The following is a 270,737-nucleotide window of genomic DNA, read 5'->3' as shown; positions in this document are numbered from 1 at the left end:
TCTTTTAACAGGCTGGTTGTTGCTAGGTTTTAGGGTACACAGTAAGACCATAAACCCATAATAATGAGCCCACTGTCACACTTCCTTTGCTATAAAATAGGTTTCTTCATCAGAGGCAATGTTGTGTTGGACTCACACCAATGGATGAGACTTTTTATAAGCTTTCAGAAGGCACTGATGGCAACAGCTCTATAGGACGGGAGGTCAAAACACAATCTGGAGTACATGTCCATTCCAGTAAAACATAAGTGACTTCTTCCTCCAAACTGGAAGGCCATTGATATTATGATCTGCTCCCAGATCTGCTTGGCCTCCCTGAAGAATTGTTCCTTGGTATTTTCTGCTAGCAGATTTGCATTTAGCAGTGACAATGGTTAGATCAGCCTTGGTGTGGAGGAGCTTAAGTTGTTGAGCCAGTGCACGGCCTACATATCTGCCACCATAGGCTATCTGTTAATTGCACAAGCACTGGGATACTGAGGAAAGAATATAGCTGACATCCTAAGCATAGGTCATTCTGTCCTCCTTCACTGGATGCTGTCTGGAGGCATTAAATGTGAAACACAGAGATCTGCACATCCCAACAACTATTCTCCCCTGTTACTCCTGATACACATTAGACAAACCCTGAGATTGCTTTGGCTTGAGGATTTTTCTTTTCAGAGCTATGCTTGTACTTCTCTATCAGGGCTGTGCTGAGACCTAATTCTGATCATTAGCCAAGAGGTAATGATGGGTGGTACGGGTGAGTCTTGAGATAATCACTTTATAAGGTACCTGCTCCAGGTGAAATAATTACTTGGTCTCCAAGGAAAGGGAGGCTATTCTCCTCTGGAAAAGATGAAAGTGCTGCTTTTACTGGCCAAAAAGGTCCAAGAGAATTTGAGGATTCAAGATTCTCAGATTTGCTTACTCAAATGTTACCACCCCAGGTCTCATGGTTCTATTCTTTATCTATCAAGGTCCTAGCTTTGGCATAGAACGCCTATTGAGACTAAGTACTGATCCTTTTGGTAGCTCAGTCACCCTTATAATCAGTTCCTGGACCTGATTTTCAACCCTGAAACTACAGGTGAGAAGACTGACCATTAGAGCTTTGATTAAAAACATTTTGGTTTTTACATTCTTCCTTAAGTCGAAATTGACTCTCCTTTGCTTTTCTTTTTTCTAAACTAGGTCTCCGGTGCTACCTAAAGCAGCCACCCCACTTTACAACCTTTATTAAAGAAACAAACAAACCAACACCCTGTTCCCATATCAATTAAGGGCTGCAACTTATTGGTGTGCCAATGCCTTGCCTCCAACTGCACTACCCCAATTTTCCACAGGTAAAAACTTAAGTGATTGCAATGAATAGCATCTTACTACTGGCAATGGGTTTTACTACTTCTAGACAAGTGGGCAATACAATTTTTAAATCTTGTTTTCTAGAATCATTCCTGGGTTCAGCCAAGTGTCTATAAAGCAGAGCCTGGGGCAAGGATTAAAATGATGATACTTTATTTAGAAGAAGCAAGCCTAGAGAAATGAAGGTGAGAAAGAAAAGGGGAATGGGGCAAGGAAATATGAGAAGAAACGCAATGTATTTTAGGACACTGGCCACTTTTTCTGAATAAGCCAGGAAGACTTATAGCAGCTTGTTGTCACACATGTTTGCTTGACCTGCAAGACTTCTTTGGAAGGTTTACAAGGAAATTTTTCACCCTGGAGAAATCCCCCAAAAGATAAATGAGGTGGAATTATCTGACTAGCTCCCTTCTAGCTCTCATTTGTCATTGCTCTTGGTTTGCCTCATTGCACTAGATCAACTTCTATAGCAAATATGAGCCACAGGACCCTGTTTGCAAAAATATCTAATGTTGAAAGTGACTAAATGTTTGGAAGCCATATATAACAGTAAGAGTTCATGAAATAAAATAGACAGACTTATCAAGCTGACTCTTAAATAAGATATTGTGGGTAATTAACATTATGTGGAGAAGACTGGGGAAGAAAGAACCAATAGAACCAAACATTCATAGAGAATGCTTGGGAATTGTCATCTCATTGATATGTAAATATTTTAGATATCCATGATTATTTTAAAAATCAAGAAATAAAACTTACAATATATTTTACATAATTCTACCATAAAATAAATTCCTTCTTCTACAATGAAACAGCAATGACATGAAAATCAATATATCAAAAATAAAATTTATTTAAAAGCTGGTGTATATTTTTTATCTTTAAAACAAAGCCGGGGGTGGAGTCAAGATGGAGGCATGTGAAGACACAGAGTTCGTATCTCCCCACAACTAGGGCACCTGCCAGATGCTGGTGGGGGACCTCGATGCTCAAGGAGATGGGAGGAACCTGCAAGCAAACTGGTAGGACATGGGGGGACTGAGGGCAGAGGAGAAGTGGAGGCCACACAGAACTGGCACCCCTGAGGGGTGGCTGTGGGGGGGGGTTTCCCACACCTGAAGGGACCCTCACAGGCTCAGATCAGGGGGAGCGTGGCAATGTTTTCCCTTGCCCAATCAGCCGGGGAAGTTTGCCCAGCTCTCAGGCCAGGTCCTACGTCCTCAGAGGATGCTTCCAGGCCGCATGGCCCTGGGGGTATAAGAAGAAGGCCAGGGGAGAACAGGAGAGGCTGTTGAGAGGGGCCCTCCAGGACAAGAGGAGTGGGAAAGGAGCAGAGTGCATTTGCCCTGCAAACTCGGGCCCAGGAAGCCTGCTGGGCTCCAAGGCAGGGTCCCCCAACCTCTGAGACCAGAGGCATGCCTGGGCTCCCTCTGTTCATTTGAGCCTAAGCCCCACCCCTTACACTCCCCCAGGGCCTTTTCCAGCCCTGTGGGTCCTAAGCATAGGCCCCACCCACCATCCCAAAACCCACCCCTGCCTAGGCCCCACCCTCCACAGCCAAGGTCTTTTCCACCTTCTTTTTTCCTTTTTTTTTTTTTCTCTTCTCTTTTTCACTATTGTGGTTCTGTTTTACATTCCAGTTGTTGTTTCATCTATATTTTTATTTTTATATTCTTTCTAACATATCTGTTAGTCTAGTCTAATTTTATTTTTTACTCTTTGTTATTCACGTTTTTTTTTTTTTTTGCCACCATGCACATCTTGCAGGATCTTGGTTCATGAGCCAGGTGTGGGGTCAAAACTCCTGTGTTGGGAGCTCTGAGTCTGAACCACTGAACTAACAGAGAACTTCTGACCACAGGGAATATTCAACAGAGTGAGGTCTCCTGGAGGTCCTCATCCCAGCACCAAGACCCAGCTCTGTCCAACAACCTGCAAACTCCAGTGTTGGAAGCCTCAGGCTAAACAACCAGTACGAAAGGAACACAATCTGACCCATTAAAGAAAAAAAAAAATGAGATGGCAAAAAAATATTTCACAGATGAAGGAGCAAAGTAAAAACCTACAAACCAAATAAATGAAGAGGAAATAGGCAATCTACATGAAAAAGAATTCAGAGTAATGATAGTAAAGATAATCCAGAATCTTGGAAATAGAATGGAGGCACAGATTGAAAAAATACAAGAAATGTTTAACAAAGTCTTAGAAGAACTAAAGAACAAACAAACAGGAATGAACAACACAATAACTGAAATGAAAAATACACTAGAAGGAACCAATAACAAAATAACTGAGGCAGAGAAATGAATAAGTGAGCTGGAAGACAAAATGGTGGAAATAACTGCCAAGGAGCAGAATGAAGAAAAATGAATGGGGATTCCCTGTTGGCACAGTGGTTGACAATCGCCTGCTAACGTGAGGGACACAGGTTCGAGCCCTGGTCTGGGAGGATCCCACATGCCATGGAGCAGCTAAGCCTGTGCGCCGCGGCGGCTGGACCTGCCCTCTAGAGCCCATGAGCGACAACTACTGGGGCCCGCACACCTGGAGCCTGTGCTCCACAATAGGGGGGTCACCACAGAGGGAGGCCTGCATGCCACAACGAAGAGTAGCCCCTGCGCTGTGAAACTAGAGAAAGTCCACATGCAGAAACAAGCACCCAACACAGCCAAAAATAAATAAATTTTAAAAAATATTAAAAAAATAAAAAAGAATGAAAAGAATTGAAGAAAATCTCAGAGACCTTTGGGACAACACTAAACACATGAACATTCAAATTACAGGGGTCTCAGAAGAAGAAGAGAAAAGAAAGGGCCTGAAAAAATATTTGAAGAGATTATAGTGGAAAACTTCCCTAACATGGGAAAAGAAATAGTCACCCAAGTCCAGGAAGCACAGAGAGTCCCATACAGGATAAACTCCAGGAGAAACAGATAAAGACACATATTAAACAAATTTTAAAAAATTAAATTCAAATAAAAAATCTTAAAAGTAGCAGGGGAAAAACAAAAAATAACATACAAAGGAATCCCCATAAGGTTATCAGCTGATTTTTCAGCAGAAACTCTGCAGGCTAGAAGGGAGTGCCAGGATATATTTAAAGTGATGGAAGAGAAAAACCTACAACCAAGATTACTCTACCCAGCAAGGATCTCAATCAGATTTGACAGAGAAATCAAAAGCTTTTCAGACAAGCAAAAGCTAAGAGAATTCAACATCAACAAATCAGCTTTACAACAAATACTAAACAAATTTCTCTAGGCAGAAAACACAAGAGAAGAAAAAGACCCACAAAAGCAAACCCAAAACAATTAAGAGAATGGTAATAGGAACATACATATAGATAATAACCTTAAATGTAAATGGATTAAATGCCCCAACCAAAAGACACAGACTGGCTGAATGGATACAAAAACAAGACCCATATATGTGCTGTCTATAGGAGACCCACTTTAGACCTAGGGACACATACAGACTGAAAGTGAGGGGATGGAAAAAGATATTCCATGCAAATGGAAATCTAAAGAAGCTGGAGTATCAATACTCATAGCAGAGAAAATAGACTTTAAAATAAAGAATATTACAAGAGACAAGGAAGAACACTACATAATTATCAAGGGATCTATCCAAGAAGAAGATATAACAATTATAAATGTTTACGCACCCAACATAGGAGCACCTCAATACATAAAGCAAATGCTAACAACCATGAAAGGGGAAATTGACAGTAACAAAATAATAGTAGGGGACTTTAACACCCCACTTATACCAATGGACAGATCATCTAAACAGAAAATAAATATGGAAACACAAGTTTTAAATGACACAATACACCAGATAGTTTTAATTAATAGTTATAGAACACTCCACCAGAAAGTGGTAGGCTACACTTTCTTCTCAAGTGCACACGGAACAGTCTCCAGGATAGATCACACCTTGGTAACAAATCAAGCCTTGGAAAATTTAAGAAAATTGAAAGTATATCAAGCATCTTTTCTGACCACAACACTATGAGATTGGAAGTCAATTACAAAAAAAAAATGTAAAAAAACACAAATACATGGAGGCTAAACAGTGCATTACTAAATAACCAAAAGATCAGTGAAGAAATCAAAGAAGAAAACTAAAAATACATAAAACAAATGACAATGAAACACGACAACCCAAAACCTATGGAATGCAGCAAAAGCAGTTCTAAGGGTGAAGTTTATAGCAATTCACTCTCACCTTAGAAACAAGAAAAATCTCAAAAAATAATCTAACTCTATGCCTAAAGCACCTAGAGAAAGAAGAACAAACAAAACCCAAAGTCAGTAGAGAGAAAGAAATCATAAAGATCAGAGAAGACATAAATGAAATAGAAGTGAAGAAAACAATAGCAAAGATCAAAAAACACTAAAAGCTGATTCTTTATGAAGATATAAAAAATTGATAAATCATTAGCCAGACTCATCAAGAAAAAAAGGGAGAGAATGCAAATCAATAAAATTAGAAATGAAAAAGGAGAAATCACAACTGACACTGCAGAAATACAAAGGATTATAACAAACTACTACAAATAAGTATATGATAATAAAATGTACAACCATGAAGAAATGGACAAATTCTTGGAAAGGTACAATTTTCCAAGACTGAACCAGGAAGAAATAGAAAATACAAACAGACCTATCACAAGTAATGAAATTGAAACTGTAATTAAAAATTTTCCAACAAACAAAGGTCCAGGACCAGATGGCTTCACAGGTGAATTCTATCAAACATTTAGAGAAGAGCTAACACTGATCCTTCTAAAACTCTTCTAAAAAATTGAAGACAGAGGAACATTCCCAAATTCATTCTACAAAGCCACCATCACCCTGTTACAAAACCAGAAAAAGATATCACAACAAAAGAAAATTATAGACCAGTATCACTGATAAACATAGATGTAAAAATACTGAACAAATACTAGCAAACAGAATCCAACAACACATTAAAAGGATCATACACCATGATCAAGTGGGATTTACCCCTGGGATGCAAGGATTCTTCAATATATGCAAATCAATCAATGTGGTATACCATATTAACAGATTAAGAAATAAAAACCATATGATCATCTCAATAGACGAAGAAAAACTTTTGACAAAATTCAACACCCATTTATGATAAAAACTCTCCAGAAAATGGGCATAGAGGGCACCTACCTCAACATAATAAAGACCAGATACGACAAACCACAGCAAACATCATACTCAATGGTAAAAAACTGAAAGCATTTCCATTAAGATCGGGAAAAAGACAAGGATGTCCATTCTCACCACTCTTATTCAACATAGTTTTAAAACTCCTAGCCAAGGCAATCAGAGAAGAAAAATAAATAAAAGGAAAACAAATTGGAAAAGAAGAAGTAAACCTGTCACTCTTTTCAGATGACATGGATACTATACATACATAATCCTAAAGATGCTACCAGAAAACTACTAGAACTAATCAATGAATTTGGTAAGGTTGCAGGATACAAAATTAAAGTACAGAAATATCTTGTATTCCTATATACTAGCAACAAAAGATCAGAAAGAGAAATTAAGGAAACAATCCCATTTACCATTGCAACAAAAAGAATAAAATACCTAGGAGTAAATCCACATAAGGAGGTGAAAGACTTCTAGTCAGGAAACTATAAAACACTGATGACAGAATTCAAAGATGACATAAACAGATGGAGAAATATACCATGTTCTCAGATTGGAAGAATCAATATTGTGAAAATGACTACATTACACAAAGCAATCTACAGATTCAATGCAACCCCTGTCAAACACCAATGTCATTTTTCACAGAATTAGAACAAAAAATTTTACAGTTCGTATGGAAACACAAAGGACCCTGAAGCCAAAGCAATCTTAAGAAAGAAAAACGGAACATTCACAGAAAGATACACAACATGAAAAGGCAGACGGCTATGTACCAGATGAAGGAACAAGATAAAACCCCAGAAAAACAACTAAATGAAGTGGAGATAGGCAACCTTCCAGATAAATATTGCACAATAATGATAGGGAAGATGATCCAGGACCTCGGAAAAAGAATGGAGGCAAAGATCGAGAAGATGTAAGAAATGCTTAACAAAGACTTAGAAGAATTAAAGAACAAACAAACAGAGATGAACAATATAATAACTGAAATGAAAACTACATTAGAAGGAAACAATAGCAGAATAACTGAGGCAGAAGAACAGATAAGTGACCTGGAAGACAGAATGGTGGAATTCACTGCTGCGGAACAAAATAAAGAAAAGAGAATGAAAAGAAATGAAGACAGCCTAAGAGACCTCTGGGACAACATTAAATGGAACAACATTCGCATTATAGGGGTCCTAGAAGGAGAAGAGAGAGTGAAAGGACCAGAGAAAATATTTGAAGAGATTATATTAGAAAACTTCCCTAACATGGGAAAGGAAATAGCCACCCAAGTCCAGGAAGTGCAGAGAGTCCCACAGAGAAGAAACCCAAGGAGAAACATGCCGAGACACTTAGTGATCAAACTGGCAAAAATTAAAGACAAAGAAAAATTACTGAAAGCTGCAAGGAAAAACAACAAATAAAATACAAGGGAACTCCCATAAGGTTAACAGCTGATTTCTTGGCAGAAACTCTACAAGCCAGAAGGGAGTGGCATGATATACTTAAAGTGATGAAAGGGAAGAACCTACAACCAAGATTACTCTACGCAGCAAGGATCTCATTCAGACTCAATGGAGAAATCAAAAGCTTTACAGACAAGCAAAAGCTAAGAGAATTCAGCACCACCAAACCAGCTGTACAACAAATGCTAAAGGAATTTCTCTAAGTGGGAAACACAAGAGAAGAAAAGGACCTACAAAAAAAACCCAAGAAAATTAAGAAAATGGTCATAGGAACATACATATCAATAATTACCTTAAATGTGAATGGATTAAATGCTCCAACCAAAAGACAGAGGCTTCCTGAATGGATACAAAAACAAGACCCATATATATGCTGTCTACAAGAGACCCACTTCAGACCTAAGCACACATACAGACTGAAAGTGAGGGGATGGAAAAAGATATTCCATGCAAATGGAAATCAAAAGAAAGCTGGAGTAGTAATATTCATATCAGATAAAATAGACATTAAATAAAGAATGTTAGAAGAGACAAGGAAGCACACTACACAATGAACAAGGGATCAATCCAAAAAGAAGATATAACAAATATAAATAAATATGCACCCAACATAGGGGCAACTCAATACATAAGGCAACTGCTAACAGCTATAAAAGAGGAAATCGACAGCAACACAATAACAGTGGGGGACTTTAACACCTCACTTACACCAATTGACAGATTATTGAAACAGAAAATTAATAAGGAAACAGGAGCTTTAAATGACACAATAGACCAGATAGATTTAATTGATATTTATAGGAAATTCCATCCAAAACCAGCAGATTACACTTTCATCTCAACTGTGCCCTGAGCATTCTCCAGGATAGATCACATCTTGGGTCACAAATCAAGCCACAGTAAATTTAAGAAAACTGAAATCATATCAAGCATCTTTTCTGACCACAACGCTATGAGATTAGAAATCAATTACAGGGGGAAAAATGTAAAAAACACAAAAACATGGAGTCTAAATAATATGTTACTAATTAACCAAGAGATCACTAAAGAAATCAAAGAGGAAATCAAAAAATACCTACAGACAAATGACAATGAAAACAGGATGACCCAAAACCTATCGGATGTAGGAAAAGCAGTTCTAAGAGGGAAGTTTATAGCTATACAAGCCTACCTCAAGAAACAAGAAAAACATCAAATAAACAATCTCACCTTACACCTAAAGGAACTAGAGAAAGAAGAACAAACAAAATCCAAAGTTAGCAGAAGGAAAGAGATCATAAAGATCAGAGCAGAAGTAAATGAAATAGAAACAAAGAAAACAATAGCAAAGATCAATAAAACTAAAAGCTGGTTCTTTGAGAAGATAAACAAAATTGATAAACCATTAGCCAGACACATCAAGAAAAAGAGGGAGAGCTTCCCTGGTGGCGCAGTGGTTGAGAGTCCGCGTGCTGATACAGGGGACATGAGTTCCTGCCCCCATCTGGGAAGATCCCACATACCGCAGAGGGGCTAGGCCTGTGAGCCATGGACACTGAGCCTGCGTGTCTGGAGCCTGTGCTTCACAATGGGAGAGGCCACAACAGTGAGAGACCTGTGTACCACCAAAAAAATAAAAAAAAGAAAGAAAGAAAAAGAGGGAGAGGACCCAAATCCATAAAATTAGAAATGAAAAGGAGAAGTTACAACAGACACTGAAGAAATACAAAGCATCCTAAGACACTACTACAAGCAACTCTATGCCAATAAACAGGACAACGTGGCAGAAATGGACAAATTCTTAGAAAGGTATAACCTTCCAAGACTGAACCAGGAAGAAATAGAAAATATGAACAGACTAATCACAAGTAATGAAATTGAAACTGTGATTAAAAATCTTCCAACAAACAAAAGTCCAGGACCAGATGGCTTCACAGGTGAATTTTATCAAACATTTAGAGAAGAGCTAACCCCCATCCTTCTCAAACTCTTCCAAAAAATTGCAGAGGAAGGAAAACTCCCAAACTCATTCGATGAGGCCACCATCACCCTGATACCAAAACCAGAAAAAGATACTAAAAAAATAGAAAATTACAGGCCAGTATCACTGATGAACACAGATGCAAAAATCCTCAACAAACTGCCAGCAAACAGAATCCAACAACACATTAAAAGGATCATACACCATGATCAAGTGGGATTTCTCCCAGTGATGCAAGGATTCTTCAATATACGCAAATCAATCAATGTGATACACCATATTAACAAATTGAAGGAGGAAAACCATATGATCATCTCAATAGATGCAGAAAAACTTTTGACAATATTCAACACCTATTTATGATAAAAACTCTCCAGAAAGTGGGCATAGAGGGAACCCACTTCAACATAATAAAGGCCATATATGACGAACCCACAGCAAACATCATTCTCAATGGTGAAATACTGAAAGCATTCCCTCTAAGGTCAGGAAGAAGACAAGGATGTCCACTGTCACCACTATTATTCAACACAGTTTTGGAAGTCCTAGCCACAGCAATCAGAGAAGAAAAAGAAATAAAAGGAATACAAATCGGAAAAGAAGAAGTAAAACTGTCACTGTTTGCAGATGACATGATACTATACATAGAGAATCCTAAAGATGCCACCAGAAAACTACTAGAGCTAATCAATGAATTTGGTAAAGTTGCAGGATACAAAATTAATGCACAGAAATCTTGCATTCCTATACACTAATGATGAAAACTCTCAAACAGAAATTAAGGAAAGACTCCCATTTACCATTGCAACAAAAAGAATAAAATATCTAGGAATAATCTTACCTAGGGAGACAAAAGACCTGTATGCAGAAAAGTATAAGACACTGATGAAAGAAATTAAAGATGATACAAACAGATGGAGAGATATACCATGTTCTTTGATTGGAAGAATCAATATTGTGAAAATGACTCTACTACCCAAAGCAATCTACAGATTCAATGCAATCCCTATCAAATTACAAATGGCATTTTTTACAGAACTAGAACAAAATTCTTAAAATTTGTACGGACACACAAAAGACCCCGAATAGCCAAGGCAGTCTTGTGGGAAAATAACGGAGGTGGAGGAATCAGACTCCCTGACCTCAGACTATAATACAAAGCTACAGTAATGAAGACAATATGGTACTGGCACAAAAACAGAAACATAGATCAATGGAACAAGATAGAAAGCCCAGAGATAAACCCACGCACCTACGGTCAACTGATCTATGACAATGGAGGCAAGGATATAAAATGGAGAAAAGACAGTCTCTTCAATAAGTGGTGCTGGGAAAACTGGACAGCTACATGTAGAAGAATGAAGTGAAATTAGAACACTCCCTAACACCATACACAAAAATAAACTCAAAATGGATTAGAAACCTGAAAGTAAGGCTGGACATTATAAAACTCTTAAGAGGAAAACATAGGAAGAACACTCTTTGACATAACTCACAGCAAGATCTTTTTTGATCCACCTCCTAGAGTAACGGAAATAAAAACAAAAATAAACAAATGGGACCTAATGAAACTTAAAAGCTTTTGCACAGCAAAGGAAACCATAAACAAGACGAAAAGACAACCCTCAGAATGGGAGAAAATATTTGCAAACGAATCAACGGACCAAGGATTCAGCTCCAAAATATACAAACAGCTCATGCAGCTCAATAACAAAAAAACAAACAACCCAATCCAAAAATGGGCAGAAGACCTAAATAGATATTTCTCCAAAGAAGACATATAGATGGCCAAGAAGCACATAGAAAGCTGCTCAACATCACTAATTATTAGAGAAATGGAAACCAAAACTACAATGAGGTACCACCTCACACCAGTTAGAATGGGCGTCATCAGAAAATCTACAAACAACAGATGCTGGAGAGGGTGTGGTAAAAAGGGAACACTCCTGGCACTGTTGGTTGGAATGTGAATTGATACAGCCACTATGGAGAACAGTATGGAGGTTCCTTAAAAACCTAAAAATAGAACTGCCATACGACCCAGCAATCCCACTACTGGGCATATACCCTGAGAAAACCATAATTCAAAAGGAGTCATGTACCACAATGTTCATTGTAGCACTGTTTACAATAGCCAGGACATGGAGGCAACCTAAATGTCCATCAACAGATGAAAGGATAAAGAATATGTGTCACGTATATACAATGGATTATTACTCAACCATAAAAAGAAACGAAATTGAATTATTTATAGTGAGGTGGATGGACCTACAATCTGTCATACAAAGTAAGTCAGAAAGAGAAGAATACGGTATGCTAACGCATATATATGAAATCTAAAAAAAAAGAAGGGCTTCTCTGGTGGCGCAGTGGTTGGGAGTCCACCTGCCAATGCAGGGAACACGGGTTCATGCCCCGGTCTGGGAGGATCCCACATGCCATGGAGCGGCTGGGCCCGTAAGCCATGGCCGCTGGGCCTGCACGTCTGGAGCCTGTGCTCTGCAATGGGAGAGGCTGCAGCAGTGAGAGGCCCGCGTACGGAAAAAAAAAAATGGTACTGATGAACCTAGTGGCAGGGCGGGTATAAAGATGTAGACGTAGAGAATGGACTTGAGGACACAGTGGGGAGGGGGAAGCTGGGGCAAAGTGAGAGTAGCATCGACATATATACACTACCAAATGTAAAACAAATATCTAGTGGGAAGCAGCAGCATAGCACAGGGAGATCAGCTTGGTGCTTTGCCATGACCTAAAGGGGTAGGATAGGGAGGGTAGGAGGGAGGCTCAAGAGGGAGGGGATATGGGGATATATGTATGCATATGGATGATTCACTTTGTTGTACAACAGCAACTAACAGCATTGTGAAGCAATTATACTCCAATAAAGATGTATTTAAAATTTTTTTTAATTAAAAATAAAACAAAGCCAGCATTTGATGTAAACTAGAAGCAAAGGGATAGCTTAGGGAGTACCCCCTCTTTAGGGACCTCTGGGCTCATACCAAAAGTATTTTTTTTTTACCTAGAAGTATGGTCAAGAAAGCATATAGCTCCCTCATTGATATATACTTTCATACTGTTGTTACAAATGCTATCTAAAGACTACTGGATTGTGTATTCTGTAAGAGCACAGACCATATGTTTTAGTCACCCAATGGATGTAGTATATCAAACTTGGTAAGCATTCAGTTAGTATTTATTGGATGATGCAATAAGTCAATTAATTAATCAGTTCAAAAAGGTTTCATATACTTTTCCATCTGTCATTTCTCACTGCTCTTGGTTCACCCCATTTGAAGTTTGATTCTATGTCAAATACAAATTAAATTTATTAAACTGTATTTGAGTAGGCCTTCCCAATCTTTCTCATAGCTCTTCCCCGGTAGTGAGTATTAATATTGAAAATTGTATAAATTCGTGGCTAAAAGATAAGCCTTCAGAATGCTATGAGTTTAATACATGAGTTGGGCATAGTTGAACTTTTACGGTCATCTAGGGTAACTTAGGTACCTTCAAAGGATTTTTTTTTTTTTTTTTGCGGTACGCGGGCCTCTCACTGTTGTAGCCTCTCCCGTTGCGGAGCACAGGCTCCGGACACGCAGGCTCAGTGTCCATGGCTCACGGGCCCAGACGCTCCGTGGCATGTGGGATCTTCCCGGATCGGGGCACGAACCCGTGTCCCCTGCGTCGGCAGGCGAACTCAACCACTGCGCTACCAGGGAAGCCCCCTTCAAAGGATTTTTGATGGTGTAGCATATCAATGTTCATAGATTTCCAGGATATATTTATTTTCCTTCTAAATGTATAAGAAGACAAATGTCAGATTGTCTTTTTGTAGGCTTATATGACAAATGACTCACACTGGATTCATTATTTACCTACCATGGGCCAAATTTCCCTATTGAAAGCAACCTTTTTTCCTGACTTTATCTTATTTGATATGCTTCAATCCTTGGTTAACAGTCATAGAAAAATAAGCCTGAACTTTGATATTCATCATGGCCTGTAGTCCAGAGCATGGATGCATGGATGATTTTCTATGTCACAAACAGAACTGGAAATGAACAGTTAACTGACATAGGCTCAAAATAAAGTGTACTAAGAAGGGCATTATTTTTCTCCCTCAAAACATAGAAATATCATTCTCTAACATCTTGAGAAACTTCCTAGCTGACCCAGAATATTTCTATAAGTTACTAATGTTTAGGCAAAATGAGAAAGAGAATAACAATCTGAAGTAGAAGGGGAGCTCACCAGTTCTCCATTCTGGCAGTATTCTTGTACCATTTCATCTGTTTCAAGATTCAACATTTCTAATATATAAGTTGGCTTTGTCAACACCAACCAACTGAAAATACATTGGGAGTGTTGACTGTTGGAAGAATAAGTCAAGGACATTCTTGGAGAACTCCATGGGAATAGAAAATGACCCCCTGCTCAACAAAAATAACAAAATATAAAGAGCAAGATATTAGTTATCAATGAAAGGAAGTAAGTGCTTCTCATCCCTGGTGACATCAGAGAAAAAGTCCATATTATTTGTGACTCAGGTGGCAATTGATGTTAGGCAGATAACAGCTAGTAGAATCAATGGCTTCTTGGAAAGTGTGACTATATCACAGCTCAGGTAAACTCATTTGGACCAGATCCAGTTAAATGGAAAGATGGTGGTTCAAAAGAGGGCACAGCTGAATTTTCTTGTTGTATCGAAAGCTAAATTCAGATAGTGGAGTCTTGGGAAAGCTGGGAGTCTGAACACAGAAGTCTCAAGTTTTCCATGCCTGCTCAAGAAAAGGAGTAGAGCATCAGTTGTGTGGGTCAGTTGAATGACTCTTGAAGAATGAAGTTGTCCAGCAATTATCAGAGCATGGACTCCATTTATTCATTTTTCATTTAATCTAGTTTGTACAGTATGATATACTGATTAAATTTCTTAACATATCTTAGAGGTACGATCATTTGCCCACAGATAGTCTCAGAAGCGACTGCCTTGCTCACATTCCATGAAGCTAACGACCTGGTGATGTCAAACAAGATTGCGCAGATTAAACTCTCCTTTTGAAAGTGTAGACAGATGAGACTATTTTAGGCACTTTCCTTTCTCCTATAGTTTTTCTCCAATTGAGTTCTTTAACACTGGATTTTTCCCTCTATGTTATCGGAGGAATGATAAACATTCTTTCTCTCATGGACTGAGTGAGTAAACTTCAGGGACTCTCAGACCGCTGGTCTTCCTGTCTATGTCTCTGAAAGCCAGTATAATGTAACTATAAGGACCATAGGCCCAGACACTGGACACAAAAGCTACTGATCACAACTCTGCCACTAACTCATGTTGTGACCTTGAACAAGTCATTTTCCTCTTCTAGGTTACAATTTTTTCATCTGTCAAATGAAGGCATTCAATGAATAATTTGTAAGTACAATTTACAGCTTAATAATTCTTTAATTCAAAGCATAATTTGGGGTCTAGATTTCCCTGGTATTTTTAGGTACCTCATTTACTCCAACAAGGATCAGACTTTCTGGATATTAAGTACTGGTTAATGTATGTTTGATGTCACAGATGTGGAAAAAGTCATTGTTAACTTTGTGAACTTTTCCAAGTTTACTTTGGGAAACTTTGAGGAATTCTGAAAGAACTCATTTGCATATCCAATCTTAGTGGCATGAGTGATTTGATACATGTCTCTTAGGTGGACAAATCAATTCATTCTCATAAATAGGTCAGTCCTTTTTGGTTCTCTTTGGGAATAGCCTTTCTGCTTGAGAATGTTTTAAGAAGGAAATGGGAGCTATTCAATGCCTTGTGTCTTTCACATTCTGCCTCCTAGGTCCAATGGACCTTTAACAAGTACCCAATCTGAGAGAGAATCAGGGGGTAACTAAGGCATTTGCAAAAGAGTATCCATTTTGATTCAGTAGTTAGTGATTCTCAGTCTTTTATGATCCTCACTATGGCTGACTGAATGTGAATTCTTCATATATACAGTTACCCAATGGTTTTTCTTTTTTGTTCTACAGACCCTAAGATATAAAACATAGAGAGATATGAAAGGATCCCTCAGGAAGTTTAACTCTTCCTATATTGATGGAAAATACTTCAAAGTTGGCAAAAAACCAACTTCTAGAATCCTTTAGAATATTGTTTAAAGGAGAGAACTTATGTGGTATCAGATGCTGCAAAATCTCAGGTTATGTCTACAACTGAGTATGCTGTCAATAAGTATGTTCTCTTATTATTAATAGTATTATATTATTCTCCTAAACAACATCAATACTAGAGAACTGGCATTCTACTTGATGTAACCCTTTTCCCCAGACTACATCCTCACCAGAGCTCTAAGGGTTGAACTGAACACATATGATGTATATGATATATCATCTGTTTCTCCTCCATATCCACTTTCTACTATTCTGTATCACGTCATCCAGGAGGCTGATCTGTATGAATATACTAATGGAATAACCTGCTTTCTAACTTCCAGCTGGGTTTGATCAATGGGGAATACTAGCAAGAACTCAGAGGACAAGAGAAAGGAGGCTGTTTATTGCCCTCCTCCCTCCCATTATGACTGGTTAGTTGCCATCAACGAAAGGTTTCATCCCCTATCAGGCAGTTCTCTTCACACAACTATTTCTGTCCCTAGTTAGTAACCATTCCCTACCCTTGTCCATCAGGTTAGTGCTTTCCTGTTACTAACCAGAGAACACTGTACCATTCTTTCCAGTTTACCTACACCCAACCACATCTTGGTAAATAGCCCCTTTGTTATATTTTCTTCAAATTATCCATTTAATGTGTGGCATGCCTTTCCTGACAGGACTCTGACAATGCACGTGGCCTGTAGGCTATCAGTTCCATGAGGACAGGGATCTTTGTTCTAAGTTATTCACTGCTGTATCAACAGCACTTTAGCACAGTGCCTGGCATGTATTAGGCATTCGAGATAAGTTTGTTGAATGAATGATGACTGTTCTCTAAATAGCTTTAGAACAGATTTTATGGAGGCAAAGACTTTTTATAATTATGGAGGCACTCTTTAAGAAAAAGAATATGCAAATATGTCAGTGTTGCAATGTTTATAAAAATATATGACCTTATTGCTAAGGCCCCAAAAGACCTTGAATGGGTCCTATGCAAATGAAGGGCCCTGAAACTTAAGTTTCTCTAGCTTCAACCTGCCTCTTCTGAAATCTCAACTCAGAGTTTCAAGGAATCTGCCAGTCGCCTTCATAGAAATGTGAAGAGAACAGCATGATGTAAAGGAAAATGCATAGCACTAGGAGTCAGATACACATGGGTGAGAATTCCAACTCCTCGGCTTATAAGTTACCTTCCAAGAGACTTGGTCTACTTCACCTATAATAGAGGGATAATATTCTTCTTTCAGAGAACTGTTGTGAGGGTTATCTGAGATAACTATGTAAAGGTTCTAGCTTACAGTAAGTGCTTAGAGATTAGTCAGTCTTTCCCTGGGAAAGGTATTTTCCCAGCAGCCTCTGTTCAAGCCTTCCCCAGGTCTGCTTCTTATCTATTATGATAGAACTGGATCTTCTCGGTGAATCCTCTGAGACCCTGTCTAATCAGGTGCTACTTCAGGACTGGACCATAGCCCTATTTACACTGTGTCCTGGAATCAATATTTGCACAATGGACAGTCTAGCATCTAACACAATTTGCCTCCAGCCAAACATATAGCCCTGTTTGCTGGGGATTCCTTTATGTCACTGGCCATAACTCAGCCAGATCTCTAAGGAGCCATTTAGATGCTCTAAGCAAATTTTTTCATTGCTTTCTCAAAGGAAAAATTCTCCCCATATTTCATTTTCTAAGTGACCCTCAAAGGCATGTCAGCTGCCTTCTACATAAACATTTTATTATAGTTTTGAGCAAGCTACATTTTAGAGCCTGGGTTATCTTTTTTTAAAAATTCTATTTGCTCTGTTATTAATTCTCTCCTCTTCCAGTTACTCAAGTATGAATTACACCCAAATCCTTGCTTAAACAATGCAAAATCCATGAAGATAGGTATGGTATTGCTTTACTTACCATTGTATTCCCAGAATATAGTGACTGGCATGTGATAGACACTCAATATATATTTTTGAATTAATAAATGAATGATTGAGTATATCATGCAGAATGGAATATAAGAGTATGACCTAGGGGATATTAGTTATAAGGGTAAACTAAGAAATCAAATATGGGCAATACTTTATACTGGATATCTACAAGGGTTAGATATCTTACGAGAGAGAGTTCTTCATGACTGGAGATGCTGAAATAGAAACTGGTGAACATTTTTCAGGAATTATGTAAAGAAAAATCTTGCCTTAAATTGAAGATGGAAGTTGGTTTCCTCTAATTTCAATACCAACTCAGAATTTATGATTTCCTACATTCATACTAAGTGTTAGGTAGTAGTTTGTGGTAATTTAGGGGCCTAATTGACCTTGGAGCTAATTCCAGTTCCCATATCCTAACTTTGGTACCTTGACCAAGTCAAGTTCCCTGAGCCTCAGTTTCTGTAACTGTAGAGTGAGCATAATACTGATTTCACAGGATCACTGTAGATTAAATGAAATATTAAATTTAAGAGCCCCCAAGCACCACTCTAAACATCTATTAACTGCTCAACAGGTATTAGATGCTTTTTCATCCCTCAAATTTATGCTCTTAATAAAGTTAGACTAGTTAAGGAATTCCTCAAGAATGCAATGTAAGAAAGAGGCTGGTACTGCAATTCAGAAGACCTAGTCTCTTGGTCTATAATTGGCCCTAATCACCTCCATGACTTTTAGCAAATCAGACACCTCTGATTCTTCAGTTATAACATGAAGGCCCTAGATTAAATACTGCCTTAGATTTCGTCAAATGCTGAAGCTATGGTATGTCTTCAGAAAGCTCAGTTTACCTACATAATACTCAGAACAATATTAAATAGAAAAAACCACACTTCTTTGTTGATTTTTCTTACCCTTATGGGTTGTCCTAGCACATGGCTGAATCCAACTTGGTCTCATGAGTATATTATTGTGTACTCTGGGCTTTGTGAAATACAATAAGCCACATGTAATTCATTAGCCATAATGAACCTATCTTGACTAAGAGGCAGGCATCCTCTCTGAGGCAGTCCTCTTCCACAATAACTTCATTTCTTCCTGGAATGAGACTGAAGAATTAATACACTGCAGCTATTAGGATAATATTTCAATTTTTCAAAAGGAAATGTTCTTAACATGGGCCTGGTATCCCTCCTGCTGTTAACAATAGAACCCTCCACCTCCTTCTATGAGCCTTCCCTATAAAGGCCAGAAAACTCATTCTCTGCTAAACGAGTACTTACATAACCGTAGTGAGGAAGAGATCATTTTAGCTTCCTGCCCAGAAAACCTACAGTGCACTGGTGTGCCTTCCTGAAATCTGATTAGTTCTTCAAATAAAAAGCCTGATACTTTTTCATTATACTCTTCTTCCTCTGGGAATAATTTTGCAAAAAAATAATATGAATAACAAAACGTAACATTAAAATGGAGTGAGCTATTCAATGGAGATAAAGAGCAGGGGTCAAGAAAAGACTCTTTTGCCTCTAACTGGGAAATTCAACTGCCCTCTCAGTTTTGATTATAAAGGGAAGAAAAAGATTTCACTCGACTGTGAAGGCAAAAGATTTGATGGATAGAGCTGTTATCCTTGGTTAGCTTTATAATGACTTACTTTGAATGGGTTGATTTTAAGAAAAATTGATTTCAAAAATATGCCTCTGCCTCCCTGTCTTTATTTAAGTCATGGCCACCCTCCTTTCCACACCCAGAGCACATCCTCATAACATTTTCATCATTAATGAGCAGTGTTAACTTCTGGATGATTTCACGACTCGATCTGCTGATGCACTGGCGGATCCTGACTGTGTTAAGTTTTGCAATGTTCTTATCCAGAGGTTTCGATGAGAACTACATGTTTCTGTCACTTGCTCTAATTCTAGTTAGTGACAAGATCTGCTACTCTGAGACTTTTTAGGAACTCTCTACAGACCCACGTTGCCCTGGCTTGAAGGATGAGTTTGGATATGACTGGAGCTTGAGTCCAAAAGGCACAGGAATACTGTGAACTAAAGAAAGAGCAGAGAGAGTCACAATATAGACACCACCTTCTGAAAAAGGCTCTGGGAAAACAACCTCAAAGTGAAAATCAGACCACGTGAGTTTCAGAATCAGTAAATGCTGATATAAGTGCCCAGTGAAAACTGGGGCTGTTTCACATTATTTCAGCATCAAACCTACATTTTAAGGAGTCATTATTAACTCTACTTATAATGAAGGCACTGGAGCTCTGAAAAGTTACATCACTTTCTTAAGGTCCCAAGAGTTGCAGAGTTGAAATCTGAACTCAGATCTCCTAAGTCTTTGTTACTAACTGCCTCTTAGAACCAAAAGAACAGCATGAAGAATCCCTCTTTGACCAAGATTAAAACTACTAATCATTAAATTAAAAATGCCTTGTAGGGACTTCTCTGGTGGCACAATGGTTAAGAATCTGCCTGCCAATGCAGGGGACACGGGTTCAAGTCCTGGTCCAGGAAGATTCCACATGCCACGGAGCAACTAAGCCCGCGCGCCACAACTACTGAAGCCCGCGTGCCTAGAGCCCATGCTCCGCAACAGGAGAAGCCACCACAGTGAGAAGCCCGCACAGCACAACGAAAAGTAGCCCCCGCTCACTGTTAACTAGAGAAAGCCCATGCGCAGCAATGAAGACCCAATGGAGCCAAAACAATAAAAATTAAAAAAAAAAGTGCCTTGTAATCACTACAATCTTGTTTTTCCGATGATCATGGCTGTCCATAGCTTTCAGGATAAAGTTCAACGTTCTTACCTTAACCCACAAAACCCACAAGGCTCTCTATCACCTTTCTTCCTACTCATTTGCCTTCCTCTCTCCTTAATCCCCAGAAGCTTATCTTATTCTACAGAACTGCCTTCCGCCCCAGACAGTAATTACAATTTCCCAGTACACATGCCACTCCTCCACTCAGGGTGCCTTCTCTCCCTTATTTATTCAGTTAACTCAAATATATCTTTAAAAATCAGCTCTATGGTCTCCTCTTCTGGAAAGCCTGCTTTGACTCCAGCTGAATTTAGATGCCTCTGCTCTGTGTCCCCACACATACCATGGGGACCAAACTCCTAACTATTCTCCATAATGACTCATTGACTTGCTTTTCTCCTTTACCAGATTCAGAACTCCCTAAGAACCAGACTATGTTGAATTTATCTTGTATCCTCAGCATCTATTACAGCAACTGAGGCATAAAAAGTGATTAATGATTCTGAGTGAGTAAATGATTAAAAACAAGGTTGATCAGGAGATGACTAACAAGACATATGGGAGCCAATTTCTGAGAAGCCAAATTCTTTCAGCCACAGTATGGCTTTACCTACCTGTACAATTTCACATATCACTCCCTGCTGCCCCCTTCCAACTCCTCTCATCTTACACTAGAAGGGATATTTTCTAGTATAAGAAATTTCTTATAAGTATATATTAGAAGTATAATTTCTGTTGACCTAAAACAATTAGACTGCCAGTTATTTCTCAGGATCAGTAAAGAATTGCTCTTCGGGGTCTGCAACCATGGTGAGCCATGTGCAAGTCTCCAGCAAAGATGGAGAGAAGAACTGTTTCATAGAGGGGAAAAGGAAGTTGGGAGGGTTGTAGTAAACAAAGAGCCCACAGCTTTTCATTGGCTGAGTTCTGACAGTCTCTCACTGGGAGCTCTTGCCAGCAAGGAAGAGGAAGCCCTTCATTTTCCTGTGGGGCTCTGCCTATTGTCACAGGGCATGAGAGCCCCCCTTCTGGTCTCCCAACTCTATTGAATTGAAGTTTCTGTTTATTCATTTTTTTTTACCACCCATTCATGATTATCTCTGATATGTTGAAGTTTAGCTTTATGCTCTCAACTTTCACTGACAATTGCTATGAAAAATAACCCCCAAAACTCACTGCTGATTCTTATGAATCTCTATATTGGGAAGTTCTTAGAAAGTTTAGCCCTAGAAGAACTTAATTTCCCCTTAATGGATTTGGCATCCTTTTTACAATATAAGCTATGTAACCAAGTATGATTTCATATTCACTTTAGTTTCTAGGAAATTTAGAGTCAAATTTCTTGCCCAATCATAGCAACTATACAGGCCTTCTGGTTTGCAAATTTTTATTTTTATTTTACTTTCTCGTCTCTACTTCAATTCAACATTTTTTGAGAACTTACTGGATGCATGAAACTGTTCTGGGGGCTTAGTGTATATCAATTAACAAAATAGAATTAAAATTCTACCCTCATGAAACTTACCCAGTTTCAAGGTATATTATTTTTTATGTACATCATACAAACCAATTCCAAAATTAATGCTGTACATATGATCTAAAGTTGATGCTTATATTTATTCAATCCTGTTTCCTTCTTTTATAATGCATTTATTATAATTATATCTCTCAACTAAATTTTGTAAATGCTGACATTCACAGATTTGAAACCTCTAAGAAAAACATAAAATGCTGGTGGAATTAGAATCATCTCATTTCAGACTTTCTTAAATAATGGTAATTGAAAGTTTATAGGCAGCTTCAATAATTCCTAATCAGTGCTTTTTAACACATTAGCAGTTGGTGTCTGGAGTCTGACATTTGCTGTGAATGAGTGCCTGACAGCTTTTGTTGTAAGTTTGGGCTTCTTTTGCCTAGTAATTTGCTCCCTGCTGTCTAAGGGGAGGGAACTTTACTTTCCCAGATGTCCTACAAAGTGTCAGTGTCAGTCTCCCAACCCACCCCAGAGCTCACTGCTCCCCACCAATACCAGCGACCCTGACCTGAAGGTTTCCTAGCTACGGGTCAGATATGACTTGTACTGGGATTGGGAGGGCTTCTCCTGAGATGCACCTGCCAGTCTTCAGAATATCTAGAGAGTTTCTTTTTATTCAAGACCTTACGGAGACATCCAGAGCATCAGTTGAGAGCTGAATCTCCTTCACGCACTAAGAATATTCAGTTTGTGATACAATTAACAAAAGCACACTTTGCATTGGATTGTATATACTATACAATGGCAACCTGATATTTATGTCCTATTCAACTTCCCCAAAGGGTTAGAGAAAACCTTTAGAGTGAAATGGCTAACCAAATGAGATCTACCGTATCTGTCATTTTTCCTATCATTGCTGAAACTCTTCTGGGCCTCATGCTGTTCTTGTCTCACACTGCCTATTCTGTCAGAGGATCTGACCAATGGGGACCTGAGCTGAAAATGTACCCCTCATTAGAAAGAAAAGTTTAACTCCATTCACTAAACCTTACCCCACCTACCCCATCTTTATTTAACTGTTTCACACTATCAATACCATATAGGCTACACATAACAACAGTGCTATCTAATCCAGCCTAATTCATCAAGCAAGAATTTAATGAATAACTACTAAATACGCAAAATAGACAGAGAATGACTATGGCAGGGACTTGGACCTCCTACAAGGTCCCTCCTGTTTGTGCGCTTGAAGGATATTGTCACCTGCTGGCCCATAGTTCACAGTTTTTCTTTGTTTTGAAAAATGTGACTTTTATACTACAATGAACCAAATCATAGCCTCCCCACTTCACCACTTATGTATATGATTCCATTTTCTTTTAATAAATATACCACATTCCCAACAGCTTATAATCATTTCCGTACAGGAAGCTGGCAAGAAAATGTGCTCCCAAGCTATGGATATGCAAAACATCATCAACAAATCATAAATGCATTTTACTGGACAAAAGAAGGCCCTCCCCAAAGACTGCATACTGTGTGAATCCATGCATACAACATTCAGGAAAAGGTGAGACTATAAATATTGAGAACAAATCAATGGTTTTCAAGGTTCGGACGGGGGTGCTGGGCTTACCTAGAAAGAAACTACATAAGGGAATTTTGGCATAGAGAGAGAGAGATGAATCTGTGTCATGATTTTAGGAGTAGTTGCATGACTCTGAGTATCAAAACATACAGAATTGTATAGTCAGGAATAATTTTATTTTAGGTAAGAAAAAGTTAATAAATATCAAAGCCCATGTGATGAAAAGAATTCCAGCTACAAGTCTAATAAGTATAAATTTGCTACACTACCTAAGATATATATTTATATCATTTTTAGTTATTAGCCTTTAGACTTATGATGTCCAAAACAATACTAGAATTTTGATAAGATATATCCAAGTATTTAAATACCCTATAATCATAGATACATGGAATCTAAAATTTATAAAGAATCTTGAGGGTAATTTACCATTAGATTAACAGATTAACAAGAAAAACATATAATCATCTCAGTAGATTCAGAAAAATCCTCTGATGGTATCCAACATCCAATTCTGGCTAGAAAAAAAAAGACAAAATCAAACAAAAACCCTCTCGGCACTCAAGGCATAGAAAGGAACAACCACAATCTAATGAACCACATCTACAAAAACTGTGAAGCAAACATCATACTTAATAGTAGAAGACTGAATGCTTTCCCCTAAGATGAGGAGCAAATCAAGGGACTACTTTGGACCACTTCTATTTAACATTACTGGCCATTCTACACAGAGGTACAAGGGAACTATGTTTTCATGCCTATTTACCAAATTATACAATTCAAATATGTGTGTGTTTTTTGTATATCGAATATACCTCAATAAAGCTTTAAAAATTATGTGATTTAAGCACAGTCCTTTCACCTACTGCTAACCAAAGCCTAATCAAGTTCTTGGTCTCTTCACCGTCTGAGAATATTGGATCGTAGAAGTAGCCGGGAAGTCAGGAAGTCACTAGGCGGAGACAGGCCTGATATTTGGGAAGTGGCTAAGCCTTCTCTTCTGACAAAATGGAGTAAAATAAATCAGACTTCCAGAAATTCTGTTCACTAGGAGCATACACTATGAGTTCTAACATCACTGAGAAGTAGAAAGATAGTATAAAAGACTTAGGGTTTTGGAATCACACAGATTTCAAGTCAAATTCTGAATTAACCAAATCTTGGCTGTGTGATTTTGATATATTTATTACACTTTCTGAGCTTCAGTTCCTGCTCTGTCAAATGAGGACAATAATACTTTTTTTTCTAAAGGGTGCTTTGAGGAACAAATAAGTTATTCTATGTTAAATGACATATATTAGGCATTCAATAAATATTGTACAAGTTCCCTTTCTCTTCTCCAAAATCCTTTAAGTCTTTTCTGCTTTTATTTTGTTTCCAAAGCCTTGTAAATAATTATCCAATTATTTATTAGGTATTTTCTCAAAATCAACCCCCGTGCTGTGTAGTGAGTTATCATAGAAGAAACAGGCATGGCATTTACCTAGAAAGAGCTCACAGTCTAGTCAGGAAGACCAATGTATAGAAACAAATGCTATCCTGCAATCAAAGTAAGTACTACAAAAAGTAGGGCTACAACAAGTAGAGTGAATAATTTTGCTCAGATGACTCAAGTAAGGTTTTTCCAGAGCAAAAAGAATGTCTTAAAATATGGATGAGAGTTACTAGGTTTATGTGGATGTGGATGTAGGGAAAAGCATTTCAAGCTGAGCAAACAAAAAATATATACTACATTCACAGGCTTTACTAACAAAGTGCTTTTTGCATCTTGCTTCATGACGTAAGTCTGATCCACACACACTGAGACCAACTTCAGGTGTCACCAAGCAAAGCCCATTAACAATTCTCCAGTGCAAGCTCTCACCTCTCCATTCTTTGATCATCCTTTTCTTCTGAACCAAACTCGGTCTAGTTCTATTGGCATGAGCCACACCCAGCAGGAGGACCCTTGTTGGGGCCCAACTTGGGAGGGTCAGTAACGCATGGACTCCTATAGCAAGTGTTTAACTGCACGACAATCTGCCCGAAAACTGCATGGCACACTTATCCTATATGGTCTTCACGTCCTTGGTCTACCCAGGCTCTGGGAAAGTAAATAGAAGAGGCCCAGACCATCAACAATCTAATCTTGGAAAAAGAGGTTGTGCCTTCTAAGTTCCCCACCAAGTCTGTCTTTATCACAACATCTGTATCACTTGAAGGCTTCTCCCTCTTAGGCTATAGGAAGTAAAGAAATGGCAAACTCCTTGGGCATATCAGATATAGATATAAATACTGAATATTAGTTTTCCAAACTAATTGCAGAGGGAATGAAACAAATTACCCGCCTCGAAATTGCTGAGCACCTTAGAGAAAAGTACCAAATAACCATACCACAACCAGCAAATCTGAAACATCTGGCATCAGATCCTTTGGAATACACATCAAAAGCTATATATTGAATAGATCAAGGAAGTATTCTTCTCCTGAGCTGGATGAGTTAATTTGATTTAGAACCACAGACAGTAAACTGTCCCATTTCCCTTACCATGCCATTGCATCTCTTTTCGTGAAGTGTTCTAATATGCTGTCTTGATTTGAAGTTGCCTAGATGTGAGAGGCATCATGAAATCCTACAGGTACCAAATTCTTGATTTCAAGATTTGTGCTCATTTCATTGCAATATGCTGCTTCTGAAAGAATGGGCATGCCATTCTCCCCTCCCCCACCATACCTTTTAGAAGGATCTTGAGTAATTGAAGCTCACTCAGGATTGCTCAGTTTTGATGTGGAAAAGGGAGAGATTGGAGTTTAGGTACATGAGTCCGAGGAGAGTCAAACTTGAAACACCTTACAAAGAAGAAACAATAATTAGAAGGTTCTAAAAAGAAGTAAAGGAAAAGGAACTACTTATGTGCTTTGTGCTGTGCTAAGTACTTAATCACAGCCAGTGATAGCTATTAATATCTCTATTTTAAAGATAAAGAAACTGAGGCTTGGTGAAGTGGTAAAGATGGTCACAAAGCCATCAGTCTTTTATAATCATAATAACATTAATTGAATAGTACTTGGTATTTCCCAATGTGTTGCTAAATCCATTCTTTAAATTGCTCCTATTTTCATCTGTATGAAAAGGACAAGACATATTTTCTGAATTCTATTTTATACCTGATCAAACTAAGGCACAGAGCTTTAAATCCTTTGTCTAATTGACTGCCAAAACCCCCCACTACCCCATAGCTTACAATAGTAACAGTTTATTGTATCTCATGATTCTGCAGTGAAGTATCTGGGCAGGGCTCAGCTGTATGACCCTTCCAAGTCGCCCTGAAATCTCTCAGTAGTATTCACCTGGCAGATGGGCTGGTTTGGAGGACTGAAGATGGCTTCACTCATGTCTGGTGCTTTGTCAGGGATAGCTGGTAGGCTGGACTCAGCTGGGACTTTTTTTCTTTTTAATTTTATTGAGATACAATTGACAACTATCATTGTTTAGATTTAAAGCATACAATATGATGATTTGACATACATATACATTGTGGAATGATTACCAAGATCAAGGGGACTTTTGACCAGAATGCCTACACATGGCCTCTCCAGCATGATGGTCCTAGGTTAGTTCCAAAAGAGGGTGTTCCAGCGAACAAGAAGAAACTGCATGACCTTTATAACCTAACTTTGAAAGTCACATAGTCACTTCTCCCAGATTCTATTGGCCAAAGCAGTCATAAACTCATGCAAATTCAACAGGAGGGAAGGTAAACATGAAATGAAATGGCAGAGGACCCGTGATGATGTTTCAAGACTGCCATAGGTGCACAGGTACTATTGGAATCGTGATTTAAAGCCACAACTTTGTCCCATTCCCTTGATGCTCTATCTGAGGAACCACCAACGATTCACAAGCCTGCAGGGTTGGAAGGGCAGGGAAAAGGGGCTGTCAGGAAACAATGGCAGCCCAGAAGGCATAGACTCAGGGCTGTGCCGAGAATCCATTGCCAGTTGTGTTGGTCTACCATGAAAATCTAGAAATCCAGATTTTTATGTGAAATCTCCCAATTTTTAATTATTAGGAAATAATTCAAAATTTTAATATACTACATGAATTAATTTTAATCTCTAGGTTTTTTTCACATCTTTATTGGAGTATAAATGCTTTACAATGTTGTTAGTTCCTATTGTACAACAAAGTGAATCAGCTATATGTATACATATATCCCCATATCCCCTTCCTCCTGAGCCTCCCTCCCATCCTCCCTATCCCATCCCTCTAGATGGTCACAAAGCACCGAGCTGATCTCCCTATGCTATGCAGCAGCTTCCTACTACCTATCTATTTTACGTTTGGTAGTGTATATACGTCAATGCTACTCTCTCACTTCATCCCAGCTTCCCCTTCCCCCGCCCCATGCCCTCAAGTCCATTCTCTACATCTGCATCTTTATTCTTGGCCTGCAACTAGGTTCATCAGTACCGCTTGTTAAAATTCCATATATATGCATTAGCATACAGTATTTGTTTTTCTTTCTGACTTACTTCATTCTGTATGACAGATTCTAGGTCTATCCACCTCACTACAAATAACTCAATTTTGTTCCTTTTTATGGCCGAGTAATATTTCATTGTATATATGTGCCACATCTTCTTTATCCATGCATCTGTTGATGGACATTTAGGTTGCTTCCATGTTCTGGCTATTGTAAATAGTGCTGCAATGAACATTGTGGTACATGAACCTTTTTGAATTATGGTTTTCTCAGGGTATATGCCCAGTAGCGGGATTGTTGGGTCATATGGTAGTTCTATTTTTAATTTTTTAAGGAACCTCCATAGTGTTCTCCATAGTGGCTGTATCAATTTACATTCCCACCAACAGTGCAGAAGGGTTCCCTTTTCTCCACACCCTCTCCAGGATTTGTTTGTAGACTTTTTAATGATGGCCATTCTGACTGGTATGAGGTGATCCCTCATTGTGGTTTTGATTTGCATTACTCCAATGATGCTGGATTGGAGCATACATTGGATTACAGCTTTGGATTACTCCAAAAGCTACTCCAATGTTGAGCAGCTTTTTATGTATTTGTTGGCCATCTGTATGTCTTCTTTGGAGAAATGTCTATTTAGGTCTTCTGCCCATTTTTGGATTGGGTTGTTTGCTTTTGTGATACTGAGCTACATGAGCTGTTTGTATATTTTGGAGATTAATCCTTTGTCAGTTGCTTCGTTTGCAAATATTTTCTCCCATTTTGAGGGTTGTCTTTTCATTTTGTTTATGATTTCCCTTGCTTTGCAAAAGCTTTTAAGTTTCATTAGGTCTCATTTGTTTATTTTTGTTTTTATTTCCCTAACTCTAGGAGGTGGGTCAAAAAGGATCTTGCTGTGATTTATGTCATAGAGTATTCTGCCTATGTTTTCCTCTAAGAGTTTGATAGTGTCTGGCCTTACATTTAGGTCTTTAATCCATTTTGAGTTTATTTTTGTGTATGGTGTTAGGGTGTGTTCTAATATCATTCTTTTACATGCAGCTGTCCATTTTTTCCAGCACCACTTATTGAAGAGGCTGTCTTTTCTCCATTGTATATTCTTGCCTTTTTCAAAGATAAGGTGACCATATGTGCGTGGGTTTAATCTCTGGGCTTTCTATCTTGTTCCATTGATCTATATTTCTGGTTTTGTGCCAGTAGCGTACTGTCTTGATTGCTGTAGCTTCGTAGTATAGCCTGAAGTCAGGAAGCCAGATTCCCCCAGCTCCGTTTTTCTTTCTTAAGATTGCTTTGGCTATTCGGGGTCTTTTGTGTTTCCATACAAATTGTAAAATTTCTTGTTCTAGTTCTGTGAAAAATTCCATTGGTAATTTGATAGGGTTAATCTCCAACTTTTATCTCTATATCACACAATTTGAACTTTTCTGTTTTGTTTTTATGTCTAGAGGAAAATGAGTTAATTATTTGTTTCTTTTGCCAACTACAAATTGGCACATGCCATCTACCTCTGCAAGAATTAAATCATGAGTCACTGCAGCTGCTGACCTTCAACACTCCCTAAAAGGAGTTTAGGGTGGAGATCAGGAATGAGGCACTCTGTGCTCTGGGAAAAACTGGCAGAAGAGGTCTTCATATAGTTAGATATGTTCAGGAGATTTTATGAGCCCAATTCTTGCCTCTCCTCATGTCTACAAAAGCACTAAAATCATTAACGGTGACATCTGCTCCTCGTGACTAGCAGCCAGCCTCTGCCAAAATGTGTGCTTGACTGCACGTACCCCATTCACTAAAATCGTATGTAACACTGACCTCCCCCACTGCCTCTTTGGAGCAGTTTCTCAGAGCCCTCTGAAATGCTATCTCCCAGGCTAGAGTCCTCATTTTGCCCCCAATAAAACTTCACTCACAACCCTCACATTGTGCATTTTTTCAGTTGACACTTTCAAAGCAAGAACTATAGGTCCCAAATACAGGTCTGGAGTCAGACAGCCACAAGTTCCAGTCCCGGTTTTGCCACCTGATAATTCTGTGCCTGATGCTAAGTCACTTATGCTCTCTGAGCCTGTGTCCTCAACTGTAAAATGGGGATAATAATAATAGTTATCTCATAGGACTTCTCAGAGTGAACATGAGGCAAGAAGGCTAGCACAGCTCATGACACATCAGTCAGTGGTACTTATTATTCTGAAGGGGAAAACATCCTCCCCCACTCTAACAAGAATCAGTGTGGAGAACTTTCACCAGGAGTTAAAAGACCTGAGTTTTATTCTGTCCTGAAGTGAGTCTAGGCTATGGATCAGTAGCCAGGGAGGTGGGAAAGTAGGAGGCCCCTGCAAAGCTAAGGTCCAAGACAGGCTATGACTTGAATAAAGTGCATGAAAAGAAAGGCCATGGTCTACACAGAGGCTGAAGGACCAGGCAAGCAGCATCGTTGAGCCCTGGCCTTGGAATCAGGTTGTTACTTAGATGACCTTGGGAATATCACAGGATTTCTGTGGAGTTTGCTTGAATTCCTCACAGGTAAAATAAATAACATAATCGCTTCTTGAAAGGGTTGATGTGAAGATCAACTGAACGAGCTCATGTGAATTATCTGTCAATGTCTCATACATATACTTAATGAATGTTTATTGAATCTGACTCTGAGCCATTCCAAAGTCAGGCAGATGTTTCCTCTTTAAAACTCAGAACACACATGTACACACACATACACATAAACACACACACGGGTGCATCTAAAACTGTTGAAACCTGAATACACCCGGTGGATTGTACCAATGTCAACTTCCTGGTATGAATATTGTACTATAGTTATGGGAGATGTAATCGTTAGGAAAAACTAATTGAAAGCTATACATGGGACCTCTGCACGTTTTGTTTGTTAGGTTTTTGGGTTTTTTTTTTTTTTTTTTTGCTACTTCCTATGAATCTGTAATTGTTTCAAAGTAAAAAGTTTTTTAAAAGTCAGAAGAAACAGTGGAATATAAACCAAAGAGAGAGTGAGAGAAATCAGCAAGACACTCATAACAAAACACAGGGCAAAGACCAGGAAGGTGGGGAGGGTAGGGGCAGCGGCAGGAAATTCACAGGTATTGAAAAAGGCCAGATGAAGCCTGTAGGGAAACAAACAGCTGTGAAGCACTGATCCTAAAGCTTCAAATCTGAGGCCATTTTCTCTCACAGCCTAGACACTTCTTGCCTGGTTACTATTCTATTCAGAAGACTATCTTGGGACCTAGCCAGACCAATGGCGGCAGACAGAAACAGGTAAATAAGAACACAGGACCAGAACCACAGGGTGCACTATGGAATAGAGGAGGAGACAGAGGAAGGAATAGTGGCCACCAGAAAACATACCAAAAATTGATTATTCATCATGCCACATGTGGTTTTACATGTGTCCCAGAGCTTGCTCTGAGGCAAATCTTGAATGGTGCATTTGGCTTTCAGGCAGATCGGTGATCACTTTCTTGTTTATTCAATCCACAGAAAGGTTAATTATGCTAGTGACTGTGGTTGGGAAACAATTCTTGGAAAATGCTTTGGTAACAACAGGTTGGTAGTGTATGAAAACCATCTGCTTCCCACAAATGTTAAGGTAAACTTTCAAACTTGTGGGGTTAGCAATTACAGATTGTATGGTAGTTTAGCAGAGGGAAAATACATGCTGTGTTGATGTAGACTTTTGAGATCTTCTTGACACCCAGCCGAGAAAGAACACCCTGTTATAAGAAGGATGGTCTTCGAGCATATCAAAACTTTGGGTAAGTCATCTTTGTTTGCACGTATTAAGGCTAACAGAACAAGAACATCACACAAGGGAATATAGTATTTATACTGAATGTCTCCTAAGTAAATTAAGCCTCTCCAGTTTGCTCTTGCCTTGACCTACTAATGGGAACAGGATTATAGATGGAAGATTTGTTTCTTATAAAAATATTCAGTTTATTCTGCAAAGGAACATAAAATGCTGCTCCTCTGACCCCGTGGCAGGAGCTGCTCTCAAGGGCTGTAGTTGTGGTTGTTCCAGCTGCTTTGTCATGAAGAGGTCTACTCTCCAACTCTTCTGATGGCAGGGCTTCATGGCTCCCCACCTCCACTCTGGAGGAGAGAAATGGAAAGGGCTAACGGGCTCCTAACTTAGCAAATGTTGTCAGGACCACTAATCCATCATTCTAGGGGTACTTCTCAAAGAGACAGATTCTTGTGAAAATCATTCAGCTGACGCTGAGAGGGAATATCTTAAGTAGAGTGGAGTTCAAAATTATGAATGGCAGCAGAGAATGGACACAAATCATATTTGCTAACGGAAGTGAAAAATCTAATTTGTCCCTTGCGGTTACATCTTGAATAGCAACACCTTATAATGCTTAGGCCCTAGGTGGCTTATATCCACTACTTATTGAGGAATGGCCACATAAATATATAAATTAAAAATTTAGGCAATCTTAGATCTATAGGTGATTAACACCGTCCCCACAACATTCTCATCCTGATTGGCCATTCATGACATTTCTGCTAAGATCTGGAAAGGCAGGGTGAAGAAAATGGTGACATCTACCCCATTGGTATGTGTGAACATCTTATAGCGGCGGTTATAAAAAAAAAAGGAAACTTCTATCCTTGTCAGAAGACTGCAAGGCATTCAAAAGAACACAGAGGGGCTTCCCTGGGGGCACACATTGGCTTCCCTGGCCAATGCAGGGGACACGGGTTCAAACCCTGGTCTGGGAAGATCCCACATGCCACAGAGCAACTAAGTCCATGCGCCACAACTACTGAGCCTGCACTCTAGAGCCTGCAAGAAACAACTAATGAGCCCGTGTGCCACAACTACTGAAGCCCGTGCGTCTAGAGCCCATGCTCTGCAACAAGAGAAGCCACCTCAATAAGAAGCCTGTGCACCATAACGAAGAGTAGCCCCCGCTCGCTGCAACTAGAGAAAGCCTGTATGCAGCAAGGACCCCATGCAGCCAAAAATAAATAAATAAATTTATTTATTAATTTTAAGAAAAGGAACAAAGAATCTGGAATCAGATGATATTTATTTTAATAGAGACTCTGACACCAAATAACTGACCTTGTGCTAGGTATTCAAACTCTACAAATCACAGAATTTTCATAATTAAAACTGGATCGACAACAATAATATGCTTCTCATAGGATTGCTGTATGAGACCCAGCTATCTCTCCAAGTGACAGATACATATTATTTCCTTCTTTTTTAATCAGATCCCAGTTTTGCTTAGGTGTTCACACTCTCCTTGGCTATATGCTCAGAGGAAGGACCCCTCCCCAGGCCTCAGTGGTTAATCTTGACTAGTCTAAGTCAAACATGGCCCTTCCGTTGCTCCTGACAAAATCTGGTTTAGGCATAGGCATGTGACAAAATTCTTGCCAAAGAGACATGAAGGGAAGACTCTGGGGGAAGGAGGCCTCCAGAAGATGGATTATTCACGCTTACACAGAGCCCCATAAAGACAACTTCACCTTCCTACCTCAGGATAGTGTTAGCTACATATGAGACCCATAACTGCAGCGACCATAAAACCATGAGAACAGCCAAGAGAATTTTAAAGAACCCAAGCTAGATCCGGGGTGCATTTACGAATTAGCAGCCAAAGAACCAGCCTATCTCTGAACTTCTTGTTATGTAAGATGATAAATTTATTCTGTTTAAGCTACTTTTTGTTTTACTTGCAGCCTCCCAGGGAATCCTACCTGATACAATATAAGAATCAAATAAATAATGTCTGTGGGGGTCTACCCTCCAGATATGGGATGGACCAGACGCAAATGGAACATTACCAAATTTGCAGCCCAGCTTCAATGCATCTCAGTCTCAGACTGTATTCGTGTGACCTGCCCTCTACTGACGATCTTGAGCATATGGCAAACTCACTCTAGAGGCAAATGACATCACCAAGAGCTTCCACAAATTCCCATAAATTATGTCTGCCATTCAATTAAACATAACAGACATATTAACAAACAAGAATAACAGGAAAACCACAGACAATGGAAAAAGAACAGGAGATGACCTGGTTTGGGAACCCATCAGACATGAATTTTAAAATAACTGTCAGTAGAGGCTTCCCTGGTGGCACAGTGGTTGAGAATCCACCTGCTAATGCAGGGGACACGGGTTCGAGCCCTGGTCTGGGAAGATTCCACATGCCAAGGAGCAATTAGGCCTGTGTGTCACAGCTGCTGAGCCTGCGCTCTAGAGCCCACAAGCCACAACTACTGAGCCCACATGCCACAACTACTGGGACCTGCACACCAAGAGCCCATGCTCTGCAACGGGAGAGGCCACCACAATGAGAAGCCTGCGCACCACAACAAAGAGTGGTCCCTACTTGCCACAACTAGAGAAAGCCTGCGTGCAGCAACAAAGACCCAACACAGCCAAAAATTTTAAAAAAATAATAAAATAAATTAAATAAATAAATTTTTTAAAAAGCCTTTGTCCAACTTAATTAAAAAAATAAATGTCAGTAAAATGTGGAGATGACAAGATGGAGAATGTATCAGAGAACTGGCACTTACAAAAATCCAATTAAAAATTTAGAACTAAAAAATATAATAATCAAAATTAAGAATTCTATATGGACATAACAGTGAACCAGGAGTTAGGTCAATAGAAACTATTCAAGCTAACACAGGGAGAGCAAGAAAAGATGAAAATTTTAGTAAGTACCAAGAAAGACATATGAGAGAGGCTATAAAGCTCTATCATGTATATAATGGAATTGTGTAAAGGAAGAAGAAAAAGAAAGGATCAAAGGCAATATTTGAAAGTTGACAGTTGAAAATTATCAAAAATTGACAAGATATTAAGCCACAGATTAAAGTAGGATATATAAAAAGAAAACCACACCTAGGAATATCATAATAAGACTACTAAAAACCAAAAACAAAATCATTTTAAAAGCAGCCAGAGGAAAAAGCACATTTATCTTCAAAGGAGCAATAGTAAAACTTAATGCCTGACTCTTCAATAGAAACTTTAGAGGCCATAAAACTATAAAAATGCTTTTTAAAGTTCTTAAAGGAAATAACTATTAACTCCCAAAACTAAAACCAATGAGAAATGGTACATACTGAACAGAAATAAGTATTTATGCCCTACCAAAAGAAAGCCTGTACAATAATGTTCGTCACAGCTTTATTATTAATAGCCCAAAATGAAAAACAACCCAAGTGTCCATCAATAATAGAGTGGATAAATAAATTGTAATAGAGTCAATGGGATACTACATGGCAATAAAAAGAAAACCCACTATTACACATAAAAGGTGATTCCACAGACCTAATGTTGAGTCAAAGAAGCCAGAAACAAAAGTACATGTTGTATGGTACCACTTGTATGAAGTTCAAGAACAGGCAAAACTAACGTATTGTTGAAGAACACAGAATTGCAGTTACTTCTATAGCAAAAGTGGTGTCTGTAGGGAAGGATGGGAAAACGTCTTGGAGTGCTCTACATGTTCAAAACCTTGATTTGGATGGTATACATAAAACTTCATCAAGCTGAATGCTGAGATTTTGTGCTTTGAATGTATGTAAGTTGTTCCTAAGTAAAAACAATGTCACATATAAAGAAGAAAAAAGTAAAGAGTAAATAAAAATGTTTCTATACAAGCAAACAAAAAACCCTGAGAAAATTCATTGTCAACAGAATCCCACTAAAGTAGTTAGCTCTTCAGACAGTAGGAAAATGATTCTAAGCAAAAAAATCAAAATGCAGGAAAGAATTAAGGACAATTGGTAGAGGTACATCAAGTATATAAACCTAAATGAATATTATCTATAAACAATGATAATAATGTCTTGCGAACTCTAAAATGTATGTGTTACTTTGCTTGACATTAATAACCAAAAATCAGGAAAAGAATAAAAGGAGTATGAATGTTCTCAATCAGCAATATCTGGGAAGTGGTAAAAGATCTAATTTATATTAGACTGTAATTAGTTAAGTGTGCTTGTAATTTCTAGGATCCCCACGAAAAGTATGGTAAAAGAATGTATAACTAACAGGTTAATAGAGGAGAAATAATGAAGCTAGACATGAGAGAAAACAGAACACACAAATACACCAGTATACACATTAAGTGTAAGTGGATTAATATTTTGATTAAAAACAAAAATTAACAGACTGAATAAAACAAAACACAACAATATGCTCCATCTTTAAATATAAAGATATTAGACAAACTGTAAGTAAAAGATAGCTTCCTAGGCTGGATTTCTTCAGAAACAGACCCTGACACAAGTATTTGAGTGCAAATAGTTTACTATTAAGTGATGACAGGATCATATGTAAGGGAATGAGAAAATAAGACAGGGAAAGGAAGGATACTGGATGCATTAATGAACAGTTTAATTCTTGGGGCAATTGTAACTGAATTCTGCTATGGACTGATGTGGGATGGTATAAAATATATATCACAGTTGTCTCAACTGAGGGGTTAGAAAACTGAGGTATTTATCCTTAAACTCCCACACCTTATTGGCAGAGGGCTCTGCCTGGAGAACTACTAACTCCCCCTACTTCCTGTCTGCCACAGGAGTCAATTAAAAATGTCAGGCAGAGAGTTGAAGGTGCTTATGGGACTCAGTGGGATGATTTAGCATTTCCTGGAAGACTGAGTGCTGAGGAGATACCAGCAGGGCATCCATAGCTTCAGCCACAAATGAAAATATATATACCATGCAAACACTAATTTAAAAAAAAGAAAAACAACTACATCAGACAATGTAGGTAGGACACATTTTTAAACAAAATTTTTGGCTGTGCCGCACAGCATGTGTTATCTTAGTTCCCTGACCAGGGATTGAACCCATGCCCCCTGCATTGGAAGCGCAGAGTCCCAACCACTGGACCGCCAGGGAAGTCCCAAGACACACTTTTAGAAATTAAAAAAAATTTTCATAGGATAAAAGGATGATTTAACACTTATTAATATGAACTCAATTGCATAGATTCACAATACATGAAATATAAACTGACATAAGAAAAAATAAATATATAATCATCGAAATATTAGCATGCCTCTCTCAATAACCAGTATATACACTGACAAAAATATCAGTAAAAACAAACAAAAAAAGATCTGAATAGAACAAATAATACTCTGGAACTAACTGACAGCTATAGAACACTGCAACTGAGAGCAACAGTAGCAGTACACACAGTATTTTCAAGTGTACATAAAACATTTATCAAAATTGACAATACACCTGACAATAAAGCAAGTCTCAACACCTTGCAAATAATTTAAGTCATACATAATATGCCCTCTGAACACGGTGGTTTAGAGCTAGAAAACAATAACAAAAATCTAAACAGAAAATCCCTAAAACTTAAAGTATACACACTACTATATATAAAATAGATAATCAACAAGGGCCTACTATATAGCACAGGGAACTATACAAAATATCTTGTAATAATCTATAATGAAAGAGGATGTATAGTGTGTGTGTATATATATACATATATATATATAAAACTGAGTCACTTTGCTGTACACCTGAAAATAAAACAACATTGTAAATCAAATATATTTCAATAAAAATTAAAAATATAAATATATAAATAAATACATATATAAACAGAGTGAAAAGGTAAACCACAAATTGGGAGAATATATTTGCCATATGTATACAGCAAAGAACCCGTATCCAGAATTAAAAAAAAAAAAAAAAGCCTACAAATCAAGAAGAAAAAAGACAGAAAACCTGAAGAGGCACTTCACAAAAGGAGATATTCAAATAGCCAATAAGCATATGCAAAGACACTCAACTTCATTAGGTGTTAGAGAAATGCAAATTGAAATAAAAATAATACCACTACACACCCAACAGAAAGGGTATAAATAAGAATTCTGACAATACCGATTGTTGGTAAGTATGTGGAGCTACTAGAACTCTCATTCTCCGCTGGTGGGGGAATAAATTGTTTGAATTACTCTGAGAAACCTTATGCAGTACCTAATCAAGCTGAAGATTTACACTCTACAACACAGCAATTTATCTCTTAGGTATACAACCAGCAGAAATGTGTTTCTGTTTTACCCGTATATCAAAAGACAAACAGAAGAATTCATAACAACCCAAATGTCCATTAATAGTAGAATGAATTTTAAAAAATACTATACAGCAGCAAGAAAGAATTATTGCTACAAGTAACATGGATGAATCTCACAAACTAATTGAAAGGAATAAACCACACGTAAGAGTATATAATTCCATCTACTAAAGTTCAAAAACAGGCAAAATTAATCTAAGTTGTTGGAAAGCAGAACAGCGGTTACCTTTGGTTAGGAAGAGGCACAGGGAGATTTGCGGGGGGGGGGGGTATAGGAAATCTTCACTTTTTTATCTCAGTGCTGGTTACATAGGTACACATACTTTGTAAAAATTACTTGACCACTTGTGATTCATACATTTTTCTGAATATATATCATAGGTAAATAAAATGTATTGAAATAAAACAACACACATTATATAAATGTACTTTGTAAAATGAAAAATATGTAAAAGCAAAATGAATGTCCACAAGAGTACTTTGTAAAGAAGTTTGATTGCTCCGTTGTAGGAACAAAGTAAATGATCAAGAGATGTTTGACTTTAAAAATATGTGTATCACTGAGTCACTTTGCTGTATAGCAGAGACTGGCACAGCACTGCAAATCAACTATACTGCAAAAAAAAATTCTTTTTAAAGAGATGTTTGACAAAGACAGGAAGAAAGAAATATACAAAGGACTGAATAAAAACAGTGGAAAGGAAAGGAGAGAGGGAGGGAGAGTCCAACAATGCAGTACAGCCAGGGATGTTCCACCTTGAGCGAACTCTGTCCTGCTAGCTCTCGGATTCACTGATATGACTTGTACAAAAATCCAAGCAACTGCGACAGTCAGTTAACTGCTAAGTACCAAGCTCTGGGCTCTTCTTCAGTCATGCCAAGGACGTACTTTATACCTATTTTATGGGTGAGTGTAATGAGGCTTGGAGAGGTTAGATACCTGTGCAAAGTCACAAAACCGGTAAAGACAGAAGCAAGGATGTGAATCCCTGTCGATGTGACTTCCAGACCATATTCTCAACAGCCACCCTCTCCTGCTAACACAGTAATCAATAGTTATCTATTTAAATATGTTTTGAAAGGCTAAGTAAGTAGCAAGGTCTAAGGATCTCCTGCATCCCAAACTGCTTTCCTAATATTTATCTTCCTTTATCTTTTTAAAAAATCTTCCATTATCTTTGATGAACAGAGATGATGTTCCTCAGGAAAGGAAAAAGTGATGACATAGCAACAGCTTGATGTCCCACAAAGCTGTCTGGAGTTGGTCCCTGGAGGTGTTTGTGGTTTGCACACGCAGGTGACGGCAATGGGGATCTAAAGCAATGGGACTCATGTACACTGACTTCATCACTTACTAAAGGAAAGAGTCCTTTGCTCTGAAAACAAATGTGTTCCTTCCATTGCTCAGAAAGACCTCTTTATTCACAACCTGATCTTGGCCTCAGGCTGGCCTGGCACTTGCAGTATCAAAACCACACTGGAAACCCTCTGAGTGATACCTTCATTCCCCTGTGCACTTCCTCCATCCAGGCAGCACTGTCCCTCACCTCATTTTAATACTTTGGCATTCAGTGTCCTACTCTTCTGGAACATGATTCTTTAACATCTCATTAAAACATGTTTGTGGTTCACCTACTGGGTGACTTGATAGCCTTATTACAGTTAATCCTTATCACACATCTTTGGGGTAGCTTATTGGATTACCATTTTGCATCGGAGGAGAGTGAAGGTCAGAGATGTTAAGGGGTGTGTTCAAGGACACACAAATATTGAACGACAGAGCCAGGACCTATCAGATACTAGAGACTGGTCATTCCTTTCTACACACACCTATATAACACCCACAGTTGTAGACCCATATGAACAGCAAAACATGTTGGAAAAGAGGAAGGAATGTGAAAAAAAAGCAGACAAAAACCTTAGTGATCTGGGGCTAAATGAAGAACCAATCTTGCATATTTCAGTAGCCTCTTAAACATTTGTAATTGAATTGCATTAGAATTATTCAGCTCATTTTACAATTATGCCTGTTATGCATGCATTCATGACTCAGGCCTTTAGTTAACAGTAGATACCAGGTACTGGGCTAAGAACTGGGATGATGATGATGGTGATGATGATGACAGTGACAATGACAGCATACTGTCTACCCACATGGACCTTACCATCTAATTGGAAAGTTAAACAATCACATTAACAACAAAGAGTGTTGTCTGTTATGACAGGGGAAATTATGACCCTGATCATCAAGTAAAAAGTACAATCATGATTACAGTTCTGTTGTCAAAAAGGCACGAAAGTGTCAAATGTATTTAAAACAAAATATTATTAAAATAAGTCTGGGGCATTTACTTGCCTAAATAACTAGAAAAACATTTGTTAACTTCTTGGGGATAATCAGAATAAATAAGAGATTATTGGGCTTCCCTGGTGGCGCAGTGGTTAAGAATATGCCTGCCAATACAAGGGACATGAGTTCGAGCCCTGGTCTGGGAAGATCCCACATGCCGTGGAACAACTAAGCCCGTGAGCCACAACTACTGAGCCTGAACTCTAGATTCCACGTGCCACAACTACTGAAGCCTGCAGGTGCCTAGAGCCTGTGCTCCGCAACAAGAGAAGCCACCAAAAAGAGAAGCCCGTACACCGCAACAAAGAGTAGCCCCCCTCACTGCAACTAGAGAAAGCCCACGTACAGCAATGAAGACCCAACACAGCCAAAAATTAATTAATTAATTAATTATTTTAAAAAAGAGATTGTTCTAATATGACAGATTATCTGCCTTTGTTTTACAGTAAAATCAAAGCTCATTAGCATGTCTGGTTCTACCTTCTGTGTCTAGCAGGATAGTATGGAAAACACAAGGTCTTTGGAGGCACAAACACTGAGTATAAATATCAAGTGTGTCATTAGTTTTTTTCTGGTTCTTCTTATTTCTATTAGAAAAAGCCACTCATAAGAATACAGGGAACAGAGTTGTTGGAAGAACCAAGGAAGACAATGTGTATAAACAAACTTTGTTACCTATTATATTACTCAGAAATTTTTTTGGTTGCAAATGCCAAAAATCTAATTCAATTAGCTTTAAAATTGTATTTGTTAAAAACTTTTGTCCACACAAAAACCTTCACACAGATGTTTATAGAAACTTTATTCATAATTGCGCAAACCTGGGAGCAACCAAGATGTCCTTCAGTAGGTGAATGGATCAATAAACTGTGGTACCTCCAGACAATGGAGTATTATTCAGCTTTAAAAAGAAATGAACTATCCAGCCATGAAAAGACATGGAAGAAACGTAAATGCATATTACTAGGTGAGAGAAGCCAATCTGGAAAAGTATGATTCCAACTATATGACATCTGAAAAAGGCAAAACCATGGAGACAGTGAAAGAGTCAGTGGTTGCCAGGGATGGAGGAGAGGGAGGTCAGGGTAAATAGGCAGAACACAGAGGACTTTTAGGGCTTCCCTGATGGCGCAGTGGTTAAGAATCTGCCTGCCAATGCAGGCGACACGGGTTCGAGCCCTGCTCCGTGAGCACCTAAGCCCGTGTACCACAACTACTGAGACTGCTCTCTAGAGCCTGCGAGCCACAACTACTGAGCCCGTGTGCCACAGCTACTGAAGCCTGTGAGCCTAGAGCCTGTACTCCACAAGAGAAGCCACTGCAATGAGAAGCCTGCGCACCGCAGTGAAGAGTAGCCCCCGCTCGCTGCAACTAGAGGAAGCCCACGAGCAGCAACAAAGACCCAACACAGCCAAAAGTAAATAAATTAAAAAAAATTTTATTTAGTATCATACAGAAACTACTCTGTATGATACTACAGTGGTGGAAACATGTCATCATAAATTTGTCTAAGCCCATAGAATGTATGACGCCAAGAGTGAACCATAATGTGAACTATGGGCTTTGGGTGATTATGATGGGTCAATGTAAGTTTGTCAATTGTCACAAACGTACAGCTCTTGTGGGTGATGATGGGGGAGGCTAAGCATGTGTGGAGGCAGGAGGATATGGGAAATCTCTGTACCTTCCTCTCAACCTTGTTGTGAACCTAAAACTGCTCTAAAAAAATGTCTTTTTTTTAAAAAAAAAAAATGGTATTTACGGACTCCCATGACTGGAAAGCGTGGGGTGGATCTCACCTCAAGCACTGCTGGGCCTAGGGGCTTAAAGGATGCAGCCAGAATGCTCTCCATCTCTTGCCTCTGTTATTCTGTTGGCTTCGTTCTTTCCTATTGTAAACAGTCTTCTTGAGTCTTCTTACCTCATCCTGGCTGGCAATCCTACAGGAGAGACAGTCTCTCTCCCCACTTTTATATATATAAATCCTAGGGATCCTGGTTGGCCAGGCCTTCATCCTGTACCCAGCCCTTGAGTCAGTTAATGGGGCTAGAGTGAGCGTATTATTGTGACTGGCTAGGCCTGGTCACACTCCTACCCTGTGGTGACATGGACAGGCACGGAATACTATGGACTATGTTCTGGAGGAGTGGTGACTGCCCAAAGAAGAAGAGGGGATAGAGAAAAGCATGTTGGAGAGTCAGATCTGCACAAGCCACCACACACAGTGACTAAGTTAAGATCTGTGGATTTCTACACGCTTCACGATATTCCAGCTGTGTGATCTAGGCCTATATATTTCACTGCCCTATGCTTCATTTTCCTCATCTATAAAATAAGGCATTTCCTTTGTAAGCATTAAATGAAATGATAAACCCCAGATGCTTGGTACCTGGCACATATAATTGCTCTGTAGAAGGCAGCCATTACTAATAAGATTAATCCCCATCTCACAGACCTGGGAACAAAGGCTCAGAGAAGTTCTAATTTGCCCTGGGCCATATCCATGGAACACCCTATGGAGAGATCATAACAACAAGTATAAGAGCCTGGAGCCCTGCAGACATCCTTTGCGCTTAGGGAATTATACAAATGATTTCTCATTGATGACATCTGGTCCTGAGGGAGATAAGGCTCACTTTTAGCTGTGCTTAAGGACGATCGTATAGTCATCATAATGTCTTGGGCTGCATGCTGCTTTTATTTTTCAAAGTGTTTCCCATCAATTACATCATTTTACTCTTAAATATCCCTATGAGTCAGGGAAGACATTATCACCATTAGTTGTTGTTCTTATTATTGATTTTTTTTAATGCTCTGCTTGTTATAGAGCAAATACAGCCATTCCCATTTTTAAACTGTTCCTAATATATTTTTTCATGAATTCTGGTGCTTAGTTTTCTCTGACTTGAATTATTCTCTCCAAATTGAAAATGACAATTGTCCTTGACAAATGCACAGCAAGATGGCTTAGGACGAGACTAAGGAGTGGGAGAGCTGGAAAATGGATTTTTACATACAAGCCAATGAATGACAAAATCTGTATTTCCCAATCCTAAACTTCTGCAGAAGCTGGAGTCAAGAGGACCAGGGAATCTGTGAACTAGCTAACACCACAAGTTAGCAGCTGTTCACATGGGGCCCAGACAATTGCCAAATTAATGCATTTCTCAGTGTAAACAGAGCTGATGGAAAGTCTGGGCCTTGTGAAATCTTGTAAAGGTCGGGAGTCCCAGATTCTACCACTCAGCTCTGCCACTGACTAGCTGTCTGACAGTAGGAAAGGGACACCTGCTCTCTGAGCCCCATTCACTTCTGGAGAATGGAATACCAGGAACTTCTGAGGAAGGTAGGTCTGGGTGTGAACTCAGCTTCCTTATATTCTGAGTGCGTGGCAAGCCATATAATTATCTGAGCTCTAATTTAGTCACTCAAACTGCTTATATTTGAAGATTAAATAGCATCAATATGTACAAGGACCTAAATACAGTGCCTGCTGCAGAGCAAGGATCAATAATTACTAGTCTCTCTTTCCCTAGAGCAAAACAAACAAGTCTATATATATCTGATAGATAAATTGATATATATATATATATATATATGAACATAGTATAATTATATGCATATATAATTACTGTGATAAAATTAAAACTTTCAGTTATTTAAAATGATTACAATACATTTAATATGCAATATACATTAAACATTTTATACTCTGTATTATTTCAAATTATCAAATAAATATTCCATCTTCAAAAAGAGTATCATTGTGTAAAAGCCAGGGTTAGGATCACTCTATTCTCTCATACAGTAATTATTCAAGGATCTCCTATGCGTCAAGCACTTCCATGCATATAACGACAAGCAAAACAGATAAGGTCTCCACCTTGCATCTAATGGAAATTCAGGCAATGATGACAAAGAACTGTTCCTCCCTGGAGAAAGTACCTAGGAAGGATATCTGGGGAACACATCAAAGGGCCACCAAATTCATTTTCAACAGAATTTATCCAGGTGAAAACAGAAGCAGAGGATTCTAGATAGAGCAAAGCGAACGTAAGCATTAGCTCTGAGAAGGAAGCCAAAGAGATGTTCCCTAAGGCAGAATCTATCACAAATGATTGGCCAGAGACAAGATCCTTATCTAAGTATATAAAATAAGCAGTCACCATATGATGGTCTACCTTTTCAAGAAATGTCACCCTTTTCTCTAAAACAATCCGTGTGCACATCTGCAAAAAACAGAAAGAAGCTTACCTACTCAACTTGCTTTGGTATCCAAAAATTCTTGAATAGTTCTCTAACGGTAATCAGTTTCACAGCCCACCCATTGCCTTAAGGGAAACCTAGTTTCACAGTATGGTTAGATCACTCATTAGTCACATGTCTTTGGGCAAGTCACTTAACAGCTAGGCCTCAGTTTCCCCATTATCAAATGCTGATAGTCATAAACCAATTCACTTTTCTTTTCAACCACCCACATGAGACCAACACTTCAATGAAAAAGGGTATTTTGATGTCACCCCCTTCGCTATGATTTTATGCATTTATCCTAAAGCCTGACTTTATCATCAGCTCGTTACCATTTATTAGAAAAAAAAGGGAAACATCCCTGCATAATAAGACTCTAGTGGGAATGGTAAGGGAATTGGACTCACTTATAAAAATCAAGTAGCAAAACGATTTAGCTGTTGGTTCACTCCAGCCTGGGCTGTGCCTTGCATGAAAAATGAGCTCATCTTTGAATGTAGCAAATTCTGCTTGTTTGGGTAGTGCTTCTAATCGAGGCATATATATTTTCCCTCAATCACAGGAAAACAAATTGTCAGTGGCATATTGCTTTGATATTTCAACGATTTGCAGGATTCCCAGCCTCCAAAATGTCTTAAACAGAAGCATGAAGCATGAATAGGCCAAACTAGAGAAACCAGTATTTATGAGCCTATTCGAACCTTGTAAAGATTTGATCAGAAAATATGCCAATTGATACACCATAATGTTTTACAACTGCAGTTGTCTTGGTCTATAAAACTTATTATAATTCTGAAGAGATTTCTGCTTTCTTTGCAGACATTTCTGTTTTACTGCCACCTAGTGGTGAATATTAGAACTGGCAGTATTGCTGCTGGAATTTTAGGAGGCAGAAAGTGAAAGAAAAATAAAATAAAATAAAAAGACATAAACAAATGATCCTAAAAGGCATCTTTCTCTCTGTCTCACTCGTCTCGCCTTCCCTATCCAAGTAATCCCCTCCGCTTACATACATAAACACAATATTCCAGGCAGATTCTATAAGTCTCTTGTATGGCTTACGGACTATGCGGTTGAAAAAGTCCCAAAACCATTTTTGACAAAGAGCCCTGATCTTCCTGATCTTTAATATCTACCAGACTATAAATAAAGCTGATATTTTTACTCTCATTTGACTCCTCTTTCAAAAATCTCCACCAGTTGGAATGCAGTACTTAGAAGCTTCTAGACTTCTGACGACAGAGACCAAGACGGTGGTGGTGTTGAGGGGCCAGGATTGGCTCCTCAGGATGATACTGGGATGGTCTTGGCAGACTCACTGCTCAGGAAAAGCACATGGGGATGTCAAGCGGAGCTCCTTTCTAGGAGATTCCTAGGGCACCAACCAAAGGAAGCAAGAGAAAATCCCAGTCACCAATGTCCTGAGCATACAGAGAAAAAGGTCCCACTCTACAGAAGCTCTATGGCTTCCCACAGAAATATTGGTTCTAAGCCTGCATAGCAGTCTTGGGTCCCATTAGATCAATGATTTTCAACCTGAGGGAGTAGCATCCCCACAATAAACATGGGGTGATGGATATTTTTATTGCCAATAAAAATATGGAATGGAAAATGCTCTTGGAAGCTAGTGCTAAATGTTCTTCACAGTCCTGCACAATGAAGAATGTTCCATCCAGAACGCCACTACTGTCCCCACAGAGAAACACAGCATTCACTTGAGGATGGGGATGATTCTTCATTCCTTCTTTTACTCTTTGATAAAGCATTTTCTGAGTTCCTTTGTGTCAGACCTTGGGTTAGAATCTATGGATCGGCTATTAAAGACACAGTCTCCCTAAAATTTCAAAGGATCCCAGTGGGTATTCCATTCATTCTCAACAACATGGTACTTTTGTTGATTTTCCTTTTCTCCCTTGAGGATATGGTAACTGATCAGGAAGCCACTTGAGGATAGCGCAGCCTTGTCATAGTCACAGATGAGGATGCCCACCAGGTGGATATTGATTACCTCCCAAGGGTGCTGTGGTCCAGTGCACTCAAAGCATCACACTCTCAAGAGACTCTAGCAGAGCCACATTCTGATTCTTATGGTGTTCATGCCAAGGTGGAGGGAAATAGCCTTCCTTTCTCTTGTGTGTTACACTTTGTCACCTACTTACCAAACAAGTGCTGCTTCTGTCTCTGTGTCTCAGAGTCTCTCCACATCATCTCCTTTACCATCTACTTCTAGCTATGTACAGTCTTGGGTATGTGGTGGGATACCTAAATCTCAACAAACACCATAATGTCCATCCTATTTCAAGCTAATTCCTAGATACCCACATGAAACCACTTTATCATATTCCTTCAGTAGCTCCTCTCTACCCCTGGAAAAATCCCTCATGCAAACCCACTACCTGAGGCCTTATTCACCAGGTCAGTACATCAGTTTAGACTCAAGCTGGAACACTCCCTCCCATTGCATAAGAGCTGAATCAATGTCCTTACATATGCTGATGAGAAAGAGAGAGAGAGATGGATAGAGGATAGATGATAGATATGATGTGATAAAACATCACATGTAAAAAGTTTGACACATACCAGGCTCTTAATTAAATTTAGCTGTTATCCTTAATACCTTTTTGGAGAATTCTGTTGTTATCAATGCCATTTTAAAGATGAGAAACTGAGGCTCGAAGTCACAGAGCAATTAGTTCATAAAGTTAGGATTCTAGCTTATTGATCTCTGACTCCAAAGCTCAGGCACTTCTGACTAGGCCATACTAGCTCTACATTCCATTCTCAAAATATCTTCCTTTTATGTAGATCGTGTAACATGTTCACACCACATACAGGCGACTGTGTGTATACACATTTCATCAGTGTTCTTCTATCCCTAAGCATGGCTTTCTCTCTCATCACATTCTGATGAGGAGGCATCCTTTGGAAGATGTGGTCTATAATGACTAGACTGCAGCTTGCAGCTGAAGCCAAGTGAGGTGTCAGCTGTGTGTCGGCAGAGCTTATGCCCCATACAACATACACCAATTTGTGCTGCCCTAGAGATAATAACAGGCAGACTACAGAAATAAGTAGCTATCTTCCTCTCATTATACGTTGTGGGTGGATAAACCGTAAACAGTATTTCCTTCATTTGAAAGTTGTAAATGCAACAGATGGGGAAATTTCTGTTAATAGAGTATTAGAAGCCTTACGTATCTCTGTTTTGTTTGTAAATACAATCTTGTTCTGAATCACAGTGATTTTCTGCCAGTCTGGGTGTGGCGGACATTACTAGGCCTCCTCAGTATCCATGTCCTCTCCATTTCCAGACACACAGAGACCATACTTCCCAGGCCCCGCTTGCACTAGGAAGGGCCGTGGTACTCGTCTGGCCAATGAGCTGTAAGCAGAAGCAGTGCGTGTGTGGCTTCTAGAACAAAGTAACTTAGTTCCAGATGGGTAACCTTTCAGAACTTTTTTCTTGCCACAGCCATTGTGGAAGCCTGTGTTAACATGAAGGTGCCACAGCGTCCACAGAGACCAGACTGCGGAGCCAACCAACACACAGAGGATAATTGTCCTGGAGAATTGCCCGAATCCACGGCAGAATTTGCATAAATAAAAATAAACTTTTGACTTTTGTTTTCTTAAGCCACTGAAATGTAAATGTCGTCTCTTAACAACGTAAGAGACATAACTTGGACCCTCCTGACTAACGCTGTGGGTGAGGTCATTTCACTCATACCATAAAATAGCATACACATCCTTCTGTTCTAATCCAAAGTAATACATGCATTTTAATCCATACTCAACGTCTTCTACAAACTGGCCCAATCTACCTTCCGAAATTACCTTCTACCATCCTCCAAGTGAAACTAAACACCATTCTTTGACCCCATCTCACAATTCCTTGCTCTTTTTTTAAATCCATGTTGTTCCCTTGCCTGGCATACTGTCTCTTCCCTTCACACATATCAAATCGCCATCTTTAAAAGGCCCAACTCATGTGCTAACTCTTCCAACGAAACCTTCCCTAATCCCACTATGCTGAAGTGACTTCTCCTTCCTTCAGATTTTCATATTTCTTGCTGCTCCTTCTACCTGTATATTTTGTATTATGCTTATTTTACACATAACATTATATTAGTTTCAGGTGCACAGCATAAAGATTTGAAATACGTATGTATAGTAAAATGATTACCCCAGGCTACTTAATTTCTATCACTGCACATAGTTACGTTTTTTTTCTTGTGATGAGAACTTTTAAGATCTACTCTCTTAGCAACTTTCAAACATACAACACAATATTATTAACTATAGTCACCATTCTGTACATTATATCCTCATGACTTATTTTATAACTGGAAGTTTGTACTTTTTGACCCCCTTCACCCATTTCACCCACCCCCGCCCACCTCCCACCTCTGGCAACCACCAATCTGTTCTCTGTATCTATGAGTTCAGGGTTTGGGTTTTTTTTTAATTTTTTATTTCTATTTTTAGATTCCACAAATAAGTGAGATCATACAGGACTTGTCTTTCTTTGTCTGATTTTTTTCATTGAACGTAATGCCCTCGAGGTCCAGCTATGTTGTAGCAAATGGCAAGATTCCCTTCTTTTTTATGACTGACTAATATTCATACATATGTCAAATCCTTTGCCTGTTTTTTAATTGAATTAATTATATTTTTATTGTTGAATTATATACTGTAATGTTTTAATGTGTGTTGCCGGAACTCTTTTTCTATTACTAGAGTATGTTATTTTTACTATATGTTTTTAAATGGCATGTATGACACATACAATTTTGTAACTTGGTTTTTAAATTTAATATATCGTGATCATCTTTACATGTCTATGTCTAATTACGTCACTTCCGATGACTGCTCTGTGGTTCATTACATGAATGTTCCATAATGCTTCTTTTTTTTTAACATCTTTATTGGAGTATAAAATCTAATACTTTAAATTAGATTTAAAGTCCATGGGACTTTCCTGGTGGTCCAGTGGCTAAGATTCTGCACTCCCAATGCAGGGGGCCTGGATTCTATCCCTAGTCAGGGAACTAGATCCCACATGCCGCAACTAAGAGTTAGCATGCCACCACTAAAGTTCCCACATGCCACAACGAAGGTTGCGCTCATAGCAACGAAGATCTCACATGCCACAGCTAAGACCTGGCGCAGCCAAATAAATAAATATTTTTTTTAAAAAGTTTAGGGCTTCCTTGGTGGCACAGTGGTTAAGAATCCACCTGCCAATGCAGGGGACAGGGGTTCAAGCCCTGGTCTGGGTAGATTCCACATGCCGCAGAGCAACGAAGCCCGTGTGCCACAACTACTGAGCCTGTGCTCTACAGCCCGCAAACCACAACTACTGAGACCATGAGCCACAACTATTGAGCCCATGCACCACAACTACTGAAGCCCACATGCCTAGAGCCCATGCTCTGCAATAAGAGAAGCCACCGCAATGAGAAGCCCACGCACTGCAACGAAGAGTAGCCCCGCTCACCGCAACTAGAGAAAGCCCGCACAGCAACAGACCCAGCACAGCCAAAAAAAAAAAAAAAAAAAGATTTAGATTTAAATACAGGATTTACTTAAAAGGAAAAGAAAAAAATGCCACACTGCATCTATATCTTTGAACACTTATACAATCACTTCTTTTTTTAACTGAGGTATAATTGACATATAACATAATAGTTTCAGGTGTACAACATAATGATTCTATGTTTGTATACATTGAGAAATGATCATTGGGAGTCCAGTTAACATCCATCACCACACAGAGTTACAAAATTTTTTTTCTTGGGATGAGAACTTTTAAGATCTACTTACTCAGTAACTGTCAAATCTGCAGTATGGTATTATAAACTATAGTCAACATGCTGTATATTATATTCCCATGACTTGTTTATTTTATAACAGGAAGTTTGTAGCTTTTGACCCCCTTAACCTGTTTCACCCACCCCACCCCGCCTCTGGTAGGCACCAATCTGTTCTCTGTACCTATGAGTTTGCTTTGCTTTGACTTTTTGTTTGTTTGCTTATTTGTCGTTTACATTTATTTATTTATTTGGCTGCGCCAGGTCTTAGCTGTGGCATGTGAGATCTTCGTTGCTATGTGCGCAACCTTCGTTGTGGCATGTGGGAACTTTAGTGGTGGCATGCTAACTCTTAGTTGCGGCATGTGGGATCTAGTTCCCTGACTAGGGATAGAATCCAGGCCCCCTGCATTGGGAGTGCAGAATCTTAGCCACTGGACCACCAGGAAAGTCCCATGGACTTTAAATCTAATTTAAAGCATTAGATTTTATACTCCATTTGTTCTATTTCTGTGGAAAATGCCATTGGGATTTTGATAGGGATTGCACTGAATCTGTGATTGCTTCATGTAGTATGGACACTTCAAGAATATTAATCTTTCCAGTCCTGTATTATGAATATTTATGAGCATATTTTACCTCTCCGATTGGTAATCTTGAGAGGGGCATTCAAATCTGATTCATCATCGTATCTTCAACATCTCAGTGTGGTACCTTAAAATTATGCCCAATAAATATTTAATAGATATAGATACCAGTGATACTAATACAGTAAGTTTTATCATAAAATCAACTTAGACCATTTGGGGGCTCTATCAAGAAGTGTTCCTTCTCTCAACCACTTTCTTACTTCCCACCAAAAAGAGGGAGCATTATCCCAATCAGGCCATTTTAGAAGTGGGTGGGGATACTGGGCATTGAAAAGTCCTACATCTACACAAGGTCCCTCTTCTAGGCCATGAAGCAGTATTAGGAAATGAAGCAGGCTTCCTTCTTTCCCCACAAGCATTCAGGAATTGAGGAGTTTATGGCACTTGGGTTTCATAGCTGGCAGTAAGAAGATTAGAACTGGGAGGACAGTCATGGCAGCAGCATTGACATTTATTGAGAATGTAGGGTGTGTCAGGACCTGTGCTAAGCACTTTATGTATACTTTATCACTTGTTCTTCCCAAGAGCAGCAGGGAGGTGTAGAACATGGTGGTGGTGCATAAGCACTGAAGCTGGACTGCATGTGTTTGAATCCCAGCCCTACCACTAAGTAACTGTATAATCTAGGACAAGGTATTGAATTTCCCTCTGCCTCAGTTTCCTCAGTTGAAAACAATATTCCCTACCTCACAGAATTATTGTGATAATAATGTGTTGGTAAATAGAAAACACTTAGAAAAGGGTCTGCACATAAGTGTGTAACAAATATTGCTTTGAAAAAAAAGAATAATGTAGTTATTGTTATGATCCTCCTTTTACAGATTAGGATACCAAGGCATAAATGCTAAACCCATTGCCCAAGGACATGCAACAGTAAGTGGTGGAATTGATATTTGAACCCAACCTTCTGGTCTCAGAGTCAGTGTTCTTAATTCTACCATATACCCTCTTTGAGGCCTTCAGAATCACTGGGCATAACTTATGAGATTCCTTTCAACCTTGAAATTCTGTGATTTACAGATGTTAAAACTTAAAATCAGGTAATGTTCTTAACAATCCAGGGCAGAGGTGACCAGAATGGTCTTTCTGTGATTTAGAACTTCTAGTCTGCAGTCATTCTCTAGGACCTTTCATTAAGACCACATTTTTCTAGGACTCTTTTTTTATACTCTAGAGGTTAAAAATGTTGCTCCAAGGAGAAGATGCAATACTTTAGAGTCAGACAGATGTGAATTTGAATCACTGTTCTACCACTAATTTGCTGCAAGACCTTGGGCAAATTATTCAACCTCCTATCAGACTAACCTCTACCAGGTTCCTATACCTTGTAACTTGCTGGATACTGTCTCTTCCTTAAGGCTGAGGTCTCCTCCAACAATTTTGTTTATCTTTCTGCTATTGTCTCCTTTCTCTCAGTGCAACAATTCATTGGTTCAGATGAATTGGCCTAACCCAAACTAGGCCAACCCTAGTAAATGGAACCAAAGAATTCTAGGTTTACTGGTCTCTTGAATGGAAATAATATAAACTCATGAATTGTGGGGATAACTTTTTCCCATGGTCTGGGATCAGAAAACACCAACATATAGCATAGAAGAGAATAAATGAAGCCGATGTACACAGAGAAGCAGAGACAAAGGTTAAGAAAAAAAAAATCTCCATGTCCCTGACTGTGCCAGAGGCCTGAGTTCACTTCTGTACTCGAGTTTCATGAGAAATACCCCTTTCGCTATCATTGGCTTTAGTGGAATTTCTCCTATTTACCATCAAAAGTCCTGTCTAATCCAGCATTCTGAGACCAGATTCCTCAACAGAACAAAAAAATAAATAATATATCCCTTATAGGAACATTACTGAAATTAAATGAGATACCACACATAAGTGACTCATTCAGTGACTGACATATTGTAAATCTTGAATAGAAGATGCTATCTTTTGTTAAATGGTCTTTACTTATCATAATTCGTATTATGCTATTACAAATTATCCAACATATGTTTGTTTCCTTTCATATATTTAAAATATACTTATGATCACATACTACATGCCAGCACTGTGCTTAGAACTGGCCATACGATGAATAAGACATAATATTTACCATCAACAAGAGAAACCGAGTAGGGAAAAAAGATAATAAACCAGTAATTACAATTGAGAGCAATAAGTGTTAATGTTACAAACCAGGTTCATTTTGCAGATGAACAGCAAGCCAAAATGCTGAGACTCTGAAGTTTGCAGCAAAGAGGGTTTGTTCACAAGGCAGCCAAGCAAGGAGACAGAAAAACAAATCTCAAATCTACCTCCCCGCCCAGAAGGCAAGGGGCTTGGGGTATTTATGGGATAATGAATAATGAAGTGGTAGGCCTGAGGCATGCGGAGCGGAGAAAGGTGATTGGGAAAAGGTGCAACAATGGTTGTTCTGCGCAGGCGTAACTAAGAGCTATAAGCCCTCTGCACATTCAAAAGATCACTGAGTGGACACTCGCGCATGCCCAGTTGAAGGGTCGGTGGTCTTATTGAGTCTTAACTGGCTCAGCTCAAACTAGACACAGCTGACTCCAAGTCCTAGAAAACAGCTCAGGCAAACATCTTATTGTTCAGGCTACATGCTGCTTGGAGGACATGCTGCTTGGAGAACAAGCAAATCTTAAAATAACCTTGATTAGTGAAGGCAGGTGAATTGGATTTAACCCATGGGTTCATTTAGACTGCTAGTTTACTGAAGAGAGCAGACCTACCTGCCTAGGGACACTGAGAATAGATAACTTCACAGAATTGGTAACATTCAATCTTATCTTGAAAGAAACAAGGTCATGAGGAAAACATTTCAAGCAAAAGCAACAACTTCTGCAAAAGCAACAACTTCTGCCTGCAGTTCCTTAAAAACCTCCCATGGAGGGATAAAACTCCATGGGAGGTTTTTAAGGAACTGCAGGCAACTTGGTGCAGCTTCAGTTGGGGAGAAAGAGAGGGAGATGGAATTGGAGAAGTGAGTAACAGCCAAACAAAGGAGGCCATAATAAAGAACATGTGGGACTTCCCTGGTGGCGCAGTGGTTAAGAATCCACCTGCCAATGCAGGGGACTCGGGTTCGAGCCCTCGTCCGGGAAGATCCCGCATGCCAGGGAGCAACTAAGCCCGTGTGCCACAACTACTGAGCTTGTGCTCCAGAGCCCGCGAGCCACAACTACTGAGCCCATGTGCCACAACTACTGAAGACTGCGGGCACCTAGAGCCTGTGCTCCACAACAAGAAAAGCCACCACAATGAGAAGCCCGCACACCGCAACGAAGAGTAGCCCGCGCTCTCCACAACTAGAGAAAGCCCACGCGCAGCAACAAAGACCCAACACAGTCAAAAATAAATAATAAATAAATACATTTATAAAGAAAGAAAGAAAGAACATGTATATCATCCTAAGGAGGAAGGCTAAAGACAAACCCTTACCATATACCAAATACTATCCTAAACGTTTGTTAATTCCTTTCAACCTTACATGATTGTAGGCATTGGTACTACCCATGAAGAAATAAAGTTACAGAAAGGCAAAGTACCTTGCCTGAAGTAACACCATACTAAGTGCTGAGCCAGATTTTGTATCCAAGCAGTTAGGCCTTCTTATGGATTGAATTATGCCTTAGTTAGTTGAAGTTACTATAACAAAAATACCATAGATTGAGTGGTTTAAACAACAACCATTTACTTCTCAAGTTCTGAAGTCTAGGAAGTCCAAAATCAAGGTGTCAGCCATTTCAGTTCCTGTTAAGAACCCTCTTCCTGGTTTGCAGAGGTACACTTTCCTGCTGTATTCTCATGGGATGAAGAGAAAGAGCTCTGGTCCCTTCTTTCCTCATAAGTGCACCAATCTCATGACCTCATCTAAACCTAATTACCTCCCAAAGTCCTCTCCCCAAATACCATCACATTGGGGGTTAGGGATTCAACATATGGATGGGGGAGGAGCATGAATATTCAGTCAATAGCAAATTGTATGCCCCCCAAATTCACACATTGAAATCCTAACCCCCAATATCTCAGAATATGACCTTATATGGAAATGGAATGACTGCAGAGGTAAGATGAGGTTATATTGGAGTCGAGTGAGCACGTATGTGCACACAGGGAGATGCCATATGAACATGAAGGCAGAAATTACAAGCCAAGGGAACACCAAATATTGTCAATAAACCACTAGAAGCAAGGACACAGGCATGGAAGAGATTCTGCCTCACCGCCCTCAGAAGGCACCAACTCTGCTGACACCTTCTTGGACTTCTAGCTTCCAGAACTGTGAAACAATAAATTTCTGTTTTTAATCCACCCACTGTGTAGTACTTGTTATGGCAACACTAGTAAACTAATATAGGGTCCAAAGTCAACCCATCTACCCAAACTAATATAGGGCCCAAAGTCAACCCATGTAGTATGCTACATGACCTTGTTTTTCCAGAGCCATGAGAGCATTTTAAAGAGGAAAGAAACTTGGCCATATTTGCATTCTGTTCTAAAATCAGCCTGCCCTCATTCATCTTTTTACCTGACATCCTCCATTAGTCATAAAGATCATTGGCTTGGGTCCTGTATGTTTATTTGGCAAAAAAAAAAAAATAAGTATAATACCCCATATTCTTTGCAACACAGCTCATCTTACATTCGTATTTGTCCCTTCTCTTTTTGGACAGGGACTTCAATGTAAAATGCCTCAGTTTTATAGATCTTTGAATAAACTGTTCAAAAGAGCAGTGTTTTATCGCTTCCTATTTATAATCTCATTCTTTTCTGACTTATATGGGCAAAAACCAAACACTGGAGACAATTTTTTCCTCTTCCTTAGTCTGTTTGATGGTAAATGTAAAATCATGAAGTTTTAGGTGGGGGCATTCTTTGGTCCCCTTATTACAGCTATTCATCTTTATGGGGGGTGAAGGGGAGAGAGCTGACTCTATTGGATGGAGATGTTTCTCTGGAATCTTTCTCTGGTGACTCGTAATCTAAAGCTGTTGAATTCTAGGAAGGCAGTTTTAACCGCAGTATTTAATCTTGCAGAGACGTTTATTGCATAGCTTTTTGTTTTGTCTTGTTTAATATAAACCACCGGAGAGATGTTTCCTGGTTATGTCATTTCATAAAGCAGAGTGTGAAGTAAAAAAAAAAAATCCCGGATAAGAAAAGGCCATTCCTTCTTAACAATTCTGTCACAGAATCTGCTTCTCTAAAGGGACTTAGAGCCTTAAAGCAATGCCAATAAAAACATTAACATTAATAGTAACAATACTAACAACAACAATGGCTAACTAACACCCACAGAGGAGGTGTGGAGTTGTGGTTATAAAGGCTACTTCTAGAGTCAAACACACGTAGATTTTCTTTGCAGCTCTGACTGTAGTTATTGCTTGTCTCTACCTTAAAGATAAAAGAGTTAAATTGTTTGTTCAAGGTCACTTGGCTAGGAAATGGCAAATCAAAGGCTCCCTGGGGTCTGAAAAAATATATCAAATTTCATCTAAATACCTCCAAACTGATAGAACAGCTGCATTATGGAAAGCCTCCCTCCAATGCCATTATGTTTCTAGTTAGCATTTATAAAACCTCTAAGTCAAGATAAGGTCAAAGGATAGTCTTTAGTAGAATATCAGATTTGATCAAGATCAATTTACTCCATCAAGCTTTATCACAGAATTTATAGTGAAACTTAAAATGTCATTCAATCTTTTAACTGCGCCCCACATATAAACCTTAGCAACATGAAGTTTAAGAGTCTCTGTATTAGTCAGAACTCTCTGGGTAAAGATTAATGAGGCCCATCTCAAAATATCCTAAGTAAAAGGGAAATTTATGTCTCCTCTGTTTGGGAATTCTAGACTCTAGCTTCAGGTATAGCTGGATCTAGGCTCTTTGTCTTGTCACCTTTCACATACTGGCTCTATTTTCAGTTCTGATCTGGCTTCCTCCTCTTCTACTGAGAAAAAGGTAGTATGTGTTGATATAGATCTCTGCCAGCAGCCTCAACACCTTATCCTCACAGGTTACTAAACTGTGGGCAGACAGAAGACTTCTTTATCCTCTGATATCTGTGTACTAGTCATTGATGAGAACTGTTCAGCCTATTCAAGCCATAGAGTATGACCAGGTCTATAAAGAAGTAGATCCTTCAGTGGCATTGCATTCATTTCTTATGGCTGTTATAATAAATACATTATCACAAACTTGGTGGTTTATAACAACACAAATCGGAGGCCAGATGCCCAAAAGCAGTCTCACTAAAGTGAGACTAAAGTCTAGGGATCAGCAGGCTGTGGTCCCTTCTGGAGGCCCTAGAGGCGAATCTGTTTCCTTGCCTTTCCTAGCTTCTGGAGACCACCTGCATTCTTTGGCTCAGGACCTCTTCTTCAAATCACTCGAACCCTTTGCTTTCAAGGCCATATCTCCTACTTCCTCTTCTGTAGTCAAATCTCCTACTGCCTGCCTCTTTTAAGGACATTTGTGATTATAATGGACCCACTTGGATAATCCAGGATAATCTCCTCATCTCAAGATCCTTAACTTAATCACATCTGCAGTCCCTTTTGCCACAGAAGGTAACATTAATAGCTTCCAAGGATTAGGATGTGAACATCTGGGGGGCCATTACTCAGCCTACCACAAGCGTCGTCCTGGAAGATATGATAACTGATGCAAACAGGCAAAGAAAGACACGTTTTATAAAAGAGAAACCAAATTATACAGAGAATGGAGAAATCCTTTTCAGCTTCTGGGATCTGGTTTGGCTTCTTGACAGATAATTATAATAATGATGAGAGCCAACATTTATATTGCTCTTTACGTGTCAGGCATTGTTCTAAATGCCTTATTTATATAACTCAATTAATCTTTACAAAACATCACCCTCATTTTATAGAAGATGAAACTAAGGTATAAAGACATTAAGTGACTTGAGTAAGATCACATTGAAATAGTAGAGCCAGGACTTGAACCCAAGGTATCTGATTCCCAGGCACATACTTTTGGCCATTTGAGATGGAACTTAAAGAATGGAGAGCAGGCTGACACAATGAGGAAACAGAAGGTTATTGTAGACAGAGGGAAGAGAATGAACAAAGGCACAGGGGCAGAGAAATGAAAGGCAGATTCAGGCCAGTGAGTGGACCAGGTTGAATGGAGTTTAGCAAGTCTGGGAGAAGTAGTGGGATAGCGAGTTAGGTCTAGCTTGAGGCCAGGGCACAGAAGACTTTGAAACCATGGACATCCTCCATGGCTGATGGGAGGCCTTTGAGACATTGGACTAGAGGAGGGGGCTTATCAGAGTTGTACCTTGGGAGGACTGATCTGGTGACAACGTGAAAGCTGGACTGGGGGAGTGAGAAGGGAGCTGCCCCCTCGCCTCTACTCCCCTGGCACTTTGTATATCATAGAATATGCCCGTATGTCTTGCCCACTAGAGAGTGAGCCCTAGAGGGGAGCCCAGTATATCATCCATCTCTGGCAGCATGTGCCAGTAGATGATACAGTAAAGCACAACACACAGCACAGCTAGAGGGCAGGAGGCAGGGGTTGTGGATGCTGGGACTGCTCCTGCTGCTAATGGAAATAACACCATTCTGGAGTCAGTTTAAAGTGCCTTTACCCACATTTGCTGAAAACTTTTAGCATAATAAAGAATGCCTAGAAATTTTGGATATATGTAGGTTTATATTCAAATCTTGCCTCTGTCAATTACCTCCGTATGGTCTTGGGTAATTTCTCAATACCCCAAGCCTTGTATTCTTAATCTTTAAAATCGAAATAAAGTTATTTTATTGGTAATTGTTAACTTATAAGGTAATATTTATCTGGCTCAAATGAAGGATGTGGCGAATGAAGTGTGGATATCACTCGAAATTATTTTTTTTAATATTCTTATTTAATTGCATCACCAACTTACCTTTATGCCCCTGTTAGTACTTTTCCTCCATTTTGCAGTTGTGACACTGAACCTCAGGGAAAAGAAGGGATTTATCCAAAGCCATACAGTGGAAGAGCCTGGATGTGAAGCGACAAGTGTAAGATTCCCAGCTGCGTCCACACTTCATGAAGGAAAATGAAGCTTAAGGGAAAGAGCGGGACAGGCGTGACCACACAAGTGAGAGAGATGGACTTCAAGAAGGACGCTCACAGATCTTCGAGGAAGTTCCAAAGACCAGGTTTGAAAAAAACATCCAGACTGTTCGCCTCTCAGCAGCCACACCCTGGGCACCCGCGGAGAAGGCCCCAGCCTCCCGCAGGTGGGCGATCTGGTCCCCGCCCAGCAACAGCCCTCTGCGTCCTTAGCGACCGGGGACTGGTGCAGCCTCCGCCCAGGAGCGGGGCCCTGTGATTGGCCCGACTCCTGGGCTCCGGTCTCCCGCCCCACCCCGGTCCCCACAGGCTTCCGTAGGTCGGGATCCTGGGGCGAAGCACTGACCACGCACCCCTGAGCCGCCCGAGCGGTAAGGCCGCCCCCTCTGAGCTCTCCAGGGAAAGGATTGACACGCAGCTGCTGGGTAGAGAGGACCCCCATAATCACAAATTCTGGTCCTTGAAGTTTCCAGATAGCTTCAAAGAAATTGTAGGGATGGGGCTACCCTCGCAGAGCAGGTCCTATTGCTCACCACACACTAAGTGAAGCTAGGGTTTGGGGAAGAACCCTGGTCTACTTATCAGACCAGAGTACTGGAAACAGGTATGCTCTCACTCGCTGTGTGACCTTGGTCAAATAACACCCTCTCTGGGCCTTGGTTTCCCAATCTGTAGAGGGAGCATTTGGATTAGAATGATTTCTAAAAGCCTTTCAATCTCTGAGAGCCTCTGATAGGGAATGGTTAGCCTGGGACCAGGTTTATAGAACTTCTAAGTTTCCCCTGGCATCACAGCTGTTTAAACATGCAATGAATATCTAGTGCTGGATCTCAATTTTAGATCCACTGCATTGTTGCAGAAACAGATCAGTGATACGAGAAAAATCCCCTTTTCTATGGACAGTGCTCCTTCAGATGCATGATCTCATTGGCTTATCCCTGAATCCAGAGAGCAGAACTGGAATTATTCTGGTTTCATAAATAGGGAAACTGAGCTTCAAAACTGAATTTGAGTTCTTCACACGTCCCTCTAAAGCCCTGGTTTCCTCTCTGACCTCACAAGAATCCTGTCACTTGACTTGTAGTACAGGAAGGCAGCGTCACCGAATGGCTGTCAACCAGTTTTGCAGCCCTCTTAGGTGGAATTCCCAACTCTGCTAATTACTGTTATGTGATATTGGATAAGTTACTTAGCTACATTATGCCTGTTCCCTCAACTGTAAGACAAGAATGATAATAGTAATTAAGAGTATCTTTCTCATGATTTTATTAGAAATACTGAAATAATAATATAGGTAAAGCACTTGGTCTCGCTATTATTATTGTTGTTGTTATTATTGACAAGGATGCTACAGTTGCCTAGTGGAAAATCCAGAGAAAGAGTTTTACTTATTTTCCACCCCCAAGGATTTGAAGAGGTTTTGAGAATTATGTCTTCAGTTTGGAAGACTGCCCCTGGATCAAATGCAATGCCTGAAATGATGGTGACAATCATTGGAAGTAAACAGTTTCGATACCTTGTGGAGAAGCCAAAGATGTAAGTTTACTATTTGAAAAATACCTGTTTTGCTTGGATGATAATGAAGTTTTTTCTTTAATCCAGAAATTTACATTTTAAAAACACTGTTCATGGAAAATTAAGTCATTAAGATGAAACAGTAAAAGTAAAATAGTGTTGATAACTTCTACGCACAGTGTTTTCCTAAAGTTTTCATCTTTGTAATTCCCCATATTCCTTAATTACTTGGGCTGATTTTCCAAATAGATGGGAAATATAAGCATTGAGACATTTATAAATATTAATGGAGCATTGCTGCTTCTTCTCATCAGGTTTGTAATCTACCACATTTAGTCATTTTGGGGGGGTGGGGAGGGAGAGGGGAAGGTTGTTAATCAAATTGTTATGAATTAAAGGAGTGGGATTGGTAATGAGTCATCAATTGTAAGAGTTTCACTTACTTTTCTTCATAATCCATACTCCTCCAATAGGGGCTTCTTAGAACATAACTAAGAGGGCTTTCTTCCTCTAAACTCATCACAGTCACACTTGAAGGGGGACATTCATATATCGCTAAAATTCTCTAGATGTTTGGCACAGAAAAGTATGACCAGTTCTTCCTTCCAGAGTTTTGGTGGTTTGCATAAGAAAAAGAAGATACTAACCCTGCCTTTCATCTAGTAGATATTCCATAAATAGCAGCCCGTTAATAATTGCCTTTCCCTCCTAAAATGATTTCCTTAGTTCTTTCCTCTATTTCAGAAACCCACAGACCAAAAAAATAGAGAAACATAAAGATCTAACCTCATTGAACATAGGTTCAGAAAGCAGTGGACACCAAACCTGGCTATCATCAGAATCACCCAGAGAGTCCTTAAAAGTAAAGATGTGGGGTTCAACCCAAGACCTATTAAATCAGAATCCCTGAAGATGAGGCCATGAGGACTACTGTTATGGAGTATAGGCTTTAGAAGGGCAAATGGGCTTTACCTCCCCACCAATCAGTACGGTTGCCCCAAGAGATTCCAAAGTGAGTACTGTAATCAATTAGTAATGTCTGTCATGGCACAGGAAGTGAGCTTTGCAGCACGTGAGTCATACATTTGAGATCCCTACAGACCTGAGAGATGTGAGTTTGAATCCTGGCTCTGTGCCTTCCTAGACTTTTGACATTGAGAAAGTGAGTTAACATCTCTGGCCTCAGATTCTATCAAGTGGGGATAAAATCCATCTATCTAGTAGGGTTGTTGTGAGGATCAAATGCGAAAAAGTATGCAAAACATCTTTCCAGTGCCTAGAAGTATATTCAACGTGCTTAATAAATGGTTCTGCTACTATTATTGAGGCAAATCTTTCCATGGATACAAGACATTAAGTAAAAAATCAAATCTCTTTCTATGAAACACTTGGCATGCCTTTTATATTCTATGCCAGGTTATCTCTGTTTTGTAGATGAAGAAACTAAGATACTGTGATAAGTGATTATTTCAAGATCTGCTGATCTTGACAAATCCCAGTCGTTGTCCAGAAAAGTAAATAAGATCAGTTGGAATGCCTTGCTCAATTCTCCTTCTACCTGGAAGACATTGCTAGTCTACTAATTTCCATTCCTCTTTGAGGTTGTTTGTTTAACCCCTTCATCCCCAACCCCTTCCTTTTTCCAGGGGTATCAGAGTCTAATACGTTCCTAATGGGGGTGGGAGGTGGGGGAAGCATCCTTGTCCTTTTAAAGTAGAGAAAAATTCCATCTGTCTTATAAGAAGGTACCTGTATTTATTTCTCTTTATTCTTTAAACTTTAGATTCAGGAATTAAGAGTACATTACGTCAACTACATTAATTGGAAATAAAAGACAGTTCTGTTTCTTCTATGACACAGACAATAAAACAATTGTTATTTTTTTAATATTAAAATAAGTTTTCTCTTTCTGTTTCTATGGACTTGATGTTACTGTTGCTGGAATGACATAGGACAGTTAACAAGCTTTCCTAAAATATTTTTGTATGGTTCAAAAATAAATAACTCTCAAGAGGCTTCTTGTTGCTGAGTTAAAGACAGACCCACTGCTACCATGCCTTTGCATGTTCCAAAGTCTGACTCTAAAAAACATTTTAATCATACTACATCTACACCTTTCAGCCAGGGCTTCAAGAAGGTGTTTTCTTTGGGGTAAATCAGTTGAGCCCATAAATTAAAAATGTACATAAGAAACATAAGTAAAAGCCAAAAGAAGAAGAAGTTTCTATAAGGAAAATCTGGATTAAAAAAATTACAAATTAATAATGGATGGAAAAATAGAACTATTCTCGTGTAACCACATTTAGTTCAGATTTCTTATAGGATGTGTGGAAAAGATGGATAGTATATCAGAGAAGTGATCTTCAAGGTACAAATCAGTCTATTAGTTTGCTAGGGCTGCTGAATGAAAATGTCATAAACTGGGTAGCTTAGACCAACAGAAATGTATTGTCTCACAGTTCTGGAGACTAGTCAGCCAAAACCAAGGTGTCAGCAGAGCCCTGCTCCTTCTGAGGTGCCCAGGAAGGATCCTTCTGTTCCAGGTCTCTCTCCTTGCCTCTCCCTATATATGTGTCTGTGTACAGATTTCCTCTTTTCATAAGGACACCAGTCAGTTGGCTTATAACTCTACTACTCTAGCATGGCTTCATCTTAACTAATTTCATCTGCAGTCACCCTATTTCCAAATAAGGTCACATTCTGAGATACTGGGGGTTAGGACTTCAACATATGAGTTGGCGGGGAGGCACATAACCCATAACAACCAGTCTCCCATTTTACAGATGAGGTGAGACAACTGAGGCCTCAGTGAACTTAAAGTCAGGCCACTTATTAAGAATTAAGACTGGAATAGCACTCCCTCCATCTTTTTTTAGTTAAGCGTGGACACTTACTAACAGGAGATGAACGGAAAATACTCAATGCCTACTTAGAATACATATTTTTCACAAAAAAGATCAAGGTACAGGCTTAAAGAGTAAAGCAGGTGTCCCTCAGTTTGTGCCATCATCATTTTCCTCATATATCCCTACACCAGCCTTCCAACTCTGCTCCCTGTCTCTAATCTCATTCTCTCATTCACTCTCTGAATCCTTGTTCCTCAAAGGGTAGTCTATGGACCATCAACATCGACCTCACCCGCGAGTCTGTTAGAAATGCAGACTCTCAGGCCTCTCTCCAGACATACTGAGTCAGAATCTGCACTGTTGTCAATTCCCAGGTGAGGCCTATGCAACATTCGTGTTTGAGAAGCCCAATTCTCAAGTATAGCTATAGCACCGTCTTTGTAAAATGCAAATCTAATGAATTGCCGCCATCACCGGCCTCAGATTTGCCTGCTTCCCTCCCTCTGTGGGCTCCCATAGCATTCGTAGGGATTATTGCACTCTGACAATTTCCTGTGCATTTCTGTGTTCCCCCCATTTACCTGTAAATTCTACGTGCACATCTGTACCCTCAGCACTGAGTGCAAAGTCTTGTACATATTGAAAGCCTAATGAATGAATTAGAGTACAATAGATGCCAAGAAAAGGAAAGATCTAGAAAGACAATTCTTAGTGCTTTAAACACAAGTCTAAAGGCCCATGTTGCTAAAATAACACGAAGATATTACTATGGAACCCTGATGAGTCATCTGATAGCTGATCCAGAAGAACATATATGCCAGTTGACTTGAGACAAATATCTCATTTTCTAAAAGGAGATAAAAGTTGGTAATGAAATCACAGAACTTGAGGCTTGTGGACAATCCCTGGCAAAATTACAGGCCAAAGAATTAAATATATTAGATGTGAGAACAAAACACAAAGGTGATGGTCACTAAGGGTTGGTGCATGTTGACTAAAAAACAGAGCATGCTAAACTGACCACATTCTCTTTATTGATGAGGTTACTGCAGTGCAGATGAAGGGAATTAACCACAGTATTGGTTAATTTCAGTGAGTCATTAGGCACATTTTTCTCACAAAGCCTTGAAATAAGGCAGAAAATTCTGGACTGAATAGTATTAAGATAGGCGACATACCAATCTGGTAGTGACTGAACAATGGATGTAAACACAATGTGTCGGAGGTGGAGAGGTTGAGAGGATTTATGTGTGACCCTGTTCTTAGTCAACATTTTTTGAAATCCCCAACTGAAGGAAGATAGACAAATCACTTTAGTAAACGGTAAGTAGTAGAATGCTGGGAAGACTTGGCAGGAAAATGAGCGAAAACCAGCAAGATAAAATCAAGAGAAATATATGTAAAGTATGTCTTTAGATAAGGGTACATGTAAGTGATTATATAGAATAAATGTTTGGGTTTTACTTGCTGTGAAGTAATAGAATACATACTGGTCTCTGAGAATTCCCTGGCAGTCCACTGGTTAGGATTCCGTGCCTTCACTGCCTAGGGCCCGGGTTCGATTCCTGGTTGGGGAACTAAGATCCCGAAAGCTGTGCGGTGCAGCCAAAAAATAAAAAATGAAAAAAAATTTTCAATGTAAAAAAAGAATACATACTGGTCTCTGCTCCCACCCAGCTCCTGGCATGGAGCTCCTAAAACTCTCACAATTTCCTAAGAGATAAGAGTACTAGGAGTATTATTTGTTCTACTATTTAATCTTTGACCCTGGCTCCTGACACAAAGCTCCTAAAGCCCTAAGAATTTCCTGAGTGATAAGGTGTCTTTTGTTCTAATGAGGATACTCTTGGAGGGATCCTGGGTGGCTCCAGGATGGAGGTTGGTCACGAGAAAGACCAAGCCATGATTAAAAGCTTGGAACTTTCAGCGCCTGACACCACCCTATCCTCCTAGAGGGAAGCGAAGCTGGAGACTGAGTGAATGATTGATCATAACTACATGATGAAGCCTCCTAAAAACCCCAAAGGTATGGGGTTCAGAGAGCATCTAGGCTGCTGAACACATCTATGTGCTGGGAGGGTGTTATGTCTGTAGAATGCATGGAAGTTCCATGCCCTTCCTCAAATACTTTGCCCTCTGCATCTCTTCCATCTGGCTGTCCCTGAGTTGTATCCTTTTACAGTAAACCAGTCATCTAGCAAGTAAATGGTATTCCTGAGCTCTGTGAGGCACTCTAGCAAATTCATCAAACCTGAGGAGGGAATTGTGGGAATCCTAATTTATAGCCACCCTGTCAGAAATATAGGTACCAACCTGGACTTGTGACTGACACCTGAAGGGGGCAGGGCAGTCTTGTGTGACTGAGCCCTTAACCTGTGGCATCAGTGCTAACTCCAGGTAGATAGTGTCAGAACGGAATTGAAATGTAGGACCCTCAGCTGATGTCAAAGAACTGCTTGGAGTTCTTTGATGACCAGTAGTGTGTGGTAGTAGTAGAGAGTAGAGTGGAGAATAAAATGGAGGGTTTTCCCCTGTACACTTGGGTTTAAGCTCAGCATGAGCCAAAGGTGTCCAGATAGAGGAATGGGGGGTGGGGCAGGAGGCAGGCATCATACTCAGAACTAGACCTGTCACCTGGGAGTACTATGCTTCATCCTGGATGCCACATTTTAGGAGGGATCCTGGCACACTAAAGGTGCAAGCACTAAAGGGGTGGCATTATGGAAGCTCCAGGGTGTGACAAGTGGCCTAGGGGAACATTTATAGAATCTGGAAATTGAGTTGTTAAATAAAAGAGGAATTGGGTCCCTTTCAAGAAACTCCTGTGAGTAGAGATGCTTCTGGTGAATAAAGTTGGACTCTATAGTTCCTTCCCATGCCAAGAATCAATGACCCAAAGCATTTTATTCCATAGTTACATTGCTGTTGGTATAGAATTGCTAAGCACAGGGGAAGCTGACTCCAAGATGTTATGGGAAAGAATAGCAAATATTTGTAATAATGTACATTGATGTTTAGAGCCAATAAATATAAAATTCTTTATTTTTCCACATGACTCTCATGGAGCCCATATTCTGTCACTTTTTAATCCCTCAAAGCCCTTCACATTAATACAATATTTTTGAGTTTCTTGAACTCTTTTAAAGTGTTAATGTTAACAGTTTTAGAAATTAATGCATGTATGGAATTGACATCTTTTCAGTTAACAAACATTAATTGAGTACTTGCTGAGTGTCAAGCCTTAGGGACACAGCAGGTTACCTAAAATCCTAGTGATGGGAGACATACAACGAACAGGTAAACAATGACCATTCGAGTGAGGATAGTGCAATGAGGAAAAATAGAGGAGGGTCATAAGGGTATATGGAATCACAAGGGACGTTTCCAGAAGGCGTCTCTAAGCAAATGGCATTTAACTGAGACTGTGTAGAGATGAGTCAGAACTACCCAATGAGACTTATCCATGGTTAACTAGCAGTGAGCTGGCTAAGACTAGCCCAACTCTATCCCAGTGGGTGTGGCTCACCAGATTCCAACTTTCCATAAAACTAGTAGTTTCTTCTTCCCTCTCCTGCCCCAGAAGAAGAGGCTGCAACTTCCCACAGACCCCAAGTTCTCCAGATACTGAACATTTGGCTTTCCCCAACAACTGCTACAAATAGCACCTAAGTTGAGCATCTGGAGTCTAAGCAGATTTTTTTGGTACTAGGTTGCCTTATGCCTGCTTCATACAAAGTGCCAAAGTGTCACTTCCCAGGAGCACAGCACCCAGAGATCAGGGCAGCTGCATAGCTGCTGATTTTCCACCCATGAGAGTCAGTCTGTACCAAGCGACACCACAGGTGTTCATCACCATCCCCGTGCCTCCACAGTTCTACACAGAGAGTAAACTATGGAGCAAGGAAGCTAGAGTTGGTGGAGCTAGTGAACAAGGGGAGGGGCGTAGGAAGTGAGATCAGGGAGGCCCTCGGGGCTCAGATCATGGGCCACGTGGCCCCTGGTAGGAACTCTGGATTTGTTCTATGTAGAATGGGAAGACATTGGAAAATTGAGAGCAGTGGAGGACACAATCGAATTTATGCTTTCTAAAGGATGGTTCTGGCTGCTGAGTGGAGTATAAACTGGAAGAGGCATGAGTAAAATGAGAGAGACCATTTAGGGAGTCATTATGGTAATCCAGGCAGGAGATGGTAGCAATAATCAATTATAGTCCCTACATAAAGCCTGGATAAACTTTGTGATTTAAAAATTCAAATACCTACTTCTTCTTTTTTTTTTTAAAGAAATAACTAATTGTAATACTTTATCTTTGTTTATTGTATTTCTTGCTATATAATCTACATATTACCTTACTATCCATGAACTCAATATGTCCCTAAAACAGAACGATATCAGAGCACAAACAATTGTCTATGTTTTCACAAGTTCAAAGAAATGAAGTAATATGCTAAAAATCATACTCCTCCTATGCCCTTTCCACTGTTTTTTTCCTTTTTTATTAACCTCCTACAATAGGTTTTAAGCTATTATTATTATTCTAAACACTGTGAGAAGTAAAAAGGAGCATGAGATACTGTTTGGGACATAAGCCTCCAGCCCAAGACATAGGCATAGAGCTTTAAATTAGAGTATAGGGCTTTATGTGAGTAAATGTCAAATCAATGGTATAAAAAACAGGTGGCCATTGATCTTAAATCTTGAGACTGTGAGGTAAAAGTTGTTACTTTACCATTTGAAATCCTACACTTCCAAAAATATAATAAATAGTAAAAGGCAAAAACAAAACACTATTTACAACATATATGACAGGAAAAAATTAATCCTCTTAATGTATAAAGAGCCCTTACAAATCAATAGGAAAAAGATGATCAGCCCAGTTTCAAAAACTGGCAAAAGATCTAGACAGGCAATTCACAAAAGAAGAAATAAAAATGAACACTAGGTATATATGTATGGTTGGGGAAGTGGGGTGGGGAATTAACCTGAGTGGTAATGAAAGAAGTTTAAACAACAGTGAGATATTATTTTCTAACAATCAAATTGGAAATGTTTTTATAATGGAAATACCAAGGTTGACAAGGGTTTAGGAAAAAGAGTACTCATATGCTATTGTTTTTTAGATATACTTATAAAAAGCCTTAAAAGTGTATGTACTTTGGCATCAAATCACCACCTGTGAATCAATTCTGTGGAAATAATTATGGGTAGATGTAATGGTTTGGTTTCAAAAATGTACACAAGCATATACAAGTCTGGGTCCAGTAGGAAACAGATTACATAACTCAAATTAGGATGATTCTAGGAGGATTTGTTTACAAGAGTAAAAGAATTGCAAGATATAATACAGGAATCATGGGCTAGCAGCTGCAAGGTCTGCAGAGATTGGAAAAGGGGAATGTTATTGAGATGGAAGCATTCTGTAACTCAGGCCACCTGGAGAAAATAGTGACCTTTGGGCAGAAGACACAAGTAGCTTGAGACACTCTTGCAGGGAGAACCAGTCTCCTGCCAGGGCCAGAATCAGAAGACATGGGAGCTGACCAGCTGATCAGTCCACAAAGCTCAGCTTCTCAGGGTGGATGAGGACACAAGGAAGTCGGAGAAAAGGAGAATGTCCAGCAGAGAAGCAATATTTAAACTAGTAAAAATTTGAGAACAGTAAATGTTCCCAAATAATAGAGGACTAGTTAAATAAACTCTTGTATATCTATACAATGAAATACTATCTAGACACTTTAAATGTTCTTGTGGATACATAAACATTGATGTGTAAGGTATCCACATTATATTGTCAACTGGAAAAATTTTAAAAGATCACAAAACTGTATAATCCTAGTTTGGTTTAAGAGCAAAACAAAACATAAGTTCTTGTATACATACAGGGAAACTTTCTATAAAGAGATAATACCTTGCCACATATAGTTTAACCACTTATAATTTTGAGAAAGCACAGATTTATTTTTATGCAGTACACTTTTTTTAGGACTTTATTTTTTACAGCGGTTTTAAGTTCACAGCAAAATTGAAAGGAAGGTATAGAGACATCCCATATACCTCCTGCCTCCACACATGCGTAGTTTTCCCCGTTATCAACATCCCTCACCAGAGTGGTACATTGGTTATAACTGATGAACCTACACTGACACATAATAATCACTGAAAGTCCATGGTTTACTTTAAAGTTCACTCTTGGTGTTGTACATTCTATGGGTTTGGATAAATGTATAATGGCATGCATTCACCATTATAGTATCAGACAGAGTAGTATTGCCCTAAAAATCCTGTGCTCTGCCTATTCATTCCTCCCCTCCTTTCCTATAGTACACTTTTCAAATCCATGGTCTCTTTACATACCACTGATTTAGTTCAATCTAATTAAACAAAACCCCTATAGCAATCATTATTGCTCCTTGTTCCCATAGACCCTGCGGATGTATCCAGAACATGTTACAGAGAGAGAAGAACTGTAGGAGCCGTTCGAGGATCTCAGAGCATGGATGGAAAACCTGGCTCAGAGCTGTGCCTTAAAGCACGGAGATAATTGATGAAGAGGCCAGGCAGTTGCACAATTATCTTGCTTAGAAACAGGGGAGAATGCAAGTGCAAAGAACATTCAATTTCAAGCCTATAGTTGAAATTGTTGGCTCAAAGATTTAAAAACAGCACAGTCTGCACAGCTCCTGGGTATAATTCACCTGGGGACACTTTGATACAACAATGTTTGGGGTTTTGGGGTTTTTTTTTTTTCTGTAAAATTAAGGAATGTGATTCCAAAGAATTGTGCTTTATCAGAGCAGATTTTAAATATGAATTAATCTGCTTTTTTTTAAAGTGGGTGATTTCTATAACTTGTATTTACTATTATTAGTAAATAACAAGGTGGTGGGAGAGATTACATGAACTCTGTCTTTTTATCTGTTTAAATAGATTTTCCTCAGTTCCTATGAACTGTGAAATGTTGATCCTTCAAACTTTAGTTTTACCTATCAACAAAGAAAGTTTGGGGATCCAAAGGAAAGAGCACCCCTTCTGTACCTGGGTGATGAGAAAGGTGTTGATAAAGGAGATAGCACTTTAACTTAGGACTAAAATAAAATTACCATTTGTCATGGGCTGACTGGGAACCCAGGCTCGGTGCTGAATATTTTATACACCTTATCTTGATAAGTATTATTTTTCTAATCTCACAGATGAGAAACTGAAAATTAGAGATGTGAAATAACTTATCAAAATCACACAAGTTATGTTTGGGGTTAGGACTCAAAACCAGGTGTCTTGGACATATAGCTCACGTCCTTAGCCACTGCCTGAAATTATTTGTACATTTTGCACAACTATGGGAAAGACCTTCCTTTTTCATTGTCTATGCCATTGTTTCTCAAACTTCAGTGTACACAGGAATCATCTGAGGTGTTTGATAAGAATATAAATTTTCTTGTCCTGCTTTCAGAAATTCTGATTTAACAAGTTCAGAGTGACCCAAGTTTCTATCTTATTATCCAGCACCCTACACAATTCTTACCCGCCTCAGGTGGTCTGAAGTTCAATCACTGTCTTTTTCTCCAAGAACAAGCCCTTCATTCTATCTGGAATATTCTCCCACCTCTTACTTTCTCTTTCACCTGCTATCTTATAAATCAATTCCTTCATGGAGTCATTTCCACTCCTCTTAAGCAGATTTGGTTTGACAACCCTCTGTGATTCTATATCTTTTTTTTACATACTCTATTTTTTTCAATTATCACATTATATTATAATTTTCTGTTTAAATGTCTGCTTTTCCCGCTTAACTGTGAGATCTTTGAAGACAACACAGCCTGAAGACAGTGAGTGGATTGGATGCTCACTGCAACCCTGACTAAGAAGGTAATAATGCATAGCTAAAAAACAAGTAAAACAGAAGAAAACATCCATGGTGTAAATATGCCTAATGCTGTAGAATTGGACTTACATGTAAAAAGGTTTCAGAAGAGTAGGTATGTTGGCATATCATCTTCTGTGAGTTAATTTATCTGAAGAATACGAAAACACTAATTGGAAAAGATATGTGCATCCCAATGTTCATAGCATTATTTACAGTAACCAAGATATGGAAGCAACCTAAGTGTTCATCAACAGATGAATGGATAAAGAACATTATATATGCAATGGAATATTACTTAGCCATAAAAAAGAATGAAATTTTGCCATTTATGACAACACGGATGGACCTGGATGCTTAGTGAAATAAGTCAGACAGAGAAAAACAAATACTGTATGTTTTCACTTATATGTGGAAGCTAAAGAATAAAACAAATGAATATAACAAGACAGAAAGGGACTCGCAGTTACAGAGAACAGACTGGTGGTTGCCAGAGGGGAGAGGGGTTGGGGGAGGAGCAAATGGGTGAAGGGGACAAAGAGGTACAAACAACTAGGTATAAAACATGTATAAAATGTACAGCACAGGGAATATAGCCAACATTTTATAATAACTTTATATGGAGTAAAATCTATAATGATAGTGAATTACTGTGCTGTAACCAGAAACTAATATAACATGGTGAGTCAACTATACCTCAATTAAAAAAGAAAAGAAAAGGGGGAGGGGAGGAGTAAATCATACCAAAGAACAATTGGTGATTGAACTGGTTACTAATTTTGCAGCCAAAATGGCCCCAATTTGAGAAACTGTTCTCATTCTGTAAAGTAGTATAGTGCAAAATGCCATGAAAAATACACTTTGGTTATTTTCATTGTTGTCAGAATGTGGCTCAATGCTATGAAGAGAGATGTGGGATACTTTGGAAATAACTTTGGGAATGTTATGAATCCCTTGTCCCTGGGAAGGTACAAATCAAAGCTGAAGGATGGCCACTTGGGTGTTCTGAGAGGGACTTTATAAGCCTAGGTTGGAAGATGGACTAGGTACTTCTATATACATTATTTTTTATTAACATTTTAAAAGAGAATCAAAATCCTCTTGTTTAACAGTAGCCATTTTGTTTATTATGGGTATGAAGTTGAGGAGAAATGTGGAGGAAGGAGTACACGCTTTGGATCCGTACAGACCTGGGTCTGAGCCCTAGATCTCTACTTATTATCAGTTTATCAATGAGCAATTTACTTAATCTCCCTTATGATTTTTTTTCTCATCTGTACAATGATGATCATAATACCTACTTTTCAGGATTATTAGAATAACATGAAATAATTTATGTGAACTTATACACAGTGGCTGACACAGAAATAAGCATGTAGGACATGTTAGCTAGCATAATTACAATGACAAAGAAATAATTTGGGCATGGGTTTGGGAATTAATGTACTTTAAAAATCTTTCTGAAGACTAAACATCAATGATAATAGTATATGGATGGCTCCAGGGAGTAAACAAAAAAAAAAAAAAGAAGAGGAAAAAACCCTCACATTTCATCACAACAACGTTTGCTACATTAGCACAGGCTTTACGTTTCAGCTTCCCCATGGAGTTTGGTGAGGTTTTCAGCTGCAGTCCCCTCCCCAGTCCCACTTTATTTTTTATTTTGTTGTTGTCTTTTTAAAAGAGAAAAGTCTGGTTGTGCCGATTATCTGTTATTACTTCCAAACAAGAACATGCTTTCATTTACTGAAATTAGATCCCCATTCACTGTGTTGGCACACTCTGGACTGTCTTCTCCAGAGGGTTTGAGGCCTGTTAGATGGTACGCAGTTGGAAATTGGCAGCACTGAACCTCTGCCAAGGCTGGCAGACCTTTAAGATGGCATCTGGTGACCTTTCTGCTGAGCCCCCTGGGTCCTCCATTTGCGAGTTGATGTTCTCACGAGGGGTGTAATCCAAATCAAATGTGAGATCTGGTGAGATGGAGTTGCATGGGAGGTGGGGCCAGTGTGGGATCTGTATATTGCTTTGGGCAGAGGATGCTACGAGACACCCTTGCAATGTTTCTTTCTAATCCTGAGACTCTGAGCTCTACAAAAGGGTGGCACTAAAGGGCTGATTTGCAGGAAGAGCCTAGTGTGAGAAAGGGAACAATTGGACAGTTTTCTCCTCATTTATTTATCATCCAGCATTACTGTCATCCTTCCTAATTGCCACAGTTCCCAGATGACACTAAACCCTTCACAGCATCCCTGAGAGCAGCAGCTGAGGTTAGCAGTACATATGAGGAAGCTAGCTGTGTCTTGCTTCCTAGACAGTATTGATGACATTTTTTTCCTTCCTTTGAAATGGCAAATTTCTATTTTCAATACTGCAGGTAGAGAGCACACAAGCCTAGAGGAAAGAACTGTGGGTTTGTGAACAACATAACCACAAATGCCTGTTGACGAATTGTGCTCATAGCAGACACATGCCATTTCTCAGCTAGGGAGTCTTTCTCATAATTTTAAAGTGCTATGTATGCTGTTTGTTTTAAGAAAAAGAAAAACAGCTTTTACTTTGAACAGAGTTAACAGGTCATTTTTGATTTTACATCTACTGTGGCTGTTTTAACAGACAGTTACATTTAACATTTCTCAGGCAATTCTGTCCTGAGACTGCCCACAAAATGATTTTGAAGGTGATTAAAGCAAAGATGATTCATCCCCCTTGCCTTCATCCAGAAGAGTTAACTGTCTGCCCCAGGACCATTTTTGCTTTTTAATCCTCACTTCCTGCATGCCTCGTCCTCTAATTTCTGTTCCTCACATATTCCCTAACTTCCATGGATCCTGTCCTGACTCGGAACAATCAAGGTGCGATCAAGAAGACTTAGACCCTGTGGATGTATCTATGTAGAATTGGACAAATCGCGTGAACTGTCGGAACCTATATTTTTTCATCCTAAAATGAAAGTAATACGGGTACCTACCCATAGGGTTGATCTAAAGATTAAATAAAAGAATGTTTGTAAATGGCTATAATGTGGCTGCCATGTAGCTAAATACTCAGTAATACTATTGTTATTTTTTTATTTTTTGCAGTATGCGGGCCTCTTACTGTTGTGGCCTCTCCCATTGCAGAGCACAGGCTCCGGACGCACAGGCCCAGCGGCCATGGCTCATGGGCCCAGCCGCTCCGTGGCATGTGGGATCCTCCCGGACCGGGGCACGAACCCGTGTCTCCTGCATCGGCAGGCGGACGCTCAACCACTGCACCACCAGGGAAGCCCAGTAATACCATTATTTTTGCAACCATTGCAAACCATAGTTACTTATCTTTCTTAGGAACTTCAAATAGCACTGATTCTTTGTAACACTCACTTGACATTTATTTATATACAAATTAGGTAGATTTCATATTATTTATGTAAATTTTATGCCAATTTCTTTTAACACTCTATAGAAATATACCTATGTAATATATAAAAGTGCACATTACAAGTATACCACTCACTGAATTTTCACAAACCTGATTTACCCTTGCGTCAGACATCCAGATCCAGAAACAGAATGGTACCAAAATCCTAGAAGGCCCCCTGATGTTCCCTTCTGGACTTTATACCTCCCCCCAAAGATAACCACTATCCTGACTTCTAGAAGCAAGTTTATACCAGTTGTTAACATTATTTCTGTTATTTTTGGACAGCGAAATGAAATGAAATATCTTGAGGTCAGGGACCGTATGTTATATGTCTTCTCTCATTGCAAGAACTGTGTGTTATATATACACTCTTCTTCTAGCATTCCCATCTTGCTGTATTGCCATTTGATTGCACCTGTCTGGCAAAGCCCCAGCTCTGGACGAGCCCCGCTGTCTGCCTTCCTTGCGTCTCCACGAGGACTACTGGGCATGTGCCCTCTCCAACTGATGCTGCAAAATCCCTGGTCCCCAACCTTCAGTGGCTGCTCAGTTGTGCCCAGACAACCTTCCTTATTTTTCTGATCAGCTATCTTCCACTCTTTATAGAAGCTATGTCAGGCCGTATGTCCTTAATTCAGACTTCCTACCCCAGCATTTCCTTTCTTGAGACCCAACAAGTAACCATACCTTGTATGTCAAAGAGAAAATTCAAGCTGTCAGCAATTTGGTCAGTCTCCTGTCGCCAAATGTTAAAATTTGCCTACATCTTCACCCATCTTCCTACTTCCCCACCCTGAAGTTTCATTTCTATCTCTGTTCTCTCAGAGATCTTACTTTGTCAGGGTTCACCTTATTTAATCAATGATATCCTCTCCTTTGGTCAGTTGGCTCTTCATTTATTTTTTGTTTGTTTATTTTTTTATTTATTCATGGCTACATTGGGTCTTCGTTGCTGCACACGGGCTTTCTCTAGTTGTGGTGAGCGGGAACTGCTCTTCATTGCTATGAGTGGGCTTCTCATTGCGGTGGCTTCTCTTGTTGCAGAGCACGGGCTCTAGGCATGCGGGCTTCAGAGGTTTTGGCTCGCAGGCTCTAGAGCACAGGCTCAGTAGTTGTGGTGCACAGGCTTAGTTGCTCTGCAGCACGTGGGGTCTTCCCAGACCAGGGATCGAACCTGTGTCCCCTGCATTGGCAGGCGGGTTCCTAACAACTGTGCCACCAGGGAAGTCCCGGCTCTTCATTTAAATATGTTAAAGTCCCTACTGTCTTTAGTTTCTTTTTTATAATTTTGTTTTTTTTAATTGAAGTATAGTTGATTTACAATGTTGAGCCAATCTCTGCTATGCAGCAAAGTGACTCAGTGATGCACATAGAGACATGCTTTTTTTTATATTCCTTTCCCTTATGGTGTAGCACAGGATATTGAATATAGTTCCCTGTGCTACACAGTAGTAGGACCTTGTTATTTATTCATTCTATATACAATAACTTACATCTGCTAATCCCAAACTCCCGGTCCTTCCCTCCTTCACGCCTCTCCCCCTTGGCAACCACAGGTCTCTTCTCTGTGTCTGTGAGTCTGTTTCTGTTTTGTAGATATGTTCACTGGTGCCATATTTTAGATTCCACATATAAGTGATATCATATGGTATTTGTCTTTCTGTTTCTGACTTACTTCACTTAGTATGATAATCTCTAGTTGCATTCATGTTGCTGCAAATGGCATTATTTCGTTCTTTTTTAAGAATGAGTAGTATTCCATTGTATATATTTACCACATCTTCTTTATCCATTCTTCTATTGATGGACATTTAGGTTGTTTCCATGTTTTGGCTGTTGTGAATAGTGCTTCTATGAACATACGTGTGCATGTATCTTGTTGAATTATAGTTTTGTCCAGGTATATACCCAGGAGTGGGGTTGCTGGACCATATGGTAATTCTATGTTTAGTTTTCTGAAGAACCTCCACATTGTTTTCCATAGTGGCTGCACCAACTTACATTCCCACCAACAGTGTAGGAGGGTTCCCTTTTCTCCACACCCTCTCCAGCATTTGTCATTTGTAGACTTTTTAATGATAGCCATTCTGACCAGTGTGAGGTGGTATCTCATTGTAGTTTTGATTTGCATTTCTCTAATAATTAGCGATGTTGAGCATCTTTTCATGTGCCTACTGGCCATCTATATGTCTTCTTTGGAGGAATGTCTATTAAGGTCTTCTGCCCATTTTTTGATTGGGTTGTTTGTTTTTTTGTTGTTGAGTTGTACAAGCTGTTTGTATATTTTGGAGATGAACAGAATAATAACAAAGCCCTATCTGAAATCAACATTGCACTCCAGCACCACCCCATCGCTCTCTTCTCTTGCAGCCAAAATTCTTCACAGAGGTCTTTATACTTCCTACCTTTAGCTTTATGTCTCCCCTCTCCCCTCAACCCACTTCACTCTAGCGTCCACCTCTGTTACCTCAGGAAGCTCCCCTTATCAAGATTCCTGATGACGTACTTATGGCTTAACTCAACGGACACATTTCAGGACTCATCTTTCTCAGCAGCACATGACACTGTTGACTATGCCCTCTCTCTGGAAACATTCTCTTCACTTTGCTGCCAGACCACATTCTCCTGGTTTCCCTTCCACCTTACTTAGAATTTCTTCTAAATCTCCTTTTAGGGCTCTTCCCTCTGTAAATGTAGGTGTTCCTCAGAGTTCTTTCTTAAGCCTTCTTTGCTTCTCATGCTGCCATGACTAAGAGAATTAATGTAAAAAATATACATACATCAAATCTTGGCCTTATTCAAATAAACAAGTATTGTAACAATTGTTTTATGCTCACATAACATGACATGCTTTAAAATGGGTCCTTTCCACTGTGTCAATAACAAGAGCTAAAATGTATACAACCATCTAGGCATAAGGCATAGCTATTTTTTTTAATGTTATTTATTTTTTTTAACATCTTTATTGGAGTACAACTGCTTTACAATGGTGTGTTAGTTTCTGCTATATAACAAAGTGAATCAGCTGTACATATACATATATTCCCATATCACCTCCCTTTTGCATCTCCCTCCCACCCTCCCTATCCCACCCCTCTAGGTGGTCACAAAGCACCGAGTTGATCTCCCTGTGCTATGCGGCTGCTTCCCACTAGCTATCTATTTTACCTTTGGTAGTGTATATATGTCCATGCCACTCTCTCACTTCGTTCCAGCTTACCCTTCCCCCTCCCCGTGTCCTCAAGTCCATTCTCTATGTCTGCGTCTTTATTCCTGTCCTGCCCTTAGGTTCTTCAGAACCTTTTTTTTTTCTTTTTAGATTCCATATATATGTGTTAGCACAAAGTATTTGTTGTTCTCTTTCTGACTTAACTTCACTCTGTATGACAGACTCTAGGTCCACCTACCTCACTACAAATAACTCAATTTCGTTTCTTTTTATGGCTGAGTAATATTCCATTGTATATATGTGCCACCTTTATCCATTCATCTGTCAATGGACACTTAGGTTGCTTCCATGTCCTGGCTATTGTAAATAGAGCTGCAGTGAACATTGTGGTATGTGCCTCTTTTTTGAATTATGGTTTTCTCCGGGTAAATGCCCAGTAGTGGGATTGCTGGGTCATATGGTAGTTCTATTGTTAGTTTTTTATGGAACCTCCATACTGTTCTCCATAGTGGCTGTATAAATTTATATTCCCACCAACAGCACAAGAGGGTTCCCTTTTCTCCACACCCTCTCCAGCATTTACTGTTTCTACATTTTTTGATGATAACCATTCTGAGCATTGTGAGGTGATACCTCATTGTAGTTTTGATTTGCATTTCTCTAATGATTAGTGATGTTGAGCATCCTATCATGTGTTTGTTGGCAATCTGTATATCTTCTTTGGATAAATATCTATTTAGGTCTTCTGCCCATTTTTGGATTGGGTTGTTTGGTTTTTTGATATTGAGCTGCATGAGCTGCTTGTAAATTTTGGAGATTAATCCTTTATTAGTTGCTTCATTTGCAAATATTTTCTCCCATTCTGAGTGTTGTCTTTTCATCTTGTTTATGGTTTCCTTTTCTGTGCAAAAGCTTTTAAGTTTCTTTAGGTCCCATTTGTTTATTTTTGTTTTTATTTCCATTACTCTAGGAGGTGGGTCAAAAAGGATCTTGCTGTGATTTATGTCATAGAGTGTTCTGCTTAAGGCATAGCTATTTTTAAATTTATTTTTCCTGATAATAAGATAACATTTCCTCATGTAGGAAATTTAGAATAATAGTTTTATAAGATATAATATGATATAATATAGTATAATGCAATATCCTAACTTCTATTAGGAGATACTTACTGTTTACTTCTGACATTTCCTTCTAGATATACTATGTACTCTAACACATGAACACATATACATCTATACATGAATTTATAGTTAAGATAATTATATATTTTCATTTATTTGTATAACTAGACATTTTCTTTTGTCATTAAAATTATTCATAACTATTTTAATGGCTCCATACATTCTCTCATATGAACATAGAATGAAATACTCAACACATCCATCTATTAAAAAATAGAGTTTTAAATTTTTCTTTTTCTGCATTTTTTCCTTAATATACAGTCTTAAAAATTGATTTACTAGGTTAAAAATTTCAAGTTCCTGACTCTTAACGTGTTTAGTCTGGTCATCCACTATAAGAATTATATCTATTTATGAGACCATGAGCATTTGTTTTTCTTATTTCTAAAGAAGTTTTCTATATTTAAAACAATGCCTTGGGCTTCCCTGGTGGCGCAGTGGTTAAGAATCCACCCGCCAATGCAAGGGACAGGGGACCCAGGTTCAAGCCCTGGTCTGGGAAGATCCCACATGCCGCAGAGCAACTAAGCCTATGTGCCACAACTACTGAGCCTGTGCTCTAGAGCCCGCAAGCCACAACTACTGAGACCGCATGCCACAACTACTGAAGCCTGCGTGCCTAGAGCCTGTGCTCCACAACAAGAGAAGCCACCACAATGAGAAGCCTGTGCACCACAACAAAAAGTAACCCCTACTCACTGCAACCAGAAAAAAACCCGCTCACAGCAGCAAAGACCCAGTGCAGCCAAAAATTTAAAAAATAAATAATACTTAAAAAAATAAATTAAATTAAACAAATAAAACAATACCTTGTAATTGTTTTGACTTATGTCTTTAGTTATTAAACAACATTGAATAATTTTTAGATTTTTGTTTTTTATTTAAATTTCCTACAGGTTTTTCTTTCCCTCTATATTTAATATTAAAATTAAATGGAAGACTACTGAGAGAAAAAGAAGCCTCACGGTGAGGCAATTAAGGAGAGACATAGAGCAGAACTGGAGCTGGCAAACTGCCTTGACTTTCTTCCTTTTCTAGTTGCAAACACTGGAAATACCTGTTAGACTTGTAAGTAAAAAAAGATATGTGATAACCTTTACGGTTCATCTTTGACACTGCCGTTTCTTACAGTAAGGGTTTTGGAGCAGATGGACAGATTATGAGTATATGGAAGATAAAGCCTGAGAAGAGAATAACATGGTCTCTCTATGGTAAATGATCCCTAGACAAATAGCCAACGTTTACTTCTTCATTACGCCATGCTAAGTTACCAATGTTCCCAACACCATGCTAATACCTTACTTTGCTTATGCCAGCCTCGTGCAGATGGAGTCTGCCCTGAGTAACAAAGTGCAAAACTGTTTCTTCCCAGCAAGGAGAATGAGAACTTGAAGGCAGAAACGCAAACCGTACTTCAGAAATCAGCGTCTGGTACTGCAAAGCAGATTAGCAGAGACCCCCCAGCTTCTACTAATCCCACAGATCATCAAATCAATCATGACCCAGATGAAGTGGAAAAGAGCAAGCACCCAGAGAAAAACCAGAAACCAGAGGACAACCAGAAACTCCTAACGGGAGCACTCAGTTGCAGATTTCTGGATGGCCAAGTGAGTAACAAATACCTGAACTTTTCTTGGTAATTGGCTAGGAAAATTGAGAGTTAGGTTGGAAACATAGACTCACACCAACACACGCTTCTACTAATGGTAATTAACACATTTTGCATCAGATAGAATTAGAATCATTTTTTTTCATCTGAAAATGAATTTTAAGGTCAGTTTGTGTATTGCATCTTTGCTGACCACTAACTGAATTGGCCAACCTATTCTATCTGTGACTAACTCAGCGATAGTTATACAGTGATGTCACCATACATGCAAATTTGGGGTGTGCTAGAGGGGGAGGGTTCGTCTGCTTTAACATTACAGGAAAAGATCATTTATATTCAAAATCCAATGAAATATGTCTAGACATCAAAAACTTATCAGCCTTAAACTATCTTGATATAAATATATTATCACTGCACTCTGTTAAGAATCAACCAAACAATCCACAACAAACTAACTTGGTAATGATGACTCTAAATGATTATTACTTTGTAATTAAAAAGCAAGAGTAGCAGCAATTGAAAACTGGACCCAAATCAAGACAAACTAATGATTCATTGGTAACAAAGTACCATTTCCAAAAATTGCTGAAGTTGCAATTAAACCGACATATAGAGGAGTTTTGCAGTACTGCCAAGCATGAAGTAACAGCCAGACATTTTAGTAGAATACTGACTTAGAGTCTGCAGTAAACTCTAACATAAGTATTTTTAGTTTATAATTTTAATAGCCCTTACTAAATCACTCAGATGCTCACTAGTTTCCAGTCATGAGAATATAAAATCCTGTGGATTTGGGATCTTTTGCTCATGAGAACTCTGCAAAGATTAAACTTTGGAGTGGTTACCAGTCCACCAATGGAACTCAGACCATGTTTTGCAAGATCTCAAACACTGGGGACTTCTCTTTTTCCTTCCTAAAATTTTTATTGATCCTTCTAATTATAAAATATTATATACTCATGTAGAAATTTTGTAAAACGGAAGAATATAAATAAGAAGAAATTAAAACTCAATCAAATAGTGGTATATTTCTTTCTCTTCTTTCTTCCATGCATGGACACTGAATATGAACCATTATGTATATACTCTTTATTATCCTGGTCTATTCACTTCATATCAAGAATTCTCCCCCAGCTTCAAAAAATTCATCCTAAGCATCATCTTTATTGTCTCTATGAGAGTCATAATCAGAACTAACACTTATATAGCATTTACTATGTGCCAGGCACTATTCTAAGCTCTTTACATATATTAACTAATTTACTACTCCCCAAGCACCCAATGAGGTAGGAACTCTTATTATCTTGAGATCATAGATGAAGGAACTGAAAAACAAAGAGGTCAAGTGCCTTGCCCTAGTCATAAGGCTGAGAAGTGGCAGAGCCACAGTTGAGGCCCAGGTTCTAGGTCCTTAATCCCCAAACTGTATTCATTCTTTTATATGGATATAACATGGGTCATTTAACTAATCCCTTATTGATGGGCATTTAAGTCACTTCTAGTTTTTCTCTTATAAATGAAATTTTGTTTCTTGGCACTCTCCCTATCACATCAAGTTACCCATTTGGGGTACAGTTTCTGGATTAGCCATTGTAAAAGGCAGAATGTTCATTGGGTAGGCTGTTCTTGGACCTCCACAATCTGGATTCTTTGCTAGCTCTGTAGTGCCAGAGGAAGATGATTTGTCCCTCCTCTCCCAGTATTCAAGGAGGTTTCTGATGGGAGGCTCAGCAGGGCTAACACGCAGCCACCAAACACAGCAATACCTCATAGGAAGTGGGGGCCTAATTGGTTCTGTCTGCCGAGTGTATGGTCCTGGCCGGCCAGTGGCAGCCACAGTTGCCTGGTACAGAGACCCTCACTACCACCTTGACTAAGTGGTAAAGGGAATCCTGCCACAGTGAAAGAAGTAAACCAATCAGAACTTCTAGATCCTTATTTCTCATACACAGATGAAAATAAGCCTTCCTGCCTGGGATGTAACAGGCAATCTGGACCAGCTGAATTTGCTCTAAAAGAAAAGTAGCTGATAGAGACTTGAGCCAACATGGGTGGGGACAGGCAAGTATGAAACTCTATTCTAAATTACAGATAAATTTAAAGATTATCGTTAGTAGGAGGTAAGTAAAGCTGAAAATGTTAAGAGAATCCGTAGTTTCATGTATCCAAGAACAGTAAGGGTAGCTTAGAAATCAACAAATACAAACTTTCATTTCACAAATGAAGAATAAGAGGTCCAGAGAGCTTAAATGATAGTTCAAGTTCTCCAGTTAGAGCCTGGCTCTTCTCACTGCCAGCCCTAGGACCTTTTGTCTCTAAGTCCTCTCCTTCCACGTCTTTGAAAATACATATATGTTGTTTACACTGCTTCTCAGAAGCATCAGCTCTGCCTTCTCTCAAAAAATAAAAAAAAGAATGTATAACTAGAAACAGACTCAGTAGCACAGTTTCAAAAATAAAATTAAAGTGTGCTTTTTGCATCTGGCAGCATGAAAATGAAAGTGTTAGTGTTTTAATTTTAATAATTATCACAGTTGATTCGTAGTATGTTCTTTACAAAGTCCTTTTGCATGTTTTATCTTGTTTGTTCTCCACAACAGCCGTTGAGGTAGGTAGAGACACATGATGTTATCCTCATTTTATAGATGGATAGACAGATGTCAGGGACATTTCCACTTGACTGTGCATTGGCAGCTGAGCTCCAACAAGTTCAAAGCCAAACCTTTGATCCTGCTCTTCTTCCTGTGGTCTGTGTCTCACAGAAAGGTCCCACAACTCTCCCAGTTGCATAAGCAAGAAATCTGTGCATGCTTTCCTCTTCTCCATCCCTAACTCTGATATCCAACTAATCACTGAGCTCTTTAAATTCCATCTTTTTTATGTCTCTCAAAGTGTCCTCTTCTGTTTCTTCTGCCATCATCCTAGTCAGACCACCATTACACATCAGTGGGAAGATTTTAATTATCTTAAAACAGGACTTATTTTGTTATGCTTTCTTCTCTTTATTGGTCAGCTGTGGTAGTAATAATGCTGTGAGACAAGCAAGCCCAATACTCAGTGGTTTATAACAATAATCCTTTTTGTTCACATCACATATGTGAGTAAGACAGCTTTTACTTATTCCAGTAGGATTTTCGAGGCTTGTCTCCAGACTGCAGATTTGGTTCAGGTCTGCTCTGTTTTTCTTATTGTTCTGAATCCAATGGGCTCCTCAAGGCAAGCTCTTCTCATGGTAATGGAGACATTTCAAAAGGACAAACACAACTGCATTACTCAACCACAAGTACATTTTAAGTCTTTGCTTATGTCATATCCACTAACATCCCACTGGCCAAAGCAAGCCACATGGCAAAGCACAACACCAATGGGGCAGGGATATATATATGCTACCTTTTTTAGGAGGAATTTCAAAACCACTGATCAAGTGTAGCCCCTACTTAAAACACTTGAACACCATTGCTTAATCGTCAGTGCCCTAGTAGAAAATTCAAACTCCTTGACTTATTGTACCGACTCAACTCTGTTCACTGTCTACTTCCCTTCAATCCCCACCTTTCACTAAACTGAACTTCTATGTCCCAAATAGAGTTCTGCTTCTTTTTATCTCCTATCCTTTGACCATGCAGTTACTTTTATGCGAAATTCTCTTCCCTCCTTCTCTATTTAACTCCTAATTACATCGGGGTCTCAACACAGATATCAAGTCTATCAAGAAACATCACTGTCTCACCACCAGAACTGCCTTTTCTAAGGTACATCTACATCAATCTGTGCATATGGCAGATGTTATTATACTATTAAAATAGTTTGTTTCCTTATCTATCTCCTTCCATGAGTCTGTAAATTCCTTGAGAACATTCATTTTTGTTTCCAAAATGCATCGCTCTATATATTAACCCAAAGCCAACATATTATTTAATGGAGAAACACTAGAGGCTTTCACATTAGAGTCAGGAGAAGTCAAAGTACCCAATATCTCTGCTGGGTTTTAATATTATGTTGGAGGTATTAGCTAATATAATTAAACAAGAGAAAGCAATCCAGGCATAATAATTAAAAAGGAGGAAAAACTCTTTTCAGATGGTAAAATTATATATATAAACTGTCACAATTTCTAATGAAGAAACTATTAAAACAGTAAGAGGGACTTCCCTGATGGTCCAATAGTTAAGAATCTGCCCGCCAATGCAGGGGACACGGGTTTGATCCCCGGTCCGGGAAGATCCCACATGCCACGGAGCAACTAAGCCTGTGCGCCACAACTACTTAGCCTGCGCTCTAGAGCCCTTGAGCGACAACTACTGAAGCCCACGTGCCTAGAGCTCATGCTCTGCAACAAGAGAAGCCACCGCGATGAGAAGCCCTTGCACCGCAACGAAGAGTATCCCCCACTCGCTGCAACTAGAGAAAGCCCACGCGCAGCAACAAAGACCCAACACAGCCAAAAATAAATAAATTTATTTAAAAAAAGAACAGTAAGAGAATTTGGCAAAATAGAGTTATACCATCAATATCCACAAATCAATGGCTTTCATATACACACACACACACACACACACACACACACACACACACACACACGTACGTACAAAAACTAGTTAGAAAATAAAATGGAAAACACCATTTACAATAGCAAATAGATACTTAACTAAATTAACTAAATAAATAAATCAAATACATAGGTATAAACTGAACAAGAAATAATGTCCAAACATTTATGAGGAAAAATATAAAATACTCTTGAAAAACATGAGTATATTTGAATGATGGAAAGGCATGCTATTATATTCTTGTACAGAAAAAATTAACATCATCACTTTCTATCAAAATCCCAATGACCTTTTTTGTATAAATGTAAAAACTCATCCTAAAATTCATATGGAATCTCAAGGGACCTTGAATATCCAAAACAATCCTGAAAAAGAACAAAGCTGGAGGACTTATACTTTCTGATTTCAAAACTAACTGCAAAGATACAATAATAAAAATGGTATAGTACTGGCATAAAGACAGACATATGGACCAATGGAATAGAATAGGGAGTCCAAAAATACACCTTCACATATATGCTGAAATGATTTTTTTTTAGATTTATTTATTTATTTATTTATTTTTGGCTGCGTTGGGTCTCTGTTGCTGTGCGTGGGCTTTCTCTAGCTGCGGGGAGTGGGGGCTACTCTTCGTTGTGGTGCGCGGGCTTCTTATTGTGGTGGCTTCTCTTGTTGAAGAGCACAAGCTGTAGGGTGTGCAGGCTTTAGTAGTTGTGGTGCACGGGTTCAGTAGTTGTGGCTCGCAGGCTCTAGAGCGCAGGCTCAGTAGTTGTGGCTCACGGGCTTAGTTGCTCCGTGGCATGTGGGATCTTCCCGGACCTGGACTCGAACCCATGTCCTGCACTGGCAGGCGGATTCTTAACCACTGTGCCACCAGGGAAGCCTGAAATGATTTTTTGACAAGGATGCCAAGATGATTCAATTGGAAAAAGACAGGTTTTTTTCAACAAATCGTACTGGGAAAACTGGATATCTGCATACAAAAGTATGATCACCATATACAAAAATTAACTCAAAATGAATCTATGATTTAAATTTAAGATCTAAACCTATAAAACTCTTAAAAGGAAAAATAGGGAAAAACCTTCACATTAGATCTGGCAATGATTTCTTGGATCTGACCCCAAAGGCACAGGCACCAGAATAAAAAATTGACAAACTGGATTTCATGAAAATTTTAAAATGTTGTGCATCAAAAGACACTATCAAGAGAGTAGAAAGGCAGCCCACAGCAAGGGAGAAAATATGTGCAAAACATAAATCTGATAAGGGGATTAATGTCCAGAATATATAGAGAAATCCTAAAGCTCAACAACAGCAACAAAAACAACCTGATTCAAAAATGGGCAAAGGCCTTGCATAGATATTTCTCCAAAGAAGATACACAATGACCAATAAGCACATGAAAAGATATTCAACATCACTATCACATTAGTGAAATGCAAATCAAAACTATAATGAGGTACCACCTCACACGCATTAGGATAGCTACTAGTAAAAAAAAACGAAAGAAAGGAAAAATAAACAGAAAATAACAAATGTTGTCAAGGATGTAGAGAAATTGGAATGCTTGTGCACTGTTGGTGAGAATGTAATATGGTACAGCCGCTGTGCAGCAGTTTCTCAAAAAGTTAAAAATAGAATTACCATTAGGTCCATCTAGTCCACTTCTGGTAATACACAAAAGAGTTGAAAGGAAGGTCTCAAGGAGATATTTGTACAGCCATGTTCATAGCAGCATTATTCACAATAGCTAAAATGGAGAAGAAACCCAAATGTCCATCACCAGATGAATGGATAAGCAAAATGTGGTGTATGCCTACAATGGAATATTATTCAGCCTTAAAAATGTAGGAAAGTCTGATACAGGCTACAACACGGATAATTTTCACATTTGCTAAGTGAAATAAGCCTGTTACAAAAAGGCAAATACTGTATGGTTCCACTTATACAAGATACTCAGAGTAGTCAAATCATAGGGACAGAAAGTAGAATGGTGGTGCCAGGGCCTGAGGGGAGGAGGGAATAGGCAGTTGTTTAATAGGTATAGAGTTTCAGTTTTGTATGATAAAAAGAGTTCTGTGGATGCATGGTGGTGATGGTTGCACAATAACATTAGTAGACTTAATACCACTGAACTGTGCACTTATAAATGGTGAAGATAATGAATTTTATGTCATGGTATTTTACCACAATTCTGAAGAATGGGAAAAAACATGAACAAAATCAAGATGTCAATCCTCCCTGAGGTAATTTATAAACTTAATTGATTCCAGTAAAAATAGTATCAGATTTTTGTTTTGTAAATAGTCAAATTGGTTATAAAGTTAATTTGAAATAATAAACAAGCAAGAATAGTCAGTAAAACCCTGAATAGAAAAGCAGTGGGTACATGGCTAGCATTACCAGATATAAAACGTAAAATCTCTGTCTCTAAAATAGTGTTATTTTGGCACATAAATAGATGAGACTAATAGAATTGAAAAAAAAAGTGAATAAATAGACCCAATGGCATATTGCAATTTTGTGTATAATAAAGATGACATCACAAATTAGTAGGGAAAGCATAGACTTTTTAATAAGCAATATAGGATTATCTAGCCACAGAGAAAATTTTAAATCATGTATATTCTTCACATATTATACATGTAACGATGTATACCAGGATGTATTCCAAATGGATCAGGGATTTAATAGAAAAAATAACTGCACAGTAGTACAAGAAAATAGGCAATGTCCTCTATAATCTGAGATAAGGGAAAATTTTCTCAACTGTGACTCAACATGCAGATACAACAAGAAAAAACGTGATAATTTTGATTACACATATGTGGCCAGAACCACCATCAGCAAAGCACATAGATACTTAACAAACTGGGGAAAATATCTGCAACTTATGTCATAGATAAATATATCCCTAACAGATAGAATTTTCTATCTAAAAATTAAGAAGAAAAAGGACAGTAAACTATTAGAAAAATGAATAAAATGTAGGAACAGACAGGTCACAGAATGATAAATATAAATGACCCTTAAACATATCAAAAGATATAGCCTTGCTCTTAATAAAAGGAATGTAAGTTAAAACCACCTTGAGACATAATTTCTCACCTATTACACTGGCAAAAGTCCAGAAAATTGACAACATACTTTGTTAGAAGGTAGAGGAAATTTAAAATGGAACAACGACTTTGGAAGGAAATTAGGCAATAATCAGCAAAACTACTTATGTATGAATTTTTTGACATGAAAATCTCACTTTCAGAAATCTATCCCAAAGGTATACTGGAAATATGTTTAACAATTTATGTAGAAGGTATTCATTGCAGCATTACTTATTATATCAAAAACTGTAAACAATCTAAATTTCCATCAATAAGGGACAGGTTGAAAAAACTAAGGTACATCCATACATGGAGTATTACAAAAACTTTAATAAAACTGTAGAAAGTAATGAAGAATCTCACTATATATATGAATCATATATATACACACATATATATAATTGTATGGCTATATCCATACTATATATCATTGTATGGAATAATATAGCTAGATATACTGTTAATTAAACAAAAGCAAAGTGAAGAAAAGTATGTAGATTATGCTTCTAAATATCTATTATTGCTTATGTTTTTAAAAATGAAGGAATTAATGAAAACTTTTTTTAAAAAACATGGTTACCTATTGGGACTAGAGGGAATATAATGGAGGGATCAAGAATAGGAACCACAAATCTCTGACTAAATCTTGTTCTGCAGATTTGGCTTTGGAACTATTTAAGTATTTTACATAAATATAAAACTAACTTAAATGTTTCAAAAAATCAAGCCCTAAAAATTGAAAACAAAATAAAGTCAGTCTGTTTTAGTTATCTATTGCTGCATAACAAGTTATCTGAAAAGGTGACCACTTAAACCAATAACCATATATGATCTCTCACTGTTTCTGAGAGACAAGAATCCAGGAATAGCTTAGATGAGTAGTTCTCGCTCAAGGTCTCCCATGAAATTTCATGCCAAATGTCAGCAGGAATGCAGCCGCCTGAAGGTTTACCCAGGGCTAGAAGATCCACTTCTAGGCCCCTTTGAGTGGCTATTGACAGAGGCCTCAGTTACTTGCTGGTTGTGGCCAGAGATATTGTCTGTTTTCAATTTGGGCCTCTCCATAGGGCTGCTTGTGACATGGTATCTGGCTTTCCCAAGATAAGTTATCCCAGAAAGAGAGAGAGAGAGAGTGAGCGTGTGTGTACACAACCAAAACTGAAGCCCCAATGTCTTAATAAACTAATCTCAGAAGTGGCATACCATCACTTGTACAGTGTTCTTCTATTGGTTATCCAGACTAATTCTAATTAAGTGTGGAGGGGAAGGCCTGCACAAGAACATGAGTACTAGGAGGCAGGGATCACTGGGGCCACCTTGGAGACTAGCTACCACATGAACCTATGTATTAACTGACAGCAAAACCAAAGAGCATGGAACTATTGTAAATAACTTTAAAACATAATAACTTCACTGTATGTCTCTAGTGGGGTACATACTCTAAGGAAAATATTTTTGAAAAAATACCTTTAAAGGTTTTCAGTAACCATTATGTTGATATTGTTCTTCTGTATGTGTATTGGGGGATAAAGCAAATGAGTCACCATCTTGGTGGTTTTGGGACTTGGAATTTCCAGTGTAGGGGAAATGAAATATAGCTATAATATTGATGAGACAATATAAAACTCCTATACTCCTACATCTGATTTGGAAATATCAGTATGAACTCTTTTTTTTAAAAAATACATTTCCTAGCCTCGTCCATTGAAAAATGTAGAAACAATCCCAGGTGAATGAGCACCCTACCGCCTGTATTGTGTTCAGTAAATTCTAAAGGCTGATTCCAGCTTTGAGCCTGTAACATCTGCTTACACCAAAAACAATGAAGATACCAAAGACCTTCCAAGACTTGTCAAGAAAAGACTCAGGATCTAACTTAAAATGGCTCCCACTAAAAAAAGAAAAAAATTAAAGGCTCCCACTAGTCAAAGTGGGACATTTTGGATATCAATAAAAATAATAGGGGCTTCCCTGGTGGCGCAGTGGTTGAGAGTCCGCCTGCCGATGCAGGGGACACGGGTTCGTGCCCCGGTCCGGGAAGATCCCACATGCCGCGGAGCGGCTGGGCCCATGAGCCACGGCCGCTGAGGCTGCTCGTCAGGAGCCTGTGCTCCGCAACAGCAGAGGCCACAACAGTGAGAGGCCCGCGTACCGCAAAAAAAAAAAAAAAAAAAGAGAGAATCAAGCATTTATTCAATGTGCCTTCTCTCTACAAAGCGTATCTTAGATAATGGTTGATAAGGGACAGTCTCTCTTTAGAGAAACATTACTACCAATAAATGAGAAGTAATAGTAGAGTGAGAATACCACTATTTTCTAAAATCCTAACAAAAAAATATGGACTAAAGCAATGATTATCAGTGCCTGTGAATATCACAAAAAGGAAGACAACCTGACAGCATTTGCTTCCATGGGAAAATATACCAACTATGATTTGATTGAACTTGACTGTGATCAAGATTCTAGATCTAACTGCTGTTTTACAGGAAATATACGCGACAATTTGTTAAACAGCAACAAAATCCAGATGGTGGAAAACTTTATAGGACAGACAACTCAGCTTCTTCAACAAATAAATTGCAAAGGAAAAAAATGTGAAAAGGCGGGAGGGTAGGAAGAACTAGAAATTTTTTTTTTTTTTTTTTTTTGGCTGCATTGTATCTTCGCTGCTGCATGAGAGCTTTCTCTAGTTGCAGCGAGCAGAGGTTACTCTTCATTGTGGTGCACAGGCTCTAGGCTTCAGTAGTTGTGTTGCACGGGCTTAGTTGCTCCATGGCATGTGGGATCTTCCCAGCAGGGCTCGAACCCATGTCCCCTGCATTGGCAGGTAGATTCTTAACCACTGCACCACCAGGGAAGTCCAGAAAGCACTAGAAATTTTAAAAGATGTAAGTGATATTAGCCAGTTGCAATATGTGGATATTTGGCTCCTGATTTGAATAAACAAACTAATAATACTATTTATCAGATAATTGGGGGATTTTGAACACTCACTAAGTAGTTGATGATATTAAGGAATTATTGTTAATAAGGAATTTTTTAGTGTAATAATGTCATTGTGGTTATGTTTACAAAGAATCCTTATCCTTTGGTCAGTGGTTCACAAATTTTATTGTGCATTAGAATTACTGGAGTACTTGTTAAAACACAGATTTCTAGGCTCCCAACCCTAGAAATTCTCATTCAGTGGGTCTAGGGTGGGTCTTGAGAACTCACATTTCTAACAAGTTTCCAGGTGATACTGAGGCTTGTGACCCAAGGACCACACTATAAAACTCACTGCTTTATAAATACATGCTAAAACAATGCAGATGAAATAATACACTGTCTGGGGTTCACGTCATCTCTGGTGGGGGGTGATGTGGACATAAAAAAACGAGGTTTTCAGTTGATAACTGAAGCTTGGTGATGAGTATACGGAGTTTCATCATACTATTCTCGCTACATGTGCCTATGTGTAAAGTTTTCCATAATTAGAAGTTAAAATTTAAATAAAATATAAATTTTACAAAAATAAATAAGCCAAATGATTAACTCTAATATTTACTGTATTAATATGTTTAAAGTGTATATTAAAATCATACATATATATTAATTTGGAAATACTATTTTTTCAATTCTACATTTCTCAAAAACTATCAAATATTTTACATGCATCTTTCTCATGGTTGTATTTATTATCACTAGTGTCCTTTTTTGAGCCATTTAGCAGCCTTCTAGAATGCATCAGGACCTTGGCCTAAGTTATTTAAGAAATAGAACTTTTCGGGCTTCCCTGGTGGCGCAGTGGTTGAGAGTCCACCTGCCGGTGCAAGGGACACGGGTTCGTGCCCCGGTCTGGGAAAATCCCACATGCCGCGGAGCGGCTGGGCCCGTGAGCCATGGCCGCTGAGCCTGCGCGTCCGGAGCCTGTGCTCCGCAACGGGAGAGGCCACAACAGTGAGAGGCCCGCGTACCGCAAAAAAAAAAAGAAATAGAACTTTTCAGCTCTGCATTTAATGCTGTCTCTGTAAATTTTCACCCAAGTCACAGCTATCCATTGCCTAATATTAAGACAGTTTGTTGTGTTCACTTGTCTTGGTGCAGAGTGTTCATGTCTTCTACAATATAACCACTTAAAAATAGTTTTATTTATAAGCCATCTCTTTAAAAGACTTGTTTACACTTCCAACACTTTCAAGTTCTAACGCCCAAGGACAGTTGCTGAATCTGTGTTAAATTTCTCTGCTTCATTTGTACCGATTCTCTGAGGTCAATATTACAAAACTAGCATCGCTCAAAGTCATTTCAGGCTGCTGTGTTATCCATTCCCAAGCAGTATTTTGTGATGCAAAGTAAAACAAATGAGTGTTCTGCCTATGTTTTCCTCTAAGAGTTTGATAGTTTCTGGCCTTACATTTAGGTCTTTAATCCATTTTGAGCTTATTTTTGTGTATGGTGTTAGGGAGTGATCTAATCCAAAAATGGGCAGAAGACCTAAATAGACATTTCTCCAAAGAAGGTATACAGACTGCCAACAAACACATGGAAGAATGCTCAACATCATTAATCATTAGAGAAATGCAAATCAAAACTACAATGAGATATCATCTCACACCAGTCAGAATGGCCATCATCAAAAAATCTAGAAACAATAAATGCTGGAGAGGATGTGGAGAAAAGGGAACACTCTTGCACTGCTGGTGGGAATGTGAATTGGTACAGCCACTATAGACAACAGTATGGAGGTTCCTTAAAAAACTACAAATAGTACTACCATATGACCCAGCAAACCCACTACTGGGCATATACCCTTAGAAAACCATAATTCAAAAAGAGTCATGTACCAAAATGTTCATTGCAGCTCTATTTACAATAGCCAGGAGATGGAAAAAACCTAACTGTCCATCATCGGATGAATGGATAAAGAAGATGTGGCACATATATACAATGGAATATTACTCAGTCATAAAAGGAAACGAAATTGAGCTATTTGTAACGAGGTGGATGGACCTGGAGTCTGTCATACAGAGTGAAGTAAGTCAGAAAGAGAAAGACAAATACCGTATGCTAACACATATATATGGAATTTAGGGGGAAAAAATGTCATGAAGAACCTAGGGGTTAGACAGGAATAAAGACACAGACCTACTAGAGAATGGACTTGAGGATATGGGGAGGGGGAAGGGTAAGCTGTGACAAAGCGAGAGAGTGGCATGGACATATATACACTACCAAACGTAAAATAGATAGCTAGTGGGAAGCAGCCGCATAGCACAGGGAGATCAGCTCGGTGCTTTGTGACCACCTAGAGGGGTGGGATAGGGAGGGTGGGAGGGAGGGAGACGCAAGAGGGAAGAGATATGGGAACATATGTATATGTATAACTGATTCACTTTGTTATAAAGCAGAAACTAGCACACCATTGTAAAGCAATTATACTCCAATAAAAATGTTAAAAATAAAAGTAAAACAAATGAGAGAAAGCTGTAGTATCAGAGACTTTATAGGTACTCTGACAACCCCTGAAGTCAGAAACATAGTGATTCTTGATCAGAATTTCCCATTTTATCTCCTTTGACAATTTAGGAACACTCTTTGCTTTTGAAAAACAGCCCAGGATGATTTATATCAGTGAAGGGAGAAGTCTGAGGCCTGGCGTGCCCTTGGCCTGAACAAGACATCATCATCATTCTGACACTGTCTTTCTTGGTTTCTTCTTCAAGTTCAGTGTTTTTCTTGATGCTGGGAGTCAGCAGGATACAAGAGAGTTCTGGCCCTCATAGGGTTCTAAAGAAGCATTAATCAACACATCATTCTCATGGAGTCAAGGTGTTCTTTAGTCCCCATTATTTCCAGTTATACACCAAATTTATTGAGTGCCTTTATCTTTGGCACAAGAGATACAGGCGAACAAGGAAGGTATGATTGCTGACCACCCCTCATAGATCTTTTGGAAGGAGATACACAAAAAAATAGCAAACAAATTCATAATATAGTTGTACAATACGCAAAATATTTAAAATACATTATGGCATTCATTCTTCACAGCATTCCTGGGAGCACAATATATTTTCCCCTTTCCATAGGCAAGGCCATAAAATGTAGGCTGTAATGTCTAGGCCAAAAGATCTATGAGGGGCAGTCAGCAATCATACCTGTCTTGTTCACCTGTATCTCTAGTGCCAAAGATAAAGGCACTCGATAAATTTGCTGTATAAATGGGAATAAAGGGACTAAAGAACACCTTGACTCCATGAGAATGATAAGTGTTGATAAATGCAGCTTTAGAATACTGTAATATAGAAGTGTATCAATTCTCAGAGGCAGAAAATATTTATATGTACCTGAAAATATAAATATTTTATATTACAAGTATTTATAAAGAAACGTATTGTTCTGAGAACACTATGTCTGAAATACCTAACTAAATACGTTGCAGAATGAAACTGTTCTGTGGACAGACTGTGTAATCGTTCTCATCCCAGAGGAAAGGTGAATAGCAGGGTCCAAATCTTATCTGCATAATTTACTAGAGAGTAAATTTTGGGCAAGTCTAGCCTAGTGCTAGATCTACTAAAAACATTACCATGACTCCCCACTGCCCTCAGGATAAAACACAGATACTAACAAGAGTTAAGGCTATTCATCTCCTTTCTCCTGTCTCCCTCTCCAGCCTTGCCTTTAGCCTTTCCAAAAACTTAAGTGATGCTCTGAGAGCATCCATTACTCTCTTTTAGGCACGTGTGTGCACCTTTGAGGTTTTCTACATCCAGTTTCCTTTTCCTGTACTCTTCCTTCTTCTCTTCTCCTCTTTATTCCCCTTTATTCCCATTCCGTCTATCACGGAAGTCTCCACTCCTTAGCCTATCCAAATCTAGCTCATCTTTCAAGCCTAGACTTAAATGTCATTGCTTCCAGACCTGGACCACCAAGTCCAGGTTAGATGGACCCATGGGCTGTTCTAATAGTGTCCCTTACCATCCCATGGTGTACTGTCACAGTCGCTTGCCATGCCTCTCATCATCTGCAAGCTCTGTGAGAGCAGAGGCCATGTCTGTTTTATTCACTGTAGGGCCTATCACAGTGCCTGGCCTAGCCTAGGCAAGCCATAAATATTACTTAAATGAAGGAATACAGTTACTTAACTTCTTTAAGCTTCAGCATTCCAAATATAAAAAGGTACAAATACTACCTACCTTATAGGGTTGTTGTACGGATTAAATTGAATGATATAAACAAAGTACTCATAATGGTACCTTGTAGAGAGTATGTGCCCAATATATGTCGTGTTATTTTATATTATGCCTATTTTAGAACCCTCTGCCACTCCTCACTCTGCCCACTCTAGAGACCCTCTTGATTTTTCTTTAAAATGTTTCATGACTATACAGCATCTGTAGGTTGCCATTCATACTGATAGGTTATTCAATATATCAATTGAGTACAGACACTCAGTTTTCAATGAATCCTTCTGATAATGTCTCCTTTCAATTACTTGACATTAAGAATAGCCATGTGATTCAATTTGTACCCAGGATTTTATTTTAATCAGGTATGGCAAGGTGACACATATAGAAACAACTGCCTTTGAAAGAATGTATTATTTACATTTCCCAGTGAAAAGGGGGCATGCCACACCATGCAGGGCCACATGTGGAAGCACCAAAGTCAATCAGGGGGCAGAGGAGTGAGGGGAGAGCACAGGCCACAGCCTTTACTGGGGTTTCCATGGGAAAGGTAATGCAGGGCAGGGCAAATAGATCAGAACTGGCTGGTCTGAACAATTCCAGTGGGCTTTGGGCCCACTGGAGGCCCAAAGAGGGGCTGTCCCCTGTCTGATATCTGGACCTGGGTAGATTTAGGGTGGGGGAAATATTGGCTTGGTGTGTGAGAGTTAGATAAAGGAGGTGGGTGGAGATATGGACTTAGGATTGGTTGGTTCACATATTAAAGATGTATTATCAGGCAAGCTGCTTACTATCTCTAGGAATTACTTAGCCCTTGAAGGGGCAGTCTCCTCCAGCCAGCAAGGCCCCCAAGATGTCAAACCATCATAAAATACAGAAAATAAAAAACATTATTAATACATCATACACCATGGCATGAGGGAATGGGATTTTATCATTGACGCTTGTTCCATCATTTATTCTGTTGTAACCTTTAATAACATTGCTCTTGGGGTGTAATATTCTGGGTGTTTTAATCTCTTCTATTCCATTCTTGACAAAGCTCACAATTGCCTTTGCTGCCCTTCTTGAATCTGCTAATTGAAACAGCCCAAGGATAGCCCTATCTCTAATAATAGCCCTCCATTTGCCTATAAACATCTCATGGTCTACCTATTTTTTTCTTTGTCACAGACACCTTCTTTATTGCATAAATGAAAAAGTGTCTAATTGTCCATTTATTTATCAAACTTGTGTTAACTGCATAATGATGAAGTTAATGTTGAGGTAACCTTTCTCTTCTGTGGGGATTCAATGACTCCATGACCACATGGGCTGAAGTCATTTGGAACTGTGAATGTGTTTTAAGTATTTGTTGACGCGGACTTCCCTGGTGGTGCAGTGGTTAAGAATCCACCTGCCAGTGCAGGGGACATGGGTTCGAGCCCTGGTCCGGGAAGATTCCACATGCTGCAGAGCAACTAAGCCTGTGCGCCACAACTACTGAACCTGCACTCTAGAGCCCATGAGCCACAACTACTGAGCCCAAGTGCCACAACTACTGAAACCCATGCGCCTAGAGCCTGTAATCCACAACAAGAGGAGCCACCGCAATGAGAAGCCCAAGCACTGCAACAAAGAGTAGCCCCCGCTTGACACAACTAGAGAAAAGCCCACGAGCAGCATCAAAGACCCAGCGCAGCCATAAATAAATAAATTTATTAAAAAAAAAAAAAGAATTTGTTGACTCACTCATATTCTCCCTTTTTTTCTCTTTCTCTTCACCCACCCCTTCTGATCCTTACTACCATTTGTCTTTGTTTCTTTAAGATTCCCAACCAGGAAAATGTCTACTGCAGCTCTGTACCAGCTGGAGACCAGTCTCTGTCCTATATCCATGGCCTCCCCAGGAGAAACCTTAGAGACTGGTCCTTAGAACAGATGGCAAGGGGCAGCTCTGACCAACCCAATGTGTATCCTAAGAGTTGTTGGGCTGTTTTCTATCGTGGTTGAAGGGGTATTATTTGTTGACTGTATATTTTGATGTGAAACAGATAATAAGAAGGTCTGAGCATGGACTGGTGGACACCACACTCCATATGTCCCATCAGCTTTCAAGGAAGCTTCCCTGAGGAGTTCACAGGCAAACCTCAAATGATTCCCCTGAACATTGCATCTTACTTCCCCCTTCCTCCTCCCAGATCCAATGGGTCTCTAAGATTTGTTATTCTAAATTCTCATATAATCAAAAAATTATTTTGTAAAAGACAGATGATACACCTTATGGAGCCTTCTAACAGAGCGTGTACTCTGAAATGATTTCCTTCTTTTCTTTTCCTAAAGACAAAGGTCCTGAGACATTGTAAACTAATGAATATACCCAGACTGAATACTTACTTTCAAGTGTAAGTGTTCTTTCCTGTTCCTTTTAGGACAAGGCTTAAAAGTGGATGCTTTGATACCAGCCCAACTAGGCTTCTTCTTCCCTGCATTAGCATTTAGTCATTTTATTTTAGAGCCCTGTTAATTTGTTATTACTGTTGTTGTTTCAGGATATTGGCCAGAGGCCAAGTGGAACAACAAAAGAAGACACTTTTCTTCTTGCTGGTCAGAAGAGAACTCAAGTCATGCCTTTTGAGTTCTGGCTTATTAGACAAGCTTCAGAAAGAGCTGAAGATCCTGTCTCTTCAGGATTTCTTCTCCAATCTCAGCTGAGCCACCTCTTCTTGAGGTTTGAGGTCCCTCTGCAGTTACCAACAGTCAAGATCCTTTGCCAGCGATTTTCTGGGAGGGGATCTCCTGAAATGGTATGACCATCTTTTTATTTTAAGTGTGGGTTCCTTTTGTTTACTTGACTTGTACTCACCAGAGTAATAGAATTAAAAGGTAAGGTTCTTTCTTGAAAATAACCTTTACTATTGACCCATAAGATACAAAGCATATTTATATTCATATGTGGAAATCTCTAGTCAGATAAGACCCAAATAGAAAACAGATTTAGGTCTCAGCCTTATTTAATTTCTCTTTAAAGGGTTTCCTGTCCAAACTTTCATTGTCTGCTCTTAACACCATTGGGATACTTACAGAATCAAGATAATGGGCCCACCTGAGTCTATTTACAAGCTGATCAGTCTATAGGCTCTGAGGTTAGAATGGAGAACTTATCGAAGATGTATCATGACAGTTCCTAGAGAGTTAAGAGGTGGGAGGTATCTTTGAAATATAATTCACCACCATCATTTCACTGAGTAGGAAACTGAAACCCAGAGGGGTTAAGGAACTTGCTCAGGGCACCCAGAGAGTTAATAGTAGACCCAGGACAGAGATAAAGGCTCCCCAAAGATGAGACCAGGGTTCTTTCTCTGAGCACTGTACTTCCCAAGCTCACATTGTGAGTGAATACAAAGCATAGCCCAAGTGTAACCAAATTCTGGGAGCTAAAGGAAAATATCCTAAAATAGGAAGAAATAATACCAATGGATAAATCATTTGTGAGCATGTGTTGATGGAAAATCAGGCCAAAACCAATCTCATAGGGCTAATCTGAGGATTTAGTAGTAAAATAAATGCAAATTACCTGGTCTCATGTTTAGCATTTAGTAGGTACTCAGATAAATGTTAGTTCTATCTCCTGCCCATCCTTTATCTGTGAAAACAGAATCAGTTGTATATTTATGAGATGTATTTAGCAATACAATATCAACCTATTAGTACAAACTCTCTGAATCTTCAGTTCAAGCCAATTCTCCAGCCTGAGATCTAGTTTCTATCAGGACCTTATCTGGCTTCCTGTCCCCACTGCTACGCCCTCTACTGCCGTGGAGCCCAGCAATGGAAATGATGACATTCTTTTAGTCCTTTCCTATGTAAAAAAAAAAAAAAAAAAAAAGTCTTGAGTTTTTCACCTAGGTAAATAAGGCCTTGCCCCTAAGTAATCTGACTATATCTGTTGAATATATCTATGTAAGAGATGTGTGTGTGAGAGAGAAGCTAGACGCTAGGTTATGCTATTGTAACAAATTGCCCCAAAGTTTCAGTGGCTTAAAACAATAAAAGTTTATTTTTCATAATGAGTCCACCCCAGGCTCTTCTCAGAACCATCATCATCTTAGCTCCAAACCCATGCTGATGAAGCAACCACTCTGTAGGACTTTTGGATGTGATGGCAGAGGGGAAAAAAGAGAGACCTGGAGGGTGTCATGTCAGCAGTTTAATCCTCAGCCCAGAAGTAGCACATGTCACTTCTGCTCACAACTCACTGGCCAGAACTGGTCATCACCCTACTCAACCACAAGACAACCAGGAAGTATTATTTTACCGTATGTCCAGAAGGGAAAATAAAAGGAATAGTTGATAAAAAGCACTAGTAATTATTATATTTTAAAACCTGTTTTTAACAGTTTTAATGCTAAAACTTTTCCAAATACATGTTATCTCAGCAGGCATCTTCTTTCCCCTACATGTAAATTCAATGAGGATGTTCTGTTTGATATTTAATTTTCAGGTGAATTATGAAAAGCTACTCTGGTGTTTAAAAGTTGCAGCTTCAGATGATCCACAGCAAAACAAAAGAGTTGAGGACAGCAAGGTGAAAGAAGCTCAGGGTGGTAGGCATCAAAGGTACTTTTCTCCCTTTTTGCGGGCATAGTGTTTGTAGACTTCAAGAGCTGGCAGGGATTGTGGAGGTCGTACACTCAAAAACTTCACCTAATGCAGAATCACTTTGCTCTTCACCAAGAGTTGGCTTCTGCTTATAGTTTTTTTTTTTTCTCTCTTGTACGCAGGCCAGCATAGAAAGTTATTTGCAACAATTACCAGCTTCTTAACGTCAAGCATGTGTCTTTTTTATGAAGTTGCCATGTGAAAATGAAAAACCTCATTATGAAATAAGAAATGAGTGTATACTGGGGCAGAGCTCCAGTTCATACAGTATGATTCCAGAAATATGTTCAGTCAGTGAACTCCTGGGTTACAGGCACTAGCAGAGAAAGGTTTGAGGTACAGAAATCAAAAATTCCTTCACATAATCTCAAAGGAAAGAAATGACTCAACGTAAAAATTAGGATGTGAGGAATAGCGTTAGAAATGAGGCACAGTAAAGCATGATAGTCTCTGTGTTCTCCACGAAAAATGACAAGGTGCAGTGGTTAGGAGCATAACTTCCATTGACAGAAGCCTGGGCTCAATTCCTGTTTCTGCCCATTAGTGGCTCTGCAACATTTGGCTGGTCACTTACCCTCTCTGTGCTTCCATTCCCCAACTGTAAAATGGGAACAATGATAGATTTCCCTTCACTTCATAGATTTGTAAGAGGAACTGCGTTAGTCAATGCAAAGTTCTTAAAAATAGTACCTGATAGATAGCAAGTGCTATATAAGTGTTTTTTACTATTTTAAACTATCCTACCAGAAGACACTCTTTCCCGTTACAAATAATGTGACATAGTGGTTAAGAGCCATGGCATTGAAGTGTATCACTTCACTCTAGGAAAAAGGCACCGTGTCCTATAAAAATATCCCTGGGCCAAGTAATAGACTTGATTCCTTTCTATGATGTGCCCTTTTTGACTGCACTACTTCAGTCAACACACATTCACTGAATGCCAGGCACACTTTGCTGAGCACAGTGAATTCAGAGATTGGCAAAGCCCAAAGCCCCTCCCTCAGGGGCTCACAGTCCAAAGAAAGTGATGCTGCCATGTGGGTACACCAGTCAACTATCACTTGGCGCAATTGCCCTGCTGAGAGCTGTAAAGCCCTGGCAATATTTAATAATCAGCAACCACACTTCACATGGAACAGATAGTGAGATTTGCGCCCTGAAGGGTAGTAGACGATGCACCAGAACATATTGCCACTTATTGGCAGATATGGGTCTTACGAATCCTAGACAGGAAACTTTTCTTGAGCCCTAGACTAGGTTATATCTCTTTGCTATATGACCGCATAGCCCTTTCTCTTTATAACAGTCATTGTGCTTGTAATTACTTCTTTAACATTTGAGGTTAGGAATGGTATCTTTCCTGGCCAACTCAGTGTCCAGCATACTTCTAGCATAGTTCCTGGCACATGGGAGATGCTCAATAAATATCTGTGGAATGCCATTGGCACTCCAGTTATCCAGAGAGCTTGCATCACTTCACTCGCAGGGACATTCGGATATCTACTGTATAGAAAAGGTACATAAAGACATCATTTTGAATTCATCAGAGAAGGTGCTGCTCTATATAAACCAGACAGTGTGTTTATGGAAGTGCAGGACTGATGACCTGTAATTAATCCAGGCTCTTTGTTAATTAATGTACAGCTTAGAAAAAGGTCCTCCCCGGTTCCATCAGGTAGAGCCTTATATGGGGCACCCTGTGATGTTTAAAAAGCCTCCAGCATCACCAGTGGCAGCAGGAGCGGCAACGGCTCTCATCACCTAAGTTGGACCAGATGAAGTAAACTCCTGCAGCAGGTTTTTCTACGAAATCCACCAGCTGCAGTAAATGGGTTCCATATAACACCTGCCCATTCAGTACTCCGTGTGCTGAGCCGAAGGCCAAAACCTTACGAATTGCTACCCACAGGAACTGGTGTTGCAAGAAAAGGAAAGAGGAAGGAAAACTTCTGATTCAAATCTGGGACAGATACATCAGATTGGTAAGGCCAATCTCTACAAGATCCACATGATATAGGAGCAAAACAGACTCAGCCCACGTCTTATGGAGCAGTCTACTAGGGAGGAGGTCAGACAGGAAACAACAGCTAAAAGAATAAGGAAGCAATTGCGACTTGAGGGAGACTTATTAAGGAAAAGAACAAAGAATTATGAAAGAGTCTCTCAAGCAGGGGGTTCTGGAGCAACAGGAGGGCCGCCGGTGAGCCTCAATTCCCAGTTCCTCATTCAGGGACATCATATTGGCAGCTTGAAATCAGCCATGGTGGGAGTATTGGCACCATGAAAATTAGTAATGCTACAGGTTAGGGCTTTATCTTGGAGAGCTAGTCATTAAAGATTTACCGGCACACCACTGAAAGGAAACTGATTTACATGAGTGGAGGTTGGGGGACATCATGGAATGTCCCTCTAGGGAAGTGGCACTTAAGTTGAGGGAGTGGAAATAAGGAAAAGCTTCACTGTGGAGAAGATAGTGCAGCTTGGATCTGGGAGGACACATACATTTGAATGTTAAATGAGTAAACATCTCAAACTAATTTCACAAAATAAATGACTATAACATTTCATCACCCTGTTGTTTTTTGCCAATTATTTAAAGTAACAATAGTCAGTTAGATACACTATTTTAATAACTACTTACATTTGCATGCCAGGCGGTAAGTAAATAATTGTACCCAAACATTTTCTGGGTTTTCCAGATACAAAGAGCAGAGTCGAGGATAATGCAGGAAGTTCACCTGGTTCAAGATTTCCTTCTATATAGATTCCCTGGTTACAGGGATCTGGTAGGATCTGCTTTGCTTTGCTTTGCTTGTGGCAATGGACAGTTTGGAAATTAGATTTGCTATCAATAATTATCTGGGCTTAAGAAAAGTAAGATAAAGCAGGAAAAGTAAACTACTATGGTCACTTCTAAGATTTTCTAACCTGGAAAAAAAGAGTTAGTGGATTACAAGTTTTGGTCTATGTTGTAGTTCAATTGGTTGGTACCTCTGGGAGAACAGACTGTGGGACTCACTAGAGTGGAACAGACTTTAGTTAATCTATGCAATCTCCACATGTAGTCCCATGACGAGGTTACCCAGATTTAGCAAGGCCTTACTAGGTGGGTCCTCTCATTCCACAGTATGTATTGGGGTGAGAGGTTGTTTTTTTTGTTGTTGTTGTTAACATCTTTATTGGGGTATAGTTGCTTTACAATGGTGTGTTAGTTGCTGCTGTAGAGCAAAGTGAATCGGCCATACAGCTTTTTTTTTTTTTTTTTTTTTTTTTTTTTTTTTTTTTTTGCGGTACGCGGGCCTCTCACTGCTGTGGCCTCTCCCCTTGCGGAGCACAGGCTCCGGACGCGCAGGCTCAGCGGCCATGGCTCACGGGCCCAGCCGCTCCGCAGCATGTGGGATCCTCCCGGACCGGGGCACGAACCCGTGTCTCCTGCATCGGCAGGCGGACTCTCAACCACTGCGCCACCAGGGAAGCCCCGGCCATACAGCTTTGAGTGGATCATCTTTTCACAGCCTTTCTCCTGCCTCTCCAAGCAGTACTGCCCCTCAAGACTCCAACTTCCAGTCAGAAATGAACCACCACCTGTTGGAGATCCTGAAGATGGCACTAAGGGCAACCAAGGGCAAACTCAACATGGAGAATCTCAACCTGAGTTTTCGAAAAGAAGATCGCTCGTTCTCTGGCTACCTGCCCCCACCCAAGGTAACCAAAATTAGATTTCAGATTCAGTCATCTCTAGAAGGCTACCTCGGGGCACTAGGTTTATAGTAAGAAGGCACAGTTATATTATTCACTAAGAATAATACATACTGAGATACATAACTGGCTAGCTTTGAAAGTAGGAGTGCATATATACTATGTAGGTTCTAGGAGCATTTATATAATGTAAGTTCAATATTTATTGTGTAAGTCTAATAATCATTTCCCAAATTTCAATCAACCAGGAGGAAAGTGATGTGCTAAAGAATACAGAATGTTTACAGTAAAAGATTTCCTCTTCCTGTTTTTACATCTAATCCCTTATATGATAAATTGGCCATCCCTTTGGAAATCAAGCAATATCTTGTTTAATAGAAATTTAACAGTGATTAGAAGACACTAAAATAAAAATTCAAATTAAAAAGATAGAAGGCACAGTTATGATCTGTGTTCTGCCTGTGGATTACATTTCACAATTGTTTGTTTTCTGTGCCCAAGCGGAGAAAAACAAGAGAGAAAAGGAATTGTGAAATGTGCAGAACTGGTCCAGGAATTACTTACACTGGGCTATGTTTTACGCTAACAATAGACAATATGACAATACCAAATAATCTTTCACAATGGAAAACAAATGTTTTTCTAAGGCCAAGTGTTCATTTCTCACACCCTCTACCAGCTTCCAGTGAGGTCAGCAGGTGGTACTCTGTTCCTTAGGGACACCAAATTGTAGGGACTGATGTGATTTATTGCTAACAGAGATTAGCCTGCTGTTTGGGAGCATTAATTAACAGTGCAGATATGTTTCATGAAAGAGGATCCAGAACCATATTTATTCATGTGTTGTCTTTAGCCAGACAAACTCCAGTCATGAGGTTACCTTGGATAATGACCACTGTTACTGCAATTCCATTTTCAGCAACTTTCACCACCAAGCTTTACTGAGTTCTTCCTACAGTGCCAAACACTGCACTAAATGCTCTACTTACATTAACTCATTTAACACTTACAAATAAGTACAAGATCTAGGTAGATGTTATAATACCCATTTAATAAATGAAAAACAACAATAACAATGGAGTCTCAGAGAAGCCAACTGAATCTCTCAAGGACCACAGCCAACAAGAGGCAGAGCCAGGATTCAAAATACAGAAGAATACTGGAAATTGAGACACAATTAGAACTCCAATAGGCAGAATATATCTGGAAGGATATATTTGGAAGGAGTCCAGGATACAGGAGTTAGAATTCCAGAGGAGTAGAAGGAATAAGAATTTACAGACCCCCAAAACAAAAAAATCCTATAGGAAAGATTGGAAAATGCCTTTCATCCAGGTAAACAGGGGTTAAGAATTGAGAGAGTCAGAGAATTCAGAAGAACAAGTGATGTTTACTAAGGAAGCAAGGACACAACATGCTGAAAGTGGATTCTTATTCTAGGACAGAAGTAGCTTTCTCTGTGCTTTCATTTATACAGTCAACTAACCATGCAAAGGCAAAGTACATGATAGTGTGTACATGTGTGTGTGCATGTATATTGTATACATGAATATTAAACATGCAAGCCTGTTTCACTAGAAGAAGTAGACAACACTACAGGAGATTCCGTACATCATAAATGGCCTTCATTATGTTATTGAGAAGATCAGTGGAAATTGACTAAGAAGGAGCCATTTCTTGTTAGATTGGAAAATACATAACAGCATCAGTGAAGTTTGAATGTTCTCAGATGCCCTGGTGGAATGGTACATAAATGACTTGAAAATCAAAATAAATTTACTGAAACTCTTTGAGCCTCAGATTTTCCATCTGGAAAAACTGGGTTCCAAATATCTTACCTCCTGTGTCTATTGTGAGGATTAAGCAAGATAAGTATGTAAAGGTACTTAGTATACTGTCTGATATATGAGGCACTCAGTAAATAGGTTTCCCTTCCTTATATTTAAAAAAAAAATCTGTGTTTGGTGAAATTATCACTGCAAAATAGCCTAAGGAAGGAGGACCTTTCCCAGGGTCAAGTGATAGCCACATTGAACGCTGGCTATCAGAACGGGCCCTGAATGTTCTCCACACTGAGCTGGCCCTGAAAGTTTAAATTTGTGGTTCATATCCAAGGAAATAGGGCACATTTTCCTTGAAGCTGATCTGCCTCTCATGAGCCATCTGGCATCTCTTATGACATCTGGAACTCATTCAAAGTATATTACAGTTCTGGGAGGCATGGCAAATAGAATTCTGTTTCCCCAGAACGTGAGACAAATTGAGGCCCAACAGACACTGGACACAGCAAGCAGCAGGGATTGCACCCCAACATACTTGTTCCTGGACACAGGACTTCAGAGGAGACTGGGAAAGGCCATCTGAGTTGGAAGGGTTTCACAGACCTCCTTAAGTTTCTCACGAAATCTATGCACCCCGTGCCGAGGGGAAAAAGAGCACATCCTCACAGCCAATATTTCAGATGGTTCAGAGATCATCTGCCTCTTCTCAGATAAATAAATGCAGTTTTGAAGGGTGATCTATGGGTCTTGTCACTCGAATCAATGGCATTGTCGCCATTCTCAAAGAAGAGTATAAAAATGTATCTAATATCTGTCATCCTCATTCTGTGGACTCACTCATTCTGTTCCTCTATCACATTTTTGACGCAATGATAGCTCAGGAAGAATTCCTGAGGCAACATGGATCCACATACATTTATTTATTAACTTCCCTGACCATTATTTAAATCAGGTGTAGAATGAATAGTGTGTAGAACCTAAGAAGTTTCCAAGCATGCAGGTTCAGTTTAACACTTTTATACATAATCCATATTCTTTCATCCTCTTTCTGCTCTACATCACAAAGACCTCCCAAACTACTTGCAGACCTTCCTGCCAGGAGGAGCTGCTACAACACAGGTTGCTCTACCTCTAATTACTCTTGCTTCATTTTCATGCAACTCCCTCATTATCATCAAGAGGGAGTCCCTTTACTTAGAGAACTGGGGCTTGTGAATGTGAGGTTCACTCCCATGGCAAGACTACAGCAATGACACTAGTTTACCAAGTGACCAGAACTGTAAGACATTCTTCTGCAGCTTGCCAGGTTCCTTTTTTGTACTTAGTTGTTTCTATATCAGTACACTCTGCCCTTAAACGATAAATGGTTTCTACTAGCTTCAAATCATTCCCTTCTTCCAAAGCAATAGCCAGATTTCCGAACAATATGGCATGTTTATTCTTACATTCAACATATTAATCACTCAATGTGTTCTGTGTGATAAGACACTAAGGACAACAAACTATTATGATTTCAGTTCCAGAGTTCTCCAGGAGCTCAGGGAAAAGGTAATGTTTTAAACATGATACAATTCTATATGTAAAATGCAGTGATGGCAGTAAATTTGAACACAGAGAAGGAACACCAACCTAGCCTCACCCAAAAACTCCAGAGGAGATGATGCAAATACTGAATCTTAGAGGACGTGTGAATTTGGCAAAGAACTGGGGGAGAGCAGAGGAAGGGACAGGAAAGGTATTCTAGGTAAAAGGTGCAATGTGAAATGTCACTGAAGTAAGAGAGAACATGGCTAATTCAGGGAACTGTAAGCCATTTCGTATAGGCAGAACACAGTAAATATATGGTGGCTGGGGACGGTGGGAGATGCTGCTCAAGTTGATGTTAGAATGGAAAGGAGGAACTTGTTTTTGAAGGGTCTTTCTAAGAAGTGTGAACTTTATCCTAAAGCCCCAGTGGAATCATTGAAGGATATTAAACAAATGAGTGATATGATCAAATTTGATATTTGAAAAGAGCACTATAATAGAATGTGGAGAATTAGAGGCAGAGAGAACCTTTAAAAGACTGTTCCAGTAATTCAAGCAAGAAATTATGAGGGTTTAGACCAGGGTAGTAGCAGGAGGGATGGCGATATTAAGGAGATAGAAAAGTAGGTCTTGGTGACTTAATTAGACGTAGGTCCTGAATTCAGAGGAATCAAAAATGACTCCCAAGGTTCTGGCTTTGGCAACTTGGTAGGTGGTGGTACCGTTCTCTGAGATAGGAAATAGAAAATCAGTAGTTGGGGAGGTAAAGGAAAGGATGATGAGTTCAGTTTTGAACATGTTGATGTAGGTTGAGAGCTTAAAGCTAAATGATTTAAGGGTCTTCAGTATGGAGTTGAACCCTTGGGAGTAATTAGGATTCCTCAAGGACATAATGGAAAGTGAGAAGGGAAGGTTGAGGAGGACGCTCATTGTTAAGGAGTAGGTAGAGGAAGACAAGCCAAGAAAGGAGACTAAAAATAATCAAAAGAAATATGGCAGTGGTCAAGAAAGTCTAGAGAATAGATTTATGGAAGTATGGCATGATCAGCCATGTCACATGCTACGAAGAGATCATCTGTAATCAGGACTGAAAAGTATTCATTAAATTTGAAACTGTGGAGGTTACTAATGACTTGGTAAACACAATTTAAGTAGAGTGATGGGGTAAAATTCAAATGGAACCATAAATGGGAAGGGAGGAAGTTGAGAGAGCATCTGTGCCTCACTGTCTCAAGGAGCATTTTGAGGAAATGAATATTTATTTTACATGTCATTTCCTAAATAACATAAATATTTTATTTACATTTGATTTTTAAAATGTCGTTATTGAACGAAGAAACTATACATAGCCAAACATTTTCTTATTGAACAAGGGACATCCTAATGAATATGGATTTTTTAAATAATCCTAGATAACACTAAATTGCCAGGATTTTCTGGTAGATGTTTCTATTGCTCTTCCACAACTGTCACTGTCAGTTCCTAGCAGCTATCAATCAATCTGCTTCTAGGAACCCTGATGTACTATTTCTAATCTGCTGTTCATTTAGCCTGGAGCAAAACTCAATGTTGCCAGAAGTAAATAAACTGTTTTTAGAATAACGTCTTAATATTGATGCTTAAAAATACACTAATATGCTCTAATTATGAGGATAAGTCTATTTTTATTTATTGAGTAAAATGGCATAATGTGACTAATTTCTACCTCTCTCAATTAATTTTTTTCCAACCTATGCCCATACACATTCCACTCTTCAGGATCTTCAACTCATTCATTCATTCCTAATTCATCCATGTATTCATTTATTCAATAACTAGTTTTCAACACTGTGCTAGGAATGGTGATAGGAAAACGAAGGAGACGCAATTACAGCCCTCAGCAAACCACTGTCTTTTAGAGAAGCTCTCATGAACAGATATTTACTGTCCAGTGAAAAGGGGTATAAAACTACAGTAGGGTGAATTATGCCAAAATACATGCAGTTTATAAAAAGCACCATGCTCTTTCTCACCCATCATTTATACATGCTTTTCTTCTGCCTGGAATTATACTCAACCCCTTTTTCTTCTGGCAAACTATTATTCATTTTTTTCATGTTTTAAATAGATCTTTTTCCTTCCATGACATACTCTTCTACAGCTAGTAAGTAAATGTGCAAGTTTCTAACCCAGATTGGCTGATTCCTTGCATAAAGACAAATGAAAATTAGCTTTTTGTCACTGTATTAAAATCTAGGTTATATTATTCAAGTACGGTCAGACCAACAGATCAGGAGATGATTGCCATTGAAAAGACAGTTTGTTACTCAGTACCCAAGAGGAGGGGAATGGAACACTGCACAGGCCACATGGGGAAGCACCAGGAGGTTAGGAGGCAGAGAGGATGAGGGAAAACGTGGGCAAGAGCCTTTATTGTGGGATGGGTGAGACGAGTAAGAAGGCTTAGGATTGGCTAGTTTGAATAATTTCAGTGGGCTCAGGGACATAAGGGCCATTCCTAGTTGCCTAGCACTTGGCCCTTGAGTAATTAGGACATGGAAATAGTGGCCCAAAGAAGTAGTTGGTTTGCAGATGAAAGACACACTTGCAAGCCAGTCCTTCACTATCTCTAGGAATTGGCTAGCCCTGGGAGAGAGGCAGTCTCTCCAGGATCAGCAAGGCCCCATGATGTCAAGGCATCAGAATAAAAAGACATGCTTAATACAGTCAGTGTATGGAAATTCCTCGAAAAATAATAATAGTAGCTACAATTTTTCCAAACACTGAATTAGACGTTTCTTTTCTTTTCTTTGCCCCTGTCTTCCTTCCTTTACTCCTCCCTTCCTTCTTTTTTCTCTCTCTTCCTCTCTCTTTCTTGTTCTCTTGCTCCCCTTTCTCTCCTTTCCTTCCCTCTCTTCTCTTCTCTCTTTCTTCTATGTCCCTTCTTCTTCCTTTTCCCTCTCTTCCTTTTCTTCATTTCAACAAATATTAATCAAATGTCTACTAAAATCCAAGCATTATTCTAACTGCTTATTTTCTCTTGAGGAGTAGAAAATACTGGTCTTACTTAGTAGATGAAGTAATTGGGAATAAAAAGGTTCAGTAACTTCCTGAGATCACACAAATCACAGGCAGCATATCCGGTATTCAAAATTAGTCATGTTTTATTCTTAAGTCTCTATGTTTAAATATTATGCTAAACACAGAACACATACTATCACAACTCTAAAAGTTTGACGTGTTTGAATCTAAGTATCACTCACCCACCAACTTCAGAGATGAACTTGTTTGTCAGCTGGACTCAGAAAATATTAAGTACTTGGGAAACTGCAATGACCCTGCATTCATCCATCCCACAAACATTAATTGAGCACCTGGTTTCTAGACTAAGTTTCATCATTTATTAACTATGTGACATTGAGAAGGTCACTTAATCTCTCTAAGCCTTTATTTCCTTATATATAAAATACAGATAGTGATAGTAACCTTACTAATACAACAAGCTTCTTTGGTAAATCAAAGTAGTTGTAAAAAATTACTTTGTAATTTACTTATATAATAAGTGTGTATAATTTCTAGGTCTGGACCACCCATTCCATGGCTGACAAAAATGTAAGATCAGCATTTCAAAGTTCAGTGGCTTCTGAGTAATGAACTATATCTTTGTGTCAAGCAACTAAAAATTTGCTGGTGATGCACATTCAGTTGGACATACTTGGCCTAAATGGTATCTTAATGGTATAATGCACTCCTGGTTATTAATTTTTTGTCCAAATTATATAAGTTCTAATTATAGGAGGGAAATTCAAATCTTAATTTCATTATATTGAAATTTTAAATCTTTTCTTATTTGCAGGTCAGGGCTATATGTGGGAAACATGGATTGTATTTGACTTTGAGCCTCCTGGAAACATTGCTTAACCATCAAGATTTGGGTTACCAGGATGAAATAAAGTAAGTTGATTTTTTATTCACACGGTCCTTTATTAGAATACCAAACACATAGATCTGTATTTAGGCTAGAAGTTTTATGTATGAAGCAATCAATTTTATCACCTAAAGACAGAGTTAAGGAATGTTTGCTTATATTAAGAACAGAGGATCTTCTTGGTCATAGAAAAACAAAAGCAGTAAACTTCCGCTTCCAGTTTACTGGTAAATGGTAAATCAGATGTACCATTTCACCCTAAAAAAATAAAAAATAGAACAAAATATATGAAGCAATATTTTTCAGACTTCGGACATCAGGCAGCATAGAACAGTGATTCCTGAGAGAAGGAAATGAAGTAAGCTCAGTTTACTGAACAAGAAGAGGGATTCCAAACTGAGGCCAGCATTCTCCTTGAGCTAAAGGGACAGAGTATGAAGTTCAGGAAGCCCAAGAAGGCTAGAATGTCCAGTACAAAGTAGCAGCAAGGGGAGATCCCCTAGGGGTACTTTCTGGAGATTTCCAAAGAGTTGCCCTCATGTCTTCATATGAAGACTTGGCTAATGCATGCATTTGAGGAAACTACACAAGGCCAGAGAAAGAAACACCAAAAGAAAAAGATGGGGAAATTTTTAGATCTCACACAGATTTGGGAATAGTTCATATTTCCACCAAACAGAGAGAAACACATGTGGCATTGATTAGAGTCCCCAGAAGGGTATTGTGCTCTAGTGGAGCCTAATACATGAGAAATTGGAGTCTCAGAAGGAGAGAAGACAAATAGGGGGAAAGAAAAGAATGTTGAAAAAACAATGGCTGTAAGTTTTCTGAATTTGAAGAAAACTATAAAGACATGGACCTAAGAAGTTTAATGAAATTCAAGTATTAGAAATTTGAAGTAAGCCATACCAAGGCTCATCATAATCAGATTGCTTAAACTAGCAGTAAATAAAAAACCTTAAATGCACAAGAGAAAATGACAAATTACACATAGAGCAGCAAAGATAAGAATTACAACAGATTTATCATTAGAAAAGATGTAAGCAATAAGACAGTGGAAAAACAACCTTAAAGTATTGAAGGACAAAACTATCAATCTGGAATTCTAAATCCAGCCAAACTATCTTTCAAAAACTAATGGCAGGGGGAAGACGGCGGAAGAGTAAGACACGGAGATCACCTTCCTCCCCACAGATACACCAGAAATACATCTACATGTGGAACAACTCCTACAGAACACCTACTGAACGCTGGCAGAAGACCTCAGACCTCCCAAAAGGGAAGAAACTCCCCACGTACCTAGGTAGGGCAAAAGAAAAAAGAATAAACAGAGACAAAAGGATAGGGATGGGACCTGCACCAGTGGGAGGGAGCTGTGAAGGAGGAAAGTTTTCCACACACTAGGAAGCCCCTTCGCGGGCGGAGACTGCGGGTGGTGGAGGGGGAAAGCTTCAGATCCATGGAGGAGAGCACAGCAACAGGGGTACAAGAGGGCAAAGCAGAGAGATTCCCGCACAGAGGATCAGGGCCGACCAGCACTCACCAGTCCGAGAGGCTTGTCTGCTCACCCGCCGGGGCGGGCGGGGCTGGGAGCTGAGGCTTGGGCTTCGGTCGGGGCACAGTGAGAAGACTGGGGTTGGCGGCATGACCACAGACTGCAGGGGGTTAGTGCACCACGGCTAGCCAGGAGGGAGTCCGGGGAAAAGTCTGGACCTGCTGAAGAGGCAAGAGACTTTTTCTTCCCTCTTTGTTTCCTGGTGCACGAGGAGAGGGGATTAAGAGCGCAGCTTAAAGGAGCTCCAGAGACGGGCATGAGCCGCGGCTAAGAGCGCGGACCCCAGAGACGGGCATGAGACGCTAAGGCTGCTGCTGCCGCTACCAAGAAGCCTGTGTGCCAGCACAGGTCACTATCCACACCCCCCTCCCAGGGAGGCTGTGCAGCCCGCCACTGCCAGGGTCCCGGGATCCAGGGACAATTTCACCGGGAAAACGCATGGCGGGCCTCAGGCTGGTGCAACGTCATGCCGGCCTCTGCCGCTGCAGGCTCGCCCCGCACTCCGTGCCCCTCCCTCCTCCTGGCCTGAGTGAGCCAGAGCCCCCGAAGCAGCTGCTTCTTTAACCCCGTCCTGTCTGAGGAAGAACAGACGCCCGCCGGCGACCTACATGCTGAGGCGGACCAAATCCAAAGCTGAGCCCCGGGAACAAAGAAGAGAAAGGGAAATCTCTCCCAGCAGTCTCAGAAGCATTGATTAAAGCTTCACAATCAACTTCATGTACCCTGCATCTGTGGAATACCTGAATAGACAATGAATCATCCCAAATAGAGGAGGTGCAATTTGAGAGCAAGATTTACGATTTTTTTCCCCTTTTCCTCTTTTTGTGAGTGTGTATGTGTATGCTTCTGTGTGAGATTTTGTCTCTATAGCTTTGCTTCCACCATTTGTCCTAGGGTTCTATCCGTCCATTTTTTTTTTAATTTTTTTTCTTACTAATTATTTTTTATTTTAATAACTTTATTTTATTTTATCTTACTTTATTTTATTTTACTTTATATTCTTTCTTTCTCTTTTATCCTTCCTTCCCTCCTTCCTTCCTTCCTTCCTCCCTCCCTCCCTCCTTTCTTTCTTTCTTTCTTTCTTTCTTTCTTTCTTTCTTTCTTTCTTTCTACTTCTACTAATTCTTTCTTTCTACTTTTTCACCCCTTTATTCTGAGCCGTGTGGATGAAAGGCTCTTGGTGATACAGCCAGGAGTCAGTGCTGTGCCTCTGAGGTGGGAGAGCCAACTTCAGGACACTGGTCCACAAGAGACCTCCCAGATCCACATAATATCAAATGGCGAAAATCTCCCAGAGATCTGCATCTCAACACTAGCAGCCAGCTTCACTCAACGACCAGCAGATTACAGTGCTGGACACCCTATGCCAAACAACTAGCAAGACAGGAACACAACCCCACCCATTAGTGGAGAGGCTGCCTAAAATCATAATAAGTCCACAGACACACCAAAACACACCAACAGATGTGGACTTGCCCACCAGAAACACAAGATCTAGACTCATCCACCAGAACACAGGCACTAGTACCCTCCACCAGGAAGCCTACACAACACACTGAACCAACCTTACCACTGAGGACAGAAACCAAAAACAAAGGGAACTATGAACCTGCAGCCTACAAAAAGGAGACGCCAAACACAGTAAGATAAGCAAAATGAGAAGACAGAAAAACACACAGCAGATGAAGGAGCAAGATAAAAACCCACCAGACCTAACAAATGAAGAGGAAATAGGCAGTCTACCTGAAAAAGAATTCAGAATAATGATAGTAAAGATGATCCAAAATCTTGGAAATAGAATAGACAAAATACAAGAAACATTTAACAAGGACCTAGAAGAACTAAAGATGGAACAAACAACGATGAACAACACAATAAATGAAATTAAAAATACTCTAGATGGGATCAATAGCAGAATAACTGAGGCAGAAGAACGGATAAGTGACCTGGAGGATAAAATAGTGGAAATAACTACTGCAGAGCAGAATAAAGAAAAAAAAATGAAAAGAACTGAGGACAGTCTCAGAGACCTCTGGGACAACATTAAATGCACCAACATTCAAATTATAGGAGTTCCAGAAGAAGAGAAAAAGAAAGGGACTGAGAAAATATTTGAAGAGATTATAGTTGAAAACTTCCCCAATATGGGAAAGGAAATAGTTAATCAAGTCCAAGAAGCACAGAGAGTCCCATCAGGATAAATCCAAGTAGAAATACGCCAAGACACATATTAATCAAACTGTCAAAAATTAAATACAAAGAAAACATATTAAAAGCAGCAAGGGAAAAGCAATAAATAACACACAAGGGAATCCCCATAAGGTTAACAGCGGATCTTTCAGCAGAAAGTCTGCAAGCCAGAAGGGACTGGCAGGACGTATTTAAAGTGATGAAGGAGTAAAACCTGCAACCAAGATTACTCTACCCAGCAAGGAGCTCATTCAGATTTGATGGAGAAATTAAAACCTTTACAGACAAGCAAAAGGTGAAAAAGTTCAGCACCAGCAAACCAGCTTTACAACAAATGCTAAAGGAACTTCTCTAGGCAAGAAACACAAGAGAAGGAAAAGATCTACAATAATGAACCCAAAACAATTAAGAAAATGGGAATAGGAACATACATATCGATAATTACCTTAAATGTAAATGGACTAAATGCTCCCACCAAAAGACACAGATTGGCTGAATGGATACAAAAACAAGACCCGTATAAATGCTGTCTACAAGAGACCCACTTCAGACCTAGAGACACATACAGACTGGAAGTAAGCAGATGGAAAAAGATATTCCATGCAAATGGAAACCTAAAGAAAGCTGGAGTAGCACTTCTCATATCAGACAAAATAGACTTTAAAAGAAAGACTATTACAAGAGACAAAGAAGGACACTACATAATGATCAAGGGACGATCCAAGAAGAAGATTTAACAATTGTAAATATTTATGCACCCAACATAGGAGCACCTCAATACATAAGGCAAATACTAACAGCCATAAAAGGGGAAATCGACAGTAACACATTCATTGTAGGGGACTTTAACACCCCACTTTCACCAATGGACAGATCATCCAAAATGAAAATAAATAAACACAAGCTTTAAATGATACATTAAACAAGATGGACTTAATTGATATTTATAGGACATTCCATCCAAAAACAACAGAATACACATTTTTCTCAACTGCTCATGGAACATTCTCCAGGATAGATCATATCGTAGGTCACAAGTCAAGCCTTGGTAAATTGAAGAAAATTGAAATTGTATCAAGTATCTTTTCTGACCACAACGCTATGAGACTAGATATCAATTACAGGAAAACATCTGTAAAAAATACAAACACATGGAGGCTAAACAGTACACTGCTTAATAATGAAGTGATCGCTGAAGAAATCAAAGAGAAAATTAAAAAATTCTTAGAAACAAATGACACTGGAGACACGATGACCCAAAACCTATGGGATGCAGCAAAAGCAGTTCTAACAGGGAAGTTTATAGAAAAACAATCCTACCTTAAGAAACAGGAAACATTTCGAATAAACAACCTAACCTTGCACCTAAAGCAATTAGAGAAAGGAGAACAAAAAAACCCCAAAGTTAGCAGAAGGAAAGAAATCATAAAAAGCAGATCAGAAATAAATGAAAAAGAAATGAAGGAAACGATAGCAAAGATCAATAAAACTAAAAGCTGGTTCTTTGAGAAGATAAATAAAATTGATAAACCATTAGCCAGACACATCAAGAAAAAAAGGGAGAAGACTCAAATCAATAGAATTAGAAATGAAACAGGAGAAGTAACAACTGAAACTGCAGAAATACAAAAGATCATGAGAGATTACTACAAGCAACTCTATGCCAATAAAATGGACAACCTGGAAGAAATGGACAAATTCGTAGAAATGCACAACCTGCCAAGACTGAATCAGGAAGAAAGAAAATATGAACACACCAGTCACAAGCACTGAAATTGAAACTGTGATTAAAAATCTTCCAACAAACAAAAGCCCAGCACCAGATGGCTTCACAGGTGAATTTAGAGAAGAGCTAACACCTATCCTTCTCAAACTCTTCCAAAATATAGCAGAGGGAGGAACACTCCCAAACTCATTCTACAAGGCCACCATCACCCTGATACCAAAATCAGACAAGGATGTCCCAAAGAAAGAAAACTACAGGCCAATATTACTGATGAACATAGATGCAAAAATCTTCAACAAAATACTAGCAAACAGAATCCAACAGCACATTAAAAGAATTATACACCATGATCAAGTGGGGTTTATTCCAGGAATGCAAGGATTCCTCAATATACACAAATCAATCAACATGATACACCATATTAAAAAACTGAAGGAGAAAAACCATATGATCATCTCAATAGATGCAGAGAAAGCTTTTGACAAAATTCAACACCATTTATGATAAAAACCCTCGAGAAAGTAGGCATAGAGGGAACTTTCCTCAACATATTAAAGGCCATATGTGACAAACCCACAGCCAACATTGCCCTCAATGGTGAAAAACTGAAAGCATTTCCACTAAGATCAGGAACAAGACAAGGTTGCCCACTCTCACCACTATTATTCAACATAGTTTTGGAAGTTTTAGCCACAGCAATCAGAGAAGAAAAAGAAATAAAAGGAATCCAAATCGGAAAAGAAGAAGTAAAGTTGTCACTGTTTGCAGATGACATACTATACATAGAGAATCCTAAAGATGCTGCCAGCAAACTACTAGAACTAATCAATGAATTTGGTAAAGTAGCAGGATAAAAAATTAATGCACAGAAATCTCTGGCATTCCTATACACTAATGATGAAAAATCTGAAAGTGAAATCAAGAAAGCACTCCCATTTACCATTGCAACAAAAAGAATAAAATATCTAGGAATAAACCTACCTAAGGAGAAAAAAGACCTGTATGCAAAAAACTATAAGACACTGATGAAAGAAATTAAAGATGATACCAACAGATGGAGAGATATACCATGTTCTTGAACATGAAAAATCAATATTTTGAAAATGACTATACTACCCAAAGCAATCTACAGATACAATGCAATCTCTATCAAACTACCACTGGCATTTTTCACAGAACTAGAACAAAAAAATTTCACAATCTCTATGGAAACACAAAAGACCCCGAATAGCCAAAGCAATCTTGAGAACGTAAAATGGAGCTGGAGGAATCAGGCTCCCTGACTTCAGACTATACTACAAAGCTACAGTAATCAAGACAGTATGTACTGGCACAAAAACAGAAAGAGAGATCAATGGAGCAGGATAGAAAGCCCAGAGATAAACCCACGCACATATGGTCACCTTATCTTTGATAAAGGAGGCAAGAATGTACGGTGGAGAAAGGACAACCTCTTCAATATGTGGTGCTGGGGAAACTGGACAGGTACATGTAAAAGTATGAGATTAGATCACTCCCTAACACCATACACAAAAATAAGCTCAAAATGGATTAAAGACCTAAATGTAAGGCCAGAAACTATCAAACTCTTAGAGGAAAACATAGGCAGAACACTCTATGACATAAATCACAGCAAGATCCTTTTTGACCCACCTCCTAGAGAAATGGAAATAAAAACAAAAATAAACAAATGGGACCTAATGAAACTTCAAAGCTTTTGCACAGCAAAGGAAACCATAAACAAGACCAAAAGACAACCCTCAGAATGGGAGAAAATATTTGCAAATGAAGCAACTGACAAAGGATTAATCTCCAAAATTTATAAGCAGCTCATGCAGCTCAATAACAAAAAAACAAAAAACCCAATCCAAAAATGGGCCAAAGACCTAAATAGACGTTTCTCCAAAGAAGATATACAGACTGCCAACAAACACATGAAAGAATGCCCAACATCATTAATCATTAGAGAAATGCAAGTCAAAACTACAATGAGATATCATCTCATACCAGTCAGAATGGCCATCATCAAAACATCTAGAAACAGTAAATGCTGGAGAGGGTGTGGAAAAAAGGAACACTCTTGCACTGCTGGTGGGAATGTGAATTGGTTCAGCCCCTATGGAGAACAGTATGGAGGTTCCTTAAAGAACTACAAGTAGAACTACCATATGACCCAGCAACCCCACTACTGGGCATATACCCTGAAAAACCATAATTCAAAAAGAGTCATGTACCAAAATGTTCACTGCAGCTCTATTTACAATAGCCAGGAGATGGAAACAACCTAAGTGTCCATCATCGGATCAATGGATAAAGAAGATGTGGCACATATATACTATGGAATATTACTCAGCCATAAAAAGAAACGAAATTGAGCTATTTGTAATGAGGTGGATAGATCTAGAGTCTGTCATACAGAGTGAAGTAAGTCAGAAAGAGAAAGACAAATACCGTATGCCAACACATATATATGGAATTCAAGAAAAAAAATGCCATGAAGAGCCTAGCGGTAGGACAGGAATAAAGACACAGACCTACTAGAGAATGGACTTGAAGATATGGGGAGGGGGAAGGGTAAGCTATGACAAAGTGAGAGAGAGGCATGGACATATATACACTACCAAACGTAAGGTAGATAGCTAGTGGGAATCAGCCGCATAGCACAGGGAGATCAGCTCGGTGCTTGGTGACCACCTAGAGGGGCGGGATAGGGAGGATGGGAGGGAGGGAGATGCAAGAGGGAAGAAATATGGGAACATATGTATATGTATAACTGATTCACTTTGTTATAAAGCTGAAACTAACACACCATTGTAAAGCCATTATACTCCATTAAAGATTTTAAAATAAAAGAATATATTGTGGCAATAAACTTCCATGGCTCAAATCTCAGTTCAGCCAGGGTATATTTGATTTAAAAGAAGAAAAAAACTAATTGGAATTAAGACTTTTTTCACACATACGAAGTTCAGAGAATTCATAACTGTCAGAGCAGCACTACAAGAAATATTAAAAGAAGCCCTCAGGTAGAAGGATAATAATCATTTTTAATCTACACAAAGAAATGAAAAGTATAGGAAATAATAAATGCCAATGAATCAAAATACATTTTCCTTATTAAAAAGAAAACCTCTTTAAATAATAATTGACTATTTAAGGCAAAAATAATAACAATGTACTGTGGAGTTTATAACATAATAAAGTGCAACATTTGACAATAGCATACAAGACTGGGAGGGGGAAATAAAATTTTACTGTAAAAAGCTCCTTATACTATTAGCTAAGTAGTATAATTTTGTTTGAAGGAAGAATGTATTGAGTTAAAAATATTAATAGAGAAGATTAAATGGAATAATCACATGTAAATACTAAGAATAGATCAAATAAATACAGAGGGAAAGAAAACTAACAGATAGGACAAATAGAAAATAAACACAAATAAAATTAATAGATTTAAATCCAACCATATCAATAATTACAATAAGTATTAATGATTCAAATGCACCAATTAAAAGGAGGCAATTATCAGGGACTTCCCTGGTGGTGCAGTGGTTAAGACTCTGTGCTCCCAATGCAGGGGGCCTGGGTTTGATCCCTGGTCAGGGAACTAGATCCCATATGTATGCCACAACTAAGAGTGTGCATGCCACAACTAAGGAGCCGGTGAGCTGCAACTAAGAAGCCACCCTGCCGCAACTCAGGAACCCACCTGCTGCAACTAAGACCTGGTGCAAACAAAAAAATAAATTAAATTAAATTAAAAGACAGCAATTTTCAGATTTCATTTAAAAATCAAGACCCAACTAAATGCTATCTGAAATGAACCCCTTTAGAATATAAAGACAGACACACTGAAAGTAAAAGGATGGAAAGTGATATACTTTATTAATTCTAATGAAAAGAAAACTGGGTTGGTTACACTAAAGACAGAAAAAGTAGCTTCTAAATCAAGAGGTATTGCCAGAAATTCAATTCATCAAGAGAACATACAAACCTAAATGATCATGCCCTTAATAATATAGCTTCAATTTACATGAAGTAAAAACATAAAACTGGAAGAAGGAATAGATTCACAATTATAGTTGGAGAACTGAACATCTTTCTGTCAGTAATTGATAAAACAAGTAGACATAAAATCAGTAAGAATATAGAAGACTTGGACCATATTATCAACTAACTTGATGTAACTGGCAATTACTCCACGCAACAGCAGAATATGGATTCCTTTTAAGTGTTCATGAAATATTTAAGAGATAAACCCTATCTACCCTGATCCATAGAACAAGTCTCAGTAAATTTAGAAGGATTAAATCATATAAAATATGTTTTCTGACCCCAAAAAATTAAATTAGAAAACAAAACAAAATAATATCCTGGAATTCTCCAAACATTATGAAACTAAACAATACACTTATAAATAACCACTGATCAAAGAAGAAATCACAAGGGAAATTAAACAATATTTTGAACTGAATTAAAATGAAAGCACAATACATCAGTAATCTTTGTCTTTTTTTTCCTTTTCTTTTTTTTTTCCCAAGCCCACTATATAATATTTTAAGGGGAAGGGCTAGAAAGTGGTATACAGAACAAGAGCCTCAGGTCATTCTTTTTGTTTTTTGGGGTTTTTTTTTTTGAAATTTTGAATTTTATTTATTTATTTATTTTTCGGTATGTAGTCCTCTCACTGTTGTGGCCTCTCCCGTTGCGGAGCACAGGCCTGGATGCGCAGGCTCAGCGGCCATGGCCCACGGGCCCAGCCGCTCCACGGCATGTGGAATCCTCTCAGACCGGGGCACGAACCCGTGTCCCCTGCATCGGCAGGCGGACTCTCAACGAGCGCGCCACCAGGGAAGCCCTATTTATTTTTTTATACAGCAGGTCCTTATTAGTCATCAATTTTATACACATCAGTGTATATATGTCAATCCCAATCGCACAATTCAACACTCCCCCACCCCCACAACCCCGCTGCTTTTTCCCTTGGTGTCCATACATTTGTTCTCTACATCTGTGTCTCAATTTCTCCCCTGCAAACAGGTTCATCTGTACCATTTCTCTAGGTTCCACATATATGCATTAATATATGATATTTTTCTCTTTCTGACATACTTCACTCTGTATGACAGTCTCTACATCCATGCAGATCTCAACAAATGACCCAATTTCATTCATTTTTTTGGCTGAGTAATATTCCATTGTATATATGTACCACTTCTTCTTTATCCATTTGTCTATCGATGGGTACTTAGGTTGCTTCCATGACCTGGCTATTGTAAATAGTGCTGCGATGAACATTGGGGTGCATGTGTCTTTTTGAATTATGGTTTTCTCTGGGTATATGCCCAGTAGTGGGATTGCTGGATCATATGGTAATTCTATTTTTATTTTTTTTAGTAACCTCCATACTGTTCTCCATAGTGGCAGTATCAAGTTACATTCCCACCAACAATGCAAGAGGGTTCCCTTTTCTCCACACCCTCTCCAGCATTTGTCGTTTGTAGATTTTCTAATGATGCCCATTCTAACTGGTGTGAGGTGATACCTCATTGTACTTTTGATTTGCATTTCTCTAATAATTAGTGATGTTGAGCAGCTTTTCATGTGCTTCCTGGCCATCTGTGTGTCTTCTTTGGAGGAATGCCTATTTAGGTCTTCTGCCTATTTTTGGATTGGGTTGTTTGTTTTTTTAATATGGAGCTGCATGAGTTGTTTATATATTTTGGAGATTATCCTTTGTCCATTGATTCATTTGCAAATATTTTCTCCCATTCTGAGGGTTGTCTTTTCATCTTGTTTATGGTTTCCTTTGCTGTGCAAAAGCTTTTAAGTTTCATTAGGTCCCATTTGTTTATTTTTGTTTTTATTTCCATTACTCTAGCAGGTGGATCAAAAAAGATCTTGCTGTGATTTATGTCAAAGAGTGTTCTTCCTATGTTTTCCTCTAAGAGTTTTATAGTGTCCATCTTACATTTAGGTCTCTAATCCATTTTGAGTTTATTTTTGTGTATGGTGTTAGGGAGTGTTCTAATTTCATTCTTTTATGTGTAGCTGTCGAGTTTTCCCAGCAACACTTATTGAAGAGACTGTCTTTTCTCCATCGTATATCCTTGCCTCCTTTGTCATAGATTAGTTGACCATATGTGCATGAGTTTGTCTCTGAGCTTTCTATCCTGTTCCATAGATCTATGTTTCTGGGTTTTGTGCCAGCACCATATTGTCTTGATTACTGTAGCTTTGTAGTATACTCTGAACTCAGGGAGCCTGATTCCTCCAGCTCTTTTTTTCCCCCTCAAGACTGCTTTGGCTATTCGGGGTCTTTTGTGTCTCCATACAAATTTTAAGATTTTTTGTTCTAGTTCTTTAAAAAATGCCATTGGTAATTTGATAGGGATTGCATTGAATCTGTAGATTGCTTTGGGTAGTATAGTCATTTTCACAATATTGATTCTTCATGTTCAAGAACATGGTATATCTCTCCATCTGTTGGTATCATCTTTAATTTCTTTCATCAGTGTCTTATAGTTTTCTGCATACAGGTCTTTTGTCTCCCTAGGTAGGTTTTTCCTAGGTATTTTATTCTTTTTGTTGCAATGGTAAATGGGAGTGTTTCCTTAATTTCTCTTTCACATTTTTCATAATTAATGTATAGGAATGCAAGAGATTTTTGTGCATTAATTTTGTATCCTGCAACTTTACCAAATTCATTGATTAGCTCTAGTAGTTTTCTGGTGGCATCTTTAGGATTCTCTATGTATAGTATCATGTCATCTGCAAACAATGAGAGTTTTACTTCTTCTTTTGCAATTTGTATTCTTTTCATTTCTTTTTCTTCTCTGATTGCCATGGCTAGGACTTCCAAACCTATGTTGAATAATAGTGGTGAGAGTGGACATCCTTGTCTGGTTCCTGATCTTAGAGGAAATGCTTTCAGTTTTTCACCATTGAGAATGATGTCTGCTGTGGGTTTGTTGTATATGGGCTTTATTATGTTGAGGTAGGTTCCCTCTATGCCCACTTTCTGGAGAGTTTTTATCATAAATTGGTGTTGAATTTTGTCAAAAGCTTTTTCTGCATCTATTGAGATGATCATATGGTTTTTATTCTTCAATTTGTTAATATGGTGTATCACATTGTTTGATTTGCGTATATTTAAGAATCCTTGCATCCCTGGGATAAATCCCACTTGATAATGGTATATGATCCTTTTAATGTGTTGTTGAATTCTGTTTGCTATTATTTTGTTGAGGATTTTTACATCTATATTCATCAGTGATATTGGCCTGTAATTTTCTTTTTTTGTAGTATCTTTGTCTGGTTTTGCTATCAGGGTGATGGTGGCCTCATAGAATGAGTTTGGGAGTTTTCCTTCCTCTGCATTTTTTTGGAAGACTTTGAGAAGAATGGCTGTTACCTCTTCTCTAAATGTTTGATAGAATTCACCCGTGAAGCCATATGGTCCTGGACGTTTGTTCGTTGGAAGATATTTAATCACAGTTTCAATTTTGTTACTTGTGATTGGTCTGTTCATATTTTCTATTTCTTCCTGGTTCAGTCTTGGAACTTTATACATTTCTAAGAATTTGTCCATTTCTTCCACATTGTCCAGTTTATTGGCATAGAGTTGCTTATAGTAGTCTCTTACGCTGCTTTGTATTTCTACGGTGTCTGTTGTAACTTCTCCTTTTTGATTTCTAATTTTATTGATTTTAGTCCTCTCCCTCTTTTTCTTGATTAGTCTGGTAATGGTTTATCAATTTTGTTTATGTTCTCAAAGAACCAGCTTTTAGTTTTATTCATCTTTGCTATTGTTTTCTTTGTTTCTATTTCATTTATTTATGCTCTGATCTATATGATTTCTTTCCTTCTGCTAACTTTGGGTTTTGTTTGTTCTTCTTTCTCTAGTTCCTTTAGGTGTAAGGTTAGATTGTTTATTTGAGACTTTTCTTGTTTCTTGAGGCAGGCTTGTATAGCTATAAACTTCCCTCTGAGAACACTTTTGCTGCATCCCATAGGTTTTGGATCGTCGTGTTTTCATTGTCATTAGTCTCCAGGTATTTTCTGATTTCCTCTTTGATTTCTTCAGTGATCTCTTGATTATTTAGTAACGTATTGTTTAGCCTCCATGTTTTGTGTTTTTTACATTTTTCCCCTGTAGTTCACTTCTAATCTCAAAGCATTGTAGTCAGAAAAGATGCTTGATATGATTTCAATTGTCTTAAATTTACTGTGGCTTGATTTGTGACCCAAGATGTGATCTATCCTGGAGAATGTTCCATGCACACTTGAGAAGAAAGTGTAATCTGCTGTTTTGGGATGGAATGTCCTGTAAATATTAATTAAATCTATCTGGTCTGTTGTGTCATTTAAAGCTTCTGTTTCCTTATTTATTTTAATTTTGGATGATCTGTCCATTGGTGTAAGTGAAGTGTTAAATTCCCCCACTATTATTGTATTACTGTCAATTTCCTCTTTTATAGCTGTTAGCAGTTGCCTTATGTATTGAAGTGCTCCTATGTTGGGTGCATATATATTTATAATCGTTATATCTTCTTCTTGGATTGATCCCTTGATCATTATGTAGTGTCCTTCCTTGTCTCTTCTAACATTCTTTATTTTAAAGTCTGTTTTATCTGTTACGAGTATTGCTACCCCAGCTTTCTTCTGATTTCCATTTGCATGGAATACCTTTTTCCATCCCCTCACTTTCAGTCTGGATGTGTCCCTAGATTTGAAGTGGTCTCTTGTACACAGCTTATATATGGGTCTTGTTTTTGTATCCATTCAGCAAGCCTGTGTCTTTTGGTTGGAGCATTTAATCCATTCACGTTTAAGGTAATTAGCAATATGTATGTTCCTAAGACCATTTTTAAATTGTCTTGGGTTTGTTTTTTAGGTCCTTTTCTTCTCTTGTGTTTCCCACTTAGAGAAGTTCCTTTAGCATTTGTTGTAGTGCTGGTTTGGTGGTGCTGAATTCTCTTAGCTTTTGCTTGTCTGTAAAGCTTTTGATTTCTCCATCGAATCTGAATGAGATCCTTGCCAGGTAGAATAATCTTGGTTGTAGGTTCTTCCCATTCATCACTTTAAATATATCATGCCACTCCCTTCCAACTTGTAGAGTTTCTGCTTGAGAAATCAGCTGTTAACCTTATAGGAGTTCCTTTGTATGCTATTTGTCGTTTTTCCCTTGCTGCTTTCAGTAATTTTTCTTTGTCTTTAATTTTTGCCAATTTGATTACTATGTGTTTCGGCGTGTTTCTCCTTGGGTTTATCCTGTATGGCACTCTGCACTTCCTGGACTTGGGTGGCTAGTTCCTGTCCCATGTTCAGGAGGTTTTCGAGTATAATCTCTTCAAATATTTTCTCAGTCCTTTCTCTCTCTCGTCTCCTTCTGGGACCCCTATAATGCGAATGTTGTTGCATTTAATGTTGTCCCAGAGGTCTCTTAGGCTGTCTTCATTTCTTTTCATTTTTTTTTCTTTATTTGTTCCACACCAGTGAATTCCTTCATTCTGTCTTCCAGGTCACTTATCCATTCTTCTGCCTCAGTTTTTCTGCTATTGACTCCTTCTAGTGTAGTTTTCATTTCAGTTATTGTATTGTTCATCTCTGTTTGTTCTTTAATTCTTCTAGGTCTTTGTTAAACACTTCTTGCATCTTCTCGATCTTTGACTCCATTCTTTTTCCGAGGTCCTGGATCAGCTTCACTATCATTATTATGAATTCTTTTTCTGGAAGGTTGCCTATCTCCACTTCATTTATTTTTTTTCTGGGGTTTTTTATCTCGTTCCTTCATCTGGTACATAGCCGTCTGCCTTTTCATCTTGTCTATCTTTCTGTTAATGCGGTTTTTGTTCCACAGGCTGCAGGATTGTAGTTCTTCTTGCTTCTGCTGTCTGCCCTCTCCTTTTTTCTTTTTCTTGCATTTCATATTCAATCCAACAGTAATCCATTAGTAAGTCAACCCTATCTTGAGAATATGCCGAGATTCTGGTCCCTTCTCACCACCTCTATTGGTATTTAACTACACCCCATCCTATCTACCATTATCTTTCTCCTGGATTACTATAATCCCTGCTAACTGAATTCTGCTTCTCCCTTGTCCCTAGTTTATCTTCAGTACAGCAGCTACAGTGATCTATTAATACCTAAAACAGTTAATATCATTGCTCTGCTCATAACACTTCAAGAGCACCTTATTTCACTTAAAGGGAAAAAAAAATCAAAGTCCTCATGAAGGGTTCTATGTGACATGCCCTCCATCACTTCTCTGGCTCCATCTACAACTTCCTTTTCTCATTCTGTTCCAGTCACACTGTTCTCCTTGCCTTCCTCAAACATACCAGGCACACATCCATCTTAACACCTATCTTCTGAATGATTCCTCAACCTAGAATGCTTTTCCCCCAAATATCTTCCTGCTAATTCCTTCACCTTAAGATTTTCCCCAGTTTTCACCTTGTCTATGAGGCCTACACTAAACACTCTATTTAAAGTTGTAGTGGACTTCCCTGGTGCTGCAGTGGTTAGGAATCCACCCACAAACGCAGGGGACATGGGTTCGAGCTCTGGTCCAGGAAGATCCTATATGCCCCAGAGCTACTAAGCCTGTGCACCACAAACTGAGCCTGCACTCTAGAGCCTGTGAGCCACAACTACTGAGCCCTTGCACCACAACTACTAAAGCCCATGCACCTAGAGCCCATAGTCCGCAACAAGAGAAGCCACTGCAGTGAGAAGCCCATGCACTGCAGCCAAGAGTAGCCACCCTCACCACAACTAGAGAAAGCCTGCATGCAGCAATGAAGACCCAACGCAGCCAAAAATTAATTAATTAAAAAAACTGTAGTCCCCTGATCCTTTCTTCCCCTTAACCTGCTCTCCTTTTGCTTCCTTCTATACACTTATAAACTTTTAATGTATAAACTTTTAATCAAATTGATGTATGTTATTTATTGTTGTTATCTGTCAGTCTCTGATAAACTATAGACTATAGTGCCATGGGGTAGCAGAATCTTTGTTTTATTTATTGATGCATCCCATGTGTATACAGCACTACCTGGCACATAGTAGGTATTTGGTAAATATTTGTGGAATTGAACTGAACTAGAGGAAGAATAAAATCTCAAAATACTCTGAGGGATACAGATACATGAGTTCTCCCTAATCCTTAGCTTATGGTCAAATTGAAGAAGGCCTTCCCTAACCATCTCATCAAAATCATGTTCCTTGTGCTATACTCTCTCTTAGCATTCAGTAATGTTCTTTCCTATCACTTATCACTATTTGTAATTATGTATTTATTTGTGTGATTTGTTAATTTAATGTCTAGATGGTGACCTCCATGCTGGCAAGGATCGTGACATATTATATTCCAACATCTTGTAGGCCAGTGCTTGGCACATGATAGGTATAGAGTAAATATTTGATTAATCCATTTATTCATTCATTTAACAAATATTTATTGAGTGCCTACTGTATACCAATCACTATTGTAGTCATTGGAAATATAGCTATGAATGAAACAAAGTCCCTTCCCTCATGAATCTTATATTCTAATGGGGAAGAGAAATTATAAATAAAGTAAAATATGTGACATATCACATGGTGATAAAAGATTATGGGGACATCAAGTGGTAAATAAATGATGAGAGGAGGTTGAGCATAGCCAATGAACTTCCACCAGACTAGGTTTGGACATGGCTATTTTCCTTCTCTAAAATATTGGAGGTGGTTGGGTGAAGGTGAGGGAGGCGGTTAAGCAGGAAAAGCAAAAACGTGGGCTTAGAGCTGAGTAGAAAGTCAATAAGCCAAAATTGGGAGTCCTAAAAAGGCACCAGTATAAAAGGAGAAAATGCAAGTGTCAAAGCTCACATTATACTGAGTATGCTTGATTAGAAGTTGGGGTCCAGAACCAAGATTCCAGGAAGCAGAGATATGAGAATAAGAGTGAATGGGGAACAAATGAGGTTAGGCTACTTACAATTATATCAAACTTCTCAATTTCCCACTATATTATGTGTATATCAGCAAAGCACACCAATTTTTTTATTCACCTGTCTTTGACCTTTGAATGTTCAAGGACATCAAAACTATGAGACCAATGAAGAATTGCATTTATAAGTGATAAACCTGTTTCATCCTTAGACAGTCATTGGCTAAAGCTTCTTCTGTTGAATTAGATTCATTCAATTAAGGGCTTTGTATGCAAACCTATATCCTTAAGAGATTAAAGATGCAATTTAGACACACATTTTAGAAGCTGAATGCATGAATCATTATTTTAGTACATATTGTCCATTAATCTGCTGTTCTATTAGGAACCCATTTGGAATGTGGCTGCTTACTAATTAGCAGGATTCTAGTGCTGAGGTGCTTCCTGATTAAATGTCCTTTAGAATCAATAAAACATCAGGAGGGTTTATGGTGATGTGGGATTAGCCCCATCTAACCAAGTAAAATGAGTTGTGTTCTTTTCTTAAACTATCACGTTGCAAGAGCTGATGAGAGGAGCAATTTCGAGAACACTGTGGCAAAGTTGTTTTGTGTGTGTGTGTGTGTGTGTGTGTGTGTGTGTTTCAACATTGAGATTTTGTTTTTTGCCATTTCCCTACCAAGCAGAGACATTAGTGAATGACTGCCAGGATAAGGCGATTTTGAGAAAGACTTGATTACGATTTCAAATCTCTACTCTGAATCACCCTTATGAGTGAGGGAGTTCAGGTTGTGTTGAATGGAAATTATTATCCCAGTTCTTGCCCAGGAACATGTAAGTCAGAATTAGTATTTAATGTTTCTGTGTGACTTTGCAGTAAATGGTAATTAATTAGGGCAGAGGGAGAACAGGAGGCAAACTAATACTCTAAAACTGTATTGGCAAAATTAAATGCTTCAAACCCAGTTTAAAACATAGGCACATAAGCCAAATTGTGTCAGGGGAGGGGATAAATAATGAAGCTGCTATGGAGGCTTTGTAAATAGAGTGGTGCAATTGACATAGCCCCAAGTAGAACTTATCATACACATCTGGCCCATTGTTGGGAGTGCAATTAGGTTGAAAATGACTGGTTTGATAATCCTAGGAACAATCAGAGGATTTTAGGAGATAAAGGAAACATGAGGTGTCTGATTCAGCAATTACTTTTTAATGGGAATAGGAAAATTGTTAGGCGGTGAGCTATTAGAGACATGGTATGAATCTGCCCATTGGTTGGGTCCTGGAAACCAGATCTGGCTTTTAAGAGTTCATTAATTCCAATCTTCTCTTCCAGAGCCCATAATTCATATGGGATAAGAATTCTAATAATAATATTGCTAATAAAGTTATTATTAATAATAGCCAACATTTACATAGTGTTTGCTATATTCCAGGCAATGTTCTAAGTGCTTTATAAATATTAACTCTTTTAATCCTTACACATACTTCATGAGATAGGTACTATTATTTTTCAAATGAGGAAGCTGAGGAACAGAAAGGCTAAAACTAGTATGTAACTGATAAATGAATTCATCAATAAGGCTAAGTCAAACGCAGACTCTCTAGCTTCGGGGTCTTGGCTTTTAATACACTATACCAACTCTCCTACAAGTCCTATGCAACTTAAAGGCTTATAGGATAGTGGCTAGGCACAGGGGCTTTAGGCAAACTGCCTGCATTTCATAGCCAGCTCTACCCTTGGCTTGGTGCTGAACACAGTTCTGGATTTGAGGAGCTCAGTATCTTATTGCCCTAAGACCCAGGAGAGGTGTAGGATATGAATACAAAGTGAGGAAACTTTTAAGTTCCAGGGGCATGTATAATCCAAGGAAGCCCACGGCTTGCAGGTAGCATCTCTTCAGTGGTTTAGCACCTCCACTACCCCTTCAGCCCCCATCCATGCAGAAAGGCATCATGAGCTCCGGAATCACATAGGCCTAGACGGAAATCCCAACACTGAGTGCGCTGGCTTTGAGAACTTGGACAAGTCACTAATTTCTCTGAACCTTAATTTTCCACCTGTCAAACGGAAAAAGAATCCTTGCTTCTGGATTTGAGAGTTTATTGACTATGTATCAAGGAAGGGCTATGCTTCTCACAGGTAACTGGAAGGTGAGAAGAATACAGTTTAGGCTACATGAGTAAGAGGGTGAAAGCAAAGAAAGATGGTGCAGTTGGATGAGCTTTCCAGCAACTGAGTAAAATAACAACCAAAATAACCTCCTGACTCAGAAGGATTGATGCATGTATGCCTCACATGTCCAGGCATGGGGCTACATGCTCTACATGGCTTATCTCATTTCATACTCCCAACAGCCCCATGAGTTGATGTATTTTTACACCCACTTCACAGATGAATAAAATGAGGTTCAGAGTCCTTAAGTGAATTGTCTCAAAAGTTGGGATTCTTTAAATCTTTGTTCCTATTATGGGTTGAATTTTATCCCCCCTAAATTCATTTGTTGAATCCCTAACCCCCAGCCCTTAGACTATATATTTGACGATAAGGTCTTTAAGGAGGTGATTAAATTAAGACGGGGCCATTAGAGTGAGCCCACATCTGACCTGACTGGTGTCCTTATAAAAAGAGGAAGTTTGGACACACAGAGAGACACTAAGGATGGGCTCACCCAGAGAAAAGACCCCGTGAAGACATAGCGAAAAGGTGGCCATCTGTAGGCAAGGAGGAGCCTCAGAAGAAGCCAAATCTATAGACGTCTTGATTTTGGACTTCTAGCCTCCAGAACTGTGAGAAAATAAATTTCTGTTGTTTAAGCCACCCAGTCTGTGGTGTTCTGTTATAGCACCCCAGCAAACTATACAGCCCCTGCAGGCTAACAGTCCCTTGCATAGTCTTTTTTCTATCTGCCTCCTTTTCCTAGCATATTTTGTGCACCTCAGCTGGAATAGTAGATTACAGGATTCTCAAGGGAATGGCTCTAATGATTTAACTTTTCAAATCATGGGACTTAACTATGATTCTAGCAGTCTGAACAGAGCTGGCTCTTCAGTACTACTTAATACTCAGCTGAGCTTGGTAGGACTTGTAGGAGCTCACCAGATGAGGGACGGGGAAGGGTAACTCAGAGATAGAGGGAGCAGTGTGTGCTAAGACAAAGAAGCAACAAGAACATAGGTTTGGAGAACCAAACTGTCCATTGTGACCAGAGGATACATTTCACAAGGTGGAGAAAGGCAATGAGCTTGGGAAGGAAGTACTGGCACACCTTTGATTGAAGCCTGTATAAAACTCAGAGAGAAACATGTCACCTGTAAGTAACATCATCAAGATTACAAGGATGTTCCTATGAAATAGCCCCCATTATGTTTTTGGCATCTGCAGAACAGATGACATTTTAATTTTATTAAAATTCCAATGAACAAATGAAGAGGCAAAAAAAAAAAAAAACCAACAAAAAACACACACCAGAAACAAAAACTAATAGGCACTCTAGTCTCCGAATCTAGAAGGAAGCTCCACTGACTGTAAACACATGGAATCTGGGAAAATCATTGAGTTGGTGCCCCCAGCTTTGTCCTGCCTACCTATAAAAAGTGCAGAAGATGGAAGATATTTCATCCCTTCACCAGTCTTCCCCTTGATTTGGAGGCCCCAAGTCTTAACCAACCAGAACATGACATAGATGCTACTTTCTGTATCCACCTGAGTACTGCTCCTTCCTCTCCTTCCCTCATCCAAGGTTACACACCAGTACACTTACCCACACACTGCTTTTCTGTGCCTATGCAGAGACCACAACTTCTAGGAACGATAGAGCAGAATGTTGGGGTGAAGAAGGCAGGAATAGCTAGACCCGGCTGTGGTATTTGCATATGGAAATATAAAGTCACGTGGGTTGAAGAAGAAAGAGGGGATCCCTGGTAATTGTATATATTGAGGAGTGTGTAAAAAATTAATATACAGGGCTTCCCCGGTGGCGCAGTGGTTGAGGGTCCGCCTGCCGATGCAGGGGATTCGGGTTCGTGTCCCGGTCCGGGAAGATCCCACATACCGCGGAGCGGCTGGGCCCGTGAGCCATGGCCGCTGAGCCTGCGCGTCTGGAGCCTGTGCTACGCAATGGGAGAGGCCACAACAGGGAGAGGCCCAAGTACCGTAAAAAAAAAATTAATATACGGAAACCTCAGTTTATTAGAGTTGGGAGACCAGAAGGGAAAGCTCTCATGCCCTGCGATATTAGAGCCCAACAGTAAGGAAGGACTTTTCTGGCAAGGACTCAGCCAATGAGAAGCCATGGACGCTTTGTTTATTATAGCCCTCCCAACTCTCTTTTCCTTTCTATAAAAGCATTCTTTCCCTTGCTGTCTGGGGGACTTGAGCATGGCTCACCATGATTGCAGACCACAAACTGCAATTCTCTATTGATCCTGAATAAACCCATCTTTGCTGGAGAAATATCTGGCAATCTGTTTGTTTCAGGTCAACAAGTGTACCCATTATGACATACTACACCAATTTAGTGTCTGATATCCAGCAGGTGTGGTGAGAAGATCCCGCCTCTGAGGTGGTCCCAACAGAGGGGCACAAAACAAATGCCTGAAAAGCACCAAATATTGGTGGGAGTCTTCACTCACCCCTTGACTGAGGGGCTGAATGAGCAGTGAGTAGGACCAAGGGAAACTTATGAAACTCATCTATTGGGTTGTACAGAATGTGAACAGTTCCTCACTGACACTGAATAAAGAGAAAACCCTAACATATGAGGCCTAATTTTCAAAAATACTGCAGAACAGGGAGGTGTAATTATGATCCCACAGGCTCCAAATAACAGTAAACTTTTGGAAATGATTTACTCTAGAAACTAGAAAACATTTAGAAAGCCACTAGTGTTCTCTATAGGATATAAGGAGCCATGTCTCTGTTGAAATGAATTGTAATGTAATAAGCATAATGAGATTAAAAATGAAATGTAAAAAGCACTAAAGTGAACAGAAGAAATTAAAATGAACTTGGTGAAATGTGGATAGTTTCCAGGAAACTGAAACTTCTACAGCATAATGAAGAGGTAACCAGGATGGTGACTATGTTTGGTGATGGATATTAACTAGACTTATTGTGATCATTTTGCAATATATACATATATCGAATCATTATGCTGTACACTTGAAGCTAATATGTTATATGTCAATTATATCTCAATTTAAAAATAAAACAATCAAGGAAATCTGAATATTGTTAGATATTTAATGATATTAAGACACTTATGTTAAATGTTTAAGTCAACAAGCCTTTTCTTTGAAGGGTCACATAATAAATGTTAAAGGCTTTGTGGGTCTATAATCTGTTGCAACTATTCAACTATGTCATTGTGGCCTGAAAGCCGCCAAAAACAACACATAACGAATGGCCAGGGTGGTGTTTTAAAAAAATATTATTTACAAAAGAAAGAGGGATAACTAGAAATCAATGAACAGCAAAATTAATGCTAGAGAAAATCTAGTGCATAATGTCAAACTTGAGAGGTTTCCACAAAATCTAGAGAAAAAGAACAGAAAAAAATGAAAACGGATAGTAGAGATAGAAGAATAAAAATAGAAATTGAACCTAAGGTGCCCTGAAATTGTGGAATAAGAAACTAGAAGAATTGGACAAGAAATAAAACCAAAAGTCACAGCTGAAGAAATTTTGCAGAGATGGGAAAAAGAAAAACCCTCTGTGTAGACTGAATGGATTTGTTATGATCTAAACTAAATTAAGAAAAAAAGTATCCATGTCCCTCCTGACAAAACTTTTGTGCTACAGAGACAAAGAAAATTATTTAAGGATGCAGCCAAAACAAAATAAAACTAAACCAAAGCAAATAAATGAAAAAAAGTAATTATAAATGAATCCAAATCAGACTGACCTCATACTTTAGCAATGTGGACAAGTGGAAAGGAGGAATCACTAATATGGAGGACCAACTATAAATTATACATGAATTTCTGACTGGGCAGAGGGTCAGCGCCCCTAACACACCCCAACCTCCAGTGCACTGTTCAAGGGTCAACTGTAGTATGTTTCTTTCAATCTGGCATTTAAGCACCATAATAAAGATGTTTAACTTAAAGTAAAAAAACAACAACAACAACAACAACAACTTCTGCAATAGTAGATATCAGAAGACACTGAAACCATGTTCATGGAATTCCAAACGGGGGTGGGAAATGTAACTGAAACCAAGTTATATTACATTCATGTGTAAGGCCATAGAATACAATGGTTAAGGGTGCAGGATTTGGAGTCAGACAGTCAGGGTTTAAATTGTGGCTCCTCCATTGATCAGCGTGACCATAGCCAAGTCATTTACATGTCTAATAAGATGGTTGTCTCAATTAAATGAGAGAATGCACACAAAGTACTCAGAACGCTAATTAAAGGCCATTTTAACTTAAGTTTGGATGAAGTTAGAATTGGAACGCAGATCTGCCTGAATCTACAATCAGGCTCACAGACCTTGTCCTTCAATCCTGACCTCTCTGACTCAACATGAAGAGTTTGGCACCTGGTACTGTGATTAGAATTACACTGCCTTTTATGGCAACAAGAACCCATTCTCACACTTAAATTGTCAATGGCTCTTTGAAGGTCCTAGAGTAATATAAAGAGTATGGAATAAAGAACGTATTTTATTAGAGGATCTAAAGGATTTCATTGGTCACTTAAGTCCTATATACCACTTAAATCAGGCAGTGTCCAAGTTCAGTACTTAGAAAAATTTCCTGTAATTTCCCTCCCCTGCTATCAGCAAAAATTCAAGAAAGGGCAAGAGAGTTTCTGGTGCCATCTTGTCCAGAGCCCTTACTGAATATTTGCTAACTCCTAACAGTTCTGAAAAATAAATGTTATGCCATGTGGAAATATAAATGGATTTAGGTTTTTGTTGTGTTGTTGTTCAATGGGTCAGAAGATGCTGTAGGCATAAACCTGGCCCTCCTAAGAGGAGGGAATTGCAGGAAGTGTAGAAGACGGGAGATGCTTCTACTGCAGTTCATTTCCAGATCTGTGCTAATATCAGATCTTTGTATGTTTATTAATATTCCTTAAGAGTGCTACTTCTCCAACTTTCTTTTCCCTGCCTAGCCTTGCAGCAGCTGATATAGTCATCAGTTTATCTGGCTTGTGGTTCTGTACAGCTATGCCTTATCTATTCTTGTGCCTAAAGTGACATGAAGCTCTGGAGGTCATATTTTCTATACTGACAAAGAACTTTTCTGATTTGTGATACCATGTATAGAAAAAGTTTTATGAGGTATAAGCAAAACAAACTAGTTATGTATCTAATGAGTTTATAGAGGTTCCTTAAAAAACTAAAAATAGAGCTACCCTATGATTCAGCAATCCCACTCCTGGGCGTAAATCCAGAGGAAACCAGAATTTGAAAAGATATATACACCACAATGTTCATTGCAGCATTATTTACAATAGCCAGAAGGCAGAAGCAACCTAAATGTCCATCGACAGATGAATGTATAAAGAAGATGTGGTATGTGTGTGTGTGTATATATATGTATGTATATATATATATACATACATACACACACACACACACACACACACACACACACACACACACACAATGGAATATTACTCAGCCATAAAAAAGAATGAAATAATGCCATTTGCAGCAACATGGATATACCTGGAGGTTATTATACTAAGCAAAGTAAGCCAGACAGAGAAAGAGAAATATCATATGATATTGTTTATATGTGGAATATTTTAAAAAATGGCACAAATGAACTTATATACAAAACAGAAATAGACCCACAGACATAGAAAAAAAACTTATGGTTACCAAAGGGGAAGAGGTTGGGAGCAATAAATTAGGAGTTTGGGATTAACATGTGCACACTACTATGTATGAAATAGATAACCAACAAGGACTTACTGTATAGCACAGGTAACTATACTCAATATTTCATAATAACCTATAAGGAAAAAGAATCTGAAAAAGAAAACTGAATAAAATAAAACTGAGTAACTTTGCTATACACCTGAAACTAACACAACACTGTAAATCAACTATACTTCCGTTAAAAAATAAATAAAAAGTGTAAAATCACATGGCATTAAAACTTTCCTAGAAAACACAGGACATATTCCCACAATTGGCTCTTTATATTTGCTTGACATCTGATGGGCAAAGAGGTGATAAAAATTCTTATCAGTTGTAGTTTGGTTGCTAGAAGCAGAAACTGTTTTTTGCTAACATAAGCAAAAAGAAATATTTTTGAAAGGATATGGAGTTACACACAAAATCAGGGGAAATGAAACTTCAGGAAGCACCAGAAACAAAAATTAATCAGAGACAGAGAGTGGGAGAGAGGGAAGAAGGGAGGGAGGGAAGGATAGGGAAAGTGAAGTGATAGATTGAGATTAATTAGACTGAGTGGGTCACAACATTGTCTAGGGGAGGGTATGGGACATAGATTGTAGCCCATTACCCCAGAGAAACATATTTTTATATAAATGGAGAATGGATGTTGGGCAAGCAAATATAAGTGATTCTCACTACCAAAGTGTTCCTAAAGTACTTGTAAGTTTTAAATGACTCCCTGATTGTCAAGTGCTCATGCATTCTTCAATGCAATTTCTGCTTGGGGACTTCACTAAATATCTATTTGCACTTAGCACCCATTTCTATCCTCTTCTATGTTCTTTCCTATATTGTAATACTTCCCACACTTAGGAAGGCTAAAAAGAACATTTCCAAAGCTCCCTTAAAAACTGAGGTTCTGGAATTGATTTAAGTTCCATCACTGAAATGCAACTGCATGAGATTTCAAAGACAGGAAGACTGGGGAGAGGGGCAGGGACATTATAAGTATTTATTATTTTTCTGCAGTAGTAGCAACTCCAATAACCCTGGCAGACATCAGTTTTTCTGGTGGCCAGAATGCCCTATATACTGCCTAATCACCAAACTCATGGCCAAGGGCATCTGAGACATCAGCCAGAATTTCCTGCAGTTCCCTGGACTCTGGGCTACATCTTCTGAGGTCTAACCCTTAGCCCAGCAGCAGACACCAACCTCCATTCTACTAGCTTCTGCAATAATTTTGTGAGTGCCTAATTTCCATTTCTAGTAGAGACACTTAAAGTAGCTTGTGTTTCCTTCACTGCACCCCAGATGATACAGACATCAAAAAACCCCTTTAATATCACTATCTGTATAAGCTTTAAGCTTTATTGCACATTCTTCCAGAGCTTCCCACATTGATCACAGGTATTATGTTCCTTTTCTTTCACAGATGGCAGAATTTTGTTGAGTTGTTCAACAGAGCTTCATCTTATTTGTCATCTGATTTGCCTCCCAGTGAGTCTGGTTATTTTGTTCCTCGAGAGACCTCCTATTCCCAGAGCTCTAGTTGAGGCTGTGACTTAGCTCCAATGGTTTGTTAGTTGGGTTTCATCTCATTGCTCCCAGAAATGTAAATGGCTTACCAGTGAAGAAAAAATAAGAGTGAAGTTTTCCTTGATGGCTATACTTTAGGTCAGTTGGGTTGTAAAAGGCATAATTCTCCAAGCTGTATTATAACATGAAGCAGTCTCTAGTGATAGCCCTTTAAGAAGAATGCAGCACATTTACACAAGAAATCGATATTCCTTATTAGAATTTCAGTTGTACAGTCCCTTAGATCTGAGAATCCTGTAGCTAGGTACTTATCCTACTAATATCTCACCAAAGAACTCTCCAAGATTTATATATATATGTTTAGTGAACCAACTTTCTGGACACATTTTAAAAGAGACTAGTACAAGCAACTCTATGTCAATAAAATGGACAACCTGGAAGAAATGGACAAATTCTTAGAAAGGTATAACCTTCCAAGACTGAACCAGGAAGAAATAGAAAATATGAACAGACCAGTCACAAGTAATGAAATTGAAAATGTGATTAAAAATCTTCGAACAACAAAAGTCCAGGACCAGATAGCTTCACAGGTGAATTCAATCAAACATTTAGAAAAGAGCTAACACCCATCCTTCTCAAACTCTTCCAAAAATTGCAGAGGAAGGAACACTCACAAACTCATTCTACGAAACCACCATCACCCTGATACCAAAACCAGACAAAAAAAGAAAATTAGAGACCAATATCGCTGATGAATATAGATGCAAAATTCCTCAACAGGATTTGAGAAGATGGCGGAAGAGTAAGATGCGGAGATCACCTTCCTCCCCACAGGTACATCAGAAATACATCTACACGTGTAACAACTCCTATAGAACACCCACTGAACGCTGGCAGAAGACCTCAGACCTCCCAAAAGGCAAGAAATTCCCCACGTACCTGGGTAGGGCAAAAGAAAAAGGAAAAAAACATAGACAAAAGAATAGGGACGGGACCTGCACCAGTGAGAGGGAGCTGTGAAGGAGGAAAGGTCTCCACACACTAGAAGTGCCTTCGCAGGTGGAGACGGCGGGTGGTAGAGGTGGGAAGCTTCAGAGCCACGGAGGAGAGGACAGCAACAGGGGTGCGGAGGGCAAAGCAGAGAGATTCCCGCACAGTGGATCGCTGCCGACCGGCACTCACCAGCCCGAGAGGCTTGTCTGCTCACCCGCCAGGACGGGCAGGGGCTGGGAGCTAAGGCTCGGGCTTCAGTCGGAGCGCAGAGAGAGGACTGGGGTAGGCAGCGTGAACACAGCCTGAAGGGGGCTAGTGCACTACAGCTAGCCTGGAGCCGTTCCGGGAAAAGTCTGCAGCTGCCTAAGAGGCAAGAGACTTTTCCTTGCCTCTTTGTTTCCTGGTGCGCAAGGAGAGGGGATTAAGAGCGCAGCTTAAAGGAGCTCCAGAGACGGGTGCGAGCTGCGACTAACAGCGCGGACCCCAGAGACGGTCATGAGACGCTATGGCTGCTGCTGCCGCCACCAAGAAACCTGTGTGCGAGCACAGGTCACTATCCAACCCTCCCTTCCGGGGAGCCTGTGCAGCCCGCCACTACCAGGGTCCCTTGATCCAGGGACAACTTCCGCAGGAGAACGCACGGCGCGCCTCAGGCTGGTGCAACGTTACGGCCTCTGCCGCCGCAGGCTCGCCCCGCATTCATACCCCTCCCTCCCCCCGGCCTGAGTGAGCCAGAGCCCCCGAATCAGCGGCTCCTTTAACCCCGTCTTGTCTGGGTGAAAAACAGACGCCCTCCAGCGACCTACACGCAGAGGCGGGGCCAAATCCAAAGCTGAACCCAGGGAGCTGTGCGAACAGAGAAAGGGAAATTTCTCCCAGCAGCCTCAGACAGCGAATTAAAGCTCCACAATCAAATTCATGTACCCTGCATCTGTGGAATACCGGAATAGACAAGAAATCATCCCAAATTGAGAAGGTGGACTTTGGGAGCAAGATAGATTATTGTTTCCCCTTTTCCTCTTTTTCTGAGTGTGTATGTATATGCTTCTGTGTGAGATTTTGTCTGTATAGCTTTGCTTTCACCATTTGTCCTAGGGTTGTGTCCATCCGTTTTTTTTTTTTTACTTTTTAAAAATTTTTTCTTAATATTTATTTTTTATTTTAATAACTTTATTTTATCTTACTTTATTTTATTTTATCCTCTTTATTTCTTTCTTTCTTGATCTCTCTCTTTCTTTCTTTCTTTCTTTCTATTTTTTCTGCCTTTTATTCTGAGCCATGTGGAGGACAGGGTCTTGGTGCTCCAGCCGGGCATCAGGGCTGTACCACGGAGGTGGGAAAGCCAAGTTCAGGACACTGGTCCACAAGAGACCTCCCAGCTCCACATAATATCAAACGGCGAATATCTCCCAGAGATCTCCATCTCAATGCCAAGACCCAGCTTCACTCAACGACCAACAAGCTACAGTGCTGGACACGCTATGCCAAACAACTAGCAAGACAGGAACACAGCCCCATCCATTAGCAGAGAGGCTGCCTAAAATCATAATAAGGCCACAGACACCACAAAACACACCACCAGACGTGGACCTGCCCACCAGAAAGACAAGATCCAGCCTCATCCACCAGAACACAGGCACTAGTCCCCTCCACCAGGAAACCTACACAACCCACAGAACCAACATTAGCTGCTGGGGACAGAAACCAAAAACAATGGGAACTACAAACCTGCAGCCTGTGAAAAGGATACCCCAAACACAATACAATAAGCAAAATGAAAAGACAGAAAAACACACAGCAGATGAAGGAGCAAGGTAAAAACCCACCAGACCTAACAAATGAAGAGGAAATAGGCAGTCTACCTGAAAAAGAGTTCAGAATACTGATAGTAAAGATGATCCAAAATCATGGAAATAGAATAGAGAAAATGCAAGAAACATTTAGCAAGAACCTAGAAGAACTAAAGACGAAACAAGCAATGATGAACAACAAAATAAATAAAATTAAAAATAGATGGGATCAATAGCAGAATAACTGAGGCAGAAGAACGGACAAGTGACCTAGAAGATAAAATGGTGGAAATAACTACTTCAGAAGAGAATAAAGAAAAAAGAATGAAAAGAATTGAGGACAGTCTAAGAGACCTCTGAGACAACATTCAATGCACCAGCATACAAATTATAGGGGTCCCAGAAGAATAAGAGTAAAAGAAAGGGACTGAGAAAATATTTGAAGAGATTATAGTTGAAAACATCCCTAATATGGGAAAGCAAATAGTTAATCAAGTCCAGGAAAAACAGAGAGTCCCATACAGGATAAATCCAAGGAGAAACATGCCAAGACACATATTAATCAAACTATCAAAAATTAAATACAAAGAAAAAATATTAACAGCAGCAAGGGAAAAACAACAAATAACACACAAGGGAATCTCATAAGGTTAACAGCGGATCTTTCAGCAGAAAGTCTGCAAGCCAGAAGGGAGTGGCAGGACATATTTAAAGTGATGAAGGAGAAAAGCCTGCAACCAAGATTACTCTACCCAGCAATGATCTCATTCCGATTTGATGGAGAAATTAAAACCTTTACAGACAAGCAAAAGCTGAGAGAGTTCAGCATCACCAAACCAGCTTTACAACAAATGCTAAAGGATCTTCTCTAGGCAAGAAACACAAGAGAAGGAAAAGACCTACAATAACAACCCAAAACACTTTAAAAAATAGGAATAGGAACATACATATCGATAATTACCTTAAATGTAAATGGATTAAATCCTCCCACCAACGACACAGACTGGCTGAATGGATACAAAACCAACACACATATATATGCTGTCTACAAGAGACCCACTTCAGACCTAGGAACACATACAGACTGAGGTGAGGGGATGGAAAAAGATATTCCATGCAAATGGAAATCAGAACAAAGCTGGAGTAGCAATTCTCATATCAGACAAAATAGATTTTAAATTAAAGACTGTTACAAGAGACAAAAAAGGACACTACATAATGATCAAGGGATTGATCCAAGAAGAAGATATAACAATTGTAAATATTTATGCACCCATCATAGGAGCACCTCAATACATAAGGCAAATACTAAGAGCCTTAAAAGGGGAAATCGACAGTAACACAATCATAGTAAGGGCTTTAACACCCCACTTTCACCAAGGGACAGATCATCCCAAATGAAAATAAATAAGGAAACACAAGCTTTAAATGATACATTAAACAAGATGTATTTCATGGATATTTATAGGACATCCCATCCAAAAACAAAAGAATACACGTTTTTCTCAAGTGCTCATGGAATATCCTCTAGGATAGATCCTATCTTCGGTACAAATCTAGCCTTGGTAAATTTAAGAAAATTGAAATCGTATCAAGTATCTTTTCTGACACCAACGCTATGAGACTAGATATCAATTACAGGAAAACATCTGTAAAACATACAAACACATGGAGGCTAAACAATACGCTACTTAATAACGAAGTGATTACTGAAGAAATCAAAGACAAAATTTAAAAATACCTACAAATAAATGACAATGGAAACACGATGACCCAAAACTGATGGGATGCAGCAAAAGCAGTTCTAACAGGGAAGTTTACAGAAAAACAATCCTACCTTAAGAAACATGAAACATCTCAAATAAACAACCTAATCTTGCACCTAAAGCAATTAGAGAAAGAAGAACAAAAAAACCCCAAAGTTAGCAGAAGGAAAGAAATCATAAAGATTTGATCAGAAATAAATGAAAAAGAAATGAAGAAAATGATAGCAAAGATCAATAAAACTAAAAGCTGGTTCTTTGAGAAGATAAACAAAATTGGTAAAACATTAGCCAGACTCATGAAGAAAAAAAGGTAGAAGACTCAAATCAGTAGAATTAGAAATGAAAAAGGAGAAGTAACAACTGACACTGCAGAAATACAAAGGATCATGAGAGATTACTACAAGCAACTCTATGCCAATAAAATGGACAACCTGGAAGAAATGGACAAATTCTTAGATACGCACAACATGCTGAGCCTGAACCAAGAAGAAACAGAATATGAACACACCAATCGCAAGCACTGAAATTGAAACTGTGATTAAAAATCTTCCAACAAACAAAAGCCCAGGACCAGATGGCTTCACAGGCAAATTCTATCAAAATTTAGAGAAGAGCTAACACCTATCCTTCTCAAACTCTTCCAAAATATAGCAGAGGGAGGAACACTCCCAAACTCATTCTACGAGGCCACCATCACCCTGATACCAAAACTAGACAAGGATGTCACAAAGAAAGAAAACTACAGGCCAATAACATTGATGAACATAGATGCAAAAATCCTCAAGAAAATACTAGCAAACAGAATCCAACAGCACATTAAAAGGATCATACACCATGATCAAGTGGGGTTTATTCCAGGAATGCAAGGATTCTTCAATATATGCAAATCAATCAACGTGATACACCATATTAACAAATTGAAGGAGAAAAACCATATGATCATCTCAATAGATGCAGAGAAAGCTTTTGACAAAATTCAACACCAATTTATGATAAAAACCCTCCAGAAAGTAGGCATAGAGGGAACTTTCCTCAACATAATAAAGGCCATATATGACAAACCCACACCCAACATCGTCCTCAATGGTGAAAAACTGAAACCATTTCCACTAAGATCAGGAACAAGACAAGGTTGCCCACTCTCACCACTATTATTCAACATAGTTTTGGAAGTTTTAGCCACAGCAATCAGAGAAGAAAAAGAAATAAAATGAATCAAAATCAGAAAAGAAGAAATAAAGCTGTCACTGTTAGCAGATGACATCATAATATACAAAGAGAATCCTAAAGATGTTACGAGAAACCTACTTGAACTAATCAATGAATTTGGTAAAGTAGCAGGATACAAAATTAATGCACAGAAATCTCTGGCATTCTTATAAACTAATGATGAAAAATCTGAAAGTGAAATTAAGAAAACACTCCCATTTACCATTGCAACAAAAAGAATTAAATATCTAGGAATAAACATACCTATGGAGACAAAAGACCTGTATGCAAAAAATTATAAGACACTGATGAAAGAAATTAAAGATGATACAAATAGATGGAGAGATATACCATGTACTTAGATTGGAAGAATCAACACTGTGAAAATCACTCTACCCAAAGCAATCTACAGATTCAATGCAATGCCTATCAAACTACCACTGGCATTTTTCACAGAACTAGAACAAAAAAATTTCACAATTTGTATGGAAACACAAAAGACCCCGAATAGCCAAAGCAATCTTGAGAACGAAAAATGGAGCTAGAGGAATCAGGCTTCCTGACTTCAGACTATACTACAGAGTACAATAATCAAGACAATATGGTACTGGCACAAAAACAGAAAGATAGATCAATGGAACAGGATAGAAAGCCCAGAGATAAACACATGCACATATGGTCATCTTATCTTTGATAAAGGGGGCAAGAATATACAGTGGAGAAAAGACAGCCTCTTCAATAAGTGGTGCTGGGAAAACTGGACAGGTACATGTAAATGTATGAAATTAGAACACTCCCTAACACCATACATAATAATAAACTCAAAATGGATTAAAAACCTAAATATAAGGCCAGACACTATCAAACCCTTAGAGGAAAACATAGGTAGAACACTCTATGACATAAATCACAGCAAGTTCCTTTTTGACCCACCTCCTAGAGAATTGGAAATAAAAAACAAAAATCAACAAATGGGACCTAATGAAACTTCAAAGCTTTTGCTCAGCAAAGGAAACCCTAAACAAGACCAAAGACAACCCTCAGAATGGGAGAAAATATTTGCAAATGAAGCAAGTGACAAAGGATTAATCTCCAAAATTTACAAGCAGCTCATGCACCTCAATACCAAAGAAACAAACTACCCAATCCCAAAATGGGCAGAAGACCTAAATAGACATTTCTCCAAAGAAGATATACAGATTGCCAACAAACACATGAAAGAAAGCTCAACATCATTAATCATTAGAGAAATGCAAATCAAAACTACAATGAGATATCATCTCACACCGGTCAGAATGCCATCATCAAAAAATGTAGAAACAATAAATGCTGTAGAGGGTGTGGAGAAAAGGGAACCCTCTTGCACTGTTGGTGGGAATGTAAATTGATACAGCCACTATGGAGAACAGTATGGAGGTGTCTTAAAAAACTACCAATAGAACTACCATATGACCCAGCAATCCCACTACTGGACATATACCCTGAGAAAACCATAATTCAAAAATAGTCATGTACTTGGGGCTTCCCTGTGATGCAGTGGTTGAGAGTCTGCCTGCTGATGCAGGGGACATGGGTTCATGCCCCCGTCCAGGAGGATCCCACATCCCATGGAGCGGCTGGGCCTGTGAGCCATGGCCTCTGAGCCTGCGCGTCTGGAACCTGTGTTCCACAACAGGAGAGGCCACAACAGTGAGAGGCCCGTGTACCACAAAAAAAAAAAAAGAGTCATGTACCAAAATGTTCATTGCAGTTCTACGTACAATAGCCAGGATATGGAAGCAACTGTCCATCAACAGATGAATGGATAAAGAGGATGTGGCACATATATACAATGGAATATTACTCAGTCATAAAAAGAAACAAAATTGAGTTATTTGTAGTGAGGTGGATGGACCTACAGTCTGTCATACAGAGTGAAGTCAGAAAGAGAAAAAGAAATACCGTATGCTAACACATATATATGGAATCTAAGAAAAACATAAAAATAAATGTCATGAAGAACCTAGGGGTAAGACGGGAATAAACACAGACCTACGAGTGCATGGACTTGAGAATATGGGGAGGGGGAAGGGTAAGCTGTAACAAAATGAGAGAGTGGCATGGACATATATACACTACCAAACGTAAAATAGATAACTAGTGGGAAGTAGCCACATAGCACAGGGAGATCAGCTAGGTGGTTTTTGACCACCTAGAGGGGTGGGATAAGGAGGGTGGGAGGGAGGGAGACACAAGAGGGAAGAGATATGGGAACATATGTATAACTGATTCACTTTGTTATAAAGCAGAAACTAACATACCATTGTAATGCAATTATACTCCAATAAAGATGTTAAAAAAAGAAATCCTCAACAAAATACTAGCAAACAGAATCCAACGACACATTAAAAGGATCATACACCATAATCAAGTGGGATTTATCCCAGGGATGCAAGGATTATTCAATATATGCAAAACATTCAATGTGACACACCATATTAACAAATTGAAGGATAAAAAGCATATGATCATCTCAATAGATGCAGAAAAAGCTTTTGACAAACTTCAAAACCATTTATGATAAAAACTGTCCAGAAAGTAGGCATTGAGAGAACCTACCTAAACATAATAAAGGCCATATACAACAAACCTACAGCAAATATCATTCTCAATGGTGAAAAACTGAAAGCATTTCCTCTAAGATAAGGAACAAGACGGAGATGTCCACTCTTGCCACTATAATTCAACATAGTTTTTGAAGTCCTAGCCATGGCAATCAGAGAAGAAAAAGAAATAAAAGGAATCCAAATTGGAAAAGAAGAAGTAGAATGGCCACTGTTTGCAGATGACATGATACTATACATAGAAAATCGTAAAGATGCCACCAGAAGACTACTAGAGCTAATCAATGAATTTGGTAAAGCTGCAGGATACAAAATTAATGGACAGAAATCTCTTGTATTCCTATACACTAACAATGAAAGATCAGAAAGTGGAATTAAGGAAACGATCCCATTCTCCACTGCAATAAAAAGAATAAAATACCTAGGAATAAACCTACCTAAGGAGGTAAAAGAACTGTACTCAGAAAACTATAGGAGACTGATGAAAGAAATCAAAGATGACACAAACAGATGGAGAGATATACCATGTTCTTGGATTGAAAGAATCAATATTGTGAAAATGACTATGCTACCCAAAGCAATCTACAGATTCAATGCAACCTCTATCAAATTACCAATGGCATTTTTTATAGAACTAGGACAAAAAAATCTTAAAATTTCTATGGAGATAAAAAAGACCATGAAAATCCAGAGCAATCTTGGGGAAGAAAAATGGAGCTAGAGCAATCAGACTCCCTGACTTCAGACTATAGTACAAAGCTACAGTAATCAAGACAATATGGTACTGGCATGAAAACTGAAATACAGATCAATGAAACAGGATAGAAAGCCCAAAGATAAACTCATGCACCTATGGTCAACTAATGTATGACAAAGGAGGCAAGGATATACAATGGAGAAAAGACAGTCTCTTCAATAAGTGGTGCTTGGAAAACTGGACAGCTACATGTAAAAGAATGAAATTAGAACACTCCCTAGTACTATACACAAAAATAAACTCAAAATGGATTAAAGACCTAAATGTAAGACCAGACACTATAAAACTCTTAGAGGAAAACATAGGAAGAACACTCTTTGACATAAATCACAGCAAGATCCTTTTTGACCCACCTCCTAGAGTAATGGAAATAAAAACAAAAAGTAAACAAATGGGACCTAATGAAATTTAAAATTATTAATTATTAGAGAAATGAAAATTAAGGTATCACCTCAATGAGGTATCACCTCACACCAGTTAGAATGAGCATCATCAGAAAATCTACAAACAACAAATGCTGGAGAGGGTGTGGAGAAAAGGGAGACCTCTTGCACTGTTGGTGGGAATGTAAATTGATACAGCAGTGTGGAGAACAGTATGGGGGGGTCCTTAAAAAACTAAAAATAGAATTACCATATCACCCAACAATCCCACTACTGGGCATATACCAAGAGAAAAATGTAATTCAAAAAGGCACATGCACCCCAATGTTCATTGCAGCACTATTTACAATAGCCAGGTCATGGAATCAACCTAAATGTCCATCGACAGATGAATGGATAAAGAAGAAGTGGTACATATATACAATGGAATATTAACCATAAAAAGGAATGAAATTGGGTCATATGTAGAGACGTGGATGGACCTAGAGACTGTCATACAGAGTGAAGTAAGTCAGGAAGAGAAAAACAAATACTGTATATTAACGCATATATGTGGAATCTAGAAAAATGGTACAGATGAACCAGTTTTCAAGGCAGAAATAGAAACACAGATGTAAAGAACAAGGACACCAAGGTGGGAAAGCGGGGTGGGGGAGGTTGAATTGGGAGATTGGATTATATACACTAATATGTATAAAATAGATAACTGATAAGAACCTAAAAGAAAAAAACAAGATGGAAACAATTAAAGGATCCTTCAGGCACCATTTAATTAAATAACAGTATATCCAATTGATAAAACTATGCAGCTGTAAAATAACATGGCTGATCTGATACAGGAAGATTTCCAAGACATGTTATTAAGTGAAATGATAAAGACGAATTGGGCAAAATATTTAGCAATTAGCAAGTGTTATATATGACAAGTGAAAAAATATGCATTGATATTAATCTGTTGTTGCAATTCTCTATTTACTACATCCATCAACTGTTTGGTGATTACCCTTTAGATCAAGATACAAGGTACTGAGAATTTGGGGGGAAGCATAGTATATCAGTTTACATTCCAGTGGTAAAACCAGATACCTCACTAGGTATTTCAAACAGAGGGAATTTATAGCAGGGGATTGAGAGATTGGTTATTACCAATATTATTGATAGAAGACTGAAATAGCAAAAAGAGAGTGGTGAGTGTATTCATTTCCCTAGGGCATTTGTCATTAACAAAGTACCACAAACTGGGTGGCTTAAAATAACAGAAATATCTTTTCTCGTGGTTCTGAGACTAGAAGTCTGAAATCAAGATATCAGGAGGGCCATGCTACCTCTCAAGGCTCTAGGAAAGAGTCTTTCCTCGCCTCTCCCAGCTTCTGGTGGCCCCAAGACTTCCTTGCCTGATGGCTGCATAACTGCAATCTCTGTCTCTGTCTTCACATGGCCTTCTTTCCTCTCTGCCTCTTTTTTGTCTCTGCATCTAATCCCTCTCTCTTTCTCTGTACAAATACACTACTGTTCATTCAGCTTCAGACCCACCCAAATCCATAATGACATCACCTTAACCTGATTACATATAGAAGACGTTGTTTACAAACAAGGTCATATTAACAGGTTTCAGTGGTACCTACGTTAGGGGACACAATCCAACCCATGACCATGAGGTAACCCAGAGATTAGTAACTGTAGGAAGCAGCTGCCATCCTTAGGGCTGAGGAAACATAGAAAAAGACATGCTATTAGCAGAGTCTAGAATCTCATAGGTGATTATGAGTCTGACAAACAAAAAGTTTAGGCAATATTACGTTTTATAGAGTAACAGGAGCATCGTGGTACTGTTGTTGCATTGTTGTGATAGCCTGTTGCTTACTGAGAAACTTAATGTTTTGATCTCTTCCCATTTCAGTATTTCTGGAGCTATGATTATTAAATGCTGTTAGGCACTGAGTGGGCCATTTTGTTTGCATATTCTCTAGCCCCACATGTAAATGTCATGAAAGGAAAGAAGTGGCATTATAAGAAAATAAAGACAACTACTCATTTACAGTGTGTAGAATTGTAAATTTTCTCATTCCAATTTTCACTCAAAGATTCTATCATAACCTGACTAAAATGACTCATTTTATATATACTGCCTCATATTATAAAACTTTTCACATTTGGAATCACAAAAATCCTGTGAACTTGTTTTTACTGTATGTATGATTATCACATAAAAACTTAATATCGGTAAGTTAGACTTAGGACTAGAATGGACCTGTTGGCAAGATCAACTAGAAGACTAGACAAAATACAAAATACCATATGATCATCTCAATGGATGCAGAAAAAGCTTTTGACAAAATTCAACACTGATTTTTAATAAAAACTCTCCAGAAAGGGGACATAGAGGGAACCTACCTCAACATAATAAAGCCCATATATGACAAACCCACAGCAAACATCATTCTCAATGGTGAAAAACTGAAAAAGTATTTCCTCTAAGATCAGGAAGAAAACAAAGATGTCCAGTCTCACCACTATTATTCAACATAGTTTTGGAAGTCCTAGCCATGGCAATCAGATAAGAAAAAGAAATAAAAGGAATCCAAATTGGAAAAGAAGAAGTAAAACTGTCACTGTTTGTAGATGACATGATACTATACATAGAAACTCCTAAGGATGCTACAGGAAAACTACTAGAGCTCATTAATAAAATTTGGTAAAGTTGCAGGATACAAAATTTATACACAGAAATCTCTTGCATTCGTATACACTAACGAAAGAAGATCAGAAAGAGAAATTAAGGAAACAATCCCATTCACCACTGCAACAAAAAGAATAAAATACCTAGGAATCAATCTACCTTAGGAGGTAAAAGGCCTGTACTCAGAAAACTATCAGATAAGTTTTGATAAGATACTGATGAAAGAAATCAAAGACAACACAAACAGATGGAAAGATATACCATGTTCTCGGATTGGAAGAATCAACATTGTGAAAATGACTCTACTACCCAAAGCAATCTACAGATTCAATGCAATCCCTATCAAATTACCAATGGCATTTTTCACAGAATTAGAACAAAAACTTTTACAACTTATATGGAACGAAAAACCTCGAATAGCCAAAGCAATCTTAACAAAGAAAAATGGAGCTGGAGGAATCAAGCTCCCTGACTTCAGGCTATACTACAAAGCTACAGTCATCAGAACAGTATGGTACTGGCACAAAAACAGAAATACATATCAATGGAACAGGACACAAAACCCAGAGATAAACCCATGCAGCTTTGGTCACCTAATCTTTGATAAAGGGGGCAAGAATATACAATGGAGGAAAGACAGTCTCTTCAATAAGTGTTGCTGGGAAAACTGGACAGCTACGTGTAAAAGAATAAAATTAGAACACTCCCTAACACTATACACAAAAATAAACTCAAGAGGAGCTTCAAGATGGCAGAAGAGTAAAAAAAAAAAAAAAAAAAAAAAAATGGCAGAAGAGTAAGATGTGAATATCACATTCCTCCTCACAAATACATCAGAAATACATCTACATGTGGAACAACCCCTACAGAACACCTACTGAACACTGGCAGAAGACCTCAGACCTCCCAAAAGGGAAGAAACTCCCCATGTACCTGGGTAGGGCAAAAGAAAAAAGAAAAAAACAGAGACAAAAGAATAGGGATGGGACCTGCACCAGTGAGAGGGAGCTGTGAAGGAGGAAAGGTTTCCACACACTAGGAAGCCCCTTCACGGGCAAAGACTGTGGGTGGCGGAGGGGGAAGCTTCTGAGCCACGGAGCAGAGCACAGCAAGAGGGATACAGAGGACAAAGCAGAGAGATTCCCGCACAGAGGATAGGTACCGACCAGCAGCCACCAGACTGTGAGGCTTGTCTGCTCACCTGCCAGGACGGGTGGGGGCTGGAAGCTGAGGCTCCAGCTTCAGTAGGATCCCGGGAGAGGACTGGGGTTGGCTGTGTGAACCCAGCCTGAATGGGGCTAATTCGCCACAGCTAGCAGGGAGGGAGTCCGGGAAAAAGTCTGGAACTGCCGAAGAGGCAAGACACTTTTTCTTGCCTCTTTGTTTTCTGGTGCACGAGGAGAGGTGATTAAGAGTGCCACTTAAAGGAGCTCCAGAGACGGGCGCGAGCTGCGGCTAACAGCGCGGACCCCAGAGATGGGCATGAGACGCTAAGGCTGTTGCTGCGGCCACCAAGAAGCCTGTGTGCAAGCACAGGTCACTATCCACACTTCCCCTCCCAGGAGCCTGTGAAGCCTGCCACCGTCAGCGTCCCATGATCCAGGGACAACTTCCACGGGAGAATGCGTGGCATGCCTCAAGTTGTTGCAATGCCATGCCGGCCTCTGCCGCCGCAAGCTCACCACGCATTCATACCCCTCCCTCCCCCCGGCCTGAGTGAGCCAGAGCCCCCGAATCAGCTGCTCCTTTAAACCTGTCCTCTCTGAGCGAAGAACAGACATCCTCAGATGACCTACATGCAGAGGTGGGGCCAAATCCAAAGCTGAACTCTGGGAGCTGTGCAAAGAAAGAAGAGAAAGGGAAATGTCTCCCAGCAGCCTCAGGAGCAGCGGATTAACTCTCCACAATCAACTTGATGTACCTTGTATCTGTGGAATACCTGAATAGATAGCAAATCATCCCAAATTGAGGAGGTGGACTTTGGGAGCAACAATATATTTTTTTCCCCTTTTTCTCTTTTTTTGAGTGTGCATGTGTATGCTTCTCTGTGTGATTTTATCTGTATAGCTTTGCTTTTACCATTTATCCTAGGGTTCTGTCTGTCCGTTTTTTTTTTTTTCCCTTTTCTTTTTTTCTTTAGTATAGTTTTTAGTGCTTGTTATAATTGGTGGATTTGTTTTTTGGTTTGGTTGCTCTCTTCTTTCTTTCTTTCCTTTTTTTATTACTTTTAATTTTTTTAATAATTAATTTTTTATTTTAAAAACTTTATTTTATTTTATTTTATTTTATCTTTTCCTTTCTTTCTTTCTTTTTTACTCCCTTTTACTCTGAGCTGTGTGGATGACAGGCTCTTGGTGCTCCGGCCAGGGTCAGGGCTGTACTTCTGAGGTGGGAGAGCCAAGTTCATGACATTGGTCCATTAGAGACCTCCCAGCTCCATGTAATATCAAATGGCGAATATCTCCCAGAGATCTCCATCTCAACACCAGCACCCAGCTCCACTCAAGAAACAATAAGCTACAGTGCAGGACATCCTATGCCAAACAACTAGGAAGACAGGAACACAACCTCACTCAACAACAGAGAAGCTGTCTAAAATCATAATAAGGTCACAGATACCCTGAAACACATCACCAGATGTGGACCCTCCCACAAGAAAGAGAAGATCCAGCCTCACCCACCAGAACACAGGCACTAGTCCCCTCCACCAGGAAACCTACACAACCCAATGAACCAACCTTAGCCACTGGGGACAGACACCAGAAACAACAGGAACTACGAACCTGCAGCCTGTGAAAAGGAGACCTCAAACACAGTAAGTTAAGCAAAAGGAGAAGACAGAGAAACACACAGCAGATGAAGGAGCAAGGTAAAATCCCACCAGACCTAATAAATGAAGAGGAAATAGAATTCTACCTGAAAAAGAATTCAGAATAATGATAGTAAAGATGATCCAAAATCTTAGAAATAGTATGCAAAAAATACAAGAGATGCTTAACAAGGACCTAGAAGAACTAAAGAGCAAACAAACAATGATGAACAACACAATAAATGAAATTAAAAATTCTCTAGAAGGGATCAATAGCAGAATAACTGAGACAGAAGAACGGATAAGTGACCTGGAAGATAAAATGGTGGAAATAACTACTTCAGAAGAGAATAAAGAAAAAAGAATGAAAAGAATTGAGGACAGTCTCAAAGACATCTGGGACAACATTAAATGCACCAACATTCGAATTATAGGGGTCCCAGAAGGAAAAGAGAAAAAGAAAGGGACTGAGAAAATATTTGAAGAGATTATAGTTGAAAACTTCCCTCATATGGGAAAGGAAATAGTTAATCAAGTCCAGGAAAAACAGAGCATCCCATATAGTATAAATCCAAGGAGAAGCATGCCAAAATACATATTAAACTATCAAAAATTAAATACAAAGAAAAAATATTAAAAGCAGCAAGGGAAAAACAACAAATAACATACAAGGGAATCCCCATAAGGTTAACAGCTGATCTTTCAGCAGAAACTCTGCAAGCCAGAAAGGAGTGGCAGGACATATTTGAAGTGATGAAAGGGAAAAACCTACAACCAACATTACCCTACACAGCAAGGATCCCATTCAGATTTGATGGAGAAATTAATACCTTTACAGACAAGCAAAAGCTAAGAGAATTCAGCATCACCAAACCAGCTTTACAACAAATGCTAAAGGAACTTTTCTAGGTAAGTAACACAAGACAAGGAAAAGACCTACAATAACAAACCCAAAACAATTAAGAAAATGGTAATAGGAACATATATATCGATAATTACCTTAATTATAAATGGATTAAATGCTCCAACCAAAATACATAGACTGGCTGAATGGATATGATAACAAGACCCATATATATGCTGTCTACAAGAGACCCACTTCAGACCTAGGGACACAAACAGGCTGCAAGAGAGGGGATGGAAAAACATATTCCATGCAAATGGAAATCAAAAGAAAGCTAGAGTATCAATTCTCATAGCAGACAAAACAGACTTTAAAACAAAGACTATTACAAGAGACAATAATGATCAAGGGATCAATCCAAGAAGAAGATATAAAATTGTAAATGTTTATGCACCCAACATAGGAGCACCACAATACATAAGGCAAATACTAACAGCCATAAAAGGGGAAATTGACAGAAACACAATCATAGTAGGGGACTTTAACACCCCACTTTCACCAATGGACAGATCGTCCAAAATGACAATAAATAAGGAAAAACAAGCTTTAAATAATACATTAAACAAGAATGACTTAATTGATATTTATAGGATATTCCATAGAAAAAACAACATTCCATGCACAAACAACAACTTTCTTCTCAAGTGTTCATGGAACATTCTCCAGGATAGATCATATCTTGGGTCACAAATCAAGCCGTGGTAAATATAAGAAAATTGAAATCGTATCAAGTATCTACTCTGACCACAATGCTATGAGACTAGATATCAATTACAGGAAAAGGTCGCTAAAAAGTACAAACACATGGAGGCTAAACAATACACTACTTAATAACCCAGAGATCACCAAAAAAATCAAAGAGGAAATCAAAAATTACCTAGAAACAAATAACAATGAACACACGATAACCCAAAACCTATGGGAAGCAGCAAAAGCAGTTCTAAGAGGGAAGTTTATAGCAATAAAATCCTACCTTAAGAAACAAAAAACATACAAAATAAACAACATAACCTTACACCTAAATCAATTAGAGAAAGAACAAAAAAAACCCCAAAGTTACCAGAAGGAAAGAAATCATAAAGATCAGATCAGAAATAAATGAAACAGAAATGGAGGAAACAATAGCAAAGATCAAGAAACCTAAAAGCTGGTTCTTTGAGAAGATAAAAAATATTGATAAACCATTAGCCAGACTCATCAAGAAATAAAGGGAGAAGACTCAAATCAATAGAATTAGAAATGAAAAAGGAGAAGTAACAACTGACACTGCAGAAATACAAAGGATCATGAGAGATTACTACAAGCAACTCTATGCCAATAAAATGGACAACCTGGAAGAAATGGACAAATTCTTAGAAATGCACAACCTTCCGAGACTGAACCAGGAAGAAACAGAAAATATGAATAGACCAATCACAAGTACTGAAATTGAAACTGTGATTAAAAATCTTCCAACAAAAAAAACGCAGGACCAGATGGCTTCACAGGCGAATTCTATCAAACATTTAGAGAAGAGCTAACACCTATTCTTCTCAAACTCTTCCAAAATGTAGCAGAGGGAGGAACACTCCCAAACTCGTTCTAAAAGGCCACCATCACCCTGATACCAAAACCAGACAAAGATGTCACAAAGAAAGAAAACTACAGGCCAATATCACTGATGAACATTAATGGAAAAATCCTCAATGAAATACTAGCAAACAAAATCCAACAGCACATTAAAAGGATCATACACCATGATCAAATGGGGTTTAAGCCAGGAATGCAAGGATTCTTCAATATACGCAAATCAATCAATGTGATACACCATATTAACAAATTGAAGGAGAAAACCCATATGATCATCTGAGTAGATGCAGGGAAAGCCTTTGGCAAAATTCAACACCCATTTATGATAAAAACCCTCCAGAAAGTAGGCATAGAGGGAACTTTCCTCAACATATTAAAGGCCATATGTGACAAACCCACAGCCAACATCGTCCTTAATGGTGAAAAACTGTAACCAATTCCACTAAGAGCAAGAACAAGACAAGGTTGCCCACTCTCACCACTATTATTCAACAGAGTTTTGGAAGTTTTAGCCACAGCAATCAGAGAAGAAAAAGAAATAAAAAGAATCAAAATCAGAGAAGAAGAAATAAAGCTGTCACTGTTAGCAGATGACATCATACTATACATAGAATATCCTAAGGATGCTACCAGAAAAGTACTAGAGCTGATCAATGAATTTGGTAAAGTAGCAGGATACAAAATTAATGCACAGAAATATCTTCCATTCCTATACACTAATGATGAAAAGTCTCAAAGAGAAATTAAGGAAACACTCCCATTTACCATTGCAACAAAGAAGAATAAAATACCTAGGAATAAACCTACCTAAGGAGACAAAAGACCGGTATGCAGAAAACTATAAGCCACTGATGAAAGAAATTAAAGATGATACAAACAGATGGAGAGATATACCATGTTCTTGGATTGGAAGAATCAACATTGTGAAAATGACTATACTACCCAAAGCAATCTACAGATTCAGTGTAATCCCTATCAAACTACCAATGGGGTTTTTCACAGAACTAGAAAAATATTTTTCACAATTTGTATGGAAACTAAAAGACCCCAAATAGCCAAAGCAATTTGAGAACGAAAAACGGAGCAGGAGGAATCAGGCTCCCTGACTTCAGACTATACTACAAAGCTAAAGTAATCAAGACAGTATGGTACTGGCACACAAACAGAAATATAGGTCAATGGAACAGGATAGAAAGCCCAGTCATAAACCCATGTACATATGGTCACCTTATCTTTGATAAAGGGGGCAAGAATATACAGTGGAGAAAAGACAGCCTCTTCAATAAGGGGTGCTGGGAAAACTGGACAGCTACATGTATAAGAATGAAATTACAACACTCTCTAACACCATACACAAAAATAAACTCAAAATGGATTAAAGACGTAAATGTAAGGCCAGACACTATCAAACTCTTAGAGGAAAACATAGGCAGAACACTCTATGATGACTTAAATCATGGCAAGATCCTTTTTGACCCACCTCCTAGAGAAATGGAAATAAAAACAAAAATTAAAAAATGGGACCTAATGAAACTTCAAAGCTTTTGCTCAGCAAAGGAAACCCTAAACAAGACCAAAGACAACCCTCAGAATGTGAGAATATATTTGCAAATGAAGCAACTTACAAAGGATTAATCTCCAAAATTTACAAGCAGCTCATGCAGCTCAATATCAAATAAACAAACAACCCAATCCAAAAATGGGCAGAATACCTAAATAGACATTTCTCCAAAGAAGATATACAGATTGCCAACAAACACATGATAGGATGCTCAACATCACTAATCATTAGAGAAATGCAAATCAAAACTACAATGAGATATCATCTCACACCACTCAGAATGGACAGCATCAAAAAATGTACAAAAATTAAATGCTGGAGAGGGTGTGGAGAAAAGGGAACCCTCTTGCATTGTTGTTGGGAATGTAAATTGACACAGCCACTATGGAGAACTGTAAGGAGGTTCCTTAAGAAACTAAAAATAGAACTACCATATGACCCAGCAATCCCACTACTGGGCATATACCCTGAGAAAACCATGTTTCAAAAAGAGTCATGTATCACAATGTTCATTGCAGGTCTATTTACAATAGCCAGGACATGGAAGCAACTTAAGTGTCCATTGACAGGTGAATGGATAAAGAAGATATGGCACATATATACAATGGAATATTACTCAGCCATAAAAAGAAATGAAATTGAGCTATTTGTAACAAGGTGGATGGACCTAGAGTCTGTCATACAGAGTGAAGTAAGTCAGAAAGAGAAAGACAAATACCATATGCTAACACATATATATGGAATTTAGGGGGAAAAATGTCATGAAGGACCTAGGGGTTAGACAGGAATAAAGACACAGACCTACTAGAGAATGGACTTGAGGACACGGGGAGGGGGAAGGGTAAGCTGGGACAAAGTGAGAGAGTGGCATGGACATATATACACTACCAAATGTAAAATAGATAGCTGGTGGGAAGCAGCTGCATAGCACAGGGAGATTGGCTCAGTGCTTTGTGACCACCTGGAGGGGTGGGATAGGGAGGGTGGGAGGGAGATGCAAGAGGGAGGAGATATGGGGATATGTGTATATGTATAGCAGATTCACTTTGTTATAAAGCAGAAACTAACACACCATTCTAAAGCAATTATACTCCAATAAAGATGTTAAAGTAAATAAATAAAATAAACTCAAAATTAATTAAAGACCTAAATATAAGGCCAGACAGTATAAAACTTTTAGAGGAAAACAAAGGCAGAACACTCTTTGACATAAATCACAGATGTTTTTTGACCCATCTCCTAGAGTCATGAAAATAAAAACAAAAATAAACAAATAGAATCTAAGTAAACTTAAAAGCTTTTGCACAGCAAGGAAACCATAAACAGCATGAAAAGACAACCCTCAGAATGGGAGAAAATAATTTGCAAACAAAGCAACCAACAAGGGATCCATGTCCAAAATATACAAACAGCTCATGCAGCTCAATATCAGAATAAATAAATCAAATAACAATCAAAAAATGAGCAGAACATCTATATTGACATTTCTCCAAAGAAGATGTATGGTTGACCAAAAAGCACATGAAAAGATGCTCAACGTCACTAATTATTAGAGAAATGCAAATCAAAATTACAGTGAGGTATCATCTCACACCAGTCAGAATGGCCATCATCAAAACATCTACAAAAAATAAATGCTGGAGAGGGTGTGAGAAAAGGGAATGCTCTTACAGTGTTGGTGGGAATGTAAATTGATGCAGCCACTATGGAGAACAGTATGGAGGTTCCTTAAAAAACTAAAAAGAGAATTAACATATGGCCCAGCAATCCCACTACTGGATATACCCCCAGAAAACCATAATTCAAAAGGATACATGTGGGAGTTCCCTGGTGCACAGTGGTTAAGAATCTGCCTGCCAGTGCAGGGGACACAGGTTCGAGCCCTGGTCCAGGAAGATCCCACATTTCATGGAGCAACTAAGCCCATGAGCCACAACTACTGAGCCCACGTGCCACAACTATTGAAGCCCGTACACCTAGAGCCCATGCTCCACGACAAGAGAAGACACCACGATGAGAAACCCACACACCGCAACAAAGAGTAGCCCCCTCTCACTGCAACTAGAGCAAGCCTGCATGCAGCAATGAAGACAAATGCAGCCAAAAATAAATAAATAAATACATTTTTAAAAAGATACATGCACCCCAATGTTCATTGCAACACTGTTTACAATAGCCAGGACATGGAAGCAACCTAAATGTCTATCAACAGAGGAATGGATAAAGAAGATGTGGCACATATACACAATGAAATATTACTCAGCCATAAAAAAGAGCAAAATAATGCCATTTGCAGCAACATGCATGGACCTAGAGATTGTCATACTGAGTGAAGTAAGTCAAACATAGAAGGACAAATATCATATGATACTGCTTATATGTAGGATCTAAAAAAGGGGTACAAATGAATTTATTTACAAAACAGAAGTAGAGTCATAAATGTGGAAAACAAACTTATGGGGACTTCCCTGGTGGCACAGTGGTTAAGAATCCGCCTGCCAATGGAGGGAACACGGGTTCAATCCCTGGTCCAGGAAGATCCCACATGCTGCAGAGCAACTAAGCCCATGTGCCTCAACTACTGAGCCTGTGCTCTAGAGCCTGTGAGCCACAACTACTGAGCCTGTGCATCACAACTACTGAAGCCTGCATGCCCTAGAGCCCACATGCCACAACTACTGAGCCCATGTGCTGCAAGTACTGAAGCCTGTGCACCTAGAGCCCTGTGCTCCACAACAAGAGAAGCCATCACAATGACAAACTCACACACCACAATGAAGAGTAGCCCCTGCTCACCCCAACTAGAGAAAGCCCATGTGCAGCAACGAAGACCCAAGGCAGCCAAAGAAAGAAAGAAAGAAAACAAACTTATAGTCATCAGGGGATAAGTGAGGTGAAGGATAAATTGGGAGATTGGGATTGACATATACATACTACTATATATAAAATAGATAACTAATAAGAACCTGCTGTATAGTATAGGGAAGTCTACTCAATACTCTACAGTGGCCTATATGGGAAAAGAATCTTAAAAAAAAGAGTGGATATATCTATATGTATAACTGATTCACTTTGCTGTACACCTGAAACTAACACAACATTTAAAATCAACTATACTCCAATAAAAACTTTTAAAAATACAAAACAATATTTCTTTGAAAGGTATTGTTTGAAATTCAAATTGAACAACCAACAGAAAGAAGAAAAAAACCCTCTGTGGAAGACATTAACATCTCATAAAATCTCTTGAATTATCCATACAAAATGTTCAGTTAGAAATGGTCATGAATGATACAAAACAGGACATGGATTTTCAAATAACTGTAATTAATATGTTTAAGGAAATGAATAAGATGAAGAATTTTCAGCCATTAATTTGAATCTATAAAAGGAATCAAATGGAATATCTAGAACTAAAAAGTACAAAAATTAAATTTAAAAACTCAACAGATGGGTTTAATAGAAGATAGCTGAAGAGAGAATTAGTGAACTGGAATATCATTCAATAGGAAATATCCAGATTGAAGCATAAATGAGAAAAGATGATGGGATATACAAAAAAGAATGTATAAGAGACATATAGTAAATGGTGACACTATCTAACATATGTGTAATTATGTTGCAGAAGGAGAGGAGGAAGAGAGTATAGATGAAGCAATATCTGAAGAAATTATGACTGAAAACCTTCCAAAAGTGATAAAAATATCTCAAGCCACAGATCCAAGAAATGATACAAACTCCCACGAAGACAAACACAAAAGAGCTTAGACTCCTCCAAACATGGTTTGTTCTAAGATCTAAAGTAGTATTTTACAAAAATGAAATATGACCCCAACTTTGAATCTCTTCACAGTGGAGCCTGTGAAGTGAGGGAAAGAAAGAAGGAGAGCAGGAAGCATCAAGCAGGGCTATAGCATGACTACTGATGGGGGAAAATTAGGAGGGAATGATGGTAGCCTCAGAGGTTCATTGATCCCCTCAAACATTTTCTGATGGCCCATCACTCAAGATAGCACAGAAAAATGGCTAAGAGCTTAACCTCCCTTTTATTAAGGAAAAAAAATCCATAGTAATTCCTAGTTAGAACTACTTATACTGAAGGGACAGAAAAGCCAACTCAGTTTGTTTAGACAATAATGAGATTTCGTTTATGTAACTTAAAAGTCTTGCAGCAGCAAGAGCTATAGACATGGTTTGATCTAGCCATTCAAATGTCAGATCAAGGATCTGCTCCTTTCTGGCTCTCTGCTTGCTTTACCTGGTGTTGGCATCATCTTCAGCCTCTAAATGTTGGTGTCCCAACTGCTCTGGGCACGTCTGTAATAGCAAAATAGCTCTGGCAGCTATGCTCATCATATATTCACAGCACTCTCTTTTGGGAGGTCCTGCCAAGAAGGAGAGAACTTTACTAGCTAAGAAACTGTAACAGATATCTCCTCTCATCTCAGAGACTCAGACTGAGTTTCATGTCCGTCTTTGAACCAAGACTGTGATTGGGATACCAAAATAGTCTTCAACAAATCAGAAACCAAGATTGGAGTTGGAACTAAGGATTATTCCCACCAAACCACAGCACTGGGATGAGGGAGGGGTGGCCAGCAAGATATCACTAGAAGGGCATAATGAAGGGTCACGTGCATGGCCCGTAAGGCCCTTTAGTTCTGCAAATATCTAACCCACTTCTCTTCTCTTTTCATCTTGTGTCAGCTAGGCTCTTCTCTCAGTTATTGCTTGAATGCACCAAATACTCCCTTCCTTGAGGCCTTTGCCCTTGTGATAGCTTCTTCCTGGAATGATCTTTCCCCAGACATTTGCATGGCTTTCTCCCTTGTTTCTCCACTCAGGACTCTAGTTAAATGTCACTTCATAGAGGCCTTTGGTGAATTCTCTATCTAAAATAGCAACTGCAATTACTTTCTACCCCCATCATTGGCTTTAGTTGTGTTTCTAGCACTTATCACTACTTGACGTTATTTTTCATACCTACTTGTTTGCCCTCACCACTGGAATGTACACTCCATGAGAAGATTCTGCCTTGTTCATTGTTGTATCATAATAAGCATTTAACAAGTGTTTATTGAGTGAGTGAACGGGTTAGAATCCCAACCTAACCCTACCTCTGTCATCTCAAGCAGATAACTGAAACTTTCATTGCTCAGTCTCCTCACCTGTCAAATGGAGATATTTCTACCTCACAGAGTTATTCTTCAGATTAAGTAAGAAAACATGTGGGAAATGTCTGACATATATAGATATTCAAGATATATATGTTTTCTTCTCACAAAAGCTTCATCCAGTAGGTCCAATGAGGCCATATTCTATCCTTCTTTCTTTCTTTCTTTCTTAGAAACTATAGTTGATTTACAATGTTTCAGGTATACAGCAAAGTGATTCAGTTATTCATATATATATATAATGTTTTTCAGATTCCTTTACACTATAGGTTGTTACAAGACATTGAATATAGTTCCCTGTGCTATACAGTAGATCCTTGTTTATCTATTTTATTTATAGTAGTGTATATCTGTTAATCCCAAATTACCAATTTATTCCTCCCTTTCCCATTGCCCCTTTCCCCTTTGGTAACCATAAGTTTGTTTTCTATGTCTGTGAGTCTATTTCTGTTTTATAAAGAAATTCATTTGTATCATTTTTTTAGATTCCACATATAAATGATATCGTATTATATTTGTCTTTCTCTACCTGACTTACTTCACTTAGTATGATAATCTCTGGGTCCATCCATGTTGCTGCAAATGGCATTATTTCATTCTTTTAAGTCACTTGTTATTTATTATGGCTTTACTTTAGTATAACCTGGGAATTTTTTAGAATTCCCAAAGGGTTCTCACCCCTAGAGATTCTGATAAATTGGTCTGTGTGACACCTAGGCATTGGTAATTTTTAAAGCTCCCCAGGTGGGAGCATTTTAGCAGCCAGTGCTGAAGACCGTTGATTTCAAGTCATTAGTTGGGGTGGGGGAGAGATGGCTGGCTGTGTAACTCAGAATCCACTGGAAGCCCTGTGAAACCTGGTCCTTCCAATACCTGGAAATCTCTAGAAGCCAGCTTGACCTATTTCCTCCAGCACAAATCTTCAACTGGCAGTCTAGACAGATGGTTATTATTTATCCTTCCTGCTGTGTTAGAAAGAAAAAAAATCACCTCTGCCTCAGGTTTCTCAATTTTCACATGTGCAAACCATTACCTTTTAAAATATGCTTATAGGCATTAGGAGGGAGAAAGGGAAGCTTAAAAGAGACCAGGGAGACGAACATGCATCTTCTTCTAATAGAACTTTTAGAAGTACAGACAGTAGAGAAACTGGACCAGGACAAACTCTAGGTTCTAGATCTTATACTAAAAGGGATAATGCATGTGAACAGTGCCCACAAAAATGCCTGGCACATCATAATTAATGTAAAGTCCTCTTTTCTGGAGAAACTAGATTGCTTAAGATCACATAAAATAACACAATAACAAATAATACTACCTTGTATTGGGCATCTTCCCTATGTTAAGCATTTTATTAGGTAATTTTTTTAATCTCCACAATATTATTGCAGAAAGCTATTATCATTCCCTTTTCACAACTGACAAAATTAGGATCTGAAAGCTTGCAGCTGGTAAAGGGAAGCAGCCAGATTATAGCATCAGATCTGACACCAAAGTTCATCTATAGCATCTGGGTTAGGTATAGAAGGATAAAGAGAGAAATCCTTCCTCCCATAAGGCCTGAAAAGGAATGGGAGACACAGAACTATATATTCAGTGACTGTATTTTCCAAACCTCAGATTAGGGCACATGATCATCCATTTAGTCAACCAACATGCAATAGGTATTTATTCTAATGCTGGGTGCTGGGACTTCAGAGAAGATTATGAAATCACATTGCCTTCTCCATCAAGAAACTGTGGGAGAAGATTCATACTGAGTTGTAGGTGCAATGTTAAAAGTCTAACAAAAGGCTTTTTAATCCAATATGTGAATTTATTCATATAAACATCCTTACACAGATAACACTATTAGTTAACATTTATTGAGTATTTGCTATGCTCCAAGTATTTGCTTTACATTTTCTAGTTCATTTAATCCTCACAATAACCTATAGATGGCATTATCCCCATTTTACAGAAAGGGAAACTGAGACACAAAGAGGACAAGTCCCTTGCCCTAGGTCATGCAGCTAATAGAGAAAGGAGCCAAGACTCAAACCCAAGGCATCTGACTTCAGAGCCTCTATTCTCCACCACTGTGTTATACTGTCACCCTCTACCTTTTGTTTAAAATTCATTGATTGAACCATTTTATTGAAAACAGCAACACCCAACTCAGAAACAATATGTATTTGTTAATGGCATATTTGAATTACACATTAAATATTGAAGCTGAAGCTCCCAGAAGTCTATGCTGTGTCGTTGTCATACTGATTTATACAGTAAATGAATGTTGCCAAGTCTGATGACAGGTGCTGAGTGATGAATGAATGATGCCCACAATAAGCCTTAGAGGATTTAAACTGAAGGTCTTTATGTCTCTTTCCTGCATCCTAAGGAAATTTCTTCTATTCATGAAGGCAGCAGCCTGAGCAGCTAGCACCTGGACAGTAAAATCTCCTGGGTTAGGGATGCCATTCAAACCTCTTCCCATATAGGACTTCTGACCATTGAAAGGAACAAGGAAGGGAGAAGACAAAGGTTTTACACGATCCTTCAAGTACAAACTTGGGTGGTAAGGGAGGCAGAAGTGCCTGCTTCTCTAAGAGGCAGGACCACAGGAAGAGGTCCCATGCCACTTCCCAAACTGTAAAAGCCCTCCTGATTCAGGACAGTTCTACAGGCTGATGTCTCTGCTTATCTGGAACTCTCTGCTCTATGCACATGCCCACAATCACCTTTGCCTGGAAACTCCTATTCATCCTTCAGGTCCCCACTTGAAGTGTCACTTCCTCCAAGAAGCCTTCTCTGATCCTTCACCACTCCTAGCCCTAGCCCAAAAGGAATTTATTTTCACATATTCCTGTGTTGTGTTTATGGTCGTTTGTAATTAAATAATAATCTTGAGTGATTATTTAGCATTTACCTCCCCTTTGTGAGCTTCATCAGGGCAGGAACTAGATCTTTCTTATCCATCAGTGTATCCCCATCACCATTTACAATGCCAATCGTATAGCAGAGCCTCCACATTTTCTTTGCCTGGGTGTATATGTGTATGTGTTAAAATGAAGAGACCGAACTAAAACCATTTTTTTCTTTCTCATCCAGGAAAGAAAGGAAAGGAAACCTCTGCTACTCCAGTGCATCCTGAAGTTAATGAGATATCTCAAGGAAAAACTGAACATATGGTATGCAGCTGGGTATACAGACCTCAGCGAAGGGCTTCACCAATCCTTCGCCTTCTATTCACTGATGCTGGGTGAGGCCCTCCCTTCTGAATTTTTGATTTCCACCCAGTGCCTTGACTATCAGACTATCTTTGACTTCAAGACTCTACTCCAGCAGAGAAGGAATACAGACAAACTCCTAAAGTGTGGTTGGTTTCTCTCCTAGCTGGTATGCATGCAGAAACCACTTATCACCACTCAGTGATGGGCTTGCCATTGGCCCCTGAAAGTTGAACTTGTAGCATGTGGACAGGTGTCCTTCCAGAGCCTGTGACCAGTCCACCAACTGCCAAAAGGATGGTTGTGAGACCTATTTTAACATCTTAAGTCCAGCTTCCAGAAATTTAGGGTGACCTTTTCCCCAGACATCCCATTTTAAAATGTAATGGGCTCTTTGATTTTAAAAAAAAAATCTGGCAAGCATTTAAAATTCATTTTAATATTCCCAGCACTTAACCAGGAGAAGATGCAGACAGAATTGAAAAACTGCCTGAGTTTCTCTGTTGTTGTTGTTTTTAAATGCCCGGATTAGAACATAATTCATCTTCAGATGACGGGAGGCCTCTTCATGCACTTCACACTTCGAAATATTTTAGAAAATAGTATCCATTTTGGCAAGCCTCTTTCCATGCAAGAAACAACAGCAAATGCTTTTCTCCTTGAGTGTTAAATCTGCTGTGAATAAGATTATAAAAAATATATACTTTGCTCTTTTATTTTGCCTCTTGTTTGAGGATTTTACTGCCTCTCTGCAATAATCGATTCTTCTCATATTCCTGTATAAGCAGCATTCATTGTCCCACTTTTTAGAAAGGCGACTTGAAGCAGAAGTTTGGTAAAGCAACTTTCCTATTGTTCCAGGAAAATCACTCATTTATTCATTCACTTACTCATCCCGTAAACATATCTTGAGAACCAACTATGTGACAGTCACTAACCAGAACTTGAAGATACATAAATGATTATCTCACAGGCCCAGGATCAAGATCTTTAGCAGATGGGAGAGATACTTTAACAGACAATTACACTATCCCATAATAAGTGCTATGATGGATAAAGGGGCTACAAAGAATTGCCCCTCACCTAGGCTGGGGCTATCAGGGAAGGCTTCCCCCAAGAAGTGAAATATGAGTTGGGCTTTGGAGGATGAGTAGGAGCCTAACGCATCAAGGCATAGGTAGCAAGAAGGAGTTTTACAACAGAGGAAACAGCGTATATAAGGCATAAGGGCATCAAACAGCTGTATTTTTTTTTTTCTGGTTTTATGTGGCTGGAGAAAATGATGTATATATTGAAAGAAGAGAAGGAAGAACAAGAACTTGAATGGTCTTATGAGCCAAGCAAGGAATTTGGACTTCATCTTGGCACAGTGGGACCAAAACAGTATAGGGTGTGTTAGTTAGTTATCTACTTACGTACTTACTTCCTAGGTTTAGCTTAATTCAGGCCCATACAAATTCCCCCATTCCCTGTCTTTAGTGGTCAAAGAGAGTGTTAATTATCTGAAGAAATATATAATTATTTAAAGTCAGTTTCTCAGCTTTAAGGACCTCTTTGAATTTTCTAAAATCATTCACCAAACTGTATGCAAATGTGCATCCATCTGGGTAGATTATCTAAAGTTTTCATTGGATTTCTAAAGTGGTCCGAAGCTCTAAAAAGTATGAGAATCACTATTCTATTTACTTTATAAAAACTTTCAGCTTCTCCCAAAATAGACTTTATCAAAGTAGAATTCTTATATATTAATCTCTCAAAATGTACTGGTAACTAGTCATCCATATGGGTACAGTTTTGTATAGCATGATATTATTTTAAACAAGACAATTCTTCACATTTCCCAGTAGCAGCTGAATCCATGTTTGTTAACTTGGCCTCTTATTTAAATTACTATTCTTTAGAGCAAGGGGATCTCCACAGCTTATATGTGAGAGGTTTGAGACAAGGTACAAAATTGGAGAAATTCGGGTATTTGAAATTTGGGAGAAGCACAGATGGTATACAAATTGGAAAGCCTAATTCTATGAAAAATTAGTTAAGAATATTTGAATTACAATTAATATAACCAACTCTACCAACTTAATTTATTAGAAGGATAAGGAAGGAGCATAATATATATATTTATATATATTATATTTTTATTTATTTATTTATTTATATGTATGTATACATATATCTCCCCAAGGATAGAAACATAACAATAAAATCAAAGACTTGAACCTTGAACATCATCATGACTTCTTATATCTTCTCTCTTCTCTACTGTCAGTTTCATATCCTCTCTGTCTCTCTCTTCTTACCTCTCATCCAGAATGATCTCTGTTTTCCTATCTCTGGCTTTAACTCTCACAAATGGTTCCAAAATCACTGGAAAATATGTTTACTGAACATTTTGCATTAGATGCCCAGTCCTGCACTATGTGCTTAGACACATGACGGTTCTCTCTATAGCCATATGGATTGAAAGGAGGGGCAATTCCTGGAAAACTGGGGTTGGGCAGATCAAACAATAGCTGCTCACTCTCTCTACATGACAGGTGACAGAATGTCTTACATGGCTCTACTGACACTCATGTGTCTGTTCATTCTAAAAAGATCTCTATTTTGTACTGGACATGGGGTTAGGATACAAAGATGAGCTAGGTATAACCTCTATACCCTCGATCTAGTTTTGTGTCTACCATTCACTATATGATCTTAGTAAGTCACTTCCCCACTCTGGACTTCAGCTCCCTTTGTTAAATGAATAGGACAGACAGAACTAGTGCCTTATGCTTCATTATAGTGAGCCCACAAGCCAAAGCTAACACCATTATTGTTTCAATCACTTTTTGTCAAGAATCTCATACTCACGATCCAGAGGTTTTCCCACCAAGAAATTATATGCATTGCCTATTGATCCCACTAGTATAAAACAGAGTAGAACATCATGAAAGTCTCAGTCAGTTACAAAAACCTCTGTTTGTGTAAATCAGAAATGCAAACTGAATAAAAGTCACAATTTTATCCTTCTCTTAAAGAAAAAAGAGAGTATTCAACATAGTAGTTATTTACAAAGCCAGACCTACAATAAATCTTGCTAGTTGTGTAGCCTCATGTTGGCCAAGATACTGGGGGAGCTCTGGGTTATGAATATGTTGCCAGTGAAATGTTTGTGTTGTTTTGGTAGAAAACTCCAGAAAAGGATTTGCAGCCAGAAAACCCTCCTGCTGAGACTTCAGCCCCCAAAGATCTCCTGAGCACTTTGAAGATCAGGCCAGTCTCACAGCCTTTTGTCAGTCCAGTGATGAAAAACACGTCTGAAGAATGTGAGACATGGATCGACAGGCTCAGGAAGCTAGAAAATGCCCTCTACCTGTGTGATCTGAGTAATATAGGTGAAGTGTGCAGCTTACAGCTCATATGTCTTTTTTTTTTTTTTCATTTTGTACTGGGCTCCACAAATTTTTTTTTTTTTTTTTTTTTCGGTATGCGGGCCTCTCACTGTTGTGGCCTCTCCCGTTGCGGAGCACAGGCTCCGGATGCGCAGGCTCAGTGGCCATGGCTCACGGGCCCAGCCGCTCCACGGCATGTGGGATCCTCCCAGACCGGGGCATGAACCCGTGTCCCCTGCATCGGCAGGCGGACTCTCAACCACTGCGCCACCAGGGAAGCCCCACAAATTTTTTTTAATTAGTTTTTATTGGCGTATAGTTGCTTTACAATGTTGTATTAGTTTCTGCTGTACAGCAAAGTGAATCAGCTGTACAGCAAAGTGAATCAGCCATATATATATATGTATATGTATATATATGTGTATATATATGTGTGTGTATATATATATGTATATATATGTGTATATATATGTGTGTGTGTATATATATATATATATATATTTTTTTTTTTTAGATTCCCTTCCCATTTAGGTCACCACAGAGCACCAAGTAGAATTCCCTGTGCTATACAGTAGGTTCTCATTAGTTATCTATTTTATATATAGTACTGTATACATGTCAATCCCAATCTCTCAATTCATCCCACCTCCTCTTCCCCCCTTGGTAACCATAAGTTTGTTTTCTATATCTGTTACTCTATTTCTGCCTTGCAAATAAGTTCATCTGTGCCATTTTTTTAGATTCCATATATAAGCAATATTATATATTTCTTTCTCTTTCTGACTTACTTCACTCTGTATGACAATCTCTAGGCCCATCCATGTCACTGCAAATGGCATTATTTCGTCCCTTTTTATGGTTGAGTAATATTCCATTGTATATATGTACCACATCTTCTTTGTCCATTCAGAACGACCCTCAGAATGGGAGAAAATATTTGCAAACAAAGCAATCGACTAGGGATTAATCTCCAAAATATACAAACAGCTCATGCAGCTCAGTATCAAAAAAACCAAACAACTCAATCAAAAAATGGGCAGAAGATCTAAATAGACATTTCTCCAAAGAAGACATATAGATGGCCAAAAAACACATGAAAAGATGTTCAACATCACTATTAGAGAAATGCAAATCAAAACTACAATGAGGTTCCACCTCACAGCAGTCAGAATGGCCATCAGCAAAAAATCTACAAACAGTAAATGCTGGAGAGGGTGTGGAGAAAAGGGAACCCTCTTACACTGTTGGTGGGAATGTAAATTGGTACAGCCACTATGGAAAACAGTATGGAGGTTCCTTAAAAAATTAAAAATAGAGCTACCATATGATCTTGCAATCCCACTCCTGGACATATATCCAAAGAAAACCATCGTTTGAAAGGATGCATACACCCCGATGTTCATTGCAGCACTATTTACAATAGCCAGGACATGGAAGCAGTCACACACCTTTCCATTTGTGTTGCAGTCTAAGAGTGGACACATCTCTTTCTTTCACTTCTTAACAAATACAATTTGTACATAAACCAGGTGCCTGGCACTATGCTGAGCACAATCAGGAAACACAAAGATGAATCAGACATGAATCCCCCACCAGGTTGCTTACAGTTTCTCTGAGTCTAACCTACAATCCAACCTTGTAATTCCCCTGATTGAAATCATCAGCATGCCTGCTAACAGGCTGAACTCTAAACTGTTTAGCAAGGCAAAAGCTGGTCTCTATCCACCTGACCAGTATCTTCTCCTTCTATTGTAATTCTCTCAGCATATCTTACCCCATCATAATGAATAACTTGCCTTCCTCAACTGTGCCTTGCTTTCTACTGTGGCTGTGCCTTTTCTTTTTCAAAAAAAAATTATTTATTTATTTTTGGCTGCATTGGGTCTTCGTTGCTGCCATGGGCTTTCTCTAGTTGTGGCAAGCAGGGGATACTCTTCGTTGTGGTGCACAGGCTTCTCATTACTGTGGCTTCTCTTGTTGTGGAGCACGGGCTCCAGGTGCGTGGGCTTCGGTAGTTGTGGCACACAGGCTCAGTAGTTGTAATGCACAGGCTTAGCTGCTCCGCGGCATGTGGGATCTTCCCAGACAAGGGCTCGAACCCATGTCCCCTGCATTGGCAGGTGGATTCTTAACCACTGTGCCACCAGAGAAGCCCATGGGTGTGCCTTTTCTAACCCTACGCCCTCTACCTGAGCTGTCTGCCTCTCCTCTGTCCCTGCCAACTCCCCACACTGTCCACCTGGCTAATTAATACCTAAACACCTTTTATGTCAGAACTCAAGCTCTACTCCTCTGAGACTCCCATGATTTCCCCAGACAGATTAAGGCCAACCTTTATCTGGCCTCTTACAGTTCTTTAACACCCATTATCATATTTGATATATTGTATTTTTCTATTTGGGACTTAGTACTACCTAAGTACTAAGATACTTTTTTATTCTGAGTACCTTGCACAGTTCTGTTCAACCTTTTTTTTAGGAAACAAATAAATGAATGTACATAAATAACTAAACCCAAAATAGAAGGTGATAAATGCCATTAGAGGGTGCTATGTGGGCATTCAGACAAAGGAGAATTCATTCCTAGTCAGGTGATAAGGTTATGTTAGTGTGAAATTGATCATTAAGGGAAAGTGCAGTTTGTATACAAAGGACTGAAATAGAGGGCCCTTCCTGGCAAACATGCAAGTTAGCCAAGCAAAGCATTATGTATGAAGCTCAATACAAGGAATTTGGTTTGAATAGAATACAAGGGCTATTAAGAAGAGTATTAAATGAAAAAGGTGAAAACATAGGATAGGATCAGATCTAGGACGGTCTTAGATGACCGACCAAACAACTTGGATTTAATTCAAAGATAGTGAGCACATTGTGTTTCTAAGCAGGGGAGTGGTATGATGAAGTTGTATTTCAGAAAGGTCCTTGATGGCTATGTGAAGAATGAAGGAGAAATTTAAATTATAAAAAGGATAAAGGATGTTATTGTAATGCTTAAGTGAGATAATGAAATTCAGAATTAGGTCAGAGACCTGTGAAATGGAAAAGAGGCAGCACATACAAAAACACATGCACTGAAATTGTTGTACTTAACTACATACTGTTGTTCATGAAGACTTAGCATTATATGTGGAGTCTAAAAATATGGAACACATAGAAATGGTGGTTGCCAGGAAATATGTGGAAAGGTTGGTCAAAGGGTAGAAACTTTCAGTTATAAGAAATTCCAAGGATTTAACGTACAACATGGTGACTCTCATTAACAATATTGTGTTGTGTACTTGAAAGTTATTATGAGTAGAGCTTTAATGTACTCACCATAACAACAACAAAAAAATGGTAATTATGGGAGGTAAAGGATTTGTTAACTAACCTTATTACAGTAAACATTTCATAATATATATGTGTATCAAATCATCACATTGTATATCTTAAACTTACACAATGTGATATATCAATTACATCTCAATAAAAAAGTTAGTGTACACATTAGTACTTTCTAGAAGTAATCATATAACAGCACTAATGCCTTTTCATTCTCTGTATGTTTTTGTTTCATTTTGCTTTGAATTTCCAATGCAAGTTAATTCTAGACCACATGAAGTATGAATACCATATAATACCCAAGGACTTCTAATAACTATCCCAAAGAGAGGGGGAAATGAAAATTTTAGGTAAGAAATTCATCTAGATGAATTAGAAACTCATTTATTAAACATTTGTTATGAGCCCAGCCCTGTGCTAGAGGCTGGACCAGGAGGGAAACCAGAAAGGATGAGACATGGTCTCTGGCCTCAAGGAACTTTTAGGTAAGACACAGAGGCTGCCAATAGTTCAAAGCCAGTAAAAGAAAAATTTTAAAGACAGAATAAAGTATTATAATTAAAGACACAAACTAGACTTAAAGAGTCCAAAGAAAAGACAGAAGAGATGAAAAAAGCTCAGTGAGTACTCAGAGAGGACTTCTTGGAAGAGAGAACTTGAGCTGAGCCCAGAGGAGAGGTAGACTTTGAATAGCTGGGTAGGGCATTCTGAGTGTGAAACCATCTTCTGCAAAGGTTAGAAGGTAAGAATGAGTATGATGGGGAAGAGAGTGAGAAAGACAGGACTGACTGTCACGTTGGATTGAATAGTGAAGTTGAGACCCTATTGTGAATCCTGAAGGCTGGAATGAGGCTTCATTCTCTACACAGTGTCCACCAAAGGTTCAACCAGAGGAGAACACAGGGAAAGCTGAAATGGGTCATTTAGGGAAGATACTGGGAAAAAAGGAGATCAAAAGTTTACTGAAATAACCTTTATTTCATGAGTCTGTGTATACATATCAAGACTGTGAGAGTGTTGATGGGGTTACAAACAAAAACAAAACAAAACCAAAAATCAGGTAGAGAGAAAAGACGTTTCCAAAGAAACAAATGCTGAGTTTTGATGATGGATGATGGATCATAAATTTAGTTACTAAGAGACTCCCAAAGACTGGGACCTTTCTCATACTTCTGAACTGCTCTGGGGAAAAATGGAGTTTTGTTGACTTTGGGGCAGATTCTGGCAGATTTGAAATGACTTTCTCATGGCCTTTTCACTATTTATGCCTGTTTTCTCTGTTTCTATGAAATTCATTAGTTCCTCAATAGCCAAGGAATGTGTCAGCCAAATCTGGAAACATCTATAACTATCTTTAATGAGGAAAGAGGATTAACTGAGGTCATCTTGTTGGTTTATTAGCCACAGTATTTAGCAGACCACCATGGCCCTCCTCTAGACACTGAGCAGATCATCCCTATTCTGCCCAATGATGAATCAGTGCTCTTTATTATGTGCAAGGAAATATGTAGGCCAGGGCGTTCCTCATCCAGGGTGAAGGCAGAACATCCATCATCAAATTAGCATTTCTGGGAACCTACTCTGAGCTTATTCTTTAATGGGGGTTGTCAAGAAAATATCCTTGAAGAGAAAGAAATAAGGAATGACTATGAATAACTGGTCATGCTTTCTAAAGAAAGATGGGTGGTTGGGATAAATATTTGAGTGACTGGTAATTGGGAATTTTCCCAGTGAACTGAAGGCTAGACAGAAAATATTTTAGAGTTCAAGGAGGCATAGTGCAATGAGAGCCCTCAAGGACACGGGTCTGGACTTAACATACACTGCATCACTAACTCCTCACATCAACCACATGCTGAAGGGATTAATGTCCTTATTTACAGAGGAGAAAGCCACACTCAAAGTGATAAAATATGAGCAGGTGGGAAGTTGAGGCATAATTCTAACCCAGTTCTATTGGACTTCCCGCTACACCAATCTCCCATGACACACCAGAAAGTTCATGAGATTCTGTTTGTTGGTTTGTTTCTTTGTGTGTTTTTAACCAGATTCAAGTCCGGATTTCACCAAGTCTGGAGTCACTTGCTGAGTCACTTATATTTGCCAAGCCTGTTTCCTTGTCTATAAAATAGGACTGATAATAATAAAACAAACATCCCAGATTTGAGAAAGGATCCAATGAGATTTAAAAGTTCTTTGTAAACTGAACATGAAGTGGAGAGTAAAGAGGTTCTTATTTCATTCTGGTTCTGGTGGGACAAGGACAAGCTTCCCAACACTAAGATGGATTGTAAGGTTATTTTATGCAGCTGTCTTGGGCATCCCCTAATGACAGCAAATTAGACAGAGATAAATTTCAGTCAATGGACTTTTGTCTGATGCGCGAATCCTCTACCAACGGTAAAACTTAGAAGATAGAAGAAAAGGCCCCCCCACACACCAGTGGTAATTCTTATATGCATTTTTTAATATTAATTCTAATTTTTAATTAAAATATAAACTAAATTATATATATAAATAATGTCTTCTAATTAAAATATTTTCTTGTGTATTTTAAGTAACATTGATGATATAACCATTATAACTATCCTATAAAAATACCTACATTAATGAGTGCTTAATAGTTCTGGGTATTGTGCTAAGCACTTACTATTTTATTAATTTTCAAACAATTTGATTATCCCTATTTTAGAGTCAAGGAAACTGAGGCTCGAAAATTAAAGTAACTTCCTCAGTCAGACACTTACTCCAAAGTCCATGACTTATATTTCCAGAGGTGGAATATGAGGAAATGTCTTGAGGGATCCAACCTAGACCAGGTCAAAAGCCTCCACCCAATCCAGAAAATTGTAAAGATGCAATTGACCAACTCAAAGGAAGATATTTCTGCAGAGGAAAGGACCAACATTCTAATAGGAGAAAGAGACAGTAAATAAACCTGAATAGAACAGACAATTAAAAAACAGTGGATTGGATAGGACGGGATGGGGTGAGATGGGATAGGATGGTATGGAATGAGATGGGATGGGATGGGATGGGATGGGTTGGCTTGGGAAGGGACAGGACAGGACTGAACTGAATAGAACTGAATGGAATAAATCACATTAGGACCCCAGCTGTCTGTAGTCCACTGTTAAAAACACTCATTAGAGAGCAGTTCAGAGAGGAGCATCATGCTCAACTGTCCTTGCACGTTTAAATCCAAACAGAGCTCAAACAGAGATGACAGGTATCCACTATAGCCCAAATCTAATAGACTGGTCGTGGCTTTCTGCAAAATGACCAGGGACCACTCCTTCTGGATTCTTTGAGAAAGAATTTCACAATCATTATTATAGTCTGCACAAGTACAGGAGACTAGAAGAGCCACATGCAAGGGATGTATCTCACCCCTATAAAAGATATTTAAAAGCTTGACACCTGTAGCGTAGATCTTTACAATTCATGGAAAATATTTAGAAAACAATCTGAGCCCTGCTTGAAACAATCTCTTTCCTCTCATTCTATAATACAGTATGGTGGTTAAATGCATGGACTAGAACAACCTTGGGCAAATGACTGTCCATCTCTATGCCTCAGTTTCTCTCTCTGTAAAATGGGTTGTTGTGTTAAGTGAGTTAATATTGGTAAATTGTTTGGAGGAGTGCCTGAAACATGGTAAATGTTATATATGAGTATCAGTCGTTATTGTTATTGTTGTTGCACTCTAGTTAATTTTCTGCATCTCTTATCACCTCAACTGGTTGGTGATCTTCCTAAGGTAACAGACCACTTCTCAAAATCCTCTCTATTCCCAAGCACAGTATCTGACATATATAAGCTCACAATTAAGAGCTTATGAATGAGTCACTGACCTTTGCTGTTGTTGTGTTCTACCCTTAAACTCCTCTCTGCAGTTATCAAAATCTACTTACCCTTAGCATGGACAACACATTGGTATTGGTACATATAACATGTGGGTACCAGAGTATGTCCTGTGATAAGCACCACCATCTCTATTATACAGATCTAGACTCTAAGCCACAAGAAGTTAGGTGATTTACCTGTGATCACACAGCAAGCTGGAGGGAGTCACAGTAAATATATTTCCAGAAATGCATAAAAATGAGCTGTTTAAATCCTGCATGTCTAGGAACATGTTTGGATATTTCAGTAAGATAAACATAAACTAGAGCAATTAGGAATTGCTTTTAGCCGGCACCCCAACATTTTCAAAACTTGGTCTTTTAAAGTTTTATGGCTACGAAGAACAAGCTAAAATCGCTTTAGAGTCTACCTATGGATTATATTGGACCCCATCTCCTCCCCAAAATCACCCTCAGATTCCTCTCAACATCTATTATGCATAGCCAGGATTGTAAATATCTTTTAAGGGTGTCATTTAGTTTTTAAGAAGCTTAAAATTTCAAAATATTAGCGTTTAATTCTTGCTCAGAAGTCATTCAAGCTAATGAATTTTCATCTTTCTTGTTTTTTCTTTAAAAAATACTCTAAAAAAAATATTCTTTCAAAAATCTCCCACCCACCCAACCCAATGGCAGGAGTTCTGGAGAATGAACGAGCCAGATGCCTCATTCACAACTACAATCTCATTTACAACCTGTCCCTGAGCCCTCGGAAAATTGACCAAGCCTTGCGGAGATTCCATGCTGGAGAAAATATGCTCTTGGAGCCAGCGCTTCAGTACTTAAAGGAGCTATGATAACAAGCCCATATTGTGAGAACAGATGTTCCTTTTGTCTCCCTTTTTACCCGGACACATGTTTCTCCTCAGCCCGAGTGCAGTGGTGGAGGCGCTGTCAGAGTTGAGGCTGATGCAGCTATTGTCAACACTTTGAGCTTGGACTTGGTTTCTGGCTATGATGCTCACTCATAAGCAGCTCAAAGTGATACAAGGAAACCAGGTTTTCTCTTCTGAGGTGGCAAAAACCCAATTTCTTAATATCCCCTTCTATTCTTATAAAGCTGGTGATGAATATTCAATGATTTTTTTTTCAGTATTGCTGATCAAACTGTTTTTTTGCAAACCCTGCAATTCCATATAGTAAAAAACATGCTAGATGTTGTCAACTCCCAAAAATGCCTGTGAAATAATAGACCTAAATATATCTTTTTTGGATGAGTAAGTCAGCCTTTCCTCTCGTCACTATTCTAGGATTTCCACATTGTAAGAAAAATAAAAGTATTAACAATATATTATCTTAATACTAAGCAGCAGAAGCAGAATTTCAAGTGAAGTTTTCTGAACAAGTTCAATATTTTCTCTAGTACAAAACTAGATGATGTTACACTGTCTCCAAGGATATTTTCCCAGAGTATTGAATACAACTTTTGAGGAGGGACTCCTGGAACAAAGGATTTTGGAAATAGGTAACATCTTCTTTGCTTCCTCTGGCAGGAAAACCAAGTAAAACTTTCCACCAGTTCCCACAGTTCTTCTAGTCTTAACATCCACCCCCCTGCAATTTGCACCACCCTGGCCACAACATACATACTTACATTCACATCACACCACTCAGGCAGTATGAGCTCATTGAAGGAAGCCCAGGACTTCAGAGACAGAAGTATTCCCAGTACCATCATTAATGCTGAATGACCTGGATCCTGATTTTCCAATCTCTGTGCATGGAAGACAGGATGAAGGAGTCAGGTCAAGGGAAAAAGCAAACAGAAGGGTCTCTGAGCATCCCCTTTAATACATTTTACATAGTGGGGTATCTCCTAAAATCTTATAAATTAAAGCTTAAGAACAAAATAATTTGGATCCACCAACATAAATATCTCTGAGGGCCTTCTAGTCTCTCCTGCTCTAGTTTTTATAATCCTTAAGTTGCCCAGAAAAATGCCCCTCTAACACTCTAGAGCCCTTGGCCTTCCTAGCTGCCTTTTAGAACAGAGAAGTAAGCAGAAAAACATGGCTTTCTCATGCTACCAAAGTACCAAATGAGGGAAATTAGAATATTAGATCAGACAATGTAATATGCATTGGGCAACTACTGTGTGTCAGGAACTTGACGTATTCTGTTTCATCCAACTCTGACAACTCGATGTGGCAGCTTTCACAGCTCCTTACAGATGAGGAAACAGAGGCTCAGAGAAGTGAAGCAGAAGAAAACTGCTGGGTTGTGCCTATGGATAATTGGCTGGAGGGATACGCTGCAGCTCTATTTACAATAGCCAGGACATGGAAGCAACCTAAGTGTCCATCGACAGATGAATGGATAAAGAAGATGTGGCACATATATAGAATGGAATATTACTCAGCCATAAAAAGAAATGAAATTGAGTTATTTGTACTGAGGTGGATGGACCTAGAGACTGTCATACAGAGTGAAGTAAGTCAGAAAGAAAAAAACATATACTGTATGCTAACACACATATATGGAATCTAAAAAAAAAAGGGTTCTGAAGAACTTAGGAGCAGGATAGGAATAAAGACGCAGACATAGAGAATGGACTTGAGGACATGAGGAGGGGGAAGGGCAAGATAGGACGAAGTGAGAGAGTGGCATGGACATATATACACTACCAAATGTAAAATAGATAGCTAGTGGGAAGCAGCCTCATAGCACAGGGAGATCAGCTCAGTGCTTTGTGTCCACCTAGAGGGGTGGGATAGGGAGGGTGGGAGGGAGACACAAGAGGGAGGAGATATGGGGATATATGTATATGTATAACTGATTCACTTTGTTATAAAGCAGAAACTAACACACCATTGTAAAGCAATTATACTCCAATAGAGATGTTAAAAAAATAAAATAGAATAGACTAATTAATTAATTTAAAAAACCAACCAAAATCCAGTTCAGGCACTTAGTATGTGGCAGCCTTGGCGAATGTTAAATCTCCCTGAGCTTCAGTTCCTTCACCTGTAAAACGGGAGTAATTGTACTTTTCAGGGGAGTTTTATAAACACTGAAAGCCATGTCATGCAGACACATCGTAGAGATGTGGGCCTTTCTTATGTCCCTTCTCTTAGCTGCTGAGCCTCAGGAAGCTTGAACAACGGTCTGTGTGAAATGGCAGAGAGCAATAATGCTACTGCTACAGCACAAACAAATTTTGAGATACATCTGCTTTCTAGAACCAAGGGCCAGTTGCTCTTAGATCATCTCCGGTCTGGAATTCTCCACTGCTTTACCCCAGGATGTGTGTGGTATGTAGGTGGGAGGGTGTGTATTTGTAAGACTTGCCCTTGTAAAAGTAAATACTCATTAGATTTTCTCTGAGTAAAGCATTAAAAAAAACCAAAAAATCAACTTAAGCCATAGAGAACAGCTTAGATATCTCGGTGACAAAGTGATAGCAGAGGTTAAATGAGGCCGGGCTGTGAAGCAAACCACTGGACACAAACAGCAAAATGCTATGAGGTCATTATGCTTCAGAATATTTTTTAGTGACCACTATGCTAAAGCTTTTGCATGGTTTGCTTATGGACAATGTTACCCTTCTCTCTCTTTTTTTTTTCCTCAGATCAGAGTTGTTTCGTATACTCCCTGTGACTGTGTCATTGTGAACTTCTAATAAACACTGGGTAGAGGGAGTCTGGTGTCTATGATCTTTACCAGCTTTCTCTAGCAGAATCTTTCTAAATGGGTGTCTGTGTGCAGTGGCCCAGTTAACCTCCAGGATTCCCTGGAGGGACTTGGTGTCGACTGCATCTGCCCCAACTCTCCAAAAACCTCAGCCTCTAAAGATGGAAAGAGCACTGAAGACATAGCAGAGGCTGGATCTCACCACCTGGGCAGACTCTTTCCCAGATGTGTGACCCTGAGCAATCCACTACCTCCCCATAGAGTCATTCACATTGAAGGGGATAATGTATACAAATCGCCTGACACTGGCACAGAGATGTGCTCCACAGTGTTTCCTTTTACACCATTCAATGGGCCAAATCATTATGCGCCCTTTCCAGATACAGACACTTTATAAGCCAACGGTTGGCTCACTGGTCGTGTGGTCCTAGAGTGCAGAGACCATGTCCTCCACATTTCTATTCTTCATTCTCTCTCCTGTCCTTACTCCTCACCATAACCCAACCAGGTGGGCATTCCTATGCCCATTGTACAGATGAGACACTGAGGCTCGGATGGTAAATGGACTTGCCAAAGGAGTAACAGCTAGTGAGTGACTAAGTCAGGACCAGAACCCAGTGCACAACTTCCAGTCCAGCGGTGCCCTGCAGGTCACAGAGCAAATAACCCACAGAATTCCCATTAGTGTGTGTGGTCTGACTCCCCAGCAAGTCTAGTGGACACGCCAAGCCAGGACCAAGGTCTTCCTGGTCTTTGTCCCCAGCACAGAGCCCAGATTCACCATCCAATGGGAACCTGGAACACGTTTGTGGAATGGCACCTCCACATGAACATTTGGAAAAGCCAGCAACGTTTTGCCCTCTTCCAGTACCCCCAGCTCATCACCACCTTCTGGAGACAGGAATAAAGGGTGCTTTCAGGACTCTGGACGTGATCGGTTCACACAAGCGGAAGCACAACTGTACAGATCGCGCCATCCAAACAGTTTGCTAAGTGCCCACTAACTCTTCAGAGGAATTTCCCGAGATCATTAAGAGAAACAATAACGGGATTTTATATTCTAATTGGGATCAGAAACTGGACAGCTTGGAGCTGGCTGGAGAACTGTGTGGCTCTGAAAATAAACACTCGCCTTTCTGCTCCCCCCTCCTCGCCCCCCACCCTTTGTGAGAGCCTTTCAGCTCTGCTTGCAAGTCTCCTTAGCAACAAAGGTAGGGGTTCCCAGAGCTGGTGCCTCTGGAATGCCAGCCATTCCCCTCATTAGCATTCAGGGCCACTCATCTGCCTGCACATTTGGCCATGGGGCTGTGCAAAAGGCAAAGTGGCTTGGGGGAAGCCCAGCATTTAGCGTGATTGGTTGGGACATGGGAAGCCTCCACAAAGAGTTTCCAAACAAAAGGCATCAATATTACTTGTGGAGCCATCAGTCTGCCTGGGGCACAATATGGCTCTGGCTCAGCCACATGCTCCCTCCCCAGGTCCTGTGTGAAGGCGTGGTGGGCTCTTGGCCCTGAACACCAGTGTGTTGGATGGTCTCCCTCCTCCTCCCTCTCTGTGCTGCCAGGTCTCTCCTCAGACTCAGTTTATCCAGGTTGGACAATGGGTGGACTCTTACTGGTGGTGGGAGTGCCCACGGGAGGGGGGTTGACAGAGGGTAAACAGTCAGATGGTAGGACAATCACAAGCAGATGGTGCTGCTGGGAATGGATTCCAGACAAATTCACGGGCAGATTGAGCTCTGACAAAGACTTATCTGGTGGAGAGCAATTGGCACCTTATACTAAGCCCTTGCTCAAAACACACATCCTGCTCTCCCACACAATCTCTGACAGTTCCGTGAGGTTCCATATCACCAGAATTCCAAAATATTGATCAATAGGCCAATCCCTGGGAGATTCCAACCAGCAAAGCACTTTCTCAGCATTCTCATAGAACCAGTCCTTAGCAGAGTTTCCTTCAGCCTCCCTGTGTTTGAACACCTTCAGAGATGTGGCTCTCACTACTTGTCATCTTCTCCTCTCCACACAGCTCCGATTTGTTCTTCTAAAATTTGTTATCCTTTTAATCCCTTTTCTACCCTCCCTTGGAGCCAAAGGAGGAGGAGGGGGAAGAGGAAGGGGCTGAGGAGGAAAAGGGGGGAGAGGTAGAGGGAAAAGGAGGAAGGGGGAGGGAAGGGGAAGAGGAAGAAGAAGAAAGAAAGCTTTGTTTCTTTCCTCCAGAATGGACTCAAGTTGGGGAGGGTGTCAAGACTGGGAGGAAATTGGGGGAACAGATGTGTAAGCAAGTATATCAGCTCGCTAGAACTGCTGTGTCCAAGCACTACCAACTGGGTAGCTTAAACAACAGAAATGTGCTGCCTCACAGTTCTGGAGGCTAGAAGTCCAAAATCAAGGTGTCTGCAGGGTTGGTTCCTTGGACTGTGAGGGAGAATCTGTTTTGTGCTTCTTTCCTAGCTTCATGTGGTTTGCTGGCAATCTTTGGTGTCCCTCAGCTTATAGACGTAAATATAACCCAGATCTCTGCCTTTATCTTCACATGGTGTTCTCCTTGTAAGCATGTCAGTCTCTGTGCCCAAATTTCCCCCTTTTATAAGGACACATCATATTAAATGAAAGCCCACCATAATGACCTTATTTTAAGGTCATTACCTTAAAATTGATTACCTCTGTAAAATCCCTAGTTCCAAATAAAGTCACATTCTGAGGCACTGGGCGTTAGGACTCCAACCTGTCTTTAAGCAGGTATACAATTCAACCCATAATAGCAAGAAAATAAATAATTGTATGTATGTGACAAGCACTTTGTTAGATTTCTCCTGGGAATGAGGAAGGCAAACAGAGCGTATAAATGCTCCACTTAAGCAGATCAGTGAGAGCTTCCTGTGATAAGACACTTGTGCTCACCCTGAGATGTTGAGTGGAATTTTTCCAGGTGAGTAAAGGGAGATTATCTTTCCAGGAAAGAGAAGAGCATACGCAAGCCACATCTAATCTCTTTTCCACCTATTTTTCAGAATTCGCCATCCTCTCCTCCCCAACACATACACACACACACCAGGTTGTATACCTTCTTCCCTTAACTCCATAAGCCAGGATTTGGGGTCCTTCCCTCATCACGTGTGTTGAGGAGAGAGTATTGAACACAGGACTCCAGGGATGCTGAGAGCAGCCCAAGTGAGGAAGACATTACCTCTGACATTCACAAGACTGGAAATCTAAATCCTCTTTTTAATGCTGAGTGACTGCCTACAACGGAAGGTGTGACTCCCCCCTGAAATTGGTGGGCAATTCCACAGGAACTTCCAGTGCCCTAACTCCAAAGGGTGGGAATTCTGGGTCCCCTGTAGGGTGTATTATATTATTTTTCAAAATATCTAGTGTTACAAACTTGTATCCTCTCCCTAGGGGGTGATACATTCCCACCTCATTGATGTTAAGTTTGGCCTGTGGCTCGTGACTCCCTTTCCAGCAAGAGAATTGTCAACCCCACCCTGTTGATCCCAGTCACTTACTTTGGTCAATAAAGATCGGTAGAAGAAACATGTCACTCCTAACAGTAGCTTTAAAGACATTGTATGATTCTTCCACCTTCTCTTTTTCTTCTACCACAATTCAGAAAGCTGTCTGAGAGCAGCCTGGGACCAGGAGCAAAGGCCAATGTGGAACAGAGTGGAAATCAGTATTATAGACATATACATAAAGAAAAGACAACCTTGGAGCATGAACAAAAATTAAGCCACTAAGAATTTGGGATTGTTTGTTATCATGGCAAAACTTGGCTAAGCTTACTGATACACCTTTGAAAGTCAGAGAAAAGGGGACATAATTCCAGCCCTTGGAACTCTGAAGTGTAAAGCTGCACATTCAGACTCTTTTGAGTTTTCTCTCTTTAACTCAGTCATGGAGTGTTTCTTTCAGACACTGTGGCAGAGATAGCTACCTGTCTACCAAAACTTTTACTCCCTCTTCCATAATGGGGAGTTGAAGATGAAAAAAGTAGCTGTCCAGCAGAGATTCCATTTCCCAGCACCCTTTGCATTGAGGCATGGCCTTGTGATTAGTTCTCATCAGTGGAATGTGAACTGAAGTTATATGTGTTCCTTCTCAGTCAGATATTTTAAGAAGTACCTGGGTCTTCTCCACTTTGTTCTTCTACCATGCTCTTAATGATTAAAACCAGTCTGCTTCTTAATCAAAACTACAATGAAGTATCACCTCACTGGTCAGAATGGCCATCATCAGAAAGTCTACAAATAATAAATGCTAGAGAGTGTGTGGATAGAAGGGAACCCTCCTACATTGTTGGTGGGGATGTAAATTGGTGCAGCCACTATGGAAAAACGGTATGGGGTTCCCTAAAAAAATAAAAATAGACTTACCATATGATCTAGCAATCCCACTCCTGGGCATATATCCCGAAAAGATGAAAACTCTAATTCAAAAAGATACATGCACCTCAATGTACATAGCAGCTCTATCTACAATAGCCAAGACATAGAAACAACCCAAGTGCCCATCAACAGATGAAACGATAAAGAAGATGTGGTATACACACACATACACACACACACACACACACACACACAATGGAATATTATTCAGCCATAGAAAAGAATGAAATATTGCCATTTACAGCAATAAGGATGGACCTAGAGATTATCACACTAAGTAAAGTAAGTCAGACAGAGAAAGACAAATATTATATAATATCATTTATATGTGGAATCTAAAAAATAATACAAATTAATCTATGTACAAAACAGAAACAGACTCACAGGCATAGAAAACAAACATAGGGTTACCAAAGGGGAAAGGGTTGGGGGGAGGGATAAATAAGGAGTACAGGATTAACAGATGCAAACTACTATGCATAAAATAGACAAGCAACAAGGATTTACTGTATAGCACAGGGAACTATATTCAGTATCTTATAAGAACCTATAATGGAAAAAATATATATATGACTGAATCACTTTGCTGTACACCTGAAACTAACAAAGTAATGTAAATCAACAATACTTCAATAATAAAAAAAATAACATTCTTATTCTTTACTTACTTTCTGATACCTATAGGTCTGTATTTATCAGACTGTTTCCTGGAACACTAAGACCGAGTGGTGCTCCTCCAGACAGGTGTTCCATGTTCAAGTAAGTTTGGGGAGCACCCTAGGCTATCTCTCTTCCCCCTTGGTGAGTCTAAATGCCTAATGCACATGCAACTGAGACAAAACAAGACAAGAGGGCTTCCCTGGTGGCGCAGTGGTTGAGAGTCCGCCTGCCGATGCAGGGGACACGGGTTCGTGCCCCGGTCCGGGAAGATCCCACATGCCGCGGAGCGGCTGGGCCTGTGAGCCATGGCCCCTGAGCTGCGCGTCCGGAGCCTGTGCTCTGCAACGGGAGAGGCCACAGCAGTGAGAGGCCCGCGTACCGCAAAACAAACAAACAAACAAAAAAAACAAGACAAATTCTCTTACCCTTATTTAATCCAAACTTATTTGACCAAAGTACTTTTTATTTTCAAATAATATTTTAACATTCCTCAGAACTAGTGTTCTATGCAAGATACTAAGAAATTCTGTCCTAAGTAAAGTTCCAGCACCTTACATCTTACAAGCCATCTGCCACGCTTATTTATTCAGAAAATACAGGTAAAGCATATACTACATCTTGGGCCCTGCGCTGCTGAAGTGTCAGGGCCCTGAATAGGATCTGGCCTATAAGAGGCTATACTTCTGAATAAATAAAAAATTGTCATAAAACTGCATACTAACTGAATAGCTATCCATTACCTACCAAATAAGACCAACTACAGCTCAGCTAATATCTTGCCGGAGATAAGCATTGCACTGCGTTCCTGTGTCTCACCACTGCCTCTCTCTCCTGCCTCATTTGCCACTCTGTCCCCATTTTTATTTCAGCCACGTGGACCATTCACTGCTTCCTAACGATACTATGCACGTTTGTGATTTCTTACCTCTTGCAATACCCTTTTCACTTATTTTTAATTGTTGGATGCCTTTTTATCCTGCAAGATCAAAATCATATGTCCCTCACTATATAAAACTTTCCATAACTCAAACCCTGACCTACAGCCTCCATTTTTAAGCTCCACATGTGCACACCTCTGAATAATCAGCCCATCCCCAATAAGCCATCTCAAGCTCAGAATACTCCCACCAGGGCTGATCTTGGTTAATGACACTTCCGACTCCTTACTCAACTGTGGCACCACCGGCCCTCAGAGTCAGCAAGTGGGAGAGACAGCAAAGGAACAAAAAGACAGTTGGGAGAGGTGTTCTGTTCCCTTCTGGGTCCAAGAGTGGGATGAGAAATGAGGAAAGTTATTAGGGAGACTTTGGTTCAACCTGAGAGAAGAGACATACTAACAGTCAGAACTGGTGAACAGTGAAGTGGGCTGTTCTCTAAGGTAGGTAGTTTTCTGTCCTCAGAAGCATTCAAAAAGGATGGAAGGGCTTCCCTGGTGGCGCAATGGTTGAGAGTCCGCCTGCCGATGCAGGGGACACGGGTTCGTGCCCCGGTCCGGGAAGATCCCACATGCCGCAGAGTGGCTGGGCCCATGAGACATGGCCGCTGAGCCTGCGCGTCCGGAGCCTGTGTTCCGCAACGGGAGAGGCCACAACAGTGAGAGGCCCGTGTACCACAAAAAAAAAAAAAAAAAAAAAAAAAAAAGATGGAAACCTGTCAGTAATGGGAAAGATGAGTGGTCCCTCCCAAGTATAGGACACTATGAATGACAGAATTGTTGGGTTATGAAGCATCTGAGAGGTTGCCAGGTCTTGGCCACCTTATCCCAATGCCAGATAAAGAGAGCAAAGGTACCACTGCCCCTAAACTGGATTCATCTTCTCTACTCTTTGTAACTATCACCACACTTGCAATCACATCAACATCTTCCTCAGTTGACTTGAGGTCCAGAAGACCCCTGCTATTTCTCAGGCAGACCTAGAACAAAGTCCTGTGCACAGTGGCAGCTTCCAGAGCCTGAGATCCAATCTACACCTGCCTCTGGAAGGAGCACTAGTGGCTGGTTATTCCCCCACCTCCTGGATGGAGTGGTTTCTGACCAGGTCCACTGCAATGGCCTATGCATTGCCTAGGGCACATGTATGCCCTCTTTCCTCAGAACAAAACACAAGGCTGGGCCAGGGATGGAGTGGAATGCAAGAAGAATAGCGAGCATTTTACAGATGAGGATGCTGAGACTCAGAGATGTTCTGTGACTTTGCTAAAGGCGCAGGAGGAATTGGAGACAGAGATGATGATCTGCCTTCCCTCAGCACAGTCCTTACTGGCCATTACTTGCCAGACCTGCCAGTCCTCCTCCATCCTGGCTTATTATCCAGCTGCCAGCCGCTGGTCTGCCCCATTCTGAGAACCAGGCCTGCCAGGGTGCAAAGAACTGCGTTTCCACACACCAGGGTGGCTTGGATTTTGTCTCCTGCTGCCTCATGCCAAGGTTCCCTGACCCAAGAGAAGGAGAAGGAAACTCTCAGTATTGAATACATGCTGTGGCCAGGTACTATAATCTCACCTAATACCCATGACAGCCTTCAGAGGTGGGAACCATTTATACTTTATGAATAAAGAGAGCTGAGGTTTAGAGGCTCAGCAGGAGAGTGGTAGAGTCATGATATATACACAGACTTTTCCAGCGCCAAGGCCTGTGTTAACCTCCATTCCGCACTGCCCACGGGAGGCCAGTTGCCTGGGTGCTGCTTCCTCCTGGAATTTCTAATTACCCTGGATCTCTTGTATCTAGGGAGGGAAAAGAAGAGCTCAGCCCTGTATAGTTCTCTCTGTTTTACTTAACAAGTATTTACTGAGCACCTACTGTGATCAGACCTCAGTAAACCGTGTGAATGGATTTCCCAACAGACAGAACGTTTTCCAGACATCCTAGGTAAGGCCTATAGCCAAATACCACTGACTAACTTGGACTTCTTTCCTTCCATTATTGACCCTTGCCTGAAATTGGTCTGTCGGTAGCTTCCTTCACTGGCACTTAACAGGTCAGGAAATGCATGTCCACTCCCATCTACCTGTCTCCCAGCTCAACCCTTCCCACTCAGAGAACAGCATTCCGGTGGCACTATGATTTCCTTCATCCCTCTCTGGGATCCCTGTGAGGCATTAGTGACTTACTCCTATACAGATAACTTATTTATTTGTTGATCTGAGGCCATTATGAATACCACAGACATACTACATGGATGCTTTAGCAGGGAGCTTTTCTCATTCTCGTCCATCCATCCATTCATTTATTTACTCATCGGTTCAAGAAACACTCCACTGTGCTTGGAGCGGTGCTGGGTACCAGGCATACAGAGACGAGTAAGGCAGGACTCACCTGTCAGTGACGGCAGACACTAGAGCTGCTAAGTCTCCCAGAGGATAAGCGCTAGGTGAGAGGAAAGCCAGGAGTACTCCGCCACAACAGAGGGGCACTCAGCTCGGCCCGATGATAGGGGTGTCATTGTCGTCAGGCAAGGCCTCCTAGACTATTTATGAGTGACCTGAGTCCTGGCAGAGGAGAAGTAATTGCCAGAACAGGGCCAGACGTGGGGTACTTGGGTGGCAGGGCTGAGTTTTCCAGGTAGGCCAAACAAAATGAGCAAAACCCCCGAGATATGAACGCTCTGTTCTAGGAACTGGGAACTGGAGCATGATGCTCCAGGTGAAAGTGAAGGAGGCAAAGCTGGAGAAGGAAGGATCAGATCTTGAAGACCCTTGGTGCCCAGTTAAGACTCCATACAGAGGGCAAAGGGCTGTGATGAGATGCGGTGAACATTTTGGTTGCTCAGGGGCCACTTAGGGGAAAGCTCTGACACACAAGAACAGAAGCAGGAAAAACTCTTCCATACTACAGTGTGACTTGGGTACATCACTTAATATCATTGAATTTCAGTTTCTTCATCTGTAAAGTAGGCTTTAAAGTACCTACTTTGCAGGACCATCATGAGGGCTGGATATAAGGTATGGGAAAACCACATACAGTGCTTAACCCTACACAGGTCTCATAAAATGACAGCTATGTATTTATAGTGTTCATGTTCTATAATAACCTGATCGCAAAGACAAAGGACCTTGCAATGAGAACGGCCTTTCTTAGGAAGGGCGTGAGGGATAATGCCATCAGCAGAAGAGCTTCAGGGAGTCATTGACACTGATGCACACGCAAGTAAATAATTTATGTGTTTGGACCATTTTTTAAAAGCCCCATTATTATTCCTTCTCCCTGCCTCACAGTGATGCTGGGAGTTGCAGTGCATTAGTTAATTTCATGGCCCTGTTTGAATCTTACAATATTTCATCCTCCTGATTCAAAATATTCATTCCAAGTGGTTCCAACTTCACAAATAAATAATTCCTGTTGGAAAATGGAGTTTTCCCATCTGCACAGCCCATTTTCCATCTGTTCCTACAAGCACATGGTAGGATGGGTCTGGGTCTTGAGGCCCTGTTGATTAGTCCTGATTTAAGAAGGAATGGCTTTCTCCCAGATGAATTGTGCATTAGTGATAAAGATTAGTTTCCACTGTTATTAGTTACTATGTTAGGAGACAGTTTTAGAGATCTGGAAGTGGATCAAAAAGTACATGCTAGACAGGAGGAAGGAGAGAAAAGTCACACTGACTTAGCTTCCACCATGCACTTAACATTCTTCTAGGCACTACCCACACCGTACACAGGTAATTTGACCATTGCAGCAACCCAACAGGTAGATGTGATTATGTCCATCTGACAGATGAGGGAACAGAGGATCAAAGGGCCTTAAAAACTTGCCTAAAATAACATAATGTGTAATTAAGGGAGCTAGGATTGATTCCAAAACTCAGGCTTTCTGTGTAACACCAGAGGTTCAAAAGAGCACTGTGCTTTTTGAATGGAAAGTATGTTGACCAAAGGATTGTGATTTTGTTTCTTTCAATAACCATGTCATATTGTAATAAAAGAGCATCCCGTGAAGTAAAGGTAATTCGAGTCCTTAAAACGACATGGAACTTAACAGAAGAAGAGAGCCACTTATTGGTATGATCAGAATATAGTCCTGTCTTAGAAAGGACAGTAGACTCTGAGTTAGAAAACTTAGACTTATATTTTGGATCCCCAACTTATTATCTTAAGGACAAATCACTTAATTGCCTGAGTCTTGTTCTCTTCAACTGGAAAGTGACAGTCTATCTTTTTTTTTTATTTTATTTTATTTTATTTTGGCTGCATTGGGTCTTCGTTGCTGTATGCGGGCTTTCTCTAGCTGCGGCGAGCGGAGCCTACTCTTCATTGCAGTGCGCGGGCTTCTCATGGCGGTGGATTCTCTTGTTGCGGAGCACGGGCTCTAGGCACGCGGATTTCAGTAGTTGTGGCACACGGGCTCAGTAGTTGTGGCTCACGGGCCCTAGAGTGCTGGCTCAGTAGTTGTGGTGCACAGGCTTAGTTGCTCCGCGGCATGTGGGATCTTCCCGGACCAGGGCTCGAACCCGTGTCCCCTGCATTGGCCAGCGGATTCTTACCCACTGTGCCACCAGGGAAGTCCTGCAACTGGAGCATTATAACAAATTGTTCCGATCCAGCAATTATTTTGTAACGTGACTGTTTTCAAGGTAAACTCATTTGTCTTGCTGAACAGATGGGAAAAAAAAAATAGCTCTCTTTCTTCGCGTTTCTGAGTCCCTTCAAAAGACTCTATCCCAGATTCAGAGGTGAGCAAACAGGCTTTATACACAGATGGGTCCCACAGCCTGAGTAAAGTAGGACGGGGTGTTCCTATTTCCTAGGAAGGAGGCTAGCGCTCATTGAAAACCTATCTTCGTACCAGTCTTGCGAGCTAAAATTTACCTTGCCCAGTTATAGATGCAGGAACCGAGGCTCTGAGAATTTTAGGAATGTGGGTGGAAGGCTACGTGACCGCTAAGTGCTAGAGCCAAGGATTTGAGCTTTTTCCACTATCCATGCTGTCTCCCAGAGGCTCCAAATCATTCTGGGAAAATTGGCCTGCAAGTTGGTGACACAGCACCAAAAGTAACCATGGAAGAGGAACCCTCTATGTGTGGTTTGGAGAAAGTGTTTCCCCTATTCCTCTAACAGGCCTGAGGCGGGACACCCCTTCAAACCTTCCCCAGGAAAGACCCTCAGTTATCTGGGAGCTGCCTAGAATATGAAAAACCTTCAAAATGATGGAGTCTACTGGAAAACTTTACCAAACATTTAAGGGAGAAATAATATCTACACGAACTCTCCCAGAATATGGAAGAGGAGGGAACATTATCCAATTCAGTTGGGATGCTCAGATACCAAAACCAAAGACGTTACAAGCAAAGATATCAGCAGATCAATCTCCGTCTTGAGCATGGACTCAAAACTCCTTAACAAAATACTGGCCAATCAAATCCAACAATACGTGAAAAGTTAAGTACTAAGTGAGGTTTATCCTGGGAATGCAGGGTTGAACAATCAAAAACCGATCAATGCAATTCACTTTATCAACAGACTAAAGAAGAAAAACCGTATGATCTCCTGAATAGACACAGAAAATGATGGAGTCCGACCCTGGTGTTTTCCAGGTGAGAAGCTTGAGGCCCAGAATGGAGAAAATACATTCTCAGTGTTACAAATTACTGACAAATCAAGATTTAGAATCCAGCTCTTCAGACCTGAAGGCTGTGTGTGGCTGTCACCCAATGCCGGGGGGCCAGAGCAGTCTATGAAGTATAGAGAGGCAATAACCCAGAGACTTCCTTCACAGCTCTCACATGGCAGCTGAAGTGAGGGAGTGGGAACAAGCTAACTCCAGCCAGAGCCATGCTAGAAAATACCTGAGCTCCAGTTCATAAGCATAGAATCAAGGGAGCACTGGGTTGGAGGGGAGGGATTATGTGTTTCCTGTAACTTTCCCAAAGGGGTGGAAATTGCAACTGCTGAAAACATGATATAAAAAAAATCCACTTCATAATTTGAAAACTATGAGCCACAGCTATAGTTCTTTTGAAATAGAGTTTTTGAAAATCACAGAATTTTCATTAAGATGGGGAAAAATAGGCTACGAACACTTCAATGTAACTGAAATGACAGGGACCTCTCAATCCTACCACCCAGCTGGGGATCAGCTCAGTGACATTCACTAACATTCACTTTTGTCAACACCCTACATCAAACCACTAGGTAAAAGATTTCTTTTTCTTCTTTACTAATTTAAGGTCTTGGTCACAATCACAGAGCTGGTAGTTTCTTTACTCTTAGTTGTGATGACTGGAAAATAAAGTCAAACAAAAGTATCTCTTTCTTCTCCAGACAAATTCTCAGTGGTTCTGTCTCTGGAAAACCCTCTCTCTATCCTCTATTTCCCTTCCCAACACACACACACGCACACACACACACACACACACACACACACACATACACACACACCACTCCCTTCTCTGACTCTTCCTTTACCTGGTTCAGAACTCGTGGGTGAGTTGAATACAAACCACGTGTGTCACCAAGGCAATAATTGACTATAAACGAGCCCCAGCATCTTCAAAGTGAAGCAGAAGTTGGATGTGCCTTTGCTCCCTGTGTTTCCTCTCATCTGGTTCTTTTAAGTTGACTCAGGTTGTTTTTGAGCTTACAGTTTAAAAGGAACTCAAATATTTATCTCTCCAGATTGTCTTGTAACCGCAATTTACAGACAAGGAAAGTGGAGCTCAGCAGGGCGGGCAAGTTTCCTCCACTCACCCAGTTGTAGGTGGCAGGTTTCATGGCACCAGACCTCAACGAGGGCACAGTCTCCTTGGGAGTGTCAGGCAAACATGTAATCAGTGACTTAATAATAGCAGCCATTTAATGAGCTCTTACTGTTTCCACGTACTGAGCTACGTATTTTCTCTTCAGTATCTCATTCGATCCACATGGCTCCCCAGTGGAGTGGGTGTGATTATACCCATTCCAATAAATGGGCAAATGCAGCTGGGAGGTCATTTAATATGTCCAAAATTATACATAACAAGTAAATGGCAGACTCAGGACATGAACTTGGGCCTGAGGCCAAAGTCTGGGCTCTCCACTGCACTTGGCTGCATCTTGGAAAGTCGAGGGTATCAAAAGAAATGCAAACAGTATGTTCTGGTGTTAAGTATGCAGTGGAAGTAGGGTGATGGGGAAGGGGTCCGTGGTTGAGAAGCAATCATATTTGCTTAGAAAAGGGGTATATCAGAGAAGATTACATGGCGGTTGAAAGCTGTCTTGATTGATGGACAGGATTTGAAAAGGTAGAGATGAATAAGGGAAACACTAGATTCCTAGATGGAGGCAATGCTGCAAACACAGGCTCAGAGGTACTTCGTATGCAGATAATAATAATCCTGTTTAGAAAGAGGACATGGGCACTTGCTGTCATGACCAGTTGTGAGGTGTTTTTGCAAGGAATGCAATACTAATGGTAAAGGATGGAAGTTTCACTTCATGTGATTTTTATATAAATTAGAGTCAAAATTATTCCTGTAAACATCATGGTACCTGCACTCAAAAACCTTGCCTTCTACTGGGAAGATAAACAATTAAACAAGCAATTACTGCCCAGCAGTAAGTTCTATGAAAGCGTAGGCACAGGGTGACCCTGCCAACTCAGCCTTCAGGAGGGCATGCTAGAGAGCCAAGCCCAGAACTGAGGGACAGGTGGGCAACGTGGGATGGGATTCTGGATGGAAGCAACTGCTTGTGAGACCCAGACAGGAGACAGACCATAGCTTATTTGGGAGGCTACAGGTGTTGAGCAGGAGAGAGGTGAGCAGGTGGGAATTGGTAACACGTGAGGCCAGAGGGGTCAGCTCTTGACGAGGCCGCATGCTGTGTAAGAGAGAGGATGTGGGAAGGTGCCTGGGCCCAGCGCGGAACGGGCTGGCTTCCCATCGCAGTCAGCAAATCAATTACTCCCTCCACCGCCTTTTGCCTTGTGTATTTAGAATGCATGGAGTTAGCCTGCCAAACATCTGCTCTCGCTATTAAGCATGCCATGGTAACCATTGCACTCCCGTGCGTCAGCGCCACCAGGATTGGTAATAATCACAAGTGTCAAAAATGGGAAAGAATGGAGAAGGAAAGCTGTGCAAAACCCAGGGGCGGGATGATGGGGCCCCGCCAGCTGCACCTTCTGCTGCCCCTGTTAGAGGCAGGGGAGTTGATGCGACTCTGGCCTCCTCTTGCCCCTTCTGTGGGTCCCTCTCCCTGTATTATTCATCCGCTGCTTCAACTGACACTGGAAAAGGCGCATTGCCTTTGCCAGAACAACATATGTGCCCCTGCATCATTGTGTGTGATACATAAACCCGCCAACAGCTCCCACACCCAGGGGCCCTCGGGGTGAAGACACCACATTGACACAGGCAGGCAGCATGGTGTCCTGGCAGGAGCACAGCTCTGCAGACAGACAGACCCGGCTTAGGATTTCAGCGTCGCAAAAGTTCACAGGCTTGAGACCTTGGGCAAATCTCTTACACCCTCTGAACCCGCCTGCCTCTTTTGTAAAATACAAGTAGGAACGTTTACCTCATAGGGTTGTTTGGGGGCTTAGAGACAATGGATGGGAGATGGCACAGCGATTTCCACAGAATAAGGAATCAAGCTTAGCTACTATGATGTTTTTAATTGAGCCTCCCCAAAAAATGCTAGGCACGATGCTGTGCACTTTATTCAAATTACTGACTCTCCACAACCAGCCTATAAAGTAGACAACATGTTCCCCATTTTACAGGTAAAAGGACTGAGGTTAAGGGAGATCAGGTGATGAGTCATAGAGCTGGTCAGGGCGGGTCAGAAGGTGAACTCTGGCTTCCTCCACAGCCCATGCCCTTCCTGCTTAAACCACACTACCTTCCACACGTTCAAAATTCTTCATATGTTGAGCTGAAATCTCTTTCTTGATAAAGATTATTCATAGGTCCCCGTTCTGCAACCAGAGCCACATAAAATAAGCCTAGTCTCTCTTCCAAACAAAAGCTTTTTAGGACTAAAAATAGAACTACCCTATGACCCAGCAATCCCACTACTGGACATATACCCTGAGAAAACCATAATTCAGAAAGAGTCATGTACCACAGTGTTCATGGCAGCTCTATTTACAAGAGCCAGGACACGGAAGCAACCTAAGTGTCCATCATCAGATGAATGGATAAAGAAGATGTGGCACATATATACAATGGAATATTACTCAGCCATAAAAAGAAACGAAATTGAGTTATTTGTAGTGAGGTGGATGGACCTAGAATCTGTCATACAGAGTGAAGTAAGTCAGAAAGAGAAAAACAAATACCATATGCTAACACATATATATGGAGTCTAAAAAAAATGGGTCTGATGAACCTAGGGGCAGGACAGGAATAAAGACGCAGACGTAGAGGATGGACTTGAGGACACGGGGAGGGGGAAGGGTAAGCTGGGACGAAGTGAAAGAGTGACATGGACATATATACACTACCAAATGTAAAATAGCTAGTGGGAAGCAGCTGCACAGCACAGGGAGATCAGCTCGGTGCTTTGTGACCACCTAGAGGGGTGAGATAGGGAGGGTGGGAAGCAGACACAAGAGGGAGAGGATACAGGGATATACGTATGCATATAGCTGATTCACTCTGTTATATAGCAGAAACTAACACAACATTGTAAAGCAATTACACTCCAATAAAGATGTTTTTAAAAAAAGTTTTTTAGGACTGCAGAGGCAGTTCCCATCCCCCCGACCCCCACCCAACCATCAATCTTCTTTTCTCTGAACTAAAAGGTCCCAAGCCTGGTTCACATAGTCACTTTCTGCAGGATACCCTCCAAGCTAGGCAATGCCTCTCTCAGAGGTATGCCCAGAACCCCTTGCTCCTGGATGCCTGGGTGAGGTTTACATCCTCCCTCCCAGCGCTACGAGTCACTGCATCTCGGGGTACACACACAATACCTGAACCTCCAGCTGGCAGAGCTAGTGCCATCAACTGGAACACAGCCAGACGGCTTTTCCGCCTTTCCCTGGATCCTCTTCTCCAAGCCAAGAGCGCAGTACCTTGGGCTCCAGCGCCCTCTTGTGTAAAGGGAGAGAAATCTGCAGGAAATGGACACAGCATCAGGATGGAAGATCCACCTGAGGAGGAGAAATCTGATTGTCTCTGTTTTTTTTTTTAAAAAAAAAAAGCCCAGCCAGCCTACCCTCACAGCTGCTGTAAGTTTACGTCTCTGCCTTGAATGTCCCACCAAGTCGTTGTGAGCTGGGGGATTAGCCTGCAGTCATTAAGCCTGACTCCTCTGATGATGTCAGTCTATCAGGAAAGAGGCAGTTGTGTCCCCACGTGTCCACCTTTAGTAAAATCTCATTCAAGCCGCCACCCCCAGAGTTCTCTCAGCTTTGCTAAGGACACAAGGAGAAGGACATGTAGCCATACCTGGGCCCAAGCATCTGAAGTGGAGAGACCCTCCTACCTCTGCCCCATAGAGCCAGAGAGGTGACAGCAGTAAGGGATATGGGAACAAGAAAGGATACAACCGAGGCAGTAATTGGGGGATAATTAAGAGGAAACTGAGGTCAGATGGCTCCTTGCATTGGCTCTCAGTGTTGCTGAAATTCTCAATGCTGTTCCCACCCTCCAGCTTTGTGCAAATGTTATCTGGGAGGGTTTGCCCAGTAAAGCAAGCAACCATTCCTTTCTCTACCAAAGATTCACTGGGGGTCACTGGGCAAGTCACTTCACATCTTCTGGGCAGGGTGGTGTCAGAGGTCCCTTCCATTGTCATAATCAGTGAGCTCTAACATAGAGTCATCCCCAGGTCCATTTCAGCCATCTAGAAGACTCTAGAGGGACTGAGCCCCAGGATTACTAGGATTTTATAATGAACTAAATAATACAGAACACATTTCCATGGAACACGAACTATCATCAAATCTTTGTTGAGCATCTAAAGTACTCAACAGATACACTGTTGATGCCATGGTTTTCTTCCTTCCTGGTAACAGGTCAGTCTCCAACAAGCCGAGAATGAACAAAAACATGAAGGTTTTTTATTGCTTATGTGCAGAAATCAAACTCAGCAATTACAATTTTCTTATCCCTCACACAGAGAGTTATACAACATCAGCTTTTTCTGATTAAAACTCTGCAATGGTTTCAAAACTTTATGAACATAGCATGAGCCACCGAGTTACAACTTTGGACACAGCAGCTGGGAAAGGCACAAGTCCATCACGAAGATGGCACAGAACTGCTGTTTTAGTCGTCTGCGTGCTCTGGTCCCCCCAGTGCCCACCAACCCCACAGCTTCATCCTCTGGCTGGTGTTGTCCCTGTCCCTGGAACCACACACACTGTTCTTGGCCAAGCAGCCAGGGGCAATGAACAGAACTGGGGTGCCCCCTGGCTCTGCTGGAGTGACTGTGGAGAAGACCTCTAGGGTGGCGGTCCCCAACCTTTTTGGTACCAGGGACTGGTTTCGTGGAAGACAATTTTTCCACGGATGGGGGTCATGGGGGGATGGTTCAAGCAGTAAAGCAAGTGATGGGTCAGGCAGTAATGAGAGTGTTGGGGAGCAATGGGGAGCGGCAGATGAAGTTTCACTCTCTCGCCCGCCACTCACCTCCTGCTGCGCAACCCAGGTCCTAACAGGCAGCAGACACATAGCGGTCTGCAGCCTGGGGGTTGGGGACCCCTGCTCCAGAGTGAGCGCCAGCAGCCAGCTGCCCTGTTCCAACTGTCTCTTCCCCCCACACCTCTCCTCCCTGGGACTTTGGTCTCTCCTAGAACCCCAGCAGCTAGCCTCTGCTAGGAGGGTCCAGTCACTTATTTGTGGGGGACAACTGGAGCCAAGAGGGGAAAGGAGTGAAGTGTGAGTGTCAAGACAGAAAAAAAAAAAAGACAAGAGAAGGATAAGTAACGAGGGAGAGAAGGAAGAGAATAATGAAACTGCCATAAAATAAATTCCAGATATTTTCATCTGACTCCACTCAATCCCATCTCTTGTTTGGTAACTTCGGAGATCTTTTTCAAACAAACATTTTTTGGGGGAGGGAGAGGCAGATACCACAAGGTTTTTATTGAGAGCTATAATATTGCTTTCAAATAAGCCATTTCTGATTCATCTCTGTTTCATTTAGTGTTATCATCTACAGATGGAGATCCCAGAAAGGGAAGAATTACCTGCATCGCTTTCAGGTCACATTCCACTCCTTCAGGAGAGCAGAGAAGAATTATTCTAGCAATAGAAGCTCTGTGAACTGGGGGCTTACTGAGAATGTGAGACCCACAGCCCTGACCAGGCTGGGGGACTACCCAGCAATCTGTCTTTCCACATGCGTTGAAAAGTTGTATCTTTGATCTTGATCTCAAGATGTAAATGATTCCGATTTCAGATTCATAAAAATACTAAGAAAACAGTACTATACTACCCAAAAAGGCCAATAGATCAGTCCTTAAAAATAGCACATTACAGCATAATCCTACCATGTCTGTGTCCAATGCGGTTCCATTTTTCTCACGCGATAGGAAGATGAAATGAACTTTGCCCCAAGACTTAGACACAGGAGGCAGTGGCTGTGCTGAGTGTGTTTTCCATCTCATTCAAAATTAAAGCCCAGAAAGCTGAGCCTTGCTCACAAATACACGCTCAGAGATGGCACACACAAAGGCAAGTCTAGTCTGCAGGAGGTAGATAACAAGGCAGGTGCAGGCGAGCAGGGGCTGCTGCAGCCTGGAATGGAAATGCCAGCCCAGAGGACGCCTTGCTAACAGAATAACAGAATCCCCTTGCCTGCTGCTCCTGGTGGGCCATGTTAATGCAGCTTAAGGGTTATTTTCTTCTCTAAAGAATAGGTCGAGTTTTAAAACCGCATCTTCTTCCAGCCAACAGGCTCATACTTTGCCAAGCTCTGTTAAACACTGACTCATTGGAAAGGAACAGCTCTTTCTAAAGGGGAAATGGGATGTATATTTGGAGAAACCTCCTTTAAGAGGTTTGCATAAACCCCTTGTGATTACATGGCCTGGAGATTTGTTCCTGGCTTTGTGACTCCTCCAGCAAGAGCTTTCTTTCACAGTTATCTCAGCTCCTTCTTAAAATTTGTGTAAGCTTTTGTATCTGGAGTTTCCAACCTAAACCATAAAACTACATCTGTTCAAAGGCTGGCTGGTTCAGAGACAGAGGCCAAGGTCACATTTCAATGGGAGGGAAAAAAGGGGAAGCTCGGATGTACACTGTAAATGCAAACTGATTGGTTTGTGGCATAGCGTTGCCTGAAGCGCTTAGATTTCTTTGATCTTGTCCCTTTCCACCACCCTCCACCAACACTGAGACATAAATGCCAAGACTTCACAATGCATAAACAACCACCCAGAAAGTAAAACATTCAATCAGAGGTGCTAGCTTTGGCGATATGGATGAAAATGTATACTGTTTACCTCTTTCCTCCAAAGTAAATTCAGCCAACCTAGTTGGTATGTGAAGACAGTCACAACTGAAGCCTTTGTCTGCTTTCATGGCCACTCACCCTTTTGCAAAGATGTTTCTATAAAGAAATCCAGCTGTTTTTGTGGGTTTTTTTATCAGCCCCACCTGCATTTTTTTCCTGGGAAAACCTGCTTAGTCCTCACCAGCAACCATGAGAAGTTCTGTTATGTGTTTATGCTTCATGCATTAGATATGTCATTAGTGTGTAAAGCAGGAAGAACACGGCCTTGGGAGTCCAGCAGGCATGTGTTTGGTTCTCAGTTTTGCCATTTACCATCTGCGTGACCTACCTGAGCCTCAGTTTTCTCATCTGTAAACTGGGAATGGTAGGAATAAAAAAAATCTACATCATAGGGTTGCTGTGATGATTCAATCAAATGAAAATAAATATCTTTAAGGTATCCTGGATAAAGTAGGCCTTTCATAAATGTCTCCATGAAGGACTATAAGTAAAGACTGCCCTGAAAGTCTCTGGACGCAGGTAAAGATGATGAAGGAGAAGAGTGCTGTGGTGAAAGGTTGAGGCACTATAATAAGAAGACTGGGCTGAGCTTACGTTACTACCTGGCCAAGGGTCAGGCTTAATCAATATTACTTCTATGTGCCACAGTCTTGCTTCTGGGCCAACTAATGACAGGACAAGTAAGGAACCACAATACATGTCAGAAAGTAGCATCAGATCTTGAACACCACAACTCTTCCAAAATACCCTACCACACACCAAAGGCATGGGAGGTTACCCATGAGTTTACAACTTATCCAACCAACACAAAATCTTAATACCTTGTGATCATCAGAGTAATACTATAATATCATTCACCACAGCTCACTGTTATCATTCCACTGAGATGCTGATCCCAGTACAGCCACACAGCAGACACAGGAAAAGGGTGTGTAGGAGTCCATGCGGCCACACAGACAGAAACTGGACCACTCTGACAGTGGGTGAACACTCATAGTATCTCTTACATTCTGTCTTTTCTCAAAAACGTAATAAATTGCTTCTCGTGTTAGTGGCACAGTGTTGGACTAGCCCTAACCCTCTGGACTCTGTTCTTCTCTATCCATACACACTCTCCAGTTGATTTCATCTAATCCATGGCTTATATACCACCTACATCCACTATTTCTAATTTATATCTCCAGCCTGGCCCTCTCCTCTGAACTACAGGCATCTAACTCACTACTCATATCTTCACTTGGATATCTAAGTTATCTCAAATTTGACAGTTCCAAAAATGAACTCCTAACTCTCCACCACCATCACAACTCCAAACCTGCTCCAACCTCTTTCAGAAAATGGCAACTCAATTGATCAAACCAAAATCTTAGAATCATTCTTGACTCCTTTATTTTCCATGTACTCCATATTCACGTTTTCAGCAAATCCTATAATCTCTCATCTCAAAATACATCCTCAATCTGACCTATTCTTGTGAACTTTCAAATATTATTCTGGCCAAAGCTCCCACCATCTCTCACCTAGACTGTTGCAATAGACTCTTATCAGGTCCCATATTTCAATCGTGCCCCTTCCCAATATAAATTTTTTTTCACATAGCATAAAGAGTTATTCTTTTAACACGTAAGCCAAATCATGTCAACATAGTTTCTGTTTGAGGTAATGAAAACTTTCGGAACAAAATTGTGGTGATGTTTGCACAACACTGTGAATGTAGTTAATGCCACTGAACTGTATACTTTAAAATAGTTAAAATGGCAAGTTTTCTGTTATATATATATTTTACCTACTCCCTTAAAAATGTGTTAATGTAATAACAAAAACCATTGAATTGTATGCTTTAAATGGGGAATGTATCTGTCAATGTGAGATTATACATATATAGGTAAGTTAATTATATCTCAACAAAGCTGTTTAAAAAACAAAATGTCCTGGATAAAATAGAACAATTTTTTAAATTATCGAAACATTTTAATAAAAAGATAGTGTCTCATCACGTCTCATTCATTGGAGCCACTTTTGTGTTCATTGGGAAAAACAAAATATTCAAAAGCTGAATATTTGCAAAGAGCTGAAAAGGGCTCTTCTCAGAGATTGATGGGATAATTGGTCTGCTTAAACACCCCAGAGTGAAACCAAATTCACCTTTAAACTTGTGAAATACAGTGTCAATATGGTGTTCTGGCAGACATTGAACTCAGAGATACCCAAACTCATCCCCAACACTACCATTTTCTTGGTGGGTTGCATTGTTTATTGACAATGGGGCAACACCAATTGTATCAATATTCAATTATAACATTATGATCATTTAAGTGTTGTTCACTGCTAGCCTAGTAGTTCACTCTAATTATACTTCTTATTCAATTTTTTGTCCTTCCAGGATTAACAATTACATCTTTTTCTGTTTGTTTAGTTGTTTCTATCACCAGCTCTAATTTTTCCCTAACTCTCCAACAGTCAATTCTGAATAATATTTTTCACAAGGTCAAATCCACCACATCACCCACAAGATTTTTTTTTTTTTTCCTGGGGACATCCTTATTGAAGCTCTTCTCCTCCAGCTCCTGTTAGAACGGTTGTTCTCAGACCTGCCTCATGGCTGCCATCCTGGGATTTCCTTTGCCGCTGTATTGCTATAGTCCCAGTATTATGAGATGTGTAGATGATAGGTTTTCAGCTTTCTAGGTTTATCCCATTGACTCAATGTAACATGTCCTTCAGAACTTGCCACACAGGGATTTGGGGGAGGTAAATGTTTTGAAAACATGCATTTCTAAAAAGGCTACATTTTGTCTTCACTCTTTTTGATAGAACAATGTTACTGAGATATAATTCACATGCCATAAAATTTACCCATTTAAAGTATACAATTCAATGGTTTTTAGTGTATGCACAAAGTTGTATGACCTGTGCCATAATCAATTTTTAGAACATTTCATCACTGCAGAAAGAAATCTCTTGCCCATCAGCCTCACTCCCTATTCTCCACCTCACCCCACCCCAGTCTCTAAGGATTTGCATATTCGGGACATTTCATATAAAAGCAATCATACAATATGTGGTCTTTTGTCTGGCTTCCTTCAGAAAGCATAACGTTTTTGAGATTTATCCATTTTGTAGCCTGTATCAGTACTTCATTGCCACTTTTTGATTATCATGAATAAAGCCTCTATGAACATTCATGTACTAGTTTTTGTGCAGACCTGTGTTTTCATTTCTCGTGGAGATATATACATACATATATATATATACACATACCTAGGAGAGGAACTGCTGGGTTATGTGACAACTTTATGTTTAAGATTTTTAGGAACTTCCAGGCTGTTTCCCAAAATTGCTGCACCATTCTTTAGTCCCACCAGCAATGTATGAGGATTTCATTTGGTCCACATCCTCAGCAATACTTCAACTGTATGTCTTTTTTATTACAACTATTCTAGTGTGTGTAAAGTAATATTTCACTGTGGTTTTGATCTATATTTCCCTAATGACTAATGATGTTGAGCATTTTTTCATGTGCTAACGGCCATTCATATATCTTCTTTGGAGAAATAATTATTTAAATCCTTTGCTCATTTTTAATTGGGTTATTTGCCTTTTTATTATTGAACTCTAAGAGTTCTTTACGAACAGGAATCCCTTATCAGATATACAGATAAATATTTTCTCCTATTCTGTAGACTGTCATATCACTTTCTTGGTGTCATTTGAAACACAAAGTTTTTAATTTGGATGAGGTCCAATTACCATTACTCTATTTGATTCTCTATTACCTAATTCCCATCCTATGAAACATTTTAGGGTCATATCTTTACCTGGTGCTCTGAAATTTTAAGATAACGTACAATCATATGGGTCTTTTCCATGCATTGTGTTGAATACTGAGTAAGCCTGTTTAGTCTGGAGACTAATGTCCTATAATCTGCGAAAGTGTGTATCTGTGTGTGTGTGTGTGTGTGTGTGTGTGTGTGTGCGCACGCGTGTGTGTTGTAATCCCTCTCACAATGGAATTTTCCTTATTTGTTCATCACAGTTAAGAAGGATACATGCAAAAACTGATTGTAAGATCCATGTGCAAGAGTAGAAGGGAACTCAGGATTTCTCCATAGACTTTTACTAAATCCTCCAGGTTTCAGTGTCAAGCCTCTCCTTCATGGTCTGCTATGCCTGGTGTTGCCAAGTTTAGAGCCTTTCTGGTTCAATTTCTCCACAGAGTAAACATCCTGCATCCTGCCAGGATAAAGAAGGGGTAAATGCCTGCCTGCAAAGGATAATAGAAGGACTTTATTACAATATAGAAATAGAAAGAATACAATATTCTTTCTAGCCTCATGCATCACCCCCATCTTCCTGGTTCCTGGTTCTTCAGTTTCTAGAGCTTTCCAAGATCCTGCAGTGTAAGTTGAACTTGCTTTTTGCTGTCATTTCCCCGGTGTTCAACTCTCATCTTTCTGCTAATACCTCCATCTTCTTTCCCCTAGTGGATTAAAACTAGAACAATCATTTTATTTTCTCCCACCATTTCTAAGGGCCAAGAATTCTGAAAGCACCTAAGTTAGGGGCTTCTGGCTTGGGGTGACTTACGCAGTTTGAGTCAGTGTTTAATCAGGAATGATGGGAGTCTGGAACAGCTGTGGGAAGGCCAGCTCTCTCTCCCCATGTAGTCTCAGGGCCTCTCCGTCTGGTCTCTCCACATGGGTCACTTTGGTGGCCTGAACATGACAGGACTTCTTAACCTCGTGGCTCAGGGCTAAAGACCAAATGGTGTGAGAGCAAAGCAGAAGTTGCATTGCCTCTCAGGACCTGGCTTCAGAAGTCACCAAGTGCTGCTTCAGCTTCCTCTGTGGTTCCACCAGTTACCAGACCCAAGAGGGGGGATAGAGACACTCCACCCATCAATGGAGGGAGATCAGAGAATTTGCAGTCACATTTTGAACTGCTACATTCCTTTGAAAATTATTATCTTTATTTTCTTATTTCTTTTCAAAAAGAGGAGATAAGAAACAGCTGTCATTCAGACGATGATGACAAGCTGCCAGCCTTTGAAACAGCAGGTAAAGTGAAGTTGGAATTAATTAGCATTTAGAAAACCTGTGCAGTGTGTCACTCCAATGCAGAAGGAATACATGTTGTTCCTTGCAAATTATACCACCTATTAAAATTAGTTTAAATAAAAAGACAGAAACACAGCTAAAAGTTTGAAACAAAAAATTCAAAAAACAATAGTTCCCTGCTCTTTCTTTCTCTTAATACTAAACTCATCTGTGTAAATTCAAACACAACATAGGTGAAAAACACGTCTGTGCTATTGCGTTCAGGAACACACAATAATTTCATGTGGGGTGTTCTATATAAAATTGCACATGACCATGTCCAGTGGTAACCCACACAATGGCTCTGCAGGAATTTGCGATTTTTTTCTTATTTTTTCCTTTCCTTTTTGCTTTTTATTTGGAAATAATTTCAAACCTACAGAAAAGCTGTAAGAATAAAGATAGTACATACATAGAGCGATCAGTGAAGAGATAGTTTAAGACCATGAAAATATCCTGCTCCTCATTAAAATATCCCCTTTAGCACCATGGATGATTCTTGCCTGAACCATTCTTTATTATGATGATGTTGCAAAATGATGATTTCCCACTCCCTTATATCTACCAGTTGGCACTGAACCTTTCCCACTCCCTTATATCTACCAGTTGGCACTGAACCTTTCCCACTCCCTTATATCTACCAGTTGGCAAGAGCCCTTCCTTCTCCCCCATCTATACATAATGAGTGCATATATACACATCTATATACACACACACTATATATATATATCCATATATGTAATGTGTACTATATATATGCCATATTATAGATGTACTATTATATATACTAGAAAGATAAAACATATATTTACACATTATGTGGATAATGTACTTATATGTATATGTATATATACATATTAGAAACCATGAGGCCAAATTGATACGTCTAATTCTAATCTATGGGATTTCACATAAGGAATACTGTGAGTGTCAATAATTCTGTTCACAAATATTCTGGCTGTCTTCCTATAGTCACATGGTAGGATTACACTTTCTAGCCCACTTTTAAGTTAGACATGACCAATAGAATGTGAGCAGAAGTGATATACGCCACTTTTGAGTAAAAGCTTTAAGAGAAGATCAGTGCCTGATCACATTATATTACTGCAGCACAACTAAGACTTTTCTGAGAAATATAATTTAATTCACGTTTCAAGATCACTTTGATTCAGTTAATATGGTGGATTAAATCTGCCTATCAATCTCTGTCCCTAAAACTCCACTAAAATATGAGAGCAAAGTAATAAAAAAAGAATATAGTTGGAAAAGGAGACAAAAGCAGACAATAGGTGACAAAACAAAAAAAGAATGAAGAGCAAACAAAGAAACCCACCTTATTTCAAATGAATAAAATATGCTGAAAGGGGGAAATAACTAAGTAATGAAAGAATGTAATATTCAACTATATAACCTCAGTCTTGGGTGAAGTGGGTAGTAGGAAAATAAAAAAAGAAATCCTAGTAGTAGTTTTATTTTTTGTAGTGATGTGGACTATTTCAATTCTCCAAACTTTTTTTTTTTTTTGGCTGTGTTGGGTCTTCGTTGCTGCACGCAGGCTTCCTCTAGTTGCAGCGAGCGGGGGCTACTCTTCATTGCGGTGCACGGGCTTCTCATTGCGATGGCTTCTCTTCTTGTGGAGTACAGGCTCTACACACACGGGCTTCAGGAATTGCAGCCATGGGCTCAGTAGTTGCGGTGCGTGGGCTCTGGGGCACACAGACTTCAGCAGTTGTGGTGCGTGGACTCAGTACTTGTGGCACATGGGCTTAGTTGCTCCACGGCATGTGAGATCTTCCTGGACCAGGGATCAAACCCATGTCCCCTGCATTGGCAGGTGGATTCTTAGCCACTGCGCCACCAGGGAAGTCCCCAAACATTTTAATTGCATTATAAGATTAAGCCAATGTGTAAATATATTGATGATTTGGGGAACCAAGAGTCTCACCGTGAAAGAAGAGACGTACAAATATGAAATGGAGAGAGGACATGAAAGAATTCTGTGGAGGTGGATTAGAATTAGCATTCCTTTCCCCCTATCTTGGTATTCCTGGAAGTGTGTGTCAGGCTCCTCCATCAGCCTGAACCCTGAGTGACTATGGTAAGCCAGCTCACCACACAGTACATGTAGAGTGGATGAGAAATGAAATCTATGCAAAGGTGGAACTTTGTGAAACCTTCCAACATCTTCCTGTTACTCCTATAATAAAATCTATACCCCTTACTCTGGCCTACATATCTCTACATGATATGACCTTGACCATTCATCCAAACTCATCTCCTACTACTCTGTCCCTTGGATTGTACTCTGGCTACACTGGCCTCCTTGCTAGTTTTCAAACTTTCCAAATGTTCACCACATCAGAAACATTTTGCACCATGCTTTCCCCACCTAGAATGCTTTCCCCATGACCTTGCCATGGCCTACTGCCTCAGTCCATGTAGGTCTCCATTCAAATGCCACTATCTCAATGAGGCCAGCCCCTCTGCACACACTGCTGTCTCTATCCACTTACTCTACTTAATTTTCTTTCATAGCAAGTATCGTTGCCAGAAATTTATACCATGTATTTGTTACTTGTTTTCCTCTAGAATGGAGGCAATCTATTCTTATTGTATCTATATAACTCATCACTGCAGCCCCAGGACCTAGAACAGTGTCTAACACAGAGATGTTCAACAAGCATTTGCTGAATGCATGACTGAATGCTTCCCACACCCATCAGTAGTCCATAAGCCCCATGAAGACAGGGCTGGGGGCTTGGTGAGCATCAGGTAGAGAAGGTGCCTGGACCCTGACACAGAGGACAGCCACCCACTGTTGTAAACAGTTTGACTTGTTCACACATGACACATCATTTGTACTCTCACATCCAGGAAGAGCAACCAGGACCGACCAGTGGAGAGCTTTTCCTGCACTACCCTAGGTTTTCTCCAATTCTATGGCCTTGCTTATTTCTCTCATTCCTCTGGCTACACAAAATTTGAGCCTCTTCCGGTTGCCGAATACCCTTTCCATGCCACTGTACTGTCTACCTGAACCTCTTCCTCTAAAGCAAAGTGAACCATTTGTTTGCTTATTGTACCACCTGAATGCACTTAATCATTTTCATGCAAATCAATGACAGATACAAGAGGGACCATATCTTGTTCACTGCTTTAACTCTAGTGCCTGGGGGCACTGGATGGGGCCCAATGCACAGTTAGGACCTCAACACACATTTATTGGATAAATGAATATGTGAATAAATGGTGGGTCCCAGTTTACATACCCTATATATTGATTGACTGCATATCTGTATGCATAATACTTGCTGCTACATAATGAGTCCTCAGAAAAGAACTGGTCTCTCTTCCGGAGTTGCTCCTGGTTTCCACTGCCATTGTCATCTCTAGTTGTGCTTGGCTCTCTGAGCAGCAGTCTCCCCCTCCCAGGAAGAGTTCTTCCTAATACCCCTCTCATCTGTCCTCACTGCCTCCAACACCAATTAAACAACGCCTGATAACTTCACCTGGCATTCTGCGTGTTAGCATCTGGATTCCCCCACCCCTAACAAGTCCCATGCCTCCTCTTGAATCTGCCATTGCTAAGCACCAGCTGATGATTGCCCAGACAGAAGCCATCTGCTAGTTATTAAGGAAAGTTAAATAAGCAAAGGAGCTCCAGGGAAGTTCAACAAAAAAAGATCAACATATGTGTAGAGAATTGGCAACGGGTTGGCTCCTGTGACACCAGGTTCGTTATGGCTATGTTAAGCATGCCTCACTCAAGATTGCTCATCTTATTGGCTCATGGGAAGCCCTCCTGATGCAGGAGGGCTTCATGCTCCTCCCTAAGGCAAAAGCAGCCCACAGCACTTCATTATAACACATCTGTCACTCATTCTGTCTGAACCACAATCTCCTTAGGGACTAGGGTGGGTCTGGTTAAGGGCACCAGTTATTTCAATCTATATAATACTTTTTAAACTTTGTATTGATGGGGTCAGTCAATGATGAGCAAAACATTGTTCCTGTTCTCAGGAAGATTATAACGGAGTAAAGACATGGTCTGGATGACAAAGATGGGAAGCAGGGTATAAGATCCAATCCGATGTTGTTCTCAGAAGTCAATAAGGGTCAAAACCAAGAATGTCAAAACCAACACTTAAAAGCTGAGCCGAAGCCATGACGCTAAGCCAAGGGCCAGAAGTTACCTGGACACGGCACGGAAAGAGCAAAGTCAGCAGAGAAGCCAGGAGGGGGTCCTAAGTGATGACGGGTAGGGCTGAGGCTCTTTGAGCTTACGTTTAATGGCTATGCATTTCCTGGTATACAGGGAGGTCAGAATGGTTCTGAAGGAACAGAGTGGGGCTCATTCACGTGTTCATTTATTCGGTATTTGTTCATTAACTGCTGTGCACTAGACTTTATGCTATATGATCTAAGAGGTAAGGGAGATATATAGGACCCAAGCCTATTTACAGGATTCTAGCAGGCTTATGGGAAAGATAAAACCCTATACACGAACTGAAATATGAAGACACTATGGGAAGCTTCTGATTTAGTTATCTGAAATAGAGACATTTTGGCTTTATTTTTTAACGTGAAGGACCTCAAGAAAAATGTCATAGAAGGGTAAGTTGGAGGACTGTTTATTTCAAGCTTGGAAAAATTGGAAAGGTAGAATTTTTTCTGGGCCTTGAAGCCATGTGGAAATTGGACATACAAACATGTAGTCAGGAAAAGCTTTAGAGAGAAATGAAAAGGAAGTCTTAAAGCAGTGTAGTGTGGTGGGAAAGAACACGAACATGGCAGTCAGATTAATCAGAGTCAAATCTGAGCCCTGTCACTTAGCCGTTGAGTGACCTTGAGCAAGTTATTTAACCTCTCCATGCTTCCATTTCCTCAGCTGGTGTGGAAATTGTTTGCAAAAGTGGCTGCAACATTCCTTCCCATACTCCTTGTAAAGTGACTTCACCACTCTTCCCTTCAAAAGGAGGACTCTGGTGCCTCCCTTCAATTTGGGCTGGTTACCTGCTTTGGCCAATAGAATATCACAAAGTGATGCTGTTCCAATCAAGCCTTGGGCCTTAAGAAGCCTTGCAGTGCCTGCTTTCCCCCTCTTGAAAGCCAGCCACCATAGAAAGAAACTCAAGCCAGACTACTGAGTGGTGGCAGACCACGTGGAGAGAGAGGCCACGTGGTGGAGAATCAAGGCGTCTCAGCAGAGAGCCAGCACAAGGCCTCAGATGTTACACGAAACCACTTTGGATCTCCCAGTCTCTATCAAGCCCCTGCAGGCAGGACCGCAAGGAACTGTGATGAACATCCTTGCTGAGCTCTGGAAGTCCAAAGTCCTGACCCATAGAATTGAGAGCAATGAAATGGCTGTTGTTCTAAACCCCTACATTGGAGGATGATTTAGATACCTGCTACAGATGGCCAACAGCCCAACTATCTAACTCATTCTGTATATACCTCACAGAGTTTCGCTAGCAAAACAGAAACAACTCCATGAATTCCAAGGGTAAGGAGTTGGATATAGGAGTTGAGGAACTACACGTCATTGGAATAGCTGGGGGAGCAAATGTCAGGGAAGCCAACACTGAAGACTGAGCCCAAGGAACTGAAATGGGTAGTTCAAAATAGCTTGCCAGAAAGATGATGAAGATCTCTGAAAAGTTTCCACCAATAGTGTCAGTCTATAGCAGAAAAGTAAATGGTCTCGAGAGCTTGTAAGAAAACCTCTGAGAATCCCTTACCTGCCTTTGCTCATGGCTTCAGCTGACTCTTGCTTTTCCTTCCCTCCCACTTTCCCAATCTCCTACTAGCGATGCTCAGTGGCCAGCTCTAAGCTGAAACCCCATAGGACGGGGATTCTAGTACATGGAGCCCATGGCTTCTCAGAGTCCTTAGGTAGAATGCTAGTGATGTCAAGTTGACAACAGAACATGCAGCCCAAGGAGCAATTTATTCATGGTTAGAAAGTCTTGATTCTCCCAGTCAGTTTCTTGAATTGGACCATGTCTCCTCCCTACCCCCCAAAATCTAGTCAGGTCAGATGATAGAGAACAAGGTTTAAAAAAACAAACAAACCTGGGTATCCAAGAATGTCCAAGGGATGTTCTCCTCTTTCTCTGCTGAGCATAGCACACATAATAGCAGCAATCCTAGACAATCTGGAGAATAATCCCAGGTGACTAAGGTCATTATGAAAAGTCCCTGGCAAGAAGTCTCCCGCAAAGGAAAAGTAATAAAGGCTTCCAGCCATAGGAGATCAAGGTGTCTCACTACAGAGATTAGGACCTGCCACCTAGTAACTGGAGGTGACTGGTGTTTTATTCATGATTGAATTGTCTGGAGGACATGTGCAGACTTACTGGTAGTTATTGGCATTCACTTATCACTTCACAAACACTTTTTGAACTCCTCCCATGAACTGAGGAGGTTGTCAGAGATAAACAGTTGCTTCCCACAAGTCTTGCAGAAAATTGGGACAAATAAATCAAAAATCTACAATTCACTGAAAAAAAATATAGTTGGAGAGAATGTAAAGATTTTATCTAAGCACCAAACAAGGAAACAACTGAGTCTAGGGGTTATGGGTGGAATTTGGAAAATCTCAAAGATTTGAGAAAGGCTTTTATATGCATACTTTTATGCATATAAAAGCCTTATATGCAAAGGCTTTTATATGCATACTTTTGAAAGATGATTAGAAATTCATAGCAGACAAAGGAAGTCAAGTACATTCCATGCACATGCAAAAGCAAAGAAATGTGGAAGTGTATGGTGCAGCCTTGGACTCAAAGTTGTGCAGTTGATCTGAGATCAAGTACGCCAGGGTACAGGAGACAATGCTCAGAGCCAGTGTGGAAGCATAGGTTGGGCCAGGTTTTAAAGACTCCTGAATGCCATTTTGGAGTTGGAATCCTGTTCTTTAAGTCAGTATTTTCCAGATACACTTGCATTTTCACCGAAGGTTTCACAAGGCTCTCCATTGAGATGCTGAAAAAAATTCTGAACTTCTATTACTATGGCTACAGCAGCCATGAAAATGAAGCACCCAAGTAAACTGAAATAGAGTAACTCAGTGTTGAACAAAGAGTTTCAAAAACAATCAAGTACATCCAATCATATGGCTCTCACCATAAAATATGATTACTAGTGCAATAAGATTTTCATGTTTACAAAAATATTGTAAGAATTATTCTTATTTTTAATCCTTTAATTTTATTATTATGTGTTTTATAACATACTTGATTCATGACTATAGTAGTACATCTATATGATTTATAAATACCTAAATAAATCTATGTTGTGGGTACATGCTGAGAAGTATTTTACTAATAAATGTACATAATCAAAATATTTTAAGGTCACTCCAGCAAGTAATGGAAAGCCAGCAGAGGGATTTTTTGTAAAATAGTAGCCTATTAATGTAGATTTTTGGACATTTTGCTCTGGCAACTGTTTGGAGAATAAGTGAAGGAGAAAAAGAATGGAGGCAGGCAGGGAAACCATTTAAGAGGATGTTTCAATAGTCAAGGTGGGAAATAAGGATGCCTGAACTAGCTGTTTTCTATTGTTTAAAACTCAAGATAAAACGCAATTAAGAATATTTGAAAGCAAGAGGTACCAGCTTGCTAGTGGGTTTCACGGTCCTAGGGTCTGGGGGATGCAAAGTCAAGAAAAGCATGACGTTCCTCCCAAAATAACTCAGGCTCTTGGAGGCAGAAATACAGGGGTCACACAGAATTTTTTAGTCGGGTCTTATGGAGGTTTCTTGTAGTACAAATGGAGGCAAAGGGTATTCCAGGCCATGGGATTGTGTATGCAGAATCCCAGAAGGAAGAGAATGCCTGTCGTGTGCAGGAAATAGAGAGAAAAACCTTAGATGGAACCAAAGATGGATAGTTTATCTGGCCCCAGATTACCAAGGGCTAGGAATGCCATGGTCCCAACAGAATTTTAGCCTGTGATCAGTTCAAACTATGAATGTTCTCTAGAAAAATGCTGGCATGGCTAGAGTCTCATCAATGGCTTTACATCAAGTGACGTAGTGCTTGGAAGAAAACAAGGATATAACAGAGTTCTGAAAACTAAGAGGGTGGGCTTGCTTCTACAATCTCACTTTGTGACCACATGGGGGCAGTCTCAACCCATCGCATCCAAGGAGCGGCTCAGAACTTCAGATTTCACCTGAGCTTTCCAAATAACCCCACTCTCAGGTACTGTTCTGTGTTGCCTGTCTTTGGGAGAATGACCTTTTCAGAAATTAATGGTGTTTTATGGGTTTTTACTAAATAGCCTTGGAATTTCCCAGGTCAAATTCTAATCTGTTCTTTTAGTTTTCAAACTTCAGAGGTGACATTCCACAGGACCTGGCAATGCAGCCCCTGACATACCTTGCAAACACTCTTCACTTTACAAAATTCAGTACACTACGTAGCCTAACCTCATATCATGCATTTTATAGATAAGAAAAATAAGTCCCAAGGAGGGTCATGGCCAGAGAAACAGTACAATTGGGGAATTAAAGTACCTAGAAAAATTAAAAACAAGAGGAGTGGTTAGGGGCACAGACAACCTGTGTCTGAGTTTTGTCTTCGTCACTTAATGGATGAATAACTTCAGGCAAGTTCCTCCTCTTCTGTGCCTCAGTTTTCCCATCTCACCTTCCTCAGATTAAATTAGTCTCTAAAATATTTTTTAAATGCTTTAAATGTTACCAGTACTTAACAAGTACTGCATGCATCGTGTGATCATTATAATTTCAAAGATTAAATTTTTATATTTAGAAATTCTATTGATGCTAACATAAATATGTCATTTTGTTATGTGTAAAATAATCCATTTTTACTTTATAAAATCTAATCTCTTCATTAACTTTTTGAATATTTGACCCACTTAACCTTAATGTCTTTTTCAGATTGCTTTATTTTCTGTACTTCCTAGAATGTGAATTTTATTATTCTTCTTTCCTTTCCTTTTTTTATCATCTGCTGACATAGTCAACAAATACTTATTGAGCATCTATTTATGTGCTAGTCATTGGCGATATCACAGTGAACAAAACAGAGTTTTATAAACTCTGTGCTCCTCATGGATCTTACATTCCACTGGGGGGCAGAGGGAGAGAAAATAAACAAAAATCAGAGCATGTGGTATGCTAAGTGAGAATTCGTGCTATAAAGAAAAATAAAACGGGACTTCCCTGGTGGTGCAGTGATTAAGAATCCGCCTGCCAATGCAGGGGACACAGGTTTGATTCCTGGTCCGGGAAGATCCCACACGCCGCGGAGCAGCTAAGCCTGTGCGCCACAACTACTAAGCCTGCGCTCTAGAGCCCGCAAGCCACAACTACTGAGCCTGCGTGCCACAACTACTGAAACCCACGTGCCTAGAGCCTGTGCTCTGCAACAAGAGAAGCCACCACAATGAGAAGCCCGTGCACTGCAATGAAGAGTAGCCCCCGCTTGCGGCAACTAGAGAAAGCCCGTGCGCAGCAACGGAGACCCAATGCAACCAAAAATAAATAAAATTTTAAAAAGAAAGAAAAAGCAAACAGGAAGGGGGAGGAGTTGCAGTTTTACATAAGGTAGTCAGAAACATCCTTCTTGAGACCACAATTTCTGGGCAAAGACCAGAAGGAGGGTAGGGAAAGAGCCATGTAGATATCTTGGGGAGGGGCTTTGTAGGCAGAGAAAAGAGCAGGGGCAAAGGCTCTGAGTCAGGAGTGTGCATGGCACATTCAAAGATGGCGGCATGGGGACTGCAGTAGACTGGACGATCCCCTGGGAGAGTACTAGATAAAGTCAGAGAAACCACAAGAGCCAGACGGTAAGGCCTGCCAGGACATCATGAGGACTGAAGTTGTTGGACAGCTATCTGAGCAGCTGAATGACATGATCTGATTTTGTATTTTAAAGAACCGCCCTGCCATGAATATGCGTGCATGAACGTGTATGAATGTTCCAAAGGCAACCACAGAAGCAGGGAGACCAGGCTTTTGCAATAATCCAGATGAGAGATGAGGATACTTGTGAAAGGGTGTCAGCAGAGGAGGCAGTGAGAAATGCTGGATATATTTTGAAGATAGACAACTCGATTTGCAAATTTACATTTGAAGTGTAAGAAACAGAGGAAATGAGTATGATTCAGAAGTTCTTTGCCTGAGAAACTAGAAGGGTGAACTACTCATTTCTGAGATCTGGAAGACACATCCTGAATCCCAGGTGCTTCTCTCCATCTTTACTCTCACTGCTGAGTCATTATCCACCAGCCTATTCGCTACAATAGTTTCCTAACCATTCTCCCTTCCTCTGTTCTTACACCTGCAAACGATTTTCTTCAAGGAAAGAGGGTCATTTAACAGAAAAATAAAAGCAGATCATGTCACTCTTTGATTAAAAATCTCCAGTGGCGGGCTTCTCTGGTGGCGCAGTGGTTAAGAATCCGCCTTCCAAGGCAGGGGACATGGGTTCAAGCCCTAGTCCAGGAAGATCCCACATGCCGCGGAGCAACTCAGTCCGTGCACCACAACTACTGAGTCTGTGCTCTACAGCCCGCGAGCCACAACTACTGAAGCCCATGCTCCTAGAGCCTGTGCTCTGCAACAAAGAGAAGCCAACACAATAGAAGCCTGCGCACCACAAAGAAGAGTAGCCTCCGCTCGCCGCAACTAGAGAAAGCCCGCGCAGCAACAAAGACCCAACACAGCCAAAAATAAATTAATTAATTAAAAAAAAAAACTCCAGTGGCTTCTAATCGAAATTAAAATAGACTCCGAACTCCTTACTGTGGCTTACAAATCCTTTGTCTGACATGATTTCTCTTCTCCTACCTCTGGAGCATTCCCGTACCCCTGCCCTGCCACATGAATACACCAAGATTCTTCCCAAATAGGGTCACTATTAGTCCTTCTGCATGATTCTGCCCTCTCCTCTCAACCACACTATTTTTTTTTTTTTTTTTTTGCTCCTTCTTAGCATTTAGATATGAGTTAACTGTTCCTACTCAGGCAGACCTTCCTAGACCACCAACCCTTAAGAAACAACTTGTCACTTTCTTTCAACCAGCTCCATTTTACTTTCCTGAAGAGTGCTTAGGGTCATCTGATTATTTTTGTAATTGGTTTATTATCAGCTGTCTCCAACCAGAACGTAAGTTCCACTAGAGCTGGGACCTTGTCTTCTTCCCCACTGTATCTCCAGTTTCTAGAACAGAGCCTGACCCACAGTAAGTGCTCAGTAAGTGGTCATTGAACAACAATGAATAAAATTCCTCATCGTTGCAGTGTACACACTTCTCACCTGTACATTTTCATTAATCACGGAGGGTCAAAAGGGCTTTAGTATCTGGTCAACGTCAGTGGCTTGTAACAAGTTTCATCCAAAACCATTCCATCGGGCTTAACTTTGTCAAAAATGCAGAAAGAGAAAAATTAAAGCCAGACCAATGAAGTAGTATTTAGTAAGGGTTTATTATGCACATAAGAACAGTTCACAGACTGGGAGCTTTCAAACTCAAAACTGTTAGGAAGCTCAGAGACATGACTTCTCAGGGTGACATATAAAATGAAAATTAGGAAGCTGTTCAACCTTTCCTATGATTGGTTATTATAATGGAAGTTTCCAGATGGCAGGGGATTGATAATAGTGATTATTTTATAGCATTTTAGGAAGATGACTTAAATTTCTTGTATGATTATCAGAGGCAGTTACAAGAAGCAATCTAAGTTAAGCTTCACTTATATTCGTGAAAGAAGCTAGATTTAGTGTTTATGTGGCTTCAATGGTATTGTCTGCTCAGGGAATTTTCAAATTTGGTCTTCATTTTGTATTTTACTTTGACAAACTTTCAGTGTTCTAACCTCTTCTGGACCAACGTTAGGGTAAAATTGGCATTAAACATTGATGCCAATCCTCTATTTACAACCACCTGTTTCCTTTTTTTTTTTTTTTTTTTTTTGCGGTACGCGGTCCTCTCACTGTTGTGGCCTCTCCTGTTGCGGAGCACAGGCTCCGGACGCGTAGGCTCAGCGGCCATGGCTCACGGGCCCAGCCGCTCCGCGGCATGTGGGACCTTCCCGGACCGGAGCATGAACCCGTGTCCCCTGCATCGGCAGGCGGACTCTCAACCACTGCGCCACCAGAGAAGCCTTGCTTCCTTTTTTTAAAAATTTTATCCATCACTCTTCCCCATCCCTGTTGATTCTCGCCACCTCTAAACATTTGTCACATGTTGTATGATGTAATGTGTGTGTATAGTAATATGTGTGTATAGATATGTGTGTGTATCTGTGCATATACATATCTTTTTCATGTATTAGTCATGTTTACATAGGTATATGCATTTGTGTATGTATATGTGTGTGTGTGTGTGTGTGTATACATGTATATGTACACCATTTGACCATTTAGCATCCATTGTCACTTATATGTTAATAGTACCCTGATTTTCTTTTGGGAAATTAAATCTTCCCCTCTGGGTGACATCATGATAGGATAGTAAATCAAGGCAGCTGAATTTCCTAGCAGAGGAACAAGCACATGACTTAAGCCAAGCCAGCAGGAATCTCTCCCCTCAAGTTTTGGAACAGTAAAAGACTAGAGGGAAAGCAGGTAGAGTCCCTTCTTTCCAGCAGCAGCAGCAGATGGGATAGTGGAATGGGACCTGCAGCCTAGATGCCTGGAGATGTATTTAATCCAGTCCTGGATCTTGTCCTATTTCTAAGTCTCACCTCTTAGTCTCCAGTTAGTCGTGCAATCATGTCTCTTTCTAAGTTATGTAGAGTTGATTTTTTTTTTGCATACATGATTTTATCTTTATTCTCAAGAATCAAATATTTCGTTCTATTTATATGTGCAATACACAGCATTTTCTTATCACCTTCAATTTTTATCTCTAATAGCCACTGAAATAATACCTTTATCTTACTAGCAATCCTATCACTCTCACTACTTTTTTCTGCACTTATTTGATATGTACAAAACAAAAGGACAGCGAAATAATAAAACAAAGGTAGGTAAGAGCTTAAAAGTATATACGATCAATAACCATTGTGCATGTGTATGTGTGACAGAGTGAGTTGATACAGTTGTTCTGGAGCATGGCATTATTTGAATTTGTAAAAGTTATTAAGTTAAAAGTTATAAGATAGAGTAATTTTAGGGTGTAGAGAATGTCAATTGATACAGGGAGTAAATGCTAAACAAAGAGAGAGAAACTTCTTAAAGAATATAAGATATAATAATAAAAACACTTCACAAATCATTCTGACACTCATTATCTCACTGGTATTGCCCTACAATTTTGAGGAAGATAAATACAAATTGTTGGTCTCCATTTTAATGCTAAAAAAGTGAAGTTCAGAAAGGCTAAACGATTTCCTGAAAGTCCTTTAGCTATTAGAAACAAAACCCAGAATAGAATGTAAGAGTTTTGAGGGTGATTTTTTAGTTCATGGCTGACGACCTGACCCTAACTAGCTTTAAAACAAAGTGGAATGTTTTGGTGATGACACATATATATTTCTGCAGCATCATGGGAATAAAATCCCCACCAGAAAATAATGACAGTATAATGTGCAACATTACAGCATACTTGGGACTGGTGAGCAAAATGGCCAGTCCATAATGGACTTCCAGCTATGAGAAGCTAAGAGACAACAGGGACTGTCTCAGGGCGTGAGTAACAGTGACATATATACGGCCTACAGTGCATAAGGAGGAAACATCTAAAACATATAAAGACTAATCATAGATCTGGGAACTCACGTTCCTTTAGGCACAGCATCTAGACTGTAAGCTCCATGAGAACATGGACTGATATATATTTACCTAACATTGTATCTCCTTTACTAGCAGGAGAGATGATGCCTGCCACATTGGAGGTATACAAAATTTGTTGGATGAACCTCCACTATAGCAGCCAGCTATATTGACCTTTAGTTACTTCTCTACATCACTCATGTGCCTCATTGCAAGAAAACTACAAAGCTCCGCTGCTCTCTCTGTGACTTCCCAGATAGATTCAGTTAGAAACAGTACTCATTGGCTTTTAAAGAGTGAGGGGGTGGGATCCTTAGAATTAGAGTCCAAGGATGATTCAGTGAGCAGTGTTAGAGACTCATCACTTACATTTGCAAGCCCTTGCCCAGGTGAATGATGCAGAGGAGGAACGGAATAACAGAGGGCAGTTACTGCCAAAGTAAGCCTCTTGCTCTTTACCCTCCTGAGAATAAGCTACACCCCACCCCCATACTTTGTGTTTATTGGAGTGTCAGATTAAGAAATTAAAAGGAGCATGCCCTTAATCCCAAAAAGGTACATGAAGGTAACACTTGTTAAATAAAGCAAAAAAGAGTTTTCTGGACGGAAAAAGAGCACAAGAAGTAGAGAGTCAAGGGGAAGGAATCTTGCTATGAGACTGGCAGAGGGATGAAACCTCTGGGAGCAGAAACGGATGCATATCAGAGGGTGGCACCTTTAGACACAAGGCATTGCACTCAGTCTTCATGATTAATGTGCAAAAAGTGGAAGAGATAGGGCAAGACAAGTACGGTTTGCTACCACTGATTCCTGGGACTAAGCAAAGTGGAGCCCACAGAGTCTTGTAACTTTGATCCAAGGCAACCTACTTGAATTCCAACTCTGATCCACAAGATAGATATGTTTTCAGGGGGTTCCCAATGAACTTGGCACACAACTTATCACTAACACTAACTGCTCTCCTATAATACTAATGATCCCCTTTTCTCTTTTAGCAACAGAACCCCACCCCAGGTTTTAGATAGACACATGGCTGCCAGCTCAAGGCTTCGTTTACCAGCTTCTCCTGCAAATTAGTTGTTGCCATGTTGCTGGGTTCCTGCTTATCATGTTCCTGGTGAACTTAAGGTTCTTGCCTCATCGTGGAAAAAATTTGGAAATGAGACAGGGAGGTTAAGAAAGTAAAATGAAGATTTATTTAAACAAGAATACACTCTCAGAGGGAGAGCGGGCAGACAGGTGAGTAGCTGCTGCCCTGGGTTTCTTTAGCAAGCCAGTTATGAGGGGCACACAAATGAAGGGCATACAAATTGGGGAAGAAATTTAGGGGTCATATTACCTGATTTTCATCCCAGCTCCATCTTCCCAAGGGGAGGAGGGATTTTTGTTCTTTTCTAGCTTAGATCAGAAGTGCCATGGTGAGACAAACCAGCCAAGCTTGTCTACAGCGAGCAAGCAGACTCCCGGGAACAAACATCTCACCCTTTGGGAAACTTTAAGTCTTTGTTGCAACAAGCGGAATGAAATTTCTGTTTTCTCATCCTTCCTCATACCTTTAACCTACAAAACTATAGATTGATATGCTGATTCTTTCGATAATTCTAACTGCTAGATATGTGGTCCGCATCCTATTTGCGGGTCTTCAGGATTGCCTTGATGGGTTTCCCCCTTATAGGGAATGGCTTGAAAAAAACTAGCTACAACAAGTCTCTCCAAAGTGCCAGGTCCAGATCAGGTTTCAGGCTTATTCCTAAGGGGCTGAAATCTTATTCGTATAAGACTCGGATCCAGGACTTGGAACTCAAATATTTCTAATTCGGTAACTACTCCCCCAAACTTAGGCAGGACCATGCCCCATCTCAGCAGGAAGTAGAGCAGCCATTGCCCCAATCCCCGAAAGATTTGGGGAAAGATAAAACATTGCCCCATTCCCTAAAAGATTTGGGGAAAGATAAAACCGAAGTGGGGATTAAAACTGAGTCCCCTTAAAACTGAGTTCCGAGGGCTTCCGGGAAGATGGCGGAAGAGTAAGACGCGGAGATCACGTTCCTCCCCACAGATACACCAGAAATACATCTACACGTGGAACAACTCCTACAGAACACCTACTGAACACTGGCAGAAGACCTCAGACCTCCCAAAAGGCAAGAAACCCCCCACGTACCTGGGTAGGGCAAAAGAAAAAAGAATAAACAGAGACAAAAGGATAGGGACGGGACCTGCACCAGTGGGAGGGAGCTGTGAAGGAGGAAAGGTTGCCACACACTAGGAAGCCCCTTCGCGGGCAGAGACTGCGGGTGGCGGAGGGGGAAGCTTCGGTGCCGCGAAGGAGAGCACAGCAACAGGCGTGCAGAGGGCAAAGCGAAGAGATTCCCGCACAGAGGATCAGGGCCAACCGGCACTCACCAGCCTGAGAGGCTTGTTGGCTCACTCGCCGTGTCGGGCAGGGCTGGCAGCTGAGGCTTGGGGTTCGGTCGGAGCGCAGGGAGAGGACTGGTGTTGGCGGCGTGAACACAGCCTGCAGGGTGTTAGTGCGCCATGGCTAGCTGGGAGGGAGTCCGGGAAAAGTCTGCACCTGCCGAAGAGGCAAGAGACTTTTTCTTCTCTCTTTGTTTCCGGGTGCGCGAGGAGAGGGGATTAAGAGCGCTGCTTAAAGGAGCTCCAGAGACGGACGGGCATGAGACGCTAAGGCTGCTGCTGCCGCCACCAAGAAGCCTGTGTGCGAGCACAGGTCACTATCCACCCCTCCCCTCCCGGGAGCCTGTGCAGCCCGCCACTGCCAGGGTCCCAGAATCCAGGGACAACTTCCCCAGGAGAACGCACGGCGCGCCTCAGGCTAGTGCAACGTCACGCCGGCTTCTGCCGCCGCTCGCTCGCTCGCCCCGCACTCCGTGCCCCTCCCTCCCCCCGCCCCGGCCTGAGTGAGCCTGCGCCACCGAATCAGCTGCTTCTTTAACCCCGTCCTGTCTGAGCGAAGAACAGACGCCCTCCCGCCACCTACACGCAGAGGCGGGGCCAAATCCAAAGCTGAGCCCCTGGGAGCTGTGAGAACAAAGAAGAGAAAGGGAAATCTCTCCCAGCAGCCTCAGAAGCAGCAGATTAAAGCTGCACAATCAACTTGATGTACCCTGCATCTGTGGAATGCCTGAATAGACAACGAATCATCCCAAATTGAGGAGGTGGACTTTGAGAGCAAGATTTATGATTTTTTTCCTTTTCCTCTTTTTCTGAGTATGTATGTGTATGCTTCTGTGTGAGATTTTGTCTGTAAAGCTTTGCTTCCACCATTTGTCCTAGGGTTCTATCCGTCCATTTTTTTCTTTTTTTTCTTCTTAATAATTATTTTTTATTTTAATAACTTTATTTTGTTTTATCTTATTTTATTTTACTTTATCTTCTTTCCTTTTTTCCTTCTGTCTCTCCTTCCTTCCTTCCTTACTTCGTCCCTCCCTCCCTCCCTCCTTTCTTTCTTTCTTTCTACTTCTACTAATTCTTTCTTTCTACTTTTTCTCCCTTTTATTCTGAGTCGTGTGGATGAAAGGCTCTTGTTGCTGCAGCCAGGAGTCAGTGCTGTGCCTCTGAGGTGGGAGAGCCAACTTCAGGGCACTGGTCCACAAGAGACCTCCCAGCTCCACATAATATCAAATGGTGAAAATCTCCCAGAGATCTCCATCTCAACACCAGCACCCAGCTTCACTCAACGACCAGCAAGCTACAGTGTTGGACATCCTATGCCAAACAACTAGCAAGACAGGAACACAACCCCACCCAGAGAGGCTGCCTAAAATCATAATAAGTCCACAGACACCCCAAAACACACCACCAGACGTGGACCTGCCCACCAGAAAGACAAGATCCAGCCTCATCCACCAGAACACAGGCACTAGTCCCCTCCACCAGGAATCCTACACAACCCACTGACCCAACCTTAGCCACTGGGGACAGACACCAAAAACAATGGGAACTATGAACCTGCAGCCTTCAAAAATGAGACCCCAAACACAGTAAGATAAGCAAAATGAGAAAACAGAAAAACACACAGCAGATGAAGGAACAAGATAAAAACCCACCAGACCTAACAAATGAAGAGGAAATGGGCATTCTACCTGAAATAGAATTCAGAATAATGATAGTAAAGATGATCTACAATCTTGGAAATAGAATAGACAAAATGCAAGAAACATTTAACAAGGACCTAGAAAAACTAATGATGAAACAAACAACAATGAACACCACAATAGATGAAATTAAAAATACTCTAGATGAGATCAATAGCAGAATAACTGAGGCAGAAGAACAGATAAGTGACCTGGAAGATAAAATAGTGGAAATAACTACTGCAGAGCAGAATAAAGAAAAAAGAATGAAAGGAACTGAGGACAGTCTCAGAGACCTCTGGAACAACATTAAACGCACCAACATTCAAATTATAGGGGTTCCAGAAGAAGAAGAGAAAAAGAAAGGGACTGAGAAAATATTTGAAGAGATTATAGTTGAAAACTTCCCCAATATGGGAAAGGAAATAGTTAACCAAGTCCAGGAAGCTCAGAGAGTCCCAAACAGGATAAATCCAAGGAGAAATATGCCAAGACATATATTAATCAAACTGTCAAAAATTAAATACAAAGAAAACATATTAAAAGCAGCAAGGGAAAAACAACAAATAACACAGAAGGGAATCCCCATAAGGTTAACAGCTGATCTTTCAGCAGAAAGTCTGCAAGCCAGAAGGGAGTAGCATGACGTATTTAAAGTGATGAAGGAGAAAAACCTGCAACCAAGATTACTCTACACAGCAAGGATATCATTCAGATTTGATGGAGAAATTAAAATCTTTACAGACAAGCAAAAGCTGAGAGAGTACAGCAACACCAAACCACCTTTACAACAAATGCTAAAGGAACTTCTCTAGGCAAGAAACACAAGAGAAGGAAAAGATCTACAATAATGAACCCAAAACAATTAAGAAAATGGGAATAGGAACATACATATCGATAATTACCTTAAATGTAAATGGACTAAATGCTCCCACCAAAAGACACAGATTGGCTGAATGGTTACAAAAACAAGACCCATATATTTGCTGTCTACAAGAGACCCACTTCAGAACTAGAGACACATACAGACTTAAAGTAAGGGGATGGAAAAAGATATTTCATGCAAATGGAAACCAAAAGAAAGCTGGAGTAGCAACCCTCATATCAGACAAAATAGGCTTTAAAATAAAGACTATTAGAAGAGAGAAAGAAGGACACTACATAATGATCGAGGGATTGATCCAAGAAGAAGATATAACAATTGTAAATATTTATGCACCCAGCATAGGAGCATCTCAATACATAAGGCAAATACTAACAGCCATAAAAGGGGAAATCGACAGTAACACATTCATAGTAGGGGACTTTAACACCCCACTTTCACCCATGGACAGATCATCCAAAATAAAAATAAATAAGGAAACACAAGCTTTAAATGATACATTAAACAAGATGGACTTAATTTATATTTATAGGACACTCCATCCAAAAACAACAGAATACACATTTTTCTCAAGTGCTCATGGAACATTCTCCAGGATAGATCATATCTTGGGTCACAAATCAAGCCTTGGTAAATTGAAGAAAATTGAAATTGTATCAAGTATCTTTTCCGACCACAATGCCATGAGACTAGATATCAATTACAGGAAAAGATCTGTAAAAAATACAAACACATGGAGGCTAAACAATACACTACTTAATAATGAAGTGATCACTGAAGAAATCAAAGTGGAAATAAAAAAAAAAACTAAAAACAAATGACAATGGAGACACTATGACCCAAAACCTATGGAATGCAACAAAAGCAGTTCTAAGGGGGAAGTTTATAGCAATACAAGCCCACCTTAAGAAGCAGGAAACATCTCGAATAAACAAACTAACCTTGCACCTCAAGCAATTAGAGAAAGAAGAACAAAAAAACCCCAAAGCTAGCAGAAGGAAAGAAATCATAAAAATCAGATCAGAAATAAATGAAAAAGAAATGAAGGAAACATGGCAAAGATCAATAAAACTAAAAGCTGGTTCTTTGAGAACATAAACAAAATTGATAAACCATTAGCCAGACACATCAAGGAAAAAAGGGAGAAGACTCAAATCAAAAGAATTAGAAATGAAAAAGGAGAAGTAACAACTGACACTGCAGAAATACAAAAGATCATGAGAGATTACTAGAAGCAACTCTATGCCATAAAATGGACAACCTGGAAGAAATGGACAAATTCTTAGAAATGCACAGCCTGCCAAGACTGAATCAGGAAGAAATAGAAAATATGAACAGCACTGAAATTGAAACTGTGCTTAAATATCTTCCAAAAAACAAGAGCCCAGGACCAGATGGCTTCACAGGCGAATTCTATCAAACATTTAGAGAAGAGCTAATGCCTATCCTTCTCAAACTCTTCCAAAATATAGCAGAGGTAGGAACACTCCCAAACTCATTCTATGAGGCCACCATCACCTTGATACCAAAACCAGACAGGGATGTCACAAAGAAAGAAAGCTACAGACCAAAATCACTGATGAACATAGATGAAAGAATCCTCAACAAAATACTAGCAAACAGAATCCAACAGCACATTAAACAGATCATACACCATGATCAAGTGGGGTTTATTCCAGGAATGCAAGGATTCTTCAATATATGCAAATCAATCAATGTGATAAACCATATTAACTAATTGAAGGAGAAAAACCATATGATCATCTCAATAGATGCAGAGAAACCTTTCAACAAAATTCAACACCCATTTATGATAAAAAAAAAAAAAAACCCTGCAGAAAGTAGGCATAGAGGGAACTTTCCTCAACATAATAAAGGCCATATATGACAAACCCACAGCCAACATCGTCCTCAATGGTGAAACACTGAAAGCATTTCCACTAAGATCAGAAACAAGACAAGGTTGCCCCCTCTCACCACTCTTATTCAACATAGTTGTGGAAGTTTTAGCCACAGCAATCAGAGAAGAAAAGGAAATAAAAGGAATCCAAGTCGGAAAAGAAGAAGTAAAGCTGTCACTTTTTGCAGATGACATGATACTATACATACAGAATCCTAAACACTCTGCCAGAAAACTACTAGAGCTAATCAATGAATTTGGTAAAGTAGCAGGATACAAAATTAATGCACAGAAATCTCTGGCATTCGTATACACTAATGAAGAAAAATCTGAAAGTGAAATCAAGAAAACACTCCCATTTACCTTTGCAACAAAAAGAATAAAATATCTAAGAATAAACCTACCTAAGGAGACAAAAGACCTGTATGCAGAAAATTATAAGACACTGATGAAAGAAATTAAAGATAATATAAATACATGGAAAGATATACCATGTTTTTGGATCGGAAGAATCAACATTGTGAAAATTACTCTACTACCCAAAGCAATCTACAGATTCAATGCAATCCCTATCAAACTACCACTGGCATTTTTCACAGAACTAGAACAAAAAATTTCACAATTTGTATGGAAACACAAAAGACCCCGAATAGCCAAAGCAATATTGAGAACGAAAAACGGAGCTGGATGAATCAGGCTCCCTGACTTCAGACTACACTACAAAGCTACAGTAATCAAGACAGTATGGTACTGGCACAAAAACAGAAATACAGATCAATGGAACAGGATAGAAAGCCCAGAGATAAACCCACACACATATGGTCACCTTATCTTTGATAAAGGAGTCAGGAATGTACAGTGGAGAAAGGACAGCCTCTTCAATAAGTGGTGCTGGGAAAACTGGACAGGTACATGTAAAAGTATGAGATTAGATCACTCCCTAACACCATACACAAAAATAAGCTCAAAATGGATTAAAGACCTAAATGTAAGGCCAGAAACTATCATACTCTTAGAGGAAACCATAGGCAGAACACTCTATGACACAAATCACAGCAAGATCCTTTTTGACCCACCTCCTAGAGAAATGGAAATAAAAACAAAAATAAACAAAAGGGACCTAAACTTCAAAGCTTTTGCACAGCAAAGGAAACCATCAACAAGACCAAAAGACAACCCTCAGAATGGGAGAAAATATTTGCAAATAAAGCAACTGACAAAGGATTAATCTCCAAAATTTATAAGCAGCTCATGCAGCTCAATAACAAAAAAACAAAAAACTCAATCCAAAAATGGGCAGAAGACCTAAATAGACACTTCTCCAAACAAGATATACAGACTGCCAACAAACACATGAAAGAATGCTCAACATCATTAATCATTAGAGAAATGCAAACCAAAACTACAATGAGATATCATCTCACACCGGTCAGAATGGCCATCATCAAAAAATCTAGAAACAAAAAATGCTGGAGAGGGTGTGGAGAAAAGGGAACCCTCTTGCACTGTTGGTGGGAATGTCAATTGATACAGCCACTGTGTAGAACAGTATGGAGTTTCCTTAAAAAACTACAAATAGAAGTACCATATGACCCAGCAATCCCACTACTGCGCATATACCCTGAGAAAACCATAATTCATAAAGAGTCATGTACCAAAATGTTCATTGCAGCTTTGGGCGCTATCAGAGGAGAGTGCAGCAACTGGTCTGTGGCAGGCAGGACAGAGTGAGACCGACACAGATGGTCCTTACCACAGCCTTGCATGCCCCAGCCTGAGAGGTGTGTCCACTTGTGCAGAGGGGGCTAGATGCTGGAACATGGGGTTTGGAGAACAGACCCAGGGAGAGGACTGTTGTTGGCTGTGAGGAGACAGCCTGATGGGACAGGAGTAAGGAAATCTGCACCCGGGAATGCTTGTGGAGGAAACCCAGAATGATATAGAAGTGAAGCACCATTGTTGAGTGATGTGCAAGGGGCAGGGCCGCCATTGCAACCTCCCTCCCCATGCGCTGGACCCTGACGCCTGGGGAATAGGAAGGGCTCCCACAACCTGGAAGCCACCGCCTTCTCCTCCGCACCATGTCTCCACTGCGGCAGGCACTCTCACAACCCCAACTGCTGCCACCTTTGTGCCCCCTCCTCACTGGGGCAGACTTGTGCGCTCTAGGGCAGCCTTGGGAGCAGACCCCTGCGGGTGGCCCACATGCAGAGGTGGGGCTGAAACCACAGCTGAGCCCCAGGGGCCATTCAACTAAGGAAGAAAAGCTGAAATTTCTCCTTGCAGCTGTGCAAAACACAGATTGACACCCCCACGACCTGCTTTGTAAACTCAGTGCCTGCAGAACATCTGAACAAACAAGTGCTCCTGCAGCCAAGATGGGTCTAGCTTTAGCAGCTATAGACTTTGTGGGCACGTACATGCAGGGGTTGGACCAGGCTAGAGTTGAGCTGCCCCCATAGCGACCAGAGCAGGTCCAAATCCAGGACTACTGCAATCCTGGGACCTGACTTCAGTGGATCTACATTGGTGACTTAGTGAAAACAACATCTGAGAGACATCAGGGCAAACTGCCAGTGTACCCATGGTTAAGGTGTGGCTGAGAACAGTGCCAACAACAGTGTAATCTGATGTAATCTGAGAGCTCACAGAACAGGTGAAATCTGACACAACAGAGCACACCCACAGGTGAACAGCTCTAGAGGAGGAATACTCAGTGACTTCTCTCCCAGTGGGAATGCTCCAATCCTGCCTACATTTCACCACAGATCAGAAACACAGCTAAGAAACAGATCTGAGGGCCTCTACTCCAACAACTAGGGAACAGACCCCCCTCTGACAGGGCAGTGACAACCACAGAGAAAAGGGGAGTCCCTGGTCAATATTCAGTGCAGGCTCTGGCCACCACAACATCAGTCACACCTCCTATCAAGAGGATGATGGCCAGTATGCACTGAGGAAAGAGGTTGCCGACATCTATACTAAAAACAACCTTCACACCAAAAAATATTAAACCCATGCAGGTTACACAGGGATAGTCCCACACAAAGATAGCCCTCCAAGACAGTCTGAGGGTCTGGCATTGGGAGGACGAACCTCCAGAACATTTAGCCTTGAAGGCCAGCAGAACTTGAGTGCAGGAGCTCCACAGGGCTGGGGGAAACAGAGACTACTCTTGGAGGGCATATACAAGATCTCATATGCACTGGGACCCAGGGCAAAGCAGTGACTCCATAGGAACCTGGGCTAGACCTAACTAGGGGTCCTAGAGGGTCTCCTGGGATGGCAAAGATCAACTATAACTCACTGTGGGAGCAAGGATACTGGTAGCAGGAGCCCCAAGGAATATTGATCGGAGTAGCGCTCCCAGCGGTGCACATTTTGGCAAGTACTGAAATTGAAACTATGATTTAAAAATTTCCAACAAACAAAAGCCCAGGACCAGATGGCTTCACAGGAGAATTCTATCAAATATTTGGAGAAGAGTTAACACCAATCCTTCTCAAACTATTGCAAAAAACTGCAGAGGAAGGAATATTCCCAAGCTCATTCTATGAAGCCACCATCACCCTGATACCAAAACCAGACAAATATACCACAAAAAAAGAAAATTTACAGGCCAATATCACTGATGAACACAGAAGCAAAAAACTTCAACAAAATACTAGCAAACCGAATCCAGCAACACATTAAAAGGATCATACACTATGATCAAGTGGGATTTATCCCAGGGATGCAAGGATTCTTCAATATACATAAACCAATCAATGTGATACACCACATTAACAAACTGAAGAATAAAAACCACATGATCACCTCAATAGATGCAGAAAAAGCTTTTGACAAAATTCAACACCCATTTATGATAAAAACTCCCCAGAAAGTGGGCATAGACGGAACCTACCTCAACATAATAAAGTTCATGTATGACAAACCCACAACAAACATTCTCAACAGTGAAAAACTGAAAGTGTTTCCTCTAAGATCAGGAACAAGGATGTCCACTCTCTCCACTTTTATTCAATATAGTTTTTAGAAGTCCTAGCATGGCAATCAGAGAAATAAAAGAAATCCAAATTGGAAAAGAAGAAATAAAAATGTCACTGTTTGCAGATGACATGATACTATACATAGAAAATCCTAAAGATGCTTCCAGAAAACTAACTAGAGCTCATCAATGAATTTGGTGAAGTTGCAGAATACAAAATTAATACACAGAAATCTTGTGTATTCCTACACAGTAACAATGAAGATCACAAAGAGTAAATAAGGGAACAATCTCATTTACCATAGCATCAAAAATCATAAAATATCTAGGAATAAACCTACTTAAGGAGGCAAAAGACCTGTATTCAGAAAACTATAAGACACTGATGAAAGAAATCAAAGATGACAAAAACTGATGGAGAGATATACCATGTTCTTGGATTGAAAGAATCAATATTGTCAGAATGACTGCACTACCCAAAGCAGTCTGCAGGTTCAATGCAATCCCTATCAAATTAGCAGTGGTATTTTTCACAGAATTAGAATAAAAATTTTAAATTTGTATGGAAACACAAAAGACCTTGAATAGCCAAAGCAATCTTGAGAAAGAAAAATGGAGCTGGAAGAATCAGGCTCCCTGACTTCAAACTATACTACAAGGCTACAGGAATCAAAACAGTATGGTATTGGCACAGAAACAGAAATATTGATCAGTGGAACAGAATAGAAGGTCCAGAGATAAACCCACACACCTATGGTCACCTAATCTATGACAAAGGAGACAAGAATATACAATGGAGAAAAGACAGTCTCTTCAATAAGTGGTGCTGAGAAAACTGGACATCTACACATAAAAGAATGAAATTAGAACATTCTTTTTTTTTTTTTTTTTTGTGGTACGAGGGCGTCTCACTGTTGCAGAGCACAGGCTCCGGACACGCAGGCTCAGCAGCCATGGCTTATGGGCATAGCCACTCCACGGCATGTGGGATCTTCCCAGACCGGGGCATGAACCTGTGTCCCCTGCATCGGCAGGCAGACTCTCAACCGCTGCGCCACTAGGGAAGCCCTAGAACATTCTTTATTACCATAAACAAAAATAAACTCAAAATGGATTAAAGACCTAAATGTAAGGCTGGATACTATAAAACTCTTAGAGGAAAACATAGGCAGAACACTCTCTGACATAAATCACAGAAAGATCTTTTTGGATCCACCACCTAGGGAGTGATGAAAATAAAACCAAAAATAAACAAATGAGATCTAATTAAACTTAAAAGCTTTTGCACAGCAAAGGAAACCATAAACAAAATGAAAAGACAACCCATAGAATGAGAAAAAAATATTTGCAAACTAAGCAATCGACTAGCGATTAATCTCCAAAATATACAAACAGCTCACGCAGCTCAATATGAAAAAGACAAACAACCCAATCAAAAAGTAGGTGGAAGATCTAAATAGACATTCAGACATTTCTTCAAAGGAGACATACAGATGGCCAAGAAGCACATGAAAAGATGCTCAACATCACTAATTGTTAGAGAAATGCAATCAAAACTACAATGAAATATCACCTCACACTGGTCAGAATAGTCATCATCAAAAAAATCTACAAAAAATAAATGCTGGAGAGGGTGTGGAGAAAAGGAAACCCTCTTACAATGTTGGTAGGATGTTAATTGGTATAACTGCTATGGAGAACAGTATAGAGGTTCCTTAAAAACTAAAAAAACCTATCATATGATCCAGCAATCCTATTCCTTGGCATATATCTGGATAAAACCATAATTCAAAAAGATACATGCACCCCAATGTTCACTGCAGCACCATTTACAATAGCCAGGACATGGAAGCAACCTAACTGATGGAAGCAACCTAACTGTCTTCTCTGGTTTTAACTGAGTCTTTTATATAATTCCATTTTGTCTTCTGTCTTAGCATATTGATTAAATTTTTCTTTTTCTAAATTTGTCCAGCGGTTGCCCTAGAGTTCATGATACACATTTTCTAGTGACCCAAATCCACTTTTCAGGTAATATCAAACTGCCTCATCAGTAGGGAAAGTATATTTTATAACAGAGTATTCCTAATTCCTTCCTTCTGTCCCTTACAACATTCATATCACTTATTTATAAGCTATAATCACTGAATACATGGTTAATATTTTTATTTTGAACAAACTTATTTATCAGATCAAGAAAAAGAAAACAAAATATTTATTTTACTTTATTTTTTCTAATGCTTTTTTTTTCTTTATACAGTTCTGATTTTCTGACCTGTATCTTTTTCCTTCTTTCTGAAGAACTACTTTTTACCTTTCTTGTAAGGCAGACCTACTAGCAACAGATTCCCTCAATGTTTGTTTGAGAAAATCTTTACTTCTCCTTAACTTAAAAAAAAAAATTAGATATTTAGGATTTCTTCTACAAAACCATTTTGGCAAATATTAAAATGTTATACAGTTCTGCATCTGTGGATTCAACCATCCATGGATTCAACCATCCATGGATTCAACCAACCAAAGATTGTGTAATGCTGTAGTATTTACTATTGAAAAAAATCTGTGTATAAGCAAACCCTTACAATTCAAACCCATGTTGTTGTTCAAGGGTCAGCTGTACTTGCAATTTGAATATAATAATATAAACACAAAAGACAAAATATCCACTGTTAAACAGTGATCCTCCACGACTAACTCTATTTAAATATTGTGGGTATTATAGAAAAGGTTTTTCAGATTTTTATCAATACTTGTAGTACGTACTTTTATTCTTCACCAAAATCTTCAAGAAATCTAAAAGGCTGATATAAAAAGCAGTTTTTTTTTTCTTCTTGGATATTCTAAAACATGTTAGCTTAGATTACCCTTTAGATTTTCAGGGCATTAAAGATATACAAATAAAGTACAGAATATTTGTTAACACATTTAGATTAAGTTTGTTCACAATTATTACAGGAAGCCCTTCAACTCTCAGATAATGAGAAAAAAAAATCCTGATGGGCCAAGTTATTTCTTTCTAAAAATAATATACCACATCAATTTTTAAAATAAATCCTTGGACTTCCCTGGTGGCCCAGTGGTTAAGAATCCGCCTGCCAATGCAGGGGATGCGGGTTCAATCGCGGGTCCGGGAAGATCCCACATGCTGCAGAGCAACTAAGCCTGTGTACCACAACTACTGAGCCCATGTGCCACAACTACTGAAGCCTGTGCACCATGACGAAGAGTAGCTCCTGCTTGCAACAACTAGAGAGAAAGCCCGTGCACAGCAACGAAGACCCAGCGCACCCAAAAATAAATAAAGTTAAATAAATAAAATAAAATAAATACTTAAAAACATTCAGAAAACATTTGTCTTTTAATTGTCAAACAATGTATTTATGTGGTGGAAGAAGATATAAAAGACAACTAATAGAATTTTAAAATTTCAAAATAAGAAATTTTCAAATTAATAATTTATTATTGTCGTTTAGGAAATATGCCTTACTTTTAAACTCAAATTCACTTCAAGTACTTGACATATAATTTAATACCAATTTAATACCAAAAAGTACTTCTTAATATTTATACAGTGTAACTTCTCTGGATAGACAGGTTTCATATAACAGTTTTCAATTAATGCTGAAAAAAATCACTTTATAGTAGTAATCACAATTCACTCATAATGAATTACTAATTCATCTAGGAATTCATGTGGCATAAGAACCAATGAAGGGACTAATCTGATAATTTCCCAGCATACAATTAATATTCCACTTAGTTGCTTTACATGCTTTCATGTGTGTGACTTGATCGACAAAAAATATGTACACAATATTAACATTTTTCTTTTTCTTTCTTTCTTTTTTTAAGAGCAACTCAGTGATTTGGGGGATTAGTTGGTACAAGACAGAGAACATAAAAGGAAAAGTATAAAGTACAAAATAACACTGAACACCAATACCAGTAATCACCTCATTATTGTTATAACTAAGGATATTATTAATTTTGTGTTATTCACTTTTCTTTAGAACATAAAGTCAGTAACTTGAACCTGAGGTATAGACAGAGTACATACACAACCTTATACAAAATACTTTTTAAAGTCATACTACATTTTAAAATATTAGGAACCAAATACCTGTGCTGACTTGTATTTTCACTTAATGGAAAAAGAAGAGAACAATATTCAACCAGGGAAAGTCATACTGATCATGGTAAAAGCTCTTAAGGTGGAAAATGTCTTTTTTTCCCTTTGTACTTACCACAGGCTATACAATGTCCTAAGAGTATTCATTATATGAAAAAATATTAATCACAGCTTTGAGACCTTACTTCAGAAGGAACCAAGGAGAAAGCAAATTAGGTGAAGCTTCATCTTTGTTTTCAAAGAAGTGTTCTTAATTTTTCTTCTTGTAGAAGAAGTTTAAATCAGTTTATTATAAATATATCGAAACCATTACCATTTTAGGTGAAGTCCAGCACTTGATTTATACAAAGTCCATGAAAAGAAGTCAATAGAGATCATCTAATCTTAAATGTTACATCATCCATTCCAGCCCATGGCACAATCTCTCACTTGCAGCATTGTTTAAACGCAAACAAAAGAAAACAAGACAAACAACCCCGCCAAAAAAAAACCCACAGAAGACAAAAACAAACAAACAAAAAAGGGATGGAGGGAGATAACAAACCTAAATGTTCATTGATATGGAAATGGGTAAATAAATTGTGGTGTAAAAATAGAACTAGCATGTGATCCAGGAATTCCACTTCTGGGTATTTATCTGAATAAAATGAAAACACAGAAGTTGATGGCATCCCCATATTGCTTGCAGCATTATTTACAATATCTGAAATATGGAAACAATCTAACACCCATCAATGGTTGAATGAATAAGAAAAATGTGAGATCTATATATATTTTTAAGGAAATCTTACCATTTGCAACAATGTGGTTGGACCTCAAGGGTATTATGCTATGTGAAATGTCAGACAGAGAAAGACAAATATTATATGACCTCACTTGTATGTAGAATCTGAAAACAGAGACAAAAACAGAGCTCATAGATACAGACTGGTGGTTGCCAAAGGCCAGGAGAAGGGGATGGGTGAAATGGATGAAGGGGGTCAAAAGGTACAAACTTCCAGGAATAAAATAATCATCTGTATGTAAAGTACCGCCCGGTGACTGTAGTTAATACCGTATTGCAAATTTGAAAGTCGCTAAGAGAGTATATCTCAAAAGCGCTCATCACAAGAAAAAAATATTGTAACTGTGTATAGTATTGGTTGTTAGCTAGACCTTTTGGGTGATCATTTTGCTCAGATGAATCATTGTGCTGTACACCCAAAACTAATACAATGTTATATGTCAATTATACTCCCCCAAAAAATTGTGGGGTAGTGATAGAACTACATAGCTGTTAAAGTGAATAAAGCCATGTGTATCAACCCAGATAGATCTCAAACACAAAGTACTGAGAAAAAAAATCTATTGTAGAATTATTTTAAAAACAGCATTTCTATAAATATTAGAAACACTGCATGGACGCATAACAACTATAGTGAAACAGGAAGATGTGGACTGGAAGGATAAAAACTTAAAAACTAAGCTCTGACTAGTATCTCCCTATAGACTTTGGAAGATAGAAAAGAGACTTGAATGCTCTTTTCTTTTTAAAGAAAGATTTTAATCAGGTTGTCTATATATATGTTGAGAATCTGAGTGTGTGCTATACTATTCCAGTACTACGCTTCACGTTTTGAGTACCTCACAAATGGTGAGACACAGGTAGGCACACAGGATAGCACAGAAGATTGGAACCTGGGCTCCTACACCATCTTGAGGCTTCAGAGGAAGAATCTCACTAAGCAAACCAAAAAAGACAAGGACTAAGACACCTACCTTCAATGTTCATTAAGCACCTATTAAAGACTAGCCTCAGTGCTAGAGCTTTGATGTAATGCTTCTTAAACTTCGAAACAGTTACAAATACAGGGCCTCCTTTAAATGTGCTGCAGACCGGTGGATTCATTTATTTACCACGTATTTGATATTAACCTCTGTCTCAGTTTCTGCAACTGCAAGATGGAACGAAGTGTATCTGCATAAATTTGTCAGAATTAAGCAATTCATCTAAGGAAGTCTGGCATATAGTAAGCGCCCAGGAAATATCAGGTGCTGCTGTCTTCCTATTTTATTACCAGGCGCGGTTCCAGTCCTTTGGTGAGACGGTGATGATAGAAAAACACAGAGCTCAAGTGTCCGCGGCCCTCTCTGAGATGCGATGACATAAACCCAAGAGCCCCGATGGTCTCACAGAGAGACAGGCTCTCTAACTAGCTAATAAAAACGCTGTAGCCAGGCCTTTTCCGAGACCCTTGCTGTTCTCCCAGGAATCCGGCCACAGGCATCTGGTGGGCGGCAGGCGGGCTGGGAGAAGGCAGAGGGGAGTAGAGGACCGGGTGGAGGCGGGTTGGGGGCGCGGCAGGAGGCGCGGCCTGAGGAAGAGCCCAGACGGGTCATGCAGACCAGGCTTCGCGGGAGCCTAGCGGGCCAGGGTAGGGGCGCGGCGGAGTGAGGGTTGGAGAGGGGGGGCGGGGCGGGGCGGGGCCGGGGGCAGGCGGGGAAGGAGGGCAGTGCTGGCAGCTTAGAGGCTGAGAGCCTCCGGGACCTTCGCTGGATCAGACCGCGGAAGAGCGAGCCGAGGTCGCCGCCATGCTCGCGGCGGTGGGCTCCCTGGCGGCTGCTTTCTGGACCGTTCTCCGTCCCCGCACTGTCCTGTTGGGGGCCGTCGCCTTTCTCTTCTTTGCTGATTTCCTCAAAAGGCGGCGCCCGAAGAACTACCCGCCGGGACCCCCGCGCCTGCCCTTCGTAGGCAACTTCTTCCATCTGGACTTTGAGAAGGGGCACCTGTCGCTTCAGAGGGTAGGAGTGGGCGAAGGTGCCAGGGCCGCGTCCTGACCCTGATCTGCAGGACAAGGGCCATTCCGGGTACCGAGGGCGGGAGGCTGGGGCGGGGGCTGTGGGCTCTGAGGCTAAAGCGGGCACCCGGGTAACTTTGAGCCTCGCTCTCCTCACCAGCAACCAGCATGATTCCACTTCTAGGGATGAAATTTTGTTAACTGTTTACTATTTAAGTGTACCAGACACGATATGTTCTTTAAGTCATTTAACTGTGTGTCTTGTTACATATTATTGGGACATTGTATTTATACTATAATCACTTTGTATTTTTAATATTATTATCCTTGGTGAGGGGGGGGGGGGGAAATCCGGTACTTTTCCTCTCGGAGGCTCCGTTTCCCATGTGTGAAATGGTGATACTTCTACCTAAATCCTCACCACTTTTCAAATGAATTGCTCCCATCCCCACAAGGACTGAGCCCCTCACATTCAGCCTCCTCGCCCTGCAATCCACTCTCACTAAAGTAATCATTTTAAAATGTCATTCCTCTGCTTAGGCTTTCTCAAGGCTTCTTGCTGCTTCCCAGCTTTCAGACTCCTTAGGGAGCCACTTGGAAATCTTGCTGTAGCCTCTTTCCACTTCTTTATAATCATCTTCCATCAGGGCTGCGTAACTGTGGCCACTCTGAATTCCTTAGAATTCCCTTCAACATCCAGCACTTTCTCAAGCATTTTCAGCTGCTTCCCTGCCTCTCAGCACAGGTACCTTGCTGACAGACAACACTGTGATAGGTGGGTGTGAACATTAAATAAAACAGTGAATGGTCAATGTTAATACAGCTTATTGTAGGTGCCCAACAAATAATAGTTCCCGTTTCCCTAGAAATGCCTGGAGCACTTTAAACACAAGCCTATAATACAAACTCAGATTCAGATGGAGAAGGTTTTTATCACTTTCTGGGAGAAACACACATTTGGTACAGGATTAGTCTACAGAGTTTTAAAATTAGGCTCCTAAATTGTACCCTTCTTTAATGAATGTGTTGTTTAATTTCCAATATTGGGAGATTTTCCTGTTTTCTTTCTGTTAGTGATTTCCAGTTGGAGTCCATTATGGTTAGAGGTCATATTTTGCATAATTTCAATTTTTAAAAAATGTTATGGTTGGTTTTATGACCCAAGATACAGCACCATGCATACTTGAAAAAAATGTGAATTCTGCCGTTGTTGGGTGGAGTGTTCTATATTGTATGTCAATTAGATATAATTAAATGACTGCGTTCTTTAGTTCTTCTGAGCCCTTGTTGACTTCTTGTCTACTGATTCTATCAGTTACTAGGAGAGGGTTGTCGAAGTCTTCAACTATAATTACTTGTTTTTCTATGTCTCTAGTCAGTTCCGGTAGTTTTCATTTGTGTATTTTGCAGCTCTTTTAGATGGTGTATGCACATTAAAATTGTTATGTCATCTTGGTGAATTGGCTCTTTATTATGTAATGTCCCTCTTTATCTCTGGTAATTTTCTTTGCCTGAATTTTACTTCATCTGATATGATATAACCACACCAGTTCTCTTCTGATTAGTATTTGCATAATATATGCTTCTCTATTCTTTTACTTTTTATCTACTTATACCATTTTATTTGAAATGAATTTCTTGTAGACAACATATAGGTGGGTAATTTTTTTCATTCTGCCAATATCAGACATTTGATTGGTGAATTTAGATCATTTATATTTAATGTAATTATTGATTTGTTAAAACAAAAATCTGCCAATTTATTATTTGTTTCCTATTTTTCACTTTGTTTTTTACTCCTCTGTTTCTCCTTTCCTGTCTTCCTGTGGGTCACTTGAACATTTTTTGAGAATTCCATTTTAATTTATAGTGTTTTTGAGTATATCTCTTTGTATTGTTTTTAAGTGCTTGCTGTAAAGATTACATGCTGTGCGTACATAACTTATTGCAATAAGTATCAACAGTTTACCACTTTAGGTGGAATACAGACACCTTAAAACTCTTTAGGTCCTTTTACTTTCCCCTACTTTATAATATATAATTTGTCTTAAATATTACCTCTACAGACATTGAGAACCGCCTCAGACAGTATTATAATTTTTCTTTTAACTGTCAAACATGATTTGTTAAATTCAAGAAGAGAAGATTAGTCTACAGTATTTACCCATTTATTTACCCTTTCTGTTGCTCTTTCTTTCCTAACTGAAGAACTTTCTTTAGCTATTCTTTTAGAACTGGTCTGCTGGCAAAAAAATTCTCTAAGCTTTCCTTCATCTAAGAATGTTTTATTTCACCTTCTTTTCTGAAGTATATTATCACTGGATATAGAATTCTAGGTTGACAGTTTCTTTTATTAAACCCTTGAAAATGTTGTGCTACTTCTTTCTGGCCTTTCTAGTTCCTGCTGAGAAATCTGCTGTAATTTGAATTGTTGTTCCCCATGAGTAATGAGTTGTTTTCCTCTGCATGCTTTCAAGAAGTTGTCTTTGTTTTTATTGGTTTCAGAGATTTGATTGTATGTCTTGGTGTTGAATTCTTTGGATTTATTGGGTTCACTCACAACTTCTTGAATCTGTACGTTTTTCTAGTACCAAATTTGAGAATTTTTCAGCCATTATTTCTTCAAATATTTTTTCAAGTCCATGTTTTTTTCCTTTCCTTCTGGTACTCTTTGGCACTGATTGCACAACTGACAGATCTTTTGTTATTCTAATATCAGTCCCTGAAGCTCAGTTGTTTTATCTTTTCTCAATCTATTTTCTCTGTGTTGTTCAGATTGGATACTTTCTATTGATGTCTTCAATTTCACTGATTATCCTGTCATTACCACTCTGCTACTGAGTTGCTCTATTGAGTTTTTTGTTTACATTATTGTATTTTTCAGTTCTAAAATTTCTTTGGTTCTTATGTATATTTTCTAGTTCTTTGTTAACATTTTCTATTTAAAATTTTTTTTGAGAGTATAATTGTTTATCGAAACATTTTCAATAGCTGTTTTAAAATCTTTATCCTATAATTCCAACATCTTTATCATCTCAGTATTAGTTTCAACTCATTCAATTTGAGATTTCTCTGGTTCTTGGTAACATGAGTAATTTTGGACTATATTCTGGACATTTGGTGTATTTTGTTATGTGACTCTGGACTCTATGTAAATCTTTTATTTTAGCAGATAGTCAATCTGTTGATATTCAGAATGTTCACTTTTGTGGATTGTGGTTCAAATGTCAATTTAGGTTATAAAGTCTTTGCAATACTATACTGGTCTACCCCACTTATGTGTTGTCCACTCCCATAGGACTCCAACCCACATTCTCATCAGTGCAGGCTGGAGAGAATGAGGATGGGGACAAAAGATTGGGGCCCCTCTGAGTAGGGTAGCCTCTTTCTTACTGGGAGTGGGGGGAAGTCAGTAATCTAACCATATCATCTCCATGGGATACAGGTGCCTCCTTATTTTTATGGAATGGTAGAAATCAGAATTTTGCCCATTGACTACTTCAAGGAGTCTCTTTACTGCAGTTCAGGGGTGATAGTCACAATTCAGCTCATAGAGTCAGCAGGGAAGGGGCACCGCCTTATTGCAAAGGTAGGATGAAGGCAAGTTTCCATGCATCTTCTTCACTGCTGTAGCCCCTCATTAGGATGTGGGAGGGTCACATCTCTTATGGTATTTGTCTCCAGAAAAGGAAGGTAGAAAGGTTGAAATGTTCTGTCCTGGTGGACCACCCTTTATCTGGTCCTTTGACTACAGAGAACAGGGTTTTATTGGTGTTACTTTTTGTATGTGTCAGTATCATGATGATGAGGAGGAGTAAAATGAGATCCTTTTACTCACTCTTGTCTGGAATCAGAAACTTTGTCTGTGCCCTTGTTTTACCATTAAGATAGATATGACTAAAGAGGTTACATGATTTGCCTCATGTCATAAAACTGGCCAGGGATGAAACTGAGGCTAGGGTCTTATCTCTGGCCCAAAGATTTTTCACCAGAAGTGTTAAATTTTATTTTATATAGGTTTGCAATGAAATATTTTTGGCTGTAAAAAAAATGGAGTTAAATGGTATGATTTAGTTGTAATTAAATTTACATTCCAGCAATTTGGAAACATTAAGTACCTATCATTAACTACCTATCATTGCCTATTTATCTATCTTTACTTACCTATCATTACCTATCAGCTATAACATTAAACAAGGACTTGGACGCAGGACTATTTGACTCATAAACCTATTCTCTGACTTATGCTACCTGACTTTTCAAGATGTAGTTAGAGGATAATTGACTTATCCAGGGGTTCATTTATCCAACAGACGTTTATGAAGTGCTTATTATATGACAGGCACAGTACAAGACAGTGTATGATGAAATGTGTGTATAAACTTTTGGTAACCAAATGAGATATCATAGGGTGGGATCACTGTGCATGGGAAGCCCTGGGGATAACCTCTATAGAATGTTGAAATAAATTTGGCTGAACTGGAAAGAAATGTTAGGCAAATGGTTATATGGAGTAAAGTGGACAGGAGATTTTTAAATGGGAGGAAGTGACATGAGCTAAAACAAAGTGAGAGGGCCGTGAAGAAACTGGCCTATTTGTATGGCATGATGGGAACCATGAACCATTCTTGTTTTTCCCCTTTTTTTCTAAACTTCCTCTACCACAGCTATATGTGCATGTATTTAAATAAGAGAAAATCTTATTGGACTAAAGTGGGAGAATGGTAGATAAGGTGGATAAATGTATTATGAGGATATACATTAAGCTGCTTGTAATAAAAAGGCCCCAAAATACAGTGGTGTAAAAAAAGAGTGAAATTTATTTCTGTCTCAGAAGCGAGTTCAGATGTAGGCAGGAAGACCAGGGTAGGAAGGCGGCTTTGTAACACAAGGTCATCCAGAAACCCCAGTTCCTTCTATCATGTTGCTCTCGTCCTACAACATCTTCATGTATGAGTTCCAGTCCATGGAAAGGGGAAAGGAGCAGGCGGTGAGAAGCAACTTTCCTTTAAGGACATGACCCAGAAGATGCAGACATCACCACTACTTACGTCCCATTGGCCACACCTGGAGAAGCTGAGAAATGTGGTTTTGATTGGAAAGTCATGTGGCCAGCTAATATTTAGGGAGCTTCATCACTCAGAAGGAGAGAGAGAGAATATCTTCATGCTTTCAGTTAAGGATGAGACATACAGAGAGAGTTAGGAAGAGCCCAAATTTATGACCACCAGCTAGGCACTAAATCTCTGTGCTTCTTTTTCTGAAAACAAAGAATACATTGTAGGGTTATTATAAGAATCAAACAAGTTCATGAATATCAGTTTACTGGCAGGGTGCCTAGCACATAGTTGATGCTTCTTTCTATATCTACCACCCTCCTCCTTTCTTCAAAAATTTATAGTAACAAACTCAAGGAAAAGCCAGTTGAGGTTGCATACCTTGTCTGGCCTGATTGCTGCATTAATGGGCTGCATTAATCCACTCTCTGGCCACTTCCCCTCCATTCCTTTGTCCAGATCTAACCAGAGTCCTTTTGCTAAAATATACTCCCAAATATATCAATAACAATAAATAATTTTATTATTTATTTTAGTATTATGGTTACTTATCACCACCATCCCAACGATGGGAATTAGTAATATCCCCCATTTTATAGATTTGGAAACTGGGACACAGAGAAGTTAAATAACTTGACCAAAAATCACATAGAAAGTGAAAGCAGAAGCTGGATATAAACGGATTTGTATGACTTCAAAAATCCAAGTTCTTAAGCACTCACTGCCCTTACCTCTCCTATTCAGTTTTCTAGTTGCAAACAAAACAAGATCCAAAATATTTCACTTGACATTTGTATATCCTTGGTCTAGCTCACATTACCTTGCCAGGCTTGTTTCCCCTCTCTGTACACAAATGAGAAGGTATTTTTTTCCCAGAAACCTATCCTAGCCTTTGGTGTCCTTATGTGCTTCCTGCTTTCCCCCATTTAATAATTTATTGTACAGAATGGTAATAATAAGAACTGGTTACTTATCTGTATGCTCCATTAGATTGGGGGCATCTTAAGATTAAGGACCTGTACCTCCAGCACCCAGCCTTGACCAACCACAGGGTTAGTGCTCTCTAATGAACCTGTACTGCCGTCAGAAAAGAGAGCTCACTTGTTCCTGAAAGCCCACATTTTCCTGTCTTTGCATTGGTGTATGCTATTCCCACAGCCTAAAATCTTTGCCTTCACAACACATATCCTTTTGCAGGTACCCACACCTTCATTTACAATCTGGCCCAAATATCAGCTCCTCTTAGAAGCTTTCTCCCGTACCTGGAGTGGAATTCTTCTCTTCTTTCAATAGTGTCATGCCCCTTGCTTCAGCATTATAACATATATCATCTTCCACTGTGCGTTAGTTTTTTTCTGTAGTCAGCCTTCCCCGAGAGGCTTTGACACTTCAGGAAAACACCATAGCATATTGATCTCTGTATTGCCCTCACATATAACATAGCAATGTCAGAAGGTGCCTGACAACTGAATTTGATTTCCACAGGCTGTTCCCAGAAACCTAGCATAACCCCAAGAACTACCAGTGAGAGCAGTATTCTTAGCAGGAGTTCAGAGACCCCAGGGGACTGGTGAACTGCATCTATGCATAAATGTATTCATGTGTACAGGGTTTTGCTTTACCAGATCCATGACATACTAGATTTTTGAAGGATTTTATGACTTAAAAAGTGTAAGAAGTGTTATGAAACTTTATTCCCTATGTCCTTAGGTTTCTTTTTGGTGCTTTATTGGATAGAAACGCTTTGTAACTATAAAAGCAATACAAATGCATTGAGTGACACATTTTAAAATACAGTTTAGCAAGTGAGAGAGAATCTTAGCTCCTTGAGCACAGAGCTCAGTGCTGGTGAGTGTTCAGAGGAACAGACCCTCTCACCTACTGCTAGTGGGAATAAGAATTGATACACTCTTCCTTTTTTCCGTTTTATTTTTTCCTGTCTTTGTTCTGTTGGCTTTTGAGTTTAAGAACTTAAATTAAGTAGAATCTTCCTCAACTTTATATCTCATGGTTCAGTCTCTTGTCTCACTAACTCACCACTTCTAATTTTTTTTATTCTAAACATTTATTTTGCTCTACTTTATTATTTAAGTGCTTCATCTTACATTTGGAATACTTATCGTTCATATGAAATTTCCTGTAACCTATTACTTTTATTTGCCTTTTATAGCTACTGTGCTATTCCTTTTCTCTTGATCTTTCTATTTTCATTTCTGATTTTAAGCCTGTTTTAGCCTCCTGAACCACCTTTTTTTTAATTGAAGCATAGTTGATTTACAATGCTATGTTAATTTCTACTGTACAGCAAAGTGATTCAGTTATACATATATACAGATTCTTTGTTATATTATTTTCCATTATGGTTTATCACAGGATATTGAATATTGTTCCCTGTGCTATACAGTAGGACCTTGTTGTTTATCCATCCTATTCATAATAGTTTGCATCTGCTAACCCCAAACTCCCATACCATCCCTCTCCCACACCCTGCCTTAGCAACATGTCTGTTCTCTATGTCTGTGAGTCTGTTTCTGTTTCGTAGATAAGTTCGTTGTGTCAGTAATGTCATATTTTAGATTCCGCAAGTAATATCATATGGTATTTTTCATTCTCTTTCTGACTTACTTCACGTAGTACGATAATCTCTAGTTCCATCCATGGTGCTACAAATGGCATTATTTCATTCTTTTTGTGGCTGAGTAGCATTCCATCGTACATATGCACCACATCTTCTTTATCCATTCATCTGTCGGTGGACATTTAGGTTGTTTCCATGTCTTGGCAATTGTGAATAGAGCTGCTATGAACATAGGGGTACGTGCATCTTTCTGAATTATAGTTTCGTCCAGGTATATGCCCAGGAGTGCGATTGTTGGGTCATATGGCAACACTATTTTTAGTTTTTTTGAGGAACCTCCATACTGTTTTCCATAGTGGCTGTACCTTCTTACATCCCCACCAATAGTGTAGGAGGCTGAACAACCTTATTTTTAACCTCTTTTTTTTTCCCTTACACTGTCTTTTTCTTAAGAACTTGTTTGTTTTTGTACATCAAAATGTATTCTCTACTTTACTTCTCAGATGACACTGGGACTTACATTTACCTCCAAGTAAAGCCATTGGCACATGGCACATGACTGGCATGGTTACTTAAGAATTGGTAGATATCACCACTGTTGGTACCAGGGCTGCAGGAGGTCCTTTGATGTATCCATGTTTACGCAGTTGATCATGCCATAAAAACGTTTGATGTAGCTCTGTCGGACTAGAAATATACGTGGGCAGAGAGTTGGTAAGAGGTGAAACTCTGTAGAAGTTCATTTCAGTAAACACTACTGGAGCGCCAAGTCCCCTCCAAGAACAAGCTGAGATTCCAGGTTGCATACATTGTCAGTTAGGAGTCCTTTAGCTTAACCTGAGATTTTCAGCCATTCCAAAAGTATTTTTACTGTATATTCTGAAATAGTCAAGAAATCCTTTCTGTAAAACCTAAGAAGTTCATCCAGGCATTCAGCGTGATGGAATAAAAATTCTTGATTTATATAGACCCATTCCTGCCATTTGTTAGAACAGGACGTGCACTTTTAGAGGCAGACCAGACTAAGATGGAATCTTGGCTCTGCTCTTTCTAGCAAGACAGACTTACTGTGCTAGTGATGAACAAACATGGATGGAAGACTGTAGACCAACAAGACAATGGAAGGATGGAGTTCAGGCTTGGTCTTTCATATGGGAGCAGGGTGGTGGAATGAGACTAAATCAATAGTATTTGCTCTGAAGGGGTGACACAGTCCAGGGAGCTTGAGGCAACATGGGCGAGCATAAGTGAGTGGCAGCTGGGGAGGTGGGGCCACAGATACCTGGAGGAAATGAGCACTTCTGTCTGATACCACAGCCTTAGTAAGACACAGCCCTGCAGTCTGCAGGAATGGGCAGGTCTACTTAGATTCCTCTCTTGAGTAAGCATGTCAGGGAAGACTTTGATTTATGACCCTTGACTGCGGTCCAAGCGTATTTGCACATACCTGAACATTTGTGTACACTCCTGACACACCCACACACTCTTCCATTCTCTCTGTCTCACTCTTCCTCTCCCAGCTCCCTCACCCTCATTCTCACATTCATTCTGTCACAACCACTAAACTCTAAAGTCCAAGCACCATCTCGGGTTCATGGCTTTGTTCTTAAATCTTACATAATGCTTGGCAAATTTCACCAACACCCAATAGCTTTGTCACCTTGGCTAAGTTACTTCTGCTAGGACTCATTTTTCTTACTGAAAGACAAGGAAAATCATTACTACCATAGGGTAGTTGTGAGGTCAATGAAATAAAATGTGAAAGGTGCTTATCATGGCACCCAGTAGACGTGGTTGTCTGTGACCACCAGCTCCTGTCTCTCGCACATCATCCCTGTGCTCTTGTCCTGTCTGTCACATGAGCAAGTGCTTCCATATCCCTTTGCACACAGAGCCCATTCATTCCCCAGAGGCTCGAGTGGCTGTCTGCCAGGTACCAGGGAACAAAGTGCCTTTCACATCACTGCTCTCATTCTTCTTCACAGAACCCTTTGAGGGAAGAATAATTTTCTCCTTTTATAGCTGAGGCTCCAAACAAGTGAGGCGACTTTCCCTGGAGCTCACAGCTAGTCAACCATAGAGTTAAGATTTGCACATGGCTCCAGAACTAGTGTGCTCTTCTCCATACCCGGTCCCAGCCCTATAATGAATTTTCTGTCACCTAGAACATGTTGAGGAAGGGGACATTCTCTCCTGGTTAAACAGATATGATTTACTAAGAAGTCCACGTTCACTAAACATATCCCAGCCTTCTCTGGTGAGCCACATGTATGAATTCTCTCCCTTCACTAGATTTTAAGATGCTTGCAGCTAAAGACCTTGTTTATTTTGTTAAATCTTTAGGCCTTATTCTCAGGACTAAGGGTGGATACTCACTCAATTCGAGGAAGTTGAACATATATGAATGAATGTTTATAAGGAATGTCTATGTCCTGTAGTGGATTCAGCCCGAGTCTAATGGAGAGGAGGAGAAATGGAAACAGGTAGAAACATCCCCATCAGACCATCAGACCTAAGTGCACACACAGGTGTGCACACAGGCACCCCCTCCCCCCATCCAAGCTCCCACAGCTACACAAACCCTCTATACCTGGACACACAGACATGTGCATATTCTGTGACTATTTTACTATCTTTCAGTTTGTGAAGAAATATGGGAACCTTTTTAGCCTGGAATTCGGTGACTTGCCTTCAGTTGTTATAACTGGATTGCCCTTAATCAAAGAAGTCCTTGTCCACCAGGAGCAAAAGTTTGTGAACCGCCCTATAACCCCTATTCGAGAACGTGTTTTTAAGAAAAATGGTAAGTTTCTTGACTAATATAAGATGTGTGCATTTGATATTCTTGTAATCTGTGAAAGGTACCTTTGTGACTGTAATTCTCCAACACTCCCAGGGACCAGGCCCATCATAAAATTCCTGCCCCTAAAGGAAGCTGAGTGGGGCTTCCCTGGTGGCGTAGTGGTTGAGAGTCCGCCTGCCGATGCAGGGGACGCGGGTTCGTGCCCCGGTCCGGGAGGATCCCGCGTGCTGCGGAGCATCTGGGCCCGTGGGCCGTGGCCGCTGGGCCTGCGCGTCCGGAGCCTGTGCTCCGCGGCGGGAGAGGCCACGTCAGTGAGAGGCCCGCGTACCGCAAAAAAAAAAAAAAAAAGTATTTAAAAGAAGGTGAGTGGCCACATTTCCCTGTTACAGACACCTGGCAGGGTTAGCGCTAATGTCAGGGATTTGAGAGAAGCTGCATCACCTGCATGAACCCACTCTAGCAGCTCTAATTAGTAAGTATTCACATCACTCAGTGATGTGATGTGTTTTTTGAGAAAGGCAATGCGTTCTCGCTCTCTTTCTGCTGTCCCATTCAGGTCTCTTCCCTAGGAAAATGGACGTGGATCTGCTTCCTCCTGCTGATGATGTAATCCCTTCTTGCCTCTAGTTCCTTATGCTCTATTATTAAGGCTGTGCCCCACAAGGTATCTTAACCCTTCCATCTATATTAGAAGAGTTTGGCATGAACACTTAAAATGATCATTAAATAAACGAACACATTTAAAAATCTAAATGAAAAACTCAGATTTATTCTTCTACCAAAGCACCATATTTTTCAGGTGCTTCTCAATTCCTCTTTGAAATATTTCATCCATTAACTCTACATCCATTCACTCTATTTATTATCAGCCATGTGAAGCCCAGTGCTAGGCACCAGTGCCAGAGCAGTGAGGAGAATGACAAAATGCTGTTCTTCTGTAACTTACATTCCATTCATGAAAACAATATCAATTACTCTAATAATTTCAGGCCTTAACTGTTATGAAGATAAGAGCAGGGTGCACTTCTTAGGTCTATCTAATCTAATTCAGAGACTCAGGAAAAGCTAATGTAAGTAAATGACAAGTGTGAAGAAGCAATCAGTCAGAGGGAATAGAGTATGAAAAGTCTCTGAGGTGGGAGGAACGACAGTGAACTGAGGAATTGAAAGGTGGCCAGTGTGGGAAGCACAGGGATTAAACGGAGATAATTAAAGGGAGATGAAGGTGCTGAGTTTGGCCAGGAGTAGTTCATGCATCTCCTTGTTAAGGATGTTGCTTTTTATTCCTAATAATAATGAAAGCTCTTGAACGGTTTCAGTAGAGAAAGGAATCATCGTACTTACGTGGTACATTTTAAAGACTTCTTTAGGCTGCAATGTCAAGAATGGAATAAAGGGAGCAAGAGACTGTTGCAGCATTTTAGGTTAGAGAAGGTAGTGGCTTGAACTAGGGAGATGGCAAGAAATGACAGTACAGTAGGTTAGGCCAGGAGAGTGGCCATGAAGATATATGGATTTAAGATATTCAGGAGGCAAATCCAATAAGACATGATGACCTAGACAGAGAGAGAATGAGGTATTGAGGTAGACACCCAAATGGGTAGGTAAAGGAAAGGAGGAATATTTGGAGGAGGGCAAGGTGTTGGCTGGCCTGGGTGGGGTGTTGTATATGGAGCAATCATGAATTCAGTCATAGAAATGCTGAGTTTGAAATGCCTTTAAATCAGCAGAGTCAAACAGACACTTGTATGTATGTCTGGAGCTGAGGGACAGAAAGAGCTAATGAGATCTTCCCAAAAATGGAGCACAGATAAGGGGAGAAGAGGCTTGCAGAACTTGAATGGAGAACTAGATCATTTTGAAATATAATAGAAGATGAATTAACAAAAGATATGGTAAGTTCTCTGCAGTCAGAGAATTAGGAGGAAAATTGGAGAGTGTCACGTCCTGGGAAAAGAGAGAAGAAAAAAGTGTCTCATGCTGCTGACACATCAAGATGACGTTGAAAAGGATCCTGAACTGGACAGCAGGGAAGGGCATGTCCTTGAGGTGGTAGAGGCCAAAGGCAGATATTAGAAGGAGTTGAAGAGTGCTCTGGAAGTGAAGAAATGAAGGAAGCGTGGCCTCACCTGTGTTGTGAAATAAATGATCATCTATTGAACACACCAAGATGTTTTTTTTTTCCTTTGCCTGTGTTGTTCTTTCTGCATAGATTTTTCACTCTTCCATGCTCTTGAATGATTCATTTATTTATTTATTTATTTTGCGGTACGCGGGCCTCTCACTGTTGCAGCCTCTCCCGTTGCGGAGCACAGGCTCCGGACGCGCAGGCTCAGCGGCCATGGCTCACGGGCCTAGCCGCTCCGCGACATGTGGGATCTTCCCGGACCGGGGCACGAACCCGTGTCCCCTGCATCGGCAGGCGGACTCTCAACCACTGCGCCACTAGGGAAGCCCCTGATTCATTTATTTTTTAAGGTCCAGCTTAGACAGGACGTCTCCTAAAGGCCTTGCCTCCTTATGAGTATGGATTTTGTCTAATCCCTAAGTGCATTCTTAGTATGTTGCATAACATAAATACTTACAGTTACTTATGTGACAAGTAATCACAACATGGGCTTTGGAGTTAGGCAGAACTGAATTTGAATGCCTGTTCAGCTGCTTACTAACTCTGAGACCTTGCGGAGTTTCCTTTTATCCCTTGTGCCTCAGTTTCCTTATCAACAAAATTGTTGGGAGGGTTGGCAGTTATGATAGGACCTACCTCAGAGAGGTTCTGTGAGTGCTAAATTACACAATGCATTAAAAATGTTAAAGTGTCCGGCATTAGAAGCAGTGAGTAAATGCTAGCCACTATATCTATTGCTTTGGGATTATTTCTCTGAATAGTTTTCAAGCGCCTTAATGCCCTTCTCCTTCCTTCCATCTGATGCATTACCCCCATGGCTCTTGTTGGCTTTCTTTTCATAATGTTGGCTTTCTTTTTCCCAGGCTTGATCATGTCCATAGGCCAGGTGTGGAAGGAACAAAGAAGGTTTGCCCTGACAACACTGAAGAGCTTTGGTTTAGGAAGGAAGAGCTTAGAGGAGCGCATTCAGGAAGAGACCCACTTCCTCATCCAGGCAATAGGAGAGGAGGACGGTGAGTGTGTCATAGGACAGGTGCAGGGAACTGTGGCTCATGATTAATAAGAGTCTACGTGCCTGTCCTGCACCCAGCACTATGTAGGGCACTGAGGGGATAACAGTGAACAGCTAACCATGACCTGCCCTCATGGAGCTCAAGAATTAAGAATAAGATGGGTATTAAACTTATTATTGTTTTTTTTGTTTGTTTTTTTTTACGGTACGCAGGCCTCTCACTGTTGTGGCCTCTCCTATTGTGGAGCACAGGCTCCAGAGGCGCAGGCTCAGCGGCCACGGCTCATGGGCCCAGCCCCTCCGCGGCATGTGGGATCTTCCCGGACCGGGGCACGAACCCGCGTCCCCCGCATCAGCAGGCAGACTCTCAACCACTGCGCCACCAGGGAAGCCCTTATTATTGGATTTAAATCCTGGTCATCAGTTTGACTTCCCAGGCATTGACTGAATGCTTGCTGTATGTTAGACCCTGTGTAGGTTGCTGGGGCCACAGTCTCAGAGGTGGTTCTGTAGTCAGTATGTCATATGTCATGTAGAGTAGACTCTCAGGGAAAGAGAAGGAAACCAATCTGAAGGATCCATCGCTTCTTCTGCCTCTAGGACAGCCTTTCGACCCTCACTTCAAAATCAACAATGCAGTTTCCAATATTATTTGCTCCATCACATTTGGGGAGCGCTTTGACTACGAGGACACTCAGTTCCAGGAGCTGCTGAGGCTGCTGGATGAGGTCACATATCTCGAGACATCAATGTGGTGCCAGGTGAGGCAGTCCTCACTTCCTATCTTGGATAAGGATATTGGGCTGATGTCGGACACAGATGAGCTCTTCCTTTTTTTTTTTTAAGCTAACATATAACCTTTTAAAATTTACTTTAACACAAACATGTTTGTAGTCAATCTGTTGAATTTAGTATTTTACATCATATTGTTAAATATTGACTATAGCCAAAGAACGTTTCTAACATTTGTGTAAGGTAAAAAACTACATGAAGTGCACCTAGGACCCATGTTCTTTTCTTTAAAAAGCACAATATTGCCATCACCTTTGTGTCTCTCCTCTCCATGTCCCTCCCTAGCCCTCCGTGTCCATCCTCCCTCAGAAGTACTGTTCTTTGCCTGACTCTCCCTTGGCACATTGTTTTCAGATTCCTATGTTAGTTGCACTTTTAAAAAAATATCTGCTTACTTTTCTATTTTATGAATATGCCCATTTGTTATTCTGTTCCCTATTAATAAACACTTGGGGGACTTCCAGTTTGGGGATCTGGAATGAACATTCTTGTCAATCCTTCATGTGGACACATCCACTCCTTTCTCTTGCATTCACACCTGTAAACAATACTTAAAGTTTTCCCAGGTGGTTGCACTACTTACATGTCCATCCACACTTGATACTATCAGTCTTTTAACTTTGTAGGGTATAGATTTAGAGGGGTCAAACTCACCCCTTCCTTGGTGGGCCGTGCTCTCCACTTTTGTCCTGCAGTGCTGTGAGTCTCTCAAAACCTCTACTCAGCTTCTTGGCCTCTCAGCCACATTTCTGGATTTGGAAGACACTTCTAGGGAAAATCAGCCCCAAGGGTTTTATTTATTCTTAACAAGTATCCTTAGCTGGAGACTCATGGATCCATCACACCAATCCTGATAAAGTAGTTAGCGTGATTCCTGGCACATTAAAGGGGCATAATGAATGTGAGCTATTATGATTTATTGGCAGTGTTATTTTTGAATAATGTTCCTTGTTCTCACTTCTAACCATGGTAGCTGCCCATCCAGTTATTCCAGTTTCTTCCCTCCTGTTAAGACAGAACCTAGGAAGTCATGGGAGTTCAGTGGGTACCCGGCTGACTGTTCCCAGGAAACAGAAATCCTGGGAGGGTAGGATGGGGCAGTAGGGCAGGGGTAAGAAGCATTTCTTAGAGACCCAAAGTAGACCAGGCACTTTGATGGACAACTCTTCATACTTTATCTCAAATAAGGTTTTACAGCAGTCCTTTAAAGATGAAATGGATCATCCTGATGTGTGCAAGCAGATATGGGAATATGTAAGCACATCCCATAGTAGTCTACTGCCTCTGTGTCAAATGCAGTATAGATCTCATGATATTTAGTCATGAAAATAACCATCAGGCCCCACTGGCAGCTACAGTAGCCACAAATCACATCATTACTACTATTATTATTATTATTACTATTATTACCAAAGTATTATAGCTAGAAAGAAACAGAGCTAATTGTCAAACCCATGCCTATTTCACTTAAAATCTAGGCAACTTTCTATTACCTTATGCTATCTATTTTCTACTATGTATTATTAGAGAAAATATATTCAAAGACCACTTTATTTCAGTAAAAAATATCTTAGCCACATGGAGATTACATCATAGTGGGGGCAGACAAATAAATACACGTACATATTTAACATACATACATACATAGGTATGTAGATATATAGATAAATACATAGATTATACATAGATACATACATAGATAGACATTTTGCACACACACACACACACACACACACACACACACCCAAATATATATACATACACATACTAATGATAATTGTCACAGAAAAAAATAAAACAAAATAAAGGAATGGAAAGAGAGTACCAGAAGTGCTACTAACTGTAAGATTATCAGGTAAGACAGGTCCAAGTAGGTGACATTTGAGCAGCACATTAATGAATTAAAGGAACTGGGGTTATACAGATTTCAGAGGAAAACCATTCTAGATGGAAGGAACAGCAAATGCAGTGTCCTAAACAAGAATATTTTTTATGTTTTCACAGAGGCCAATGGGGCTGGACTTGAAAGAGTAAAAGAGAGTAAGATGGCAGGGAGTGATAGCAGAGGAGGTGGCAAGAGGGTGAGGGGCCAGCTCATGTAGAGCTCCAGGCTAGGAGAATGGTGTAGAATTTTGTCTAAATGTCATGGAAAGTCATTGGAAGAGCCAAAAAGTGAAATAATCAACTTAACAGCTAAATGGTCCCTCTGGCAGCTCAGTGGAAAATAGACTGGGAATGGGGTTAAGGATAGAATCAGGAAACCTGTTGGAGGCTTTACAGCATCCAGGTAAGTAATGTTGGTGGTTTGTACAAGGAAGACAAAGCAGATGGAGTGGTGCGAAGTGGTCCGAGACTGGTTATATTTTGGATGGAGAGCTGAAATGCTTTGCCCGAGGGGAAAGAAGAGGGTTGAGAGAGAGAAGAGTCAGGGGTGACTCCAAGCGTTAAATTTAAGTAAATAAAAGAGATGGAAAGAGAATGTGGTTTCATTGTCTTCAAAAGTAGAAAACTGGCACTCCCTTGTCTCCATGACTGTTTTGTTTTCTCCATCAGCTCTACAATGTCTTTCCAAGGATAATGAATTTCCTTCCTGGACCCCACCAAATGCTCTTCAGGAACTGGGAGAAACTGAAAATGTTTGTTGCCCGTGTGATTGAAAACCACAAGAGAGGTTGGAATCCTGCTGAAGCAAGAGACTTCATTGATGCTTACCTCAAGGAAATAGAAAAGGTGAGGAAACCAGAGCTGTTACCTGAGTTTTACTCTTAAAGAGCAAATGAGGGGATTCTGGTTTCTTATTGCTGCTGTACCAAATCACCACAAACATGGGGCTTAAACGGGTTCATGCCCCGGTCTGGGAAGATCCCACATGCCGCGGAGCGGCTGGGCCCGTGAGCCATGGCCGCTGGGCCTGCGCATCCGGAGCCTGTGCTCCGCAACAGGGGAGGCCACAGCAGTGAGAGGCCCGCGTATCGCAAAAAAACAAACAAACAAACAAACACACATTTGTTCCCTTACAGTTCTAGAGGTCAGAAGGCTGAAACCAGTTTCACTGGGCTGAAGTCAAGTTGCGGGAGGGACTGGCTCCTACTTGAGGCTTTAGGACAGAATCCACTGATTGACTTTTCCAGTATCTAGAGGCTGCCTGTACTCCCTGCCGCAGGGCCCCTTCCTCCGACTTCAAAGCCATCAATGTAGCATCTTTTCTGCCACCATCCTCACATCTTCTCTTTATGACTTTCTTGCCTCCCTCTTATAAAGACTCTTGTGATTATATTGGGCCCACTGGGATAATCCAGGATAATCTTCCCATATCAGTATCGTTAATTCACTATATCTACGAAGTCCCTTCTGCCGTGTAACATTCACGGGTTCTAGAGATTAAGACATGGACATCTTTGTGGGTCATTATTCAGCCTACCACAGGGGAGGAAAATAGAGGCAATACTTCATAGAGTGTAGGAATAACATTAACTCAGAATTGATTTATGAGTTAATTGATGAGACAATTAGAAATAAAGATAGAGGTTTAACAGTATTTGGGTTAAGGGCTTTGGAAAGCCCAAATACTGCCTTCTCATGATCTAGTCTCTGTCCTCGGCATATATCTGAGGGAGATACACACAAAAGGAAGAATAAGTGCTGTTTCATCATTAGTCAGACTGGTGCCCAGTTACCTACCCCTTCCCCCAGCTCCCAGTGCAGAGCACAAATGAATCTGTGTCAGTTGCCAGAGATTAGTCTCAAATGGGACGGACATTCGCCTTCCTCCCTCATCGCCATGTCATCCGCTTTTTAATATTACTACAGGAAAAAAGCAAAATGGGATGTATATCCTTTACCATAGTAACACCTCTGGTTAGCACACGTCACTGCGTCTGTGTCATTATCTTTGACTCATCAGATTACTCATTCGTTCTCCTAGAGTTGGCAGAAATGTGGATTTCTTTCCAACTCCACTCTTGTTTCACCTGATTGGCATAACATTAATAGAAGCATTGATTACTCCCCAGAGGGGGAGACATCACTTGCTATATGGTGTGCAGGTGTGGGACCACAGAGGGAGGAATGTTGATGCATTGAAGCTTCTGGAGGAATGTGGCAAAGCTGCTGGAGTGCCATGAGGAATGGCTGTTGGAACCAGAGAAGTTTAACCTAAAAAGGAAAAGATTAACAGGGAGATATGAGAATTATTCTACTTTAGAGAAATTCAGTTATTCTTTCTGGTATCAGTACAAACATTTGTTGAGAATTTGCTATGTGTCCTTTCCATCTCGCGTAATTCAGAATGCCATCTTAAGGGGTGAGTATTGTTATTTCTATTTTGTGAAATAGGATATAAGCACAGAAAGGTTTATTCACTTGCTCAAGTCATACAGATAGTGAATGGTGTGGCTAATATTGGAACCCAAGGCTGTTTTTCCAGTGTAATGCTAGATTCTCCAAAATTATGGGTGTAAAAATAATAAAAATAATAAAAATAATAAAAGCTTCCAGCACTTGGGGCAGGAGGACTCTAGTGATGTTGCAGTAATAAGCCTCTGCCTCCTGAGATGACCAAAGGGAAAGTCATTTCTCCTGGGCTCTCTCCTTCCACGTTTTCTCTAGGATGAGGGCCCCTGTGTGTGGCAACTAAGAACCATCTGAATAATCCAATAATCATTGTGCTTTCTAGCATAAGGGCAGTGCTACTTCAAGTTTCCACGAAGAAAACCTCATCTACAGCACCCTGGACCTCTTCTTTGCTGGAACGGAGACAACTTCGACCACCCTGCGCTGGGGTCTGCTCTACATGGCCCTCTACCCCGAAATCCAAGGTGAGCACGTCAGTGGATGGGCCTGGGCCAGGTCAGAATGGCGCCCCCTGGAACACACTGTCCCAAGGTGGGACCAGAAGGTAGCATGGTAGGATGGAGAGATAGGTAGGACAGTTACCGGGCCAGGTGGACTTGAGAACGGGAACCTTCTTCTGTTTTTCTGTGAGGATTGTGATGGGTCCATGTAACACAACTATAACAGAGAGTCCCAGTCCTCAGGAAACTCCCAGTCCAGTGGGGAAAACAGTGAAGTCCACTGACATTGTGGTGAGTTCCAGGAAAGAGTTCCATTCCACTCACATATGAAATCTGGTCGCAGTCCTCCCTCCTTCGAAGTAGTGTCTTCCATTGCCCTGTTGACAATGCTCATACTCCCCAATTTGGTATATCATGGCCTCTGCTGGGCCTCTTTCTGCCCATCCAGCCTCGACTCTACCCACCCTGCATGGGGGCGTCATTAAGTCGTATGTCACTTAATTTCACTGTCCTCATTTGTACCTCTGGGCCGTAACACCTGCTCTTCCCTAGAAGAATAATACCAAAATGTATTTCCCTAATTTCTCTGCACGGTAAACTCCTAGCTATGCTTGAAGAGTTTACTCAACCACAGCCCCTCTAAGATGTTTCCCCACACTTCTGGGAAAATACTAGCATTTCCTTCCTTTAGAGGTTGCCTAACTGCACCTCCATTACTTTGCTTACCACACATTATTTATATACCTTCCCCACAGACTAACCCTTTCGACGACAGTGACTGTTACAATCATTTTTCCTTTTCTAGGCCCCAAAACAGTTTAAGCACATGAAGGATAAAAACTGTTGGGATACAGTTCTGCAAACTGTGGGTAAAAGTTTATTAACAGGACATAAAGTCAATTTAGTGGATCGAGACTAACTTTTTTCCCTAAATTAAAAAAAATAGATTAGGGAAATCAGAGTGCTTTCTGTGTATTAAGGATAACGCTTTTTCGTGAAACTTTCTTTCCTTATACATATGAATAAATGTTTGTTTTATATGTGTGTATATTTATGCTTATGTGTCCTGAGTCATGCACTTAAAAAATGCACTTGTAACTGTGAATTACAGGGTTTTATTTAAATTTATTTATAAATTCTCTGTGTTTTTATTTATCAGATACTTTTATTCATAAATTTTATTTATTTATTTATTTTTGGCTGCATTGGGTCTTCTTTGCTGTGCGCGGGCTTTCTCTAGTTGCGGCGAGCGGGGGCTACTCTTCGTTGCGGTGCTCAGGCTTCTTGTTGCGGTGGCTTCTGTTGTTGCGGAGCACGGGCTCTAGGCACGCGGGGTTCAGTAGTTGTGGTGCGTGGGCTCAATAGTTGTGGCTTGCGGGCTCTAGAGCACAGGCTCAGTAGTTGTGGTGCACAGGCTTAGTTGCTCCGTGGCATGTGGGGTCTTCCCGGATCAGGGATTGAACCCGTGTCTCCTGCATTGGCAGGTGGATTCTTAACCACTGCACCACCAAGGAAGTCCTTTTTAAATTTAAAAGCCACCTAGTTAGCGTATTGATACAGTTTCTCTATTAGAGGCTCCAAAATAACAGTGGCTTAAAATGGCATAAAAAAGTAGATGCAACCCAAGTTACTATCGATGGATGAATGGATAAGCAAAATGTGGAATGCAATGGAATATTAATCAGCCTTAAAAAGAAAACATTCTGGGCTGCCCTGGTGGCGCAGTGGTTGAGAGTCCGCCTGCCGATGCAGGGGACGCGGGTTCGTGCCCCAGTCCGGGAGATCCCACATGCTGTGGAGTGGCTGGGCCCGTGAGCCATGGCCGCTGAGCCTGCGCGTCTGGAGCCTGTGCTCCGCAACGGGAGAGGCCACAACAGTGAGAGGCCCGCGTACCACAAAAAAAAAAAAAAAAAAGAAAGAAAAGAAAACATTCTTACACATGCTACGACATGGATGAACCTTAAAGACATTATGCTAAACTAAGTAATCCAGTCAAAAAAGGCATATTCTGTGTGATTCTATTCATATAATGTATCTAGAGTGGTTGAATTCATAGAAAGCAAACGTAAAATGGTGGTTGTCAGAGCCTGGGGAAAGTGCAAAATGGCATCCTCTTCAATGGATGTAGAGTTTCAGTTTTGCAAGATAAAAATTTCTGGAGATTGGTAGCACAATAATGTGAATAAACTGCACACCTAAAATGATTAAGATAGTAAATTATATATTATGTTTATTTTACCACAATTTTTAAAGTTTTTAAATATTCAGTTAAAAAAAAAGGAGTTTTATTTTTCTTTCAAATGAGAAACTCTAAGCTGGACTCTGCAGAACACTTTTGGGGTCCAAGCTCTTTCCATTGTGTTGCTCTGCTGTATCTAGAATGGTGCCCTTGTTGGCACTCTCAAAGATGGCTCACCTCTAAGGTTGCCTTTCCACCAGTAGGAAGGGAAGAAGGAGGAGGAAGCACACACCCTTCCTTTAAGGGCCTCTTCCAAGTATTAAACATCCCCTCTACTTACATTCTATTGGTCAGAACTTAGTCACAGGGGAATCTGGGAAATGTAGTCTTTAGCTGTGCAACCAGGTATCCAGCTAAAATATCTATTTTTGTAGAAAAAGAAGAAAACAGATATTGGGCACAATTAATGGGATTTTTTTTCATTTGTTGATTGCTTCCCTAAATCAGTTCGTGTATATCTCAAAACATCCTAAAGCGGAAGTGGATTTATTCTAACGAATAAGAAGAGCAAACTGAGGCTCAAATGATTTCAGTAAAGTGCAGCAGGAATGTTGTAGAGCAAGAGTTTGTCACCAGATTTGTCTCACACCAGGGCCCACTTTCCACTCACATACCTCCCTGAGGAGCTAGTCTAGAGAGCCTACGATAACTTTAGCCATTTTGATCCTGGTTATTCCATTCCTTAACTTAACGAGGCTCAAGGAAAGTTATGGAATAATAGAATAATAGAACCTCCTCTGCTTTTCCAGAAAAAGTCCAAGCTGAGATCGACAGGGTGCTTGGCCAATCACAGCAGCCGAGCACGGCAGCTCGAGAGTCCATGCCCTACACCAATGCTGTCATCCACGAGGTGCAGAGAATGGGAAACATCATCCCCATGAATGTGCCCAGAGAGGTGACAGTGGACACCACCTTGAGTGGATACCACCTGCCCAAGGTAATTAGGGGCTCATTCGCAGCCTGAGATCTCCAAGTTCATATTTGTAAATGGTGGGAATCTCAACTGGAAAAGTAACATGTGTTCTTGTCCTAGAGAATCACTTCAATAGGGAGAGAGATATATTATGCCAGATGAAATACTAGTTTTGTTCCCTGGGTATGATCTTAGAAAATTAGTTCAACTGGTTGTTAATAGGAGTTATGGAGGGGAAGGGGGATTCCTAGGTTAGCTGTGTTTAGGCAAAGCCTGGCTTTTCTTTGCTGTGAGATTTCTTACTACGTGACATGCATTGTGAATATTTCTGGGGATAGAGCAAGAAGCAATTCTCAGTCAGACTTTGCCACGAGGTCCATTTCTTTGCCTTGGGAGAGCTTCTTACAGGATAGGGACCTGCCAGACTTACTTTAGAAAATTCTGCTTCATAATCCTGGGTTATAGAATGTTGAAATATGAAGGGACATTTGAGACCTCCTGGGCCAACATCACATTGATGCTGGTGTTTCTAACATCCCCACTGGTATTTTTCCAGCTTTGACTTACAGCCCCTTAATGGGACTGTCTCACAAGGGAAAGCAATACAATTGTGTGCAGTATTAAATATCAGAAAAGGAGAGAAAGGAACCAATGCTTTTTAAATAGGATTATGTTCCATGGACTATATAGGTTATTTAAAATGTCTTAGTCCTCAGAATAATTCTGTTATCCTCATTTTATGAATTTGGAAGCTGAGGCTCAGAGAGTAATTAATCTTGCATAAGATCTCTCAGCTACAATGACAAGAGTTGGGCTCCAGGAACGGAACTGTTCTGATTCCCAGGCTCATCTTTTTTGTACTACACCATGTTCTCTCCACAGGAGTTGCTTTACTTTGACTTTAAAAGAGTCTCCCTGAAATATTCCTCAGTGGGTCCCTGTTAAATTCCCGGTCCTCACAAAGGAAATTCTGCTCTCACTCTGCACACCACTCTTAGGATCTCAGCAGGCAGCTCTCCTATGCCCCCTAGTGTCCTCTCTGCACACTGCACATTTACAGTTCTTTCCTTTCTCCACCTTGGTGGGCCTCTGTGGATTCATTAGATCCAGTTTGTCTAAGTTGCTCTGTTTGTTGTACCTGGGGATGATCTCAAGGCAAAGCCAGAGGAGCTTCCGCATTGGATAGCCCTTCGTCACCATCCCTGCAGAGCCAGGAAAAGCAGCTATTCCTGCAGCAATTGCTTTTACTATTTTCTTGCTGATGGATCATCTTGTGGGTGAAGGTTGAGGTAAATTATCTCACAGGTGATCTTTGCATTTTTATAGCAATTCATTTAGCCCCAGGGAATCATCCCAGCTCAACAGACTTGTTCTAACATTGATCTTTAATATTGACTGGAATTATCATCCTAGGAACTGTGAGATCCCATTGACTATACATTGTAGAGGCTAGGAGCCATAACTCTGATGTCAAACGTCCTAATTCAAATCATTGTTCTACTTCCTCCCACCCTGTGACTTTGGGCATCTTATTCAACCTCTCAGAGCTTCAAATTCTTTATCCATAAAAGTGCATTTAAATCCACCTCACAGGTGAACGTGTCATGAGATCATGCATGTATACTATCTAACCTTGTGCCGACTATAGAAAGTGCTCAAAATAGCAGTTATTATTCTTTATTAATTCATCAGATGTTCATTAAGCACCTAAAACGTTTAGGGCTCAGAAAACAACTCAGAGGAAAATAATCATGCAAGTTTATAAGTACAAACCATGGTAACCGCCCAAAGGAAAAAACTCACTGGCTTTTAGAAAGATGCAAGCTAGCTGCAATGAGGAATGGGAGCAAGCGCAGGCAGAGAAGACTTCCCAAAGGAAGTGAGGTTTGAGCTGAGGATTAAAGGATGATTAAGAGGACTTCCCTGGTGGTGCAGTGGTTGAGAGTCCACCTGCCGATGCAGGGGACACGGGTTCGTGCCCCGGTCCGGGAAGATCCCACATGCCGGGGAGCGGCTGGGCCCATGAGCCATGGCCTCTGAGCCTGCGCGTCCGGAGCCTGTTGCTCTGCAACGGGAGAGGCCACAACAGTGAGAGGCCTGCGTACTGCAAAAAAAAAAAAGGATGATTAAGAGTCAACTCGATGACAGAGTGGGGAGGAAGGACATTTCAGGCAATGTGAACAGCATGTAAAAAGGCACAGAAATGAGTGGGAACATGTGGCATGTTTGAGAAACTGAAGGAAGCTTGGTATAGTGGGAGTGCAGGCAGAAGGAGGGTCGCTCAGACAGGGAGCAGGTGATGTGTCCTTAATCTAAGAGTGATGGGAGCTATTGAAGAGTATCTATCAGGTTCCAGGTGTGGTGGGTGGACGGGTGTGGAACGATTAAATCATGTTCAAAGCTAGTGTGGAGCACATTGAAGGGGAAGAGAGGAAATGGACATAGTTAGGGCTATTATAGGAGTATAACCAAGCAAGGTGATAGCCTGGACCAGAGGGCAGTGGTGGACATAAAATGGAGGGGACAGAATCAAGAGAAATATCAAGTACAGTTGACCAGCCTAGCTTAAGGACTGGATGAGGGCAGAATGAGGGAAAGGGAGGCACTAAGGAGGACTCCTGGGTTTCTTGTTATGTATCTGGAAGGATAGTGGTTCCTTTCACTGGGTGACCTCATTCTATTATGAAACTCTCTGTAGAACGGACTAGACACTGGAGGGAAGAGAGTGGGAGATGTCACATTTTTCTCTTCTTGACGCATACGTGTTCCCTCCCAAATTATACACTGACAAGTCCCTGCAGAGATCCATTCTGCAGTCGAGTAGTCACACTTCCCCAGGTAAAATTCCCAGCAGACAGTTCCAGTCCATCATGGTAAGCTGTCCCATGGCAAAGAGCAGGGTCCTAGGGGTTGGGCTCAGAGGGAGCGGACTGGGGAGGCTGAGGGAGTTCAGGGTGCTATCAGCCTTGCTGTGGGAGCCGGGGGGACTGCCACCCCTCTGCATATGTGTGTTGTGTGGGTCAAGTCTTACCTGAGTCCTTGCTGCCTTCTCCAGGGGACCATGGTCCTGACTAACCTGACTGCACTGCACAGGGACCCCGCAGAGTGGGCCACCCCCGACGTTTTCAATCCGGAGCATTTTCTGGAGAATGGACAGTTTAAGAAAAGGGAAGCCTTTCTGCCTTTCTCAGTAGGTGAGTAGCAAGAAATAAGAGTGTGGGAACCCAGACTCTCAGGCCTTCCCTACTTTTCTCCCTGGTGTGCTTTGCTTTAGTTGGAATGTCTCCAGGTCCAACAGGAAGAAATAACTCACAACCTAAAAGTTGAGAATGTTTTATTCGGGGCATTACTGAGGACTCTACCCTGGGAAGGCAGCCTCTCAGATAGCTCTTCGGGACTGTTCCCAAAAGATAAGGAAAGAATGAGGATATATAGGAGTTTTTGATGGAAAAAAACCATGTAGTCAAACATCAAAAGATTACTGCTAGTCACAAAAAAAAAAAAAAGACATCTCAAATTTATGATTTTAGTGCCTTTCTTTTTATGGGAAGATGCAAGAGTTTGGGCTCATTGAAATTATTCCTTTATATGCATACTAACACTCTAGGGCCAGTATCCTCTTTTTCTCCAGCCTGAATTCCACTCAGAGCACACCACTGGGGTCAGCTGCAGTGACTGACGGCTCATGGAGGGCAGCCTTCACTGTTTAACCGGAATGGCAAGCAGCAGTGTTCAGTCCACACCAGATAGTCCACTCCAGCATGACTCACTCTTTATTTTTCTTAAAGCATGTTTTTTTTGTTTGTTTGTTTATTTATTTATTTATTTTTGGCTGCACTGGGTCTTTGTTGCTGCACATGGGCTTTCTCTAGTTGCAGAGAGCGGGGGCTACTCTTCCTTGCGGTGCGCGGGCTTCTCATTGCAGTGTCTTCTCTTGCTGCGGAGCACGGGCTCTAGGCACACGGGCTTCAGTAGTTGTGGCATGTGGGCTCAGTAGTTGCGGCTCGCAGGCTCTAGAGCACAGGCTCAGCAGTTGTGGCGCACAGGCTTAGTTGCTCTGTGGCATGTGGGATCTTCCCAGACCAGGGCTCGAACCCGAGTCCCCTGCATTGGCAGGCGGATTCTTAACCACTGTGCCACCAGGGAAGGCCCAGCATGACTCACTCTTGCCGTTGGTTGCAACTCAGGATTCCCTGGGTGGAGCATCACCAGGACGCATGCCCTTAATTCCCAAGTCCTGGCTTGGTCTGATGGAGATTTCAGCTTCACGTTGTGCTGTCCCCCAGAACACTGGAACAAGAGCTCAGACCCTGCCTGTCTCCCAGAGAGAAGGTTGAACAGTTGCCTTCTTTACAGAGTTTTAAATGTTCCAAGATCTTTTTAGGGCAACCCATTCACACAGAACTAGAGCCAATTGCTAAGAAGAGGCTGGGGGAGGGGCAAGGAAAAGGACTACTTGCTTCTCATTATGGGCATCACAAGTGACTCTAAGTGCCACAGGCTTAACTAGATGAGATTCTACTCTATAACAGGTCCCTGAAGAGGTCCTTTTGCTGTTTCAAATTCTAATGACCCTTTAAAAACCTAATTAATACATTTACATGGTATACAACTTGAAATGTACAAAAGCAGATGCAGTGAAAACTCTCATGTTTCCAAGCCAGCCAGTTCCCAAAGGGTGTTTTAATTTATAACAATGTAAAATTAGTAAGAAAAAATTTAGTATATTCCATGTATTGAGTTAGGTATGTTGCAGAGATCAATTCAACTAATTTCCCAATTTCTTAATTTTATAAATATTTCCTGAGCATCTATCATGTGTCAGGCATTCAGCCCTGAGGATATGACAATGAATGAAGTAGAAAAAAATATCTCTTAAGGAGCATGTGTTCTAGTGTAAACTTACAAGTTTCAAATTCCTATTATCACCACATTGGAGATAAGCCCTGAGGCTTGGCAGGGCCGTTTATAGCATCTAAAAAGCTATAAAGCTCACAAGGCAGAGCTAGAACTCAGTGTTAACCAGGTTTATCAAACACTGAAGCCTGTGCTCTTCCTAGCAGTGTCTCCTAAAAAAGGTAACTATGCTACAGAGTTGACACTCAGAAATTCATGATAGGTTTCTTATCATTAAATTAAATATAGATTGATTTGCTGAGGCAGTGTCATTTTGTTGATCATGCCACCAAAGTACAGAAAGGGAGGCCCTTGAATTTGAATCCATGTATGCGTGATCCGGAGCCCAGATTTTCCTGCTATAGGACACTGTCCTGAGTGTATCTGGACTGATTCTGATTAGAATCAGAATCTAGAATCAATCTTCTGCGTCTTTCTTCCTCTGGTTCTATGCCACTTTTCCTCACGTTGGCCAAGTCACTTCCTAACATGAAAGCAGACATGAGATATGGGAATACCTTCCAGTCTTCCTGTCTACAAGAGCTTCAGATTTCCTATTATAATGCAAAGTTTCACCTGTGTATTTTAAGTATTATAATTATTCTTGACTCACTGTTGTTTTTGCTATTGAGAGTTATAACACACCCTTTTAATTACAGGTTTCATTTGCAAGCAAATTATCTCATTTAATCCTTACAGCAACCCAGTTATTAATAGTTAGACAGGCAATCGATCAGTATGCCGTTTCTTAATGTAAGGAAACTAAGAATAAGATAGAATTGTTTCTTATTCAAGATCACATGCCCAAAGAATTGGCTGAACAGGGCCTAAGACTCAAGTTCCCTCGTTCTCATCTAGTGCTCCTTCCTGCATAATTACAATGTAACTCATTTCCCCACTTAAAGGCCCTTCCATTTTAAGATTCAGCAAGTTCATATCATATGTATCCATTATTACATTGCTGCATAACAAAGGTGGAAAACTCAGTGACTTAAAACCATAAGTGTGTATTATTGCTCAGGAGTCTGTAGTTGAGCTGGGAGCTCAACTGATCTTAGCTGGCCTCTCTGGCCTTTTTGGGAGGTCAGCAGGCTGAAGGCGGATCTAGGATGACCTCAGCTGGGACAATGGGGCTCTTTTCCAAGTTTCTTCCTCCAGCAAGCTAGCCGGGCTGGTGTTCATGTGGAAGATAAAGACCCCAAGAGGGAGAACAGGAAGCACACAATGCCTCCTAAGGGCCAGGCTGGGAACTGGCAACCATCACTCCCCCCTGCATTCTGTTGCCAGTACAAGTCATAAGGTGAGACCCGGTGCAAGGGGAAGGGAAAATAGCACAATTGTTATGGGAAGAGCTATGAAATCACATTGCAAATGATGGGGATACAGGGCGAGAGGGGAAATTGGAGCCATTTTTGCAAGCAGTTGGTCTCACTATCTGTCTTTCTGCCTGAGAAGAATGAAATTCTTAGAAGGCAAGCAATTTGGGGATTCCCTCAGCTGTGACAGAATGAGGCCTAGCTAAACAGTTTTCAAGAGATAGAAACCTGAAAGATGCACTGACTTAAGAAGTCAACACCACCGTCTGGCTTTCCCCCGCCACACTCCCGGCTTTGGTGCACAGCTGCTTTGCCTCATTCTTGATCCAGCACTTTCTAAAAACAGCCTCCCTGAAGGGATGGGGTGTGGACAGCTCCTGCCCTTCTCTTGCAAAAGATGATCAGGTGTGGAATTAGGATACGTACACAATCAGGGCAAATGGCAAAGCTATTACTGCAAATTTATATTTTCTTTTCCTCATTTAAGTTTTTCCCACTTGATCCAACAAAGCAGCAGACAGCTTCATGAAAGGCAAGAGGCTGAGTCCTCATTTTTCAAACAAATGTTTAAAAAGTCACTGGATCGTGGGAGATAAGGTTAGGAAGAACTTTTCCCAAAAACCCTGGGTCAGTGTTCTCATTTTACTAATGAGGTAATTGACCTGGTTAGTTAGTGGAAGCGTCAAGGAGAAGGTCCATGTTTCCCGTGGTCAAGGATGAAGCTTTGAAATCAAGTAGCCCTTGTTTTCATAATTTTAAAAGCAAATTCATATCTCCTGTCTTACTGGTATCCTTGCCCATCCACATAATGTAGTTAGGAGAGAGATTATCTCATATGTTTGACAAGTTTGACATGTTTAGGTCTGTAAGAATAAAGGGTTTACTCATAGCTCAGAGCTGGTTACTGGCAGAACCTGTACTTTAACCCTGGTTCCTGACTCCCTAGGTCCAGTTTTGTCACAATATCTGGATTCTTCTAGGAAAATCTTGGGTATTTACAATACATCTGATCTGGTACTATTTTAACAGATTTCCTCATTGTACTATTTGTGATGGGTAAAGAGATAAGGATGAGGGGAACAGAGATAAATAGGCACACGCTGGTGGGAAACAGGCACAAAACAATATAAGTATGATATAATTCTGAAGCATATTTCAATTTACTAAACACTTTTGCAGATACTCTCTAATTTTATTTCCTCAACAGCTCATTACAGGCAAGAACAACATAGAGGCATGTGTATATAAACTGTTTCCAGGAAAGTTTCATGACATGGGGAAACACAAAGTAGTAAAAGCAGCACACAGAATTAGCTACAGAGAGTAATCCCAGTGATGGTGTGCTGGAGCATCCTTACAAGGACCATGAGGAAATATGTCAAAACGTTAACAAGGGTTCTGTCTGCATTATGAGATCTTCTATTGTGTTTATACTTTTCACAATTTTTTTTCTTTTTGTAGTGAATATATATTACTTAGGGAGAAAGTAAGTTATTAAAACACCCACAAGAGGGCTGGTGGTAGAGACCAGCGTGGGGTGCTGTTACACAAGTCAGGCGAGCAGCGCGTTCATGAGGGGGAGGGCGTGGCGGAAACCCAGAAGACGTGAAGCACAGGTGGGATGAGATGGCGTCTGCCCTGCGCAGGTAGCCATGGCAGAGAGGTTTCCAGTCATTAAGGAGGGAAACGTGATAAAGAGAAAAGATGCCTCATGCTTGAGAAACCTGGCTCTGATGTTTACTTGCTTATACTTTTCAACAATGTTCTTTTAACAATTGAGAAAAATTACCTAGAATTTTGTTCTTTGTCTGCTTTTGTCATTATTGTTTGCTAATGGATTTTTGAAAGGCCTTAGGCTAGACTTCACTTGCTCGATCAACCCAGGCCTCTGACTTCTTTCATCTACACCCTGTGCCTCACCTGTGCCTCATCTGCCTGATTCCTGAAGGCATCGGAGTGTGTGATTGTGGATTTAGCTCGCTGGGCTTTGGTTAACTCAGGTGGCTGCGATCAAATAAGCCGAGTACATAAAGCCCCAGGGCCTAGCAGGTCCTCCGTTTGCTCAGGTTTCACAAGACGTGGTAGAAGGTTTCAGTCCTTGCTGGGCACAGACGCCGCCCGAACAGGTAACTCACCTTATATTTTTGTCTTTCAGGTAAGCGGATGTGCCTTGGAGAACAGTTGGCGAGAACTGAGTTGTTTATTTTCTTTACTTCCCTTGTGCAAAAATTTACCTTCAGGCCTCCAAACAATGAGAAGCTGAGTCTGAACTTCAGAATGAGCCTGACCATCTCTCCAGTCAGCCACCGCCTCTGTGCCGTTCCTCGGGCATGACGTTGTCAGGGAGGGAGAGGGGAAGGAAAGCAGGAAGAATGGCCGTGTCCCCCCAAGGCAGGAGGGAACAGCATGCAGTGCCTCTGAGGACAGGCCATAGGAACTGGACTCAGAGGAAACAGGATCCAAACCCCAGCTTTGCCATCTCCCGTGGAGCCTTAAGCAAATCAGGTATGTTGTGAGTGATTTGCCTCTCCAGCCAGGAAATGAAAAGAGAATAGTGATTCCTTCTCTAAAGGAAGAATTGCTGTAAAAACCAGAGTGATTTGGAAACCATAAAGCACATCATGAAAGTCATAGCTGTGATCTGCCTCCTTCCTGCTTCCTTCCTTAAACGGGGACTTGCTTCTGGCCTGTTGAGATGGCCCGGGTCAGAGTGGTGCGAAATGGTGGATAGGAGAAGTCGGGTCCTGGGGCAGCCACAGAGGTCAGCTAGAAAGGCCCTCACACTTGGTAGCACTGGGCAAGCTCATCCTGTCTCTGCCTCCGAATGGCCCCTGGGAAGTCAGTAGGGCAGGTAGGATTCCTGATTTATAGGCAGGTTTCTATGGAGAAGAAATTTCTCTGATTTACCTAAGGATACACTCCTTGGCCTTGGACCCCAGGACCAAGAAGAATGTGACCACTTTAACCAAACCTGGAAAGCAGGTTTGGGGGGAAAAATGTGGAAATATTTTCTGCTTTCAAGGTGCCTCCTCACCTTAAATCCCTTCTCAGGCATTATTTATTCCCAAGCCATTTCATACTGGATTTGACAATGTGGTGGGTGTGATCATTTCTCACAAATTGATGTTGGCTTTTGGTTGGCAAGTATTCCCTGCCTAAACACAACAGCTGAGCCTTGGTAGACTATTTGGTAGCAGGAACTAGAAATGTCAGAATCCTGCTCAACCCTCCTCCATGTAGTCACTGAGGGGAGAAAATGGCATCAACTGGAAGGCCAGGTACCCCTGATAGTCCATGGGGTTTTGATGCCAACCCCCATGCAGACCAACACAAACAAACCTGGTAAACAGGCCTAACCCATACAGAAGGTCTTTTTTTCCAAGGTGGTTAGACTTAAGTAATTAGGTCAGAACAAAATGGGCCATGAGGATCTGGGGCTTTTCATTCCTGTTGCTTGGGATTCAGAGAAAAGCCAATTCAGTGAAGACCATTAGGAAAGGGAAACAGGGAGGGAGGGAGGAGAGAGAGAATTAGAATGAGGTGGGGTGGGGGAGGGAGGGAGGAGAGAGAGAATTAGAATGAGGTGGGGTGGGGGAGGGAAGAAGCAAGAGAGAGAAAATTGGTGGTCGGAGGGTGGCAGGCAAGAGAGAGACAGAGACTGAGTCTAGCTGGTGCTCGCCTGAGTCTGTCTGAGAGAGCCGAGAATATGTTTGGATGCAGTGGTAACCTTTCCTAATATGTAGGAGTTAGATTTGATCTTTCCTGGCTGCTAGAAGAACAGAAAGGGAGAACCAAAGCCACCCACCAGAGGGAGGGAGGCCATTTCTTTGTAACCTCCTGGAAAGTTGCATCTCTAGAAAACAACCCAAATGCTCTTTCTAGAATAAAACCAATCAAACAGAACACCTGAGATCTTGCCTTCCACTTCTTTTTTTCCCTCAGTCAGATCATCCACGTAGAAGACTGAGAAACTGGCCAAAAGACTTTCCATTATGTGCTCAGTCTCCTCAGCTGTTAAATGAAGGGCTTTGTTGAGTGATCTCTGAATTCCATTCCTGCGCTGCTGTTCATTTTCCATGATTCTAAGTGGGCAGGCGTTTACCTACTCCCTGTGGAGTCAACAGAAAACCCCTGGACACTCATCCTGACCTAATAGATGCAATGGGACCCAGAGCCAAGTAGAGTGTGACCACAATTAACCAGAAAGCTTGGGGACACATGACTGAGAGTCGTTGAATTTTCTGGCCATGTAAAATGTCTCCTCCTTTCCCCAAAGCTCATTGGAGAAACTCTAAAATATGAATTCTCTTCCTGTCCAAGCATGACACAAAGATTTTATTTTCTTCCTTTTGTAACTCTCTTGTTGCTGGTCCATTTTGGAAGCTCCTGCTCCCCTGTCCCTCTTCCTTTGTATCTGTGTCTGACACATAGGAGGCCCCCAGTCCACCAGGGCCCTCCATGTGCGTTGCCCTTGAGGGGGTCATGCTTTTCCTCTACCTAATGTCTCTCTCCCAATCCTGGGCATCTGCAAATTCACCTCCTTTTATCCCATATTACCAGTGCAGGCAGTCCTCTTGCTAGGATCCAAGATGACCCCGAGCTGGCTGTGCAACAGGGTCCACAATATGTCACACTATGACAAAGATGACATTATGTGGAGGTCCCTCCCAAAACAGCCCTCTCAAGAGAGCCACTGCAGTCGCCCTCACTGAGCCTATTGCCTATAGGAAGTTTCAAACCTCCATGTGGCACTCGTTCTTGTACTCCAGGAACTCCACACAGCACAGGTAAATCCCTCCTGGCTTGAAGCCTCCTCCCTGGTGAGGAGTAACTATGTCCCTCTCTCCTTTGTGGGAGATGGGTTGGGAAGTAGGGAGGACCCTCCTGTTAAAGAAAACCAGAGCTGAACAGTAGTAAAGTGTCAAAACCAGATTTCATTCACGACTATTGCAATAGAAGGAGAGAGTCTTCAGTATAGAACTGGGCTCAATTCTGCATACAGCATGGACAGTGGGGCTTTACAGCCAAGGAGCAGGGTGGGGTCAGTGGATGGAAAAGGACAAGGTTAAACTGACTCCACAGGAGTCTGGCTGAAGGCAGGCCCGGGTGATCAGATATTGAGGGTAAGGGTTGCCCTCTAATCTGGCTGAGCAAGAATCTTGCTGCAACTTGCAAGCCCGACAAGGACAGTCACCAAGGTCAACACCTAGAGAGTTTAGAGGAGGCTGACTAAAGTTTACTCCAGGAGAGTCCTTTCCTCACCTTACCACCTATTATATACCCTCTTTCCAGGCAGGGGGCTACAAGGTTTCAAAGGCTGTTTCTGCGTACCCGTGGCAGGGCCCGTACAGGGAGGGTCCCAGTGCCTTACTTTAGACCTGGGGCCTCACCAGCACTTGGCAGGGCCCACTTGACTGGCAGCAACTGGGACTCCAGCTGAAACTGAGAAAGAAAGAAGCCCTTTTTCACATTCCTTTACAAATGTGCTATCCGGGCCACAATCAGACCGTGAAAAATGCTATTTCTCTTTTTATGTTGAATGAAAGTGCAGATGAATGACACAAGACTCCTCAGGACATTGCTGTCTCCCAAGGTCAGCACCGTGAATGGCAGGAACAGGACAGGACTATAAATGTAGCAGAAATTGGACCAATGCTGTACAATCCCTTTACAAGGGATTCTTTGCCTAGTTTTAACTTTTACTCTGTCACACGTATTCCCTGGTGTTTCTGCCATTAAGTCTCTGAAAGTAAAGTTCCAAATATATTTGTAATGGAAGATGAGCCTTCATTTTATTCTGATTAGCTTTGGGTGAAAAGTCCACAATAATTCATATATTTTTTTTTCCTATTCATTATGAGTCTTTTGTTCTCTGGCTGTTTTGTAGATTTTGTTCTCTTATTGTTACTCCTTAGCAGTTTGGTTATAAAGTGTCTTCGTAGAATTTTCTTTTTGTTTATCCTAATTGCAGTTCGTTGACGTTACTGCATCAATGACTTTAATATTTTGAGAACATTTGGATACATTTTGGTCTTCAAATTATTTTTCAATAAATAAATAAATTATTTCTTAAAATATTATTTATGAACTCACACCTTGCCCCCATATACATAGGATTCAATTGCACATATGTTAGACCCCTTGATATTGACTTACTGGATCCTGAAGTTATGTTAATTTTTTTCAGCCTCTTTTCCTTCTGTACTTCAGTTTG

General features: G+C 40.1%; 2 protein-coding genes across 4 annotated transcripts; both read left to right on the top strand.

The window, feature by feature from the left end:
- Positions 1-60,965: 60,965 nt before the first annotated feature.
- Positions 60,966-177,104, top strand: LOC307174905 (uncharacterized protein C1orf87; the record flags this gene model as incomplete). The annotated part of the gene is given in 13 exon segments (XM_079899422.1): positions 60,966-61,072; positions 80,883-81,117; positions 97,752-97,892; positions 98,474-98,523; positions 98,525-98,592; positions 98,595-98,728; positions 100,426-100,541; positions 104,099-104,288; positions 111,426-111,523; positions 138,198-138,262; positions 165,590-165,669; positions 168,878-169,085; positions 176,944-177,104. Coding segments are annotated over 13 exon segments (1,653 nt in total).
- A 58,504-nt stretch (positions 177,105-235,608) lies between these two features.
- On the top strand, positions 235,609-267,344 carry CYP2J2 (cytochrome P450 family 2 subfamily J member 2; the record flags this gene model as incomplete). 3 transcript variants are annotated; one of them, XM_079917608.1, is made up of 9 exons in its annotated part: positions 235,609-235,633; positions 246,272-246,434; positions 249,426-249,575; positions 250,175-250,335; positions 252,920-253,096; positions 255,042-255,183; positions 258,148-258,335; positions 261,367-261,505; positions 266,679-267,344. In XM_079917608.1, the coding sequence occupies 7 exons, from the start codon at positions 249,434-249,436 to the stop codon at positions 266,855-266,857; spliced, it is 1,128 nt and encodes a 375-aa protein (XP_079773734.1). In that variant the 3' UTR covers positions 266,858-267,344. The 3 variants fall into 3 exon arrangements, with proteins under 3 accessions (XP_079773734.1, XP_079773733.1, XP_079773732.1); XM_079917607.1 differs by lacking the exon at positions 235,609-235,633 and adding an exon at positions 235,791-236,000 and having other exon boundaries at positions 266,764-267,344; XM_079917606.1 differs by lacking the exon at positions 235,609-235,633 and adding an exon at positions 235,791-236,000.
- Positions 267,345-270,737: the final 3,393 nt, after the last annotated feature.

Source organism: Stenella coeruleoalba, assembly GCF_951394435.1.
Source record: "Stenella coeruleoalba genome assembly, chromosome: 1".
NCBI lineage: Eukaryota > Metazoa > Chordata > Mammalia > Artiodactyla > Delphinidae > Stenella > Stenella coeruleoalba.
The sequence above is the reverse complement of the archived record's forward strand: the minus strand, read 5'-3'. Positions and strand labels throughout refer to the sequence as shown.